At 42.2% G+C, this 247,356-nt stretch overlaps 3 protein-coding genes and 1 long non-coding RNA gene across 30 annotated transcripts; 1 reads left to right on the top strand and 3 right to left on the bottom strand.

Annotated features, from left to right (window-relative positions):
• The first annotated feature begins 16,341 nt into the window (after positions 1–16,341).
• Positions 16,342–187,323, top strand: LOC137107037 (SH3 and multiple ankyrin repeat domains protein 2-like). 4 transcript variants are annotated; one of them, XR_010912068.1, is made up of 24 exons: positions 16,342–16,753; positions 30,138–30,208; positions 73,460–73,687; positions 79,355–79,558; positions 80,418–80,489; positions 84,085–84,193; positions 90,676–90,827; positions 91,342–91,509; positions 94,444–94,560; positions 98,918–98,995; positions 107,100–107,166; positions 124,694–125,132; positions 132,850–132,989; positions 135,588–135,701; positions 141,887–141,968; positions 148,174–148,256; positions 150,596–150,720; positions 169,471–169,606; positions 170,790–170,870; positions 174,357–174,469; positions 174,692–174,797; positions 175,427–177,923; positions 184,248–184,371; positions 185,699–185,836. XR_010912068.1 is itself a non-coding variant. In XM_067491248.1 (24 exons), exons 2-24 carry the CDS (start codon positions 30,197–30,199, stop codon positions 185,726–185,728), a joined length of 5,214 nt encoding a protein of 1,737 aa, XP_067347349.1. In that variant the 5' UTR covers positions 16,342–16,753; positions 30,138–30,196; the 3' UTR covers positions 185,729–185,835. The 4 variants fall into 4 exon arrangements, 3 of the variants coding, with proteins under 3 accessions (XP_067347349.1, XP_067347345.1, XP_067347348.1); XM_067491248.1 differs by lacking the exon at positions 184,248–184,371 and adding an exon at positions 179,259–179,319 and having other exon boundaries at positions 185,699–185,835; XM_067491244.1 differs by lacking the exon at positions 184,248–184,371 and having other exon boundaries at positions 16,351–16,753; positions 185,699–187,323.
• LOC137107507 (uncharacterized) lies at positions 183,704–190,369 on the bottom strand. Its single transcript, XR_010912069.1, has 2 exons — positions 189,171–190,369; positions 183,704–186,489 (listed from the first exon to the last, which is right to left on the bottom strand). It is a non-coding gene; the product is annotated as an uncharacterized lncRNA (long non-coding RNA).
• Positions 190,370–194,148: 3,779 nt separating this feature from the next.
• LOC137107359 (src substrate protein p85-like) lies at positions 194,149–209,427 on the bottom strand. Of its 3 annotated transcripts, XM_067491278.1 has the most exons (16): positions 209,268–209,427; positions 207,615–207,707; positions 207,432–207,505; positions 207,196–207,325; positions 205,594–205,704; positions 205,275–205,329; positions 204,407–204,517; positions 203,477–203,587; positions 202,421–202,531; positions 200,177–200,287; positions 198,521–198,576; positions 198,365–198,434; positions 198,031–198,269; positions 195,631–195,742; positions 195,309–195,377; positions 194,149–194,901 (listed from the first exon to the last, which is right to left on the bottom strand). In XM_067491278.1, the coding sequence occupies exons 2-16, from the start codon at positions 207,696–207,698 to the stop codon at positions 194,765–194,767; spliced, it is 1,581 nt and encodes a 526-aa protein (XP_067347379.1). In that variant the 5' UTR covers positions 207,699–207,707; positions 209,268–209,427; the 3' UTR covers positions 194,149–194,764. The 3 variants fall into 3 exon arrangements, with proteins under 3 accessions (XP_067347379.1, XP_067347380.1, XP_067347381.1); XM_067491279.1 differs by lacking the exon at positions 200,177–200,287; XM_067491280.1 differs by lacking the exon at positions 204,407–204,517.
• A 1,845-nt stretch (positions 209,428–211,272) lies between these two features.
• Positions 211,273–246,496, bottom strand: ppfia1 (PTPRF interacting protein alpha 1). Of its 22 annotated transcripts, none has more exons than XM_067491253.1 (33): positions 245,247–246,496; positions 243,158–243,427; positions 234,443–234,544; positions 233,316–233,480; positions 233,108–233,182; positions 231,307–231,408; positions 230,406–230,639; positions 229,919–230,065; positions 229,153–229,287; positions 227,918–227,959; positions 226,804–226,887; positions 226,556–226,687; positions 226,293–226,355; positions 226,031–226,110; positions 225,794–225,944; positions 224,513–224,736; positions 224,182–224,413; positions 221,627–221,656; positions 220,689–220,813; positions 220,408–220,580; positions 220,204–220,297; positions 219,752–219,763; positions 218,542–218,623; positions 218,235–218,435; positions 217,855–217,917; positions 217,155–217,181; positions 215,792–215,967; positions 215,534–215,631; positions 215,241–215,416; positions 214,303–214,371; positions 214,005–214,173; positions 213,129–213,193; positions 211,273–212,869 (listed from the first exon to the last, which is right to left on the bottom strand). In XM_067491253.1, exons 2-32 carry the CDS (start codon positions 243,425–243,427, stop codon positions 213,138–213,140), a joined length of 3,789 nt encoding a protein of 1,262 aa, XP_067347354.1. In that variant the 5' UTR covers positions 245,247–246,496; the 3' UTR covers positions 211,273–212,869; positions 213,129–213,137. The 22 variants fall into 22 exon arrangements, with proteins under 22 accessions (XP_067347354.1, XP_067347353.1, XP_067347359.1 ...); XM_067491252.1 differs by having other exon boundaries at positions 211,273–212,891; positions 245,247–246,495; XM_067491258.1 differs by lacking the exon at positions 213,129–213,193 and having other exon boundaries at positions 211,273–212,891.
• Between the last annotated feature and the right edge of the window lie 860 nt (positions 246,497–247,356).

Genomic DNA, 247,356 nt, shown 5'->3' with positions numbered 1-247,356 from the left:
TTAGAAATTGTGAAACTGGTAAATTGTACCATAACACTTTTAAAGAAAAAAAATCCCCAGTGGACTTTACCTTCTGTAGATGCTTTATGCTTTTTGTGCAGCACTGTCCAAACCTCAGCGATGCTATTATCGAATTTCTTTGAAGAATTTCTTCTTTTTACTTCATGGTTTTGTGTTTGTCCTTCACAGTCAAAGAGAAAAGAGGATTCTTTCTGGACCAGCATTTTGCACCAACACAGGGACACAGACCAGGGTCTCCAGAGACTGAGACCATTCTGCTTTGATCTAACAGTCGGGGTGTAGAATGCTCAGTTTTGGCTCAGTGTTTTCATTGAACTGCAGCGTGAGATTAATACAGTAAAACTATCTACCAGCTCCATGATTCATTGAAAATGGATTAATGGATTAGTAATAGTAATATTCTTATGCCAGCAATACAAAGTTAAAAAGGCACATTGGTGGTTTTTGAAAATGCTGGACATGTTCCTCATTTACAGAGGAGGATCCTGCAGCTTTTGGTGACGAGTCAGTAACAGAAATGGTTTTCAACACATTATTAAAAATGACTCCAGTGCAGCTATTCGCCTGAAATTAGAAGCAGACATTGTTATTAACTCAATAATGTAACAGAACAAAAGAAATCGTACATGTTCTGTCCTTCACATTGGGATGAAACAGGAACACAATGAGAAAAAGCATTGAACCAGCTGATTGCACCAACTCCTTCACCTGTGCTAATGTGAATAATCAGGTTGTTGCTTGTGTTTGTAGCTATGTTGCCTTTTTCAGTTTGCAGTGATGCTTAATTTTATGTGAATAGCTGCACTTGAAATGTGGACAATGGAAAAAAACTCCATTTTCCGTGTTCAGTTTCTACTCGCTGCTGTTTGCGTCCTTGATCTTTTCTCTTCTTACCAGAAATAGAAACTACATTTTAAAAAATGTGATTAAATAGCATTATTGGCTAAAATGTGCCTTCAAAAGCATTTTCCTTTAGGGCGAGTGCTGCACAGAGGTGACACAGTTTGTAGGGTTTTTAATTCTTCAAGTTTCTTTCAACATTTCCCACATAGTTGCTCCTTTGGTTTTGTTTTACTCTTTATTCTATCACCTGAGTTTCTATTTCTTTTGCATGTTGGCTTGAAAATCCACCTTGGGCTCGATTTAGTTTCTGTTCTGGTGCTTCACCAGCAAAAAGATTGAACATATACGGCACAGCAACATTAAAAGGCTACAGCCAATAAACTGATGTACGAAAACACACTGTAACAGACTAAACCAACAAAAAAGCTGCCATAAAAAATCAAAACAAACTCTATTAATGTTGAAATATTAATATATTTCCAGGTTTTTAACATATGTGTTATGGCAGCGTTTAAGCTTATTGTTTTTTGTCTATGGTGCTCAAGATGTTATTATACAGGAAATTGCAAGTTGAATTTAAAAGTGTACAAAAGTGCAAAGTATTGCAGCAGGTGCAGAGGTTTCTATTAGTTTCTATTAGTACAGTTCCTCTGCAGCACTGACTCTGATGATTTGCACTGCGTGAGTGAAACCACTAGATGGCCAAGTTTCCTCATTTAACACCACACACACGGTTTTTGCGCCAAGCTGCTATTTGAACGTTTTTCAGGCAAAATGTGAATGGCAGCAAAGACGTGGACTGTTTACAGAAATGTTTAGGATTTGGCCCCGTTTTCATTTTTATTATTGAGCCACTTCAGGTACAGCAGCCGACTTCCTGCCTCTGAGGCCAGTATTCAACCTCATGAATATTAATGACGATATTCCCTTTTCTTTTCGGCTTCAACAAGATGACATCTCATAGAACATTATGTCCTGCTCAGGGCAGAGGGAAACATACACGGAGAAATTAGTTGTGGTGGGCTTTTCACAATAAAAGCCCCCTGGTTGCTGATCAGAGAGGAGTCTCAGGAGGCCAATCCTCTTCCCTACAATGTAAAAAAGGGCACTTTTGTCGTTTTCATTTTTCTCCAGCTCACTCTCTTTTTCTCTCTCGCCGCCAGAGTGAAAACAGTCCTCCAGTTGCCAGTGACCCACTTGCCTCCAGCGCCAGAGGAAGAGAACCGGAGGAGTAGGAGAAAAGGGGCGGGGAGGAGGTAGAGGTGAAAACATGTGGGAGTCCGCTATGATTAATGTGCTTTCAGAGATGGAGAGAGAGAGAGAGGGCACCTGAGATGTGTGGTGGTGGAGAGAGCACAAGTAGGCTTCAGTAGAGGTGCATCAACAAATAAATGACCCCATCTTCATCTTAATGCATCAGTGTGAAACACTGGAGCATAACTTAGGAAATACTCCAGCAATTACATGAGCAAAAGGCAGACGGGGACCTTAAATGCATCAGACGGGGTTCGGTTGTGTTCATTAGGGATGATTAAACACCATGCTGGGAAAGGAGGCAGAGGTCTGAACCAGAGAGGAAAAATCAGCTGTTAAACGCAGCTATGCTGCTGGTGGAGGTTTTTAACTCTCCAGGGAAGCAGGCTTTTTTTTTTTTTTTACAATAATTCAGCCTGGATGCGATTATCAGTCAACCTACTTTGATCCTTCTTATCCCCAGAGGATCGATGGCACCAGTAGCAACATGTGATAGTTCAGCGTAGCATTGGAGATATGAAGCTACACAGTCTTAGAATTTTCCTTAAATGTTACTGCAGAACAGGGATTTCAGTGGTGCATGTTTGTTTGTTTGTTTGTTTGTTTGTTTGTTTGCATTGAGGATACTTGACATATGTCAGTGACATTTGATTGTGTGGAAATAATTTAAATGTTAATGTGTTTTTTTTCACAGTTTGGAAGCAGAAGACACTGAGCTAATATGACCTTATAAAAATGATCCATGTTATTTTCCTTTTCATGCATCCAGCAGACAGCAGCAATGTTTGTCCATGTCCTTTAGCTCTGGTTTGGTCTTCACCACTTCGTGAGGGACGTGCCTCCTCTTCAGCCTCTGAATGCACCACCCTGCTGTGTGCCGGGTCTCTTTAGAGCTGAGAACATCTTTCTTTCGACCGTACACTCATTGTTTTCTACTGTTAATATAAACGTGATGATTTTTAGGGCAATTTTAAGTTTTCAGCCCAGATAAGCACAGTTTAACACAACACAACTGTTGCTGACCTGGATCCTTAGGTCCAGGTGACTCTTTCACTAAAAGCCTCATCATCCATTTCCTCCTAAACATTAGCCTAAAGCAGTTTGATTTAAAAAGCAAAATTTCAGCTTTCTCTCTTCCAGCCTCCCACTAATGGACTTTGTCTTGGTGGAGGTTAGATTGCTTAGCTGACACTGTTCTCGACTTTCAGGCTGCCTTTCATCACCACCGGAATTGGGTTCATTTGCAAATGTGTCCTGACAGACATCTCATTCATCATCCTCTCCAGCTTGGATCAGCTTCCTCCTGACTCTTCTTCCTCCTCCTCTGCTTCAGTTTGATTCTAGAAGCCTGGATCTGACAAACTGGTCACATGACCCGAACCCAAAGCCCCAGCTTCACTTTGAGGTAATTAGTGAATATTTGATTGCATATTTGTGGGGGGACAGTATTAAGTACAGGCCCTGGGGTTTCGAGGGACTTGTTCCTAACGTCTTTATAATGCTAATAATAGATAGGATTGATGGCCCCGTCATCTAAGTGTACATTCAAAGTACTTTTGGTACCAGTGTGTTGTTTTGACTTCACTGCATCGCTGCTCTCACTCCTCTTCTCTTTTTAGCCCCTACAGTTTTTGTACAGTCTGCCCTATATTATGTCCCACTTTGCAATTAGGTCTGCTGCTGCTGTGCACGCAGAGGAAGCTCCCCTCTGCTTGTGTGTGTGAGCCATTCAGTGGCATCTGCAATCCAGCCTTACACTGTTGTCAACCTTCATGTCCTTGCAGACACTGGTCAGCCTTGTCCTGACCCTTCTTTTCCTTCCCGTGGCTTCATCTTCTTCTCTGTTACAGCTCACCAACACCGTCGTGCTCGTGAGACGACACACACTTATCCAAACTACCTCTCAGTCTCCTTTTGGTCTTTCATCATTGTGCACTTTCCTTCTGTGTACTTCAGCATCTTTACCCAACATCTACATGCCTCAACTCCCAACATGATTCATTTGTTGCCATAGCAACGTGGCCTACCAGCTCAGGAGGAACCTAACCCCTTCCACCAAACATAACGCAGCATGTCCAGATGATTTCTTTTGGCAGCGGCAGCTCTTGAAGATATTTATACGCCGAGGAATTCTGGGTGGAAAATGTGCTGACAGCAGCAATAAGTGATGTTTAAGAAAAAGGAAATGGTGTATGAAAAAACACACTGTTTCATCTGCAGCAGTAACACAGCAGCAACATTAACAAGTACATTTGTTTTGCACAAACTGTGGTTGAAACACGTTCAGCGTGACCTGGAAATATTTTCACTTGCTGCCAAGCAGCGACACCTGTTGAGGGAAGTGAAGCATTTAGCAGCTAAAGTGCCGGGTGTTTTTCTCTGGAGGTTTGCGGAGAACAAATCAGAGCTGAGTGGATGCAGATGTGGTGCAGTAAGAAACTCATGGTGAGGACAAACCCCTAAACATGGGATTTGTAATTAATTAAGAAGATCACGTTTTTCCTAACATAATGTTTACAGTTATTTTGGATGACACGTAACAAACCGAACTGAACACGTAAAATGACGCCTTCACTGATTTTCAACTTGCCTCTTTTGGTTCTCGATCGAGTAATACATGTAAATGAATGCCATTAAACGTCCCTCTGAATTGCGTACATTAAAATATCTCCCTATTAAATATTTCAATACAGGGAAATCAGAAGGAAGTAAAAGTGTGAGTGGACATTTACACGCTAAACTAAAGCCATAGAATTCAAGCTGAAAATTGGTGACGTTGCCCTTTAATGAAAGTCTTTTGTCTGATCTCACAGAACATCTCCTGTGTCTAACTACAGAGATAATAAATGGACTTAGAGTCTTACAGGATCTTTCTGTGACTTTAACCACGTGTGACTCTGGAACCTGGGTCTGTGTTGTGACAGTCCTGGTTTTCTACACCCACCACCACCCAACTCTTCCACCTCCTACAATTTGCTTTAAGTTAATAATTATTCTGTCAAAATAAGTTGCATCAGTGATTTTACAAAAAACATTTTACAAGCAGGTCAAATGTGGTGGTTGTGTGTCCATCTGCTTGTTTTTTCTGGCTCCCAAACATTAATTAACGCAGTAGATTATTTTGTTTAGTTCCTTCACACTGAGTGTGTTAGTGTAGGTTTTACTGTGGACTGTTCTGCTGCTGATCCTGCATCATTTGTTGAAAAGAGCAGCAGTATGTTCAGTTCCTGTTTAACTCAGTGAATTGAGTCAGTTCCAGCCAATCAGGACCAGTCCTCACTCTCTTGCACAAAAAGAAGCAGCTGTTTGAAAGTTCAACCCCTGAATCTAAACTGAAGAACTGTGAAAAGAAGTTATGATGAAGCATTTATCACATGTCATAATTTCTGCTACTGACAAACTCCAGCAGATTGAATATCTTCTTCAGCAGGGACAGAATGTGATGGATGAGATTTCTGCTCAACACTTCACTATCAATCCCATCTAAATCTACACTCAGTGGACCACTCATGTCCACAACAAGTCTTCCGGCATAATCACCCATATACAGCCTATTTAAAATGACTAGAGGCGGCCAAAACATTAGAACCACCTCTTCTTTTAATGCATGAATTATAACTTTTCTGACAATTTTCAACCTAAAAACTGAGAAATTATAACCTTGTAAAAGTAGAATTCACAGCAGAGCTGCTGTGTTGAATTGGATTAAATTGCACAGGTGCTCATAATATTATGTGTGATCGGTGTGTGTTGTTTCTCTCTGCAAACCTCTACGACCCACAGAAGTGTTTGTTAAAAGAGACACTCAAACACAGCAGTTGAGACAAAGACAGTGGGGTTAATACGCTAAATAAACATGGTTAAGTTTAGGAAAAATGTTCGTGACAAACAATGCAGTTGTCAGATGACAGCACAAATGTATCGTACTAAGGTGACAAGGCAACAGAAAGTTATAACCCAAGTACCGACTCCCAGCCCGTTCTCATTCCCAAGGCATCGAAAAGCGCCACTTCGTCCAGTCCCTTTGTGTTACATGCTGAGGACCTTTCAACATTCACTAATTATTCCCCAAGTTGTTCTCTATAGTTTTCTGCTGCCACATATAGATGTGATGTGTTATAAAGGAGGACAGTCTCCTGACTTCATGTCTCACTCACCAATGGTCTGAAGTGGGTGATTTTCATGCATCCATGATCTGAACAAGCCTTGTTTTCATGGTGACAAGGAGTGAATTTAACTTCCCTCTGTCCTGATGTCAACAGCTGTCGTCCACTTGGACTAATAACAGTTACAGTGGACAAACGTCTACATGACTATAGAACTGTATGTTACTCCAAGTAAAGCCTGAACCCAGCCACACAAAGGACGGCATTTCCCTTCCCTCCCTGATAGATAATGTGAAGAAACACCTTTTTGTGAACATCCAGATATCAAGTAATAATTATATAATCATAACTTTTAGGGGACAGGGTCAAACATGGTTCCTGACAAGCTTTGTGCACCAAGTATAATTTGTCCACGATGAAACTTTATCAGGACTAAGCTTCGCTGTAGGGAGTAACATGAGTCTCCCATTGTGTCAGTTAGTGCTTCAGTGATTCATGTCCGAGTAAACAGATTAATATGCAGTAAACATGAAGCTTTCTGGTGCTCGGGGGCCTCAGTTGTGTTTTGTGAGAGGCGGTTTCCAAAATGTCTTCGGGTGTTCGGACGCCATGTCTGGCTGTGCTGGGTGTCCTCAGCAGCTCCTCAGAGTAATGTTGCTGCTCTTCATTAAAAAACAACACTGAGCTGCTGAGTTTTCGAACTATTTCCTCTTCTTGTACCACTGTACACAGCTCCTGACATTAAAGTGATAACACACAGACAGGCAGACTCCTGAAGAAACACATGACAATAATGCAGAAATGGACATTAAACCTTTTCCCGTCTGATGATTATCCAGCTGCTCCCAAATTGTTGGTACCTACACTTATTCCATCCGTTGTAGAAATGTTCATGTTTGCAAACATATGATATCCAACATCCAATAATCACACAGTTTGACATTGTGGTTAAAATCTCAGCAGCACAGACAGTTGCAGTAGCTTAGCATAAAGGCTGCTATTTTTACCAAACTGAGGTAAAGACAGATCTTTGGATCTGCTCCCTGTGTTTTCTGTGTTTGCATCAGGTTTTCCATCCATTGCATTGATGTGAACAAGATGTCTCAGGAAGACGGACGGATTTGATTTTGGAGTCAAAGATAAATGTCACTGTTACCCAATGTCTCTCCTGTACTTGTGAAGAAAATATTTGAGGAGCACTCACACTATCAGTACAGGAGCTTTGGGCCAGTAGGTACCTGTTCCACATGTTAGTAGGGTCAATAGGTCAATATCATGCCATATTATGCAACACAGTGTGGTTTGGTGTTTTTAATCCACAAACAACATTCACTAATGACGTCAAATGCGACATGAAGCGGTGTCTATGTTTTGCTAATTATAACTAGTAAATGAGCTGCCAAACTTAGATCGATGTGGACCCAGAGGTCCTTGCAGGAGCCCACCTCTTCACTTCCTCTCCCTGAATGAACTGCAGGATAGGAGACCTCCTGGTTCTGTGATAGTCCACCACATACGAACATGATGTTAGTAAGAAGTCAGAAGCCACAAAACTACCAGTGTTGGTGCTTTATGTTAAATCGCATGCTGTAATATGATCATGTGAACCTAATATTTGGGAACTGGCCAGCACGGTGGTGGAGTGGTTGGTGCAGCTGCCTCACATCTAGAGGGTCCTGTCAGGCTGTGGGCTTTCTGTGTGGAGTTAACATGTTCTCCCTGTGCTTGTGTGTTTCCTCCAGTTTCCTCCCACAGTCCAGACACATGCAGCTCAGGTTAATTGGCGACTCAGGTGTGAATGTGAGTGTGAATGCTTGTCTGTGGCTGCATGTCTGTGTGTTGGACCTGAGACAGACTGGAGACCTGTCCAGGGGGAACCCAGCTTCTCGCACAATGACAGCTGGGGTAGGCTGAGACCCTAAAGTAAAAATAGAGTAGTTAAAGTGATTATTATTATATTTTTCGTGTTTAGGTACATGCATATGCTGTTACCAAGCTCAAGTATGTGCAGATATCTTATGCATAGCTTCAACTAATTAAAGGCTTGAAAATGATTGAAAAAAGAAACACTTCCTCCACATTGTTATCTCATCATCTCTCCTAAGACTGATCTGACTATGATGCTCAGCCACGAAAACAAAGCTAAATAATTCCTGGCAGTTCAAACAACATAACAGCCCTTTCATAATTAGCTCATATCACAAACTGAACTTCATCCAGAAACTGCTCTTTCAAATCCACAGAACAGATGGAGGCGCATTTAAACATTAGCATGCACACACACACACACACACACACACTATCCAAATCATCTATGATGGGCCTGACCTATATACCGCATGCAGACAGCCATGTGTTTCTGTGCATGTACATATACTGTATATACTATACTGTGAGTGTGTAGTGAGAAATGAGAGATTAAAGATAAAAGAAAAAGTATATGAGAGAGAGAGAGAGAGAGCGATGAGGGCAGGGTTGTGACCGAAGAGCACAGGCACATTTCCCTCATCTTGCGTTCCAGATCTTAATTGTGTATTTACACAGCGATGGAGGCGGCCAGAGGAACTCTTATTTATCAGCCGGTTCAAAGAGAGAATGCAGGGCAGCGCCTCACTGGGTGGAGACCCCACTGTTAATTGCCATATTTCTTCCTCAGATTAACTCAGCTTCACTGATTTACTGCCCCGCAGAAGCTGCTCCATAATGAAAAGACGAGGCAGAACAAAAGGGAGACGCTCTTTTCCAGCCTTTGCCTTTAAGAATAATGAGCGCTGAATACATTTGAAACAACAGAGTGTCTGTTGAAGCTGGGATAAAGGCTAAGGGCTCTTCACACAAAGGTGCTGCAGAACGGAGTTTTTCACTCCACTGCTGCAGCTAAACTTTTACTTTTTTTACATCTGTGTACTGTCACTGTTGATTATTCATGCTGCACTGTCAAATACTTCACTTCTTGTATTTCTTTTTTGTATTCCTGTACTTATATTAGCACTCTGCCTCTTCTGGGCTTTGTGTTTTAATGGAAGAACTTGTCTGAAACGTTGATGCTGTAGAAATGAATCTTCACTTGGCTAATGCTATTTCCTCTTGTTTAAAGGTCGTGACCTTTTGGTTAAAGCACAGCTGCCCATCTACATTAACATGTCCTGATAAGGCCACTGCATTCGAGCTTATCTTAGAGAAACCTTTAACTGCAGCATGCTAAATCCCCACAATGACTTTGGTTCAGGGCTCGAAGATGGTGAGAAAAGAGCAGCAACATTCAGACTGGACCTGCTTTTCCTTTACAGATCTGACAGATGTGTTATCTGACAGAAACGCGTGCAAGAATTCAACATTTATTCACAATGGAACATAAACAACATATCAGATGTTGAAACTGAGACATTTTAACATTTCATGGAAAAGCTCATTTTAAATCTGATGGCAGCAACACATCACCAAAAAGTTGGAACAGGGTGACTTTGACCATTGTGTAGCCTCCCCTGTACTTTTAATAGCTGTCTGTAAACATGTGGGAAGTGAGGAGACCAGTTGCTAGAGTTTCAGGAGAGGGATGTTGTCCCATTGTCTGATGCAGGATCCTTCCTGGAAAGAGACGTTGTCTGGATGGGAGCATATGTTGCTCTAAAACCTCTATGTACTTTTTAGCATTTTTGGAGCCTTTGCAGATGTGTAAGCTGCCCACAGCATAGGCACCAATGCACCTCCACACCATCAGAGATGCAGACTTTTGACACAGGACACGGTGTCCATGGTTTCCAGAAAGAATTTCAAATTTCGATTCTGACCAGAAAACAGTTTTCCAATTTGTCTTTAAATGAGCTTTGGCTCAGAGAACATGTTGACGTTTCTGGGTCCTGTTCACATGTGGCTTCTTCTTTACAGGATACAGCTTTAACTTACATTTGTGGACAGAACAGTGAACTGTGAATGCAATAATATCATGGTCACTGATGGGAAATACTCCATAAAGAGTACTTTTACTTAACACTTTTGTACTTAAATAATACTTTGTATTTCAGGTTTTTTTCTTGTAACTTCTGCACAGTATTTCACTGTGGTAATGATGTGTATTTAGTGTAAAACGTGTAGCCAGACAAGATACAAAAACACAATTTAAAAGCATTTATAATAACACCTGTTTACAAGTTAATTGAAACATCAAGATGCACAGCTTATAGATATAGGTTCTAAATATTCTCACAAAAGTCTGATTTATAGTGAATCAGGTATTGGTTTCGTGTGACTTGTGGTGAACAGCAGTGCTTTCAGGTATATAGTTTCCCCTAAGAAGCTTTACAATTTAACCCAATTTTACTTTATCTACATAGCACCAATCCACAACAAAGTCATCTCAAGGCACTTTACATAATAAAGTCAGGACTATAAAGATGTACAGAGAAACGGCAACAAAAACTCCCTTTAACGGAAGCAACCTCCAGCAGAACCAGGCTCAGGGTGGACGACCATCTGCCTCGACCGGTCGGGGTGAGTGGAAAGTGAAGAGAGAAAAGAAAAAGAGCAACAAAAAGCAACAACATTTCTGCTTAATCTAAAGTAGGAATTGAAATATAGTACAACGATACTGAGGTCAGCACTAATGGAGAATGGAGGGTAGTGTGTGAGGAGCGAGCTGCTATGTGTTAGCAGAAGGACGGTGTAAAGCCCTGTAAGTCTCTGTAAGTCCTGCAAACAGTTGTCGTTTCTCCCTGCAGCGAAGGATCGTGAATTATTAAATACGTACACAGATTACAGTGTGATGACCTCCACATATTCTATGTTCATTTAGATGCTTTTGCAAGATTCGATGGGAAATATTGAAACCATATCACTGATACACTGATCTTTACGGTTAAAGTGTGAAAACTGAATCATAATCAACAAGCAGCTTAAATCTGCTGAAAACTCCAGTGAATTATACAAATACAGAACTGGAGATGTTGCAAGCGATCGAAGAGAAGAAGCGAAACCCCAGATGAGTTTCACTGCGTGAGCAGCACCGAAGTCCACGTCAGAAGATGTTCCACGGAGCCATGACAGCCGGGCTTTCACTGGCAGCGCTCCACCTGGCTGGTGTGCTGCAGGCAGCGAGGTTTGGGAAAGCCGCTTAGATGGAGGGAATAATGCTCCTGGGCAATAATAAGGAATTTATTTCCCCTATTTTTTAAGTGCAAACCATAAAAATTAAACAGAATTTGATTGATAAATGATCCTCTTATTATATTGACCAATACTTGAGTTTCAACCTACAAATATGGAAACCAAATGGATACGAAAGATGGTTCAAATATGGTTCAAACTATTTCCGATCAGCTTGTGAAGGGATTTGTTCGTTTGGTTTGATGTACACTGATATACTCTAGGTCACATTATAGGCAGCTGTGTTTACTGCTATTACTAGTTTTATTTTACTACTAATAATGAACATGAGCAACTTTATAGCACTTTTAAAAACTAATGTACAAAAAAATTTACAATATATTTAAGAAAAAAAAAAGATTTAACTGATACCGTCACATGACCCCGTCTGTGTCCACGTGAGCTGCGCGTAATTTGCGCTTTGAGGGCGCGCGAGTCCCCGCGAGTCCCGTAGAAGCGACACATGACAGGCACCTGTATCAGACACAGGTGGATCTCAGGTAAAGCTTGGCTGTAGTTTATTCATGGTAAACTGGCGTCTGTTGGTTGGAGCCAAAATGCCTCTGGACAAACTTTGTGTGAAGATAATAACTCGAGAAAAACCCGCCCAATCGGCGCAACACGATGAAGTTTTGAAGCACTTTCAACTTGCACACCCGAAAAAAAAACCCGAAGAAGAAGAACTTGCGCGCTTGAAGACGAGAACCGGAAGTGACATCAGGTCACGTGTGTCAGCTTGAATATTACTCAGCACAGCCCGCCAACACTATCAGGTGTTTGATGAAGGAACCATCCGGACCAGTCTGACTGTGAAAAACAGTTCTTCACTCGGTCAATATGCGAACAAGAAAAAGACTAATTAGAGGAAAATGTGTGTGGTCAGTGTTTGACATTCAGACCTGTGGGAGAAAAAGAGGAAAACCAAATGTGTGAAAATGAAAACTGGCAGTGGACTGAAAACTTACAGCCCAGTAAAGATCCAACCGACCGAGTCCTCCAACATTCAGGCATCTGACTTCACCCAAGGCAGGAGGGTCACCTGAGGAAAGGTAAGCTGTGTACGTGGGGGAATAAAGTCAATGATACTCAGGCAAAAGTACAAGTACATGCCAAAAATATACTCAGTAGTCTACAAGTACTATTTTAACTTATTTACTAGTACTACTTGAGTGAAGAATTTGCACTTAATGACCATAGTAGTGGTACTGCAGTAAGGAAGTGATTTCTCAGAGTTTCAGATAAAAACAAAGTATTTAAACACTAGAGGATTTGATGCTGTTGATAAAGCGAATGCACAGGTCTGGTCCAGATTTGTTCCACTTCATAAATACAATTTCTGCAGAAATCTCAAATGTTCAGGTCTTGTTCAGAATAATTCACCACTTCCGAAAACTGTGGACAAATCAACATGTGTTTCTTCTATTCTGTAATTGCCCCTGTAGTTGTTCAAAAGATGGGACAAATGAATCAGGAGGGACGGATCTGAGGAGTTTGCAGTCTAAATCAATCCAGGACAAGCCCACTTTACAGTGTGGTAGCTATTTCTCCCAGTGGCCTTTCCACTGTAAGACCCCCCCCCCTTTAAAGAGGGTGGGGGAGTGGAATTGAAACTGGACAAACATGTTTAGCACGAACACTCTACCAAGACTGTTCGTTTCTTCATTTCTCCTCACATCCAACTTACGTTTGCATTTAGCCTGTAGATGCTTTTATCCAAAGTGACTTAAACTGAGGTACAAAGCAGCACAAGATCACAGTCATGGAGAAACCATCAAGGCAAAGTGCTGTGAGAAAAAAACGTTTAATGAAATGCAAATGTATGATAAGAGATTAGTTTTTAGACTGAAGTGCACAGGAAGTAGAAAAGTTGCGTTTTCAGGTTTTTTTTTAATATTGGGAAGGAGGCTGCTGAATATGTCGAGTTTGTTGCTCGTTCCACTCGTTGTGGGACCACTGAGCTGAGGTCTTTTGTGTGGTGACGGGTCCACCAGATTCTGTTTGTTAGTTCGAAGGATTGTAGACCTGGATGAGGGAGTTCAGGTAGGAAGCAGCTGTTGAGTTGACCACTCTGCACTGTAGGCGAGAGTCAGAGCTTTGAACCTGATTCAGGCAGCAACAAAATTCCAGTGCAGAGATCTGAACAGTGATGTGACACGTTTTTTGCTTTTGGGTTGGTGTAGATTTGGTGTAAAGTAAGGTTCAGTAAAGATACAGGAAAAGGTACAAGTACTTCAAAATTAAGTACAAGTACAGTAGTTGAGTGAATGTATTGAGGTTTAATAAAATTATACATGCATAAAGTTGAGGCTGGTAATATCTTCATGAATTTATGTTAAATATGAAAATGGCTTTCAGAGTTCCCTCCACCAAACAACGATCCACTCACGAAAATGTCCAATACATGTTTACAGATTTGAATTAAAAATGAAATGTTACAGATTTGGCTTCAGACTGAGTTTCCATTTTTGGAGCAGGTTCAGGAATGTTCCAAAGGAGTTGGTTCTTTTTGAACATTTCTCAAGTGCTTTAATTAGAAACTAACTGGCACATGTGTATCAGGATTCACTATTATGACAGACTTTGAGTGGTTTCTAGCTGTTTGTTTCAGCGGGACATGTAAGACACAGAGAAACATTGCGTCAGAACACAAAATCTGCCTTTCTTTCATTGGCAGCTTCTCCAGCTTGATGAATTCCGCAGTTTGAAGTTTTGGGTTTTTGATGTGCAGAGTATCTCACATTTATTGGAGTTTATGGACTGATCCCCTGTGTTCACTTCCTGGTTGAGAGTTAGAAGAGAAGATTGATGATTCTGCTTCTGTTCAGTGGAGGTTAACACATGTTCTAGGTTTAACGTGTAGGTAGCTGGACAAGTAAGAACACTGAGAATCCCTGCAACTTCTGTGCTAAATGCTGATATGCTCATGAGCATCGTGTTTAATAGTGCTACTTGCAGGTATTTCATTCCAAAAAAAAAATAAAAAAAATTGATGCTGGATCAAAATTAAAGTTCATTCCACAAAGGATAAATCATCTAGGTACCTTTTACACTGAGTTTGTTTCACTGACTTTCGGAACGTCACAGCAATTCAGCCAAACCCACCATGTGCAGGTTTTCCTACAGCCACACTGCTAATGACAAAATGAGTTTTGCAGTCAAACTGTTCTTGATGCACAGACATTAGCTCGTCCTCCGAGGGTCTTTCCCAAAATGTCAAACTTCAGGAAACAGTCGGTCATGTGGTAAACATGTTGGAATCTTGTCCCTGAAACACGAATACACAGACCTGATCTAACATCCCTTTGTGGCTGTGTGAAGTGCAGCAATACTCATCACGCAGCGGGAAATGGCATCTGATTCTTGCCATTTCTGTGATTGGATGCCTTTTGCGCTCAAACTGCTATCGGTGGATCAGTGTGTGCACACGCTGGTGTCATGTCCTGAGGTTCACGAGTGCCTATCTCTTCCCTGGGGCGGAGACCAGGCTGTTGACCTGGCTTCCTGCCACTGTTGCCATGATCAACATCATCCCATGCTGGTTTGTAGTGGGGTTGCCATGGTGATGACCGTTGATGTGCAGGATGTGCTCTGGTCTCCAATGTTTCAGACAGCTCGCGGTAGTGAAGGCGAGAGAGAGGAGCGGAGTTGCCAGACAGGCTATTTGCTCAAAGGGCAGGTGGATGAATCAGTGCAGCATTTTCCATCTCGGGCCCAGTACAGTAAGAATTCACGGGGCCAAAATATCAATCATCCCTGTAATTGAGTTAGTTTCCCACCCCCACCAACTCATTTGTTCATCAGCTAGTCTTCATTAGTGACCTATTGTTGTCGTCGCCTTCTAACCTCAGTTTCCTCACTGAAGTGAAAAATGAACATACAAATATGAATATTCAGCTCCTTCACTGGTGTGTTAGTTCCAGGTGCAGGAGCTGTGTGATGCTGACTGCATCCAAACGTCTCTAATAACTTCAGCCATTATTTGTCCCTCACCCTAGTGCCATCACATGGTTCACGTGTGGTTTGATGGAAATATGTCAGGGATGCTTTGGTCATGTGGTACCATAATATCCATGGACACATTCCACACACTCACTGCAAAACCATGAGAAGCAGCAGAAAGTAAACGTGAACAGTGTCAGGCTAATAAAACATTACACAACAAACCTTGGACGTATGAACCATCTGCTTTATTTTCAGGCACGTATGCAGTCGCTGCAGTGGCACTGAGGACAGTCCATGTGGACACATTTTTCGGGCTGTGCACGGTCATCTCTAGAGAGTCTGTCCCCACCCTCATGGACAGGGGTGAGGTGAAGTCACAGGACATGGAAACTATGAATTAACCTTAGAGATGAACTTTATGTCCACCTGTTTTTTTATTTTTATCTGTCACTTGTCCAAGAGGTTGTTGTCCATCACTTGATCTCCTGACTGTCCTCAGCGTCATCCGTAGCTTGTGTTTATTAGCAAATGTCCACTTGCCTGCGCACGGTGGTAAACATCACAGCTGAGTGTGTACAGTATGTTAGCACTGTAATTAAGAGACTGTTTCCATCCACACGGTGCTGCGACCACGTGTGCGGTTTTTATTTTACTCTCAGTTTTTGTTTGAAGGTCTTGGATTAAAACTCTAACACCACCTGCCACAGTGGAGGAAATGCTGTGAGGTGGTCGTGCATTGGTCCCTTTGGCCCCTCACCCTCAGACATCACCCTAGCATCATATAAGCCACTTGTCTTCTCCTTTTAGCTTCTTCTCCTCATCTCCATCATCTCCAGCCTTTTCCAGGCTGCAGCTGGAAGTGAAGATGTTGTAAATGAATTCCAGCAGGCTTCACTATTTTGCTATTTATAACCGTGATGAACGGGCTGGCACCGAGCTGGAATTCCATTTTAAAACCTGTAGGTATGTGGCGTTCAGGGACATTTCTGCTTTGGCCTGAGGTGACAAACCTGACAAAGACATCCACCGGCGCTCGCTGAGTGTCCTTATAATAAACGCCCCCCTACCCCCCACCGCCCGTCTCTGTTTCCGTGTCAGGCGGGGAGATGTGCTGCTCGGAGCGGCGCACAGCGTCTGTCGCCTCATATTGAGTTTCAACGCGGCAGCAGTCGGGGTTTCTCTCCGGGAGATCAGGTTCAAGCCGCGCCCGCCGCCTCCGTGCTCCTCTCCCCTCCCTCGCTGCTCTGCTCCCGCTCATCGCTGCCCTCTCTTCTCCCTCCACAGAGCCGCACTTTAGGTGCGACTTTCCTCGGCAGCGCTGCTCCGCCGTTCGCGGTGCGCCCGGAGCCGCGGAGTCATGAAGCGACGTTAGGAGGAGAAAGAGGAGAAGAGGTCGGAGGGAACAAATCATTCAGACTTAAGAGGAAGTAGAGACGACGTCGAAGGTAAGCGTGAACATTTAGATACTTTTTCACACAATTACTGCAGTGGAGCATCCTCTAGTACTGCACGGACTTGTCGGTGGGACTTGAAAGTGACTTTGGAAGAAGCCAACACCTCGATGCACTTTCAGGCTGTTACGTTTTAACCTCGGCTCGTTGTGTGGAGTTTCCCCACAGACAGACTCTACATCACCTCCACTTTCCAATAAGAGGCATTTTACAATGATCCGTAAGCGTCACATTGGCTCATTTATAGCATGTAATGCATTAAAAAAGCAGATTATTTATTAAACCCAGTCTGATCATCAGTTATTAATCATCATGTTTCAGGGCAGACATGTGACCTGTCAAACACAGGTGTAAGCAATAACTGCTACACTGCAGTCATTGGTAGAGCGTTAATTAATAATTCATCCACCTGTGTTGGTCCTGCATTGACAAGTGGGTGCGCAGCCAAACAGGTGACATGACATGTCACAGTTGGCGGAGCAGCTTTGGCAAAGTGTAGCTTTTATTTCATTTTTCAACACAGAAACATGAAGTGTGAATAAAAACAGTTCAGGTTCTTGATGACATTTCAGTAAAAAGCCACTTGGCTTCTTTTACCGCTGCGCTGTTGGCAGCACATAAACAGTGGGATTAATGGTTGGACTGAAAATGAATCTGCACAAGTTTTGATAATTGAAAAAAATAGTTTCAGCATCAGTTGCACTGCTACTTTCTGGTAAACTTCTGTGACCTGAATATTGTCTTTGGAGTCACCTTTGAGACTGGAGATGATCATTTTCAATATTTTTGTCTCATTTTTTGGACTAATTGACAGTTACAGAGGCGATTAATTGAAAAACAGATTGTGATCTCAAACGTTAAAAATAATCGTTAGCTGCAGCACATTGGGAAAGTCAGAGCCCAGTCAGTCCACTGGGACGATCCCACAAAATGAGTGTCCTACTGGAGAAGGAGAACACTGGCCTGAGGGATGTTTCACACCTTGAAACCCAAAGGATTTAAAAATAATAATAATAATTTAATAGCTTGTTACTGATCTATAAAGTAATTCCAAGTGGCCTCACTTGCATTACCTGCTTCTTCCATGGAGAATAACATGATGTCCTTAGTAACACACTACTGGGTCCTGTGATTCCATTGGTTTTTGGTTTTTCATCAAAAGCCATTATAAGCTTCAGTCATTGTGATTTTCTGAATGTGATAATAAGAATTGTAAAGATAATTAGGCTGTGCTTTATTTGGGAGACTGAGATTTTCGGGTGTGTGTCACATAGCTTGTTCATTCGTTAAGCCAAAGGTCATCTAATTAAGATGGTATTTTGAAATTTGTAAGGGAGGAGGAAGCGTTTCAGGCATGTTGCATGTTTGACCACCTCGTTTGCTGCAGCAGCTTATATGGTCCAAAGTGACGTGTGGTTGAGAATCGCTGGCGTAACGACTAGTTCTGACAGTTACAGCTGGTTAGACAGAAGTGAACTTGTTGAGTCTAAAGTGCCTCGGTACAATCAGACCAGAGTCTTTCTTTGACCTTAACCAAGTGCTGTGAGAGTCTAAACACAAACATGAAGCAGTTTAATGAGTCTGTAGTCAGACAAACTGGGAGCTTTGTAAGACCAGAGGTTTTGTCTGGGAACATTTCAACACGCCGTCATGATGGTCATAGAAAATAAGAATCAGTTTGCAGTTACCTTGTCTCCAAAAACATGTGCATTTCCAGCTTAGTTGTACAGAGTCCGATGTTTCAGTTCATACTACACTATTTGATAACCTCATCATTTGGTCTGTACGAGTCAATGAGCCACCTGAGATCAGGAGCTCACACTGTCTAACCTAGGAGCCTCCAGTCGGGCTTGTGCACCGCCAGTACCCAGAGAGTCTTTGAGAGAAACATAGACTTGTTGTAACTTCAAATAAAAGGAGACTAGTGAGGGGAAAGTGAAGATCGTGGAGCTGTAACTGGATAATTCTATTAGCTAGCTAGTCCCATATTTACTCTCTGTCCAGTCTCTCATTTTCTTATCCTTCCTTCCTCAAACGTCACCTTCTTGCCACATTTGCCGTATTTGGTTACAGATATGTTACAGACCGATATGATACAACTTTTTCCAAGACTGAATGCCAGTACTTACAGTACATTTGAGTACTTGTTCATGCAGAGTACTGATACGAGTATTAAACTGTTCTGCATCTTCTATTGCTTGCTAGACAATACAATCCTTATGAATCTAGTGGTAGGTAGGGGAACCTGGTGGCTTAATGGGTAGAGCATGGAGTTGGTATGCAGAGGGCCGGAGGATCAAATCCCAACTCGCCAGGTGTGGCCCTGCCCGTCCATCGCGGGCCACATTGGTGCTGGTCCCGAGCCTGGACAAAATGAGAGGGTTCTGAGAGCCGTGATGCCATTTACCACATTACAACTCTACCGTTAAAAAGATGTCTTCTGTTAATGTAAAAAAGTTAAATATTTGGGCTTTAACAGCGAAGTGGAAAAAACAGGAATCAGAGTTAGAGATGAAATATGAATGTTCTCTACATATACTCGTTTGAAGCTGTTTGAACATGCGACCAACCCCTCGTTAGCTTGGCAGCCAATGGGACTATAAATAAAATAGGTTTTCTTCGCCGTCCTCCCTCCTCTCACTTGAAGCACATCTGGTCTCTTCGCTCATTCGCAAAACGTATTTTGTGTGACTGTTGTCTTCAAGTGTGTTCCTCAATCCACAATAAGACAGATGTGCTGGCTTTGAATGACTCATTGTGTTTTAATGTGTCTGAGCTGGCAACAAATACGTTTCTGTCACAGTAAATAAGAGCTCGACTTAACTGGTTGAGTCGTTTTAGTGTCAACATCCCGGTGGACTGTAGGGTTATGTCGACCAAAATGCAGTGTGACGTCTACACTGCACCAGTACGTTGCACGATGACATCAGGAGGAAGGGCTGCAGCATAGAGCAGTGCTCTGTTGTCCCTGTTTGGATTTATATATGTCCCCAGTGAAATCCTGTGGTTTTGTAACTTTGAAGGACAACAATCACACCTGCTTAGTGATGTGTGTTTTCATTGGCTTGGACCAATAGCTGATGGCACAGAACAATATATTTCCTGGATCAAACCAAACTTGGTACATTGCCATTAAAATTTCACCTTAACTCATAATTAAAAATTATATTGATCATCTTGATGTCCTTTCTCCGAGTCCTAATTGATTACCTCAGCAGTTCATCTCATTAGCTCAATAATTACTCTCCTTGACTAGATTTTAATTAATGCATTAGTCCAGAAATGTAACATTTCCAGCTTAATTGATTTGTTCGTTCAATAGTCCAAAATCCTATAGTATTCAGCTTTACAAAGACAGCAAAAAACAGCCAATTGTTACTTTCTTAGCAATAAATCAATTAAAAAAAAAAAAAAGGTCTGACTTGTTTAACCAGTGACATGATTAATGATTTCAGCACTAAAACTCCCTTCACTGGTTAATTCAGCAGCATCTTTATGAGCTGGAGATGAGCAGCACTTTTTGAAATGATTCCAAAACTGTTTCTGTTTGGACTCCGCTCAGTGTTTTTGCATGTGTAGATCTTGGATAAAGATCACAGTGCAGCACGTGATGCAGGGGAAGTAGAAACAGGAGTCGCTGCTCAGTTTGGATGAAACCCTATAATTTCAGCCTGGTGCTTCACTCATCTGTGACATCCAATCTAAGTGAGCGAAGAATGGCATTTACCATCGGCTAATTTAACTAAATGTCAGGTGTAAGCACAGAGGTGGGTGGACCACCTCGTTTACCTAGAGAGGTTTAATTAATGCTTGACGGTTTTACAGCCTGCACCTGCTGCCTCCTCTCAGCCTTGTACTGTATGTGTGATGCATGGCGCCACCATTTTTAAAGATTCTTCCAGGAATATTAATTCAGATAGCCTTTCATTTCCTCCCCCAGACTTGTTTTGTTAACTGGACTCTGCAGAACCTGATTCATGCTCAGCTGCTCAGCTCTCTCACGTGGAAACGGCCTTGTGTACTTGTGTGGTAATCTGAATGGGGTCAAGGGTCAGGGGAGCAGCTCGTCTGCTGGTGTGTTACTCTGGTGTGTGAGGATGTGTTTCAGAGAGACGCTGACCGTCGGTGACCTGATACGCTGTGAATTTTGTAAATGTAAAACCTGGGGTAATATATTTTTACCAGCTCTTTAAGTGCAGAGAAAGGTTTCGTTAATGCTCTGGTGTGATGTCAGTATCTTCTTTCTGCATCTAAAATTTGTTTGGTTAGTTTAGTGGGAGGCAGCAGTTGTCTAGATTAAGTTGATTTATAAAAAAGCTCAGAACCTACTGAAATATTTAGGCTCAGGAGAATCTGAGATTGAAGCAAAACGACAATCAGGCAATGAGGTGTCATTTTTTTTTCATGGATGTCACATCACGCTGTTGGATAAAGTGATGCGTGGCAGGAAAACTTCAATTGAATGCTTTGATAAGTTTGACAACCGGTCAGTTGTGGCTGGTTGTTTTGTCTAAAGTTACTGATGGTGGTGAAGAAACGGTTATTATTGGCAGCTTATCTGATGCCAGTCATGTGTGGACAGTCAGCAGCATCCATCCATCCATCCATGAATCCTCAGAGCAGCACTGTGGTTCACGTCAAAAGCAGCGTTTGCCCTTCCCTCATCAACACCGCTGTGGTGCAAAAAAATTAATTAGTGCTTCCGCTGCTGTCACTCAGCAGTTCTCTAGAGTTAGTAATGTCAGCCATCAGCGTTTCCTTGGAGACGCCTCCATGTATGTGAGCTGGAGTAATGGTGGCTGCAGCAGGTGAAGACCAACTGAGATGAAGCATGTTGGGCCCCAGAGAATAAGCTTTGTCCAAACCATGTGTTTGCTTGTGAAGGATTCAGGGGGTCGGGTCATTGAAAGTCGTTCTGGGAAAGGCACAGTAGCAGGTGGTGGAGAGAATCTCTCTTTTCTTTTCAACATCATAATGAAGATGAATGTAAAAATATCAGCCAGATAAGAAAATGGAAAAGTGGATTTGAGCGCCTGTTTCTCCTGGTACAAATCCCTGGGGAACGTGGTCCTTTTCCTGTCCCTCATTTATCTCTGCTCTGACACAGCACCCAGGGAGGGGCCCACAGGAAGTGCGTATGAGAGAGAGGGAGAGGCACATTTAGAGTTTGCCATCAGCAGTGATCAGACGGTGGGACTTCTGAGTCCCTCCATCGGCCCCTGAAGGGCTTTTTGTCAGACAGAGACCAGTGAGGCAGGGAAAGATGGCAGGCTATGACAGGGAGATAAAGACAGACAAACAGAGGACGGGAGGGAAGGGGTGGGTGACAATCTGTTGTGCTTCCAAAATGTTCCAGTTCTCTTCCACTCCCTTCCTTCCCTTCGTCTCTCCCCTCTTTTATTTCACCCCACCACCCCCGTCGCCCACCCTGCCTGTTTGTGGCTTTCTCCTGCTGTGACTCGCATCTGCTGGAAGAAGAGCTGATCTTTAGTCCTGGCAGGAAACCCCCAACATGCCCACTGCCTCCTCACACTGGGATTCATGCTGTCGTGCACTGCTGCTGACGACGACTTCTGGCTTTGGAATATTGAGCTTCTTTAGCCCCGATAGCAGGTGGGCTGCACCAACTGTGTTTGATCCCAAGTCTGTGTGGAGTCAAATGCCATAAATGGATTTAGACACGTCAGTATAACATAATAGTCCCAGTCTTCAGGATGGTGAAGGACTTTCTGCTCCTTCAAATCATTCTTCTTTCCACACTGATGTGAACAGTCTGAGCACAGTTTCTGTGTCATGTCCAATCCCACAACCTAGAGTTGTGTTCCTTTCATTAGAATGATCATCAAGGCGGCACGGCTCTCTCGTCTTCAGCAACTCATTAGCGTTGACATTTTGTTAAGCTACAGGTCGAACTGAGGCAGAGTAACAGCAGCAGAGGAAAACGAGCTCATCGCATCGATTAGTCATCGTAAATCTGTCCGTACACAGCGAGTGCTGCCTGTCCGTCTGTGGATGGAACTCTCACCTGGACTCTTTTATTATCTGGCTCAAGGGAATAAGGACTGAGGGGGGTGTAGTTGTACAGATCCTGAAGCTCCTTGAAGCAAACGTATGATTTTTGTCAATTTAAAAAATAAACTTTATTTGACTTTTTGTTGAAATAAAATACGCCATTTGACTATTTAACCAAAATAGTAATTAAAACTGTCATGTTAATTGTAGTATGCAGTGAATGCAGGGTGTGACGGACGGGAGAGGGTCAGGGAGAATAATACACACAGCCCCGTCTGGAAATACTTAGGACTTCGCTGATTTACCACAAAACCTTGTAGCACATATTGAAAATGGGCAGCAGTTGAATTATTCCCAGTTTATAAGTCGCTACTGGTTTGCCGACTTATGGACAAATGTGCTATTTTAAAAGGCCAGAGAGGAAGCAGCTGGAACTTTAGTTCATAAGTTGATTAACTTTCGTAAGTTCAGCAGTAAAATGGCTTCTTCCGAGTCTAAACGTCGTCCACCAACTGGAGGCTCAGTGGTTTGAAAGTCACCTTCGCAGCGTTGTCCTTCCTTTTGAATCACTTTGGGTAAAAGCATCTGTTAAATAATTTGTTGTAAAATGAAATAACAAAGAGCTTCTCTACGTAAAATGCCATCAGATCTTCTTTTTTTCCATGTTATTTGGGGCTATATTAAAAAAACTAAACTAATCAGATGGTAAATGAAGCCTGGGGAATAAATGCAAGAAAATTAAATATTGCAGAATTTCATTTACAGTATTGAAAATCACTGATCATACACACATAACACACAATTATAAAAACCATCACAGAGATAATAAAATGTGATACCTGGTTCATGTAAAGAATATAAATAAGAAGTATAAGCAGAATACTGCCACAGTGCAGTGTTTTCAGGTCACTTTATATAATAAATATATCGTTTCACTAACGTCACTATTCTCACAGGTCCAAACAGACACACACCAAAGAATAAATGACAGCCAGTTGGACACGTCCCAGCATGTCCAGTTGCAGGAGGTGTCCTTTCAAACTCGCTGGTAATATGAAACAATATAAAACCGCTATGTCTAAAACACCTATCGATGGGGAAAAGGAGATGAATCAGTCAACTTACGATGAGCAGTTGTTTTCTAGTTTGAGGTAATTTAATGTCTGGAGTCGTTCTGCTTCCAAAGTAACGCAGCTTCACGATTTCCGTCCGTTATTCACAGACACCTGTAGCCCGATATGTTTGCTTCAGCCACACACAGCAAATGACAACACTGCAACGTTAAACGCACTGTTGAATTCGTCTCATCTTGAATGAAAAATGAACATGCAGCACCTGTAGGTTTACAGGTGCCGCACTGTGAATTTTTGTGCTTGTACTTAAAATTATACTACTGTACTTGCTGAAAGAAAACACACTACTACACAGAGGCAAATGCTTTAAACAAATGTACTGAGTGGCTGCTGAAAACTGTATAATTTTCCTTGTTCAGACTCCCCAGTGGCAGGTTAGTTTGATGTACAACATCAGCTTTTTACACTTCTACATGTGGACCATCAATATTCATCCACTTTTGGTGTGTGCTTATGCAACGAGTGCAGAGCCGTTACCGCGCAGGGCTTCCGTCCAGCAGCGTGTTGTTAGCCATGTTTTCTATCATTTATGGATGCGAAGCCGTGCACGTGCTTCACTTCCTTTTGTCACTTGTGGCTCCTGGGTTCTTGTCGTTTTGAGTTGTGCACTGTCAGCTGAGAAACTTTTCTCATCGTCTGCACATTCGTTCTGCTGTGTGTTCTATTTTTCCTCCACGTTCGCCCATCTCTGTGCTGGAGGCTGCCACACAGGTCACAAAACCATGAAGTCCTAGTTTTCTTGTAAATACAAGAAACCCTCAGAAGCAGCGAAATAGGTATGCAGTCACCATGGATACTATATTATGAGCTCCATTACTGGGAAGCCCGTTTGGTGCCCTCCTGAGGAACTGGTGATTCAACAGTGGACTGGGAGGCTTAAAGATGCTGCTTTTCTTTTGCACTTGTCTGCGAATATAAAGTCCTCTGGCAGAAACTTCACAGCACAGCTGGGTTTTTTGAAGGGTTTAAGTGGGTGGTGCACTTTTTTTCTTTAAGACATCATGGGCATACTTCACCCCTTTGTTCTCACAAATCTCAGTTTACCTGTCAACAGAGGAAACTACTGTTGAATATTGCCTTTAGTTCTGAGGAAACAAACTACACATTTTAATGGAAAGAGTGAAAGTTCTGGGCTGTTATCAGGCAGGAAGCCGCATTCAGAGGTTAAACCATGCAAAGGGCTGTGCGGGTGAGACTTGAGACATGAAATCCTGGTGTCCAGGAAGTCCGACCGGAGTAACAGATCCATGAGTCTGAAGGTTTGTCAGATGCCAAAACACTGCACAGTGGGTCATAATCCTGTGACCCAGGAAAGTTAATTGGACAGCAACCGTGTGGTCACAGACGCTGCAGAAAGACACCATTTATATTACAAAGCACTCTGCAAGGAATGTGTGATGTCTTATTGTGGTCCAAGAAAACCTGAGCGAGGAGTAAACTTTGTTGGCAGACGCTTGTTGGCATGTGCACTGCATCGATTAAAAATGGTAGGGGGGCTGCATTTTTCTCTGCAAGGATACAGCAGGGCCGGAGTCTTAAAGACATCTCTGCTTTCGCTTTGAGTCTAAATTCTGTCCCTCGCTCATAGCTTCAGGCGGAAATACAGTCAATTAACCAGTAAAATAGACTGAATTAATTTTTTTTTTTTTTATGCAGATTATTAGCTTAAAGGACGTCTTTACCTTAACAACACATTTAGGTTTTCTGTGACTGTATATTATGTTGCATTAATGTCTCTGTAAAGAGAGAGAAAAACATACATGTTGCCAAGAACTCCTTTGGATTTACACCAGCAGAGCGACTTGTTGCCACTTGGGATGCACTCTGGACTAGTTTTCTGTGTGGTTCATGAGGTTCTGTTCCTGTTCCAAAGTGAAGAGGAAATCAATTGAACCACAGCAGCGTTTTGCTTTCTGATCCAGGACATTTTTTACACTAGTTGGTAAATAAATGTGCACATTTTTCATTTTGATTTACTTAATTGATCCTTATCTGTTGACTACATGCATATTTATTGAACACCAATCTGCCTCAGAAGTGTGCTGGCCATGACCCACAGCTGGGTATGGGGCTGTGTGTGCAGACCTGTCGGTGCCACCAGGTGGATTTAATGTTATGGCTACTTAGTGTCATTTGGGTGAACTGGCCCTTTTTTCAAGCCTGTTTGACTGAAAGCTGAAGATCTGTTTTCTAAAAAATGCTGCATTTTCTGAAATATTTATGTTGTTGATTTAATAACACTCAAAAAATAAATTAATTACAGGTGAGAGAATTGTGTTGGACAGGTTTGGTCGTCAGGACAGGAACACAGAAGGTCAGATGGTGGTTGACTTTACAAAGAGGATGGAAATGGCTGTAGTGAACACTTTCTGCCAGAAGAGGCAGAACCATAGGGTGACGTATAAGAGTGGAGGTAGACACACTCAGGTGGACGACATCTTGTGTAGACGTTGTAATCTGAAAGAGACCAGTGATGGAAAGTGTTGGTAGGGGAGAGTGTAGCCAGACAACACAGGATGGTGGTGTGTAAAATGATGCTGGTGGTGAGGAAGATGAAAAGGACTAAGGCAGAGCAGAGGACGAAGTGGTGGAAGTTGAAAAAGGAAGAATGTTGTGTAGTTTTCAGGGAGGAGCTGAGACAGACTCTGGGTGGTTTGGAGGTGCTTCCAGATGACTGGACTACTACAGCTAATTTGATCAGGGAGACAGGTAGAAGGGGACTCGGTGTGTCATCTGGAAAGAGGAAAGCGGACAAGGAGACTTGGTGGAACGAGGAAGTTCAGGAGTGTATACAGAGAAAGAGGTTAGCTAAGAAGAAGTGGGACACTGAGAGGACTGAAGAGAGTAGACAGGAGTACAGGGAGATACAGTGTAAGGTGAAGATAGAGGTGGCAAAGGTCAAACAAAGAGCATATGAGGACTTGTATGTTAGGTTGGACACTAAAGAGGGAGAGGTGGATTTGTACAGGTTGGCCAGACAAAGAGATAGAGATGGAAAGGATGTGCAGCAGGTTAGGGTGATTAAAGATAAGGATGGAAATGTATTGACAGGTGCCAGGAGTGTGATGAGAAGATGGAAGGAGAACTTTGAAGAGTTGATGAACGAGGAAAATGAAAGGGAACGAAGAGTAGAAGAGGTGACTGGTGTGGAGCAGGACGTAGCAAAGATTAGTAAGAGTGAAGTGAGGAGGATGTTGAAGAGGATGAAGAGTGGAAAGGCAGTTGGTCCTGATGACATAGCTGTGGAGGTATGGAAGTGTCTAGGAGAGGTGGCAGTAGAGTTTCTGACTAGTTTGTTTAACAAGATCTTGGAGAGTGAGAGGATGCTGAGGACTGGAGGAGAAGTGTACTGGTGCCCATTTTTAAGAACAAGTGAGATGAACAGAGCTGTGGCAACTACAGAGGAATAAAGCTGATGAGTCAAACAATGAAGTTATGGGAAAGAGTAGTTGAAGCTCGGCTAAGGGCAGAGGTGAACATTTGTGAGCAGCAATATGGTTTCATACTTAGAAAGAGTCCAACAGATGCAGTATTTGCTTTGAGGATGCTGATGGAGAAGTACAGAGAAGGTCAGAGGGAGTTGCATTGTGTCTTCGTAGATTTAGAAAAAGCGTATGACAGGGTGCCGAGAGAGGAGCTGTGGTATTGTATGAGGACGTCTGGAGCGGTAGAGAAGTATGTTAGAGTGGTGCAGGACATGTATGAGAGCTGTAAGACCGTGGTGAGGTGCTGTAGGTGTGACAGAGGAGTTCAAGGTGGAGGTGGGTCTGCATCAAGGATCGGCTTTGAGCCCCTTCTTGTTTGCTCTGGTGATGGACAGACTGACAGATGAGGTTAGACAGGAATCTCCCTGGACTATGATGTTTGCAGATGACATTGTTATTTGTAGTGAGAGCAGGGAGCAGGTGGAGGAAAATCTAGAGAGGTGGAGGTCTGCTCTGGAAAACAGAGGAATGAAGCTTAGCTGCAGCAAGACAGAATACATGTGTGTCAATGAGAGGGACCCAGGTGGAACAGTGAGGTTACAGGGAGCAGAGGTGAAGAAGGTGCAGGACTTTAAGTACTTAGGGTCAACGGTTCAGAGCAACGGTGAGTGTGGAAAAGAGGTGAAGAGGTGAGTGCAGGCAGGTTAGAACGGGTGGAGAAAAGTGTCAGGTGTGTTGTGTGATAAAAGAGCATCAGCGAGAATGAAAGGAAAGATGTTCAAGACGATGGTGAGACCAGAGATGTTGTTCGGCTTAGAGACAGTGGCACTGAAGAAAAGACAGGAGGCAGAGCTGGAGGTAGCAGAGCTTAAGATGTTGAGGTTCTCTTTGGGAGTGATGAGGATGGACAGGATCAGGAATGAGGACATCAGAGGGACAGCTCATGTTAGATGTTTAGGAGATAAAGTCAGAGAGGACGGATTGAGGTGGTTTGGACATGTTCAGAGGAGAAACTGTGAATATATTGGTAGAAGGATGCTGAGGTTGGAGCTGCCAGGCAGGAGGTCTAGAGGAAGAGCAAAGAGGAGCTTTATGGATGTAGTGAGAGAGGACATGAAGTTAGTTGGTGTGAGAGAAGATGATGCAGAGGACAGAGTTAGATGGAGGCACATGATTCATTGTGGAGACTCCTGAGAGGGAACAAGAAAGAAAAAGAAGACATCTGAGAGAAGTTTAATTTCACAATCCCTGATAATTTTAAAGCCAGAGTACTGGACTTAAAAGCTGACACAACACATCATATCCCTTTGTCATACGCTGCGTAGTCAGCACCAGTCTTTCCAGGTTTACCGAGACTGATCTGTGATTTCAGGCTATAACGCCTGATTTCAGGGTTTCAGCTTTTCTTTTTTTCTTTCTGTTATTTAATTTTTTCTGAGTATTGACTCAACATATGCAAGACAGCAACTTTGGAAATCGCAGCAACATTTAAACATTTTAACCTTAGTAACGCCACCAAGTCTTCTGGGTGGGGCAAAAAAAAAAAAGTCAATGAAATTGATTTCTCCCCTGTGCTCAGCACTTACCGCTCGTGCATTGGACAATAAAAACAAACAAACAATTAAACAAATAAAATAAAACTAAAACAAAATATTAAATGCTAATAAAATAACAGTTTATAGGCTTATGCTCAACACAAAGGTCTTTTTAGTGTCTCTGTGTTGTCCATCTGAAGAGCAAAGGTGCTTGTGGAAGCTGCATTGATTGTGGACGCTGACAGTTTGTGGAACGTGATGTCGAGAGTGTTGAGCCAGTGCTTTGGTGGAGCAGCTTTTCTTAAGGAAATTGTGATGTATAATGAAATGTTTTGATGATGTTTTAAAATGCAAAGTCGTGCAGAATCGTTAATTTTCATCACATATTCCTGGAGGGACTGACATACATTTAAAATACTGCTGACTTGTGTGTTTTACACTATGTTTCCTTGTCAGCCGTCATTTAGCTTCTCTTCTCAGTCCAAACCTCATAAAGTGAATGTCACAGAAACACGTCCTCAGCACTTTCTGCTCTAGTGTTCGAGCGTTGCTGAGCCTCCCGATAGCAGACATGACTGTGGAAAGAAACACAAAGTTCTGCTGATTTTTATTCCATCTTTGATCTTCAGCTGTGTACTTGTTTGTTTTTAGCCCCCCTCCCCCCACCCTCCCCCCACCCATCTGCAGAGATTTAACTGTGTGCACAGGCAGTTGCATCAGCAGCAAGATTATAGTGTAATTAAGTTCCATTGAACATAAATCTTGTGCAAGTTATTGCACTTCAGGTTATCGTGTCTCGTAATCTTATTTGAGAAACGTGCCATTTTTAAAGTTTCGAAACAGAAACATAACAGGGACCTAATTTAATCCTCACTGAGTTTGTGATTCAGCAGGAGGAATCGCACAGAGCATAGAATAAATAACCACTGGCAGAAATCAAAATGTACAAAAGCCCCCCCCCCCTTCTTCTACCACTACTCTCTTTGGGGAGGGGAGTGGGGGGTACTGTTGTAGGTGGTTGGGATGATGTGATTAATGCTGATGCTTTGTTTTTAACATGTTGCATAATCATAAATGTGATTTGCATGTGTTTGTTACCATGTGCAGACATTCAATAATCTGAAGGCTGCAGAACGTAAATGTGAAACTTTAAAGCTGATAACATAAGTGTGTAGAAGGCTTCAGTGATTTAATTCACTGCAGACATTTCTGTTTCCTCCCCCCATCCCCTCCCTCTGCCCCCCCCCCCTCCCTCTTTCTCCCCCCCACTCAGGGAGCCTGGGTGCAACAGTGGGACCTTCTCCTTGAAAGAGCTTTTCTCCTCTGGATGTTATGGCTGAAATGGTACGTAGGCTCAGTCACAGGATACAAATATAGTTGTGATTAAGCAGGATGAGGACAGAGATGAGTCTTTCATGCTGTTAAACGACAGTACATAGAATAAAAGTGTTACATCACCTTAAATGGATTCAGCCCGGTAAGTCAAAGTAATCCATTGATTGATGAAGCGTGTGACACGGATACATTTTGGCTTTATTGGAAATGTAAGTAAGAAAACATCCACAGATAAAATCATCACTGGAAAGGGAATGAAAAGCAACTTTATTCGACCATTTTAAGCTAAATCCTGTGGATTTCATTCAATCACCCTCATGTAAAATTGTTCCTATAAGACGGTCGTCCTCACTGAAGAGTCCCTGATGAGACCAGTCGTAGAGCATAGAAAGCTGCTTCAAACTGGGATGAGATGATTTCAGCCTTCAGGCTCCCATTTCCTAAATCTAATGATGTTCGGAGCTTGTAAAGACACGACAGTAGTGACTTGTTGTGTAGAAAGTACAGTCCATAAATATGAGGACACATTCTATGTTTTTGTACCTCAACACAGTGAATTGACTTTTTTATCTCAACTGATGGTAATGAAGTCCGTCACAGCCGCTGAGGATCTTGAAGTAGTAAGTCACTGTGAATGTCGAGGTCTGTATCCTAAGACAGCTACTCTACGTGGCCAAATGAATGTATACAAGGTCCTTCTGCTTTAAAGAATAACTGCAGTCATTTTCTAAATTGATGGTTTTTGTTTTGTTTTTTCAAAAATCCCCAGGCAGACACCAAAGCCCACAATGAATTAGTTTCTGGCATCTGTTACCTGGATTTGCTTGTTTGTCTATTACAGACCTTAGTTGTAGTGGTGACGTGTTTCATTTCAATTCAATTCAACTTTATTTATATGGAGCCAATTCACAACAAAGTCATCTCAAGACACTTTATAGTGTTGACTTTATTCTGTAAAGATGTATAGAGGAAACCCAACAATTCCCCCTTGATCAGCCATAAGCAACAGTGGAGAGGAAAAACTCCCTGTGACGGAAGAAACCTCCAGCAGAACCAGGCTCAGGCTCAGGGTGTGCAGCCATCTGCCTCCACCGGTTTCTTGCTCATTCGATTGTGATGAGTTCTCACAGTATGCATTCACTCTCATTTCAGACCACTTTAAATGGTCCCTTTATAAACCGCTTTAATCCTGATTCACGCATTCACACACCGGTGCACCTTGCACCTCACCGGCAATTTGGGGTTAAGTGTCTTGCCCAAGGACACACAGCCTGGAGGGACTGGGAGTTGAACAACTTCCCCCTTTGTCCATAGACGACTGCCCTACCACCTGAGATACACCCCCCTCGTACAAAGTAATGGTGATTCAGAGCATTTAAAGGTTGCACACTGACAGACAATAAATATGAGTGGAGACAATTTATTGAAGGTTTAAGTGTCTGTATGTGGATTTTTGGAAATACCATAAATGTAGAAATTGACTGAAGTTACCTTTTAGAGACGGGTTCACGCTGTGATTTTTTGCTGTCTTAGACCAAAGGTGGTGACATCTTTATTCCAAAACGATGGTCATACTGCTCATTGTCATGTGACCAAAGTCTGTCTGGGACTGATCCTATGACCCCTGTCAATGTCAATGTAGCATGAAATGATGTCTCAAGTCTTTACCCAGACCACATCCACATTCTCCTCCTCCTCTTTGGGTTTTGGCAGGGGCCTGGTTTAGCTTAGCGTCATTGTTTACAACTGTTGCAGAGCAGATGCATGATGCTAATGCTACTGAGTGTCAGTTTGCACAGATACATCTATCATAAATCCATGGTGCTCTATGTATTGAAAGGGTAACAAGTCATTTCTGTTTTCTATTTACTGTGTCTGAGGGATTAAGGAGCCGAGTACCAGCAGGTATCAGGTAGACACAGAGTGAGTGAATGGCACAAGTGATAATATTTTGATTCTTTTATGTTTAGTGCAGCAGCAAAATGTCTCACTCATGCTCTTAATAAATGAGAATTTAGTCAGGCTTTTGGTTACAGCAGCAGGATTTCACAGTCTTTATACCACATTATCTAATCACTCACCAACCTTGTGATTGTCAGTGTGTGTGTGTGTGCGCGCAGTATGTTTATTCTCTCTGATCATCTCACACTCCTGAAATCTGTCATTTAGCTCATGCCGTTCCATTGATTGTCTCCCCGTTGCTTTGCCTGGCAGTGATTGGACACTCGTCACCTCTCCACTCGTCTTCCCACTGCTCCCAGCAGCAGCGGAAAGGCTGAAGTTTAATATATTTCTGACTTGCTGCCAATTTCATCCTTGATTTTCTTCTGCATTTTGTTTTATACTATGTTCTCTCCGTTAGCCGTTATCTCACGTGTGTAATAGGACACATTTCCTACTGTAGCAGTTTCATTGTGAATAATTTCACTTCTTTTCTTTTTAAATTACACTTGTTTATTCTGGAAGCAGATGGCTGCAAATACAAAGGGCACAAGCCTCCAAAGTGTGTTGCAGATGACAAAATGACTGCTTAGAGATAAAAGTGGGACATGTATAAAGCACTGTAGGTCTCCAAGAGAGAGACACAGAGAGAGAGAGACAGTTTTTGTGTGTGTGTGTGTGTGTGTGTGTGTGTGTGGGAGGGGGGCCAAGTTTTTTTAGTGAGCACCTACATTCCCAGCCAAGTGAGCAAATTTGCCGAGAAAAGGGGGCAGAAGTTCAGGCAGAGCAGAGATTAAATCACAGGGAGAGACGGACAGAAACTGAAGGTCCTGGTTCTGAGTCACTGTCCTCTGGGCCCAAAGGTCCGCTGCTTTTCAAACAGCAGTTGTTGCAGTTGCTGGTTAGGTTGCTCAAATGAGAAGCAGCAGGGCTCTGTACCAGCTCAGGATAACCTTGGTGAAGTCAACACACTCAGTGAGGCCAAGACTCTGCACCTTCTCAAAGTCACAGCTTTAACTGTATTCATGAGCAGCCGAGGGGGAAAACGTTGAGTCTTTGGGATGTAATGCAGTTATTCTGAGTTGGAGAAATTAAGAAAATTATAATCTAGTACTATCAATACAGATGTCCATTGTTTGTCCACGGTTTAAACCCTGTGTGGAGTTGACATGTTCTTCCTGTTCTTGCGTGGCTTCCTCCCACAGTCCAAACACATGCATGTTACCTTATTTGGTGACAGCTGTGATCCGGCAGGTACACGCTCAATGACTGTATGGCCAATTAGGAGAGTGATTTGGATGCGATGACCGGTTGGACCTAATTGGTCCTGGTCAGTGTCAGTCCGGCAAGGAAAAATCGTTTAAGTGTGTTCTCTATAAAGATACTGGTCTTTAGTCTTTCAGACTGTCAGAGACAAGAAATCTGGGATAGTTGTTGGAAACGGTCTTTGTGTGAACGGTCTAGTCTCTCAGTCTTTAGCCTCTAGTCTTCAGGTTTGTACCTGTCACTCTGAACAGAATAAGCGGGTCGAGATGATGGATGGAAGATTTATTTTCATTGCTTCAGCTAAACTGTCCATTGATGACATTGATACTGTTGTATTCAGTAGTTGTGGCTGTATCACAGCTGGTAAAGCAGTGATCCACGAACCACAGGGTCACTAGTTCAAATCCCAGTCCTCCTGGCTATATGCCAAAGTGTCCCTGGGTAAGACACTGCACTCCAAAGCTGTCCCTAGTGTTTGGATAAAAGCATGAGACAAATCACTGAAGTAACTTCTAGGACCATCTAGGGCTAAAACCTGTCACATGACCACACAGGTTGTAAATATCACCTACAGTTTTAGTGAAAATGTAACAGTTCAAATTCAACTTTTTCAAATTTCAAAATAAGCCCATAGAAAATGGACAGCAAGCAGAAGCAGCAGCAGAAATAACGTCCTTTTGTGCAACAAAACTCTGCTTGCAGTAAGGTTGTGACATGTCCTACAGACAGAGCACCCTGGGGACCGAGACGCTGAGCTTCAGGACTGAATGAGCAGCTTTTAGCAGAGATGGATGGTGATGACTGTCAGCTATGCCACAATTCTCTCACCTGACTAGTGCATGTTAAAAAAAAGCCTTTGTTCTTAGCTGCAGCACAGACTGATGGTTGTAGGAAGGCTCAGACTCCACAGTGCAGAGAGTCTGATGGCTTTGTGTCATCAGTCAGTTTAATTAGGGACAGGATCCAGCCCAGTGTGGTAACGTGGTAACTCCAGTCTAAGCTCCCTCATCCTGTAAAGACTGTTGACTGATGATTCCCATAAGAAGTATGTGTTCATACAGAGTTTAAACTGTAGCACTAAGATGCTCCAATATTTTTACCCAGTGGCCACTTTTCAGTAATGTCATACCCACAGAGAGAGATTTATTAACAGGATAATGTGTTTTTGCTGTGTTTCAGGTTGAGAATCCTATAAACATCAGAAATTTCAAACAATTCAAACTTTTTTTTTTTTTTTTTTTTAAAAGACCTTTTTAAAGAACAGAATTGTGGACTGTAAAAACCTGGGGCAGCTTCAGGACATTGATGATGATGATAAACTACTTCCTAGCTAACAACACTTTCAGCCAGTCTCTTACCTTTAAACAGGCACTGGATGTAACTCCAATCTGATCCGTGCTGAGCATGTGGAGTTTTGATGACACAGGCAGGACTTGTTTACTCGGATGCTGCTTCTCGACGTCACTGGCAGCTCCTTATCGAACACCTCATCGTGGAATTTACTCGTTTCCTTCTTTTCTTTGCTAAAAAGGAAGTGACTCACTGACAGAAATCCCACAAATGTCTTCATCGCTTCTAAACTGCGAGGCAAAGACTCTGCGTTACCTGTGTGTACTCTGTAGTTTTCCTTTCAATGTGAAGCAGCAGCACCAGCTGGAAGTGTTCAAATATTGCTCTGATCAGACTATAGAAGGTGAAAAATGAGGCTTTTATCAGTGAGGTACAGTTACAAAAAGAAGTAAAGTGTTGTATATGCATAATAAAGTGTTATAAAGTTATATTTTCGTATTTTAGCCAACATGGTGTGATTTCTGCTGAATGTGCACGAGTGGCACAACCAGCCAGTTAGCAAAGCTGCAAAAGCATGTGACTTCACACATTCATTTGTGTCATAAGATAATTTGCACTTTGTCACAGCACCAGGAATGTCAGAGCTTTAGCAAAACCCAAAGACATGGGACATAAATCCCTTGTTCACAGGGTGAATTACACCCTGCAAGAGCTGAGAGAGGGCTGGAAGTGGCCGGATAATGAGCTGAAGGTCCTTTAAAGAAGCCAATTAGCCCTAATAAGCTACAGTTTCTGGCAACCCGGGGGAAGAGGCTGGAATGCGTTTGTACTGTATACATCTCACACACACACACACACACACACACACATCCGTGCCCTTGTCTCCTGTCCATTTTTACTTCTGGCTCCTTCTCACATGGACAGAAATGCATGCACAGGTACACACTTGTCCCCAAAGTTCTGTTTCTGGGAGACACTTGTTTGGTCCTTGGTGTCCCTGGTGACAGTTATTGATCAGGGGACAATGGCTGCTCCAGTTTGATTTCAGTCAGGAGGACTCATTACTCTGCCGCTGATGCTCTTATTCAGGCCCAGACGAGCGGGGGAAGCACAGAGGAGACGAGAGGAGAGAACACATTCCCAACCAGATACTCGTCAGTGTTTGTCAGTCCACCTTAGAGCTTTCTGCCTTCTGAGAGGCCTAACTTGGGCATCGCTTTGCCCCCTTCTGCCTTCTGTTTTTTAATGTCATTGACAGCTGATTAGCTCTGCACGATAGCCAAGCTTTTCCAGCCTGATTTAGGTCATTATATGTAGCATATGACACATGTACTTGAATCCAGAATGACCTTGAGTGAGCACAGAGTCCACATGAAATTCAAACACACGTTTTTCTCTCAGTTCTGGCTTTCATCCATATCGATCTGACATTTTGGTCACCAATTTAATATAAATGCATTAATGTGTTGATGTGCACTGCACGAACAAGGGAAAAAAACAGATTTAGAATAGCAGGTAGTGGCTGACTTTGACGTTGCTTGACCGATGCCCACAGGGCCAGGTTAGAGCTTCAGCAGTTTCACAGGACCATGTTGACCGAAAGGGACCAGAGACCCAGTCTGCATGATCTGGTAGAGTTGTTAAAGCAGTGAATTAATCAATGTCATTAATTGTATTAAGACATGGTTTTAGTTTGTGGTTTGGTTATGCTGGATTTATTTTACATCCTCAAAACACTTAAAGGAAAGAGACAATGTTCTGATCACATTTGTAAATACATGTATTTCCCTCAGAGAGGGATCTTCAAGGACCCCTGCTCTGCTTGTTTTCCATTTATCACAAAATGACTGAGATAAGTAGATAATTATATATTGCACAGACTCACTGTTCCTCCCCATCCTCTACCATTCTGCTCTTGTCCCCGTTCCCCCTCCCCCAACGTGTATGGTTATACAGATTGATGGCACGGGGACAAAGGAAGTTTTCACTCTGTTTGTGCTACTTTTGGGAGGCAGCAGTCTCTCACTGAACCGGCTCCTCTGGGCACTGATGTCTGAAGCAGAGGATGACGGTCATTCTCTTTAAAGGCCAGCAGTGTGCCCAAAGTCCTCTTCACTGCAGCTGTCACTAGTGACTCTAGCTTCAAACCGACCACAGAGCCAGGCCCCCTGATGAATTTCTCCAGCCTAAAGAATGTTGGCAAACACAGACTGACTGTGCAGACATTAAAGGATCACAACCGCCTCAAGAAGTATAGTCTGCGCTGGCTGTTCGTGTACAGAGGGTCTGAATTCCTTGACCAGTCCAGTTTGTCATTCAGCCACACCCAAAGGTCCTTATTGGCATTAACAACCTCCACCTCAACTCCCTCAATCAGAAGTGGTCCGGGATGTGATTACCAGCTCCTCGGTTAAGCTGCAAGTGACTCCAGGCCACGAAGTTCTTCACCAGATTCCTGTGCTCTCTTTACCGAACGTACCTGAAAGCACCTGAGGCAGGTAATCTGCAGTGGGTTGGATGAGAATATGGGGCCCTTGAGGATCAGGATTGAGAAATACTGGTCTTATGGATACTACTGTATATAAGACACAGGTTGAAGGAGTGCGCAACAGGTATGACTGATGTATCTGGCCAGTCTACACCTCAATGACAGACCAAAAAATATATTATGGAGAATGAATATCAGTATTTGAAAAACAGATGAAAGCAGAACTCAAGACTGTAAAAAGGATAATGGCTAGTTAGACCCTACTGGTCTGGCACACAGTCAAAGCAGTAATGAGAGGGAGTCTAATTTACGTAAATGAGTTAAGAATAAAAAAGAATAAAAGAGAATTGGGAATTGTGAGAATAAAACAAAGAATTACAGACAACAAAAAAGATAAGGACAAAGATTTATCTAATCGGATCGGAAGTAAAAGAAACATGATATTTTAAGTGAAGAGATACAACACAAACCTTTTAATATTAAAAAAACATGAAAACTTCATTATCTAAGATCAGAGGCCCTTTAACTAAAGTTGACTAACCAGAAGAAATTGAAGAACTAATCCCTTGATATTACAAAACATTAAATTCACAACAAGTTATTAATGACTGACAAAATTTTTCTTTTGACATCATAGGATCTTCCCTCAAAAAACCAAATCAAATGCCCCTGTCACAAAAAGAAAAATGGACACACTGACATGTCCATCATTTCAAAACGACTTAACATCTTCTGGCCGACATAATAAATGTCGAACAGACACAGTTGACAACCACAGAATAAAGTTAAACCCTACACATCATAGAACAATCATAAAAATTAAAACAAAGCTAAATACATCTTTGTTCAGCCTTGATGTGAAAAAGACATTTGATAGAGTGAAATGGACTTTTCTCTGTGGAGTCTTAGAGAGACTGGGCTTTAACAACCAATTCATTAGGTGTACACAGGCTCTTATGTAGAGACCCGACTGCCAGAATAAAAATCAATGGCCACTTGACGGACAGCTTTAAACTATATTGTCAAGAAAACTGTCTGCACAGCTGCACAAACACATTTTAAGAAAAAACTATTAAGCTGCTGGTGCTCCGCACACTATGAAACTAGATGGAAGATCACTGCTCTATCCTCCAGCCAGGCTGGGGAGGGAGCAATATGGGGGCCATAAAGGAGAAAGTGTCTTGGTAGAAGAAATATAAATCTAAAAGAAGGCTGTAAACCTCTGATATGACCGTCCCAGGCCTCCAGGTTTAGCCCTGGAGAGACCGATAAGACCTTTGGTAAATGGAGGTAAACGAGAACAAAAAGCTGTACAGACACTCAACGAGGGAAGAACCTCTAAAACCTTTGGAAATTAAAAAAAAAAATGAGGTCATCAAAGTTGTGAGGGGGCATATAGAGAAACCCCCTAAAGGGCATTTCCCAAATGTTATGCACGCTACCAAAAATGAAGGAAACTTGCTGTATGTAAACTTAAAGCAGACATTTGGCAAGTGACCGCATGCCATATAAAAAAGTAAGTAATTGTGAAGACAGCAGCAATGGTGGAGGTTTGGTGGACACAAAAATGCCAAACATTCATTTAATTTTTTGTAAAATATTACAAAAACCCCAGAGACCTCTGAATAATGCATGTGGGCATAATAATAGATTACATAGCCAAAAAGAAAAATATGCACCTTTTTAAAAAAATAAAATAAAATAAATCTACCAAATTTTATGCAAAATGGAACTTACAAGAAAATGGCTGACGAGTGACATTGTGAGCACAAAGCACTGGCTGCAGATGGTAGATGAAATGATAATCTGACCCACTATTTGAGGACTAAAGCTGAGACATTCAAACTTCAGACTGGATGCCAGAACTGAACTTGTTGCACGATAACACACGGGTTTTGTTTGTTGCCATCGATTGTGCTGACGTCTGTAGTGTCAAAGTGATTTTTATGTGAATGAAGCTTTTGATGAAAAGTAACAGCAAGTATTACTTTGGCTGTGGAGCTCAACAAAAGTGCACCCAGATCTAAAAAGGAGGCAACTATCGCATCTGCACTTTCATCTTTAAAAATGATAAATTCATATTCCCTTTAATAATGAAAGTCAGTTGCTAATCAGAATTTGTTTTAAAAAGGTGAAGTTAATAAAAAATGAGGAAGCTGCAGTAGAGTAGCATGTCGTATTCTCACTCAGTGTTTAGTCCTTTATTAACTCATTGTTCCCAGCTTTTATTTTTTTCTTTTTTGGTCAATGAGCATGAACATTTCCTGCAGATGGTTTCCATTAATGGCAGCCAGGAAGAGGAAGAAGGACTTTGGAATTTCACTGACAAAAGCTTAAAAGAGAATAAACAGACAAAAAGCAGCCACCAAGAGCTGACGGCTATTAATTAGTGACAGAGTATCTGTTGAAACAAAGGTCAGGGTCTCTCTGCAGGTACATAAACACTGGTCACTATTTGGAAATTAACCTTATTTGTGCAAATTAAATTGCTGTGCTCTGCTTGCGTTTGCTTCAGCTTCTGCATAAGTTTAATTAGTGTTTGCTTTTTGCCGTAGTCGCGTTAATTTCTTAATGGCTTTCTGTTGTGTTTACCTCCGTCAAAGCCACACTTATAATAAATCTTTGATTTGAAGCTTGAAAATGATTGAATGAATGTGGTAATCATGTCAACAAGGACAACATATTTGTCCTTAAAGTCAGGCAAAGATTTAAAAAAGAGAGAATTTGCTATTTTGTGCACACAGCTGCTCAAAATCTGTGATGCTAATGCACAATATTCAGTCATTTCCTTCAGTCTGAGGCTGATTTTAAATAAATGTTATCAGTAATTCTTCTGCAGTTGTGACGTGTTCATTAGCAGCACATTCAGTTTAGTTCGTCTCTTGCTGTATTTCCGAATCCTCCTACAATCTAATTGGGGTGGCGGGTTATTAGCTTTGCAGGCGGCAGTCGTACGTACAAAAAGGCCACCGAGATAAGACCTCGTGATTGCTTTCATTTAAGGGGCCACCCTGTCTCCCGTTTACCTCACAGAATGGATTGGGTCTCCTCACTGATCAAGACGCTCCCAGAAGTTTGAAGCAGGGGAAAAGCAATTTCACACTAAAGAGTACACAGGAGCCGGAACAGGGAATGGGAACCACAAAACACACAGGAGTTTATTAGGTGATGCATTGTTAATACATTGCACACAGAAAGCACATTCTCCCCCTGTTTCATCCAATCCCTGCTCCGAAATTGAAAAGCAGTACAGGCCTCGGCTTGGATATCCCAGAAACCTTTGGGGTCGCAGAGGGATGAGGTGTGACATTTGTGTAATGGGGACCAAGTGTGGGTTTTGTGACCAATGTCTTTGTGGAGTGTGACACGAGACACAGATCTGTGAGATTCCGTCTTATCTGCCGTGAGTTACGGCCGAATGGACCCTCAGAGGCGGCATCAGGGCCACACACAAAAGGAGACAGGTTTTATCTCCGTCACCATTATTGAAGCCTCTCTCTTTGCTCTTTACCTCAGCATTGTTAGAGGACGCGCTGGGGAAGAGCCGGCTGGAGCAGCCTATCGCCTGGCTCTGCGGGTGCCAATAACAATTACTGTGTATATCTAATGACTGCAATCACATAAAGGTTAGAGAGGAGCTTCGTGACGGAAGAGTCAATAGCTCCAGAATCTCATTAAGTTCTCAGTGAACGCCCTTTTGATGCCACATCCAAACACCGAAAGTCCTGACGTTGTCCGGAGTTCATACTTGCGTTAGGAGAATTCAGCCTTGGACTTTGTCCCTGGGCAAAGTCCACCTGAGGCAAATGCCAATTACGCAGTTATTTTTCCACTTACAGGAATTTTCAGTGACGTAGAACAGAAGCTCCTTCCTGTGTTTACTTCCTTGTTCCTGCCCAGGTTGCAATCAAGCATTGAGCAAAAGAGACTGTGTTTTGATTCTGTTGGTTTTTTTAATGTAAAGGAAACTGAACCAAGTAGAAAACACAAAAATGGTCTAAAGGTTGGCTTTAGATTAGTCGTCATGGGACGACAGGTGCACTTTACCAAGTCTTGAATGTAACCTTTATTTGTGATGTTTCTATGGGGTAAAGTCTGTAACACTTCTTCACCTTATTTTTTTTCCCATCTCCCTCTGAGACACCATTGTGCTTCATGCACTATGTAGGTGCTCGGATCGTCTTTACCCAGAGGCCGTCAAAGTGGTGCACTCGCAACAAAACCCAAGCAGACATGACCTTAAAAGCACATTAAGTGTTTGCTACAAGGGTCAGAAATTCCTGCGGTGGCAGAGTTCATGTGGATTCATGTTCAGTCTAAATATTCTTTGAAATTAGATGCAAATGTGTGTGTTTTTCTTTTTTTTCCTTTTCTTTCCTCCATTTGAAATTGCCTGCATATTCAGGCAGAGCTAATCGGGCACTTTACGTAACATTAGGGTTGTAACAGGGTTTGCTGTTGTTGCACACTTTGTACATAGCACTGGTTGGCAATGTAAGTGCAGTTGCTCCTGCTGATTATACTCTAGCTTTCGCACCTTTCTACCATTTTAATACGTTTCCATTGAAACACTATGTCCCGCTTTGATAAATTGCCATTGGACAATCTCAGTGGTATTTTGTTAAATTGCACTTAACCAGTAGGGTTTGCTATGATGTGTATCACCTCAGCATGCTGTTGTTGCTGTAGTTTGATGTTGAGGTTTTTGAAGCTTTCCTGTAGGGGTCACGTTGTGCCTTTCAGTTGTATCATCTCCTCCACTCCATTTATTGCCAAAGCTAAACCCTATGATAAATGTTTGGAGAGATTTCATTGGTCGACCATCTCTGAAGGAAGGTTCTGGCAGGGTTGAGTGGTGTGAAATGGCAGCAGAACACTCACTCTTTGTAGGTTTGTGATCACTTGGGACAGATAGTGGTAAAGTTGACTGAGACAGTAACTGGTTACATTATGCATGTACACATAGTGGAACTACAACTGATGATTACTCTTATGTAACAGATAACTGAAAGAGAAAATGCCCGTTACTAAGCTCTGCCAAAGGCGTCCAGTTGACACGAGTCGACCTTTGATTATTTGCTGAGAAATGTGCATGCACAGCCCAACGCTTAGGATCCTCGAAGGGTTCAAAAATGTCAAGTTAGTAGATGCGCAACATCCAGGCAGGTGGGGAAGCTGAGGAATAGCTAAATGTCTGAATTCCCTGAGGTGTATGACACAACAGAACTCGGCCAAAGATTATTTATGTGGTAGAGCTCTGCACTCTGTAATGTCAGGACCCTTTGTGTTTGGACCAAGTAGTTAATGAAAAATAAGATTTAGGACAATTCATCAGTTTGATGTCAGATACACTAGTCTAGTCGGATAAAACACTTTGAGTCTATTAAAATGCAGTGACACCAAACCCAAAAATCCTTAACTGCGTTACTGTCTAGGGAAGTGAAACGTTGATGGGCTGAAACGTAATTATCGAAATTATTAATTAAAGCGATAGTTGAATGTTTTCCGGGTTATTTACTTAGTTGATCAGTTTGAGTTCAGCATTACAGTTTGCAGCAGAGGAAGTAATCACTTGTAGGATTTTAGATTTTATTCCCAAAACAGAAAAGAATCAAACGGTGTGATATACAACATTCACTGAATCAAAGTGAATTTTAGGCCCTTTTTTCATACGCATCTGCTCTGCACTGCCAATGGAAGATCCAACCCCCCCCCCCCATCCCCCCCATCCCCCTTCAGAGGACTGAAATCTCTCTCCCTCATTACTTTTTAATGGAAACACTGGTTTGTTTTAAACGACTAACCAGTGCCACTGGAGATGCTTCAACTGCCTTCAACTCTGTGTGTGGGCTCGATCTGCATGTGTGTGTTTCTGTATGAATTCCATCGGTCATGGACATGCAACCAACACACCTTGTAAAACCCAGCACACGGCCAGTCGCTATCTGTTGTTTTCTTAACCTTGCGCACTTCGACTTGAGTGACACATACAAACACACACAACCTGGAGGAGTAACGAGATCCCACCAAGCCTTTAGTTAATTAATTGTCATGCATCGGCTTCTCGGGGAAATAAGTGTTCGGTCGCTTGCCGAGCGGTGAAGATTACCCGGGGAGAGAGTGGGAGGAGAGAGTGACGGAGCAGATAAAAAGAAGAAAAGGAGAATGGCCTATTATGCTCCATTTAGACTCTCCTCAATTTGGAGGAACTCCACTGTGTGTTGGCCTCCTTACGCTGTCTCATCTACAGAGGCATGAGCAGAGTGTAAAGGAGGGAGGGAGGGAGGGAGGGCGAAGGCATGACGGCGTTCACCGTGGTGAGTCGGGGAAGCATGAGGAGAAATGCAGCCAGGCAGAGGCCCGTGTGGGTGGAGTCATGTCAGCTTGCTTGATAATAATAATATGATTATATACGCAGTGAAAACTGTAAGTGGCCGAATTTATGCAGAATAGTGACGAAAAGGAAAATGATCTGTCACATTCACTTCAAATATCATTCACATGTTTGACATGTAGCCCGGAGGCTGTGAGGGTTAATAGGGTTCAGCTTCCACTTTTGTCTCATGCACATTGTGTCTCTGTGTCGTTTGATTGAACTTTCTCTGCAGCATGATTTGGTTTTAAGGCAGAAGGAGGCAGAATTTCATGCGTGTTAGTTCACGTTAAAGCAGGCTACAGGGTCAGTGCTGTCACTGATGACGTTTCAGATGCTCAATGCATTCTCCTTAAAATGATTTAGTATTTAGGAACTTTAGCAAGTCGCTTTCCATGTTTTAATAAACAAATCTAAAAGATCTTAAATCATATTAAATGACTTGCTAATCTGCAGATTGGAGGTGGATTAATCAGCGCTTCTGTGTATTTTCCAACACTTCATTCAGTTACAACATTGACCATAGTGAGACAGATTTCAGGGACTGAAGGTGGTGGTGGAGAATACAGTGGCAGACGGAGAGTGTTCAACCCAGAGACCCTTTGTCCTTCTCAGCCAAATCCCTCTCTGTGTCTCTGAGGAGTCATGTGCATCATTTACAGCCACTTTCTGTATCCCGCTGAAATACTACCAGGCTCGATTGGTGCATTTATTTAAACTGTCAAGACTGTATTTGAATGTCACCTAATATCCTGTAAGAGGAGCAATGTGTTAGGTGATGTAATGTGAATATATTACAGAATAAGAGTCTGGATCCTTTTTTTCAATAACACGCTGGCAGGCAGAGCCACAGATGTTGGCACTTCTGCACAGTACTGGGACACCGCCTCATCAGATACCTCTTTAGTCTTTAAGTGGAACTCGATCGGGGAGAGGCCTGCTCATTAATTGCTGAGTTGAACCTGTTTAAGAAACCGAGACACAAACTTTGACCATATCAAACAGGCCGGAAGTGGTAATGAGACAGATGGGCTGCAGCAAACATCACTCTGCTCGAGCACAGGAATAGCATCAACCAGTCAGGTAACGTGGCCGGACTGAGGCTGTCAGCCTCTGCACAAGTGGTGTGTGCGCGCGCGTCCATGTCTTGAGACCTCTACAGCTCACACATGGACATGTTTGTGGCCGCATGCCCATTTGTAAGAGTGCAATGTGTCCAAAGGCGCTGTGAGTGCAGACCTTGTTTGTCACAGCTCAGAGATCTCAAAGGGAGCAGGAGACTGTCGCATATGTTGCTCTAGTCTGTTTGGACTGTTGTGAAAACCACTGACCCTCCTCTTATTCAACACTTGCATACAATTCTGGTATTGTTCTAAAACCCATTGACAAATATTCAGCATCATTTTATAGTCGACACTGTGCAGTGACGTGAAGAAATATCTAACGCCCTGATTCCTTCTGTGTTTGTGTGAAGTCTCAGACTAAACCGTTTCAGATCTTCACAACAAATCTGCCACAATCAAGTACAAAATACAAGTTTTTAAAATATTTACTGCAGCAAAGAAGTGATGCAGTACCAACAGGTTCCATTTAGTGTACATCCCAAAACCAACTAACTGAACTCCACCAGTCTGGGGAGGGTCACAGAGCTGTTTCTAAAACTCTGAGAGACACAATCTACACAAAAAGAAGACCTGGAACAACTGTGGACCAAGAGCACAGGGACAAGTCATCCAGGAATTCACAAAAGATCCAAGAAAAGCCTCCAAGGTCCTGCAGCCTCTCTCACCTGAACAAAGGTTGACATTTATGACCCCATTGTTTCAAAGACACAGGGTAGATTTGGCATCATTGGAGAGCAGTGAGGTGAGTGGTTGTCTCGTCTGAATTGTGCCACAACACACCTTCGTGATCCTCCAACCTTTTCGGTCAGTAGTCTGTGGGCTGAGGAGTCTAAAGTGGAACTGTTTGGAAGACTGGTCCTGTTACATGTGGTTTAACCCAAGACTACATTTCCCAAAAAGGGACACCAGACCTCATGGACCTGCTTAGCTTAATTAGCTTTCAAGTTCAGAGAGACTTTGGTTTTGAGATGAAATGTTGTTTGGTCCAATAATGAAAATGTGTATTTTGTGTTTGCTCTGGTTTCCGTTGTTTAATGTCAGATTTAAGTTAATGATCTAAGAGGGGGTGGAATACTTTTGTTCCACAGCACTTTATATTGCTGAATCAAGAAACCTAATCAGGACGAATCGATAATGAAATAAATGGTAATTGCAGCATCTGCAGTTAAATGCAGTGTGTGTTGTCTTTGTTCCATTTCTCTCTGTTGATTATGTTTTACTCTGCAGAGCAGTGTTTGTGCATTATTCTCCCTTCTCCCTTGTCTCTCTGCACAGTGGCTTTGATCATCACCTAAATATAAAAATACACTAGTCTGGTGAAATCTCTGTGCACCTCCTCTTTGTCTGCAACCACTGATGACAAAACCGGCAAATAAATGAAGAAAAGACACTGCTGCAAAATATTCGAAGCATTCTGTTTTTATTGGACAGTTCAGACTAGAGGATGACATGGGAGAAAGAAAGAACCAAAGGTCTCTGGCCTCTTTCAGAGGAAGGATATTGCAGTTATGTTGTTTGTCTCAGAGAGTCGGGCAACACATCCGCTGTGGGGTGGGATGATGTCAGAGAATCAAAGGTAACAGCAAGGTGACAGAAAAGAGGAAAGCACATTTATGGAAACAGTGTAAATAATGAATAAGAAAAAGTGGGAGAGTACAATGATCATCTTGTGGTCTTAATATAAAAATGTTTAACCACCTGTCAGCACATAAAGTGGCTAAAATTAGCTCCACCTTGTTTTTTGTTTTTTTTTTTGTATTGTTTACAGATTATGGTAATTATGATCAATGTTTAAAATACATTGTTTTCTTAGTGGATTACTTTTGCTTTTGAGATTTTATTTTTTTTAGGCCAACACGTGCAGTTTTACATGAGTATTGACTTTGTGTACTTGTACCACCTCTGCAGACAGTGTATCACATTTTGTGTATGAGCCTGTGTAGCTGCAGACTGTGGAGAATAGCCGTGACGTTAATAACAACACTCGTGTTAATGTTTTAGCTCCTGTGTCTCCTGAGGAAAAGTTATCATCAAAATCCTCTGGGCTGTAGAAACAGACAAAATTAAAAGTGTTTATAGTGCATTTAGAAGGTCTCTGGATCTCAAAGTGACCATCAGGTTCGTGGTCACCTCTCTTACGAAGGCCCTTCTCCTCCATCAAACCAGCTCTTGGAAGAGTCTGGTTGTGCCAAACTTCTTCCATTTAGGAATTCTGGAGGCCTGTGGGCTCTTGTGAACCCGCAGTGCAGCAGAACTTTGTAGTTCTGTAGCCTCCCCCAGACCGTGCCTTGCAATAATAATATGTTTCCGAGCTCTGGTTCAGTTCCTTTGACCTTATGGCTTTTGGTGTTTTCCTTTCCAAATCCTGTCCGATCAATTTAATTTACCACAGGTGGACTTTAGTCAAGGTGTAGAAACTTCTCCGCAAAGATCAAGAGAAATGGGAGGCACCTGAGATAAATTTAAAAATGTTATTGCAAAGGTTCTGAAAACTTATGTACATATGATAATTCAGTTTGTTTGATTTTTCATAAATTACAGACATTTCTTAAAGTCTGTTTAAATGATACAGACGAACAATTGAAGTATCAGGCTACAACATAACAAAACTTAAAAAAACGAAGAACTTTCTGAATGGACTGTATTATGGATGAAAGAGTTACTGGTTTCATGATTAAATCATAGGAAAATTCCCGATGGTTACTGCAGTTTATCATTTTAGTCATTAAATCTGTGGTCGATTAACGCACTTGGAAAAACTCCCAAGCTGAAAGTCGACGTACTGACCAAAGCTTGCAACAGTCTCCCAGACACAGCTACTGCATTGTCGCTCTTCCTCCTCCTCACAGGTGCTGAGATAATGTTACGTGTGCAGATTCTGCTCAGTTAATCAGTACAAACTTAACTACAGTACTGTTTGGTACCAGCTTTAGCACAAAGTCGCTCTCACGTACACACTGAGCCACCGCCCTTAATGCAAACTGCAGTTCGGGCTCTTAGCACGTTAGCTCTTTACGCTTTGATATAACACCTGCAAGCCCAAACCAAGCATCACCATGAGGGGGAAAGGTGATTTAAGGGACTTTGGACAGTTATTGATGCCAGCTGGGCTGGTCTGAGTATCTCAGAACCTGCTGATCTACTGGGATTTTCAGGGCTTATGGAGAATGGTCTGAAAATCGGAAAGTCTCCAGTGAGCAGCAGTTGTCTGGGTGAAAATGCCTTATTGATGGCAGAGGTCAGAGGAAAATGATCACACCGGTTGGAGAACATAGAAAGGAAACAGTAACTCAAAGAACCAGTGGCTACAACTGAGGTGTGAAGAGCCGATGATTAAACAGTTTTAGTTGAATGAATGATTTGGCTGATTTTGTTATTGCTGTGTGGTTAATGCCATTTATTCCCAAATCTAAAAAGACCTGAAAAGAAAAGTGTATCAGGCAGCACACGAATAAGTGTGTGTACAGGTTAGGAGCTGGCGAGTTACTGTCACGTTAATCAAACTCTAAGTCAACAGAGGGACAAACTGAATGTGGACAGTTGCTGATGGGCTAATTACCAACTACTTACATTCTGATCTTTCAGTTGAAAGTTCACCCTTTTCTTTTAAGACATGTCTGTTCTCTCAGTCCACCCTCTGGTCCATCACTGTGGTGTTTCCAGTCTGTGAGTGTGAGCCGACTGTGACTATGGGTGCGTTTGTTTTAATTCCTGAGTAGTGTACTGTTCCAAATACACCAAAAACATCGCACATCCTGCAACACAACGTTGATGCTAAAACGATATATTGTGTAGCCTTAGTTTGGATCTTGTTGGAAAGTACCGGATTCATCTGTAGCTCTTCAGCCTGTTCCCAGCTGTATCAAAGACCTTTTAACTGCCCAAAAGAGTGAGAGTGTGTGTGTGTGTGTGTGTGTGTGTGTGTGTGTGTGTGTGTGCGATGGACTGCCAGCCTGTCCTGTCTCCTGCATGCACTGTCTGATGGGATAAGCTCTAGCTCCCATGTGACCAAGCATGTGAGGAAGTGGGTAAAGAAAATCAGTTACCCAAAAATATTCTGCTAAATGTTATTGAATATTCTCCGTCTTTATCCCATCAAATGTTCAGTCTGTATCTTTCTGAACTGACCTTGGGAAATTGTCACAAGTCCTAGAGACTCTGCCTCTTCCTCTGAGCCTGCTCCAGTCTAATCTTCTGAGCATCTTTCAGACCCACGGAGTTTTTGAACCTCTCCCAACTCCCACGAAATTACATTAGAAGTGAAATCTCTCCCTGGTGTTTTTTTTTTTAAGTCCATCAACAGAGTTGTGGAGAAATCCAAATATCCACAGACTCTTAATCCCATTTAGGATGTGGCTGGGAGTTAAAGCGGTGGCAGTAATGGTCACCGAGGGGCCAGCAGCCCTCCCGTAAAGAGCTTTGCAAATGTGCATGATGGTGATAACACGCAGTAGTTAATTGTCCATAATAGTCTCTATAACTAAGACTTTATGATTATATAACTTGATATAATGTGATATAACTTTAGATATTCAGTTAAGGGGCAGCTGTAGCTCCATTGCTAAGGTAGATCGATCCCTGGTCTCCGCTATATGTCAAGTCTCTGGGCAAGACACTAAACCCCCAACAGCCCTTTCCCATCCCCAGCTGTGCAGTGCCGGTCCAAGTCGGAGGGTTGTGACAGGATGTGCATCTGGCTGTAGAATCGAAATGCGAACAATGATCCGCTGTGGGGAACCTGAATATGGGGGATAAGCAGAAAGGACAAAAAATAAATCAACAAAACCTTAGATATTCAGTTGAACAGTCACATACTTTCAAAGGAGCAAATATGAGCAAAACAGTGAACTGCATCTTTATTTCTTTTATTAAACACTCAACCCAAATGTTGAAGTAACATTTGAAAAAAATCATTTACTCATTGTTTTTGAGTGACGTTAATGTAAACTTTTAAACTTCCCTTTATTACAGTACTCTGCTTCTAGCTGAAAAACTCCTCCAGATGACATCACCTGGAGTAGTTTTTCATCATTAGGAGTTCAGATGATGTCATCTGGGGGGGATCTGGAAAGCAGGTGGACTATGATTACAAATTCCATAGTGTGAGGGTCTTTCAAGTGACGTCATCTGGAGGAATTTTTCAGCGACAGTTAGAGAGAAATTTTAATACAAGTAAGTCGGATTGAATTTTAATGGCATTTAATTACATCTACTACCTGTTTGCAAATTAGAACCCAAAGAAGCAAGTTGAACATCAGTGAAGACGACTTCTAAGAAAAGATGGCCGCTGTTCAAGTATCTAAAACTCAGACATACAAAGTTGCAGAATATGTCACATCGGTCCAACTTAAATGAGTTTAGTTGTTGGGATCACAGTACGATTAACTTAAAATAATTTTGTTACTTTAATACTTTATACTGAACACACATAAAGTTTTTTTTTATTTTTTTTTGTTTTGTTTTTAAGGCAATCACTTTGCAGGCTTCTTTAAATGTAAGGTTAACTAATCAGAACTTACAGTGTATTATTTACTTGTAAGAATTTAGTGTAGAATAGTTCCTGGACCCTCATGGCTTAGTACTTTTTGTCACTTAGTGAGCAGGTGGTAGGATCCTTCCAAAGCCAGCGCTCAGTGTCATAAACTGCGCACGTCCACAGTCTCATACGTACTTATACCGTATGACGTTTTTCTGCTCTGTTTCTTTACGTCTCCTCTGGCTAAACAGCTGAGCAGAGCTCCGCAGCACAGATCTGCCGCCTGGCTTTGTTTTCTCACGCTGAGTGAATAATGATCCAAACGTATGCGAAAACCAGATGTTGGTTACTGTAGTTTTAGCGACTTACTCAGACAGGAGGAAAAGCTCCATCTGTGGGCTCTGTTTTCTGCTGCACATTAATTCTCATTTCGCCCGCTAGTGAGTATTAGTGGCAGCGAGACGCTGAATGTAGGAATGAGTCAAACGGCGTGTTCGTGGTGACGAAGGAACACATCCCACAGTGTGTCTCACTGACGTGTTTAAATAGTTTTAGACAACAGTGGAACCTCACGGCTCAGAGGAATGAGATATTATTCTGCAGTACACGTGATGGTTTTGACAGGAAGAAACATAGGGAATAAAAATTGTGTCATGATAACTTTATAATAATCCAGCAACAGTTGTGACAACATAATTTAAATCATACTTTTTCCCTAAAGATGCTGATGAACCTGTCTGTGCAACAGCAAACGACTCCTTTAATTCGGAGGCAACATCCACTGTCATCGTCTCCTCACATTGGTGGCAATTTTCAGGAGACTGAGTTGCTGTTTGCTGTCTGCAAACACTGGTCACCTCAGTAGGAAAAACAGGCCACTTCATAAGGATCAGTGATCTTTTGTTTTGGGCTTTAAAAGCTCTGAGATGAACGGAATCTGCTCTAAATGAAACCAGTATAGAATTAAATAGTATTAGTATTATCTAAGTAGTATTAGATTTACACATTTTACACAAAAAAGTAAAAAAGTAATAGTAAAGCATGTTTACCTGTGACTCTTCAAAAGGTCAATTACGTTAACGCTTTTAAAAGAACCAGTCAACTCCACTGCTCCTCTGGCTTTTCGTCTGCGTTGTGTATAATGCAACGTTGGCAGAAAAAGAAAGAAACCGGGTCATGATGCTTCCATAAGCTGGAGAAGATGAACAGCATCAGTTACTGTGACATGAAGTGAGACCCAGTTGCAGCAGAAACACTGCCATTAACAGAAGGTGCAGCTTCTTCTATTTGTTGTTTAAAGCAAAAATACTAAGGGTAGTGGGTGTAGTATTTTTTAATTTTTTTTTATTTTTACATGAAATAACATTTCTTCTATTGTTGTGCTTGATGTGAAAGAAACTGCAAAGGTACTGAACTAGAGTTAAACTCATCATTTTAATGGGCTAATTGACCAAGAAGTTGCTTATGATTATAAACAGTAAATGTTTGTAAACCCACATCCTAAATGAACAGATTGATTCAAAACTAAATGTGTTAAATGGCCTGAACTTGTAATGACATTTTAGTTCTATTGAGCAGAGGTGGACTCGGTACCAGATGTCCTCGTCTTCTTAGAAGTCACCTCTTGTCAGCAGAGCAGTGTCATCGTGTCACGAGTGATGTCAGTGCTTTGCCTCGATACACACTGTGCTTTTTCAGGGTGAGTGGAGAAAAGCGTCGACACAAGATGGATTTTAGCGCTTCATGTGTCAATATGTGTCATGCTGAGATTGATGGGACCGTCCACTGTCACTTTCATGTGCACTCTGTCTTTTGTTGATGGGACAGAAGAGATGTGTATATTTTCAGAGAAGCTGCAGCTGTTTGAATAAAAAAAAAGAAAAAAGTTCTTGTTCTTCACTTGCTCCCAGATGATTAATGTCTCATTGTAGTGGAAGAAGCACCGCTGTGCTCCAGGCAAGTAGCTGCAGACTGACCACACACTGGACATGTGATTCAGGTTGTCACTACTGGGAGGTTTATTGATTCCTCCATTTTTCCAGCTGATGCTGTTGTTTTTTTGTTGGATGCTGGACTTGTTGCTTGCTTGCTTCAGTAATGCTACACTTATTCATCCCACCAGTGATAATACCGGACTGAAAAACATGACTCTGGTCACGGAGGATAAACAGTTGTGGGAACTTGTCAACTGAACTCATGATCTTGTCAATTCTGCCCAAAGTTGAGACTTGTGTAGAAAGCTGGCTGCTTTGTGTGTCGCTCTGATGTCTGAGTGATACATTATGGTAAACATGTGACTGTTTATTTGTTCAAATGCACTGATTTTTAGGAAGACAGTCAGTTTAGCCTGTACATTAAGCATTTATCCAGACAATAGGTGTTTAGTGATCAGTGTGACCATGCAAAATGACTTTAAGGTTTAGATAAAAGGAAATATTTGACCAGTTAGTGGCGCGAGATGGAAACTTATGGTTACTTCATCCTGAAGGGGACATGAATATATTGTTCCAGCCTGGTCTCCTAAAAGATACCTACCTACTGTATCTAACGAAACTGCAAACTGCTGTGAGACTCTAAACACAGCGATAAAGACATTTAATAACGCTTTTTAATAAACTCAAATAATCCAGAAGCCGTTCTGCAAGATTGGTTTAAGATTGATCGATTGATTGATTGTCTTTTTAGTGGGAAACAACTTTCTGGGAATAATTAATTCATATGTTCATTATCAATGTATTTGTCTTTTTGTTTGGGAGTCTAGCTTATATTATAGCTTATAATTATATTATTATTATTATAAGTGCATCTTTAACTCTTATATTTGCTTTTTCCTGCGAGAATCTTTCAAATGAGAAGTCTGGACCAAAGTACTAATGTGTTGATTATGAACGAATCTCTGTAATGTTTAACCTCTTTAACAGACCTGATGAAGACTATATGCCGAAACACGTTGGTTATATAACAATACAGTCTGTAACAATTTGATCTTTTAAGGGTTGGAGGTTTTCACATGTTATACACACAATTTTCACACCAAACATAAGGTATTATGGAGATTATAGGGTTGAATATAAAATTGAATGATAACCAGAAGCTGTACTAAATAAAGAGCTGGCCGAGCTAAATGATGTGACTCACAGCAAAAAGCCAGAATTCACATCACTACATCAAAGTAGTTTAATGACCAGTAGTAATTTCACTCCATTGCCTAAAAAAAAAGTTTGAACGAGTCCAAAGATCAGTTGGACAAAACAAATGAATTAGAGAGTTCGAGGGCTGTATGGACCCGAGATTTACAATTAATGCAGCGTATGTTTACGGGTGGAATAAGTGTGTGTGTGTGTGTTTCTTTCTTGTTATTTGTAGTTTTCGATTGTAACGCTTTAGTTTTTAGACTCTTACACTCTCTGAATAATGTGGTACAGTTTGAGTGAAGTGGTTTGAGGTGTCCTAAAATTAACTGTAAGAGGTCCATTCTGTGTATGACCCTTCTCATTTTAATGGTAATGTTGAGCTCCTGAAATTTAACCAGCACTACAGCCAGCGTTACAGTAGATTCATATTTTCCCTGACTGTGGGAGGTTGACGGATATTAATGTGGAGATCATTTCAATATAACATGTTAGCTAGCATGCTCTGTTAAATGAGTGGGCAGGTGGTAAACGCAGTGTGACTGAACAATAACCAAACATGTGAAGAGATGCAGCCTGCTGCTGAACAATGGCCAGGGGACTGTGCTGCACACACAACACAGCAGAAACTGAGCTTCCACTCATCTGTTTGTTTGGCCCTGCTCTGGTCATGCCTGCTGCTCGCTTTTTCTATCTTTACCTTCCAGGCATTCAGCTGACACTCTCATCCAAAGCAAATAAGGAGGCTTCCTGAGCTGCAGCAGCCAAACGAAAAGCGGCGATACAGATGATATTTAGGCGTTAAACTTGCTTGAAAGTCACACTCAGTAATTGTGTTTTCTATACAGAGGTCAGTTGCACATTGGCACCAGCTGCTTGTGTTTGTTGACCTGCAGCTCCCACAAGCTCAATGTGATGCAGCGTTTGGACCAGTCGGGGGGGTCGGTGGTCTTCTGTTTGCACACACACATCGTTCGTAAATAATTGTGAGGTCATTTACCAGCTTCAGCTATCGATGTCCTTCCATGTCCTCCCCGATAAAGGGTCTTTTGATCTCACATAAGGTGTAGTAATTAGTCGCTGCTCCTGTTATTGATGGGGGGACATTAGCTGAGGCTGTGCGTCGTGTAAATCAAAGATCTCCCAGCCAGATAAAAGTGAAAGCAGGAATGAGGACTGAGTTTTTCTCTTTCAAGGGACTTTGTCGTGCTGCTAAATCAGATGAATGGACTTCTGTGAACATTAACTCACAAAAGAGGAAAAACATTCAGAGGTACACAAAGTCCAGCACTACTTTTATTATTCATCATTGCTTTAGAAACAAGGTGAAAAGAAAAGGACATGTCCCAGCGCTTTAATTAAAGTCCAGGACCTTTAGGCCGTGCTCTCAGCCCAATGAGTCACACCAGAAAACACGATTGTTGGATTAATGACCGATAACTTGTCTTGAGTCCTTAAAACTAGCACAGTAAAACATGTTGGACTTAATGTTGGCACCAGAGGAGAGAACATGTTTCTGCCCAAATCAAGAACATAGCTCGCAACATACTATTAATTATTCCTGCTTAAATTTGAAAACAGGATTACGTCAAATTTGAGTGCTCGCTCGCTTACTTCTCATGTGACCCCCGTCACAGGGTGGCATGTTGGGCAACTTCACTTCTTGAAGTTGATGTGTTGGAAGCAGAAACAATGAGCAGAGCAAATGTTGAACAAGGAGACATTTTGACCTGTTGCATCAGGTCAAGATCAGGGATCATGTTTTTCGGATTCATTAAATGAGACCACTCACTCAGACTTTTTACTCTGGACCAAAGTGTCTAAACCGAAACTGCTAGCAACGCTGTATCCAATTCAGTAGCGAAAGTTAAATGTCAGGGGGCTTAGGGGTAGAGCGTTGGGTTGGGATGCAGAAGGCAGCGGGTTTGAACCCCACCCCACCAACGGTGACCTTGCTGTTTCCGAGCCCGAATAAAATGGGAGGGTTGAGACAGGAAGGGCATCCGGCGTAAAAACACATGCCACCGTGTGGTACACGTTCCGCTGTGCTGACCCCTGAAGGTGTAAGCCGCTAATTGATTTTGAGCAAAAGTTGAATGTCATAGAGTTTTGTCTTTACTACAATTTGACACCAGTTGATCTGCTCAGTCACTGTTTACCAATGCAGCACCGAACATGGTGGTGTTCATTGTCTCTTCCTGTCTCATCTCTTTGTGCAAACTGCAAACCTCCAGGTTTTGCTGTTTGGAGAAACATACAACACTCCTCCATTTCTCTCCAAGCACTGTGTACTGAGCCATGTGTTGGTCGGCCCCCCCAGGAGTTTGTGATGTGATCACAACAATTAATTCAACCAACCCCCTGTGAATTCTGCAGGACCTTTGCAATTTTAGATAAACAGCCCTTTTTTTTTTTTACAGAGCCGTTGTGAAATCAGACATTTTAGGCTACAACGTCACAAAATCTGAATCAGTCTGCGAAAACAGGCAGCTCTTCAACTTGTACCTCTGCACTTTGCTTTGTGATTCAAATATAAAGCAGTTTGAAATCTCTGACATGCAGCAAAAAAAAGACAACCAAACAAACAAAAGAAAAATTGCCTGCACGACTCATTATAACGTCATATGAAATGTGCTCTAGTACAAGCACACCACTGACATTTCTACTTAAGCAATGTCCTCCTTAGTCACAGCCTTTTAAACTAGGAGAGAAAAGCAGTTAGACTAATGGTTTGTGTGTAAAGTGTACGGGGTGTGTGCAGGTGAGGTTTTAAAATAACATCCTTTTGGTTGACGTGTTTGATGCCGTATGTTGTGGCAGCTTGGGTTGTTCTTTTATTTGGTAGGGACCATGTGCAGAGACGTGTTACACGAAGATTATTGCTATGTATCTGGTTTCCATCTCTAGTCCCTTGACAGATTAGGAAAACAGTTTAACATATATTACATCTAAAAAAAAAAAATCTCCCATCGACCCAGGATGAAATAAAACGTCTAAAGTCAACTTAGCTGCCGTCTCTTCACGTGACCTTTTAGGTCAGAACCTTATGTGACATTAGAGTAAACGCGGCTTAGCGTTACACCTATAACTTAATAGTTGAAAATGGACAAACATCAAATGTAAGAGACAGTCCAGTGTCTGACTGAAAGGATTGTTAGTCAGGTTGTGGCTGAATGCTAACAGTAGCTGGTGATGTTGTTTTGTCAGACTCTTTCTGTTACTTCCGACCTTCCGACTTCAGCATGATGTCAGAGGAAGATGGACTGTTATCCTCTCGTGTGGTTTGTCAGTCCAGTCTTTGCGTGGTGTCTTAGCTGAACCCCCAGTGGTGACTTGTTGGACCTCGGCCTGTCGTTTCACGCAGTGGTGTTTCACATTGCCACTTTTAACCACTGCCGCCGTCTCAGAGCAGATGAAACACAGCATTTTCGAGATTCCCACTGAAAGGATGAACACGTCTCAGTCCATTCCCGATTAAAAGCCTGGTTTTCTGTGTCGACCTTCCGCTGTTTGGAACAAGCCACGACGCACTGACTTACAATTTCACTGCTTTTCATGTGCCCGTTGCTGAATAGTGGTGTAGAAACGGTGTGAGAGACGAGTCGCCTGTCGAAATGTAATCTCCACCAAAACAATAAAAACTTAATGATATGTCGATTCTGGCTCCATCTGGGTCCGGACCTGGATTGTGGTCCACCTATTAGTGACCCCTGCTCTATACTAATAACAAGTATACTTAAAAATATTATTCTGTCTACAAGCTTAGAGATTAATCCACTGAAGTCAGATCCGTATTTATCTGAAGGCTCTTTTACAATTGCTGGACTTTGTGGAAACAAAGTCCTGAAAAGCAGTGCACTTGAATGTAACACTGGGCACAGACTCTCACGTTGGCACTGCACTGATTCAGTGTGAAATGAAGAGTATGCTCATTTCTGATATTCACAAACAGGCTCACACACAGTGTTTTCTTTTTGAAAGCAGTTGACCATCTGTGTTCTTTGCTGCTCTGTTTATCTTTCTTTATGAAGACAGAGAAGAAAGAGGGATCGTGTGTGTGTGTGTGTGTGTGTGTGTGTGTGTGTGTGTGTGTGTGCACTCTAATATTCAGAATAGAACAGCGGCTCATTTTAAAGTCAAGGACACAAACGGCCATTCAGCTCAGTATCCACTCATCTGAGAGCTGTGCTAACAAGCCGACGAATGCCAAGTTGTCCATTTCCCAGCTTTGTCTCCAAGACAGGGTTTAAAAGTCTTTCTATTATCTCAAGTATCTGCAGAGGAAGACTAAACATTTCCACTCCCATCTTAAATAAAAACACATTCTTCTCACCTGGGTTTATGCTTCCTCTCAGCACCTGACTGCTCTCTTCCCGTGTCTCAGCAGGGAAATCACACCTCTGCTCTCTGATTGTTTTGGTCGGCAGGGAAGGAGCTGAAGGGCAGAAAGCACTGAATGGTGGTGGTGATGACACGTTGCATGGATGAAAGAGGACAGCTGTCTTTTTAGCTTGGAGGAATAGTTTTATTATGTGGCCACACAGAACAGTTTAGCCAGCGTGACTGCTTCCATCTGAGGCAAGTGGCTGCTCATTCTGAGAATACAAACGGCATAATGCAGCATTTAGAGAAAAGAAAATGAGCCCTGCCGTCAGGAAAACCAGGAGTTTCACGGTTGGTCAGTACAAGTGAAATAAAAGGTGTTGACATTTGCAGATTGTAGTGTTGAATCGGTTTATTATTTTTGATGTAACAAATGTAAAATTATAAAGCATTTAGTTTTGAAGCACAAAGTGTTTTCAGACAATAAGACATGAAATGAACATTTTATAAAATAAAAAAAAACAACCAGTAAAGGAGTTAAACTTCCAGAATATATTAAAATGACTTTCAACAACATGAATCGTAAAGCAAAAAAAATAAAACACATTATTAAAATAAAATAAAGTGGGAAAGTGGAATATTAAAAAAAGATTAAAAAAAAGAGCTGTATTAAGTTTAGATATGAGAATGGATAACCGCTGTCTGTTTCCGGCTCATTCTCTTTCCCTCTTTTCCCTCAGGTTACTCTTCTGCTCAGGTGGAGGGAGGGTGAGGGGATAAACACAGGCAGTTAATGCAGGAAAGTGGAGAGAACACATTCACGTCCGGCTGCATTGTGGCTTTGCACCTTTCTCCTGCCCTTTCTTTTCCCCCAAGCCGGTGATTTTTCCTGCTCCGTGCACATTTAGGTGCCGCGGTTTTGCTATTTTAGCTGGAGATCACCAGCTTTAGCTCCTTTGTGAACATTGTTGGTTTATTCATTATGAGGAAGCTTTTTGATTGTAAGTAAATCTTGTGGGTTGTAAGTTTATTTGGTGTCTGGCATCATTTTTCATAGCTACATCCTTCCATCCCTGGGAGTTTTTACGGTTGAGTATTTTTATGAATGGAGGTCTTAACAGCAATAAGTCCATATCTTATAAATTGATTGTCCTTTGGTTTGTTTTTGGTTTGAAGCATAAACAGTCAATTTTAATGTCATTTTCTGTTCAAGTCCCTGAACACTTTGGGTTTTTTGTTAAATCTGTGGGGATCAGAACAAAAGGCCCCTCATCATCATCATCACCTTCACCATGATGATTAAATCCCTAAAAACTAAACTCTGCTTCATCAGGACCACATCACGTCATCTTTAGTGGTGGATGTTGACAGAAAACATAGTTTACCAGCATTTTATTTTAAAGCAGGACCATTTGCTTCAGAGAAACAAAGAATTAAATCATTTCAGACAAAATGTGTTTTACTTTACTTTAAAACAAAACCACAATCTTTCTCTGACCTTAACCAAAGTGTTTGTTGCCAAAACCCAACCACACACAGGCCTGGGGAACAAGATGGATTATTTTCTGATTCATTGCGATTCTCCTTTAACCAAATCAATAGATCGAGGTTTGCAGCGTCGGGTAATCTGCAGATGATGTTGTTTTATCCTGGTGAAGATGAGCGTGCACATAAAGACAAAAACCTCCGATCATCTGTTTGTTAAAGTGGCTCGATGCCGCAGTACTTTGTGTTTGTGTGGCTGCTTCTATGTTGATTAAAGCTGCAGGTGGTAAAGGAACAGAAGTGCTACACTGATGATTGTGTGTTTCTGTGTGTGCGCCACTTTATGTTTCCCAGTAAATACCGGAGCTCAGAATCCAGTTCTTTTGTTCACAGGGCAGGAAAGTTCAAGAAGGTAATGAAGAGCTTCCTTTTTACGTTGTTAGTTCACCACAAATGATCCTCGTCACATTTTAACTGGAACCTCAAAACGCAGCTGTGGAAATTCTGCACCTACTAATAATTTGATCTGAACGTTAGTGACGTCATACTCAGGCAGAATGTGAAGTATAATTTCCCACAGTTAGTGTTGTTCAGTTGTGTCAGAGATTGTGTTTATTACAGAGGTTTTAACAGCCGCTGTGGTTATTTCCTCCCAATTTGACCCTTGGGGCCGACGTGCTGCCTCACTAGAGATCAATCATGACGTGTCGCACTAATCAAAATGTCCCCATTTAAAAATGAACAGACAGTGAATTCTAAGGCCTTTCACTGCACCCCTCAAGTGTGATCATGGTCATCGTGGATGTTTGGATGTGTTCTCAATTATTAACAGGAAAACGGTAACTAACAGAATCCCAATCTCAAATAATGAGTCATAGATTAACCTCCAGCCAGGAAACAAACAGCAGATAAAATGAAACTAGGATGAAATTCCTCTAAATGGCATCAATCGAGTGATAATGAAAACCTGTTTGAGCTTTTTTTTTTGTCTTGACAAGATGCAGCAGCTAATTACTGGCCAATGTTTTCCATCAGATTCATGTTATTAATGGTTATTCTGATTCAACATGCAACAACAAAACATCTCCTGCCTGTTTCCTGCTTAATTTACACAGTGTATATTACTATACGGTCGTTTGGTTTCTTGAAGAAACACACACTGTGTGTAAGATTTGACAGAAGGCAGAATGTTTTCGCTGCTGTTCAGAGAGACGTGTGAAGCTCTGGATAAATGATCTTGTCTGTCTCACATCAGCTTCAGACAGTAAGTTTGGAGATTGTCGAGTGTGAATGGAAGCTAGAGTTGACAGATTCGCTCATTAAACCTTTAACATCATTTTTGATGCTTTGAACTTAAAAACAGTAATTTAAGCTGTCTGTCAGTTTGTGAAGCTAAAGCAACTGAGACGTGGAATAGTTCACTTTGTCTGTATTTGCATGTTGCATTTTCCATCTTTGTCTGCTCTGCTTTTCTTTCTCGTCGTACTGTCACCCTGCCCCATAAGTGGCAAAGACAAAAATGTGCATTGATTCCATGTGGCTGTCTTTCTTTTTTAAAATACCAACTTATATGGCTGAAATTGCCCCTAAAAGTCACTTTTTTTCTTTGTTTGTGTCAAAGACGAACATGACTGGTAAGACTTTCACCCTCATAATAAGAGCTTTTTCCCTCACTGACAGTGTGTCTTTGAATTTCAGCACCACAATGGCTTCCTTGCACGGTTTAGCAGCTCCTTCTAAACCTTTAAAGTGCTCGTTAAACAATCCTTTATCTCAGGCATCTTTTCACAAAGCCCCTGAACAGTGATCTGTCCTGGAACGACCTGGGAAATCACCCTTTTTAAAAGCAAGTTTCTGGTAGGAGATAATTCAGGTCCCCCTCCTAAATCCTCTGTTGCTAAGTGATAAAACTTTAACCCTTCCCCTTCCCAGTTGTGAGGGTTAAAGGGCTGCAGAGGTGACCTTTGGATGAAATGACAACACCCGACAAGAGATGGTGCACAGATGCAAAACTTTGTCTCTGTAGGCTGCATTGGTGATAATTATAATATTATCCAAGTGTGAGTCCGGAAAACGGTTGATTGAAGAGCAACATTAGCCGGAAAAAGATAAAGAATCTCCGACTCAGAATACAGGTGCTCAGTACCTGTAAGTAAAAGGCCTCAAAAAGAGTCTGCAATGCTGGTAAAGTGTAGCATTATAAATATTTGATAAAATAATTCGTATTTCATTAATTCATAATTGTCTTTACTCTCCAGTCATGTCTCTCTCTCTCTCTCTCTCTCTTTTCGTTGTCTGCCTCCTTTCTTGTATTCTCTTTAGAATATGTCAAAGTTACGAGAAAACCTGCCGACATATTGGATGTTTTCTCAAATATTCAGCCCATTTGTAATTGCTGATAGTCTCTGCCCAAATGTCAGCATTTTAAAGAAGTACTTCCTATATGATTCATAGTGACAGGCAGCAAGTGATATTTAGAGCCAACATTTCTGCTCGATCAGAAATCTTCAGCTCCAGTTATTTCTTTTTTTTTTTTTATAAATACATTAGACATTTTGTGTAAAATAATAACCTCACCAAACACTATAAGGAAGTAGAGGATGCCATGAATTCCTGGTTTTCCAGTGTTTTTGCCTAATGGTTTACAACCTCAATTCCCAAGCAATTGGGAGGATGTGGGGAAAAAAAAAAAGTAATAAAAACAAAATGCAATATTTTCCATGAAATGTTAAAATGTCTCATTTTCAACATTTGATATGTTGTTTATGTTCTATTGTGAATAAAAAATGGGTTGGTGAGATTTGCAAATGCTTGCATTCTGTTTTTAATGTAGGTTTTACATATTGTTCCAACTTCTTTGGAATTGTGGTTGTAGTTTGACCTCGTGACCTCTTTAACATACAGCAGATTAGATCTTGCACCTGCATGGAGTGAGTGACGCCTATAGCTGTTATCTTAGCTCTTAGCTGTCACACAGAAAGGCACGCTGACAGATCTGGGTCACACCACGCTACATTTGAACTCTGTAGTTATTGCAAATAGCCGAATCAGACATTATTATGCTCGAAAGTGCCGTTAATCATTCCCATTTACAGGATTTACAACATTTTCTATGCCTGTATAATATAGAAAAGAAATGCATCAATTCCTGTGGCTTAAAGGGTGTTTGACTCCTCACGTTATACACACTGTAGATTTACATTTAAATGGATAGAATTGACACTCAGTTTATAATAACTATATATTAAGTAACTGCAACTACACTTCAATTTAGGGTAAATTCTGTTTGAAATGACAACAGCCCCCGATCTTCCCCTGACCCTAACTAGCTGCTGTAACTACAGAAACACAACCATCAAATGCTTTAATAAAACTGTAACATATTTGCAACTCTCCCTTTACATTACATGTAGTCAGTATAGGGCGACTGTGGTGCAGGAAGGTAGAGCGGTTGTCCACCAATCTCACAGTTGTTGGTTCAATCCCCGGCTCCTCCGGTCACATGTCGAAATGTCCTTGAGCAAGACACTGAACCCCAACTTAGTTGCTCCCGGTGAGTGTTGGCCAGCTGCATAGCAGCTCCCCCATCGGGGTGTGTGTGTGTGTGTGTGTGTGTGTGTGTGTGTGTGTGTGTGTGTGTGTGTGTGTGTGTGTGTGTGTGTGTGTGTGTGTGTGTGTGTGTGTGTGTGAATGGGTGAATAAGAAGCAGTGTAAAGCGCTTTGAGTGCCAATAGGTAGAAAAGCGATATATAAGTGCAGAACATTTACCATTATGTTCACAGGAAATCAAATGTTTCTCATGAAGCATACTTGCATTGGCAGAGACAGCATTGGATTTTCATCATAGACCTCTCTGTATTTGACCTTCTGTCATTTCCGACCAGTCACAAACATTTCTAAAAAATACCTACTTGCTTACATAATTGCTCATTAGTCACCAAAATGGTCACTTCACCCATTCAAACCTGAAGCTACATTACATGTTAAAGTGAACCTAAAGTGACGTTGTCTCAATACTTTCTGGTGCCACTGTGCACAAACAGCATCAGTCAAACACAAACGGTCTTCACAGTGTGTCGGTTCAGTGATATAGAGAATAAGGTCGACCACAGAGAACAAGCTCATCACTTATGTCATCTTTGACCTTTTGTCGCTTCCACTTCTGACCTTCACAGTAGTCAAACCCGATAAACATATAATCCTCCTCAGACTTATGTCCTGATGTTACAAATGTTTCAACCTTCAAATGACACCTTTCGTTTTCATGCACATACTGTATGTTGATGGGCTTTTCATACAGTGACTTCATGAGGGCTGTTGTTCCATATGTACAAACACATTATGATACTTTGGCATCTGTGGCTCAGTGGGTGGAGTGGTTGTCCGTGAACCAAAGGTTTGGTTGTTTTATTCCCGGTGCTTCCTGGACACATGGCAAAGTGTTGCGACAGTACTGTTCACTGAAACTCTGATCTGCACCATCATCTTTGTGCAGCTGTGCGATGACAGTTTCCCCAATAAAGTATCAATTATGATTTGTGTGCAAACCATGTAAAACCTGTCTTTCAAGTCGTATCCTTTGCATACATATTTAAGCAGTTGCAATGATATGTGAAATACCCATTAAGTTTCTCCATGCACCTGTGTGGCTTTCCTGTGGGCTCAGGATTAACCTGAGTCCAAACGGATGCGTGGTTAGTTTATGCATGTCCAGTCTTGGATGCAGTACCGTGTCCAGTGTCAGGATCGGCCCTTTGGATTCTATTATAGACACTGGCCACAAGTGGCACTTATGTCTTCACCCTGCTTAAATGTCAAGAATATACTCAGTGTGTGAAAAGAATAATGAAAAAGCTGAGCAAATCGTGGTTTGATTTGCACAGAGTAATGACATTTTAAAAAAGCCCAGCATGTCAGACTCAGTCTTAGAGGAATAGTGTACTTTGAGTTCATGTTTCCCCCCCTGTATCAGTGTCACAGGTAACCTTTTCCCACAGGCTCGTTTAAATAACACAGGGATCACTGGTAATGTGCTGCTGTTGCTAATGTGACAATGGTTGTAGTTAGTCTACAGTAATTTATTGCGCCCACATGAGTTGTACCCATAAGGAGGAATCCATCCCTACACCAACGTGCTCTCTGACAGTTGGTTTTTAATGAGTCAGTTTAATATTCTGCTGTGGCTGTGATGGAGGTCTGCCTGGATTTTCTCTGTGTGAGGTAGAAATTGTTTGGAGGCGAAAGAGTTTGAATAGGAAAACATTTGTCTCTCATCAACAAGCTGTGGCAGGGAAGCTCTTGTGTGTTTGCATTGTCTCTTATAGACACACACACACGCAGACGCGTCCAACTCATTGTTCTGGTGCTTTCCTATTCACACAATGGTGATAGCCATTTCCTAAGTGTCTGATTTGAATGAATTGTTCTTCCTTTTCTTCACACAAAACCATATCTCAGGTCGCACTGCTCCCCTCAACAATCCAAGAATGCCGTTTCCTCACAAACTGGTTATCATTTAAATAAAATCCTGTTTTAACATTAGGGTCCTTTGCTGTAGCAGTTTTTTCTCTTCACACACGTCTATTACGTCACTAGAACTCGCCTGATGGCAAGTGACCTGATCGGACATTGTTTAGAGAGGTACGCTCTCAAAACCAATACATGAAGTTCAAGGACCTCTCTGTAGACCTGCACATGTCAGGACAAGGGTATACAACCATTTCTAAAACCTCGAGTTTTCCCAGAGGGCACAGTGACCTTGATAACTGATCCTGGAACAAGTTGGAAAACCAACAGGAGCCTCCTTGAGTCTGCTGCCAGACATGAAGGGCCTTCATGGTTCTGTGTATCTCCTCCAAATACCATCGCTCAGACATTGGTCAGACGCGAACAACCTGTTTAGAGTTTAGAAAGTTTGTAGTTTTGGTAATAAGTAGAGTGTAATGACTAATCAGGACCAAGTCATGCAAAATCTGTTTTCGATACTTTGATTTTCACTTTGAGCCAAGAGTAACTATGTTTTAGGCTCCTTAATCTTCATCCATCAAATTTCTTTTGAATAAATTTAGATTTTTAACATATACTTTTTCTTTTACTGACGTCAGCCAACTGACAAAATGACTGGTCTGAAAAGCATCACGTGCACTCACCAGTTCTTGATTGTGTTCAAAAACCCATTAAAACATTAGTTTCTCAAATGTAACTTAAATCAGCATATTGAGTGTTTTTGTATTCCAGCTTTAATGGCTCCTAGCAGTAATTCATGCATTAACCCTGCAAGTGTTTAACTTGATTCTGACATGTACATTGGAGATAACATGATTTTTCTCCTCCCCTACCTCTTTTTCCAGTGCTCCCCCACCGCCCCATTAATCACCACCACACACACACATCACGTATGCACATACACGTACAACTAATGCAAATCAAAGCAGATTACTGCGTTCGTTTCTGAACTCGGCGTACTCTCTTAGGTACCGAAAGACAGAGAAAGTTTCGGGAAAAAAAAGTCTTTTCATCTTTTCAATTATGCCAATGAATGAAGTGAAGGACTGGCGAGAAAGAAAAATGAATCCAGGGATGGCAAGAAATGGCCTGGGTACAATGGACACAGATCTGTCTGTGTGTGTGTGTGTGTGTGTGTGTGTGTTAAAGTGAAGCTAGGTTAAAAAAAACAAAACAAAAAAAACAAAGGAACCAGTCACACACACTCTCTCTCCTCTCGCTCTCATTCTCACACAGAATTTCACACATTTGCTTTCATAAAAGCAGCCAGAGAAAGTAAAGGTACTTAAAGGCAGCAAGTGCATCTCAGCCCTGGAGAAATGCTCTGGATTTAACAGTGTTGTACATTAGAAAGCTGCTACATGTCCCAGCATGCTGCTGCAGAGTCAGGTTAATGAAGCTGAATCTGTTGCGGTAGCTGCTGGAACAGTGCAATCTCCTGAAAACTGTCACTCAGCCATCTGAACGTCATCACATCCCAAATCAGCCCCAGCGTTTAATGCATGAGCAGCTTTTTCCTCCTCATCTGTGATGATGCTAACACGTGGTCACTGCTCAACAACAAATATCCTCAGAGCCAATTATGGACTGTTTTCATTGGGATTCATTTGGAAAATTAAAATCTACTAAAAGTACTACATATTATACAGAACATATATTTGATACAATGTTTCCTGTGGTCAGTTTAATTATCTTTTACAGTTTTCCTTGCAACATGTCTTCAGGCATGTGTGTTTAGTGCTGAGAATGAATTAGCATATTAATAAGTTGATAATTATCACTTTATGTGACAAGAGGAAATTATGTGCATCTTTGATTAGCTTTTTTTTTTTTTTTTTTAGGATTTATGATGGGCATCAGACAGTGGAAGCTAAGTCCTGTGTCTGAGCAGGTTTTTCCTCTAACAATCACAACACGTAGACAAACTGTAAACCAGCTGTTTGACTGGAATAGCACATAAAAGCAGTTTCATCAGTATCCACAGGGAAGGAGACGACGCTGGTCGGATAAAGTCTGTTGCGCTCTGCTGGTCTTTTGCCTGGTTCTAGCGGTTTCTTGGTTCTGGATTGTGGTTTAGCCTGGTCGCTGCCTGTTTGCCGTCAGTAAGTCTACCTCGGTTATTAGCGCCTAGCACCCTGCGTTAGCTTCTACAGTCATACGGCCGTCCCGACTGTTTCAGGCATCAATGCCTTGCTGGGATTCAACACTCTCCAACACCCTTCACATTCTGCTTCTCCTGGTGTCTTCATGCCGTGGACCACACTGCCTGGACTTGCAGGTCTCTGTCTCTGTGTCTCCAGCCTGCAGCTGACGGTTAGCTCCAGGCTAATACCGTCCACGACCGGGATGATGTCAACATATTCAGCTATGCAAGTGATAAATACAGTAACTTCTCCACTGTAGCGTCTGAACCTAAAGAAGCTGGGAATCCTGCGTAGACCCTTCTACGTTTACTGAAGCTTCCATTGAAAGTTTGTTTGCCCTCAGCTTGGTAACCTGGAACCCATCTCAGGTAAACCCAGGTGCTGGATTTACTGTGAGACCTCCAGACCTTGCATCAGCCAGGAGTCTGTGTGTCACAGTGTGCTTCAACCTTATGCCTTATCCATAACCATATCCTGGATAAAGAACTTCATGACTTCATGTGCCTCACTGAAGCCTGGCACCAGCCAGAGGTTTACTCTGCCATAAATGATGCCTGTGTCCTCCTGGTCATTGTACTTGCAGAAGGGCTGCAGTACTGGCCGTGGTGGCGGCCTGGTGGTAACACACCATAATGTAATGAAACTTTCTCCTTCAGCTCTACTTGAACTCTCCTCAGTTAAATGCCTGGCTTTCAAATGTAATCCCCCATTTCTAATGACAATATTACTCATCTACCACCCACCTAAACCAAACTCAGTCTTCATTTCAGAGATGATTGATCTCCTCTCAACATCTCCACATCTGCCACAATGGATTATTATAACGGCTCTCTCTGCAGCCTTCTACATTGCCATGCCCCCACCAACACTAAAATGGTGGGATTCTCTCGCTCAGCTTGTTACGCTTGTGAGCTGCAGCAAATGAAGGCAGTGGGCAGTGCCCCTGAGTGGCATTTTCAAACATCTGGGCTCTTGCTTGCTTACCAGTAGCTCCAAAAAGCTTACTCAAAATCACACAAGGATGCTCAGTCACAGTACTATACAAAAATCATCAACAACATCTCTGGAAACTCTAAGCAGCTGATTTCCACAATAAACAATCTCCCTAAACCCCAGTCGAAAATTTTTGCAGAAAACACAATTTTGCAAAGGCAAGATTGACACCATCCGCTCCCTTCTCTCTGCCTTTCCTGCTCCACCTGCCCTGTTTGCCAGCCGGTGGCCTGGGTTCTCCCACTCTCTAAACTGCATCTCTGAGGTTTCACAGTGTGAACTTGAGGCCATCATCTGAAAATTAAAGCATCCACCTGTGCCCTGGATCCTTTTCCCACAACCCTGATTGAATCAAACCTTTCTGTTTTAAATCCTCTTATCACAAAAATAATAAACCAGTCCTTCAGTCGGGTCACTCAAAATTGCTTTCATCAAGCTGCTTCTTAAAAAACCCACCCTGGACCCAGACATCCTTCCGAAATGTAGACACTTTATAAGGGACTGGAAAGAGCTGTTGCCATTCAGCTACAGGACCATGTACACGTACACAACCAGTTGGAAAATTTCAGTCAGGCTTCTGCTTTGCCCACAACACAGAAAATTCTCTGTTCAGTGTCACAAATGACCTTTTGATGCCAGCGGATGCTGCCTATCCATCTCTACTCCTTCTCTTTGACCTAACCGCAGCCTTTGACACCGTGGATCACTGCATCCTCCACAGTCGAATCCAATGTGAGGTTGGACTGTATGGTACTGCCTTGGACTGGTTCACTTCCTCTCGTTCTGAGGACAGAATATTTCAGCCTGGGTAATGTTTAGTCTCGCACACTTCCTGTTGGACTGTTCCGTTTTACTCCAAATATGCTCCCCCTCGGTCGTGTCATCAGCCAGCATGGAATCTCTTTCCATTGCTATGCTGATGACACACAGCTTTACATCAAGACCGACTCAACCCCTTGTGCTTACCTGCCACCTTCATCTTTGTCATCACTGCTGTCCACCCTGAACACATGTCTGGAGGAGATAAAGGCATGAATGAGCCAAAAGTTCCCCCAATCAAACAGTTCAAAAAAATGAAGCCATACTGATCAGCACCCCACATCAGGTCCTGGCATCTTTCATAAACACCTTCACCTTTTCCGGATTGGAAATCTCCCTCTTATCTACCTTGGTGTGATACTCGCTTTACAACATTTAATAAGCACATTAAATATCTCACCTCAAAAACATTGCCAAACTCCACCCCACTCTCACCCTATCTGATGCAGGGTGAGAGGGGGGAGCCTTTGTATCCTCCAGGCTTGACTATTGCAACGAACTGCTCATCTGGATCCCTGGCAAGAGTTTTCAAAAGCACCAGCATATACAAAACAGAGCTGCCAGGATGAGGGTGCGTAAACATGAGCATATCACTTCTATCCTCGAGTCCCTTTAGTGGCTCCCGGTATCCTCCAGAACTTTTTTGCAAAATTGCATTTCAGACATCACTGCATCCATGGCAATGCCCCAACCTGCTACGAGAAGCTTATTACTAAGCAAACTTCCTCGAAATCTCCTCTGTATAAGCGTCCATCCACTACATACCCCACGAATGTTATGGACTATGGGAGATCGAGCTTTCTGCTCAGCTGCCCCCCACCAGTGGAACTCCCATTTGAAGTATTTGAAGGCCCCACAGACTGTAGCTGCTTTTCAATAGAAAGCTTTTAAATAACTGCTCCATGTTTGTTTTATGCTCCTTTTTCTCGTAGCACTGAGATTTGTTTTCAAATGAAAAGTGCATTATAAATTAAAGTTTTTATTATCGTTATTATTAGATATGAGCTCATAGCTATTCTAATTCAATTTATCTAAGCACCAGTCATATGAATGAATCCCTGATGTACTTTTCTTCATGTTTTTTGCAAACAGTCTAAGCACTTTCAAGCAAAGTTACTCAAGCAGAAACCCACACAAACATTACGTACACACACAGACTCCATAGATCTAAAGTACATTTATAATTTGCCTCATGCTGATTGGAAAATCACAGAACAAAATGATATGTATTACAGTATGAAGTCCTCAGCAGGTAGTAAAAATGGAAATGTGCCAAAGGCTCCTATAAACCAGAAACATCTGTTCACAATGATGTTAAAACTGGCAATTTTCTAAATGCCCTATTATAACAAGCCACACATTGTTTCCCCTTTTTGGTCATTTTCTAGAAGTGTAGCACTCACAGAAAAAACATTATGGAACCTGTTTTTATTATCAGTGCAAAAGAACAGAGTAAATCCAGAGAAACGAAAGCAATCTGTGGGACGGAATTCTATCTGGTGTTGGTGAACGCTGAAAGAAATGATCTGTTGTCTAAAAAAACAGTTTTCATCAGTTGTGTTCAGGTGTCGGGGACAATGCCACAACACAATGACAAGTGTCTCAGCTAATGGATGTATACACACTATGGGATCAGGCTGACACCCACAACTCAGCCTGGGCCATTTCAGGTGGCTCTATTGGTTTTTCTGAGTGAAGAGCTTCTGCTTTACCGAATCTCATTTCTCCTGGTGAAAGATGAAGAATGGAGCAGCTGATGGAGAGTTTTGATGAAAAGCATTTTAGCAATAGTTCAAATGCATCAGTGGATCACTCAAACCGTTCCTTTATTTTTGACTGAAAACCTTTGGGTTTGACATCGAAGATGAATATGAGACAAGAAATCAACATTTCAGCTTTTATTTCCAGGTATTTACAACTGGATCTGATACACAGCTTAGAAGGTGGCACCTTTTGTTTGAAACGACGCATTTTTCATGTGAGGAAAAGTATTGGAACAGAAAGACTTGATCTCTTGTCTCATATTCAACTTTGATGTCAAACCCAAATGTTTTCAGTCTCACTGTTCTAATAATTTCGGAGGGGAGTGTACATGACACCACATAAGCTACAGTGAGTTAAGGCAAATAAATGTTTTCCTAAACCTATTCATGATTATTCAGGGACTAAACATAACCCATGTGTCCTTGAGTCTAAACCCAAACAAGCAGCTCTTTTGCACAGTCATAATTTAGCGTTTGTGACGGTTTATGACATTTTAGTGGCTGGCACTCTCTCTTTGAGAGTTGCTTGGGAGGGGAAACAGAGAAAAATATCTTGTTTTATCTGACAGTCCAAAACCAAAAGATGCCGAGTTTACAGTGAGGTGAAACAGAGCATTATTTTGTAGATGAACTGATCCACTAAACCTGTGTCTGCATTAATGTTCTGCTTTGTTCTGTACATTTCACACATGGAAAGTTTTAGTATCGAAATATAATTCACCCCCTTTCTCCTGCTGTGAAGCGTAAAGCTTATAAAACCGCTGAAGTGTATTATGTGCCAGAGGTTTGTGTGGATGTGAACTGCTTCCATTTTCAAGGTTTTAGTCTGAGTACATGGAAATTATCCATTTCGCCCTCCTCCTCCAACAGAGAGTCAGTGAGTCCGAACAATCCTTTGCAATTTAGTTTATGGTTGTTTCCAGCTCTGAATCACTGCACCACTAAAGAGACTCCAGTCACAGCTGCATTAGAGCGAACAAATCTTTCAGCAGTTTGATCAAACTTCTCACTAAATGATGAACTACCCACATACTATGAAGAGGTGTGGTGGGAGATGAGATCCTGATTCTATAAAACACTGACTGATTCTGTGTCCCCCCCATCATAGAAGCAGGAGAGAAGGGACAAGGCTTCCATCGAAACACCTTGAGCTCTTTGAAGAAGCATTTCATTAACATACCAAACTAAAATTTATGAGGTTTCTACATAAATCTTTAACTTCATTTTAAAGTCTCCAGTAGTTTTTAATTGGTTTAACCTAATATTTGTAAGTGTTTAGATGAAGAACATGGTCAGGATGTGGTCATATAGCCCAAACAGTGATGTCTTCTATCTTATTCCAACCTTAACAACTAACTGCCCACTCCTTCAGCTGCACTTGTAGGGAGCTTGTGACTTGAAGTTCACCAGTTTATTCTCTGGATAAAATCTGGGTGGGACACGTAACAAGCACTGACTGACTGCTGACTGCTCAGCCAATAGATTACTTAGCAGTTTCCAGTAATCAATGCGCTGCTGAAAAAGAGAGGAGGCCTCTCAGTGAATCAACCCTGAAAAAATAAACTTCATCACTGAACCAAACACAATAATAGAAATAATTTCTATTATATCCACACAACACTCTTTTGGAGTAACTTCAGTAGTGAAAAATGTTTCAGCGTTTCCTTGAAGATGCCTGCACATGTCTGAGCGTTGCTATTCATAAAGCTGGAGCAATGGCAGCTAAAGACACCACAGTATACCAAAGAACGGTACTTCTGTTAGCTCCATGATATGGAAATGACAGACATCCCACCTCCCATCACAGCCTGGTCTCAGTCCTGACTCTTCAAAAGCGTTGTTTTGTGCAGTCCCTTTGTGTTACATGCTGAAGCTCCTAGAGCGTCCTATACTGATGCCAAAGGTCACCTGTAGCATCAGTGTGCTTCACCAAAGGACGTTAAAAATGGTGCAATTTGACACCTTACGAATCATCAACATCTGACTGTGTGGAATCAGAACTTGTTGTATGTGTCACAGTTATGTTTGTGTGTGAGCCTCACATTAAGAAAGCACCTCACCTAAGTAGAAGTCCTAGCATTAGATCAGTGTATGTCACCAATAGCCAACGGACGTTTAAAGTGCTTTTGCTAATTGTGCACAATTTTCATAGTTATGAAAACTTTACACTGTACCCGAGTAAACGTTACACTTTGAAGGCTTTAGACTGACTTTTTTTTTTTTTTTACTTCAGTGTTAAGAGCATTTTAACCCCAGTATGGTGGGATCTCTGGATAACAAATGGCTACAGTTGACCTCTCACCCTCAGCTTTAGGTTTACTGATGTGTAGCTTTCGACTCACAGTTGAACAGAATATCTGTTGCACTGGTGATTCAAGCAGATGAGTTTCATGTGAATGAGAGTCAACTAACATCGACTGTATGTAGGAAATGATGGGACTTTCAGAACCTCTGATCTCGTTGAACTGTGCAATTCTGTTCCATTCCCACAGGGAAATATGTCAAATAATGGAAGCTTAAGATGCTTCAACCGGCATTTTACTGTCACACATTCAAGGTCAAACATTCAGTGGCATAAACAGTAATATTGCAGTGGAATCTTTAATTAAGGGAATACATTCAAACCATGGGTCCTGATAAGACACAAATTGATAGACATTTAGTATTTTAACAGACTTTAATGTTAATTCTTTCCATGTCACTCAGGATAGCATGGCTACAAGCCCTGACTAATGAAGTGTTACGTGTTTCATTTGATGACCAATAAACCATGTGGACGCCTCAGCTTAATAGAGAACTGTTACTCAGCCTGTAACATTTTTAGGGCCTTTGGTCCTGTGGTTCAGTTCCCTGGTGCAGTTTTCACCCTTTTTTTTTTTTTTAGTTCAACCTTAGTAAAGCAAAACCTTATTGTGAAAATGCACAGTCACATTAATTCCTCCCAGAGTTTCCGGGAGCAGGCTCTGCAGGCTTTAAGCACCAAAATGGATGAGCGTGAACTCCTGTAACGAGCACCATCTTTCCAGGCTCTCTAAAACAACAAAAGGTCCCTAATGGGAGGAAGGGGACTTATTAAATTTTAATGCTCAACTGTTTGTGAGAGTCTGACCCTTTTTTTCCCCCTCTCTCTGTCTGTCAGCTGAATTCGCCGGGCCTGCTGACTATGCCCCGGAGTCCCACCTCCAGTGAGGATGAGATGGCCCAGAGCTTTTCTGACTACTCCGACGACCTTGCCTCCGACAGCTCCTGTGAAGAGACCATTTACGAGACCATAAGAGCCACCGCCGATCCTTCCCTAAGCCGCATGGACGACATTCACACAAACTCGCTGGTCGTCCGCATCCTCATCCCTGACCTGCAGCAGACGGTGAGTGCGTGCGAAGGATGGACCCATGGCTGCTCATATTAACATGTGTCAGCGTGTGACTGTGTGGGAGTCTATATGATATACAAACTAGATTTGTTTTCAGTGTTGACATATGCATATTGCTTATCCAGCCTTCTAGCTGGGATCCTTTGTATTTGACACTTACATCCTTATTTATGGTCTGAGAGCTGTTACTCACTAAACTCCAGCACTGCAGTGGCTCCTCTGGCATTTCAGCCATGGGTTACCATCATTGTCAGCGTGCGTTAAGCAAACAGGTGTATTTTTAAGCTTTCGCTTGCATCTCAGGAAAGTGATCTTAAAAGGTCCCCTCCAGTCATGCATTAAGACGTTTAAACTATGTGTGTGTCCTGGAAGTCAGAATTCTTTCTGTTGAAATGTGTCAAATTATACCGGCTTTCAGCTTGTCCCCTCAGGGTTCAGCGGAATGTGGTCCACACGTTGATTTTTGCACGAGTTCTTTACACTGGATGGATTTCCTGCCGCAACCCTCCCATTTTATGTGGTCTCAAGACCAAGATAGCCCTTGGTGGCTGGGCAGGGCCACACCTGCTGGGGTGGGATTCCATCCTGTGGCCTTCTGCATCCCAGTGCTCAATGCATTCAGCCACTATGCCCCCGTTCTTTTTTTGGGTGTGTGTGCTTTCGGCTTTTGGCCTTGAGTTCAGTGTCGCTACAGTGGATCATTACTTTGCATTTTGATTTGTCAATTTCTGCCAGACTTGGGACTGGCACTACATGGCTGGGGATGGGCTGTTGGGAGTTCAGTCTCTGGAAAGAGCGGAACGTGAACTTCGACCCTATGGTCGGCGGACAGCCACTCTACAAACTGAGCCACTTTCGGTTGAAAAGTCTCAAATTGTGCTCGAACAAGCTCTGCAATAACATCAATCTGTCATCAAAACAGAATATCAGCAGAGCATATCTGAGTGAAGGGAAGCTTTAACTGGCCCTCCATGCACTTATTAGCATTTCCTTTCTCATTTTTCTACACCCATATTTTTTAACATTATCAAAGGCAACTCAGACAGCACTGAGACCTTCTCGTGAGATTTAGCAAATTTGCATTTGCAGGGATGCAGAGATTTGCAGAATGGTGCAGAGCACAGACCACAGTTGAAACACACCAACACCAACAACATTTTAATTAAGTCTTAAAGCAGAACCAAAGTCTTGTGTAACTAACGACAATTTTTCTTTCATAATGCAACCATAGACCATATATGGTTTTAACACATCAATTCCACTGATTAAGTATTAATAATGTAGCAACGTTGATATTTTTAGTAAAGAAATGCTGAAGGAGCCTGCATGTAACTAATCTGCTACTAAAACCTTCCTGTGCTTCGTTAATGGGCTTATGATGCTAACTCATCATTCATTTCTGTCATAAAGCCTTACGGGCTGATCCCTGCTCACCTGGCTCCATCTTGTGCCTTAATAAAACTGGATTTTGTAGATGGGAACAGTTACTTGCATAGGAACAGCATGGTTCAATAATAGAGGATGAAACCCACACGCACCACACTACAACATGTCTGTGCCGTGTCATATTTATGTGACAATTAAAACATATTTATGTTTATGTTTTAATTGGGCCTCACATTTTCCATTATTGTGTAAGTGACTGACTGGTAGATAAATGGCAGAAAGCAAATTATGCCTAATGAGTGATATTTTTAGGTCCAGTAGTTACGTGGATTCATCAGAGCTTCAGAGTTGATAAGATTAATGCAATCAGTAAATATACTGTAGTACTTTAGTAAAAATATGGATGAATGGAGTTTAGAGTAGGAGAGCAGACCAGTTACATTTCTGAAGCCCCCAAAATACTTTGGGAAAGGGGTCCTGATTATCACTCACTATACGATGCACTGCCACTGCTCCTTAAACACTCCATACCTGCACACTGTGGCTTTAAATCAAGGTAGGCCACAGTTACAGATTCTGAGCTCGTGTGGACAGTGTCCTGCCATGGATCATATATATATATTCTGTAGCTGCTGGTGCATATTGGTTTACTGTCATGTAAAGAACATAAGGTTTTATCATCACATACCAGCGGAGCCTAATTGAATGAGCAGCTGGAGGTGATGCTTGAGCCTGTACAGTGGTTTCATCTTTATCTAAAACAGCTTTGCACAGGGTGTGTGTGTGTGTGTGTGTGTGTGTGTGTGTGTGTGTGTGTGTGTGTGTGTCTTTGGGGACTGAGAGCTGACAGTAGCTTTACAGTGAATGTCCGTGACAGTACAGTCCTCATCATGTCCTGGCAAAATAAAACAGAAGGACAGAAGAAATGGAGGGAGGCAGGAAGTTGGCATGAAGGCTGTTTGGCAGTAACCTGCCACCTGCAGCCACCTGAAGCCCCTGTCTCCCCCTTCATTTTCACTCCCATTTCGTTCCTATTTGATTTTCTGTCTGGAGACTCTTTTTACTCTGCATATCTTTTCATTTTCTGCTGTGAAATCCAATCACACTGTGTCTAACAAAAGGAATGAATGTCTGTTAGCAGCAGCTTCAGCGCACATTGGAACTTCTTGAATAGAAAATCTTAAGTGAATAAAAGAAGCGTGTGTGTTTTAATCCAGTTTGGTTTAGGTCATCAAGGCACATTATTGACCCAGAGATGAACTCGAGGCGCTTTGATGTTGTTAGCTCCATAGATGTGTTCACTGTACACTAAGCTCTCTCACATGCACTAAAGCTCCTGATTTCACATTCATCACTTAGTGCACAGCAGTGCCACTTGATCACATGATTGAGTCTCACAGTCCACTTGAAAATCAAACTCAGTTGAAGAATTCAAGCTCCCGCAGATACACAGCACGTGCACGTGAGCCCGTTCACTCTGCCTCTGAGGATTTGTGTGGTACAAATGAAGCTTTTGTAGTGACAACATTTGAAGGAATAAAGAGTTCATAACCTACTGATAATTTTGCTTCTCTCACAGGAGATGAACAAAAATAACTCCTAGCTTTGCTCTGTCCAAAGCCCAAAAATACAGCAATTGCTCATTTTCTTTGAAAAGCGTGAAGTGATTTTGTATTTTCAAGACTATTTTACAAAGTTTATCAGAGTCTACTGCAGAGTTTTATCAGTTTATTGCCCAAATGGTCACAACTGTAGTGAACAAAGCCAGTTGTACAGTTGTTCCATTTTGCAGAACAGGTCTTTCTCTCATTAGAGCAGGATCTTCGTTCCCTGTTCCATTTAACCAATGACAGACTATTCTCACCTGACTTCCAGTGGCTTTAATGCCCTCATGGCTCCGCACACACTGATGGGAAAGTAGAACTGATCCTCTTGTCTATGTAGTAAAAAGAAAAGATTAAAAAAGAAAAAATTACTCCTAAAAGTTCTCCCGATTATGATCAACAAGCATTGAGACAAAAGTTGGTAGGAGGTAATGTAACTGTCTTCAATGAAAGGAAAACAGAAACTGAGATGCAGGGTGATGAGAATTTTCCTTCTACAATCTTCAAATTTGATTTCTTATTTTTTGTTTTTACGTTAGCTCGTCCAACAGCTCTGTCATTTCGTGCTAGCACAGTTTTTCCATCCAGATGGAGACACCATCTTTTCTGAGCTGATTTCTGCCAGTGATTCAGAGAATGGACACAATAGCAGATTTGAGGTTGGACACGGCCGAATACTTTTCCAAAGGCTTTCAATGTCTGGGCCAAGGAGGGTTTGTGAACACTGGACGTCTGTGACTGTTACCGTGGTTGCCATGGTCATACCGTTGCCGTGCCACAGCAGCAAATATTCAACCTGCAATCAGCTCAGATGCCAGCAACAAATAGCTGTGTTCACATGAGCGGTGGCTGCCACGAAGTCTGGCATTGTGCTGACCGTGGAGATGGAGGTGGTGGCCTCACTGTCTGAAAGCAGCAAATATCTGGTGTTTGTCCACCTGGATCTGCCGTCATTTTCACTGTGAATCTTTACACTTGCTTACTGCATTGTAGAGATTTGCTTATCATGCAATTCCCCCCAAGAAGCAGATCCCCATGCAATTAGTGTGGCAGAGATTAGCTTTCTGGATTATCTATATCAGTAGATATTAGATAACCCAAAGGCCTAATGTCTGGGTTTCCTTTCATTTGCTGGAAAGCATTGATGCAAAAACAAAACGCAGTACTTAAAGGAAGGTTACAGGAAGGACTTATTATTCAGAATGGCCACACCGAATTCTGACATTTATCAAACTGCATCATCATTGTTCACCCTAGAAGAAGACTAGTGGTACAACCGCTTCAGTCTTCTGTTTATGCTCTTATTTTGTAACTGGTTGTGCCTTACATGCTTTTATTTTACTACTCATAAATATTAAGTTGCTCCAAACAGTTATTCCAATAATTTGTTCTGTAGAACAAAATACTCTAACATGCTTTCTCTCCCCGTGGTGCAAATTAAAATCCCTCTGTAGCTTAGCAAATCTTCCAATGGACACAATATTAATTAATGGTCGGTGTACAGGCTAAATACAACCAGCACTGTGTAGTAGGACAACAGATTGTCAGCTGGTGTTGTCCTGAATCCATTGAATTGAATCCTAAGTTTTATTTAACATTGTTGAACACAGAAATTTGAGTTTACATGACACATAAAAATAGGTTGCTGTAATTACCAACATTAATATTTCAACACAGCTCATGAAAGTTGAAAAGTGTATTTAAATCCGTACATTAAGACCTGTTATCTTTGTGGTCCACTGAATACGTTTTTTACACATACGACAAAAAAAATCATACTATGCACCATCATTGCCTCTGCTCTGACAAGCAAATGATTCTCAGTGAATTCACAGGCATCGTTTAAGTTGCGCTCGTGCTGAGCAGCAAGGAGGCAGCAGTGATGGGAGCGGATGGAGATTAGCCACTGCAATAAAGGAGCAGAGGGAACAGAGGACAGTTGAGTCCAAACAGCTCCTGCCAGATGCCAGACATCGGTTTTCATATACCTTCAACCCTTCATCTTTCCGCCCCCTCTTCTCTTCTCCTCTCCTCTGCAAATTCCACACTGGCTGAGAGGATGCCACTTCGGTGGAGTTCACAAACCACTCATCTCTTCGCCACTTATCACAGACGCAGGCCTGCTATCGCCAGCTGAGCAGCACATCCAGCTATATTCATAGACACTTCCTGAAAACCGCGGCACAGTGCCCATAATCTTCTCTGATTCAGAAGAGGCCAGAAATCCTGCATTGTGTGTTTGTTTGTTTCTGTCTTTGTTTTTCACAACCAGGGAGGGTAGAACCGGGACCAGAGGGGAGTGGGGTCGGGTCAATTACAACGTTGGCACTGTTTAGTCTATAGCCTGAACCAATACAACAATAGAAACGCTTGGCCATGGTTTATTTGTAGTAACTGGGACCTGGTTTGTCTTATTAAAGCACCAATTCCAATGTGTCACATTGTTCATTCTATTCTGATCCTCTCATCAGTCTTATATCCCAACCTATTTGCATCTGTCAATCAAAAGTTCGAAGTCCAGACTACAAGTGAAATGTCTGTCACGAGTTGATAACATTATTTTGGTCTTTATGGCACAGATGAATATTTTACTTGTGTTGATTAACAAGCCTTCCAGCCAGCACTCATCAATTTGTCTCTTTGCCCCTCTGATACACCCCCTCTCCAACAGAAATGCATGCGGTTCAACCCGAACGCGACGGTCTGGGTTGCCAAGCAGCGGATCCTGTGTACGCTCAATCAGAGCCTGAAAGATGTGCTCAACTATGGGCTTTTCCAAGCAGCGAGCAATGGGAGGGACGGCAAGTTTCTGGATGAAGAACGGCTCTTTCGAGAGTATCCTCAGCCAATCAGCAAAGGTGTCCCGTCTTTGGAGGTAAACCCAGTTAGATTCTAGTTAAATTTGATTCACTCAATGGAGGTTACAACATATATGTGAAAGAAAGAAAATAAATACCAGCACCTCTGAAAATACAAAATAAAATCTAATCTACTTTAAATATTAAGTTGACCACAACATTTTTTTGATTTACTCCTTTTGCCGTTTGCAACTATAAATCAAAACTTTATTTATACAGCACCCTTCCTATAGATTAATGCGATTCAAAGTGCTTTAAAGATTATTGAAAGTGAAGAATTAAAAAAACGAATGTCTACCAAGCAAAGACAAAGATAGGAACAGTCAAAATAGGGATCATAAACTCACTAAACAAGAGTGTTAAAAAGTTAATAGAATTATAATAATAATATTATGAGACTATAGGACAGTGAAACCAATGAATCCAAATAAAGGCTTAAAGAAAAACATCAATAAAAAAATACTCAATGACAAAATACAACAAATTACCTTTGGATAAAAAAAGCCACATGACACATGCTTATAGAGGCCTTGACTGCTCATTTTTTAATTTTTCATGTCCAGGTCTGTTTTTCTCTGTTAGTGTTGTTGATAAATCTGTCCCTGCTGAGCAGTTATAGAGTAAATTAAACTCCAGAAAATATAACATGTTATTTTAAAAATACAGTTTTATTTTACTATTTCAGTTAGTGTTTCAGTTTTCAGTTTATTTTCAGTTGTTAATAAAGAACAAAATGAAACCACTGAGTATTGAGGAAAAGGTTATCAGTTCCAGGAGTCCACTGTTATTAGAACAGTTTTTAATAAAAGCCCTGGTGAACCTGTAGCTTTTCTTTGGACCTTTGGCTTTTTTAATAATTTGTCTTTCACTCAACAGTTCCGCTACAAGAGCAGAGTCTACAGGCAACCTAACGTGGATGAAAAACAAATTGCCAAACTTCATACGAAGGTGAGAGTTTCACCACAAGACAACACCTATAAAACAACCATACTCCATTTGTGCTCAGTGTTTCAAACTCTAAAAAAAACACTGCGGCTCTCAAACAGGCAAACATCACTGCAAATGTTTGATCCCAGTATCGCAAGTGACTGTTAGCAAAAGGTACCGACTAATGGATGGGTAGCACAGATTGGCTTCCACTTTGTCCAGTCCCTTTTCCAGTTGCATTGGTGTCTGACGCTTTGAGCTTTCAGTGTAGGACAATATTTGACACCTAAAGCAATGATGTTGAATATAAAGTGAAAAGGTTTTGTAGGGAAATGGACGAGGTGGTGGATGGTACAACTTTCCACAGGAATCCAGTGTACGACTCGTTGCGAGACGTTTTGCGCTCTAATGATGATTGTAACACATTGTGACAAGTTAGGTTACTATAGTAACGAAGTATGTGTGTGACGTTGTCACTGTTTTGAGTGTTTTTGTTTTTATGTAATTTAACTTCTAACTTAACTCTACCCAGAAGTTTTTGTGCCCAACCCAAGTGCAGTTTTTGTCTAGATAGAAAGTCGTCCCCGTAGCTTCGAATGGTCGCCCTCCAGGGGCGTTCAAGTAATAACACAAAAGCTTGTAAAAAAGCAAGACAATTTGACGCCTCAGGAAGTGTAATTATCTGACGCTGTGGGATGAGAACGTGTTGGCTCAGCTTAATTATTTATTATTATTTAATCAAGGACCCGTGAACAATATTGAACAGAAGCGTTACCATTTGATGTCTTGCACCACAGTTGGAGCTCATTTTCATCTGCAGTCCGTTTGCCAGGTCACATCATGAAACAATAATGACTGAATTGTGGGGGGAAAAAAAACATGCAATAAATAATCACAAGCAGACACAACAGCACGTTGACTATGGGCAACTTGAAGTTTGCTTTAAGAATATTCTTCAGTCCTGTGGACCTTCCACTGAGCTGCAGCTTCCACAGAGAAGGCCGACTTCCCGGATGCAGTGAGCTGGAATCCTCTAGCTTTCTGCCACTCTGCTCAGAGACTGAGGGGGTTGTTGCCAGTTAGAAGCCCAATTTGCAGGAGAGCTAAACAGCTGAACAAAGAAATTCAAGAAAAAAGACGTCCCAGTGCCGCCCACATTGGTCTGACTGCACACTGGCCTCTGGGAAGTGCGGTGTGAAAACACCACAGTAATGACAGTTTCACACCAAAGGTGCTGCCAAAGTCGGATAAAAACAAATAAGAAAAAGAACGGACTCTCGCAGATTGAATAATCTGTTTAGCAGCTTCGCTGTTTGTGGAGTGTGTGAGCGAGTGTTTGTAGATGTTTGCTTTAATTCTTGGCAGATTGAACTGTGCTACAGGCGAAGGATGGGGCGGCTTAACCTGTCAGTTGGACTTATTTGGCGCCTTTCTGTTGCTGCGTGATGGCTGAGGAGAATCTGCAAGGCTGTCAGCCCAACAGTAGACCCCTCCCTGGCTCCATCTCTGTCCCTCCCACAGAAATGGAAGGAAACCTCTACAGTAAATTGATGATTTTTAGCCTCTTTATCGATGTGTGAGGGTGACTCGAGGCTGCTTTCCCATAGCTACTCGAATCCTGTAGCGCGGCCAAAGCATAAGTGTCTCTGGCAAGTGTTTCTCTGTTAGCGGCGCACTAGGAAACTGTCTGACAGCTGCTCTGATTCTACATCCAAATGCAGGAAACTGGAGACAGGAGCAGCTAGAACCGAAGTGGAAAAACAAAAAGGGAAAAAGAAAAGTGTGGTTTATAAATGTGCAGAGCAAAAGTCATTAGACAGAAAACACGATTCTGACATTTATGTCTAACATGGACACATTCCTCGCTTCTTTATTGGCCTGTCTCAACTTTGTGGCTGTGATCCTGTTTGTGGTGCAGTGTGATGCTCTGTGGTTGGCTGAAGCTCACACTGACACAGCCAATCAACTGCCAGCCTCTCATCATGCTTCAGTAGAGCAAAGGGTCCGGGGAGAAGGGAGGGGAAGAGGACACCATCCTCCAGACTCTGATTCACCAGACACACACACACACACACACACACACACGGATATCAGTTACGTTAAATAAAACATTGCATGAAAACATGGGGCCATGGACACGAACTCTTGACATTTCCAGATATTAAACTGCAGTGACTCATCATGGTTGATGTCTCAGTCTGTGGTCGGCCTTGCACAGTTTTACACAGTCAGTTCAAATTACGCTTTGAATACAATCGATTTGTGGCGTCACAATCATAACATGGTCTTTCACTAAAACGAAATTAAACTGATTAGCTAATTCTTTAACAAAAACCCCATGAAGCAAACACAATCTAATAATAGTTCCACTGTCGGTGACACTGAAGGGTTGAAGGTTAAGGTTTACTGGAGACAAAGTTAATAGAGACTTTGGACAAGTCCTCCAACCGCTACACCCACAGAGGTTGTTTGTTCCTACCCTCTCATAAAAAGAGTGTCTGTTAAAAGACGTGGGACATGGGTGTTTGGTTTTTTTGGGGGGGAACAAAGATTTCTGGGTTTAGGCACTAAATAAACGTGGTTAGCATTTAGCCGGGGCCTCAAACTCCGGTGAGTGCCGTACGTTTACTATAGCTGCGAGTCATCACCAGACATTAGCTGGTACGAAGGACGACTCGTAAGGTCAGATGCGATGTCTTTACTGACTTTTTAACAAACGCACAATCGTTACAACCAACTATTCACTTGTGAGTCACTTTCTGTTAATAAATGTGTTTCCTTGCAACACAATCCAGTCAGCAGCTGTTCAAAGTTACCTGTACCTGGTTTGTGTTGCTGTATAATATTAGCTAATAATCACATTAAATCTTTTAAAACAATGGAGAAAGTGTATTCTTATTTGTCCGGGGATTTTTGGACTATAATTCATATACAATACACTCAGGCAGGTACAGGCTTGTTAAAGCTTGATCTGTTTTTTACTGGTGCGTTTCTGTCCAAACTGCCCTGAACGAGCCCTGTGCAGCTGCATTAAGATTATAAATATGTTCTACTGTATTTTGGGTGATAATGTTTATTCGAATCAGAGCCTCGTCCTCACTACTCCCACCCCATGTCCCCGTCTCTGCTCTCCTGCTCATTTATTCGTATGCCTTTCTTCCCCGTCCATTCTTTTATTGCTGCCCATTGTCTGGCTTTTTCCTCTGCTATCTCATTCTTCTTTCTTCATTTTTATCCTCTCCTTCGGGGAGCTGCTCTCTTATCTAGTTTTATCATGCGGCCTAGAAAGAAGGCAGACAGGAACAGAACAGAAGGGATCGGTCATTCCTCTCCCCATAGTCTCCACACTGCTGTCATCTCACCTCCTGTTCTTCCTGGTTTCACTAGCCTCCTTTAGAAGACAGCAAATCACCTCACTTTTACACTGTATTCCTAAACATTCCTCTTTTCTACCTCGGTCATGCTCAGCCCTCTACACCTTTCTCTATCTCGACTTCTATTTCCGTCTTTTGTGCAGCTCTGAACCTCAATCCTGCCATTTTTCTCTTTTTCACACCCACCGCCGTTTGCTCTTTCTTTCTCTCTGTAATAGCTTTTTCCCATTGTGCTTGTGCAGGCAAATCTGAGGAAGTTCATGGACCTCATCCAGCATAATCAAGTGGACAAGGTTTCTAAGATGTTGGAGAGGGGCCTCGACCCCAACTACCATGACAGCGACACTGGTGGTAAGGCTGCACAAAAGCACTCACAGAAACGTCTCAACCAATCAAAGATTTAATGACATTTCCATCAGATGCAGAATATACTTGCTGCCTGTGCAGGTTGTGTTAAGTTCCATGCTAGGTTCAGATATAAAGTTACTCGTTACCATGAAATTTGCCTTTAACCCACCCCCCTCCTTCGTGGGAGGAGCCGTGGGTCCTCGCAGGGAGGAGAGCTAACCTGTTTAGCTCAAGGCCACGCCTCTTTGACACGAGCACTGGAATTCTGACATTCTCCTGACTTTTTTTATGAGGGGGTGTATGTGTAAAGGCAAATGTCCAAGTGAGACGCTGACGACATTTTCCGGAATTTATCCTTCAAGCCCCCTAGTGCAAAGTCCATATTATGTGTGTGAGCCTGTGCGTGCAGCACGCCGCTCTGTCTTTGTCGGGAGGATGAAAAACGAGCGAGTGGCCGTGTTGATGACGTTTCTATCACTGTCATAGTGAAGTGATAGAACTTTTTTCATTAAACAACAACAACAAACCGTTTTATATCATGTTTGTGCGCTGATGGAAATCGAGCGGGTTTTCACACGTGAGGACACCTTTTTCTTAGGTGATCTCCCTCCGTGTGTTACGTCTGACGCACAACTCTGGACAATGTCCGAGGCTGAATTCTCCTAACAATGTTAGAAGACAATGTTCCAACAATGGCTTTGTTACTGTTACTTTACATCTTCCATCCTGTCAGTGTGTCTGGGCTCACTGGGTCTGACTCTCTTAACCCCCCCCCACCCTCCTTCCTGCAGCACATTATCATTGCTCAGCTCCTCAAAATGTGCTTTTTAAGTGCTTTAGAGATAACAGCCAGTTAGAAATCAACTATTAGCATGTCCTAGGACCCGAATTTAAAAGTGATGAATGGGTGTAATATTGGTGGATTGGCCCTTCAAGGCAACACTGAGGGAACCAATAGCCTGGTAAATTCGAGCCATATTGATGTGCTGCAACAGTGCAATAACAGAGGTAGTTATTTGGCCTTGGTGCCAAATGGAAAATGGTCCACTAAATACCACTGATGTGCAAATGTTCAGAAAGTTACCAGCTACTGAAGTGGACTATTTTGTCCTCTGGGCGGCTGTGAATGATTTTGTTTGCGCTGAGTATCTTTTAGGTGTGAACATGTCAGTTGAAGCATTTCTGAGAGCGTGTGTGTGTTCAGTCAGCCTGCTGCATTCTGAGCAAGCGGGTTTTACACCGCTGCCAGAGCCCACAGTCAGTGTATTCCCATGTTTCATAAGCAAGGATTTGATTCATGCTACGCTAGGCTAGTTAGCAATGCATAAGAGCCGAGCGTTGTGCGCCTTGTACTACAAGCAGGTCCCTCAGTGGGAGCAGTGCAATAACCGAGATAGTTATGTGGCCTTGGTGCCAAACGGAAAATGGTTCAGTAAATGCCCTCATACACCGGACCCCATGACAGGCGACACCATTCTCTAACCCAAACTCGATTCTAGATTTGACCTGACCTAACAAACTTCAGACTGGCTTTTAGAGAGTAAATACTCAGCAGCTTGGCCCAGTTTTGTATCTACATTGACTCAGGTTCATCTGAATGTCACAGCCCACTCATTAGTTCAGCAATTGTGCTTATTTACAGTGTCTTTCTCCACTCATCCAACTCGTAGTTATCAGCTGTCTCAGGAAATGACAGCTCTCTGACCTAATGCACATTTAAAAGCTTGTTGGATCCTGTCCTCAGCCAGGCAATGAGCAGATCCTAGGAAAGGCCAGATGCCTTAAATCTGCATCTATATAATTCCACCAATATCAGCAGTTGCCTCTTTAAACTCTCTTAAAGGTTTAAAGAGGCTACTGTCCACTGTGCACTAGCCTGTCGTGATTTTCACTGCCTGCCTTAGGGTCAAACTGATCTACAAACAAAACCTCCACAGCCAACCCCCCTCGGGACGACTTTAAGCTGCCTTTTAGTTTTCTCTTTTCTTTCATAGACTGTTTTCACTCATGGTGCTGCCAGCTCCACAAAACACACAGCACACTGTTTGTGACCACGACACAAGGTCTGGTTTTCGATTAGCGCTAGCTGTCTCCTGAGAAGCTGTCCGACGATAATGGTTAGAATTCCTCAAAGCTCCACTTGGAAGCAGAGTGCATTTTAGCTTGGGAGACTGCAGCCTGGCAATAATAATAATAATAATAATAATAATAATATACCATGTCCAGACATGCACATTCACTCATCTTAATTGGCCTTTGGGCTTTGTGATAGCAGTTCAGGTTAGATTTTGCCATTGGTTGAACAAATTCATGGGCTGTTGGTAGGTCTCTGCTCTTCTTGCCATTAGGAAGAGGAGGTTGCTAGACACAAAAAGTACATGCTCATGGTTTACAGCAGTGTCAGTTTGAAACCGGAAATGTCTCTCGTTTCCAGTTCCAGTGTCTTGGTTCTCACCCTTCCACTCTGAACTCCTTACACAGACTTGGACGACTTTACATCACCGGCTGTCGCTGAATATCGACGAATCACAAAATAAACTGTGAGCCACCTGATAATTAGTAAGTTGCCAAATAACCTACAACTATGGGCATGATAATGACCAATAACACGGATTAGTCTGATGACGGTCAAATTGACAAAAAGCAGTTATTGACATTTTATGTGTGCTGACTTCTACTTTTACTCATAAAGTGGGTGAAGTGGTGTAGAGAAGATGGTGAAATCCATCAAGTTTGTCAGTGATAAGACACAATTATTATTACAGAATGTTTCCTGAAGTTGATGAAAATAATGTTTGGAAACGTAAAGTGGTGGATTAAAATCGTTTGGCTCTCTAACGTGTGCAAAGAAGAGCAGTATCCACTTTATAATGTGTTGGAAACCTGTGGAGATGTAAGATCTACAATAGTAGTTTGAGAACTTTCTGTGACCATTTTCATACTTATTTCAAAGCGGAATCCGTTATAACGGTCATGAATTCAAGCTGACGACTTTTAAATCCCACCTTATGGAACAAAATACACAGTTTGACCGTAATATCACTTTAAATCTGCCTGTTTACCCCGTCCACACTGTGGTTATCTGTCTCAATGGGAGCAGGAGAGAGCAATCTATAGGAATTATCAAGGCTTTTTGTCAAAAGCCTGCAGGGAGGACTGGCAGGCAGTCGGTTAAGAGCTGTGCTTCTGCAGCACTCGTGTTACTGTGGCACTGAAAACTGTACAAGTTGGGCTGTGCTGACACACGGTGACACTAATCAGCCAGTGAGGACTTATGAAGAGCACTCTGAGAGGAAGACCATCCTTGCTGCTTCACAAGAACAAAAGAAATCACTCTTTCTAAAGAGGGTGCTGCACTGTATTCCTGGCAGTGCTGAGAGAAGGGATTAGCTTTCACACCACCTGTCATCTAAAGCAGCCTGTATTTAAAAGCTCATTACTATTATTTGGTAAGCAGTGCTGGTTTAAGTGCTATTGGCTTCGCCTGAGTATAAAAGGTGAGAATTGTGTTTATTTACGAGCATTTAATGATCACATCAAGAGTATCCCAGCGGCATTGGTGCTCTTAACACAGCTAGTATCGAGTGGACAGAGCTTGGCCAGAAAAATACAGCCCTACTGCGGCAAATAAAGGTGTAGTGAGGGGGGGAAAAGGGATATTAAGACCAGAATTGAGGTAGATTAGTGGGGTTTGAATGTGATTGTTAAATGAAGACCTTATTACTGAGGGGCGAGGTGTCTCTGCAGATTAGGACTCTTGTTACTCAGCAGGACACCACAAATCAACAGGCAGTGAAAGCAGAGGGTTTCCACATCATCTAGACAAAAAAACAGAAACGGTCGTCCTTCCCGATGCTGGTGTCTGCTCACGGTCAGCACAGTTTGGGAAATCGGCATCAGCATTAGCTTTCATCGCCCCAAGGCCCCAACAAAAAACATTTCATTTCTTTTAGTAAAAGCACTTTTGTTTTGTTGCCCTTTTTTATTTAGCAATAAAAGCTCCTACGAGATTCAAGCTGTTATGTGATAGTTTTACAACAATAATACGATGGGAAATATACAAACTTAACATGCATCCACGAGCAGGATTATTTTCTCTCATGCGTCAGATTTGCAGCATTGAGCAGATAATGATCAGGAAATCCAGGACAGTAAAGCACCATGTCACTCTCCTGCATCGGTGTCCACACTAACTCAGACACTGTGTTCACAATTTAGTATTGCAGGAGAAATTTCTGAAATATGAACTCAGCAGACAGCAATTTAACATCTTTGAAGTATCATCTTGATTCTACAGTATAAAACAGTTTATTCTACGGTTTTATTCCACAAAAGAAAATCTTTAGTTTCCGCAGATCCTACGCAGTGAAATTGGGACACATCAATTTGTCTCTGTCTTGTTTTGATGACCTAATTTAGATTAAAATATTCACTGACGGCTTAATTACCTCAAAGTTTTTTTTATTAATCTAATTAGTTTTGACAGACAATTGACCTGCTTTTATCAGCCGGGTTAATATCAATACAAAAGAGGAAACAACAACCTGAAGAGTGAAAGTTTATCAAATTTCAAAAGAAATGGCGCAGACTGGTGTGTTTCACACATTTTGTTATTTACATTTTCTGTTGTGTAGATGCTCTTTATGAGCCTTGCTCATGCTACATAGACCACAGCCTTCCTTAATTCATATTCACCTTTAATTCAAGCTGTGGAAGGTGCAATTACTCCGTTACTCACCTGCCAAAACCAGTTAAATTTAAAGTGTCATTCAAACGTGAACGCCGACCACTTAATCACAGCAAAGTGACTGGAAATGACTCTCGGGCCTCCGTTCACTGATGTGTGGTGCTGTTTTTCTGAAGTGCCAACTGCACATAAGAACCTCAAAATAGAGGTTTTGTGTTTTGGAAATACATAATGCAGCTGGGAGCCATGTTTGGAAAATCAGCATGAAAAAAAAAAAAAAAAACAACTCAAGCAAAAACTGGAGCTTGAAGCGAGCGAATAGGTTGATAAAAGTTTTATATGGGCCATAAAACCAAGGCTCACTTCTGTTCAAATGTTTCAGACTCGACCCAAATGAACCTGAGTGATACAGCTAAACTTTTCTATGTTTTTGCTTAATTTCAACCATAACAGACTATAACTTGCATAACAGTGGCTGGAAAAAGTCCCTTCCCTCTTCCCGCTGGGCATTGCATAACTACTTGCAATCAGATGACATGCACAGGCAGAGAGAGACGGACCTTTTTTTTTAAAAATAGATATAAAACAACATTTGAAACCCAGTGTAACTGGCTCAGGTGGAGGAGCTGTTTTCTGAGCTAAAGGTACAGGAAATACAAGTCTGATTTATGGACTGAGTGCAGTCATCCCTCTGATTTAGAAAATCCTATTATTGTAGTAGTGATGGGTCCAAAAGCAATATGGACACTATGAATAAATAAAATGAAAGTACACTCTGAATAGAAGTTAAACAGATGCACTTGGGTGCTGGAATGTTTCACAGTGTTTTAGTTGCTGTATCACATCGGGCTGACGACCAGATGATGGTCAGCTGTCGTCCTTGAGCAGAAGCTGGCCCAGCTTGTCCCCTCAGAGGGAGAGACCACTCTGATTGGTTGTTCTTCACGAGGCCGTACCACGGTATCATCAGTACAATCTGTAACTCCTTATCAGGCACGGTGTGAGAGCGGCGTGTCAATGCTAAGCTAACGCTGCTCTGGTTACAGTTTGTAAATCTGCAGAACCAGTCGCCCTTGTTCATGCTACATGCGCGTCTGTGTGGTGCGTTCATGCGCCACCTGACGGCTCCAACATTAGGCGACATGAGTTGAGGCTGGTAGTTCTTTGACGTAGGCTTTGTGTGTCACAGGCCTTAGTTTTAGCTGCAGGTGGTTAATGCTCAGTGTTTAGTGAATGTTTTTGAGCAGGTGGTCTTAATTATAGGATCCAACATGTCCCGTCTGACATTAAACCTCGAGCACAATGAGCAAAGAAAAACAAGCTAAAATCACTACTGTGGTGATGAAATTGCTCAGTTTACAGATGACATTACTTCTTGTTGCTTAGCTGACGGTGGACTCCAGCAGTAAGTTTCCAGAAACACACTTCCTGGAGATGTTGCCGTGTCTGTTTACCAAATATCTGTCATGTGACTCAAAGCTTTAGTTTGCTTGTAATTGGACAATGTGAATTTCGAGCAGACAGAACAGCGAGCAGACTTTCCCCAGGTGGTTTGTAGCAGAGAAACCAAACTGTGTCAACACTTGCTCAGTACCAGTCCCTGGAGTCTTGTGCCACACTGTTTTTACATGGGGCGATTCAGATTTCTGCATCGGTACCTGTGGTGGGTTTTGATGAGAACAAATACAGCCTAGAAATGAAAGATTGGGAGATAAACCCGCTGCATGATGCTGTTTAATCATTATCATCTGTTCATACATTCATCAAAACATTCTCATTTCGGACATTTCTTCCCTAGAGAGCCCTCTGACGTTCGCAGCCCACCTGGACAACGCTGTGGAGGTGATCAAGGTGCTGAAAAATGGAGGAGCTCACTTGGACTTCAGGGCCAAAGACGGCATGACCGCCCTCCACAAAGCTGGGAGGTCCAAGAACCAGATCACCCTGACGGTAAGGGAACAGAAATTCTATCCCTCTTCAGCTCATCTCAGCATTTATTGCTTTCTTAAGCAATCGCAGCAGGAGCCTGACAATTTTCAGATCATGCTTGATGAGCTTTTGTGAATCATAAGCAACATCGGCTCATTTGGTGTGTGCAGACCTGTCACTTAGGAGCAGGATGAGAAGAGAGAGAGGTGCTGCTTCTGACTGTTGTAGTGCAGTGAAAGCTAAAGACGAGAGGAGACAAAACTTCTGCTGTCAGTACTTTGTGAAGCACTAAGACGAGCAAAATCAGCTCAGTCTTGCAAATGTATCTTACAGTGCACTTTTTCATGAAAATGCAAAAACAAAAAATGGAAAAATCAATTTTCTTTTGTTTTTCTTTTCTATTGTAGATTTGAACTTTGGCAGCTTTGTTATATTAATCAGTTTTACTTTGTCTTATGTGACAGATAAAGTGACTTTTATTGTTATAATGAGAGTTTTGACCCACACACACACACACACGCGTGTCCCTCTGCAGACACTGCTGGAGCTTGGGGCTTCTCCAGACTACAAGGACAGCCGTGGTCTGACTCCCCTGTATCACAGCGTGGTGGTGGGAGGAGACCCCGGTTGCTGTGAGCTCCTGCTGAACCACCAGGCCTCCGTCTGCTGCCAGGACGAGAACGGCTGGCATGAGGTTCACCAGGTAAACCCACACACACACATTACAAGAACCGCAGGTGTACACACATGCACGGGGGGCTTTTTGCTGTTTGCTTATTTGGAACAGCTTGTGTTGGGAAAGCATTGCGGAAGCACACACAGACACACACACAGCCTTCCCTGGCTGTGGGCGACGGCCTTGGCAGCTGTTACCTGTAGCAGGAGATAAAGCCGTTTAAATCGAGCCGCTCTGCAGCAGTGACAAACTGAGCGTCTTCACACGGTGTGTGTTCAGGCCAAGAGCTTTATCAGATTGCTTATGTCTCTCTCCCTGTCAACTTGCAAAATCTCTGCTTTCCCCCATCTGTCCCATTTCAGACACGATAACAATCAGCTGTCAGGCACGACGGTGAACGACAGAATAGCTGCTGCAAGATCAGAGTTCAAGGTTTATTCATTCACACTATCCATCCTGCAAATTCACTGGTCACGTCCTTTCTCCTATTCACACAACACAGAATTAAAACAAATCATAGAATTATTCTATTATCTAGTGGAAGCCTCATTCAAGCCCTCCCTCCCTTACCTGTGGATAAAATCGCTGTTTCCTCTTCTACAATACTATAATTGAACTATAGCACTTAAAATAAGTGACTGTCAGCTTGTGATGAAAAAATATGAAATATTTAACATATTGTATTTACCAAGATATTTGATATGTTAATGCTTTTTTTTATGTTGACATGCTGTGAGATTGTACTGTGAGTGGATACAGGTGAGCTAAATGTACATTTTTACCAGGTTTTATATTTGACAATGTGCCTTTAATAACACCAAAGATAAAGTGGTTCATTAAACCAGAGGATTCGACAAATTAGACATTTGGCTTTTCTCACTTCACAAACTTTATGGTGGTTTGATCAGGAAGATCAGAGCATCGCCAAAACTGTGAGGAAACAAAGGTTTAATGATAAAATGTAGCGATGTTTCATTGGATGATTGAATGTTTCTGTCACTTACGTGGCAGAAACTTGAAACTGACGCTTTTCTCAGGTTCATTCCTGGATTATAATTTGGTTTTGAATTTTCGGTCTGGACTGTCACATTGGAAATGAGAGTTGGAGACTGTGACATGACAAAGTGAGGAAAGAGTTGGAATCATAATCTCCAGCTCCAATTTCAGCTTTTTTAACCAGTGGAAATGTGTTTTTAAATGAGACCACTTCACGTCCTTATTGATCCACGTGTAATCAGTAGCTGAACGTATCTTTCACATGTCTGTATTCTGAGAACAGCTCAACCTCAGAGTCCTTCAACACATTCATTCAGTTCAACACATCTTTATTCATATGACGCCAATTAATAACAAAATCATCTCAAAGCACTTTTCATAATGAAGTCAATGCTGTAGAGAAAAGTACGGTGGTCCTGAGAGGTCACGGCAAAATGAGAACTCACATGCAAATAGACAAAACACAAGTAAATATACAAAAACTTCAACCACACAGGCGCAGCATTAAGAAATACGCTGCAAAAGCGTCAAAAACGCCACGGAAATGGCTCCAGCAGCAACTAAAAATACATTTACAGATCTAAATGTCCGTCACTTGTTAGTGTCTGCTGGAAACATTACTATGACAGTTTTCAACGGTTCTGGACACTAAAAAGCGGCGGGTATTTAGATTTGTCAAGGTAGTTTTAGTTGCTCCCAGAGCCACTTGTGTTGTAGCTTTTGCAGCGTGCTTCTTAATGCTGAAGTTGTTTTTGTACATTTAATTGCGTTTTGTCTATTTGGGGCAGCTGTAGCTCAGTTGGTAAAGGCCGTCAGTTCGATCCCCGGTCCCAGCTATGTGTCGAAGGGTCTCTGGGCAAGACACTTCGCCCCCAACAGTCCATTCCCATCCCCAGCTGTGCAGAAAAAAAAACCCAAACTAGTGATTTGTTTTTGTAATTTCTCACATTGCAGCGCTTTGAGCTCACAGGGAAAAGCCTCTGAACATTAGTATTATTTTTTAAGACAGTTTTATCTTTTTTATTAAATTCATCTTCAGATTTTCACACATTGATTAAAAATATGAAAAAAACCTAATAAAATGTGCTGGGGAGATAAATGACTAACTGCTCATACACTACACATTTTGGTTGAATCAAATTAAATATACATGTGAAATTAGTACGACATCACCAGCTAACAAAATGGATGCATTCATTTTAAGAAAACTGCTCAGTATCTGCTCAGTCAGGCAACAAAAGTAAGAAGTCAAACACAGGTTTATTGGAGAGAATTGGACTTGGAGATAATTTAAAAACACCAACTTGCTGCATCACCAATTAACAATGTTTGCATAAAGCATTGAACAGTATAACTTTGAATGTTATTTTCTTTAGACTTGAAAATCCGAACAGATGAATCACTGAAACACATTCAGCTTCTCCTCGAGGCTCCTCACCTGATGATCCAACACTTTTCACTGGAATGTTTGTTCTTTGGTGCAGCCATCTCTGCGATTGTCCATCATCCGCAAACCTCTCAGTCTCTGAAATGAGGTTCAGCATAAATTGCCAATTTCAGAATAACTCACACTTGTACAGAGCCACTAACTGGCCTCTATCACCATAATCTAAATAATAAAGCCATTTACAGAGAACATTGGTTCACTTCCAACTAAGCTAATTGCCTTTTACACTCTGCCCAGCAGTTGTGTTGTACATATATACGTATTTTCACATACAAATTTCATCTGTGTAAGATTTCGTTCCTCCCACATTTATCCTTCCATCTTTTGCTGTCTGGGTGCAAAATGAGGATACAACTGATTTCATGTCCTTTGCAACACACTGACATCTAGTGTTAAAGGCACCTTACTGCACCTCCTGTAGTGGAGGCTTCAAAGGCTTTATTTGACAGTGAAATGCTTTTTTTGTGTCTGTGCGCGTGTGCGTGTGTGTGTGTGTGTGTGTGTGTGTGTGTGTACAGGCTTGCCGTCACGGCCATGTGCAGCACCTGGAGCATCTGCTGTTCTATGGAGCAGACATGAGCGCCCAGAACGCCTCAGGAAACACCGCTCTACACATCTGTGCCCTATACAACCAGGTGGGCTGGGTGTGCATGTGTGTGTGATTCACAGGTGTGTGTGTGTGTGTGTTTAGAGTAGGAAAGCCACATCTGTTGTCATACAAAGGAGAGGAAATGTGGAGCGGGGATCCAATTTAGGAACGAGCCATGAACCACAGGGTTCATGACTCGACTCATGGTTACAAGTCAACGTGTCCCTGGGCAAAACACTGAGCCCCCAAGTTGTCCCTAGTGTCTGCTACTTAGTTTTAAGTCTCTTTGGATAAAAGCGTCTGCTAAATGACTAATTATATTTATTGTTAAACTAAATTCAGATGAGCAGTTAACAATTCACTTATGAGACTGTGAAGGATAAATGATAAAACTAATGCAAAAAAACTAAAAGCTAATTCACTTAATATCACAGATTGGATGAAACATGGAAAGGGTCTTTAATGAGTAGAGGTCCACTGGGACTGATGTCGAAACCCCACTTCCAGAAAAGTTGGGACACAGCGTGAAATGTAAATAAAAATGACAAATTTACAATTTTTTTAATTGAGAACTTTCATTGTCTTCTGAAACATATTTGCTCATTTTAAATTTGGCGTCAGCAACATGGTTTAAAAACAGTTGGGAGGGGGCATGTTGACCACCAATGAAAAAAACAGCTTGAAAACAAAATCTTTCCCCATTTTTACTTTACTTTAAGCTCTCAGTGACTACAGTTCAGGGCCTCTTTCGTCATATTTTTCCACCTCATAATGTGCCAAATGTTCCCAGTGGGGGACAGGTCAGCACTGCAGGAAGCTCAGTTTAGGACCTGGACTCTTTTACTACTGAGCCCTGCTGATACTTTGGTCCACGTTTGGTCTTTAGTTTCCTGAAAAAGACGTCATCTGGATGACAGCAGTTGTTCTAAAACCTGTACATGGTTGTTGTTTGTTCAGCATTAATGGAAATAACCATTCTGTGTGTATTAATGACCCCCCCACGACATGACACATGATTTTGAACTGTGCACCGAAAAGAAGTCACATGGTCAAGATACTGGAAATAATGGAACCTACTTTGTTGCAGATCACCAATTAAAAATGAAAGTGTGTGTTTCTTTCAGAGCTCCTGATTGATGTTTAGGAATTATTGTCACTTGCCCATGACCTTAAATATATTTTCCCTAAAAAAAGTACATTTATTAACAATTAATTTTAGCAATTAATGCATTTTCCATGCCAATTATTAATTAAGCCATTTGTGGAGTGTTTTCTAGAAATCAACAACTAAATACCAGCTAATTTCTGGGGGAATTATGAGCAATAGTTCCAGGAAATATGAGTAAAACACAGGAATCCCATAAAAATTTTACACAATGTCCCTTTTTCCAGTATGTGTGTGTGTGTATGTATGTATATATATATATATATATATATATATATATATATTCATATATATGAATATTTATCATTCCAACAAGATTCTGATTTGAGACTCAAGATTTATTCTAATTTAAAATCCACAATTACTTATTTAGATTAAAGTGTAATTCTGGAGTCGATTGTGCTCTCAGTGCTGTTCTGTGAATAAATGCATATTTTTATTGTGTTATTGCTTCACATGCTTTCAGTGTCTTTGCTGCTTTGTAAAGATTCAGGAAGAATTCCTTTTCTACCCTAAATGTATTTTACTGCAAATCATAAACTGTAGATGCTGTATTAATGTGAGCCCATTAAAATTTAAATTACATTTAAATTTAAAGGTAAAAAACAAAAGGTTTTGCAAGTAGACAACTGTGTCCTCCGACTGAATGCACACAGGCAAGATGAGCCATTTCAACGAACACTTTGACTCCAGCTAAAGCTTTGTACAGCCACATATCTGAGACCATTTTCAACTATGCCGAATAAAAATCGGCGTACTGGTGTATTTGTACCAAAGCAGGCAAGGATCTGTGTCAGTGTGTAGCTTTTGCCCTTAATGACGTGGCCTTAACACCATCTTCCATCATTTATGGGTTATTTTGGATGTTGAGAAGAAGATTGTACATCTGAAGTTCTGCACTGGTGTCAGTGAACGATCATTTCTAACATAAAGTTGTATATTTTTCTTATCAGCAAGATCCAGTGAAGGCCGAACCCCGTGTAGTGTTTGTCCCTCCTCCAGTAGAACGGTGTCTTTTGCTCATTGGTTCCCACTGAATGTGTCAGTTAGTAGAAATGTTTAATTCCTCAAAAAACAGTGATTAACTTCCACAGCTGGCTGCTGCTGCTTTTGTCAAAAAAACGCTCAAAAGGAGTAAATAATGTGTCGGGACTATTTTTAGCAGCGGATTGATCCGCTTTTGGTTTCTCGTGAGTATTTGTGGCAGCAGGCCCGTGAATGTGGGACTGAGTCAGAATAAATTACAGTGTGTGTTTGTGGTGATGAAGCAATGTGTCCTTGGTGTGTTTTTAATAGTTCCTGGACACCAGTCGAGCTGCGTGGCACAGAGGAAGAAGATGGCAGGTTCAGAAGTATTTAGACAGTGGCACAGTTTTTATCGTTGTGGCTCCACACTGGATTTAAAAGGAAGCAATCAAGATGTGCTCATGTAAAATAGTGTAAACTGTCAGCTTTCAGTTAATAAGAAAAAATAGTGTATGAAATCAATGACGTTGTACATTTTTAAAAAGACACTACACATGGGAAAGCTCAAGTTTACCAAAAGGCCCCGGAGACATAGTGACTGGCTAAAGAATTTGTTTTCAGGAGGTCATCAATCAAGACAAGACTTCATCAGGATAGATATGGAGAGTTTAAGTCAAGATGTAAACTGCTGTCAAGTCTCTGTGCTGGAACAACATCCCATCAACTTGTCGAAAAAACAGGGAAGAGAGAAGTTGGGAGAAGGAAACAGTGTGTGCATGGAACGACACACCAAAGATTAAACCTAAATCAATGACCTGAAGTTACTGTGGAAGCTTCTCCGATGGTCAAGTCAATAAGTGAATGACCTGAATCCATCTGAGCTGCGCTCAGCAGGAACCAGCAGGGAGGAAAAACTCAGCATCTGGTGACGTCTTTGCAATTCACAATTTCATTAATGGATTCTGAGGCACAAACATTAAGGATTAATACACACAATTCTAAACGCCTCATCCAATATTTTTGACCAACCCCACAGTCTACACATTAGGCACATTTTGTATCATTGATTTCGGTGGTGAGCAGAGACGCAACGATGTCCCAAACTCAAATAAAGACAGAAGCTAAAAAAATTAAATTCACAAGGAGCCACGTGGGTGGTGGAAACTAACATTGTGTAAATGGTAAAGTTTAGGCCCAGGAGCAAATCTTTAGCCGGTTTGGTCAACAGCAGAGCTCAGTGGCAGGAAGTGCAGGAGGAAGCCAAAGGTTTGCAGTCATAAAATAAGTGTCACCTCTGACGTACTGAAGGCAGCACTAACGGTGTGTTCTGACTCCTCCTCGGCACAGCACTCTGAACACATTCCAGTGCAGGATGTTGCATATTAAAAAACTTCTGAAGAGAATATGTGGCAGTGCTCATCTGCACATGCACTTCTCAGTCATCTACAGCCACTAACAAAACATGAAGTGCACAAGAAAAAGCCATTTAAAGCTGAAGTTTTCACGGCCTTCGAGCTGCTACGCTCTGAGTCGTCCTCGGCATCGTGGTCATTTTTGCCTTTTTGTTACGTTTCATCCTTTTGCTCTCCCCTTCGAATTATTTCTCCACAGCTCTGAAATATGTCACACATTTCCATTCGTGCTTAAACGTAAAATATGCAGAGGAAAAAAACAAAAACAAATCATGTTGTAGGATTTGCTACACTCCAGATGGAAACATCCTCGAGTAAAAATCCCACACTCCTGCATCTCTTCAAATAAGATACTAAATGTCAAATTTCATTTATTTGTGATGCCGACAACACAGATTAGCGTTGTGTATCAGTATCTGTGCGAGACTCTCTGCATTTTCCAACTCTCAATGGCTTATTGTGGATCTAAAAAAAGTATTTATATTCATGTGTGTGTGCACGGTACATGCGTGGTTGAGCACTTTGTGGGCGATTTGTGCAGTAGATTCAAACCCCTCAGCACTCTCCATCTCTTTGTTCTTCTCTCTCTCTCTCTTCGTCTCTCCCTCGATCTCACTCTTTCTCTTTGAGTGGAGGAATAGATACACACTTAACAGCGAGTGAAGCTCCATTCCTGATACAGGTACTAGTTGTTCTGTTGGCCACATATTCCGCCAGTTCCTGCTCTACTCACTTGTTTTGCTTTTGGAAAATTCAGCTGATTGTCTCCAAAGTAGGAGAATTAAAGGATGTTTGTGTTGTTTTTTTTGTTGGTGTTCTGCCACTTGTGTATTTTGATAATGTCTCTCTTCCTTCTGCAGGATAATTGTGCCAGAGTGCTGCTTGTGCGTGGAGCCGACAAAGAAGTGAAGAACTACAACAGCCAGAGTCCATTTCAGGTAGAGTAAAAAAAAAAAAAAAAAAGAAAAGACAAAACAAAACAAAACCAAAAAAAGGAAAAGCACTCGTCTTGAATACCATTTGCATGTAAGCGATTATAGTAGATCGATTTCAGCTTTCAGCCGAGGGAAAACCTTTTTAATAGCAGCACATTTTCTTTGCCTCATTTGTTACCATGGCAACAGTGCAAAATAGTCGAGGTCAGTCGAAATAAGGCATTGCAAGTGTCTTTCTGGCCAATTTTAGATTTGTTTCAGTCAAACAGTGTTTGGAGAGGAACCGAAAGCGAGCATCAAACCTCGGCAGCGTCTGTTCAGTCTTTTAGCTTCTTGTCCTTGAGCGTATGTCTTTACACAACACAGAGCAAAGCTGCACAACTTTGAGGAACAGTGGAAAAACAGCTGTAGCTGTGTTCATCCCACTCGTTCTGAAAGAGTTTAATTGAAGCAGGGACGACGTGTAATTGTGCAATTAACTGCTTTTCACCTGACACCAGCTTCACTTTTTTAAGCTAAAGCAAAGGGATATTTTTTTTTCAAACATGTTGTGGGTTTAAAAAGTGATGCATAATTCTGTTTGAGCATTTGCATGTTTGTGTTTGTGATCTATGCTCCAGCCGCATTTCCGTGCAGCGGCAAAACCCCACCAGAGCTGCAAAGCTGCAATATTTGACTCATAATCTCTGCCCGAGTTATAAAAAAGCCTGGTCCAGGCGGGTGTTTATGAAAGGCAGTCCCACGGGGTCCTCCACTGTTCTCCACAGCCACTCCAGTGGATCGCTTCATTAGCAGGAGCGCTTGATAAAGGCACCGAGCGGGGCCAGGCGGAGATCACGTCAGCACGTTAGTCAGAGTTTGAGCGTTGAACTGTGGTACAGGGTTTTGCAGCTGTGGCCTAGATTTAGCTTTTCCACTTCGTGGATGGTGTTAACCTGCAGCTTCGGTGTGATACTTCACCTCCATCTGAGAGCAGTGTCTTAAGACTGTAAGTGCAAGAAAATATTTAAATAGCACGATGTAGGCGTGATTTTGTCGTTGTGTGTTACAGATGCATAACACAATGGTATCACTCTTTTGAGTCCTATCAGGACGTATTTGTGTTGTCAGATCAGAAACCTGCTTCTTTATGTTTCTGTTTGTTTGGTTGTGATGCTCAGGCTGCAAATTAATAATTTTTGCGACTGTTTTTAAAAAACCATTGGTTAAAATGATGCAAGAGGGTGTGTAAAATATAATAGTAAAAAATAACTTAAGTGTTGATGAACAGCTGAACATGTCTTTTCCAAGGACACTTTGACATGTGGCCCAGCTGATTTGACTGTTATCAGGCCATTCAGTGGTCAGTAGTTATGGGCCACCGACGGCCCACCAATGAGCCACTAGGTTGATTATCATCAAAACTTATTGTAATTTGGAGACCTCTAATATTCATAGAAAATATACAACAGGGGGGTGAGTAGCAGCTGGTGATGGGTTTTAAAGTGACAAAGTGTGTGTAGGGACTCTGGGGGTGGATAGGTGGGTGTAAAAATGCCACTTTGAAATAAGAGACACATGTTTGCTTCCTGTTTTAAGCCGACAGTTAGTGTAGCTTTCTAATACTCAATGTAGCACCAAATTTGTGCTCGTTGGTAGGTGGAGTATGGACCTACTAAGCCAAATGGATGGGCTGACAACACACCACTGAATGATTGCGTGATAATGTCAGTCGGACTCATTGGCTGAGTTCGGCCTCACTCTGCCTAACAGCAGAGGATGAACTCAGTTTGGTTTCTGGTTCTGTCGTTCTGCTGCATTTGGCCTTTGGGTCTGATAATTGGTATACCATAACTTATATTTCGCATTACTTGAGCTTAGACCATGAATACTGACCTGGTAACCTGGAGTCTATGTGCAAACATTATCCCTGTGGTACGTTCAGAGTTCTCAAGAACTGTATGATAGACTGGATACTTTAAAACATGACCGGAACTCATTTAAATATGCACGTAACCCCACACTTGTGGGAGATTGTGGAACAACGTGACTGTGCTTCCTCGATTCCCTCTCTAGAGTTCAGAGAGTTGGGGAATATCTGAGAGGGATCACTGAACAGCTCCTGACAACACGTCTAAAAGAGACATTGTACTGTGAGGCTTTCATTTAGACGTTACCCAACTGTATGTTTCAAGATCGCAAACAGATAAAGAACAATCAGATTGATGCTCACTGGTCGGACGTTTAAACCTTAGTGTGCGTTTTCTTTTTTTTAATCATATCTTACTTACATTTATTACTTTGGACAACAAATGTTGTATTTCAAGAGCCCAGTAACACTGATACCATGAAAGCATAGCAATATGAGTGTGTACATGATCGCACAGGGTCATCAACAGCCCCTGATGAAGCTGTTTTTTTAGGATAAAAACAAAATGTCCTGCACAGAAGCTCAATACTTTTTAAAACCGCAACAGGAAACATTGGCTTCCAGTGTCCATCCCTCAGAATTAAAGAGCTAGAGTTGCTGTCTTCAGCCAACATTTTGTACCAGCTTTCACCAAACATACAGGCAGAAATCTGTTGTTGAAGAGACACAAACAGCAGTTCCTCTGCTGACAGAAGCCTCAACAGCAGAACAACAAGCAGCCACTAGACATTCTGTGGACTCTCACTTGTTTTCGAGTGGAAAAACTCGCTCTTGCTCTTACTATCTTTATCACAGTTGCACTCTCCACCTACACATGAAGCCAAGCGCTGAATCCAACAAGTTTAGGGCTGTTTTCTGAGTGGCCGGCATTGTGGGAAATGTAGGAAATGACTTACTGAAGCAGAAAGTGTAGCAAAATGTACAACACAGTTTGTAATACTCAAACATTTCAGTGGCTTCTCTCCAGCGTCCAGTCTTTTTACCAAGTGTTGGACCTTGGCTGTAGGGATTTGCTCCCATTCAGTCACAGCAGTTGTTGGTGAAAAGACCTCGCTCACAGTCTGCCTTCATCAGTTTATGCCAAAGCTGTTGGATGGAGTTGGGGTCAGGACCCACACCAAAGTGGGAAAAACATTTCTAGATGGAGCTGCAGTGCATATGCGATGAACATTATTCTTTAAAATATGCTGTGGCACTAAGATGGTACGATGTCCTTGACATAGGACAGAGATAGAAAACGATGTGGACTAAAAGGGCAGTGGTGTCCACATAATATTGGCCTGTGGATTGAGCATTGGTTGTATTGTTTTTGGACATTGTTAAGCTGTGATGCAGGGAATTCGTCCATTGTAGCCTCTAAAGCAGCAGAGATGTTGATCATGTTGTTCTAAATTAAATTAGGTTTTAATTACTGTACAGTATATGGACATGCAGAGTATTCTGCTGTCTTATAAGGTTGGGATGCAGATGGGAGCAGGTGTTTGTAGTAGATCATTAGATTATTGAATTTAGGGATGGATGGATGGATGGTATGTGTTGCTCTCTTTCTGCCCGCATGCATTAGTGCAGCCATCTCCACAGTGAGTGCGTCCTGTGCACGCTCGTCAACTCAACGGAGGGAAATGCTTGAAAACACCATCATTAGGAGCCAAATTAACAATTGGAAAGTGCAAATGTTAATAAGCAGTGATTGCTGCAGCTGAATGAGGCGCAATGATGTTGTGCTACTGTGTGTGCACTTAATTAGGACAGTGTGTGGGTGTGTGGCCCTGCCATTCCATAATATCATGTGTCAGTTCAGTGTGTGTGTGTGTGTGCGAGCAGTAGTTTAGCCTGATAATCATTGTTCCGTACTCAAAAGAATCTGAGCATAGCACCAAAAACTCCCAGCATCCTCTCGGTGTGTCCCATTCTCTGGATAGAGAACTTTCAAAGAGATAAAAAATGTAATTTCTTTATTAAACAACTGCACACGTCCTCTAACTCGTCTTTGCTCTTTTTGTCTCCTCACACGACGTTTGCATCGCTCCAATCTGACCCTGCGCTCTTCCATCCTCTTCACTACTTTTCTCTCTACTTTCATCTCGGTGTTCTCCCATGTCATTCTTCTAATCTAATTCCTCTCTCCACTCCTTATTATAACCCCACACCACCACTACCACCACCCCTTTATACCCTGCTCTGTTTGCCCCCACACATTCCCTTGTTCCTTTACCCTTGGCACATTCTGCGATTGTTCGTTCTGCCTATTTTCTCTCTTATTGTTTGGAGCCACGTGCAGCAAATTACAGCCACTGCCTCCCTGTCAGGTTGTGCAGTACATTAAAGTCATGTCAAAGAGTTTTATATGCTCCTCATCAGGCCAGTGTTGCCAAAGCATCTGTGGATATTTGCTCCAAGGTTATTATAGTCAACTCAAACTAAAGACTTACTAATGTTTGATCTTCCTCAGATCCTTTCAATACCTGCACGACTAGTTGCTATTGTATCAGCTGACGTCACCTTTGTTTCATCTCAGGTTCTGTTTAAAGATCTTAAGCCATTTAGTCTAAGATACAACCACAGTGAAATCAAGGTGCTGTTTATTATTAAAGTACAGTGACACAATCCTGCAGCTGTGAGTTTTAGATTTGGAGACAGTTTTTTTCTCCAAACATTTACTGAGATGGTACCATATGGCAAAGCAATGGAGGTAGAGCAAGTTTTCAGTTTTCAGTTTGTTTTCTGTAAAGGGTGAATCCTAATCATTGCCTGAGCTAACTTACCATCATCATATGTCTAAAACTACTTTAGCCAGGGTTGCAAAGGAACATGAACAAAATAGTCCATGTGCAAAATGACCAAATGAAGATGTTTTTGCACATAAGAGCTTTGAGGGACAGTGGAAGTTGCCTTAAGTTTAAAAACTGTTTCTGTCCATAGTGGATCCACTGTAATAAAAGGTCAGTTTGTGGTTCAAGTGAAAGCACCTGGAAAGAATGAGGAAGTGATGATACAACAACTCTTTGACTCCACAGTCTGTCGGCACTGACCATCTTGTAAAGTCTGCACCTGAACACCTGCGCTTAGTTTTTCAATTAAAAGCTCGCCTTCACAGGGACCGTGGAGTCTTTTCTCCTCCTTGTCCTGAACTGATTCTTGACTGATTTTTCTGCGTCCTCGCGACGTCGCTCCACCTCCTTCTCAGCCCCCCCCCCCCCCCCCCCCCCCAACCCCCCTCCACCCATTTACATAGTTGTGCTATACACAACCGTGTGTCTCCATGACAACCAGGGGAGAGCAGGAAAAGAATTGATGTGGGGGTGGTGATGGTGGTGATGGCAGTAGTGGTGGTGATGGTGGGTGGTGGAATGATAATGAGGGATAAATTGTGAGTGCGTTGCTCATTAGTTAACTGGTTTGTCATCATATCTCATCACCTAGGATGAAACTTTTAACTAGCAGCCTTATGCTGCTCATTTTAACCTGTTCCTGTGCAGCTTCCTTAACCCTGTTTTCCTCAAGCCATATTATTTAAAGTAAAAGAACAACTGGGCCGATGTAAAATCAGTGCAAAGCAGCAATGAGAAACTAATGATTTAACAAAGAGGGTGACGAGCGTGAACGGCTGCCGAAATGCTTCCTTCATTCCAACAACACGGTGGTTGGCTCCTGTCCACGGACCTCGATGGGAAAATACAGCTGCTTTTATAATGTTTAGATGTTGATTTAGGGAAACGGTTTCCATTATCAGTCACATCAAATCCTCCAATGAGGGACTTCAGGCTGCTTTCAGTGCAGAGATGATGATCTGATGTTAACTGGAACCATGTGCATGCATCTGTTGTTCAAGTAGTCGTCGTCTTAATGTTGTATTGTAACAAAGCAACATGTAGCACATCATCCCATTTGTAGGCTGCACTGCTTATTTAGGCCTTATTACATTGACAGGTGTCACCCATGTCACGTGTCACATGATGTGCATCATGGAACTGGCTGCGACAACAGCACTAGCAGTTTCTCCGTCCTCAGTCCTCTGTCTGAAGTCGTGTTTTGCAGGAGGACAGTCTCCAAAACAGGCCAAACTGTTCGGGTGCTGCAGCAAACTGGATCTTTTTTTTTTTTTTTTTTTTTTTTTTTAACCCTGTCAGTTAAATCTCTCCATTTGGCCTCATACAGATCTGTACTCACACTATGAATGTGGGTCTGTTCATACAACTACAACTACAACTGGGGATGTGCTGCATTGCAAAACCCAACGGTAACTCTGGAGGCGGAGTTCATGTCACAGTTAGTGGAGTGTGAGTCTTGTTGAACGACTGTGTGGATGTAGGAAAGCTTGCAATGGCTTTTTGTGTTCAGGCTCATCTGTTATTACTTTGAATGGTTATTAATACATGAGGCAGGGGGAGCTGGAGCCATCAAGCATCAGGCAGGTTTAAATGAGTCAAACTTATTTGGCACAGAAAACTTAGATTATTACTCAGACGTCCCACACGTTCTCCAGACTCGCATCGCTTATGTACTTGGTAAACTTTCCATATGTATGGATAATTACTGCCTTTGCATATTAAGATCTGCCCCAAAATGAAGTGGTTCAACTGATCTGGATGAGCAGGTGACTTCTTACAATCTACCAAGTCATCTGACTTCTAATATTTCTGATTGGTTTGTCTTTGTTTTATGAAATGTCTGAGATATGAAAATTCTGAGATCTTGGCAAATAGATGGTTAGAAAGATGAATAGGTGGATAAAAAGATGGATGGATAGATATATGAATAGATAGAAGTATTGATGGGTAGATGAATTGACAGATAGAAAGATGGATGGATGGATACAGTAGATAGATAAATAAATAAATGGATGGATGGATATATGAATACATAGAAATATGGATGATGGATGGATGTGTAGAAACCTGCATAGTTAGATGAATAGATATATAAAAATAGATGAGATGTTGAATGGATGGAAAGGACTGATTGTTGAGTGGCCTCTAAGTCAGACTGTCACCACTTGCAGTTACTGCGGCATTGATCAGTTTTCAGGTCCGACGACTTCTCTGCAACTTCATCCTCATCTGCTACTTGAACCTGAGCACTACAGCTGCTCTGGGATCAGGCTGTCATGGGTTTGTCGCACACTGCCACATGCCGTGCATCCCCCTCCTCCATCTCCTGCACAGCAAACATTGCACAATTGCATTTATTGACTCAGGAAAATCTGAAGCATATTGTGTATTAATGCACAGCCCTTAAAAAAATTCAAGAGGATCTGAGCTGGTGGAAAACATCTCCATTAGCGACTCCCGAGTACGTTTTCTCAGAGCTGCTGTATTTTTATTTATAAGAAGAAAAGGTCAACTGTGGAGGGAGGGGGCAGAGCATCACTACGCGAGCCAAACTCCGCTTTAATAATACACTTGCTCTCCATCTTTCTTTTTTCCTTCTCCCTCCTTTCTTCCTGAATATCTGTTCTCCAGCAGTCAGAGCAGGCATGCTTATATAATGCTGCTGGGTTTCCCACGAGGTGTGTGTGTGTGTGTGTGTGTGTGTGTATCAGTGAGGAATGAACCTATTTTTACCCTGGTGTTGCTGCCATAAGGTGCACTGTAACCCCCCCCCAAAGATCTGCACCTGCAGAAGTAATTGTAAGCAGCATCATGATGTGGGTCAGTGACAGTGTGCAACAACCTGTCCAGGCAGCTCCAGACCAAACCTCTTTACTGCCCCCTGGTGGACAGATGCAGCAACACATGGCTCTGATCTAAAATGACTAACTTTAAAAGAGTTCAAGGGTTTTGTGTATTAAAAGATTCCTGATGTTTGAGGGCCAGAGATCGGGTGCTAATCTGTAATCTGATGCAGTTATTTCAAAATCCAGGGACTGAATGGTTGCTCTACTGAAGTTCAGGGTTCTTGCACATATCTGTAGGAAAAGCACATATGTGAACAGTGTGGGACCAGTCACCAGCTTTTCCAGTTCAACTGAGTAATAAAGTTAAAAGTAAAGTGAAAATAGTTGAAAAAGAAAAAAATGAGATTCAATCTGAACGTGTTGACAAAGACGAAAACAATAAATTAATATGTTTCTGCAGTAAATCTGTGCAGAGCTGGTAGGGTGATAGAATTTAAGTGTCAGAGTGGTGAACGAATGAGTCATTTAAAGTCCTTCTATGTTTAAGCTAAAGTTTCCTCCCCGTCTCTTTTTCTCTACAGGTTGCCATCATCGCTGGGAACTTTGAGCTCGCTGAACTCATCAAGAACCACAAAGAGACGGACATAGGTGAGCAACACAGCAGCACGTTTGCTTTTCCTCTCTTTCGTTATTGTTAGCAGGCCTCCCAGGCCCCTGAATCCCCCTCAGGATCCATTTCAGATCCTCGCATGGTTTGATCCCCCTCATGACCCCTCGGTATAATCCCCTCTGTGGGATTATGTGAGCATTGCCACAAGGATGGAAATTTGTGTTTACACCAGGAGGCCGGGAGAAATGATCAATGCCTCCACCAGTGAGTGCTTTTATGTGCTGGAAGCTGATTGGTCAGTGTCTGGAGGTATTGATCCTGGGTTTGCATGTGGAACGGTTTGAATACATCACTTGATGACTTCAAAGATTCTTTCATTGACTGTGATTGTATTTTATACAGATCAGGCTTTTACATGTTTTTCAGATAAGATTAACGGTTTGGAATAAAGCCAACTTGTCAGGAACCACATTGTTGATGTTAGATGTGTGTGACAACCCCCCAGCGTACCTAAAATAAAACGACCGGTACTTTTTACCCGGACTGGCTGACTTTACTAAAACGTAGTCTGGAAACCGATCTGTTTTTACAAAGGTCAAACTAACCAGGTTAAGTTATTTAAACAATAAACCTGAAGTGATAAATACCTGCAGCTGTGGAGCCGTTTTCTATCAAAATAAGCCAAACGTCTGACTTTGTGCTTTCCAACAACGTGTGCATTACTGAGACTGAGTGAGAAGTGATGCGGGTGGAGTCTTTAATACAGTGCGATTCCCACCTTTGCAGCCTATTTGTGACATTATATTGCAAGATGGTGTATTTACTGTGCTGTGGACTTCTTTCACTCGGCATCTGTGTGTGCGAGGGAACGAGAGGGAGGTGAGAAGATGAGAAATATTTCTCACGAACATACAAAAATGAAAAAAGCAACTTTTGAATAAATTCCATGTTTTATTTTTTTTTTTTTAATGCTATTTTTAACGTTGGTTGCTTAATTGCCACTTAATAAGTTGTAGAGAGGCAGAGTAGTGATGGAAACAGACTCGGCTGCTTAACAACTGATGGAGTGACAGTCTCAGTCTCATCATCATCTGCAGCCGTGTCCACTGGGGCCATTTGTGTTGATGGTTTATGCAATAAATGAAAAAAGAAAATGTGTCCAGTCACACGAAGTGGACACGCAGCATTACTCCAACACAGGCCTGTCTGTGGGGCGCAGACAGATTTTGGTTTGAAGGGAGAAAATGAGAAAAAGATAAACAAAGAAATAAATATATAAAGGGGGACAGAGGATGATGAGGTTAAAGGGGAAATGAATGAAGAGAGACAGAGAAATCTAATCTAATCTAAAGATGTAATCCTGCAATAGTTCCCCTGTCTTGTACTGTAGATGTCCCCCCCCTCCTCCCAGCAGGTGGCCTCTTACGGCACCAACCCGGTAAATGGTTTCAAACTGCAAACACAAGGGCTCAGCTGCAGCCATGAGCTTTGTGCGGAAGGTGCTCAGGTAGTCGGTCGTCCCCCCCGTGTCCGGACCTTTTCGTCGGTCCGCTCTGGGCTCCACTTCTTGATTGGCCACCGTGGGTTCAGCCTGTCGTAAAGGTGGGTGGTCCCAAGCCCTCCCATCGAGTCTGTGCCCAAGCTGCTGACTCGCTGCCCCATCTTAAACTAACACACACCCATGGAGGAGCCCTCCCCACCCCACCCCCCTCCTTCTTGACTGGGAAAGCTTGTGTCGTGTTGAGCCTCTTGCTGGCTACATGCAGCTTTAGTGCTTGTGAATGTTCATCACAGACTGCAGATGGTGACTTGTATCGTGTGTCTTTGTGTGTGTGTGTGTGTGTGTGTGTGAGTTCTGAACACCATAATCCCTGTTGCTTTAATAGTTGCTACTCTGTTTAGATGATGTAACTGTTGAGGTCCCACTAATCTGCTATTTTCTTATGTCATTGTTTTTATATTTCACTTGACATTCAAGGCTCAGCTGCTGACTAGGCAAAATGGAAATGGCCAAGAGGTTAAATGGCTGCTTCACTCTTAGCTTTATATCATTTCAGGAGCTGCACTGTGTCAGAGCAGCCTTCTTTACCTGAGCACCAGATCCTCCAGCAGGTGGATCCTTTACACCGCAACCAATCCCAAGATTCTTGTGCTGATGACCAAAGGAGGCCTGAGTTGTGTGTGGTCTGCGAAGGCCAAGTCGTTCTGCCCGGAATTGAGACACAGCTTGTGTTTGATTTGCTGTGTTGTGATTTGACTAAGTGTAGTTTTGCTTGAATATGAAGCAGCTAAAACTGATAAAGACTCCACGGATTTAACTTAAAGCAAAGATCAGCCAGAGATAACATCTTTATTCTTAACAATCTTCTTCTTTGTCTAAAACTGGTGCCTACTTTACCCACAATGCAACAGAATCAGAAAAGTTGGGGTCAGAAAGTTGGGTTTCGTATGTTACTGTATTAGTGCCCATTCAGCAGAGATGAAGTCTGTTAAAGTCTCTTCTTTTACAGAGATTAGTTTTTGTTTTTTCTAATCTCAAAAGGCTCAATGCAGGTTTGATTATTGTGTCTAAGAGTTGGAAGGGAGAAGTCTTTAAGGGACGTTTCATTAATATCCCCATGGCATCATTTTGATGTTTTGCTTATTTGAATTTCTTTTTAAATCTGTCACTTGCTCGTCTCAAACCTTCCAGGCTTTACAACGCATTACAATCCACACTTAATCAGACTTTATTAGAAAACTACATGTATGACGCACTTTCATTCAATCACTGCACATCATGCGCCTAAATAACACATTTCGTTTCTGATAAAGTTCCTGCAGTTTGGACACTTTGTCCAGTACATCTGCTTTTGACCACATATTGTGAGAGCTCTGAAGAAGAGGCTGGTCTCCGCTGCATTGTCTGGACGGTCTCTGCCATGCAGCAAACTGTAAAGCGCTCATTCATCAGTGCACGCTGTTTGCTGTGCTCTCGGCTCGGTTGGCCCTCTCTGACCTCTCGGAGGTTTTACCATTGCTACCTTCATAAAGCCATTTTTAGTACGTTACCAGCATATTTGTGTGTGTATATATCAAAATGGAAAAAAAAACAATGCGCTCTTTTCATAGAGCCTGTGTCTACAGTTCAAACCAAATTAGGGAAAAAGCTTTTGCGTATGCAGTTTATGTTGTTTTGGGTTTTTGTCTGTCTTGGCCAGGACAAGAATTTTTTTTTTAATTGATTAAAATGGTAAAATAATTGAAATGATTTAAAACCCTGGAGCTGTAATTCCAGCCCTGTGTATTACCTGTAAGCAGAAAGAGTCCCACATGAATCCCACTTCATGTATTAAAGGATTCCTCCATAATATTTGATGATGGTCATGTGCACTGGCATTAGGAAAACCAATAATGACAGGAGAAATATTGTACGTGTGTTATGTACTGAAGGTGATAGTTGCAGATGTTTGCGGCTGTGACCATAAACAGTGTGTTTACTGCACACGGATTTATTCAAACAGAAGGTGCAAGGATCTGTCTGTCACATGTGACCGGACGGCACAGAAAGACGTTCGTTTGCAGTGATAACTTCAGGTTATTTGGCAATAAGTTAAAAGGGAGAAAGAGTCCAGTCCAGTTCTGCCGGTGTTGCACATGATTAGTATCTTCATTTGGGGGTTATGGGGGCTCAGGTGTAGGGCGATGTGGAAGCCTTTAATCAGCCAGTTACTTCATCTATGGGCTCTGAGTTTTATTGTTGGCCAGACGTGACTAATCGAACTTCACTTTCAAGTGCTTGAATGCAGTGAATTATCATATCAGTGGGACATTCGGTGTTGCCATAATTCCAAGTACAAAGACAGATGAAGCTGTAAAGGAGGACACACTGTGACTGGTGGAGGAGAAAGGACGACGTCTCAAAGGACACTAACAACCATTTACTCATTCAGCTTGATGTGCTTCATGCAGCTAACGTGTGCAAGTCTGTGTGTGTGACCTATATACTGTAGTTAACAGCCAGATATTCAAAGGGACGAGCGTGGAAATGTGTTAATATGGAGTCAGAGATACTGCAGGCGAGTGCTGCTTAATACAGTATTTATGAACTAATCCGATGATAAAATAATGTGTGTTCATCAGGAAAGTCACCTCAAACGATGACGCACACAGGTGTGAAATGTAGAGGACAAAGCTGATGCTTGCTCTTCCTTAGAGGACACTTCCAGGACACTTCCAGGACACTGTGGCCTCACAAAAAATGGGAGTAATTACTGAGCAACAAGTGGCTAATGTGTGAACCGTAAGTGAAAAACATGCTGGATAGTTGCTTAGTTGTTCATTAAATCCTGAATTTTCTGACCCTTACTCCTTTACTGCACCTTTGAGTGATTCAGGCAAAGGTAAAGATGAATTTAACTAAACATACAGTACTAAATACTAACAGAGTATCAGCTGTTGGGCTGACTAGTCATTAATGCAGTAATTACTATGTTATACTGTACTGTAAAGTGGGGCAAGTGCCAAAATGCCAAATGAGGCAATGTCTTTGGAAGAATGTTGTTTATTCATCTTGAGAGAATTTTTTTTTTTAGTTTCATATCTTTAGGGTTTTATGTAGGAGTGTGGCGACACTTTAACATTCCATAAAAACGTTGATTTATGTAACATGTGACACTGTTTAGTGATGAGAGCAAAACAAAACTCAACTCACTGCAGTTAATGCTTTGTCATTTTTCTTTATTTAATATGGCAGCGCGTTGCATTCACCGAAGAAAAATATTAGAGGCCTTATCTCATAATTATGGGAAACAGATCTTGTATTTAAGAGTTATGTATCTTAGAATTCTGAGACCTGGGTCTCATAAACATGAGAATGTATCAGAACCTGCCTTAATCCGGTTTTTAGGAGATCTTCAGTTTCACAGTAGTTCAAAGATCAAAGAACGTTTTCAATTATTTCAAAATTCTTTAATAAAACAGAAATGTCCATAGATAATTTGGTGAACCTAGCTTTTCAAAATGTCAACAAATAGACTGTAAAGCATTTAATTTGCTGCATATAATGCAGGTTCTTCTGAGGCAGAGATTTGAAGGCTACACTTCAGAACTTGCCTGTGAATCATCACGTTTTTAAATGACCTTCATTGATACAAGTTTTCTGATTGTACAAAGCGAAAATGTTGATGGGTAACTCACCATAGTTATTAGTTATTTTCCAAAATGTAAACACATAGTCTAAAAACAAGGCCAAGTTTAAACCCACAGTGCAACTTTCTGTATTTGACAACACAACACTTCCTGTTTCTCTTCTCACAAGTAAACATATAAATTAAATAATTAATTAATTAGTCGTTAAATATTTTCTCAAGATCCGGAGACCGAGATGTGTAAAAAGTTATAGTATTTGTCACTATTTGAAACAATGGGATCACGGTTTAGAATAAACTAATTAGTTCTTAATGCTCCATTTGCTTAGACTTACTGAATATGAAATTCCTTGTTCATACTTATGAGATGAGGTCTCATAAGGTTTTTGTCTTTGGTGAATGCAGTGTAGTTTAAAGACAAGATGCTTGAATACAATATTTGAATATGAATGATGGATTAATTCACATTTTTATTTTAGTAAGGTAATAAAAAATGAAAAATGGCCCAAAGGGAAAATAATCTATAGAAAATTATCGATAATTGTACGATAGTTGTGAGGTGCAGCCATAGTTTTGTTTAACAGTTTAATAACTGAGCAAACCCTCCAACATATAAGTAAAACATTTCCACATCGACACTCTTCTTTTTAACGTCCTTGTCTTTTTTATTAATTCACATTCACGCGTCCACATTTAGGTGACAATGTACAACCTCTGCAGCTAAGCATGAGCCTGGTGTTCAGCACAGCCACAAAACATCGGTCTTAATGCCAAAATGTCCTCTGACAATAAGTTATTTACTCTCTTTAGAATTGACTGTCACTCTTAAATGAGACAAAAACTACACACACACACACAACAAACGGCATGTAGGAAGTTGGTATAATGAATGAGTGTATGGTGGGGAAGTCTGTGGGAGATATCTGCTGTATTTCTGCTCTCAATGCAGCACTAAGCTTGTGTAAGAATGATTGACAGATGGGTGTATTAGACCACCCGCTGCCAGAGTGTGATAATCCAGCAGGGAGTGTGTATTCACCACAATTTCGTACTACACACACATTCACACACACCTCAACCACTTTCACTCATCTGTCCCCAACTGCACTGCAGGATTTTCGCTTTCCGTTTGCATATACATTTTTTTCTTACAGTTCGAGTCTGTTGTAAACTGCAACCTGAGCCCCAGAAAATGACTGAAAAAAAAAATCCTTCCAGCAAAAAATCCAGAGCTGGCTGACACGCAGCAGGGTCGCGGCTGCAGGAAAAACAGACATGTAGCTGTCAGCCGGTGAAAAGTCAAGCCGGGCAGAAGGGACTCGATGTTTATGCATCAGGGTTTATTTTTATACCCACACAGCAAGATGGAGGTTAAAAAGATCTCAGGTAAACCAAAGCCCATAAAAGGAGACAGTCAGGAGTCCAATCTTTACTCTTCAAGTTTCCATTTTTGCATAATTAAACAAGATTGTTTGTCCTTTGACAGTATATGACGTGACCTGCTGACCTGAATATTAACTGTATCTAAATACAGCCCACAGTATAAAGGCTAATGTTTTGTCTAATTTAAGTAGATTTTATTTCAAATGTCTAGAGATTACGCTTCCATTTTCATCCCCACTGCCGTCAAATATTTCACTTGTCAACGTGACTTGTTTCTAATACTGGTATTTCCATGGCATCATATCACAGTCAGTCAGCGTTTGGTGATTATTGCACTGATCTGTGGTTGGGTATCGGTTATTTTTTGACCCAAAGTTTTGGTTCTGTAGGTCACCTCCTACCTACCAGCAGAAGTAGATTCATGGATATGTGTGGTAATTTTGGCGACAACTAGCAGCCACAGCAAACATGAAGGAGTAGAAGTGGCAGACAAAACACTGGACTGTACAAACGAGAGACATCAGTCGCTGTTATAAGTTGCATAAGAAACCTGATTGCAGTCTTTGGGGTTTGTCTCTACCTGCATTTGCACATCTAAAGAGGGAAACTTTTGCTCATTGTTCTTTGTAAAATAGCTCAAGCTTGGATGGAGAGCGTCTGTAAACAGCTATTTTCAAGTTTTCCCACAGATTCTCAGTTGGATTCAGGTCTGGACTTTGACTGGGTCGTTCTAACACATCAATATGCTTTGATCTAAACCATTTCATTGAAGCTCTGGCTGTATGTTTAGGGTCATTATCCTGCTGGAAGGTGAACTTCCTCCCAGTCTCAAGTCTTTTGCAGACTCTAACAGGTTTCTTCTAAGCTTGTCATGTATTTGGCTCCATCCATCTTCCCATCAACTCTGACCAGCTTCCCCGTCCCTGCTGAAGAAAAGCATCTCTACATCATGATGCTGCCACCACCATGTTTCACGGTGGGGATGGTGTGTTCAGGGTGCAGTCTTAGGTTTCTGCCACACATAGCGTTTTGCATTTAGGCCAGAAAGTTCAATTTTGGTTTCATCTGACCAGAGAACCTTCTTCCACATGTTTGCTGTGTCCCTCACATGGCTTGTGGGGACTTCTTATGTCTTTCTTCCAACAATGTCTTTCTTCTTTCCACTCTGCTATAAAGGCCAGATTTGTGCAGTGCACGACTAATAGTTGTCCTGTGGACAGATTCTCCCACCTGAGCTGTGGATCTCTGAGCTCCTCCAGAGTGACCATGGGCCTCTTGGCTGCTTCTCTGAATGATACTCTCCTTGTCCGGCCTGTCGGTATAGGTGGATGGTCACGTCTTGGTAGGTTTGCAGTTGTGCCAAACTCTTTCCATTTTCAGATGATCGATTGTACAGTGCTCCGTGAGATGTTCGAAGCTTGGGATATACTTTCACAACCCGGCTTAGGTTCTTCTTCATAGCTTTATCCCTGACCTGTCTGGTGTGTTCCCTGGACTTCATGATGCTGTTTGTTCACTGATGTTCTCTAAAAAAGCTCTGAGGGCTTCACAGAACAGCTGGAATTATACTGAGATTACATTACACACGGGTGCTAAAAATCCAAAAGACAAATAAAATTTAAAAAATACTTGAGTAAATTGATGTGACAGATAATGAATTTAAACAGCATCAAAGTGACATTTTAGACATGTGCTGCTGACACAACGCTTCTCTCTTTTCACTTGTGAAAACAGAGATGCGGGTGTGTAGGAGACTTGCATTTTATACCATGCATGTGTTCACTTGCACTTGGTTAACAAACGGCTCAGAGACGAACCTACAGCTGTGTTTACTTGACACATTTGTCTGTTTTCTGTTTAAAACCGGACCTTTGAGATGAAATGAAGACTCAGCCTCCAGGTTTAAAGGCCTCCCAGATAAGTGGAGGCCAACATAGCAGCGTGCTAATGACCATTTTCTGGATTTTGGTTATGTAGTTTATCTTTATTTTCAGTAATCATCTGGGTAATACACAACTGAAAGAAACAAAAAAGAAACAACCTGTGGGAAAATACATATGATTCCACAAAGCATGTACATGGATTTGTCCCATATTTCATATTTCAATTAGGATGGGAGGGATGGATGGCTGGGTACAGCATGGGAATGTACATGAACTGTGCAACGATGAATCTGCTCTGATCGTTGCATTATTGCATAGTTTATGACAACATATGCTTTGCATTCAGCCATCTGTCATGTTGTATAGAGGGGACAGTGTGTGCGTGAGTTTGTGTCAGTGTGTCACCACGTTTGGAAGTCGTACGAGAAAGAGAGAGAGCGGGGAAACGGAGAGCAGGAGCTTTAAGAAGCCTTCGTTAAACAGCCTGTACCCACATGGCTCCAAACAAAGCAGTAACAAGTACACAGAGATTCACACGGACCCACGTTACATCACATAACAGGCAGGTATGCACACTTGTGTGTAAATGTAGTTTTAATAATGTATGGGGCCGTCCCTCTCGGAGTTGCTTAGCAACACCAAGGATTTGTTTCCTGAAGAAGCGGCTCACCAGTCCATCGTTACGTCAAAATCTTTTTTTATTGCCCCCCCCCCCCTTCATCCCCTGCTCCCAACTGGCTGACATCAAATCCTGAGAGTGAGCTGGAGAATAAATACAGTAGTGGCTAAGCCTCAAAAAATATAACAAAAAATCTACTTGGTGGTTGGTGTTAACCAACCTCCACGTTAAACTGGGGCCTGATGGAGATTCAGGTCCCACTTTGGGCTCGTTCATAGCGGCCTTTATTAATCTATGACATGTGTGATGTCATTTTAAAACGCACCTTAGTGGTGTTTCACATAAGCCCAGTCATAAGTCCATCTGACAAGAAACGGCTTGAGATTAGCTCTTTACATTCTCAGTGACCTTAATGTTTCCCAGTCTTGTTCAGGTGAAGGATGTGAAACCTCATTAGGTGACACTGATGCTGTTTTTGCAACCTTGAAGGAAGCGTTAATGCACTAACATGTGATAAAACTACTTTTTAAATGTTGGAGGGAAAAGGCTATTTTTGTGCTGAGGCTGTTTAAACATACAGTTGAGTTCATGTTCCACCTGAACACTGTGGGATGTGCAGACTAAACCGAAAACAGCGGCGTTTTGCAGGTTGTACAATCTGAATTCCTGTAATTGTAAAGGCAAAGTCAGGCCAACGTCTTCTTCCACTGTGAGTGGATCTCTCAGAGTCGACACTGTGAAACGTCCCGAAGCTAAAAATAAAAGCTAGTTCTGCTGAAAGGGGAGCAGTCCTGCTGTTAATCTGAAGATGAGGTGACGCCAGTTCAGAGTGTGAGAGGACGGTCAGCCCAAAAACAAAAATAAAGGCCAAATGTGTGGCTTTTTCAGGAAACTCACCTCCTCTTAGATATTTCCACAGTTCCACTCTCTGCCGTCAATACTCTGCACTGTGTCATGACAGTTGCTGATTGTACATTTTCCTTCATTCGTGCAGATGTTTCGATCTCGATTTACTTTCTCTATAATTAAGGTTTGAGTTTGTGATGAGGTGGACTTTCTGAGTTAATGGAAAAGGAGGAGTACAGTTTGGAGCTATGTCTGCTTTCCAAAGTAAACAGTGTGTGATAAGGAATCGATGAATCGAACAAAGGCAGAACATAAAGTGGTTTAGATTTAAAACATGGGGTCATTAAACATTTGGTTTTAAAATAAAATGACAAAATAATATCATATTCACTGAATAAATGAAATATTATGCATCAAGTATCTTTTGAGCTGCTTCTGCATTGTACTTGTAACATAGTACTTGTATATTGTGGTACTGATGGAGTATGAGTGAGTCCTTCAAATTACATCAAGTTGCATCTTATCGCAGGTCAACACAGATTCAGACCTTAAATGAAATCGTGTTTGTAAAGAAAATCAAAGATGCTTGTTGTCAGTGACATTAGGTTTTACTGTAAGTTCCATGGAGATCTGGTGAGTGCAAAGAGCTTAAATTCAGTTTTTGTTTTTTTTGATCAAACTCTTTACTGACCTGAGTGTGTTGCATGGAAACTTCTGCATTTCCTGCCATTTGTCAAATGTGTATTTTTACTGTTGCCCCTGGAGACTCGTGGGACCACAGAGTGACTGCAGATACAGCACCAGTCACAAGTTGGATGCGACTTCACCGGTTCAGTTCTATAGGAGATTGCGTCCAAACCTTCCAGTGCTGCTGTGTGCGAAACCGTTTTTGGATGCGCTGCCTCTGTGTGGTCCATCCAGAAACGAGGAAAGTCCCACGTTTGATACCACCGTGTTTCTCCCACTTGTACATATTCTGATCAGCCACAACATTAATACCACCTGATTACTCCGGTGCCGCTATGCAGCCTCTCCCTGATCGGAGACCACATGAGGAGGTGTGTGTGTGGGGCGGGGTTAGGGATTTCATGTGTTTGGGGAGGGCGGGGGGGGGGGGGGCGCGCTGGTAGTGGAAGGTGTGAGCGGGATCGTGTGCGCTGCGCGCGGCCGCTGCTCTGCGCGGAGTCGCTGTCCATGGTGCTGAAAGGGGAAACGTCCTGTGACCTGCACGAACCGTGAAGTCGGAGTAGCGAAGGAGGGAAAATGAAGTCGATCATCAATGCCTTAAAAAAGGAAGGTAAGAAGCTGCTTTAGGCACTTTTTAAATCGGCCGCTTGGAGTTTAAACTGTCCCTCTACAGCCTGAGGTGAGCGAGGAGTCCTTCTCCAACTGCTTCTTCATTTATTGTGAAAGTGTTTAGAAAGTGTTTCACATGGTTTCAGGACTTGTACCGCGGCTGTTAGAACGTAGGTGGGTCGGAGCCGATGTAGGTGACGAGAATTATCTCCGACTTTCTCTTTGTCGGGACCAAAGAGAAAAGGAGGCAGAGCGACGCTGGAATAGTTTCTTAGGTCCCAGAGCCCGCGGTGGACAGAACACCCACAGACAGGACCCAACAGTCCGTCCATCTGCCTGTGTGTGAAACCATGTTGGTGGCTTGACGCTTTGATTCCTCCGCTGCCGTTTTGTCAATGAAGCGCGCGGAGCTGCACCGCGCGCTGTGCAGCCCGCAGCGCGGAGAAGGGCCAGAAAGCTGGACGGTGTGGGGAAAGAACGTGCTGACAGCCCTTCGAGCACATTTCTACTCCCGATGTCTTTATCATTAGTCCTATTCTGGGGGTGTTTAAATTTGGATTAACAGGGCTGGATTCCATGACTTCATGAAACTCTGCGGATTTACCACGAGTAAGACGACTTCTGCGTGAAAACGTTGCAAGTTGGTCCCAAGATCTGAAAGGCAAACGAGACATGGATGATGTCCGTGAAGACTCGAGGACCAAAATGCATGAAGCCTTTGGTCCTAAAAGCCTAAACGTGCTTAGGCTTTAACACTGTAAACTCGAGACGTGTGCTTGAATGATGATTTGAATAAGTTGTACCTGCGATGTTGACAGTGTCACACAAGAAGTTTCACTCCTGATCTCTCCTGCTCTGCACTGCTTGACTCTGATTAAAAAGCTGCAGGAGAGAGACTGGAAGGTGTCGCCCTGAGTCACAAAAACCTGAAGGTGACAATCAGAGTGTTCAGTGTGTCGCAGCGTGTGACGATTGTCAGTTGTGACAAACTGAAGTCTGTGATGGTGAATTTCCCTAGAAAACTATATAAACTATAAATACACTTTAGTGAGCAGTAAATTGAGGTTCCGGGAACGTATGAATCATCACCATGTTGCGTCACCACTGACAGTGTTGTGTCACATAACTGTAATTTACCCATCTGTCATAAGCGCAGGGAATTTGCTTTGCATTGTCGGATTTTTTAAAATAATATTGGCCGCTTGCAGGAAGTTCAGGTGAGGGCTGGTTAAAAGAGGACGAATTTGTGTTTATGATACTGAAAGTAAAACGTTTGCCTCCGGGCATGAAGATCACACGTTTATTCGCATCCAAAAGACGCGAGAACAAGAAAACGAGCAGACATGACAGAAGAAATGGGGAGTAGGCAGTTTCCCATCTCCTGCCTCGGACTGGTATGAAAATAGGACAGTGTGAAGAATCCCGGTTAGTGCTTCAGGCTTTAAATGGCCTCTCATGTTCACTTGGGGATTTTGGCAGCTGCACTGTGGTATTAACATCAGCCCGTTTAGAGCCACAGTAAGTCGACAAGGTGAAAACTCATGTAACTCACTTCAACTGAAAAGCTCCATTAAATAAAAAGAAACGTTCTTTCTGACTGTGCAACATTGGCTCATTTTAATTATTATAAGTCCTCAAATAATAAAATCAGTTGTTTCTGTTGCCTCCGGAAACACCTTCTTAAAGTTAGATGATTTTTGCAGAACAAAAATATTTTCAATGTTCAATAAGAGCTGAAATATGAAGGGGAATTGAATCAAATGAGGGTGTGATGTGTGGGAGCGGTTGATGGGTTAAAACAAACCACCAGACTTTACTTGTCTTGGGCGCTGTGTTTGATTAAACGCTGGCTTAATTTGATGAAAAGGCAAAGGATATTTAAACAGTTCTTACCGGAGACATTTGGTGCCACTGTGACTTCCATCATTAAACGGTGGCAACATGCTACAAACGCTGCGCTGGCGTTAATCACGACTGGACGCAGTGACTCGTCTGGAAAGAGTCTGTTCCAGTCTGCGCCATTTGTTGTTGACAGTCAGGAGATGAAAATCATACGTCTGTGGCGTTTTAATGATTCAGATCATTTGCCTTTTGACTCATCCGCTGCCTCCCATTTACACGTCGATTACTTTCCGCACCGTTGTTATTTACAGCCGTAAACACGATCACGTGTGTTTCACGTGTCCCGGTTCTCAGGTGAAGTTAATGTGACTGAAGAAGTTCTCTCTCCTCCAGACTTTACCCTGTATTTAACGAGAAGAAATATAGAACAGCTACATTAAAAATAAAGAAATTACAAATTCAAATGTATTTTTAATGAACGGCTTTTTTTTTTTTTTTTCAAAGTGCCCCATCAGAGCAAGCAAAGATGATGCTTCAGGTGCCCTTGATATTCTTTCTCCAATGCCCGTCAGACAACCCGAGTCCCCCACTGACCTCACTTGTGAGTTGGTTTGAACAAAAGTATTTGCAGGTGACTGATCAGCACACACCAACTGGTCCAAAGTGGACTGCTGAGAGACAAACAGCTCCTTCTATTAGCATAATGTCAGCACCATCATTTAGCTCGGCTGTGCACTGCCCTCTGACATGCATTCTGTGTTTCAGGAACATTTAATTATATAGATTCCACTGATTGCTTTTCCAGCTCTTACATAAATGGCTCTGATTGTTTTGACTCCCCACCCCATTTTACTTGGTAATTAATCTGTGTGATTCAGAGAAAGACAGAGCAAGTCGATGCATACGTTTGTGCGTGTTTAGCCAAAGTTAAAACCGGCGTCGCGGGCTCGGAGGCCACACACACACTTGAGAGATGCACGCAGATAGGCCGGTAGTTCCTAAACGCGCCAGCTCATTAGGTTTTCGCACCTCTTCTCTTCATCGACACGTCTGCTGCAGACACAGAGGGAAGGAGATCTGAGTTATTAGTTTGGGAAAAGCGTTAATGACTTGGTGAATCTCCACTCAGATGTTCTTGCTGACAGGAAGCATAGAGGAGGAAACTGCAGCACAGCTAACAGGCCACGTACCCCTGTATTAATCACCTCATAATAAGGAGCTGCTTACTGGAATGGCTGCAGGCCCTGTTCTGCTCTCCCTCGCTTGTAGTAATTGCGAGGAGAGCTGCTGAGGATTGTGGGTAGGCCCAGTTCGACGGTAGAGTGTGTCCATGGGGAAATCAGGGCCAACCTCCATTCCTGGTTCAGTTGAAAAGTATAGCAGAGGCGGTGAGGGGTGAGGGCAGAGGAACCCGGCTGTAATCCTGCTAATCATGCTAATGACGGTCCAGGCAGTGTGGGGCCGTGGCCAATCAGCAGGCTCAGCCCAATGTTCATGTGTCTGACACGACTGTACTGTACGTGTCTCACAGAGACATTAACATCCAATAAGCTGCCAAAGTGTTGGAGTGGGAGCCATAGAGACTGTGAGAGGTCATAGTTTGCATACACTATCAGCAAAAAAGCAGCAGTGGTTGTGAATGGATGGATACACTGTGTGTCCTTCCAGTCTCGTAGCAAGAAACAGCAGAACAAAGAGGTAAAACTGTTTACACTATGTGGAACAAATGTTGATGTGCACTTTGTTTCCAGCCCAGCAAAGAACTGTATTTATAGTCTTTATGCTGGTTAGAAAAAGTCTGTAAACCCCTTAGAATGAGCTGGTTTTCTGCATGAATTGGTCGTAAAAGGTGACCGACCTTGGTCTAAGTCAGAACCAGACACCGTCACACTGTGCTAAAGCTAATAACACACATTTATAATCTTCAATGGCATTAAACATCCATGCACAGTGTTCAGGAGGAGTTTGGACCATTCTTCCTTAGAGAAGCATTTCCACTCAGGCAGATCCTTGCAGGTCTGGTGTGAACCTCCCTCTTAGCTCAATCCACGGTTTCTCCACTGGGCGGAGTCCTGGGAGGCTTTTTGTGTTTGCAGGCATTGTGTAGTAGATTTACTCCACAGTGCATCATTCAGCTCCCACTGAGCCTCAGATGGTCGACAGCCACCCTGACATTATCCTGTAGGATACTTACACAGTTCCCTCCATGAACGGAACAGTCCAGACCCAGAGGCAGCAAAGCCTCAAATACCAATATGATGGTTCCTTCGCTGTACATCAGTGTTGGAATGTTTTCTTATGTTAGGTTGTGTGTTCTTCCCATAGAACCTCACTTTCATCAGTAAACAAAACCTTTTCATGTCAGTGTTGCCTTCATTCAAAAGTCCTTCATTTGTCATTATACATACAAAGTGTACAACGAAATTGCGTCAGATGGTCAGATGGAGTGTTTGTCCTGAGCCGCTGCAACTGAGCGTGACAACCTGACCTGGTCCCTAACACACACGTTTTTAGCGGCAGGGGAAACCGGAGCACCCGAAGAAAACTCCACACAGAAAGGCCCTGTCTGGTCCGGGGGTCAAACCCAGGACCTTCTTGCTGTGAGGCAAGTGCTCGCTGCTCTGCTTTCGTTTTGTTTAGCAGAGAACAGCATCTTCCTAAAGCCAGATCTCACACACGCAGAAAAACAAGGTCATTTTAAAGGGTTCACATATATTTTTTTTTCTTGTGACTCTGCAGACGACAGAACTGGAGTTTAATTCCGGTAACTAGGGTGTGTGTGGTTCAGCAAGCAGGAGCGTTGCTGTGAGAGGTTATGTTAGATGCAAGTTACTGGGGGGGAATGAAGAGCTTTTCAGCAGCCTGCCTCACAATGTCTCTATAATCAATAATAAGAAAACACAAAAAGCTGCTCGATCGCAGTTCTTGTAGTCTCCACTTAAAACTGGGGTCTGTTCACTTCATTGTGGTCAATACAAGCAGTAATTAAAGTGGGGCAGGTGCTGCTATAAATAAAGCACAAGAGGCATAGTTGCTTCTTTTATTGTCCAAAAAAAGCTTGTGATCAGTGTTTGTTGAACTGGTGGAAATTTATGAGAAGGAGAATTTAGGTAAAACCATTCACTGGTTACAGAGAGTGTGTGTGTGTGTGTGTGTGCGGTACATTGTGTAGCCTGTCAATCATAGTTTGGGGAAATACTGGGCTGTGTCACACAGCTGCTTTTTAAATAGAGAAATAAATATTAAAGCTTGTAGTTGTGTAGTAGTTTCTAAAAGTACCAATGATTGGTTGGATTGAACTGGACACGAGTGACATAAAGAAATGATTATTGTCTGCAGTCAGTGTCTGTCGGCGATGGTTGGTCCTCAGAAATACAACTTTTAATCATGCGTGTGCCCTCCAGCACGGTGTGTTGATATGAAGCCATTAGCCAGATGCAGTGCTGCATGACGCCAGCGGGGCAGGATCACACGCATTCTGCAGCAGCTCTACAACACGATCGTTCACATGGAAAGTTTCAGGGAGAAACGGGGCTGAGCTCCACTTCATTTATGTTGTAGTTGCCATTTTCTCGGCCATGATCTTCATGGCTTCTGTTTACGTTGTGGAGTGGAGATAATTCATGAGAAGGGAATTTAAATGTCAGTGAGGTGATTGGGACCAAGTCTGCCGCCTTGTGGCTAAATGATTAATCCTCCACATGTATACAAACTGTAGTAATGTGACAGTAATGGTTTATTTTATGGGTCCGTACATTAATTTTTCAGTAATTCTTGAGGGAAACAACTGTATGATTTAGTTCTAATTGGCTAAAATGTAGTAAGTAAGAGTAATTAGTTGGGACACAAATGAAAAGCTGCCACAGTCTTTTAATCGGAGCATCATGGAACTGTTTGCTCATCTGATCAGCCTCAGCATTTCTGATGCATTTCACCCAGTTTGTTTTGATGCAAGAACTTCATCATATGGAGGTAAATGGTAAAGAGCTTTACACTGATTGTTATTCACTCATTTGCAGTCTCACTCACACACGGCAGCAGCTGGCCACTTAGTTGGGAGGCAGTGTCTTGCGCTCGGGCACTTGGACACGTGTCTGGAAGAGCCAGGGATTGAACCAACAACTGGGGGATTGGTGGACGACCACTCTGCCTTCCTGCCCCACAGTCGCCCATTAGTGTGGTGCCTCTAATTTGGATCCACCCGACATATATCTGCATATACAAACATACTGTTTTCCTGATTTAAACTGCTTTGTTTTATATGGATGTTCTGCATATTCACCAAGTAAGTGCCTGACCGCAAAGTTATGAAATATGAACGGCACAAACCGGTGTTGAGTGTGGGCTTGTTTTGATGTCAGCAGAGGGAAACACACTTTTTGTTGGAAAATATTTGTAGTCTGCATTTCTTTAATAACCGAGCACCAAAGCATTTTCAACTCATTTTGCACTTCTCTCACTTCACCTGTAATCTTTCAGGGCCGCGGCTCGAGCGTGAACTAGATTCATAAATGTGGAAAATAATGAAATTGTCTATTAAATTCTTCTCTGATCTCTCACTGTGCAGTGCCTTTCCGTGAGGCTCCAGCCTACTCCAAACACCGCCGGGGTCCCTCTTCTGGGAACAACAGCGGAAACGGCCAGTCCCCCTCCTCGCTATCGGCGCCACGGGTCCTCCTGCGCTCCAACAGTGACAACAACCTAACAGTCAGTCAGTACCAGCAGCAGCAGCACAGTTCTCCTGGCAACTGGGCCGTTCATCTGCAGCAGCACCAACACGCCCAGCCCCACCTGCAAAGGGTCCCCCAGCAGGGTCACTCGCAGCCTGGCTCCTCAGCATTACATCGCAGCCTGTCACCCCAGCTGCTCCAGCAGATGCCCAGCGGCAGCCCCAATGGCAACGTGGTGGTCCGGACCATGGGGAGGGGGGCGAGGAGCCGTTCACCCTCCCTCAGCCGCCTGGGGGAGGAGGCTCGACGTGCTCACCCTTCACAGCGTCAACCCAGGTGAGCGGACACGAGCTGGTTGAGGGACATTTTGAGAGTACACGAAATGTTCTTTAACTTTTGACTTTCAGTGTAGAGCTGTTGGCGCCTGCTGTAAAGTCAAAATCACAGTACCGAGAGATTTTTCAAAGTTTTTGACTGAGGCTCAACCTTCTGACCAATCAGACAGTTTAACAATTTCTGCTTGATTATCACGTTATACAGCTTCTCACCTGATGGACTTGGTGGAGTGGATGGTAGAAGAGCAGATTGATGCGGGGGGAACACAGGGAATGGATTTTTGAATCTTGTGCTAACACTGACTTATGTTGTATATTGGACAAATATTAGCACGTGTACATCATCCAGCTAATTTTCATTTCATTTTCATAACATTTTCATTGTGGCCACGTTAACATGTTTTTTGCACTTTTTGAATTCTTCAACCACAAACCAAACCAAATCAAATCAAAAGTTTAGAGGAGGCCCCTCTAATTCTTTATTTTTTGCTCAGAGCTTTGGATTCAGGAATCCCAGTGGCAGCGCACCACATGTCTTCATTTACTGTACATACATTCAACATCTTCTCCCACCATCCCTCATGTGAGATGATGCATGGTATGAGGGGTTCCTCTGGGAAATGTGCCACCACAAAAATTCTGGCTTCTACGGTAACCACAGCAACCGTTGCTATGGTTGCCCACAGGCACTTTGGAAATGCATGCAAGTTTGCATGTATGCAATAGGTGCATTTCATGTGCTTGAGCTTTCCAAGAATTCCATATTCGAGCCATGTGTCTTGTGTGAGAACATGTGATCGGTGGAGGATTAAAGTGTGGCGGGCGTTTATCTTGGAACGATGTTACTGTCAATCCCGATTAAGACACATGCTCTCTGGCCTCCTCCTCCTCCTCCTCCTCCCCCTCCACCTCCTCCTCGTCGTTGGCCGATGGACACGTTTGGAAGCACTCGGCTGCACCAACACTACCCACACTCTGTAGCTCTCCCTTTCCAACGCTGAAGAGAGAAGAGATGCACTGTACGTCGTAGACAGGATATTGAGCAGAGAAAGGGGGAGTAGGCCGCTGAAGTACAGAGAATAAAAGCCGAGAATGAGGGGTTTAGAGCGAGGGTGGAGGGGACGCGGTCGAGGGAAGACAAGTGATGGAGGAGATGAAAGAAGGGGCAGAGAAACGGGGGAGGACAGTTGCCTTTGCTTCAATGTGAACATCACTATCATGTCTTTTGACACACTTCACCAAAAAACACAGGGGGCTTGTAGAGGGAGAGCGAGTTTAAACGTCGACAGAAGAGCGATTTTAGTAAAGTGACGGGTTTAGCAGAGGATCTCTAGGGCTCTTGTAGCTCAGAATGTCCCTCTGCTTTTTTCCCCATGTTGAGCTTCATCATCTTTGCAGGTGTATCATAGATTTAAAATGCTCTGACTGTGGCGCCTCCAGTTTTGTGATTTGAAATTGCTACTTTTCATATCAAACTAACAAAGAATGTACAAAAACAAAACAAAAAAACCCGGCAAACTCAGGCTCAGGTCAGAATTGATCCTCATGTGTCACTATTTGACATTTGACTGGATAAAAAAACGATAAATCAAGTGTCAGGTTCATCAGTGTGTATCTCATCCCGAGACTCATCATCATTGTCCTGATCAGTGGGGATCAGTGTCCGGATCGATCCTGCCTTTGTGTACTTGTCCTCTTAAACCTTCTCTGATACTGCACCCGATACCATGTTAACCTCTGCAGGTAGACACAGGTGGAAAAATGAGCAGTTTTAAGATGATTGAACAAAAGTAAGGCTGAACACAAACTCTCCTGTGTTAAAGTCTTAAGTTCTAGTTACCAACAACAACACGTTTTCCAATAATATAATTTTTTTTCACATCAGCAACAATGAGGTTTTTCTCGTGGGATTTGCTTAACTGCAGTGGATTGATGAGCAGCAACTCATACTAGAACAAGTTTAGTACTTGTAACAGTGCTCGGTATCGGCGAACCCTGATGTCTTTGTGCCTGACACTGACCAAACTTTCTGATGTTGTAGAGGCTGAATATGCTGCCAGAGAGATGGAGGATGTGTGGCCAGTCGAGCTCAGTTGGTCGTCTCTTAGTTTGGCCTGGGGAGGTCTGCAGATAATTATAAAAATAATGTTGCTCACAGCAGGTTAAAAACACACTAAATACCTTTAAGAGGATACTGGTCAATTTCCGATTAACTTTTGTAGTTTGGTAACTGCGAGTGTGTGTGTGTGTGTGTGTGCATGATTTTAAAAGATATACAAAAATATAAATGATCATACTCCCCTCAAGTTTCAGTTAACTTAGCTTTGTGCGGCTTAAAAAAAATCACAGTATAGTGTAACACCATGAGTGAAAGGATCATGTTCTAACGGGAATCTAACAGTTTAACACATCTTACTATGCATCAGTCATCTTTCTTTTTTAAAGAAAGCTTAATGCTTGGTGTCGTTTTATTAGCAAAGAATCCCACAGAAACAATACACGAACCTTCTAGCAGGTGCTGTTTGTATCAAACACTGACACAGAGCTCGATTCTTTTATGTGAACTGATAAAAACGTGAACTTACTGAAATGCTGACAGTAGACGCATTTTTTAAATGAAGTTATTTATTTTAACATTTTATAGATGTATCTCGTGTAGGAAGTGACGAGTTCAGAGCTCAGAGCCACACAAGGTGCACAACAACCCCAACCAGTGTTTGGCAGAGACTGTACAATGACACCATTGCGTAGAGGACATCCAGGCTATAGGACTTTTACACAGACCTATTTACAGATGTGTGCTCTAGTCCTGAGGCACCGTGGATGGATAATTAGCCTAATTATAAAATCCATTACTATCTAATGCAGGTATTGTTTGAAAATGCTTTAAATAACGAATCCAGCTGCCGACACCTCGCAGAAGGCATCATGTGGTCGATCACAGTCTGTGTCCACTAAGTGTGAACAGCTGTCACATCTCCTCCAGACTCTTAATCCTGACACATTCACTCTTTTCTTGTGCTTTCATCTGCTCTCCTGCAATTTCCCCCTACTCATAATCCCACCCCCCACCTCTCATTCAACCTCCACCCACCCACCAACCCACACAGACACACACACTTGACAATGTCTCTGCAGCGTCCCCTCGCTCCCACTTGACATGTCATTTGTTAGAAGGCAGCTCACATGCACACGTGAGCCCACACTCGCTCTCACGAGCACACACACACAAACAAGTGCACAGTGACAGCTGTCAGTCAGCCCGGGGCGCCATGGCAACAGCTTCTTGCCTCGATGCGATGAGAAATGAGCCATGTCTGGAGTCATGACAGAGCAGAGCAGTTTAAGCATCGTTGTCACCAGGCTCCAACATGCATTATCATAAACTCCTCCACATGCAGTTGGAGGGCTGCAGCAGTTCTCGTGCTGACTGGCAGATGTGCAGTAATTTGATGAAATGTAATGATAGCAAAATACACTGTCAGCAGATAATTTCCCTTTGTACACAATAAAGTCTGATGTCAGAGGTCTCACTGCCATTTTACTGAGAAGCTTCGACTGTCATCTGGTCCACAGCTGTTACCACAGGTGGGAACCTGAAGGTCTGAGGAAGTGAAATGTAGCAAAACAGAAATCATAAAAGTGAAACCTTTCTTCTCACAGCGCTTTGCCACAATGTTTTCTCCTAGATTTTGGATTTGTGTTTGCTTTTCACCTCACTGAAGTCTTTCCCTACACTCTGCACCTCGCTTCAGATGGTCGTCATGAAACTACAATAAATAAAATGTACTAATCAAGTAAAAATAACTGAAATGCTGTGGTTGATTAGAAAGGTTAGCAAACACAGAGAAAGTAAAAAGTAATAAAAAAAGCTGCTTCACAAACAAAATTAAACTGAAGCAAGACCCAGGTTGTCATGAACATTACATTAACAGATAAGCAGGGTTAGGTCAACTCTACTCTAACCAACTTCTATCCCACTCATTGACATAACGCAGTCACTAGGCCCTTTACCTTAAGTATCCGAAACAACTCGACTGAAAACACAATTATGTTTTTGTAGTGAAAGTAATAACTTCATCATTATGTTCCAATGCAACATATTTTTTGAATCAAGGGAAAGCGAGCTTCAAGCAGGTGGGTGGGGAGGGCAGCAGCTGTCCAATGTCCAAGAGTGTCAAGGCAAGAAAACCACTGACGATGGTGGATGTGCTTAGAAGTGATAGAACACGTTTTGTGTGAAATGTTGCATTTTCCTCTGTTACACCAGCACCTGCATCTTTCTCTGACCCTAACCAGCTATGCAGCTGTCTGAACCCACCCATAAAATGCTCCTTCCCCACTGTGTCTGTCTGAAACTCCATAAGACAGCAACAGCAACCAACCTGTTCATCCACACAAATGTACAAATCGTCCGACGTGACAAACTCAGCATTTTTTTGGCTTTGTCAGTTTCCCAGTAAAACCTACCTCAGCATTCAAAAGTCCTCTTCCAAAGTCTACTGTTTCGATCCGCAGTGAAAAGTCTCTAGATTCCTTTTGGTGATGGTCCTCAGTTCAGTGTGCAGAGTGGGAAGGCAGAGCTCCTGGCTGTCACTGCTGCTGGAAGGCTCCATTACTCGAAGCCGTTTGACTGTATGTTTGAAACAGCAGTAAGAAGCAGAGTCGGCCTGATTTGAATGACTTCATTTCCCAAATTTTTATTGAAACAATGCATCAGAAGATGTCAGCGACAAACCATCAGAGAACGATCACCTGCAGTTTACGCCTCCTGTCCTGGATCAAATAGCAGATGAAGTGATCAGAGTATTTAAGCAGCTGCAGAGTCTCATCTTTACCTTAATAGGTTGTTGAGGTTTGAACCCGAGCTACAACGACAGTGACCTTTTTCAGGTTACTGAGTGGATGTTGTAATAGTCAAGTATTTGCTTGGGAAAAAAAAAACAAAACACAAAAAGCTATCGAGAGCCAAAGTGAGCCAGAGCCCATCCAGAGCAGATCTGCATTATGACTATAATGCATTTATTCATCTACATTCACGTTTGTTCCAGTGTATGATAACATGCAGCGTGTTCGGGAAACGTACGCAGATCAACACAATCCGATTTCCAAATTTGTTAAAGGCTGCAGCTAAACGAGGTTTCAACTGCTGCATGAGTTAAAGTGTGAACGAGCACATAGTCTGATACAAATTCTATATCCAAATTCGGCTTGTGTGGCCAACTGAATAAATATTTTCCCCTTTAGTTTCTTGTACATTGGCTTTGCCTCTCTGACCAGTCTGCAGCCTCGGACTGTGGAGCCCCGTCTGAAACCCCATTGGTCCCAAACAGCATTTATTCTGTCACATTCTGACCCCTGTCCACCACCAGGTGGTGATAATGTTGTGTCTGATTGTGTCATGGTTGTGTTGCAGTTGTGTCTGCACTGTAATCTCTCTCTTTCTCTCTCTCTCTACTTGTCTCGGGCGATCATCCAATAATAGCACAAATTATGCACAGCTGGTATTAATCAACACTGTCTAATTAGCACCTCAAAGCCACCTGGGTAATTGCCAAAAAAATAGAAAAAGCACGAGGGAAAACATGACTGACGGTTTCTTCATCTCAGCCTGCAGAGTCAGTTTCATCCAAAGTGGCTTGGTGGGAAATGTTTCCCCCACATGATTATATCAACAAGTCCACATTTAGAAAAGTGATGGCGACAGTTCTGGGTCTGAAAATAACCTTTGATTAGTTTGTATTGGGTGAGAAAACGCTCTCAATAACACAGAACAGCGACTTCTCGGTAAGTCGGTCCTGTAGGATGCAGTTTGATAATGTGCTGGACGGAAAAGTAAAGTGTCTCAGCTGAAGTTTTAACGTTCTGTGTCTTTAATGTGTCAGGAGTTTAATGGTGAGTCAGTATAAAATATCTTGCACACATGGAATTTGTTGCTAGACACCCCCCACTGATTTTCACTAGATGGGGGGTTAGTCCGAAGACTAAGCCGCTGCCTCTACGGGCCACTGTGGTCTCTGACACACAGCTACGCAGGCGGCTTAGAAAAGGTCACAGCCAAGGTCAATGGGGTTGAACCCACGGCTTTCCTGCCGCCCACAACACCATACACTATGCATTCTGGGGTGTGGGGCAGAGCTGAGGGTTAAGGTTTGATGTGTTGCTTCGTGAGACACTTGAGTGTTGGACTACTTGAATAGATCGTCTCCTGCATTGCTGTGATGAAGTGTCAGTTACTAACCAGCAGTGGAAAATGTCTTGTCATGTTGCTGCCTTCAAGTGTAACAGTCAAATTACTGGTAATCAATAATATTCAGCCGCAGCTTGACTGTGTCAGTGCCACAGCATCTCGCTCGCTCTCTCCACAGGAACCTGTCATTAGGAGTTTAGGGTTTTTTTCCATGATTTGTTGCCGTTGAATAAAAATGCAGTCCAGCAGCTTTTTGCCTTTATGTTTAAAAAAATGACCTTAAACTAAAGAGGGAACACAACACAACAATGTGCTGCACGATGAACATGTCGCACTCATAAATACCTGCGTACTGTGCACAAAGACATGCACTGTTCAGAGCTGAGAACATGAGACTTGCGGACCAACTGAAAATAATTCTGATATGAGGGAGACCAGGCTGTTAGCTGTGATGCACTGTTGCACTTTCCCCTTGGAGAAAGTGCGAGCAGTCTCATTAGGTAACGAATGGGGTTAGCTCTCCAAAGGTTTGAGGAGCAGCGTGCTCTACAGGACAAGGTGACCCACATACTTGAAAAAACAATTTCCTTCCTCTATCTCTCTCTCAATCCCTCACTCCTGCTCCTTCATTTCCTTCTTTCTCTTCCAACCCCCTAGTTTTTCTTTCAGTGCGGTTTTATTTTGGACTCTTCTTAGCTCTCTGTCGTTCCGCCTCACGTCAGTCGGGTGCATGTGGAGGATGACAGAACAGTTACAAACATATCGGTTGAAGACTGACGACATTAAAAACCTTCTCTTTCTGACCTGACCACTGTGGCTCCTCCTCCTTTTAAACTTTTATTTTGAATTTTTTGTTAATTTCAAATTATTGTAACATTTAACAGTTCAGACATTATTTTTTTATGTGCAGTAGATTTGCCACAGTGTCATGAATTGATTTGAAACAAAATGTCATTATCCAGTTTCTGAGGAGCAAGTCTGATAAATAACACACTCCGAATAAAAAGTGCACACACTGCTCCTCTTATGTCGTCTGTTGTGGGAAGTGTCGTTGTGGAGGTCGACCACTAAGTGGCGCTACCTTATCACATCCGACGCATCCGCTTGCACCACTGTGCTCCTCTCTCTCTGTGGTTATTCCGTGTTTGAGCTCCACTGGTGGATGAGGAAGTCGAAGGTCACGTTTGTTTCGATGCAGCACTTACATGTGTATCCACAACCAGCACAGGATGGATCCGTCCTTTACTGTACTGTTCCTCTCGTGTTTTCACGTCACCCAGTCCTCTGTGGGTCAGAACCAGCACACATTCCGTCCTAGTTACTCCTGCAGGACACGTGCTGTCTGTCCTCTGAATATCTCCTCTGCAGAAGATGCATGTGTGATTATCCATATAACACAGTGTAGCAACGTTTCAGTTTGTGTCTGAACAGCCCCTGATAGTCACTGCTGCTTGTTTTCATGTTATGGTATGTTACGCTCACTTCGTTACTTCCGGTTTTGACCCGTGGTGTTTTTTCTCTCTCTCAGTCCCAGCAGTCACACCAATGCAGTAGGCCCCAGACGGAAATTATACAGTGCAGTTCCTGGCAGACATTTTGTGGTGGTTCGTCCTTACACCGCTCAGGCCGAGGGAGAAATCAACCTCTACAAGAACGACAGGGTTAAAGGTGAGGCCACGAGCAGCCAGGTTGATTTTTATTACTTGCTGAGGGGTCAAACACAGGCAAGTTAATGTCTTTGTTTTAGTTTATCGTCTGTTTTGTTTAGTTTTTATTCCATGGGCTCATCTCTATTTTGTTTAAGATCATTTTGTTATTTAGTCATTATGTGCTCAGTTATGTGGTATGAAAAATAATCTATGGAATAAACCTCTTATTACACACCCTGTAAAAGTCGACCGGTTCCCTCCTTGACCTCCAGTGAGGGTCAAGTTCATTTCCAGACTGACTGAAGTAAAATTTATCATCAAAGCAAACGTAATGAGAGAATCAGATGCATCACTTTAATGATGCAGCTGACTGCTATAGATAACTTGGATAATTGAATCTATAATACTACATCACAGCTATGTGCACTCACCTCTTAAAGTATTGGAACAGTGAAGCCAATTCCTTTATTTTTGCTGTAGGCTGAAAACATTTGGGTTTGACATCAAAAGATGACTATGAGACGAGAGAACAACATTTCAGCTTTTATTTCCAGGTATTTACATCTTGATCTGATACACAGCTTGGAAGAAACCACCTTTTGTTTCAACCCAGCCATTTTTCAAATGAGCAAAAGTATTGACTGACAGGTGGGTTTTGTTGCCCAGGTGTGTGTCCTATGACAGTGATTATTCAAACAATAAATGGCTCTGAATGTCTACGCTCAGTTTCAGACGAGCCCCAAAACAAACAACTGAAAAAGGCTGGAAAAGCATCACGAAAGAAGAACGCAAATCTTTGGTGATGTCAGTGGGTCACAGGCTCGATGCAGTTTTCACAATCAAAGGATTTGCAACCAAATATTAAGTCGTAGGCTTGAAATAGATTAAAATGAATTTCTGTTCCAATACTTTTTCTCCCATGACAAATTAGTGGGATAAATCAAAAAGTGCTACCTTCTATGATGTGTATCTGATCCAGATGTAAATACCTGGAAATAAAAGCTGAAATGATGACCTCTCATCTCATATTCATCTTTTTAAAACCCAAAAACAGCAAAAGTAAAGGAATTGGAACTTCACCGTTCCAATACTTTTGGAGGGGAGTGTAAAAGTAAAGTTACTCCACAAAAGGACAAAGGCAAAACAGCCTGTAGATCAGTAAAATGAATCACAGCTCATCCTGTAAACGAAAGCAGCTGTGGCCCCCACCTGAGGGAGAAAATAGAACTTCCTTCCTTGGAGGACAAATGATGAATATAAAAAAATCAGAAAGCAAATTAAAGGCACCGATTTATCGCTGCCTTCATTTCATAATTGTGTTTGAAAGTGAGACAACTGCAAATCAAACTGCAAATTACCATGTCTGATGAAAATGACTCCCCAGGCTCTGCAGGGTCTAAATGCAGACGCTGGGGAACAACATCCTCTTCCTCTGCAGACATGCAGGGAGTTTCAGACACCTTGCAGGTCTGGGGGACTGAGCGGGACACGCTTCCTCTGAGAGGACATGTCACAACCTTAACCAGATAAAGCAGTTAACTCGATCCCTTATAGAGCTTCTAATAAACCATCCGCTTTAGATCACTAGAGTAACACACAGTGAGATCACAGTCACAGTTTGGTCCCCGACCCACTGATGGTAAAGTCCAGAGCCAGAAAGTAACTAAGGTGATTTACTCAAGTAAATCGCATATTGTTTTTTACTCCACTACATATATTTTACAGCTTTAGTTGCTCATAAATAGCCTGAGAATGTGTAATGTGGTGTTATGGATGAGTCCACATTTATCTCCACCTTACTTTTTAAATGTACTTATTTTAATTTTGTGTCCTAACCAGTGATGTCCCATCCCTGCTATATGCACCCTCATCTAAGATGCTACTGTACCTTCCAACTTCTGATTGACAAAACACAAACATGCATTCACTCAATAGTAACAGTTCCCAACAGATATAAGTTTCCTAGTATCACACATGTCTTTAAATTCACCTGTAGCTGTTTCACAAAGAGTTTTGAGCTCTCAGATCAGAACCCGAAGCACAAACAGGATTCGTAAGGACCCCCAAGTAGGAATTCAACATCTTCAGGGAGTCCTTGTATCCAAACTTCAGCAAAAGAGCTGATCTCTGCACAGCAAGTGACAACCAAGCAACCAAAGAATACAATATCATAGCAATCTGTAAGTCAGAGAAATGTAGCAGATACAAAAACAAAACAAAAATGACAAAATGTGCATTTTCAGGTTTCACCATTCTCACATTTCCGCTTAGTTTTCCTGGGGTCTGGTGTTTAAAACAACAAAACTCAGCCCCCTCTGCATTGAGGCCTCCTGCAGTTCACACTGTTAATGGATGACATTTAATCACAGCCTCTAACTCATCTGGGAGTCAGATTTTGGTCATATTGTTCTCATTTATCAGCTCGGTGAATACTATCATATTGTTGTATTACAGTATTTGATGTTTTATTTACGGTGTTGTGTTGGATACTTTGTATCAAGAACCAAACTGTTGTGCTTTGCTTTTCTGTTGTGAAACCACTGTCATTTTTCACTATCCTCGTAATACTTTCCCAACTCCCCCCCCCATCCTCTCCACTCTCTCTCTGCCCCTCCAGTTCTGAGCATCGGAGAGGGGGGTTTCTGGGAGGGCAGTGCCCACGGCCAGGTGGGCTGGTTTCCAGCCGACTGTGTGGAGGAGGTCCCGGCCAAGGCCACCGAGGAGAGGAGCTGTAAGTCGAATCACTTGGGGCTGCGTGGATGGTGGGACACAGACTTATGTAGGACATGCACTGTTTGCCATCACCCAGTTTTGAGGAGAGAGGGGGAGGGAGGGAGGGGGTCACAGAACAGGAGCTAAGGCTAAATGCTGCAGCTTCCTGAGGCAGCGTGATGGCACGTGGCTTCTCCTCTGCTGCATGAGCTGCGTGTGTCTCCTCCCCCCTGTCTCTCTCCTGCTCCCCGGGCTGTGGTGCACCAAGCTAAGCGCTACATTGCTCCGCTAACTCAGCTGTGCTCCGATGTCCTTTGGGTGCAAGCTAATGAACATGTCACGCCGCGCTCCATCCCCCCATAAACATCCCATTTTTCCCTGCACTCGCTTTCTCTCTGGCTGTTGCTGAACCCTTTGTGCTGTGCACACACTTAGTGTCTGTGTGAGACAGAGCAGCTTTTGGAAGAGACATGTCTTCGTCCTGTGTGTCCACTCGCTTCCATGTACCATGATCTTTTTCATGCTCCACTCTGTTGTCTGACAGTGTTTAATTATTGACATTATCACTGAGCACCGTTTGCTGGAGTCACCTCCCCCACACCCACCTGCTTTCTAAGTCTTCCCTGCTCTTAGAGTGTGTCAGGCAGATGGGGAGCAACTTGTTCTCCCCTCTCTGGCAGTTTGCCTTCTTCTGGGTGGCTTATTTTCAAACCTAACCCAGGGCCATTGGCACTGGGAGCTCCTCTCACACTGTGCCACATCCAAATTGCCTCCAGGTCTGCCTGCAGAATCAGCCTGTCAGAAAATCGGAGCACAGTATGGTTCACAAAAACCCATTGAGAAGCAGGCCACACGGACCTGTGTGTGTGTGTGTGTGTGTGTGTGTGTGTGTGTGTGTGTGAATGACCGGTGAACAGTTGTGGCTGATTGGGGGAAATAACAAGCAAGTGAGGAACGCATTTAATCCCAAAGTGATTTCTGTTTGAAAGGGAGTCAGACAGTTTGGAGTTAGAGGCAAAGTCGGCTTCTATTAATTATTTCTTTTATGATCATTTACTGTGCACGTGTCATCCAGATCATTTCTGGACAGCAAATACTAACCTCTATGTAAATAGTTAAACAAATAGGGAATTCACACATCAAGAGGAAACTGAATAGTTGCACACACTATTGTGTGAGCAGGAGGTGTCTCTCTCTTTTTTTTTTTTTTACAGAAATATAATGAGTGCAGTGAAAAACAGCAACGTTAATTTTACAGTGTAGAATGTTTGACATCTAAATGCAACAATAAGATGGATATCTGCTGCGTCTTATCGGGTCTTAAACACCTTTCTAATCCCTTTAATTCAATAGATGTGATGCACGAGGAGACACACACACACACACGCGCGCGCATCAACCAGCTGATTTAGTAGGTGTCAGGGGGCAGCAGCGTCTCAGTGCCAGAAAGCTAGTGCTGCAGATTTAGCTCTGTGTACAGCACAGCTGACTGTGAACTCTCAGCCTCACTGAGCTCATTAAAAAGTGAAGTACAGCAGTACCCGCCTCTCTGTCCAAGTATTTCCATCCGCTTTATGATGCATAGTGAATGAGAGGAGTTGAAACGAAAGGCCAAAAGATTAATCAGATTTCCTTAGTGTTACAGAACAACTTGAAAGACATTTTTTATTCCTGAGACACCTTTCGCAAAGCCTGGTCCTCGGCAGATTGAGGCTGCGAGATCGGTCATTCATCAGTAAACACTGACTCACACGTGTTGCGTTAGAAAGCAGCAGGGCCAATATAAATATAAATATGATCCACCAAAGGCGTGTTTACTGTAAAGGTCTGCGGGCATCATCGACTCCATATGACAGACGGACCCGGTTGGTCCACTGCACACATACTTTTGTTAGCGAGGAGACAACAACACACCAAAAGGCGCCTGTAGTTATAATCTTTCAAACTTTTTTAGGTGAAGTAAACGGATCGTGTGGAAAATGGCAGAAATGTCGTGAGCAGTATGTGAAAATCACCGTATCGTCACACGTTTCGCTGTAATGCGGCACTGACATCAGGTGGACACTGAAACTGATCTGATCTATGAGGTTGATAAAATCGTGAGAAAGGACTTTTTAATGTTCTTATAGCTCACAACTCTTTGGGATGTCCATTAGTGGAGGTCTTGTCTTGTGACATTTTACCTAATCCAGTGATGGCTTAGTGGTTTTGGACCAATCGTTACAGTACAGCATATGTTAAATACACACAGTGTGATATTTCACCCTGAGACCCAGAATGAAGCCAGTACTTTCAGTCCTTTCAGTAAAAAGAACAGGAAGTTCACACTATGCAGAGACATCTGTTGGGTTCTTAAAGACATTTGGTACTAAGGGCCCTTAGCTCTTTAACTAATTGTGCTTTTAATTGGGCTGTGTAAGTGTTTTATGGCGGCATTATGTGTGAACAACTCTGGAAAACATCTTTATCATTCAAATATTGTTTTCAGTTTACTGACTTGACTCTATTGACCTCATCCGGACCGTATGTAAAACTGTTAAAGTCGTGATGTGTTCACACCACAAACTTCAGGTTGTCAGTGCTGTGAACACACGTCCACATTTAGAGGGACATCATGTGACCTGACACATCCACCACACGAATTGAGTGCAAAATTCCATTAAGCATTAACCTGCTTTCTGCTAAAGTTACTGTGAGTTTCAACAGGATATTAGCTCGATGTGTTTACGGTGACAAACAGCCGCTCAGCAATATTATTCAGACTTAGTAATACGTTTAAATATGATCAATATTTAACGGACGCCTTCACTCATGTTGAACTTGATTGTTTTGGTTTTAGTCCTTCCCTACATTAAAATATCTCTCTACTTCTAGCTGAAAATGCCTCCAGATGATATCACTTGGAGGAAGTTCAGATTATGTGCTCTCACGCTACAGTTTGTAATCATAGTCACCTGCTTTTCCAGAGCTCCTTCAGATTAATGTGAGCTCCTAATGATGATGAGGTGATGTCACCTGGAGGAGTTTTTCAGCTAGAAGCAGAGAAATATTTTGATATAGTGAAGCCAGCGAAATCATTAATGTACATTTACAGCCTAAACTGAAGTCATGGAAAGCAAGTTGAAAATTGGTCAAGTCTCCCTTTTAGGGGAATTTGGCTTTGCTGATTTGGAAACTGATTGGTGGTCTTCAACATCCTCTGTTACATTATAAAACTAGTTGACATTTGAGTGATTTTCAGTGGAAATAATCACAAGCCACAGACGTCCCAGTGTAAACAATGCAACACTTCTGGTCCAGACAGGAAGTTGGACAATAAAATACTGTGACAGCTTTGAAGCATTTCCTTGTTGCCAAAAGCTATAAACTCAACAGGAGATATTTTCATTCGTTGCTTTTTGTCTTCAAATACTTTTACTTTAATTATACTTTAATTAATTTGTTGTGCTGCTTGTTTCTGAAGATATGTGGAGAAGCTGTTTTTAAATGTAAAGCTCCATCAGGTTGGAATAATTCCCTTATAATCTAATTTTAGTTTTTATGGCTACTTCTGAATGAGTTCACAGCTGAGCTCATTTTAGCTTCTAATGTATTTTTCCTGTTAGTTTTTAATTTTAGTGACTTGTTGACATTCAAACAAAAGGTTTTTATCCTCCAAATTTGATAAACAAATGTTCCAAAATGCTAAGAACAATTTAGCAGTTGATGAAATTATGATAAATATCATTAGGACTCATCCTTTGTTTGCACAGCGTTTTACTGTAATCCATCCAATAATTGTTGATGTCCCGACAGTCTGACAGGCTGTGATTAAATAAATGTGATGATATCGGTAACGTCAACAGAAAACACAGATACGACGCATTCGTCTTATTGTAGTGATTATAGTGCAGAGCCATCCATTACAGTCCCTCTGACAGGTGATACAGCTGTGCAGGACATCGCGCTGCAGGTAATTCTGTTGTCTCACAACCAGGCTGCATGGAGCAATGTCCTGTTTGACAAATACGCCTCATTCTCACCTCGTTCCCCAGTGCTGTCAGGTGAGAGATGAGTGAAGGAAGCAAAGAGATTAAAAATAAAGACCTGAAAGGAATCGAGAGAGGGCCAGATGCCCAACAGAATCCACTGCTACACACACACACACTCAGCTGACACAAATACAGAGTATGTATGTTAGTCTGCATATCATCACACAGATGCATAAATACAAATACTTTCTTATGACACCATTTCTGCACCATCTACATTGATCTGTGACCATAGTAACCAGTTGGCTGCAGTCAGGCAGCAGTTGCTATGGAGTGTAACTATGTTGTGGATTTTCTCTCTTTTTCTTTTTTTTTTGTGCGACAAAAACAGCCCCCCACTCTTATTTCAAATCTCTTATCAATCAATCATTTACTCTGTCTCATCCTCCATCCTCCACTCGCCCGAATCTGACACTGTGGACGTAGAATCAGAGGGTAGAAAAAAAAATGTTCCTGCAAAGATGACAAGATCTAAGCCGGATCAGAGGAGATAGAGTTTCTGTGAAAGTGTGACAGCTGGTGTAAGAGAGAGTGAGAGAAAGAGGAGGTGAAGGGTGGGGAGGAGATGGTGCTGAAGAGGATGAATGGATGAGCTGAGCTAAGATGGGAGGAATCTTCGCTCTGGAGGTCGTGTGTGTGTGTCACATCTCTTCTGACCGTCTGCCACTAGTCTACAGTACATAATAAATATATACATAATGTAGCTGCACGTTCCTGTTGGAGAAGTTGGACAGTTAATGAGATGCGATGCAAAAAGAGAGCAGATAAATAGCTTTTAGTGTCTTCAGAAGCTTGTTTGCCTTCGTGAAATGTGTCCTGGTGTTTGAGCCGTTCTGTTTTACGCTGTACACATTCACAAAGTTTTGTGCACGTTTTGGAGCGACAGGTTAAATGGTCAGCGCCACCCGCTGGATCCCTGCTTCAATACTCTTCTCCATTTATATTAAGTGATGTTTAATAGGGTCATGAACTGCAGTTTTAATAATACTTTTGTGTAAGATTTGTGTTTGAGCACTTTCTCTGTCATTTTAAGTGTGTGAAAGCGAACTGCTAGTCATGATGAATAATGGACGTCTGGGACTGGACAACATTTAGCTCGGATGGCATCAAGACTCATTTCCCACAGCTCTACAAGTGTTTTACTGTCTGCATCACACCTTTTTGTTTTTAGCTTTTATCAGCTACTAGCAGCAGGTACCTGTGTTCAGGTACAGTGGAAGGAACAGCAGGATTTTATTTCATAGTATGCACAAGAACTGCCTGCTCGCTTGTAGGTCCGATACACACACACACACACACACACACACACACCAAAACTCAGCGAGAAAGAAAGAAAGTGAGACTAAATAAGTTTTTTTTTTTTTTAAACCACATTGCCAATACAACGGCACCAGAAAGCTCAGGTTACCCTACAGCATGCAACTCTAAACCAGCCAACAGGCCTGGGAAACAGCAACCAGTGAAATAATGCAATGTAATATACTGTTTTATTGAATATAGCCAAATAAAATGTCCAGTAAAAGCTGTGAACCAGTAAGAACAGTTATAGGAGAACTTTGATCATTTTCTAAATGAATGCTACGGTCCACAATCACCAGCACTGAAAGTCCTTCACTCATGTTTGGTCGCTCATCAGCCTGCAGCCTGGATTAGCTTGTTCATCTGTGCCTGGACCTTCATTGTTGTCCAAAATCTACTAAAAACTGATCATCCAGACAAACCGCTCCACTGGGTCACGTTCGTCTTCTATATCTCAAAACGTGTTGTGGACCTAAACATTGTCCAAACTGATGGGAGTCGCCGGATTGTGCCAATCCTGAGCAAGCAGGGCAACGTTAGTTAAGAATATGCCATGTTATGTTATTTGCAGTTTATCTGCTTGGAAATATCATTTCATATCATTAGGCGCCAACGTTGCTTGTGACTATGAGAAATACCAGCAAAGTGTGATGTGTGATCTCTCAGGGACGAGGTGGGTGTGGACGCTGGAGACAACATGTTTTCCAGTTTCCAGCACAGTTTTCTTTGAGCCGAAACTTCCTGTGAGACAGAAATGTCTCACAGGAAGTAGCATTTCACAGTGTTGTTCTTTTACTCTCCCCAACAGCTCTGATTGATTAGTAAACTATTACTAGGTTGAGGATATTGATCTCATTCTGCTTTGATTTGCCAGATTCCAGAGCAGACCGCGCTGACAGGCGGAAACTCTTCAGACACTACACTGTGGGCTCCTACGACAGCTTTGATGCCTCCAGGTAAGATCTTCCACAGACCAACTGTATGTACCCGTAAAACCAAAGTAAGGAGAGTTTTGATTGACTGGCTTCTCTTTGCTGCAGTGAAACGTTCTCACCAATACAGAACCCGCTGTTTGTCTTTATATCAAGCTGTGATCCTGAATTAGCTGTTCATAGAAACGCTCAAGTGCTCAGAGGGAAAGAAGATTTAAGATTTAATGCATCCGTATCCTCTGAGCCAAGTGAAAAGTCCTATCTAATGGTTCCTGACGTTGAATCCCAAGGTTTGCTCCGTCTTCTGCACTCAAGTTGTTGTGCTCCTGTCTCTGCTCCTCTGCTGTCAAATCCACTTCAAAACGAGCTTCATTAAGAATGGAGAGAGAAAGAGGAGATGCGTCTCCATCCCGAACAAATTGTGTTTAGCTTAATCAATCCCACGGGCAAACGCCGTGTCCTTGTAGGAACGTGAATTCATAAAAGTTCATAAAATCTCAAAAGTTTAAAAACGGCTTTCGGCTTGTCATAGCAGAAAATGTTCCACATGATGATTTGGAATGTATTTTTACGCCAGATGCCCTTCCTGCACCAACCCTCCCATTTTTTTTTAATCCGGGCTCGGGGCTGGTACCAGCCTCAGTGGATGGAGCCACACCTGGTGGGGTGGGATTCGAACCTGCTGCCTTCTGCATCCCAACCCTCACAATCTGTTAAAATTTTTAACAGTTTCTTATTACTATGGACTGATTAGTTTATCACCAATCCTTGTTTTATTAAAGTCCCAAATTTTAGTACACTGAGAAATTACAAATTGGTTCCCATATTTGAAAAAAAAACAACAAACTCCTCCACACGAAGTCACCTGACGGAGGGTTTTTTTATCACTAGGATTTCAGGTGATGTCATCTGGAGGAGCTCTGGAAAAGCCGGTTGAACGTGATTACAAACTCCATAGTATGAGTGATGAGATGACATAACTGAAATTCCTCCAAGTGATGTCATCTGGAGGCGTTTTCCAGCTAGAAGTAGAGAGATATTTTAAGAGCTATTTTAAGGAAACTCAGAGGGAAGAGTTATGCCAATCACTTACATGCTCTACCCAGAACCCGGTTACATATCAGTGAATGCAAAGCCTGCCTACCTTTAGAAATCCGGTTAAGAAATCCGAAATGTTCAATCTAGCATCAAAAATTATTGGTCAACTTTTATACCAAACTATTTGTAACCCATTAAATATACTTAATATATTCTTCAATGCAGATGAGTTAGTGGTGGACATAGTTCTCAAGTAGTTTCACGTGTTTTAATTGACTATACAAAGGCACAAATAAATTGTTTGTGAGCAGCTCGGTGTTGTATCCAGCGTTGGATGGGTCGTGTAAAAAGGGTGTGTGCATGGCTGTAAGTCTGCAGGCAGCCTCAGGCGAGAAGAGTGAGAGAATCCTCCTGCTAAGCATCTAAGCCTGACCTACTCAAGTGTAGTGCATCTCTAAATCTCAGCCCCACCCCCCGACTTCCTGTACGACAGGGAAAACACAGCCACGTCACCTGGTTGCCTCCCCAACGGTGCTCGTAGGTACAGAAGCCATAAAGGAGAAGCAGAAAACGGCAATTAACCATAACTTTTGTATGTTTTTAACACCTGCCCTACTCTTGGCATGAACCATTTTTTAAATGTGGTGATGAGACAGTGAAGGACAGTGTGACAACTCCCTCATTGCTCTGTTAGATTTCCTCTGGCAGGACTCTATGAACACGCCCGGAAGGTCTTTTTCGTCCGTTTCCAAAATGGGTCAAGGTGAACAGTCTCTGCCGTCTCTCGCCCAGTGTGGGACTGAAGGCCAAATGTGAACTGTGGCACAGACTAAAGACCCATGTGACACTAATGATCCAGGGGAAATCTCAGCTGGAAACGAAACGTTAACCTGGATATAGGCTGAACCGCGAAGGTTCAGCTCTGAGCTTTCTGAGGGAACAGACTGTGTCAGTACCAATAATGTTTTGCCCACCTCAGATACTGAAATGTTGCCGTGTTCATTGCTTGGGAGAGCGACTTTTCTGAGGCCCTCGCATCGAGTCATCCCATAGCTCTTTAAAGATTCATCATTGTTTTTTAACTGGCAGAGGTTGCCCATCCATTTTGCACGAGGCAGGAACTTTCCTGCTCTGCGTGTTTATGGACAGGAAGAGCAGTTTGGTCTCCACTCACAAATTAAAAGGGAGGATAAACCAAAGAATGTGGCAACATCATTCATGTTGCAATAGAGTCAGAAAAAAGAGACCACACACAGTATATTTACAGTGGGTAAACATGTTCGGGGAATTGGCCCAAGGAAGCAAAGGGGGTCTGGGGGTCTCTGGTCTTCGCTGCAAAGTATTTCAGAAACACAACAACCACAAAAAAACTACAGAGCCACAAAGGGGTTTTAACATTTTTGACACTAATTCTGTCCATGTCCACGTAAGACGCTCATGTGAATGCACTCACTGGAATTAAAGCCGAGCCAACATGAAGGATAATCATAAAGGCAAATGTAAGACAAGGGGACAACAGACTTTAAAAGCCTGTCAACGCTCTTTGTCGTCCGTCTCACATCTGTCCAGAGGAGGAGAGATGTGCTTCACTTTAAAACAGTGCATCTGTCTCCACTGGCCATGTAACAGCTTGTGCTTCACTCGAGCTTTGCAGAGAAGCTGAGAGGCAAACGATAAAGTCCCTGTTAATATTTTCATTTGCTGTCATCCAGCTTCCTGCCATCGGGTCCTGACCCCAAGAGAAAGAAATGTAGGTTTTAGTTCAGACTGTACTGGTCCTATTTATGGACAGATTAGTAGACAATGGCAGAAACTTCTTTTTAAGTGTTTCAGGATGATTTTGCATCTTTTGTGGTTTTTGTGTCTCAACATTAACGGCTTTCAAAACAAATATGAACAGAAACTTCAGTACTTACAGTAAAGCCACATGACCTTTGGGCCCCTGGGCCTCAACCCAGAAGGCTGGTTTGGTATATTGGCAAGAATCTGGGGCAACTGTTACCTCAGTCCAGTTCTCAGGAGTTTAAACCACTTTCAACTACAACACTGTCGATTAAAGAGCAGCGGTGTAAAAAAACATACTATCACAATACACCAGTGTATCAGTTTGTTAGTTCAGTCATCCATGGTCATGAGTTTGGCCTTTTTTCTTCTGAGCCTGTTTTGTTCCGAGTGTTGTGAGCATTAAGGGTTATTTTGTGATCATAACGAAGGCAGAGAATGGTTTACGATGGGCTCTAATGAATAACTGATAATGGAATTATTTTGACCCTGAAAAACGTTTTTATTGTTGCCCTGATGACAGAGTAGTGAGCAGCCAATGGGAAACTACACAGCTACATAACTTCTTACACAAAGAATCGGATGTAAAACTGTTCTGGTGATGGTGTGAGGAGTAAAAGCTCGACGTTGGGAACTTTTGCATCGAGATAGTGGGCAGGATCTCTCTCCTTTGCCGTTTCTCTTTAAGTCTGCCTCCGGGACGGACAACTTGCCGACTGCGGCTGCAGAGGGAGGAGAGCCAGATGTGTGGATTTTCATTTATGATGCATCAACTGTGCTCTCTTAGATAAAGCACCGATGATGCTGGAGTCCAACGAGCATTTGCAGAGTCACACGGCACAAGTGAATGCATGAGCTGGTGACTGGGGCACCCTGCTGCATTCAGAAGTTATAGAAACGCTTGTCCACAGTGACTGTTTCACTTGCCTCACTTCCTCCACCAGACATCAGTGATGCAGTGTAAAAGCACGATGACTGTCTCTAAAAGCTTTGCCCTTGAGCCAGACCTTCAAACTCCAATGAAAGGTTTTCCGTGGACAGCAGGGGTTTGTCTTAGGAGAAGAAAGAAAACGCTGCATCTTGAACGTCTCCCTGTGGCTATAAATACACTCCCATGGTGGCGCCCAGATTGAGGCAGCGTGCTCCCAGGGGTAAGCCTCATCCCAAACAGCCTGTCGAGCAGCTCGCCCCACATCCTGCACACTCTGCTTTGTTTTAAGGCAGCCTCAGTCCGTTGCCCCCTCCCCCCAATCACCACTTGTTGAACAAGATGACACCTTGGATGAACTGTCAGGCCCGTTTCTGCACACTGTGCTGCTCTGACCTATTGAAGCTGCCACCATATCAGATGTGGGTGATCAAGGTGTGATTACAGTGACTGCCCACTATGAGCTCGAGGTGTGTGTGTGTGTGTGTGTGTGTGTGTGTGTGTGTGTGTGTGTGTGTGTGTGTGTGTGTGTGTGTGTGTGTGTGTGTGTGTGTGTGGGTAAGTAAGGGAATGCTGGGAGATAACCTTCAATGTGTCAGCAGCGCGAGCCTCCTTCCTCTCTAGACAGATTGTGTTGCTAAGGGAACTGTTGCTAGGATGGCAGTGGCGCCTCTCTCTCCTTCTTTCTTCTCCCCTCTCTTTGCCTTGTTCTCTCTCTCTCTCTCTCTCTCTCAACCCACGTGTCTATTCAGTCCAATCCTTGCATCTCAAACACGCTGAAGGATGCACCCTCACAGCAAACACCTCAGGCTGCAGGAGAAGACTTGGCCTCTTAATCTGCACACTTTCCCCGGCTGGTTCCGGCTCTGCTTCGCAACCCCGATGATTCTGATCACGCTGCAGGAGGCCAGTGTCCACTGCAGGAAATGAAAACTGGGGTGGACCATTTCTGCTCGCATACTCCAGAAAACAAACACCAACTAGGGGAGAGAAACGTGTCATGGTTATCAGGGGGGAAAATAAGTTTAGATAACTTTTTTCATTGTGGAGTAATTATGCCTTCATTGCAGAAGAAGCTTTGTCACCATAAAAACACACAACTGCAGCTCTGTAACAATGTGAATTAGACATAATGTCATACGTGTACGTGCGAATGCATTTCAAGCTGCAGATGCAGTTTGCTGTTTTCATCACCTCAGTCGGTGATAACAAAGGGAAAAAAGAGGATTTCACCTGATTGTGAACATGAATGAAGATGCTACACAGCTGCCCCCAGATATTTGTTCTGAAAATGAGTGCAGTTACAAATTAGGCCACCAAAGTCCACAGGCCCCCTCCCCCCACAAATCCATTAAAATGACCAACAACTTTGGTCCTGAATTGCCATGAAAATATAGTTATGCAAAAGTTCAGTTCTACTTGCTTTTAACACATAATTGATACCAGTCTAATCCTTTGAGTGTAAGTACGATTAACTTTCTACACAAAAACTCCAGCACATCATTCTCTCTTGTGAGTTTGTGGTGGACGCTGCATGTGGAGAGAAGTGGAACTTGTTTGTACTGATTGATTAGAAGAAAGAGGAGCGCGGTGTGACGGGGAGACGAGGAAACTGGTGCCAGCGACCAGTCGGGCTATCGATCAGTCACTTAACTCATCGGCCAGTCGGTCATTAAGACAGACGGACACAACGCCGCCGTCACCCACCTGCTCCCCCCCCCCCCCCCCCCCCCCCCCACACACACACACACACACACACACGCGCGCGCGCGCGCGCATACACACCCCTACACACACCCTCACTACCAGCCAGTCGGTAGCTGTGTGTGCACATTGCAGAGCACATCCATCTACACCGAGACTGCTGCTCTGCTTCCTCCTTCTCGCGCTCTCTCCTTCCTCGCCAACACGCCCCCCCCCCCCCTCACCACGAACCCGGCGCGTTTCAGCCTGCCCGCCTCTCTGCCTCATTATGAGCCATTAGCCGCCGCTAACACCAGCAGCCTCATGTCGCTTCTCCTCGAAGGCGCGGCCCCCCCACACCGCCGGTCGGAACCTACGCAGCAGCGGCAGCAGCAGCGGCGGGGGTAGCCGAGCTGCGCGCCCCGCGTCTCCGCACAGGAGAGGCGGCAGCAGCTGCGGTGGCAAGTTGAAGGAGGCGCGCCTCTCTCGTCGCCCCCCCTTTTTTTCTTCTTCTTTTCTTTTTTGGGAGGGGGGGTTGTCTCTTTTCTGGAGATGCTGTGGCCGGGCTGCCGGGGCCGCTGTCATACCGTTTGATAAGGATAGAGTCCGGCGTGAGGAGGAGGAGGAGGCGGCTGCAGCGCTGGTGGTGGTGGGGTGGGGTCGGGGTCGCCCTGCCCTGCCCTGGCCGGACTAGCTCTCCTCCAGCAGCATGAACCTCCACTCGGGCAGGGCGTCCGTGGCCATGCTGCGGATGATGGGCTGTGCTAACGGGCGCTCTGCTCGGCATCTCCTCCACAGTGACTGCGTGGTGGACGAGAAGACGGTGGTGCTCCAGAAGAAGGAGAATGAGGGATTTGGCTTCGTCCTGCGAGGGGCGAAAGGTAGGAGGCTTTCCTCACTTGTTGTGCTTTTAGTTCACTCTTTCTGTCTTTGTGTCATTGTCCCAAAATGATCATCCCCACACACACACACACACACACACACACACACACACACACTGACCTGCTTTCACACTGGGAGGATGGAATATGGTGCTGGTGTGTGTGGAGTTCGACTCACCTTGGATCAGCCCCCCTCCTTTGCCCAAAGCTAATAAGTTCTATGTGACCTCCCCTGCAGCCCAGAACAGACACACACACACACACACACACACACACACAGCTGGAGTGATGGCATGTGTTGGCAGGAATGCAGCTGATGCTTCCCTCCCAAACTAATGAGTGGTTGAAGCCACCTTTCAGTGCTTTGCTCTGCTTTGGCGTCTGTGTTCAGCATACACCTGCCCGCTGGCGCCCACCTCATCATGAGTTGTTGTGATACGCGCATCCATCCAGGCAGTGAGATATTTCACCAGGCCTCTGGATTGGCTCTAAAAATAGCCAGGTTGAGCTGCTGCGTCGGTTTCTATGACGAATCTCGCCATGTCATAATTCACGTTGCATTCCACAACTGTGCGGTGCCGTTGGATTGGTCTACGCCATGGTTACTGTCGAGAGGTAAATTTAGTCTATTGATGCCCCTGTTTTAAGACACATGCAGAGAGAAAGTGAGAGAGGGGGAAGGCAGAGGGATTTGGCTTGAAAAACAAGAGCAATGTTCTAGTCATTCTGACACACACTGCCATCACCCCGGGGGAACTGACCCAGCTGAGCTTATCCTGCATTGGGGTGAACACACACAAACACACACACGAACACACAAACATGCACAGATGCCCGAGCTGTCACATAAGCTCACATCCTCTTTAGCTCTCTGCAATTCTGCCCATTTTCTCCCCACTGCCTGTCTCTCTGTGTGTGTGTGTGTCTGTCTCACTCTCACTCACACACACACACACACACTCTTAAAGAAACATGGTCGTCATAACCATGTAAATACCCTCACGAAACCCTGCGCACAAACTGTGTCTTCCAGTAGGGGGATGAGTTATAGGAAGTGTCACTTGTCACCACTGGTTTCTTCCTGCCACAGACTTTTTTTAACCTCCCCAAGAGCAAAATACGGAGGGAGGCTGGGCTGCAGCCACGTGTGGAGAGAATGGACTGATAGTGCAGGCTGCATGATGAACTGCTGCTGAAAACCACTGCATCACAAAGATGCCAATCAAGTGATTAATATGGTGGTGATCTGTACCTTCAAACTCGCTTTGGTGAAATTCTTCATTTTGCTTATTCTGGGATTTTACACTGTAGTAAGTCATAGTTTTGTATGGCTGAGACTAAATGTGCTGAGACATTTGAGACAAGCGAAATGCTCAAAATGTAACAAACTCAGCCCTAGTAACAAACACAAGTGGATGTTTAAATGTACAGACACACTTGAAAATAGTTTGAGACGGCGCTCGATCGTTTAAAGAACCTCACTTTAGTAAAACAGCCTGCTTTACTGTCAAACCCAGATTCAAGTAAAACAGATTTTTGTAACTGTTTCTCTCCGTTAAAACTACATTATATCCATCTCCATCTGATCATCAGAATTTCGTTGTACACCTTCTATGTATAATGACAAATAAAGTACTTTAAAATCTGGAAGCAGAAGTAAACAGCTGCAACTGTGTGCAAGGAAGCTACTGTAGCGCTTCAGGTCTTACTCAGCATCAAGCTGCTGCACAGTAAATTAAAAAGCTGCAACACGTCCTGATCGAGCAGAAATAACTGGACTTAACTGATTGGTCAGAAGCAGGAGCCTCATATAAACTTTAGAAGTCAATATCTCAGCGTCGTCCTGTCAGGCTGGGTCACAGGAACCTTTGACACTTACATGCGCATACAGCAGCCTACACTGTCATTTTGCTGCTGCTTTGGTGACGCGTAGTTTATGGTAAACTCCAGTTTTGGTTGTAGGTTAAGTAGTACATGTAACTGAGGACAAACATCAATCTGTATGACTTCCGTACATAAAAGTATCTCTTTTTACGCACTAATGTACATTTACACCCTAAACTGAAGCCACACAGAGCAAGTCGACAATTGGTGATGTTGCCCTTTAAGTGTTTGCACTGAGCCACATTGTCAGACTGACGCAAACATACGTTAAACTCCATTATATTTGGATGTAAACAGACCATAATTGATAAGATCTGTTTGATGGACACCAGTCAGTTTTCCTGCTGTTGTTTCTCCTGTTTTTCTCCTCCGGCAGTATTTCATGTTTTGTTTGCAGAAATCTGACTGATGTTCATTCTTGCTTTTCTGCCTCTGTCCCTTCTCGCGTCCTCCAGCGGATACACCCATTGAGGAGTTTACTCCCACACCTGCCTTCCCCGCCCTGCAGTACCTGGAGTCTGTGGACGAGGGAGGAGTGGCGTGGCAAGCTGGGCTCCGAACGGGCGACTTCCTGATCGAAGTAAGAGCTGCTCCATTTCCTTTTCTTCTGCACAGGCAAATAGGCATCGGAGCCGGCCTGGCATGGTCGGGTGTTGCTTTTGGAATGTGAGGAATCATTTCTCTGTTGCACTAATTTGAAAGCATTGTGGATGCTGGGGACATATGGTTTAACTCATCACTTCGACCCAAATCCTAATACCTGCCTCAGTGTTTTCGTTTTCTGCTCTTTTTAACCTGCTCGCTGAGGAAACGTGTCAGGAGGAGATGGTGTCAGACTAACCCTGGTGCATTTGAAGAAGACCTCTCTTTGTGTGACCGTCCTTTAGCAACTGTCACTGTGAAATCACCAGTTTGCATGCAATTAACAGCAACAGCTGACTCCTGCCACTTTTGATTAGGATAGTGACTAATGGCTGGAAGAAAACATTTTGAAGTCTGCAGAGTTGTAGCCGTTGTAATGGGATGAGCAGTTTGCAGAGCGGGCTTGAGTTGTGTCAGGCTCTTTCCTCGTGCACTAGCTTCACATGCACAGCTACGTTGTGTGCGGTTAGTGCAAGGCTGCTCTTAATGTGGCCGACCCAGCAAAGTGCTTTACTCAAGTTCAGCAGGCCATTGAGTAAATGATGAGGGCGAATGATGTGATAGCTGATGCTTGTTTTGGGTCTTCTATTAGTTAAATATCAGTGTTTCTAAAAGCATTGGGTTCATTGCCGGTGCAGTAATATACAGTACCAAGAGTTAAATGGTAACAAAATAAGCAAAGGAATCGAATTGTATGACTTGTAGTGGACAGGTTATTTTGGTCTCCTCTAAGCAATGTTGCAGTTAAAGCAAACAGCTCGACTTCCAATAAAAGTCTCAAACTGTGCAGCCAAGTGGTGGATGATGGCAACGGGAGAAGAAAGAAACCTGCTTTTAAAGTAAAGGCAGAGTTTGTCTGGTGTTCAGCCGTGTTGCCTGACATCAGCTCGGTAGGTTTCACTTCACCGGGAGCGGGTCCCTGTGTGACCTAATAACCAGAGCCCCAGAGACAGAAGAGCTGTGACAGCCAGGGGTCATGTGACTCATGTAGCTTCAAAGAGGGTGATTCAGATTCTAGTGTTTTCTATGGAGAGAAGCAGCTTGTCTATTCTGTGTTGCCTGCGCTCTACTTGTTTTACACGGCCGCAAAATTATTACAACCACATTTTGGCTAAACATTTCTCCAGCTGTTGAGTTACGTCTGATTCCATGTATAATCCCTTGTTAACTATCTTAAAGAGAATTATTTTAATCTGTTCCTATGCTGGGAGGCTCTAAAAGGCTGTAGACATACAACACACATAACAATAGCTGATTTAGTAGGATTTAAAACAACGTGTATCAAAATTTTCCCAGCAGTTAATCATTTTGCTTGTTGGCTGCTGTAGACTCCACATCACTGAGCACCTATCCATGCATGTACAGTATAGGAGCCGCATCTCCTGGCTGTGAACTTTCAGTACAGGACCCTCTGGCCGATGGGGACGTGGCCTTATAACACAGGCCCACGCGAGTCCTCTCACGGGAGGTGAAAGTGAAAACGGGAGCAGCGGAACGGCGCAGTGTGGTTTTACTGTTGGTGTTTTGTGCTAATCCAACATCCTTTTTCTGACTGTACTTGTAAAGATTTCTCTGTAAGCAGTTGCAGTATTTTACCTCTCGGGGTTATCGTCCAAATGCCTCCGTAGTAACGATTTGTGTTTATCAGAATGACTTGAAATCATCTTTAGTGCTGCTTAGTGTTTTCCTGATGTGAACGGGGGTCTCTCGCTGAAATGGAAAAGAATATTTGAGGAAATATCCTGTGCTGAGACTCCCCCTGCACATTATACATCACATCACAGCTGCTGGCGAATAAACACGGTCTATTTTGGGCTTTGTTTCCTGTTCTTATATGACTCCATAACGACTGTGTGTCTGTGAGCAGCACCGCGCTGGGGATTGGTTTACTTTTTTGCGTTTCTGCTAAATGAAGCATCAAATGAGTCGAGCAGACTGTATCTGTCTGTGCAGCCCTTCCTGTTCGCTCCTCATCTCTCATTTGTTTTAGCGCCGATGTGTGTTGACCCTTTAATCCTCAGTCAGACTGATTTGCAGGGAGAAGTTGTTTGGATGGTCTTGGGTGTGTTGGACACACTCACAGCTGCACGGCCTCTGGCTAGTTAGCCATCCACAGCTCGTACTCTTTAATGAGCAGAACATCTCTGCTCCGTCCGACTCAGTTTACTGTATTTTTTTGACCTGGAACATTTCTTCATATATATATCATAGTAACCTTACAGTAAGAGGATCATTCCTGGAACCCCCCCCCCCCCCAGCTTTTCAAAGCTGAAAATCTGCATATTGTTTCCAAATAGTTACTACCCTCAACTACCCTCATCACTTCATCCCACTTATGGTGTCAAGGAGTGATGTGCAGAAATGAAGCACGACAGATGAATTGACACAACACACATTTGCCAAATGGCACATCCCGTCTCAATCCAGCTCATTTTGAAGCAGTGGCAATTACTTACAGCACATTGCACAGCTGTCTCACCTGTCACCAGGCTTAATATGGATCGTTCTGTTACAGTTTCATTGCAGGCTCTGCTGAGGTTGTGTGATGCACTCGTGTATTTCTTTCTGTAAAATTTCCCATAGTATGAATGTTTGTATTTACTCACACAATGCAAGAAATGTAACAGGAGATTATATATTTATTATATAATTAGCAGGAAATGGTAAAAGCTAGTGAACGTTTAGTTTTTGGGGCAAAATGATGAAGGCAAAGGGATTAAAATAACAACTTGTATTTAGGCTGGTAATGCAAGACGGCTCTGTACTATCTGAACATATGGGCACCTGCTGGAGTGTGTGGTTAGTTTGAGGTTAAGTAGAGTTTTGGGCACTAAAATCCAACGTTTTGAATAAATACACACATCAGACAATGAAACTGTTCAGAGTTTGTGTTGTGAAATGGAAAGAACGCAACACAATACATTAGTGCTTCAGGCGTGCACAGCAGAACTAGTGCATTGCTGGATCTGGGCTGGTCATCAGAGGCAGCTTATGTGCAGATCGCAAGTGGCGACAGCATCACATCTCACAAATTGTTGTCACTTGCAGATACATTTGTGACTCCCAGAGGGATCTGGTTGTCTCCTGTATGTACACTGTTTGCACAAAATAGAAACTTTCAGGGTGCAAGTCTGAAACTGTATGTTGGTAAAACTGATTGGAATCACTTAGAGTTCGGTCTCTTTATAATGGAAGCTAGATGCTTTAAATAAAATTTGCTTTATAATGCATGCATTTAAGCATTGCTAAAAATAACAGCCTATCTGTGGGTAAAAGCTAAGTGGACTGTCCTGCTCCCTCTTCCACGCTGAGGCCAAGATGGATTGAACAGGAGACTCACAAAGACACTAAACGCACTTTGCTGTGTGCTGTTGTTGATCCTGTCCTGTAGTAATCAAGGCACAGTGCTGATGCGGTTGCCATGGTAGCCCATTGGATCTAATATATAATCCCTTTACAGTCTCGCCAGATGGCCTGCACCTGCTAAACCCATTTCCAATTGAGAGATGTCATATTTCACCGACAGGTGAGCTCTCCATCTTCACGTGTCCGTCACACGTGAAGAAGCAGAATTTGGACCGTTTTGGACCATGATACCGTTCCACGGTGCGTTCTGCGCCTCCAGCTCTTGTCCTCTTCCAAATGGATTTTAGGACGTGTGTGTGTATAAGATGCAGGAGAAGTAGAAGCTGATTGAGTTTCACATCATGGGTTGAAGGATGGAGGCATGAAGAGTTGATGAAAAGGTGGCTGTGCTGTTTTTGTTTCCCGGTGTTTTCCCTTCTGTAAGAGCTGCCTGTGTGTGTGTGTGTGTGTGTGTGTGTGTGTGTGTGTGTGTGTGTGTGTGTATTTAAACATCTGTGTTTGTGTCCACGAGACTGCACGTATGCTCAGTTTCCCTGTACGTTAGCATAACATAACCATTTGCATGCATGATTTAGGGCTTGGCTAAGCATCAATCTTTCATTACCTCTTTCCGCTTGGCATGAGGATGCACACATGCACTAGCACTCGAATCCTTTGCCCAAACGTGTTTAAGTGGGTCCTCGTCAATAGCGGCTCTGCTTCAGAAGCCTGAATTTCATATCAATACCGGTTGTTGGATTTCTGTAAGTGAGACACGCTGGCGAGGAAAGACTTTACATTCTCTGCGTGACGAAAGAATATCATGATCGCCTGGTGGCTGCCAAGGCCCCGAAGCCCAAAGGCCAGAGGTGACTTCCTCTTCTCTCCTTTAATAGACAGTGTATCTCGAGTATCTTTTGCTCCTGTGTGATAAAGTGTGTGCTGCAGCAAAGCAGTCACTGCGACTCTGTGGTGTTTTCTGGGGCCTGAATTCCTAATGAATGATAATACAAATATAAATGAATTTGAAGGAACAAATAGGTTTGTTGATTATTTTAATCTGTTGAACAGTCTCCCACTTAACCTGTTTTTCCAGGTGCCAATGACGAGTTGTAAAGAAGCAAAAGACCAAGTTGAAAAAGAACAAAACAAAGAATAAGGCTTCAAATAGACGTGACAGCCAGTGTTTTTATCCATATAGATGCAGTCAGTCAACACACAGCTAAAATAAAACGTTTTTCATTGTGAACCCCTCCACTGGAGGTCCTGGTCAGACGACCCCCACCGTGAGCAGTCCCAGGGATCCACCGTCCCCACGCGTCTTCACGCTTTTCTCTACCTGCCTTCAGTAATTTCAGAAATTACCACTTGAAAAGGTTAGATCCATTACACAGCTTGAAATAATATTTCCTCTGCTTCATTTTCCTTTGTGTGAGATGTGAGGAAAGACTCTTGGACTTTCATGGAAATAATAAGCCAGCGGTGTTCACTACAGGCTGTCGTGCTGACTGGAACTGGATGTCTGAGGCTGATATTGATGTTTTGAATTGAATGTATGTGAACTAATATTCTTTTATCACATAAAAACAGAGACATTTTGAAAGTGATGCTTATAAAAGCATTAAATGTGACTAAGTGGGACTGTGTGAACTGATCAGGCTTTTTTCAATGAATTTAAATTAAATCTCTTTCTCTTTTCTGTTTGTGAGGCTTGTTGATATATATGTATGTTTACATTTAGTCACGCGGTCGATGCTTTTATCCAGAGTCACTTACAAGTGAAGTACAAGAGTGTTACAGTGTCATTAGTTTCAAGTGCAAGAAAGAACTCATAGGGTTTTGTTTTCAGTTTTCAGCACATAGGAAGTTTCAGCAGTTTTTTTAGTTTTGGGAGTGAGGCCTGCAGCCTTATTTAATTTACTGATGACTGGCATCCAGTCAGTAGGTGTTCGTTAATGTCTTTGACTTTGAAACATTAGAAACTGTTCTCGACCCAAAGAAATACGATTTACCGCAGGTGCATTGACTTTTGGATTGTCCTCAAAGTGCATGAGGTGCAAAATGAGGCACAGTAAGACAATGAACGAGGGTATGTTTGAAGAAGAGAGTTGCAGTCAAGCAGTGGCTGTGGTGAACATCCTGTATGTGTGTGTGTGTGTGTGTGTGTGAGAGTGAGCATGTGCATTTGTGCAGTGGAGGTAGACGGAGTGAAGCACTTACTCTCTTATATAACATAACATGCAACTTTGGCAAAGAATGTGTGATCAGTGTAACATGAAAATGCATCTGCCTTGCAGTGCCCCCAGGTGTGTGTGTGTGTGTGTGTTTGTGTGTTTGTACTGTCTATCTGCCTCGGTGCTGCAGTTGTGCACTGTGCACGCTCTTAAAGGAGCATGAGGCCTCTCTCATCTCCATGAGGCAGGAAACAGTCACTGACTCCATGTCTAATGCAGAAAAGCATCCAAAGTCCCATATTCCAGCCACTGTGTGCAAGCTTGGATTTGTGGAATGAAACACCTCTGCATTTGTGTTAAGGCACGGAGATGATGATGCCTTGAACAACATTATGAGCTTATGACGTAAAACATGATTTCCAGAAAAAGCATTTTATTGTGTGAAGATTTGGTGCTTAACATTCAGTGAAGTCTGTGATTCCTGCAGCACGTTCTGCCCATATGGACATTTAAAACATAACTTTTATATTTTGAAAATAACAATTATGGCATGTAACTAATGATTATTGTCATTTTTCTGGTTCATCGCTGACCTATTTTGTCTCTAAAATGCTCCTGACAGGATCACAGACACGACCTTCACCCAGCTATTCCCACCATATGTGGCCAAATGTGTTCGGTTCGTAATGAAAGACTGAGCTGCTGTGAGCTTCCCTGTTGATTTCCACACAAACCGACATCTGACAACTTCTTTTCTGTGCTATTTGTGTGCTTTCTGCCATTGTTAATATTTATGCGATTAAATGTGGATACATCCCCTCTCCAGGGGTAGTAGTATAAAGTGTCTCTGTGGTCCCCAGATCAAGTCTCGTAAGACTAGAGGACACTTGACCCCTGTGGAACAAAAGGAAGTCCATATTCTGTGCTTCAGTTATTGTACACTAGGGGGATAACAGTTCTTCATATCACCATATCAAATTTGGTTCAGACCTCACTTTTCCTTTTGTTTATGAATCACCAACACTTTGGATTTAAACGAATTTGGCCTACACTCTGCACTGTCCCTGAATGCCTCAAATCCTAAATAGATCGGGTTTTACTTTCTTTGCTAAAATCCTGCACGCAAAGGCAAAACGACGGGTGCTCAAGAACAGAGCAGATGTCGGATTGAATTTGTGGGAGTCTGTCTTATCTGTAGTCAGGTCGCAGTGGCAGCAGATGTCCCTCTCTGCGTCCATGTTTTCCAGCTCATCCTGGGACATCCTGAAACCCTCCCAGGCTGGATAAGATGTATAAGCTCAGCAGGGTGTTCTTGCCTCCTATCGTGTGTCCCAGTGAGATGCTGGATGCTACTCTGTCGCTTTACAAAGGAACTTGATTTTGGTGCTGCACTGCTTGAGATGTTCCTAAATTATCACCAACATGTGTAAATACCCTAATAGCCAGTGTCATCATGTCTTTTTGGTCATTTAGCATCTTTAAACTGAGCAAACAAGATAAATTGACACTTTCTTCATTTGGAGACTCTGGTCCAGTAGTCATTTAAAGCCCATGCTGCTACAAGTGCACACACAGGGAACTAGTAGAACCCAACACATGGATCACTACAAGAGCTTTGGGAATAATAGATGAAGTTTGTAGATTTGAGTAACTTGAGTATGAAGAGGAAGAACACTTCTGGTGATAAATACTCTACATTAGATGTCAGACATCACTTTGACTGGATACCTGGATGCTGGAAGCCACATGAAACATTTTTAAAGCTGCTCAGTTTATGTATTCTATCGATTTTCCTCCTGAAACAGGATTTTGGAATGGGACATAATCCAAGCTCCAGCTCATTCAAGTTTATTAGCTCTGTGATGTTTTTTTTGATTAGCATTTTTAGATCATGTTGCTGGTACAGAACACTTCATGCTTAGAGTCTGATATTTCCTGAAAAGGTGTGTGTGTGTGTGTGTGTGTGGATTAACTCTGTCTACATCAGCGAGACAAAGTGGACATGTTATAAGAGGCCAGACAATGTATTTAAAGAAGCTTTTGTATTTTTTGCTTACAGTTTCAAGGAAAATCCACAAGAGATGGTATCGAATGCTGCAGCAGTGATAAAGTCGGCTTAAAACCACAAAGAGAGACGTGAATAGAGAGAATAGTGAACCCGGTGCAGACAGATGGCCTGTGTGTCTTTGAGTGTGTAGTTAAAATACAATAATGTAAGTTTTTACAGTTGTCAGTACATGGGTGTTTAGTATGTGTCTGTGTTGACATGTAGTTCGTAAAGAATTCACCACAGAGCTTATGTCTAACTCTGAAACAAGTCCACCTGCTTGTGAAGAGCCCGACGTGGTGGGAAATGTCTACAGTCCCAATCTGACTTAAGCCCTCGGATTATCTCGTTTTCCTGTAAAGCAGAGCTGCTCAGAGTGATTTAATGTAGGATATAATCTATGTGATTATATCATCTTTAAGTTCATCATCCAGCTATTTACAGTGTTAACATTTGCTCATCTGCAGGGCAAAACCAGGCGTCCTTCCACAGGCTTTAGTTCCAGAAACAGACCCCAGGCGATATGCAATCTGAATATTGGCTGCTTGGAACAGCTGCTTGATTTTAGCGACTGTATGTTTGTTCATGTTTTAAGATGCACAAATGAATGTTCTTCTGTGGATCATGAACTGAATGGCTGTCTTTACTGTGCCCCCACACACAACGGCTCTAGCACCTGAATCTGCACTTTCTCTAAGGTCTGTTGAGCATTTAGCATCTTTCAGTGTTTCATTTTATGACCCTCAGCTTCACAGCTAGCTGGTGAGTTGAGTGGAGCATTGAGGAGCTAAAACACAAACCGCATACAGACTGCAGGCAAAAGTAGGCCAAATACGTCTTTTATCCCGATATCAGATTTCTTTTTCTCTTGCGACAGGAGAGTGTAGCCTGACAACACAGGATGGTGGTGTGTAAAATGATGCTGGTGGTGAGGAAGATGAAGAGGACTAATGCAGAGCAGAGGACGAAGTGGTGGAAGTTGAAAAAGGAAGAATGTCGTGTAGTTTTCAGGGAGGAGCTGAGAGAGACTCTGGGCGGTCAGGAGGTGCTTCCAGATGACTGTACCACTACAGCTAATGTGATCAGGGAGACAGGTAGGAGGGGACTCGGTGTGTCATCTGGAAAGAGGAAAGTGGACAAGGAGACTTGGTGGTGGAACAAGAAAGTTCAGGAGTGTATACAGAGAAAGAGGTTAGCTAAAAAGAAGTGGGACACTGAGAGGACTGAAGAGAGTAGACAGGAGGACAGGGAGATACAGTGTAAGGTTAAGGTAGAGGTGACCCAAAGGTGTTGAGACGGGGGTGAGACCAGAGATGTTGTTCGGCTTAGAGACAGTGGCACTGAAGAAAAGACAGGAGGCAGAGCTTAAGATGTTGAGGTTCTCTTTGGGAGGGACGAGGATGGACAGGATCAGGAATTCGCTGTGGCGACCTCTGAAAGGGAACAGCCAAAAGGAGAAGATGAAGAAGAAGAAGACCTGGATCATATATGGTCCTGAATCAGATTTGGCGTTTTTCAATGTGACCTCAGTCTGATGTCACTATTCTGCGTTGGCAGGAGCTTTGATAACAACAACTGATGACCAGCAACCCCCTGCAGGATAACAGAGTTCATGATTTTCTTCAGGAACAATAATGAAATATAACTTTCGTTCTTCGCTCTGTGATCTGTGGGGAAACCTCATCTTTGTCTGAAACCCTGTTGACCTCACAAAGATCAGTTCCTTGAGAAGGTTTACTGCAGTCCGGCGAGAACTTGAAAGTGAAATTGTAAAAGCTCACTTCAGCTGCGTCCATGTTTACTTCGTATAAACGACTTTCTGCATGTTGCTTCAAGTTATTGTTCTTGTGGGCATGCGGCCACTTCCAGGCCGTGGCCAGTTCACGCTGGAGTCTCACGTAACAGCCACACAAAAAACACAGCCTTAGATTTATATTCACCAGGTGGATGAAAAGATGTCTCCAAACAGATGGTTACAGTGCTGCATCCCCCCTGGATCTCTTTCCTCACATTAAGTGCATCAGCTTGAAAAGGTGAGAAGTTGTCTTGTTGTGCTGTTCGCATTGGCAAAAAAAAGAGATATTATGCAAACGCCATGTTTCTATTCCACTATTTAAATGTGAATTTATTGAACAGAATGTGAAAGTGTTGGTTTTTTGCTGCTTCCCACACGAGACCCATTTATTAATGGTTAGTTTTGTCTCATGTCTCACCTGTCGGGTTTGTGCCAGGCTGACTTTTGTCGTGGGTTTTCTTGTCTGCACCTGATCAAGCTCAAATATTGATTCTTGTTGTGGGAATCCCAGAAAGGCAGTGCTGCTGCTGCACTTGCTGCTGCTGCTGCTGCTGCTTCAGCCTCGGGCGTCAAATGTGAGAAGAATGAAGAAGGCTCTCGATCATCATCTGCTCCCCTCAGCTATTTGCTCGCTACCCATTTCAGCACATAAACACTCATCAATAGCTCCTCTCAGGGAAAGTCAGGAGGCTCTCAGACATGCAGTTGTGTGCACACAATCCCCACAAGTCAACACACATACGCACTGAAATCACATGATAGTCCTAAAATAACAGATGAAGCGTCATTTCCTATAAATAATTTATGTATGGGTATAGTGCACAAAGAGCAGCATGCCTGAGCCCACGGTGCCCAGGGAGCTGCTTTTTATTTTTACAGCAAACACAACACAGCCCACTGTTAGATTATGGCATGAAGGTAAAAGCTTGTAAGATGGCTGCACTGGGAGACACTGGGAGACGGGCGAGGACCAGGCACTGGTTGGCAAAGCTGTCCATTAACAAACAAACACGCTAAGTATCAGATTAAGTCCCCATTTAATGATGGATGGTATGATCCACTGTTAGCCCTCTCAGCACCACTCCCACCTCCAGTGGTATCACACAGCAACTGTCGCTTAGCAACCGGGAACACGTTGTGCCCGACTGTGCAGACAGTGATAATGCAGCTTTTAGGAGTGAAGCTTAGCAGAGGCTCAGGAGACAGAGAGGCTGAAGCGTATTTTACTAGAGTGAAGGACATGAGGTCAGACAGAAAGGACGATGCCGGCGAGGAAGGGCGGAGGGCGTGGCGGTGACCGCATTGTCACGCCAAGGCAGCCTGTACAACCTTAAAGACCCATCAGCTGTTCTAGCCTCACATTCATTTTCAGGGCCTCACACTTTTATCCAGTCTTGTGTGATGCAACAGAAATATCACATAACGATACAAGTCCATGTCCATGATAACAATATTGATCCTAATAGTTCAACAAAATAACCAGATGGAAAAGTTTGTTTTCATTTTCCATGTGTCAGCACTGGAGTTGTTGGCGCTGTTGTCTCACAGCGTCCCTGACCGACTGTGGCCTCTCTGTGTGGAGCTTTCGTGTTCTTGCCTGTGTTTCCTCCGGCCTCTTCCCACAGTCCAAAGACCTGCATGTTGGCTTAATTGGTGACTCTAAATTGTCTTTAGGTGTTGGTCCTGAGACAGACTGGAGGCCTGTCCAGGGTGGACCGTCCCGCTCGCTGTGTGACAGCTGGGTAGGGCTCCAGTCCCCCTGCGACCCCACACAGGAGAAGAGCTTACAGAAGGGATGGAATATTAATATATGTTGGTCTTTTCCTTCTATGGAGATCACTTATGAAAATCCTGCATGTGACAGAACCTGCTGTCACACATAGACTTTCTTCATGCAGTTTGACATCTTTTTTGGGTGTTTAGAGGTTGGCAGGCTGCGGGGACCTTTCTGCAGCAGCATTTGCAGTGTCAGACGTGTCCTACACAAACCACGTCCATGTGCAGAAGTCGCCCGTTTTAGGAACGAGCTCCTTGTTTTCTGTTGGCTGGTTTGGAGTTTCCACGTTTTGTGCCACATTCACTCTCCTCCGTGTTTGTTTGTGCTGCCTTCGAGCAATTTTCCTGAATGCACTCATGTGGAAGAACACAATGAATCGTTCAAATCCCCAAAAACATCCATAGGAAATAATAAGAACCAATAGATGTGTTTCGGTCATCTGACTGACCTGTTCACAAAATGTTGTTTGGTGGTGGAGACATTTAGCTTTTTTTTTCCTTTACTGTGCAATAATCAGTGGTAATGGATGATTCCTACTGCAGTAGAGCCACTGAGGCCATTTTCAGCCTCAGAAGTTGTTGGAGCACTAACATAATCCCTCTCTCAGCATAGAAAGAAGCAAATGCTGTTGTGGAATTTAAGAGCTGTTGTTGCAGGAAGTTGACTCTCAGCAGCTTGTACAGCTGGTTATTTCTTTGACTTTAATCCTTAAACACATATCTTATTTTGTCAATGAGCACAACGTCCGACATGTTTGAGGAGGTGGACAACCACAGGTGTGAATGCTGGTTCATAGGTCTGGAGTGTACCAACAGGAAGTGACCTGTAATCAGTCCCAGTGTGTCATGGACCCTGAACATATGATCTACAGCAGTTGTGTAGAAAATGTGAAGCTAGTTCCTGCTTCTTTAAAGGTTTCTCCCCCTCACTCTGTAACCGAGCATTTATATGATAGTTTTGGTTTAATAGTTCCTATGAACTCACTGTGAGCTGACATCATGTTGATGAATTACATTTAGCATCCAACAGAACGTCTCACTCTCAGCACTTGGGATTAATGTTTCCCTGTAAACCAGAGCTACTCAGACCTGCAATGTTGTTTGTAATAACAGTGAACCTTAGTGCAATTGATTGTTTGAGTGTAAACTTATTTGTGTAGTTGATTTATTTATTTATTTTTCAATTTCGTATTTAAAAAGGTTTTTCACACTGCACAAACTGACCTTCCTGACACAACCCTCCCCTATTGCTTATTGTGTTGGGGACAGGCTGTTGGGGGTTCACTGTCTTGCCCATGGACGCTTCGACATGTGGTTGGGCAGGGCGGGGCACGAACCTACGACCATTTGGTCAGTGGGGGGCCACTCTACCAACTGAGCCACAATATCCCCATTTGTCAGTGAGGAGATAAAAAAGTTCTAATAGGAGGTCAAACAGTGACAATACTGAACAAATTCAGATATTCTGACCAGGAACCACAGGTATGGAAACCAATTCCAAATCCTGACAATCCAGTTCCAGGTGGGTAAATGGACTTTTATTTGTGTCCCTCATATCATTAGGAAATGAATTACTATCAGATAACAACATGTTCCTGTTGAAAGACACGACAATCCACAGAAGACGAACTGGTTTTCAAGTTAAACCAAACCCGTCACCACAGTTAGATACTTTGTCCTATTTGGCATTTGGGTGACCTGATCCTTTTTACTTACAATTGTATATCATAAGGCCAAAGAAACGACCCGCAGACTGAGGGCTGGTGTGTCAGGTCGAGTGGGTGTGAGCTCAGGGCGTGACGCAGACGTGGCTTCGTGCCTGTCCCTGCTTCGTTGACTGTTTGGATCAGTGGCAGCAGAGCAGAGCGGTAGTTAACGGCGTGAACTATCCATTAGTGTCCTCCTGTGCAGCGTGAGAGGCTTCTCTATTTCTGTTTGGTCGCTGGTTGACGACACTGTCTCGTGACTTTCGCTTCAGTGACCTGAACTCCAGCTCTAAGCCCACAGATTCAGCCTCGGCCAGTTTCTCACTCAGTCTGTGCATTTGCAGTAATGTGTTATAGTACGTACTGTTTAAGTGTGTCTGAGGAGCAGGACGTGGGAATCAACGGGGGCACGAGCCGTTTGATATGCAGCTAAAAACTGTTGTTGTGTAAAAACTATTAAAAGCCATGATTCTGAAATTTTAAGAAACATTCCTTAAAACTTCTCCACTACACATTTATCAATAAGCAAACACATCCCTGCAGTGGAGCGGTGTCTCCGCCTGATGTACTTTTAATCAATTTTGGCCAACGGAGGTTCTACAGCAAGGACGAATAAACTACTCCAGGCTGCAGACATTGTTATTCTTTAAGATTCAAACTGCTTCGATAATCTGCTCAGCTGGACGTAGATTTGACCAGGTCACACGGTCAAAAGCAAATTCAGCACATATGCTGTTGGTTATGTTAATTTTTAAAATGGCACCGAAATAACTGTAACTTTACACTGGAAAGTCACACAAGCACCAAATCACGGTGACTGGAATCGGCAGATACTCTAGTGTCAGCATCAGAATCTGCATCAGAGAGACAAACACGATTGGTTCATAATAAAACATATCTTTCAAACCAACACACTGTGGACACTACACACTTCATTGTGACAGTATTTACAGCTGTAGCTCCCTGTATGCAGTAAATGTATTTTTGCCACAGACATTTCATTTTTACATAACAATTAAGCTGCAAATAAAACTACCTCCTCTTCTCAACCTTTCTGTTGTGGCTGTTGAGTTCCTTAATCCTCCAGGTGTCATGGGGCAGGTACGAAACATTTTCACCAGTTTTTCTTTATGTTGCTTTCATCTACTAACGTTCATCTACTAAGTTTGAAGGTACATGTGATCACGATGGTTCCACCTCTGCCTCATTTCCTGCCCTGAAAATCCTTATTTCTTAAAGTGACTGATATCTGCACGAATGTTTAGTGTGCGGCCCAGAACACAAATTTTAAAAGAATAAATCAGCTGCTTCTACAAGTTAACGGGTTAAGACAAAGTAAATGTCATTAGAAAGTAACTCTTTGTTATTTCCCCTCAAATAACATTGTTCGCTCCCCTGTGTCCAGACCAAAGTGTGGACACTGATACACAGTTAAGGTTGTGACCGTAAACTGAAGTAAAAGTCATTCCTAATGAAGCAAGGTCAAAACAACCAATAAAAGAATACATCTGTTCAGAAACGCTGACTAACACCAGGTGAAATGAAAAAAAAACCAAACTGCTGATACAGAAAAATGTGAAACACTGCAAAATGTGGATTGTCATTATAGATATTTTATAGTTCCATGCTCAGAGATCCTCACAGGGACAGAACACACACACTGAACAAGAATTTAGCCAGAACAGAGGAAAAGGGAAGATCGTGCTCCAAAGACATAACCTAGAACCACGATATACACTGGCCACTTTACTGTGAACACCTGAACAATTAATCCAATGCAATACACTGGCTCTTTCATTATTTTTCTTTTACAAGGTTATAATTTCTCCGTTTTTATGTTGAAACTGTCAGAAAGGTGATAATTCTACTATGTGCTTATTATTGAGGTGATGGTGGGTGGTGGGGGGTGGGAGTCCATTATATTAAGCGTTGGTTCTAATGTTTTGGCCCCTCGCTCATTTTAAATAGGGTGGCCAAAAAAAAGAGTTCATCTTATGCGTCTCTCAGTCCCTCCACCAGTTCACAGCCTTTTTGTTTTGTTGTTGCCCAAAACAGGTGATTTTTCTAGCAACTTTTCTATTACAAGTGCATGTGTCAGTGTTTGCAGTAACAGTGCAAAAGTTACTTTATTTTTTAGAATTCATTAAAAATAAAAGGAAACTTGTTCCCTAAGCTCCAGCTCCAGCGGCGGCTCCCTGACACCTTTGTTTTGTTGTCATGAGTCATTTACTTTTGTCCATGAGTGAGTTTTACCTTAAGAAAGCTAAATCACGTAGCATTAGCAAGGTCTTAGCATAGTACCTGTGAGGCGTTCAGGGTCCGTACAGAGCGTGGGTTTAATTTGCACACAAGGCAAATTCCTGAGAGGACCCACATTTTATGCTCATGTTGGCTTAAAGTTTTTAAATTCATTCCCAACCTCAATGTTCCTTCCTGGTTGATTATCATAAAACCTGAACAAAAGAGTTACTACTACTACTACTACTACTACCACAGTCCTGAGGTCATGGTTATTACTCATTTTGAGGAACTTTAAAAGTCACTTCTGTGTTTAGTTCAGGTTACATGTGAATACAGGTCTGGATCAGCCGACCTCACCTGTTACTGTCTGGCTGCTCCGACGGGGCTGGATTAACGGCGCGACCTCCCAGCGAGCGTCTGCACAGGTCGGATTATAATTGAGTAACCAGATTAGCAGCTGTCAGCAACCGATGTAGGAGTATTTGCATCAGTTGAGATTGGATTGACTCAGGGCTGCTCGTGTTCGGCTAAATGGGCCGGATGATGCTTAATGTTGTGGAAATACTGTAATGGCTGTGATAATGATGATGGCTTTTGAATAGGCCCTTCTGCTTGATCTGACAGAAGGCCGCCTTCAACATGCAAACTGTACTGGAGGCCTGATTTCTGTGTGTGTGTGTGCACTATTGATTAAACTGTTAATGTTCAGCTATAAAGCTGCTGCTTCGCTGCCGTTTGTCTTTCTTGTACTTGTTGTTCGGGACCGTTCTGGGAGTTTATGGCCTTCAGGCTTCATCTTACCTTTTTCTGCTCAAGTCAGCCAGACACAGACACACACTACACTACACTACACTACACAGTCTCACTCTCTCATTCAATAAATCACACACGTGTGTAATCATATGTGTGTCAGTCTGCTGTAGCTCCACACCCCACTCAGTCACTGTGGAAACTAATCAATATCACTAATCGCCTGCATGTAATTGATAGCTGGCGCATTGATTTTTTTCACCACAATGCCACAGTCTGACGAGTCAGAGATACAGAGCCGAGCTCTATTAGGCTGATTTCTTTCCTTCTATTATATTAATAGTAGTGCTCATAATAACTGTATTTGCACAACTTGTGTTGTTTTATTGCTGTGTCCATTGTTAGTTTGCATAAACATACACAGGAAAAATCAAACCTTTTAACGTCGTGTCTTGGCAGTAAAAATGTGATAAGCCAGTAATTATGACTGAATCAAGTGCATCCAGTACATTTGAGTGCTTTTGCTCGTAGCTGAAATCTTTATGTTGACATTGTTGCACTTTTTAATTTGATATTTAATTTATTTAGCTTTTTTTTTCTGATTTGATATTGCAGCTTTTCCTAAATAATTAATAATCATTCATTATTCTGAAAGACTGGTGAAGGTTCTAAATGTAAAAGCAGGTTTCTTTAAAAATGTTTTGGCAAATTTAAACAGTCGTTTCCGTCTCATTTTGTGCAGTATGCTCAGTGAGCACAGACATTTTTAGAAAGAAATCACTGAGATATGATTCCACTCACGAAGATGATGTCCGTCATCCTTGCGAGGCCTCGGAATTCAGTCCAAACAGACAGAAGGAAACATTTATTTGTGTGTGTGTGTCTCCCTTCTTCTAGTTGCATAATAGGGTGGAAAGACAGAGGATTACGTAAGACTTCTCCTATATGTAAGTGTGTGTGTGTGTGTGTGTGTGTGTGTATCAGTGAACCATAGTGTGTGATGGAGCACAATGAAGGGAACACAAGGTCAAGGCAAAACAGCTGTTGGAGCATTTCTCTCTAATTACCAAATGTCCTCACTGGTGATGCACGAGCAGCGTTTGTTAGACTGAATCCCAGGAGAGAGAAAATAAACTCAGTCTCTCTCTGTGTCTCTCTGTCTGTCTCCATCCCTTCAATGCAACGCTGTCACTCCATCGTCCTCCTCATCCATCACTTTTGTTTCTGCTCCCTCTTCACATCCATCATTCCCTCTCTGTGGCTCCAGGCCAGTCTCCCTCTCTCATCCCTTCATCTGACCCCTTCAACACTTTTTGTTTGGAAGAAGAAAAGGGGGGTGAGGGGAGCAGGCCAGCAGAGCTCCTATTAAATTAGACCAGCAGTAATGAGATTTAGCAATATCTATGTGGACACACACGTGTTTGAAAGAGTGTAAGCCAAGAATTTGATGTAGCGTGTGGGCGTGCAAGTGTGTGTGTGTGTGTGTGTGTGTGTGTGTCTATATATAGACACACACACACACATACACATATATATATTAGTTCCCTGCAGAAACACACACACTGCCTTTAGTTTGGAGTGTCGCTGAATTTCCAGCATTTTTAGCCACACACACACACACACACCAACATATTTGCATGTGCATCTGTGTTCAGTTTTATAATGTGATTACTTGCAGGACAAACTCAGTCCAATCTTGTCCCAAACTGTAGCTGTTAGCACCTGTGGTTCAGGAGTTGTCTCAAGAGACTGTTCTCTAACTGCAGGGTCAGCGGTTTGATCCCCGGCTCCTCCCTTAAAGAAAAGTGTCTGCAAAAAGGACTAAGTGAATGTAGTTTAACAGTTTCTTTCGATCATTATCAGTTCATGTGCAGGTTTTTTCTTGATTGATGGATCAATTGTTTCCTTTATAAAACACAAACAGCTTCTCAAACAAAATGCTTGTTTTATTCCACCAACATTACAAGAAACAAAAAGGTTCATTTTACTATATTTGAAAACACTGAAAACATTGAATCATCACAGTTTGAGAAGTCAACTAAATGATTTACACTGATAGAGTAACAACTCTTAATGTTGACTGGACAGTTTTGACAGTTAGAATACAACAAGCAAACTCTGACTTAAGATGGTTTTAATTTGAAGATCTGACTGTCCGTGACTACAAAGGCCCTGCAGACCCCTCAGGTGTTTTTAGTTGGCTGGTTTGGCTGAGTGGACCAGCCGTGCCGGGCCAGACCAGGCCACAGTGGGACAACAAGCCTTTCTCATTTCCTTTAAATACTTACAGTTTTGTCTTATGTGACTGTCTATTGTTTGCAGGAATATTTAATTCCCACAGCAGTGGTACATTAATGCAGAACATCTGGGTAGAGAGAAGGTTGAGGTGGATGGATGGGTCAGCAAGACAAGACTTTCCCATCCTTTGGAAGAAAGTACTTTTGGGTATTGACACCGTAGGTTGCACAATGGGACAGACGATATCAATTTGTGGCATCGAAACAGGAAGTAGCACCACGAGGCTAAAGTAACACTGTGCTTCACATTGTGCTTAGCTGCTGTTTTGTGCTCTTTTTACAAAGGTGTAAACCCCGAGCATTGCTCAAGTTAATTTAAGGATGTTTTTATTTAGAGAGGATTGTGATTATGCTTTTGAAACAATATTAAAAGATATGACCTTTTTTTTTTTCAACAAGTAGTTGTTATGCTGTTTAATATGTAAAAAATCATCAGAAATAGATGATGTGAATGCAATTGCTGCTTCATAACACACGAAAGAGCAAAAGAGGATGACAAATTATTCACCCACACAAGGCAATGGATTAGTGACTGTGCTGTTGTGTGCTTGTGGCAGGTAAACCAGGAGAATGTGGTGAAGGTGGGCCACAGGCAGGTGGTCAACATGATCCGCCAGGGGGGCAACCGGCTCCTGATCAAGGTGGTGACGGTGAGCCGGAATCTGGACCCTGAAGACACGGCACGCAAAAAAGGTACGACACACTGTACACGACAGAGCGGACACATCATGTGTCTGAATCGGGGTCCTTGTTGTGAATCCTACGGATCGTGGCTAAACAGGTTTTAGTTTTTCTAATGAGCCTCAGGTGTGAGGCAGCAGGACACAGCTGTAATGTGTGTATGTAGTAAAATGGTGTGAGAATCATTCTGCTCTATAGATCCGCTAACGGTTGGACCAAAGGCTGCAGTGAAGCTGGTGATGTGTTATATAATAACACTGCTCAGAGGCAGTGAGAAACCTCACGTACTCCCATGTTCACAATGCAAACAGAAATAACCCATCACCAGAAATTCACAGATTTCCTACAGAACTGCTGGTTGTATGAAGTCAGCTGCTAACAGGTTTTGTGGGGGCACAGTTACAGCATGTTAGATGCTGGATTATTAGAACAGAACCACATTACGGCTCCAGCGTTCAAATGGTCACTGGCCATTAAGTCTACGTAATGTTTGCACAAGTGATGATTACAGGCTGAAACGGTGTCAAAGTGGCAGAAGTAGAAGTCAGTCAAACATACTGGGCCGTACAAATAAAGCTGTAGCAACAAAAGCACGGAATGAATTAAAACAAGCACGGGAGCATTTACATTGCATCCTTTGGCCGATGCTTTTATTCAAGTGACTTACAGGTGAGGTACAAAGCAAGCAAGAAATCTGAGTCAACGTTAATGTCGAGTGCTATAGGAAGCGTTTGTGCTTCATGAGCTGCAGCTGCAAGATAGGAGATGGAAAAGGTGGCGTTTTCCATCTGGGTTATGTTTTGTATTTTGTGAATGAGGCTGCTGAGTGTGCAGAGTTTAGTTGCCCCATTCCACCGTCGTAGGATCACTGAGCTGAAGAGTTTTTGCTTGAGATCCTGTACTTTGTGGTGATGGGACCACCGGACGCCACTCGTTGCTTAGCAACTCAACCTTTCATTAGATTAATGCTCATTCTTCTCACGCTCATTAATGCTCTCCCTTAACTAGCTATTTAAACTTACGCCTCCATTTTTCCTTCATCACACCAGGTTTTACTAGGTACTTGCTGCTGAAATTGTGATTTAAAAAAAAAAAAAGAAATAGTGCATTTTAAAATTCAACTTTACATGTCTGAATAAAAACAAGGAGACATTCCTGCACTTTAGTGTCTGGACTGTTTTTGTGTGTCCCTCAGCTCCTCCACCGCCAAAGAGAGCCCCCACCACAGCCCTGTCTATGCGCTCCAAGTCGATGACCTCTGAACTCGAGGAACTCGGTAAGAGCGTCCACGTTTGCTTCTTTGCTCAGGGTGGATTAAGAAGGCCATTGTCTAACTGCACCTTTCTCTATTTGTGTGTGTGTGTCCCTCTTTCTGATTGGTGAATCCCTTTGTAGTGGATAAAGGTAAGCAGTCCATGCTGCATCCATTTCACCCGCCTGCAACATCCATGGGCTCACAGCTGCTGAATGAAGCTTGCGCTCAGGCTAATGCAATTAAAAATCCCCTCATTTGAGCATTTTTTCTTAGTCTGACTCCTAATTAATGAAGAAAAGAGCTTTGCCTCCCTCCTCATCTCCTTTGCAATGCATGAAGGACTCACGCTTTTAAAGAACCCTGCACCCATGAGCTGCTGCTGTGGCTACAAGGAGCAAATCAGTCAAACATACGACATCAGTATGATGGTATCGTGTGTGTGTGTGTGTGTGTGTGTGTGTGTGTGTGTGTGTGTGTGTGGTACATATTACTTCAGAGTGAAACCACCTGATACAGTCATTCTGAGATGCATGAGCAGGAGGAAAGCGAGGAGGTCACGGTGATGCTGCACGGGCCTGTGGGGGAAAGGTGGGGAGGGGGAGCATGAGAAAGACAGGAGAGAGGAAAGAGAGGTGTTAAACCCGCTGGATGTGACGTCTCTCAGTCAGTTTAGCCACAAGGTGCCAATCCAAACAGTGAAGTCACTGTCGTTAGGTACGAGGCTTTTATTGTGTTTGCTTGTCTTCCCTGAAGGTTAACGTTTGATTTAATAAAAGCGTATTGATTTATTTATTTATTTATTTTGGTAATCCTTAAGCTTTCACTCCTGGTTGATATGGTGACACCCGCCGTTACCGTGGTAACATCAAGTGCAGTTTAATTATAGCAGCAAACACTTCTTCAGCAGTTACTTCACCAGGAATAAAAGAGAAAAGAAGGTGGTTTACGGTGCAGCTAAACGCACTCGCAAGGGCCTAATAAAGAAGTCGGTCAACAATGATCATGATGGCAATCAGATTTTTGTGGCCAGTATTTCTGCACACAGCAGCAGGAAGCAGTGGACTTAGTTCACTGTTCACTGCAAAAAAATGAAGAATGATCAGCTGGACAAAAGGAGAAACTGAAGATGAGGCTTTGTCTTTTTTTGCTAATGCATAATAATTCAATTTCTGAAAATCGTCGAGCAATAGGTTAATTCTCATCTGTGTTTTCTGAGAATGTACAGGAGGAAAATAAAAAGTTTGCAGTTAGATCTAAAAAAAATGGCTCTTTCACAATAAAAGCCACTGTTTGCATGTGGGTGTCTTTTAATGTGACTTAGCAGCAGTAACTTAATAAGAGTCTGGGACAAACGAGGCTGATTTGAATGAAACTCTATGCACGTACATTGTTTCCAGATGTTACTTTTCTGGGGTTTTTATTGACCAGTGATGTTTCTACGCTTCTAACCGTAACCACTCGACCTTCCGGTTATTATCTAGAACGTCCTGTCAAGGTTGGTTGTCAGCCATCTTTGTCTGCAATCAGATACTGCTGTGTGATCTTTTACACTTTTACCTGATTGGAAAATAAATTCCACTGAGCTTTGAAAAAACAAGCCCTTTAAAGACGTCAGCCCGGACGGTGGCGAGTTCTTACAGCCGAACGATCAATTCGGGAAATATTAGTTTGAGCAAGATTTGTAGGTGAACCAAGATTTATTGCTCGCTAATTAATAACTGCAGCCTTGTGTCACAGGTGTTCGGAGGGCAGAGCAAGAAATGAAAGGTGAATAATGACATAAAAATACTTCTGGTTTAGCGTTTTGTTTTTTTTTCCTAGAGCTGCTTATTTGACACACAGTAGTACGAGTTTTGCTTTTGTAGCGTGAATCCGCTGCCGCAGGGCCAATTTAATATGAAGCAAAATACTGAAATACTGAGTAAACCTTCAAGAAAATTGTTTCATCTCAGGAGAAGGGATGAGTCTGTTTATGCACTAAAGACACTTTTTCTGTCACTCTCTTAAGCCACTCTAAGGAAAAAGAAAGGTGGTAAGTTACAGTGGGCATGTTAACGTCTGATCCACCCCCCACCCCCACCCCCCACTGTGATCAACACTGGTGTTTCTGTTACTGTTTCTTTGAGAAAATGTGACGTGCCTGACTCGAGCTTTCAGTCAAAGTAGAAGGTGTCACACAGGGTATCTGCATGGTTTACAGTGCTTCTGGTTACAGCTGTTTTCAGAACCTCATTGTGTTCTAAGTGTTGTCGGTGCATGATTTAGTGTTGTTGTGATGTCCAATAGAAAGATGTTTAAGCTCCTCGGTCCCTCGTTCACAGGTTACGATCGCACCTGGTGACAACTCCCATTATTCATGACTCACTTCCGAGTGATTCCCAAAGCTTTTCCTGCAGCCAGACACACAACCAGCACAGCACACACTCGTGTATCTATGTGTGTGAGTGTGCGTTTGTGTGCATGTGTGAAATAAACAGTTGCTGTAAGTCAGTGTTTTTGTTCATTGGATCTGACGTAAAAAAAAAGATTTTGTTGTCGTGTTTTTTCTCTCTTTTCACGTGTGCCGTTTTTTTCCTCTTGTGTCATTTGCAGGCTTGTGTACGTGTGACTGAGTGTGTGTGTGTGTGCGCGTGAGTGCGTATGTGTTTGTGTGACAAGGGGGAGGTTTATTCCAGGAAATGTTTCACTCGCAGTTAGGTTTCCAGGGTAACCGAGTTGCATGTTGTGTGATATGCTGTAGCTGAAATCCAGTCGGACGACAGATCGCACAGAGAGAAAATGTGCATCTTTTTTCAGTTTTGTGTTTGTGTGTGTTTTAGTGCAAACTGTAGTTAAGGTCATTGATGTTCCTTTCCTCCCCTTTCCCCTCCTTTTCCACCTCCCCTCTCCTCTGTGTATAGATGCGCAGAAGAAGAGGATTGTTTTCCAAGTCACTCTAAGTAATCACTGCCCTAATGCATGGAAGCTTTTTATAGACGTGGCCAGACAGGGAGGTGAAACCCAAAGAGGCCGGATCAGGGCCAGCATGTAGCTTCTCTCAGCAAAAACCCTTTAGCTGGACATTATCTGCAGGCATCATCACACACCAGGGGGAAGTTCAGTGCTGCCAGTTTTGCTGTTGGCACCTTTCTCACAATGCAAAAACGAAAAAACAAAGCGAACCATAACGGCAAACTTGACAAACTTCACATTCGTTGCTCATTTTACAATGAATGAGGCAACAACCCTGAGAGTCGGATGATGCCGCTGGGTCGGCTGTTTGGATAGAGCTTGCACGGCTTCTGAGGCTGGACACATTTCATCAAAGTCCTCCGGTTCGCCTTCCGCAAAATGTCTTTCAGTGTCTTTCTGTATCAGTTTCATCTCAAAATCCGTGTGGACACACAGGGAGGGGGTCACTGTGAATGATTAGCTTGCATTTGGCCCGTGAGAAACTTACTAAGGCATTTTGCAATTTAAGTCGTGCCCCTGTAGTTTTTGTTGATTCCGACTCGCTTTGTGTTGCAGACAAAGTTGAAGAGATGACACATGCCCAGAAGACCTCGCCCGTCGATATGAAAATCGCCACAATCAAACCACGTCCATCCAGTCGCTGCTTGGTCACACCCACTGATATGAATGTAAGTACAGAGGATTACGGTCCTGTGATTGCGTGGCCTCCTCAAACGAGGCCTTTACTGAAAAAAAACCAATCCATTCAATGTGTATATGTTTTACAGCTAATTGCATTCAGTCTTTTCTTTCCAAACTAAATGCTCTAAATGTTTGTGTCCACATCTAGCAGAGTGCTAATGAACAGTGTGTATTTCTGGGTACATCATTAACAACTTTCTGGTTTCCAGTCCATGTATCATGACCGCCAGGGAGTAGCAGTGGTGCCACCCACTGTGCCAGGGGCTTTCTTGGGGATCCCGGAGAAGGGCACAATAAAAAAGCAAAAATCAATAGGTAAGAAGTCCATACTGAGTGTCAGCTTGACTTGTGAACTGCACGTCTGGTATCTTGTGCATTTAGCTTGTTGTAATGTCCTATCGATGCTCCGAGGACTTGTTCTGTGTGCTCTAGTAATATTAAAGCTAATTAGAAATACATTAGAATGGTCCAGTCAGCAAAGTGTGCTTTCAGGCGATAATATCGGAGGTCATTAAGCATGTGCTGAAACCTCATTCCCCGTGCTGAACAAGAGGGACGTCATGCAGGCTAATGGTCCTCTGAGCTCTTATGGTTTGCAGTGCCATTATTATTAGAACCAAAAATCACTGCCACTTTTCTCGAGAGTCACGATAAAAGCATTTTTAGCGTGTTCTAGTTTGACCGGAGTGACGTGGTAACCAGTCTCTGCTAAGATCTAACATGTGTCACTTATTGACTAAGTGCCCGTGAGCAAGGCACTTGCTCACCTAAACGAATGAGAGTAGAAACAAAAAGAATGTTACAGAACTAAGCAATTACTTTAAGTAGTAAAAATAGTAATCAGTAAAACATTTCCACCAGAAACAGAAGACCTTGCAGGAAACCGAATATAAAGTCTCCCCCAGGTCTAAACATAATTTTGCTTTCTGCTTCATTTCTCCAAGGTACAACGGAGGATGAGAAGCTGGGATTCCTCACGCCCCCTCTCCTCAAGTTCTCCCGCAGCCTCTCTATGCCTGACACCTCTGAGGACATCCCTCCTCCCCCTGCCATTTCCCCCCCTTCACCACCTGCCTACAACTCTGCTGCTGGCCCCACACCTAAGAGCTATGGCACCACAAGACCCAGCTTCACCCAGAACTCCCCGAATGCAGTGACGACCATTAGCCGGACCACCGACGTTGGGACATTAAGGCGTGGCTATTTCCGGCAGAGCTCAGAGCAGTTTGACAGCACGCGCACCCGAGGCCGCACGCCAGTGCCTGAGAACCCTTACTCCGAGGTGGGCAATAAGACACTGTATGTGCCAGCAAAACCAGCTCGAAGGAAGGGCATGTTAGTAAAGCAGCCCAATGTTGAGGACAGTCCAGAGAAAACATGTCACATGCCAGCAAGTCCCTCAGGCCCGGTTTCCATGCCCACTACACCCGTAGAACGAACATGCTCCTCCATCCCCATCCCCACCATCATTGTCAAGGAGCCCTCCACCAGCAGCAGTGGAAAGAGCAGCCAGGGTAGCAGTATGGAGATTGAGCCCACCACCCCTGAACATCCTCCTCTCACACCCTCTGTTGGTGGGAGTGGAGGTTTGCGTCCTGAAGACCCTCTTTCTCTAAGCAACCCCTTTGCAGCAGCTATTGCCGGTGCAGTACGAGACCGAGAGAAAAGGCTAGAGGCAAAAAAGAACTCAATTGCTTTCCAGTCAATAGACATTGGGGACGATGAATTGAGTGGTCCTACACCAACCCCTCGCCTTCGCCAGTCAAAGTCTATCGATGAAGGAATGTTCAGTAACGATGAGAAGCTTCGAAGGATACTGGCTCCTGCTGCCACAACACAACTTGGGCCACCTGTTGGGGGTGGTAGTGGGAACATGACAGATTTCAACACTCCAGAGCCTACAGTGGTGAGGGAGCCCCTCAACACCAGAACAGGCCAGTGTCCCAACCTGGAGAGTCCTGTTAGTCTCCCAGCCACTCCTCCTAAAAGCCACTACAGAGCCAATGGGACCTACCTCCATCCTGTCACTGGCAAGCCCTTGGACCCTAACTCTCCACTAGCCCTGGCCCTGGCAGCTCGTGACCGTGCCATGAAAGAGCAACAAAACCATCCTCAGAATCAGCCACCAAATCCTCCTCAGGTTCAGCAAACCCCCAAGCATGAAGCCCAGTCCCTTCCACTTCAACCAAGCCACAAACCAGACCTCAACCAGCCGCTGTTTATTGACACTAAACTTCGGTCCGGGATTGAGACAAGTTTTGCTGCAATCTCCACAGCAACCATGGGACGTCCTGGCAGAGGTGGCCTGCGGAGGCAGATGACGGAGCAGAAGTATGAGTCTGACGGGGCACGGGAAGAGCGGCAGCATCAAGCAGTTGAGGAAAGGAAAAGTGCGCCAGCAGATGTGGCAGACACATCACAGCCAAAGTCAGCTGGACTGCTAATGGTCCATACCACAACCGAACTAAACAACAAGGTGTCAAACAGCCAAGAAGTGGAGAGCCAGGACAGCAACAGGCCATCGGAACTGAAGGACCCCAACCAGCCCGATCCTCTCTGTGCTCAAACACTCTCGGTCAACCCGCAGCCATCCACATTACGGAGGAGGAGCATTCCCTTAGGTGAGTCCTTGGATGAACCGGTGAAGCTGCCCTTCAGAATCCCCCCTCCACCTCTGGCCTCAGTTGACATTGATGAGGATTTTGACTTCACTGAGCCCCTCCCCCCACCGCTAGAGTTTGCCAACAGTATTGACATTCCTGATGACCAGGCTAGTGCCATTGCAGAAATGCTTCAGCAACAGAAACGAAATGGGGGACCTCTTCTACCCCCCTACCACACTCATGCCCCACCACCTGTCACTGATCAACATAAACGGGTGCCAAACAGCATTCCTCCCTCATATCCTCCTCCACCTGACCCAGAGTCAGGGGTGGGCGACTCGGGCATCGAAGAGGTTGACAGCCGCAGTAGCGGGGATCCTCAGCATATGGAGACCACCAGCACCGTTTCCAGTATCTCCACCCTATCATCAGAGGGTGGCTTTTGCGACAGCGCCCTGGAGAGCCTCTATGCCACAGCAGATGGGCATGCCTTCCTGGTTGATCGGCCCCCGGTTCCACCCAAACCCAAGGGGAAGTCTGTGATCAACAGAACATCGCTTTATCACGATGCTCTCATTGAAGAGCCCCTGGAGTCCTATGGGTCACCACCTCAGGCCCCTCCATCTTCTGAACCTCCTAGGACTCCTACTCAAAGGACATCCAAGCTGTGGGGCGATCAACCCCCTGAACTGCGCAGCCCCCCATCCACACCAGACGGCAAGAACACCGTTATCACCGAGCTGAGCTCCATTCTGCAGCAAATGAATCGCGACAGGCCACCCAAGCCAGGAGAAAGCCTCGACTCTCCCACCGGGAACAGGGGGGCCTTCGGAACGAGGTATGTGATGAATCAGCCCATATTGTTTTTTGCAGCTTTTCTTATGTGTTAATCTTGCTTGTTTTGTGTATGTGTTTCTTTTTGCTTTAGTCTACAATTTATCTCATGATCCTCATTCACTGCATTCAGCAAACATTTTTAAACCTTTTAAAACTTCTGTTTTGCTTCACAAGAGAACATGTTGAAATGTACACTTTTCCAAAGTAACAGGAAGATTTTTCTATTCTTTAATGGCTTTAACTGATCTGTAAATCACTAATAAACAACAAATAGTAACTCAGTCACAGGTTGTGGCCCAGGAGCCCCTTTAGTTCTCAGGCCCCTGGACCTTTGAATTGTAGGCCTGTTTCTTAATCCATCCATGAATGTAGCTTATGTACATTTACTGTAGCGAGTAACCAATTTTTATATAGATATATAGATATAATATGCTATAAGGATGTGCTTCCAATGTCTGTGAAGAGGTTTATAGTATCGAGTCGGCTCAAGTCTCTTTACAGGGTTCATATGATGTGGCTCGCGCGCTCTCTCTATGTCTTTATTCTCTATTTATGTCACAATTTCACAGCACAGCATCGCAGGCTGTCAGCTATGGGATAGGTGAGCTCAGGCAGTAATATAGGTCACTGTAAAGGCCCGATGATTTCAAAGCGGACAACCTCAATGTGACCGAGATGTTAGAAAGCTGCACACAATCACTTTACAGCAACATTGTCCAGAAATGGCTGCGGCACATATTTCTCAAATTTCATGTCCGGTCACAACAGACCACATCACAGTTCATCCTTGGAACCACAAATATGAAAGTTAACCATCTTTACTCACTGATATGTGAGATTAACAGATGTTCATTTGGTGTAACATTGACTGATTTCCTGCCCTGGTCCTGCTTTAGATTGTTCAGGACATGCAGGAGACACATTTTCAGTAAGGGGGACAACGTTTTGATGGACTCTGCACCTGAGCCTGTTCATCTCATGGTTTTTTTAACACTATGAGAGGGAAATAAAAAAGCTCGATAAATAATTCAGTGGTCACATGCATTTTCTATGAACAAAGGCCATCGCTCATCGGAGTTTAGAGAGCAGAGGAAAACAGTTGATTCCTCCACGTCCTCTGTGATCTAATGAAGAATGTTGGATCAGGACAGTTGCTGTTTGTGGGAATGAAAATTAGTTCTCCACTCTCGTATGTTATCTGTCACGCTTCATGCCACATACTGTCATGTTATCCTCATTTTCATCCTCCGGCAGTTCAAAGTCTGTTGACCTTTACACCTTGTACCCATTTCATTTTCAGCTCATGCTTCTCCATTTTCATCTCCCCTTTCTCCAGTTTCCCGTACTTCCTTCACCTCTTCATCCTTCATGTCCCACTGTGTCTCCCATCTTCACAGGTAGGTTCCATCGGTGGCTGTTGTGTCACGTCAGAGCCCAGTTTCCACCTGTGTGTTTGGTTTCATCACAATATTATGTTGTCAGATTGATTTGTTATAACGTGTCATGCTAGTGGGGAAAGATGTAAGCACTGTAAGTCTGAGTGACATCACTCTAATTAGCATGTATCTACTGCGTATTACGCTGCTGCTAGCAGCTTTTTGATGCTATGGCGGGGGGCGGGGCGGGGGTGCATGAATCGGACATTGTCTGACATTTTTAGTAAAATATTTGTATCCTAAAACCTGAAAATAAATACTCCAGCTTTTGAGCCTGTAAAGTGCGGATTCTTTTCCAGTCAAACTCGGTTTACAGTTTGTACTTTTGAACTAAAGAGCCGTCAGCAAATCGGGTTATATGGTAAATGGTAAATAGCTTTTATCGCTTTTATAGCGCTTTTATCCAAAGCGCTTTACAATGTTGCTTCCCATTCACCCATTCACACACACTCACACACCGATGGCGGTGGCTGCCATGCAAGGTGCTCACCTGACCCACCGGGAGCAACTTGGGGTTCAGTGTCTTGCCCAAGGACACTTCGACTTGTAGCCAGGAGCAGGGATTGAACCACTGACCCTGTGGTCCATGGTCAATTGCTTTGCCAACTGAGCTACAGCCGCCCCATATCAAGTTATACAGAAGAAAAACAGTACAAAGCATCGGGCAGACATCCTACAACATGCAACCAACCCACCCTTCACACAGAAACAACTGCAGCTAAGCTCACAAGAAATTAGCATCGGGGAAACGAAAAAAGGACATTTGTCTTCAACAGACACTGACTTTGCAGTCACACTCCAGCAGAAATGTGTTACCAACGCTGCACAGACTATAAACCAACATACACGTTCTCCACATTCAAATATCCACTTAAGTAGCAGTTTGAACTCCTGGCTTTGCTCTCCAGCTGCTCCTGGATGCATTTACACTTTTTGAAATATTGGATAAATCCAATATCCAATCCAGTTCCAGCCTGTTACAATGAAGGATATAATTAACTAACAACTGAATTGACTTCTCTTGGAATAACCTTTTAAAGAGGTTCTACCCTCAGCAGAAACGTTGGTGATTAGGTGACAACATCAGAAGCCAGAGATTCTGTCTCTTGGCTTCAACGTGAAAATTGCAGAAAAGAATGGGGGAACTTGAATTTCTGCCTTCATGAGGTAATAATGACATTATTGTAGGAACTCAAACCTGCTTTGTTATTTTAGTATTGCTGCCCACGCTCATCTACGGTGATGTTACATATTTGTATTAAAAGCTCTAAAGAAAAAGCTGTTTATCCCACATACCCTGATTGATGCTTGATATCAGCTCAGCCTCTTCAGATCTGCAGTATGTGTAGAATGTTGGCTAAGTTCAGTCAGTTACTGGAAGTCTGTGCAACCAGATGTTGTCGGGTCCTGATGTGACTGCAGAATTTATCCCTCAGTCCTAAAGTGGTGCTAAATATCCTGCTAGAATGAGACAGTGGATTGTAATCTGGTCTTTTTGATTATTGTGTGTAGTTCTTCTCGCATGGATTTTCTCTCCCCGGGGTCTCCTATTATCTGCCTCCGTGCGCAGAGGGGATTTTCATGCTGCTCCACTTTGCCTCGTGGTAAGGGTTGCCAGGCACCGCAGCGGAAGATAAGGTCGCAGGCAGCTAGAGACGAGCCTCGTCATGTGAAGAGGCCTGAGGAGGCTTGAGGTGGTCCTGCTTCTGTGACCGTCAAACAGATGGTAACAGAGAAACACAGAACGTGGCCTAGATTCACAGATGCTCACTCTCCTCCCCTCTCTCCCTCCATCCTTTGCTGTCTTATTCACAATCTCCCGCTCTTGTTTGTTCCCTCTTTCTTCTAACATTTGTTAGAAGAAAGAGGGAACAAACAAATGCACACCCCCCCTTTTTTTTTTTTTTTCCTTTAATCTGTGTCTCTTACCCTCCCAGATTAAATGTGCGTTGGTTGTGCCTGTGGACGAAAGGGTTGCCTAGCAACCATCGGATGAGAGCAGTCTTGAGGCCTGCAGTGATGTCAGCTTGAGTCGGGGGAGGGCTGTGCAGAACGTGGCCTAGCAGGAGGGTGGCAGGCCTAACCCTCAGCAGAGTTCAACATCCTCTCACGCAGGTCACGTGCAGCGCTGCCTTAGTAGGACAACGTTATGTAACCGAGCACGGCCGAGTCACTCTGTGTGTGTGTGTGTGTGTGTGTGTTTAAGCTTCTATAAATAAAGGCAGCGTGTGCACACATACCAACGAGTGCGACCCTGTACGCATGAGCCGTTGTGCTAGAAAGAAGCAGGAAGTCTCAGATAGCTCAGTTACCTCTGCATCGCTCTGCTCTCGAGTTCCCGGTGAAAAAAGTTCTGAGATGGTTCTTCCTGCAGAATGGTTCTGTGCCGTGTGGCAACAAATCATTTATTGTCATTTTGTGTAATTGTCTCCATTCTGGCCTTTTTTGTGCCTCTTTTTACTTCGTGTCTGTCTCTTTTGAAGTGTTTTTAGTCTCTTTCATGTCTGTGTGTGTCAAATAAAAGAAGCATTAACTCTGATTTCATACACAGGATCCACAGTGACACAGCACAAATAAGAAGCAGAGAATCTGCATAAACTCTAAGCGACAAAATCCAGGTTTTTGTTTGATTTTTCTAAGCAGTAAAATAAATGCACAGCACAAACAACGGCACTGTGGAAGGTTTGGTTAGAAAATCCAGACTTGAGAATGATACACGATGGAACTGTTGTGTCCCATTCTCCCCTTATTTGTCCCCCTGTATTTTTAAAGTACTGTTAAAGATCACAAACTATAGCTGCTGAACTCTGTCTGTGTTCATTGGCTGTTCCTTTCTTCAGCCAGCTGTAATAAAAACATTTTTATAGTTTCTCTTAGTAGAAACTGTATTTGTCCCCTCTGGTCCTCTGAGGAAACAGCATGTCCACCACAATTTACATTTAAGCCCAGTTTAACACTTAAATGATCCCGGTTACAATCAGACATTGTTGTGGTCGAGGAGCGACAGGGAGCCTCAATAAAGGCCTCTACAATGTGCCAATGGTTGGATGAAGACGGCTGAAGACGGCCCATCACCTCACCGCTCACGTGTTATGATGCGTAGTCCAGTCTTACTCCAGCCATAGGATTTGGAAAACTGAATCTGTGACCTTGTACCCGACGCACATCAGCTGCTGTGTGGTGGTGGCTGCTCTGTAAAGGACACGCGGGGGCAGAGTTTACTGTCCATAACAAAGCTACTTTAAAGCTAATGTGTCCACATCTCTGTCTAAAAAGAGCATCGGTCACTGTTAATAACAATATACAAGTGCAAATATTCTGGTTTGCCGTCGGCCGTCCAGCGCAGCACCGTCCTCTTTTGCTGTATGTGACTCTTGGTAGCTGCAAGAGATGGTAATAAGGTCAGAGAAGCTAAACGTGGCACTGTGCTAATTAGTCTAAAAGGCAATTACATAGTTTTCACATCAATCCTGGAACAAGAAGTGATTAATAGATGATAGAATGCGAGGGTTCCGGTTAGATGGGTTCACGATAGAACTCAGCTGAAGTATTTAAAAGCATCTGTGCTGTCAGCGTGTAGCTGTGCAGCGAAATGGAGGTGAGATGGGGTGTTCTGCTGTTGCTGTTTGCATGCTGTTCATCACGTGACTGATGTCCTCTGTCTCCATCTCATCCATCCATCATCCTGTGGAGAAGCTGTTGCTGAGAAGTAAAAACTGTAAGTTGTTATTTCTCTCACTAAGCGACAGGACGTGGTGAAGAGTGGTCCACTTCCATGGCCCCCTTCACTTCCCCTCAGGCTGTTCCATATGTTCCAAGTAGGAAAGAGCGTTAATCTAGGCGACGCTGGAGGATCTCACCACTGGTGAGAAAAAGTCCATCCGAGGCAGCGCAGGTCAGATTTGGCCTGTTCTCCCATCACGGTCGCTCCTTGTAGGGAACAAAGTCCTCTGGGGAAGTTGAAGCCAGGGGTGATCATTCTGCATGGATTGGCGTGTGCTTGTTGTGGTGGGGGGGGGGACTTGTTTTCACTTTCTCTCTAAGGTCTGTTGTTAATAACTGGCTGACTTCAGCTGCGGAAGTCGTTCATGACAACAACGGTGTGAGTTTGATGTTTTCCTGCTCAGCCATCTGTTGTACTCTGTTAAGCCCTTTCAACTGAAGAGGTACAAACTTTGACCAACAGCTGCTCTTCATAACTTTTAAACAAACTGGAGGAATTTACGCAGAAGCACTGAGGGAAAATTGTGTGTGTTCATTTGAAAGATGAAAGATTTGTTTCTGGACAGTACAGCACAAAGGAATAGGACGTACACACAGAATACCAGTTAGTAGGACACATTCATGATTATTTTTGACCTTTATATACAAATTATCACCAGACTGCGGACATTTCTCTGTGAGCAGTTTAACTTTACCCTTTTAAGCCTCCCAAAGAAGTAAAACCAGAGCAGAACATTACCTCTGCTGAACAATTGGGCCAGAATAAAATGTTCCTCTTTGAAAGGCAAAGAAATGCTGAAATACTCGAGCGCAATTTCTCCTTCGTGGTGGAAAAGTTACTGTACATGTCATTTATGAACCTAAAAAATAGATTTACTATTAAGTACATCTAATATTATAATGTACCCATGCACAACTTCTCTGCTTTTATTCCACAAGGCAGTTTTAAAAGTAGGATTCTGCCAACACTGTGTCAGAAATGCATTCCATTTTACTTTAATGACTTAAGTAATATTTCTTTGCAGACGATGTCATATTCTCTGAGGGAAAATTGTTACTTCAGTCTTCCATTGTTTGCTTCCCTGTCACACTGTAAAGGCTACACAAAGGTTAGAGTGGCTAACCTTTCTGTCCCCATAATGTTGATGCACACATCCATCCATTAGGAGCCGGTGGGTGGACTGAGAAAAAGACGCCGCATGCTGAGTGCACTGCAGCGCCTTTTTCTGAACCTGGATCCCTGCAGTCAGTGCTTTGCAGCAGCTGCTACAGAATTCTTTTCAAATACATGTGAGGAACCGTGAATGCACAGGAAATGTTGGTTTAATTATTGTGTCATTAATGTGATAATGTAACTTTTATGCAAGTAAGCTAATGTCATTACTGTGAAATATCAAGAGCCCATTAAAAACAACTGTAGCATGTTATAACCCTGTTTGAATCAGGCCACGAGCCACGTTATCAACTGTGTATCATGTGTTAAATGACCTGGGAGTGATGACAGATTTAATGTAACTATATCACATTACCCACATGTAAGATACTGTCCATACAGAGTGGTCGCCCATGAATTGCAGGGTCGCCGGTTCGATCCCTGGCTCCACCTGTTAATGTCTCGAGCGAAGCACTGAACCCAAAGTTGCTGCTGGTGGGTCAGGGGAGTGTTTTGCATGGTAGCTCCACCTTCACTGGTGTGTGTGTGTGTGTGTGTGTGTGTGTGTACAGAGACTAGATAAACTCTCAGTAAATAGCTATAAACATTAGAGCTGGAAGATACAGAAACATGAACAGATACTGTGCCCAAAAAGGCTTTGCGTTGGTTTGGCTTGTTCTCTGCATCAGCTGCTGCAGCCTGGATTTAGGAAATAGTTTTGCATAGGCTGCCACCCACTGTTCAGTCTGCAGGATTACATGATCACATTCTTTCAGCAGTGACAGGATGAACATCTGTAGCTTTTGCTTAATGAGAGACTCTATCAAATCTCACTATAAGATTAACCTAAAAATAATAATTTGTTGCATTTCTTCACCCATCATTCCCAAACTCCTCCCTCTGATTTACTTTATCCTGTCGCTCAATCATTGTAATTGTCAGATTGAAGAAGCCTCCATGTGTCATTGGACCCATTAAAGGGGAAGTCCACCAATTGTCCACATAAAGTTTGGTTTAATTCTCACAGTGAGCTCACACAGCTGACACCAGCTGTACGATGTCTTCTGAGGGCAATTTCCCATGTTTGATAGAATCTGATTTGCAGACAGAAAGCAGGGGGGTTGCAGCATGGGGGTTTAAACCAGGCAGGGGGGGAACTAATAAAGAAAGACTGCGTTGGTGCAATTAAGGTGTTGGACTGTGGGGCATTGGCTCATAACAGGGACCAGAGAGAAGTCACTCACAGGTCATTTTAAATGTATGTGGAAGTTAACCAGGTCAAACTTAGGGCTTTATGTGACAGATGTAAACACACAGTACATGTGGTCTGGGGGCTTCAGCAGGTAAAACCAAAAAAGCTCTCTGGCGTTTTAAGATCATTCTGGGTGACACTTTATTTTGAAAATCAGCTCAGTCTGCCTCAGACTAACTTGTTGTCTTCTCTCTGTCCCCCTCCCCTCTCAGGCCTACCACAGAAGACTCAGGAATGCGTAACAATGCTGCTGCTGCTGCTTCCCTCACCTCCACCCCGCCCAGCAGCCTCCCATCCCAGACGCACCCCTGCAGCCCACCAGACTCTGCCTCCTCCCTCACCCCCTGCTCCTCACTGCCGCCCTCTGTCTCTCCCACCCTCACTGACGTCTTCGGCCTACCCACCCCGCCTATGGGCAGTGGCGGTGCGTACAGCCTGAGCTCCTCGTGCGGCGGCAGCGGGAGCTCGCGTTCTCCATCGCCGCTCACGCTGATGCAGGCCGTAGCGGCCTCCGGCAAACCCTTCGCCTCCAAGCCCATGGAGCTGTGGAGCAAGCATGACGTGGCCGACTGGCTGGAGAGCCTCAACCTGGGGGAGCACAAGGACGCTTTCCTGGACAATGAGATCGAGGGCGCCCACCTGCCCTCGCTGCAAAAAGAGGACCTCATAGATCTGGGCGTGACCAGGGTGGGCCACCGCATGAACATCGAGCGGGCCCTCAAGCTGCTGCAGGACAGATAAGCCCCAAGGAGACGGGGAGGCGACGCGTGGAATCAGGGCCGAGGAGAGGGAGGTGTTACCGATCACTTTTACCAATCTCTTCATCAGACATTATCTCAAGTCGTGGAACTGGGTAGAAGTTTTGTCCAAGCTGACGCTGCCTCTTGCTGTTTTGTCCTCTCTCGTCCTCCGTTGTCGCCCTCATCTCAGTGCTCCAGTCTTGCGCTCCCTCCTCCTCCCCACCGTCCTGGGCATCAGGGAGATTGTGGGACGTCTGGAGGAACTGCAGGAGGAGAGGGAAAAGGATAGCTGCTATGTCACATCAAGGAGGGAAAAAGCCGAGGAGCCCAGTATGAAGGACTGTTCAGAAAACACAAAACTGGAGTAGTTTGTTCTCAAATGCTGGGAAAACACTCGTCTGGAGGTTTATTTCACACACAGACTTGTGCTCACCCAACTGCTTTGGAATACTAAAGACTTTTTCCATGCACCCCGGTGTGGGTGTATGAAGAACCAGCTGAGCTGGTCGTTGCTCCTTTTCTATCTTTGCTAGAGTTTGTTCAGAGATAATATTTCTTCACTAGAGTCCTACCGGAGTTATATTTCTGGGTGCATCTAAAGATCTGTAGGGAAAAATTTGAGATAGATGCCTTTTTTTTTTTTCGCTTTTCACCTGTTTGTGTCAAAATAAGAACATTAGCTGACAAGTTTAAACAAATACGAAACCATATCTCGTGTTCCTGCCCACAGAGACACACACACTTTATGCACAGTGCCACACACACACACACACACACACACACTGTCTTCATACACATCCTAAGCATGTACACACACATTGTTAGTGTCATGTCCTCCTTCTCCTGAGAGAGAGCGTGTGGAGAGAGGAGCAGTCTGCCCGTAACCCGTCCACTTAGCCCTTCAAGGAAATTTGAGGCAAGGACATGAGATGGACAGACAAAAGTATCGGAAATGTTCTCACCTTGAAATGATCCCACCAACTTGTCCGGCTGCAAAGGACGTCCTCGTCCTCTCTTGGCTTATTCTTCTAGGTTTTTGTGTGTGTGTGTGTGTGTGTGTGTGTGTGTGTGTGTGTGTGTGTGTAGTTGACCCAAAATACCATGAAAGCCAGTTGAGCTATTTCCATTATTTAGCTATATAGGCCACAGTATAGAGAAAGTAGAGCTCATCTTTGTACTTCATTGTGTCAGACGTCACCATTCGCAGCTCAACACGAGGTGAACGTGGGACCCAACATTAACACTAACGTAGGAAAAAATACCCTGAGGTCAAAACTGAGGAAACTTAGAAATAGAGTTCGCTGGTTTGGTTAAATAACTGATTCACGGTTTTGGGAATGATTCACTTGGATGCCACGAGTTGGGAGACGACCGACGCCACTCTCATGTCTGTCTGATAAAGGCTGGATTGATTTGAAACTGAACATCCTGGACACTGGAAAATATTGAAATTAAACAAAATTACATAATAACTTCCACTTGTACAATCCATATTTTTATGTGGTTAAATAAAAGTGGGAGTAAAGGTCAGAATTAGTGGAAAGGTCAGTAAGAATCAAATCAATCAAAGTGCTCCGCAGATGACTGACAGTTGAAGGAACGTTTACGATTAAAACAGACAAAACCCGTAATATTAAGATTAAAACTATTAGTATTAAAAAAGAGAGAGAAGTTGACAACAAGACCCACCAAACGAGGGAGATGAGACATAAAAGTATGAGACTAAAAGACATGAGTGAAGGTCAGTGTTTCAATAAACTGAAAATGCTGAGTGTTCAAGGGAAACAGACCAGCAGGAATTTGCCCTTTGCGTGGAATCAATTGATTTTGCAGTAATATAAAACAAAAATTTGGCCTTGGAACATCAAGTCAGATTATTTGAATCTTAATAACGAGCAACTGGGCAGAAAATCAATTTTCTAATCTCTCTGTAATTTCGCTCTAATGTGTGTTTGTATATCTGACACAGACAATATTTCCCACTGGGTAAAAAATGTCAACAATTTCACCAAACAAAACCTCAGGTATATGCACTTAAAATATGACCTCAAGTCAACTTTATGGCTGCCTTAACTTATTGAGTTCGATCTATGAATTTATCAAACTGAGGCAGGTAGAATTTGGTGTTTGTCTTTTAATTCTCGGAATTAAACGAAGGACGTAACTCTTACATTAACTTATATTTTTATTTAATAACACATTTTATAAAGAAAAAATTCCTTTATTAAGAATAAATGTTAAATATCAATATATCAATTTTGAATTGAATTAGATTGAAAATATATAACTTTGTGGATTGAAAATGTTTACTAACAAAAAAAATCGAATTATTCCACAAAAATCCCTGAATGACAAGTTTCAGTGTAGGTGTGAGATGAGAACATCAGGACTCAGTCACTCTGCAGCTTAGCTCAGCAAAACAACCAGCAGCAGGGAAAAAGCTTCAGAAATGATGGTGTCATGTCTTTCGACTTGGTGAGCTGCAGAAGATCTTTGTGCTTTTAGAGCCGTCGTCTACCTTCATATTTACCAAACAGACATGGAAGGAGTTCTGGTTTTCATCTGCTCCAACTCTTGCGTGAAAAAACTCATTGTGAGTTTTTTTTTTCCCGAAACCGTAAAATGTTTCACGGCATTTTAATACATTTAAATCCAGTGTTGAGAGATGTTTCGAATCTGATTCTCTGCTTTCAACCTTTTTAATTAGCTGATCAACAATCTAATATTCAGGATTAAAAAGTTTCTATTTATCTAGAGACTACCTGAACATTTTCAGGGTTCAAGGTGAGTTTTGTTACAGTTAAGCCAACTTACGCCTGCATCCTGTCAGATTCAGAATCAGTGCGATTTCTCTCTGTATACAACTCTGCTAGGGCCTTAAAGTGGCAGCTGGAACAGCTGGACCACTGTCCACACGCCTTCTCCTGCACTGTGCAACAATTACCTGAGATGGACGCGATGAGGTTCATCAGATGTGGATCAGCGTCGGAAACGAACCTCGGCTTCTGTGACTGAACTTGAAGCTTCTCCGAGCGCCGTCTTTGCAGCTCCAGCAGTGCAGACAGGGTTTAGAGATCGTTAGCAGGGTCCAAAAAGCTGCATCGGTATTTAGAAGGATGGAAATGTGTGTGTTTGGTAGCAGTGGCTGGTCAGACGTAGAAGTGCAGCGTGTCCAAAAGTGTAAATAAGAGAAAACCTATATTGGATTTTATCTATAGCTCTATTAAAATGTTTAGAGGGAGAAAAGAAATTGTATGGAGGTTAATGTATAGTTAGCAGAGCTGACCTGATGACCAAAGCTGTGGTCTGACTTGCCCCATCATCCTGCAGAGGACGCCTTAAATAGCTCCACGTCCCCCACAACCTGCTCCTCTGTAGAGGGAAACCAGCCTGCTCTCATTTCAGGGGCGTCAGAAAGCACCACCAGGTCCAGTTCCTTCGCTTCACACGCTGACGCTTAAGGTTCCTCTTTGCATTGGAGAGCGACGTTTTGGGCCTTTGGGTGCAGTACAATGAAAACCCACGTGCTTTTATAATTGGCGCCCAAAGCAACGACTGAGGGGGGAAAGTCTCGTAGGGACGTGGGCGAGGTGGTGAATGGTCTTTCCCACAAAAGAACCGGGTTTGATTTGTAATGACGATCCTAACACGGGTGTGACGTCACCGTTTGTAGGGTTTTGTTTTCATATCATTTATGTTGTAACAACGTCGCCCTGAAGTTTTTGTGCCCAACTAACCCGTGTTGTCTCTTAACGTAACCTCCCCCGGAAGTTGTTTTCTCTAAGCCCGACGCAGGTTTTTCGAGTAATATGAAGTTATTCCCGTGTTCTCGGGGCGTCCAAATGGTACCTGTGGCGTCACATGAGACGTGAAAGGATGTTTAAAATAAAAGCGGCGCAATTTGACGTCGTCGTGTGACGCTGTGGCACGAGGCCGCGTTGGAACAGCGGTTTAGTCTCGGAGTCGATTCCTTCAGAGCACGTGTCTCTTGTGGCCGTGCTCGGACCCGACGTCGACGTCCGGTTTCAAACACCCATCCTCGGTTTCTTGTAGGTGCAGCTTTTCAACGAGAGAAACGCGAGCTCTGTGTTCTGTGAACATTCGCTGTACGGAGGCCGGCGGCGGACAATGCTGCTACAATGCTGCTCCTGTCTGAGCGCGTTTCGCTTCTTTTCAGACAAACAGCGGCGTGTCGGAGGGCGGAGAAAAGCACAGTATTTTTAAAAGATTTGTATAGAGTTCTATGAAATTTTATAGAGGTTATCTGAACAAAACCAACGCGTGGATTTGCCAAAAAACATAAACACTGTATAGAGATACAAACGTGGACATTATTAGACTTATGGGTGATGTAAGAAGCAATATTTATTCTAAATGATTCTCCTTGGTTGTGCTTTATTTTCCCATTTTAAAGTCACATCATAATTCAATCATTTGTCAGTGTTTTAACTAAGTAGATTCGCTCCCTACTGCAGTAGAGATTTGGGCCAGTAAAGTGACCACAGACCCCAGGTGTCTTCTGACAACCACCGTCTGCCTGACTAGACTTTTCTCATCTTCTAAAAGTCCCCGAGTCTAGTGTGTGTGTACTTAATAATAATAATAATAATAATTTAAAAAAAAGAACAAAGTAAAATGTGTAAATTTTTAAAAAACATATCCGCAGGCCATCGTGGTAGGAAACTATATGAAACGTATATATATGTATTCATCCATAAATCCACCAAAAAGATTTAGCGGTGGCCGTTGATGAAGTGCGTCAACAGGCCACGATCAGTTTTACTCTGTGGAACCTTAGAGCTGAGTAGATGTAGTAGGAATCTTTAAAGCGCGTCACAGCGGCGTGACGCGTCACCGGGCTGTGTTCACGACGAGCGCGCCTCACTAACCCACGTCCATTCCCCTTTGAAACACTGCTCCCACCTTCGATCATCGTCCAACACTTGGCTCTTTCATTTTCGTCTTTCTTTAATCAATTAATTTTTTTTTTTTCATTAATAGAATTTATTCTTTAAGTTTTCATAGAGGCTAAGATGTTTTTGGTAATTTGTGCAAAGACTTGTGTTCACGTTTTCTATGTTGCTGTAATTTTGTGCTACTGAATCATCATAGAGTCAACTAATTACTGAAATGAAAAGAGAGAGAATTTTCCTGTAACTGCACTCTTCCCTCCCCCCCCCCCCCCACCTCCCCACCCACCTCAAATCCTCAATACGTCTTGTATGGCAACCAAAATTCACTGTAAGAAATAAATATAATATTGCACTAGTGTCGTGTTACTCTCACTCTGTGCAGTAGAGGTGTGTGTGTGTGTGATGCGGTTTGTGTCGATAAGCTCTTTGCATCTTATTTCTTCATGTTTTTAAAACCATACATCATTTGGAACAACTTATTAAATCCCAGAGACCAAAAGTATCTGAGGGAGCAGTTAGTTTTTCCTCGTATCACTTCTGTTTTGATTGTATAAATGTATCCGTTTTAGTTTTTATTTGATCATGTTGAAAAGTATGGAGGCATCAGTGTCGACAGAATTTATGTTTTTAAGTAATTTAATACATATAATATTTAATTTAAAAAACAGCTTTAAATGATAAATGTTAAAATAGAAATGATAATAAAATAAAAATGATTAGCATTAAACTATATTCTCTATATAAACTCTACCAGTTAAAAATATTTTTGCTTGCTGTTGTCATCTTTTTTTTGTCCTTTCGGTTTAACCCGTGAGTTCAGTGTCGTCACAGTGGATCTTTGTCCACATGTTGATTTGGCACCGTTTTTACACCGGATGCTCTTCCTGACGCAACCCTCCCCAATTTCTACCGCGCTGCACAGCTGGGTGGGATGGGAATGGGCTGTTAGGCGTTCAGTGTCTTGCCCAGAGACACTTCGACATACAGTCGGGACCGGGGATCGAACCACTGACCCTGTGGTCTGTGGACGACTGCCTTTACCAACTGTATTTATCACGTTACACGAGCCAATCAGAGCTTTTGCTGCTGGTCTTCAGGACTTTTTTTCAGCTGCTCACACATCTTAACGTAAAGACAATATTCTAGAAATTGTCTTTATCTTTTATTTTTACATTATGTTTTGTAAGGCATCATTTAATGTGACTTTATACAAAAACTTTAATATTAATTAAACTCAATTATAGTTAAAAACACAGTGAATGTGGAGCCACAGATCAAACACTGCTGTTTGATTTGTAAAGACCATTTCATCATTTCTGAATCTGAAATGGATTTTATTAGAAACACGGGCACCGTGTAAAGTCCTTCGTCAACAAGTATTTAATTTTTGCTAATCCGACTTTTACTCACCTACATCTATCAGCAAATATCTTTGTTTTTTACTCCATTTCTAATCAAATTTGTGTTACATGTTACAATAACCTTTACACATTTCATAATATACATTTTCTTTCTCATAAATTAATATATGGTCATTTAAGTAGATTAATCTTCCATAAATAAACTTTAAATAGATTTACATGTAATAACATAAAGGAACAGTGATCCACAGGACAGTCAAGTACTTTTACTTTAATTATTTTCAATGAATTATAAATCATGTACTCACCTTTATTGAAGTAGAAATGTCAATGTGGTTCTTATACTGATTCAGTAAATTTTTACTTGTGTATTTCTACTTTTCCTTGAGTACTTCTTCCACCACTTTATGACGTTGTTGTAGTTGGTTATAGAAGTTGGTCTTTAAGCCGTTTTCTTAAACATCCAAGTTTTGTGTGAGAATTATCTTAAAAGCAATGGCTATAAATCAAAATGGTAATTTTAAAGTTACATTGCAGCAGTTATAAAAGTTACAAGTTGCTTTCCACTTTTGGACATTTATGAGTTTGTGTCACCATTGATAAAATAAATTCTGATGAAACGTGCATTAAATATTGCATTGATGAAAGGAAGCGTTTGTTTTACTCAGATTCAAAATACAGTAAGGGTGAAATATTGCACATCTGCATCATGCATTAATGTGTAAATTTTAATTTGGCAAAATTCAGCTAATTTAAGTTTGTAAATGTAAGTTTAAAGAATATTGACTTTCAGGTGCCCATGTAAACACTGAAAGGGGTTTTACCATAATTATTCTGGTTTATATTGGCAATAATAAAATAAATTTTTTTACTATAGAAGTGAAAGGTGCCACATTACACAGTGGTTCTGTGCAGAAACATTAATATATTTAAAAACAACAGAGCTTCAGCAGTTTATTAAATCAAGTGTAAAGTTCCGTTTCCACACAGTTGCAGTAAAAAAGAAGTTTGAAATGTTGGTGTTAAAAGTGGTTAACTGGGGAACTGCAGTTATTTCAGATTTTAACTGAGGAAATCTTTCCCAAAAACAAGACGAACTTTCAGGTCAAACAATCGAATTGATGCACTCAAAGAGACTTTTCATTTATAGTTTATTTATTGAAACTTAAAAAAAAAAAAAAAAAAAAAAAAGCAGGTAATGATGTAAATCAAGCAAACAGAAGTACAGATACAAATAATGCATTTAAAAATGTCACTTTAATATAAAACCCCTTAAGGTCAATTGTGTGCCCCCCCCCCCCACACACACACCTGTTGAAGCTACACTGCTGCAGTCTACAACTGGTCTGTTAGAAGTAATTAGTGTTTGGATAATACGCACCCTTCACAACATACGTCTACTACTGAAATCATTTAGAAAGCTCAGTCACGGCTCGTTCACGAGAGGTTTTGTCACCGTGCTTCACGTCCCGTCTTAACACATGACACAAATACAAGTTGTGTCCACGTCCAAAATAAACCACAGCGACATAAAACACAAATGTTTTCAAATCTATTTTTCATAAACTGATCTCTGTACACGATTTTTATAATGTCTGAAAATGGTTACAGTAATACTATATACTGACATAGCTTTGTTCAGTTTGGAATTAAACAAAAAAAAAGCAGATCAGGAGTCTTGGATGGAGGAAACCTGATTGATCATATAAAGCCCATCTCACGGCTGATGAAGCTGCTCAGAAACAGGACATTATGCTCAATCTACAAGAATCAACAAGTAAAATTTCACACACAGACCAACAAGCAAAGACAATCAGCAGCCTTTTGGTCTATAGTTGATGTACTGCACAGTAAATACTCATCGATATAAACAATCTAGTTTTTTTTTGGTTGTGCTCCTGCTCACATTAAGCCACTGAACAGCGAGCACCATGAGCCTCACTGAAGATGCTTCTGTCAGTACTCTGGTGTTTGAGGCTAAATTTCTGCCCTAACGCGAAGAAGCAACAGCACCTGATCAACACCAAGTGAAGATGAACTTTAATACAACAGGGGAAAAGCAAAACGTGGCTTTTAAAAGCCCAGAGAATCAGCACTGAGTCATTCTAAGAACTCATCCTCCCGTCTACTGCTGCACAAAGAGAAACAAAGGGATCTGAAGAGGGAAAAGGAGGCGAAGAGAGAAGATCACATGTGAAAAGGAGAAAAACATGTCTCCTTCCTTCCTTGTCGGCAGGGAGACCGTTGGTGCCATTGTGGCCACATCATCGCCGAACCTCCACATAGTTGGCTGGGAAAAGGCCGTACTCGCCTCTACACGTGCCGCGCCACCAGCCCTCGTCGATCATCTCGATGTTGGTAATAATGTCATCGGGATCAAAGGAGATCTCGTCGTCGCCGGCTGAAACAGGACCAGGAATCTTTAAACATGGACTGATGACTGACTAAAGTTTTCCAGATACATGCAAACAACTCTTGATCGTAGGTCTGTGAGCTCTGTTTAGAGACTGATGACTCACATCAGCTGAGGGCACTTGAGAATAGCACACTGATGCTGCTCTAAACCAAACCTCCAGGTTTGCCAGTACCTGACTCCAGTTGACATTTAGTGACCTCAGAAGTCCAGTGTTGCCATCATCACTTTGTATGTTTAATAAAGACTTGAAAGATCATGACTTTTATTTTATCAGCTTAGAAATACTGTGTGTGTGTGTGTGTTAGCATTTCTGATTTGGTAAAGGTCAGATCACATTTCTAGCACCATTACTTTGTCTTGTGACTGTCAGCTGCTCTAAAGCTGAGTCTCACCTGCTTGGTAGTCATAGAGAGCCACTGCTGTCATCCCGAGGTCTTCACCGTACTCGTACTGACGGTCGTCTGTGAGTAAAGTAAAAAGGGTTAAAATTAAACCTGCAAAAACCAAAGGAGGGAATATTTTCCGATCCCACAGAAAAGGGCTCACACAAATCTTCAACTGTCTACCAACTCCTGCTTTTCTGTACAAGTCTAATAATTAGATTTTTCATAGTGTAATTCTCTGAATATCCTGCATGTCACATCTTGGCCAAACTACAACATAAAAGCAGAAAAGAATAAGTCACCACCACCACTTATGAAAATACAGCTTCACCTCCTGTTGCAGTCTCGACGGGGGTCTGGTAGAGGTCCTCCTCCTGTCCGTACTGAGTCTCTGGCTCTACCTCATAAACCTGCTCTCCATTCTCCTCGGCATCATTAGAGCTCTAACAAGACAAACAAGATCTGTCAGGTTATGGCTGCAAAACATGCAATGAAAATAGGGTGGGAGGTATCCGAGACCAGGTCCAGTGAGAATTTCCCTGCACAGACTAGTTCTACAGGCCAGAAAATGTTCATGTTAAAGTTCATTACTAGTCCTACTGTTACTATGCCAAAACATTTTACTGTGGAATTTAAAAAATGAAGACTTTTTCTGGGCTCGACATCAATGCTTATCCGGGGCAGATACACTACGTTCAGGAAAGTGGAATGAGTCACAATATCAGCTTTGAACACCACATATTGATTTAGCATTTTTGTTACTACTTAAAACCACAATTTCCAAAAAGTTGGAAAGATGTGTAAACCGTAAATAAACAATGCAATAATTTGCAAATCACATAAACAACATATCAGGTGTTAAGGGCGGGTGTAGCTCAGTTGGTAAGGCAGTCGTCCACGGAGTCAGTGGTTCGATCCCCTGTGCTGGCTATAGTTCATGTAAGCAAGTGTCTCTGGGCAAGACACTGAACCCCTAACAGCCCATTCCCCTCCCCAGCTGTGCAGTGCCGGTCCAAGCCCAGTAGAAATTGGGGAGGGTTCTGTCAGGAAGGACATCCAGCGTAAACTGAGACATTTTACCATTTCATGGAAAATATTAACTCATTTTGAATTTGATGGCAGCAACACATCTCAAAAAAGTATGAATCGGGTGATGTTGACCATTGTGTAGCATGGGCCAAAGGTTTTCTATTGGTGAATGGTCTGGACTGCAGACAGGCCAGTTGGATGGTCCCTCTCCTCTTTAGTGCATGATACAGCTTTAACTTAATTTGTGGATTGTGTGCTGAATCGTAGTCACAGACAGCGATTTCTGGAAGTGTTCCTGAGCCCATGCTGTGATGTCCATTAGAGAATCAGGCCTGTTTTTATTGCAGTGCTGCCTGAGGGCCTGAAGATCACATGCATCTAGTTCTGACCTTCAGCTTTGTGCCTCCTGATCGATTCTCTGAATCTTTGATGATATTATACACTGACCATCACTTTCACCATCTACAAAGTCTTTGCAATTTTACGCTGAAATTGTTCCACAATTTTTAGATGTGGTTTGCCACAGATTGATGAACGTCTGCCCATCATTACATTCGAGTGGCTCTGCCTCTGAAATGCTCCTTTTTATACCCAGTCATGTTACTGACCTGATGTAAATTAACCTAATTAATTTTCAAATGCTCCATTTGATTTTGAATCGCAGCAATTACTTTTCCAGACATTTGTTGCCCCTGTTCCAACTTTTGAGATATGTTGCTGCCATCAAATTCAAAATGAGCTCATCTTACATAAAACATCTGATATGTTGTGCATGTTGTATTGTGAATAAAATATGAGTTGGTGAGATTTGCTGATCTGTTTTCGATTGCGTTTTTACATCCACCTTTTTAGAAATTGGGATTGTAAATTGGTTCAAATCTTATTTCCTTATAGCCTTGTGCAGCGTGTTCAGTCCCAAAGTTTTCAGAATCCAGGAACCAGTGAAAGAGAAATTTTATTTTAAGCTGCCCTACACCTTCTTAGTAATTTCCCAAAGCATTAATAGCATGGATCTGTGCTACAAATGAAGTGTTGCAACATACAACCATCTCTCCAAACAGTCTTTCAATGTCCTTTAACAAATTCCACAGAAAGGCTACAGCTAAAGCTGCAGCCTGCCCTGAGTATATTCTGTATTTATTATTACCCGGAAATTTTGTATGTTAATAAAATAAAATAAAATAAATAAACTGAGATTTAGACAATTATCTTTTAATAGAACCACACATCTTCTATATTGGACAAGTAAGTTTGGGTTAATGGGCAAGAAAAACATTTCAGCTACTTGTCTGAAGGTCAAGTGCTGTTTTTGTGAAATTCAGATTCTTACTTCTAGATTCTTACACATGGACACACAGGCCGTGATTATAACAGTGTATCACACAGGTTTTTTTCAGTGCTTTCTTGTTCGTGAGCTCCAGCTGAGATAATCATCCTGTCCAGTTCTCTCTTTGCATTATCAGATCCACCGCACATTTGTAACAAAATGATCTGACAGACAACGGTTGCATAATCCATCTCATGTCTGAAATTTAGCTTTGAGCTCTATTTTAAGCGCCTGTGACCTGCTTCTTCTTTTTGCAGAACTACTTCATCAGTGGCAGCTAATTAGCAATACTACAACTCAGGTCTTACCGACCAAAAACACAGTACACATTGTAGCTTTAGCGCATTGCCATGCTGTTAAAAACCACTGACTCACGTGAAACTTGGCTGCTGCGGCCGCAGGCTGGACATGTGGGGTCGGACTTGGACTTGCAGCAGGGACAGGAGATGGGGTCTTGGGGGTGGCTTCAATGTTACGGCGCGCCTCCTCCTGCTCCTGCTTCTCCTTGGCCTGACGACGCGTTCGCTCCTCCTCAGCCCTCTTCCGGTCCTCTTCCTCCTTCTGCTTGGCGATGTTCTCAAAGCGGGCCTTGATGCTACTTGTGCTGCTGCCAGCTGAACGCAAGAGTTGAACAATAACCCCATTCAGTAACAAATTTGTTGGTTGAATAAAGTTCTGACTCAAAAACGATGATGATAATGTTGCTCACCAGCTTCCACAGGTTTGGTCTTCTTGTAAGATGGGATGGGCTTCTCCACATCCTCAAATGTCCCTGCACTCTGTCCACCAGAGGCATAAAGATATAAGACTATGCTCTTTATGCTCTTTACCTTACAAACAAACAAACAAAAAAAACACTCCTTACCTTATCCATCCGGTCATTCTGGACACCAAATTTACCTCCAAATCCTTTGGAATAATCTGAACAAACCGATAAAAATGAGAGTAAATGTTTTGTTTTACACGAACAACCACAGCCAGCATCAGCAGAACAACTTCTCCAGAGCCACAGGTTTACGATCAAGTAATATATTTATATACTACAGAAATAAAAAACAATCTGGTCTGGAGGAGTTCAGATGAAGCAGACTGTGGTTCACTTCACAGGACTGATACAATGGACAGGGTCATGAGCACATGCAAACCTGTACAGAGAAAGTACAAAGAACAAAAACAATATCGAATGCAGACAGGGGTAGCAGTAGGACTGGCAGGAGAATCTGAACATAAGCCAAACACTTGGGGTCAAGCAGCCATCTTGGCTCAGTCTCTGCACTGAAAATCAGCCACATCTGTATGTGGTTGCAGCAGGAGGCCTCAAAATGCGGTTTAGCTCTACGACATCATGCAAAAAATTAGTGTATTAGCAAAGAGCTTCATGGCAATGGTAGGAGCAGCTACACGGGTGAAGTAAGCTAAAACACTAGACATCACATGGCCGAAAATGAGGACTGTTTGTAGGTAGAGACAAACCGTTCCATTCAGGCTCAGTGCTGGCAATAAAAAAACAAAACAAAAGAAGCTAGGAGTTGGGAGAAATTGGCGACACCCGAGCAGCACAGACCTGTCAGAAACCACAGCTTTCTAAGAAAATACTATTAGTAAATACTGACTAAAATGTGAATTATGACCAACATGTCAATAAACAGCAGCTTAAAGCTACAATATGCAACCTAAGTGAGTCATTCCACCCTTGTCACCCCAGGACCCTTTCCCTGCTCTGCTACACCTTTAGTCTCCACCATGATCTGCAAAGTCCTTCAGGCAGCTGTAAATTAATTACATTTAAATAAATAAGAAACTGCAAAATATTCTAATCGGAAACATTTGCTATTCTCTTACTATGACTAAGGGTGAGCTTTGCTTTACAAGTTGCAGAGCAGGTAAATGTAGATCATGGGCTGATTGGTCACCAAAATGACAAAACAACATATTTTCCACCCATCCCCCGGTGCTGCGCAGACACTTCACTCACTGTGGATCGTCTTTCTATACAAAAGACAAACTTAACTGTTTTGAAAAGGAGAAACTTTCATTCAATATTAGATTTTCTTTTATATTTTTGACTGAGATGAAGTAATGCTAACCTAACATGTTTCTAAATGTTTGGCACACAAAACAAAATTGAATCACTTAACATGTCAAAAGCTTATTGATTCTGTGGATAAATACTAACAGAGGTAAAGAGGGAAACATGTTGGTTATTTTGGTGACCTGACTCTGAGACCGTCTACACTAATGTTAACTGGTTGGTGCTGCAGAGGTGGGAGGGTGTGATGATGCAAGTGAAGGGAGGGGGTGTATCTGGCAGAAGGGGTGTGACCATCAAGAAAGATATGCGTCATCACGTAAAACAAAACAAAACAAAAAAAAAAAAAAAAAGCTTTTACTAAAGAGGACGACAACGGTGCCAAAGAAGGAGCATCAAGCTAAGAGGGGTTTTTTTTTTTTAATCTGGGGAAGGATCAGGGGGTGTAATGGGTGGTAGGGTTGAGTGTTGTGTTCAGGGGGGTATCTGTGCCTTTCTGGGACTCGTGCTTGGCCAGGCTCTCCTTGTGCTCATAGCCCAGGGCACACTGGTCCTGCCTCTCCACCTCTACCCCATACCGCCCTCCAAACCCACGCTTATAGTCTGCAACATAACACACACACACGAAAAGGCAGACACCAACACACACAGTAGTTGTAAAGAAACACAGAGACAATAATACACCCGTGATGCCTTTAAGGACTCACACATGCTTTGTTACGTTAGAAAAATAAAAAATCCAGACGGAAGCGTTCCTTTTGTTTTACATGATGTCGATAATAAATTCCTAAGTTAAAACTTATTGCCAATTTGATCAATGCTCTACTATAACCACTATTCTACTGGTTCGTTCCCGTTCAGAAGAAAATAATTTTTACTCCCGTAAGGGCTGTGCAGAAACTCACCTCCTCTCTCTGCACAATGTGAATCTGTCCCTTCTCTGGACCTGGTTCCTGTTTCTGTCTCTTTACCTGATGGTGTGACATTTACTCACTGGGTGCTTTTCTGTGGATATGTGATCTTTCAAATCAAGGTCAAGTGACAAACAGCGTTACCACACTGAAAATGCCACATGTTCGTATTGTTAGAGCAGTTACTGCTCCGCATGCAGTGACGGACCATCAACACATGTAAATATATTCAAATTTACAGCGATTTATAGCCTAATGTGATGTGCAAACACTACTGGACTCAGTAAATTACCACTTAATCCAGGAAAAACACCCACTGAGAATTTCATTTAAAACCAGAGACTCATATCTACCCTCAGCAATGTTTAAAGCAATGCTTCCCTTTTTAGAAATTTGTTTTCAGTTTATCTTATAGTAATAGATCTTTGTGAGGTTAGATGACTGTGAAGTTGGACTCACAGAACAGCTTTGGTAGAAGTGGAAAGATTCACTTTTGAACCATTATTGAACAATTTGTTTTTCATTCAAATAATAAAATAAACGTTCTGGGAAATTTCATATCATTTTTGGCCTTCAAACTAATCAGAGAATGGATCAATCTCTGCCTCATTAATATACTTTGATGATAGCTAAAACCTGAAGGGTTGTGGAGCTGGGCTGGGACAAACAGTAGAATGGAATGATCTTGAAGTTCATGCTAATGCTAGCTAAAGTAGCATACTGTGTTTTATGTTAGCAATATCATGAGACTGAAAACTGAATCAAGTCTGCCTAAGTCAACATCCCTCTTGTCGGTCTGCTACACTCTACCGTGCTTTGCACAGCCCTTCAGGTATTAGACATAATCAATCTACACTAAATGAGATTAATCCAAATGTTAGAAGGAAATGTCTCTGCACTGCTGCCAATGTTGAATTGTGAGTCTGAGCCATCGGAGGCCTCCTACAGCATCTCTCTACAATAAGATAAGTTGTAAGAATATTTATAGTGAAAAACATTTTGAAAAAGTTACACTGTTTATTTCCAACTTCAGTTTCACACAACTTCTCACCTCTCACAAAGAACAGTGCATTTATTGCTTCCAAATGCAGAAGCACAAATTCAGAAGGTTTGTGCATTTCTGCATAAGGTATTGACAATCAGGTTTCTGAGTTTTGGAAAGTTAAAAGTTGCAGCTCAACGCAGGCTAATTTGTTCGAAGGCCTAAAAAAGTCCTTTTAAAGCTTTTACGATGCCCAATTGCTGATCAACAGGCCTGACATGCAAGTATAAATCTGAATGCTGGTTCCACTTCCTGTTTCTGAGTGTTTTCTTAACCACAGATTGAGGAAGCCTTCAACCTTTGAACGACCACATCCAAAGCACAACATTTAAACCACATCAGAGCTGGAATGTAGGCTAAAGACGAAGCTTCTTCTCAAAGCAGACTTAAAAACATTTGCCCTGTTCATAGTTCTAACGAAAGAAAAACATTTCTTATGTAGAAAACAGTTGTAAGCTCTTCAACAAAGGAAGCACTGAGCAGACTTTCAGGTTCCTTTTTCTTAAAAATCCTCACATCATATTTGTAGTGAAAGTTGATTTTAATCATAGTTTTTGATGAATGTATGCACCATCCACATGAGTAGGAATGTGCATAGAATGTTCATAGCCCTACATCTAATACATAAACAACATGTCAGGTGAAATGTTTAGCAGGTAGCTATTGTGTACAGAAAAACACTGAAACCATCGACTGATCGTTAGTCCACTTTTTGGCAAATCTGTTGTACAGTATAACGCTTGATTGACACAGTATTTGTCATTAAACCGTGCACAACAGTACCTTTCTGAGACTCATGGAGCTGCAGTTTCTCCTGGTGATCCCATCCCAGTGCAGATTTATCCTGTCTGTCTGTCTGCACACCAAACTTTCCTCCAAAGCCCTTCACATAGTCTGCAGAACACAGGAAGAAAAAAAAACAAAAAATGCAACCTGAGATATTTGGGAGCAGCCTCAGCAGCATAGGTATGACCAGACTTCCTCTCAACAGGGGTTTCATTTTATTTCAGACCCCAACATGAGCAAATGTTCTAATCCTGTAGCACAGTGGAGCAGGGAGATGGACGACTGAACAGAGGAAAGTGGGTTGGTTAATAGTTAAACCTATGCAAAGTAACCTTCTGGAGGGAACTTTAAAGTTTGTTTCGGATTGGTTACCTGCTTATATCCATTTAATTTTCCTGAATTTAATTTTACAGCGGAATACTTTAATTTGGACCTACCTAAAGCACTTGATAACAAATAACAATGCTGATGATAAACAATGACAATAGAGGTAATAAACCCATATTCCTTTCTGTTTGAACTGTGCGTTAGAACAAATTCTCCTGTTATCACATTTACAAACCTAGGAAGCACACAGCCCGTTGCATTGTGGGAGGATTTCTTTTTGGTTATCTAAGGCTTCGAAATGAACCCATATGTACAAGCTGCTGTTAAACAACCAAGCAGTACAATGTGTGCTCGGCAGGTGTGTCAAACAAGAGAGTGCAGGTAGAGCTATTCTGCTATGATGAAAATGAGTCCAGACAAGTTGGAACAGACACCAGGCTGTGAGTCAGTCAGGCCCTCTGGACACAAAAACCTACTGATAACAAGTCAGCAGAGATCACAACAAACCTGCTGAAAACTTCAGAATCATCCTTACGTTGGTAACAAACTTGTAATGTTTTGGGTTGATTAATGTGTTCGAATCGTCTTTGACCGAATGTCTCACTTCGAATGGATGAAAGCTAGTGCAAAGCATTTTGTTCTATGTGCTACTGGTGGTTAAACAGCAATTATTTAAAGTGATATTGTAAACAAATCTGTGCGCTACAACTGTGTGATAATACCAACCTTTCTGTGATTCGTGCCTCTCTGTTTTGCCCTGGTACTCGAACCCCACAGCACTTTTGTCCACCTTATCCATCTCAACGCCAAACTTGCCCCCAAAGCCTTTAGCATAATCTGAAGAAGGCGGGGAAGGAGGTAAAGGAAAAAGATCCAAAGTTAGGACAGGAACAGGTGGAGTAGAGCCTGAGTTCTTCACCAGCAAACTGGAGCATAACATATGTGTGTTTCTCCCCATGCAAACTCTTTAAATATAATGTATGGTTGCTATTAGTCAATCTTCTTCCTAAGGTGCTTCACTTATGTATTTGGACTTCACATACAAGCCCCCAATGTTAGCACCAACAAAGCATTCTGAGCATATTTCATGTACATCTTTCATTTCATAAAAAGGAAAGATATGTGAGTCAGAGGAGAACTTCACAAACAGCATGTATGAAAAGGGAAAAAAAAAAAAGTATTCTAATTTAACACACTTCCCCAAAAAACTATACTAGAAGGCAGCGGCAGGTCTGTATCAAACCTCTCAAATTAGAGATGAGAAGGGAACAGGACCAAGTATAAGACAGAAAAAAATTCAAGATGGAAACAGCCACCCATGAAAAAAAAAAAACAAACTCCCAACTCCTCTCTAGGCAGATGAAGTGTGTGAGTTTGTAAGGCCCTAGAAGATCTGAAAGTAATGAACACACTGGAAAATGAACTTTATATCAGACATGAAAGAGTTAAAATAAGAATAAAGCCACTGTTGGCAGTCTCAGTGAGAGAGACAGAGGCTGAAGTATGAAGGAAGAAATACAAATGCCAAATCTGATGTTTTGTTAGGACCTGCGGGTCAGATCACTAACAGTCTGTTAGTGTTTATCCATTAAGCACGTGTTCCCCGAGTCTCTCCGGGTTAATAGGAATGCCGCATGGCAGGAAATCTCGACAAACCTTTCTGCGACTCGTGTTTCTCTGTTTTGCCCTGGTAATCGAAGCCCACAGCACTCTCGTCGATGCGATCTGTCTGCACTCCGTATTGCCCCCCAAACCCCACGGTGTAGTCTACACAGCAAAGCAGGGGGAAGGGGAGGGGGAAGGGGAGGGTCAAAGGTCATGGTGAAGCAGCATGGCAGCAGTGGTCATGGAGCAGCCCAATTTCAAAACACTTAACACTGGCACAGGCCAGACATAGTGGGACACAACTGAAACACTTAACACACATAGTCACTACTGTAATGACGACAATCACGTCGCAATGTTTTTAAATCTAGCTTCTTTAAGGAGACACTTTGTATCCTCCTGCTAGTGGTATGAAGAGAACGATGGATTCACTATTGCTCAATAGAGACAGCACCAAGGGGAACATTGAAATCGTGCAAATAGCTAGTTGGTCTGTGCACGGCACTCTGGAGAGGATGTACACAACACAAAGCACGTGACAATGTGCAGCATCCAAATACTAAGAGCAAAGAAGCCAGAGTGGACTCCCAGAGTGATGGAGGCAATGTTTCCACCGTGTGTAGCCATAGCATAGCACACTGGTCTGCAGCTTCTATCTGAAGATACCAGCCAGAATCTCAAACTTTTCATTTCTGGAAAACGTGTCTCCTGTGTGTAGGCAATTTAGAAAGCTTAAGCCTAAAGCCTGATAAAAGATGCATGGGGAATTTAAAATGATGCGTTTACTAAAGATTGTCAGTTTCAAGTCCTGGATACAGCTGGACTTAACTTGATTTTTCTGTGTGCCAAATCCTAACTACCACTACAGGTAATGTGGGCTGAAGCAGACGTGCAAAAACACGGCATGTTACGACATCACCTTTCTGCGAAGCATGTTTCTCCGTCTTCCCTGCATACTCGAACCCAACAGCAGACTGGAATAAAAGAGGAGGAAGAAACAGTTATTCTACTGACTGCTTACTGTTCCTCACACTATGTTGTGAAATACTGCCAATTAACTGTTGCTATAATCCAGCAATGAAAAAAATACATATAAGAGAACACCACAAGTATTAGCAAGAAACAAAACATAACGATGGTGAATGTTTGTTGGAACGGAGTTATTTCTTTGAGAGGCAAATCCCCCCAAACTATGTGTAAAATGAAAAAGGTGTTAATACTGTAAATGGTGTAAACACCTGATCAACACGATCAGCCTGCACTCCAAACTTCCCTCCAAAGCCCTTGGAAGTATCAGTCTGGGAGCAGTGCTTGGACAGCTTGCTCTGGTAGTCGTGACCTACAGCGGACTGTCAGGAAAAACAGAAATAAAAAGACACAGATTGAGAATGATTTCTTCTGGTTATTTATATGGGGAAGGGGTGGGGGGGATGTACAGCCGTACAGCTGGAAAATACCCCTAGTGGTATGAAGTGGTGACACATGACTCATCACATATGCACAGTGTGGTGTAAACAGTGCTTGGTCATCACATTCATGCTGCAGTGACCCCACAGCCCAGAGAGGGAAAGGTGTGGATGGACAGAGCTGCTTGCCAGGAAACATTACAGAGTGTGAAATAGCCACAACTGACTCAGCCTGTTCTCTCACACTCACACACACACTCAGACTAAGACAAACATTATAGAAACTGCTGTGGGGGCTCTGAGGTCACTTGGCCTTTAAGTTTTTCAATGAGAGCTTCACGTTGTGAACTGGTCTGTATTCAGCTTCAGCTGCAAAAACTGCACCAAGAATATTTGTATCCCTCAAACATGGTTCAAGAAATCCAACCAGCAGCATTGAATTCGATCAATCCATGAAGATAGCTATGTCCACCTCAGACGTAGTGCAGAGAGGGAACTTATTGTCCAGCTTGATCAATGTTTTTTGCTGGTGGCACCAACTCAACTGTGGTGATGAACAACAACTAGTACTAAAGCCTAATGAACGTGACACTTGGGTGATGAAGATCACAGTGCACTGAACATTGATATGCAAATCAAATGAAGCTACAGTCGACTAAAAACTGGTTCAGCTCAGTTGTGTAATGCACATATAAGCCTTTAACCCACGTTGGCTTACGAGACACCATAAATATGACACAGCTAACAAACATGAGCAAAACAGTTGCATAACAAAGAAAAAAACGTTGTCTTCTAGATCCTATTTGTCAGGCAGAACTGAATGTGAGCCTTGCTAGTTCTAAAGCTTCTTCAGCTCCTCTGTTATATGAGGTTCCTCAGGGGCCCATCAATTTTGGGCCCTCTCCTTTCCCCCCCCCCTTTTCCCTGGGTTGCCATCTCCTGCCACGTCTCCACTGGCTGCACGTGCATTTTAGATTTCACTTTAAAGATTTAAAAACAAATAAAAGGATCTTAAACAGTCTGGCCCCCCATTAACTTGCTGAGCTGCTTTTCCCTTCAAACCTTCAGGTCCCTCAGGTCAGCTGATCAGCTTCTCCTGGAAGTACCGATTAACCAAGCGTAAGCTCAGAGGGGACGGAGCCTTTGCTGTTGCTGCACCTAAATTAAGGAACGCACTACCTCTGCACATCAGGCAGGTCCCTTCTTTGTCCGATTTTAAAACTCATGTGAAAGCCCATTTTATTCCCTGGCTTTCAACCCAGCATGAGACTCTGTTCCTGTTCTATCGTTTTGTTTGTTTTTCCTTTTTATGTATTGTCTTAAGTTTTGTTCAAACTGGCTACGTACAGCACTTTGGTCGTGCTCTATAAATAAAGTTGAGTTGAGTTCATCTAACACTTTATCTGTGACCTCAAGTCTTGCAGTCTCTCATACCTTGTCCATGCGGTCCTGCTGTACTCCGAACTTTCCTCCGTATCCATGTGAGGCTTTGGGCATGACCTCCAACTCCTTCTTCTTCAGGTTGGTGTGTTCTGTCGAGACCGTTTCACGCAGCTGATGGATGCTATGCCAAGGGACAACAAAGTTAGGAGAGACAGTTTGGAGCTTTCCATGTCGCATTTAATGCAACAATGCAAACAATGCAATGGAAAACCGATTTGCGTCCTTACTCTATGTGCTCCTGATGTCCAGAGCCAGCCACTGTCTTGGCACCCCAGCGTTGCTCCATCTCTGAAACATTGTTCTACAAACACAGAAACACTGTTTAATGGCAAGGAAAAGACATGGTGATGAGCATAGGTGGAGCGAGGAGAATTAAATGAAAAATAAGAGAAGGGAGTGTCCACAGGCACCTCAAAGTCAGGGTCGGTGTCCCAGTCCCCACCTCCATCTTCTACAGGGATGCTGACCGACCTTCCTGCTGCTGCCTTCCACATCTTTCCACACTGAAATTCAAGAGAACAGCTCTGAGAAATTAAACTTTTTACTAGTAGAAAGAAGCTTTATCTTAAAGTAGAGATCATCATTTTCAAAAAGGTAAAAAAGCTGTGGGATTACGCTGGAAGTTATAGCAAAATGTAATGCTGACATTCTACTGCAATTTTCTGTCACAAAGATAATCTAATTTTAATGATAAAAACAGAGAATTTTTATTTTTGGGTAACATAAATATTATAATCTATAGTTTTCAGCTTCTCCAATGTGACGTTTCACTGCTTCTGTGTTTTTTGTATCTTTAAATTTGAGGCATGTTTGAAATTAAGCAGATCAGTGGATAATGTCCCACATATCTGAACTTTAAAAGCTAACAATTATTTTTCATGTCATGTAATTATTATGGTGATCGGCCGATTCATATTTGGTTGAAGAAATATTAAAAAAATTTAATAATGTCCATGAGATCTTCTGATAAGCTAGAAACAGCTGTAGAATCTATCCATTAATTAACCGCTTTAACTGAATCAGATTAGGAAGCACAGCCAGCAGATAGTTAAAAATACCTAAACATCCATAAGGGTTTGAGAGCAGAGTCATGTATTCTCCTCTCTGGCAGCTCTCAGGTGCCAAATCATGCTGAATCACACTGATGTTCATTACAACAGAGATGCTGCTGAGCAAAACACTGAATAGTGTGTTAGTTGGCCTGGTTCTAGATAATCACGTGTGATCTGGCAGCAAACTGGGACAAAAGCTTCAGTACTGAGACTAATTCCTGACCAAGCACGTTGCGGGCAAAGAGCATCTGTGTTCAATCTGAGGCTGCAGAGGACGTGGCTCCAACCACCTCAGGGGAACGAGACCAGGAAGCAGCAGTGGCACCGGCCTGGCAAGTCCCAACTTAAGGACTTATCTCCACAACACAACCACACCCAATCCGCTGGCCACTTCCAAACCATAGAATATTCCGTATTTCTGAACAGGCCTGAGACAGAACGGTGCGTGTCGGTTTGACTGTGGGCTGTGAATAAAATCAGGAGAACATGCACTAGTTGACATGACGAACTTCTCTCGATGCCTTCACGTAGCCAATTTCTGTGTGGACACTAATTAGCTTGTGTCTAACGTTCATGTCGGTTGCTTTAAATAAACCAAAGTAGGGCACATGTCTCAGGACTATCGTGTCTAAATATTTTAATATATTCATTAATGACACAAAGTTAATCCCAACGTGTTCCGTGTCGCGTTTATTTCCCTCACACACACTTTGCGCATTGGCTTTTCTTCTTCAGAGGTTTTGGAAAAACTACGTACCCCTCGTTAATGTTTGTGTGGACGCATAAGAATTGAACGTTCAGTTACCAGCACACATAAAATGCGTGTATTTAGCTCCAAAAAATGGGAATAGCGTCGGCTCTGTGAGGCTCGCTGTGGCATTTCCTGTTCCAGCCTTCCAGTTAGCTAACTGGCTAAAGCTAACAAACCTTCTGGAATGATGAACTGACTCGGCGACAGCCAGGTGTAGACGTTTTACTTAATACCCTCCATTCAACGTGTTGAATACTCACCGTCTACGACAAAGGTCAGTCCGACCAGACTCTTAACAAATTTCTTCTTAAAATGGCCCCTGATGGAGGCGAAAAGACTCCGGCTCTGATGGACAAACGCTAACGTTTCCTAGGATCTGCTGCTTCCGCCTCTCCCACTATCCCGTTCTCGGCCGATGTTGACGACATCACCGGGCGGCGCTAAATGCTTCGGTTAAACATTTATACGTTTCAAAACTCCCTAAAAAAAAAGAATCGACTGAAGACATGCAACTATTCTACTAATCCAAAAGTCGACAGAAAGAAAAACAACTGATAATTATTTGGCTGTTAATAATTTCTCTCTTTACAGCTCATTTATCATAATGAGAACACACACACACACACACAGGTTCTGTCGGTCTGGTGTGTGGACAGAATTGGGATTAAAAGCTTTAATTTTTGTTTATACAATCCAGAAACATAAAGAGCGTGAATTCAAGGCAGTTTTAGAAAGAACAATTAAACTTGATGTTCCAGTTGAACTGATATGATTGAGAATACATACATTGTTTTCTGTATTACATTTAGCTTTCTTTACATTATCTATTATTATTTCTATTATTGTTATTATCAGAAGTTTTTACACATTATTGTGTTAAACTGTTCTGTACGATACTAATAATGCGACAGACCAGGTCTCTCTTAAACACTTGAAGAAGTTGTTAAACTTAACTTACATGGTTAAAGTTGAAATAAAATGTAATATAATGGTTTGGTTTTATAAAAAAAAAAAAAATCAGATTAATATTTGACTGGCTTTATATTTTTGGTCTAATATTTCTTTATTAATTAGACCTTTGTGCAGTGTATAGTAATCTTTATTCTATCTATCACAAGTACTTAAACTAATGTTTCCATAAAGTACTTACTGATCCATCCTTCTTAGTTGGAAGCCTTTTAAAGAGGGAGACTTTCTTCTAACAAACTGGATATATTTGGGATATATTTGGTATTTGGACTGTAAGATGCCACATTGAACTTTGAGGAACTGCATGCCCAATATGTTGTGAACTTATTTATATCACTATTTACAAGAGCAATGAAAGCGCAGATCCATTAGTCCTAAAATGTATTGCTCAACTTCAAACATTATTCAATTAGTCACGTCTTAAAAAACAAAATCTTCAGTATAATTTTGACTATAGATGGACCCCGATCAATCTTGTTGGCTTTGGAAACTAAATAAATACACTTTGTCTGGAGTTAGATGTTCTGCCTAGTTCTTCCACACACTGATTTGGCATAAGTTCTCAACCATTTTTGTTACTTCTAATGATGATGGAACACGTGTACTAAGCTCAATGTGCAGTATTATGTTATGTTTGCCTCCCTTTGGATGCAGTTATAAAATATGAGGACCCAATTGGACTCAATTTCAAGGGCAGCCTATTTGTTATAAAAAAAATTGCTTCCAATCCCTCTTTTATCGGATTAGCAATTTAAATGTGTCATATGCCGTTTAAAGACCCTTGCAACCCAAAGAAAAAACAAGTTACAAAGCAAAAAAAAAAACAAACTCGTCAATTAAGAATCTGAATAGCTTTTTTTGTTAAAAACATTTTTCTTCATGCTGTGGGGTAAATAGTGGCAAATGACCATCGTTTCCATTAGACATCTGGGAAATTATTCAGAGATTACAGAACCACGAAACAAAGCCTTTGGGTCCTCATCATCAAACTCTCCCAGGCCTGAAACCTGATGCAGGTGAGGGTGGTGCAGTTGCACTCATTTAACAAGCAAAACTGACTGGGGAGGGATCTAACCAGTAACCTGATTCCTATGAATACTGACAAAACAAGAAATGTATTATTTGTGCATGTGGGAGCTTTTGTCTAGGTCCTACATGCATGAAGTCACACTCAACAAGGACCTTTTTGATTTTCTGTACTCTAGTGTTTGTTAAAGTTGGCTTCCTGGGACGGGACTGGAAAAGGCACAAACTGCCTAAAAAGGAAGCATTAGTCTTTTTGTCTGCAGTGGAAAATAAGTTTCAGTATTTTATTGAAAGTAAGCAATAAATAATACTGTGATAAAAATAGTTTATAAGTACTCAGCCTGTACATCATTGTTACAAGATGAAAGATTCAGGGAAGAGCAGGAATAAAAACAGCAATGTGATTTGCATTGTGCATAAATGACCAAATTCACACATTGAAATAAGCGTTTTTACTTGAAACTTTAACCACATGTAGGTGAAGATAAACTCTTTGGTTCCTGCTCATTTGCATTAAAAGCAAAATGGTGGAACCTGTGTTGTGAGCGTAGACAGGCCAAAAGCATTGACACAGCCACAGAAACAACCTTAAACTCTGAAAGTAAAAGTGAACAACACAAAGTGAATGAGTAATAATAAATAAGAACAGACAACAGAGAATAGTTAAGAAACAATAAGGCTTGATATGAAATTTTCATACAAAGTAAAAAAAAAAAAAGAAAAAAGGTTTGTGGGTCAGTTGTGGGTCACACTGCCTTGAGGGTTGTCAAGTCACAGTGGGGATTGACTGAGGCCTCAGTAAAGTTGGTCCATCGAAGGAGTTTCCACATTTCTGAATCATCTGTACATCTGAAGGCTTCCTGTATAAGTGAGCCTTCATGTCTCTCCAGAAATGAGAAACTTTTGTTTTTGTTAAAGGGATAAGTTCGGTGTGTAGACTCTGGATAAGTGGAGTAATTTCCACATGCAAGATCAACTACAGGGAACCTGAAATCCTGTTTTTACTTGCATCTGGAAGTAGCCCTCTTATTTATTCTTTTGCTACAGTTATATGGCTTTAATTCTTAAATTCTAGAGTTTCGTTTTGGTATCGCAGATACTGAAAAGAAAAAAGAAAACAGGAAAATATACTTTGTGTTTCACATGATATCTGTTGTCACCATCACCCGGCTTGCCAGCAGTTACTTTAAAAGGCGACTCACAGTGTTGAGCAGTTTGTGAAACAGTTGGACAACTCCAGCAATTTTTCTGATATTCACACATCCTTTGACTCAATTGCTGCATTTACACAAAATCACTGGTTATAAGCTACAAAAAAAATTACAACAGTTAAAAAGACCAAAAGGATATGAATTAAGTTATATCACATATTAAAGTCACTTAAGCATAAGTCCAATGATTAGAGTTAAAACCAAAGAGAGGAAAAAACATACATCTGGTCAATAGATACAGGATTATAAAAAGATTAGATAAAATGTCTGTTGGTAGAAATATACAAACTCCAGATAATTGAAACATTCAGTTACATATACATCTGAGAGCTGAGAGCTTAATACGGGCACAGTGGAGAAATATTTATTTTTTTTAAAAAGTGGGTTGATTAAGGGGATAGAGGCATTAAAAGGATTACACAGTAATTCTAAAGTCAATTAAATGTCCCATTGGTTTACATAAATATAACAAATGTAGATAAATCTAGAAAGTTCCTCTAGGGAAACTGAGATTGGAGAGCAAGGTCGTTTTCTGCAGCAACGAACAAAATAAAAGAGAAAATGAAAGTGTTTTTAGTGTCCTTGAAAATAATTTCAGTTCATCATCCTGGTCTTATACTTGGGGAACTCCCCTTCATCGTCTGACCAGCGGTTACCTATAGAAATAATGAGGATAAACTGAGAGGAAGAAGAGAGATAAACAGACATAAGAGAGGAGGCAGGACAGAAGCCGGGGAGTGGGTGGGGTAGGTGTGTGGTGAGACACAGAGGGAAAGAGAGGGGAGGCGTAAAACGTGCGTTATTAAAGCAGAGTATCTCGGTTCGAAAAAGCTGCTTTCTGCTTGAGAAAGACAGTGGAGCATTTGTGCAGCAAGGAAAAAGCCGTATAAGAGACAGGTGTGCGTGTGATCTTACCGTTGTATGTTAACAAGAGTAGGTCCTGACTGTGGCAGTGTCCAGCCTCTGTATAGACTGACTTCCTGTGTTTCCATGTTGGCAGAATCCCATGCAAAGACATGCCGTTAGTCACAGCATCAGAACCGAAGCAGCAAAGCCATTCAAGAAGAATTGAGAGTACAGAAAGAGTCATAGCTGGTTCAGAGTGGCAAGAGCTCCAGACATCACGTGACGTATGCAGTCATGATGGCAGGAGTATATGGTGATAGCATTTACATGTGTGGTGAAAGTAGGGATTTCCAAGTTGTTAGAGTTCACTGCACACTTTAATTCCAAATACACTGAACGCTGCTCCATTTAAACCCGTGGAGTGTTTTTACAGTGACTGAAACAGCCACAATACAGACCTGTAGCTGGAGCTTGAGCTAAGTTAGTTCACCACTCATTGGAGTCACAGTGACAGAGATGCTGATATAAAGAAATCCATGTTTTTTACATCTAAAGCCAATTTACAACACTCAGCCAAGCTCTCATGGTACTTTATGAATCTTCATAGACCACTACAGGTAGTCTAACACATATTTAATAAAAAAACTGCAGAATAACTCTTGAAAAGGCAACACCCAATACTTGTTATGATGCCTTTATAATCCTCATCCACTCTCCCTTTGATTGAACATATCACAGCTGTGTCATCAAATTTTGTGTTAAAAGGTTAATCAATCAAGTGTCATTACTCCTGCTAAAATGGCAGCGTTGTCATTTGACTGATGAATTCTGGGAGTGTGTGACATCATTACTCTGAGCTCCATTAGAGATGTTCTACTTGTGTGAGTCATAGCAGTGACAGAGCATATCACACACAAACATGCACACACATTTCCTTCTGCTTACCATCCATCGGGCTCCTCTTTGGCTGCGTGGAAGGAGACGCCACGGTGCTACTGGTCACTCGAAAGTTGGCAGGAAGGGTGTCTGACGCACCCAAGGACATTCCCCTCATGTCTTTGGGTCGGAACTTCTTCCGCCATGAGGGAGCTCGGCGAAAGTTTTTATCGTCATCCTAGAAGAAAGCCGGTAGAGAAAAAGGGAAAAAAAAAGAGAGTGGAGGGATTTAGAGGAAGTCATTTTCACATTAGTTCTTATTACAAACTTGCAACACACTGACACAAATTTTTGTGTCACTATTCACCTCCTCCATTCTCCTGTCTGTGCCTATGGCCAGCAGACTGTTGTACTCACGCTCAAGAGTTGTTCTGGCCTAGAAAAGGAGACAAAAAGAGGAAATTTGGGGGAAATGTAAGTGATCTGATTAACAGAAATGTAATATAATTAAACCCTCTTTAGATGAAATAGCCACAGCACCCCATGGATCAATACAGGATCCTCCAATTTTTAACTTGTCTAATAAATTATTATTAGTTTAAAAATGTGTGTGTAAGTGTTTGCTGTATTTACAGTTTATGGATATAATCTCAACTTTGCACAGGGAAAGTTATCCAGACAAACAAACAAACCAAAACAATCAACTCCAGACTATGCTAAACATTCACTTCACATGACAATTAACATGACTAAAGCCATATTAGCTGCAAACTAATGTTTTTAGACAGAAAACATGCTGCATTTGTGGTAATACCTATATTTACACTCAACTAAAGAAAATGCCCCCTAAAAGGGGCTCCAGTGTTCATTTTACGCAGGTACCAACACCTTGATGTTTAACGTGGCATAAACAAATGTCAGATATACATCATTTTCAACACAGTGATAGCAGCTGAACTGTGATGTGCTCATTCTAGTTTTGCACATTTACAACTTGTTTCAAAGGTCAAGTTCAACATTAATTCAGTCAATAATTCAGTTTCGTGCAGCATCAAATGGGTTGACATGAGAAACTGCGAGAGAATGAGGCAGACTGTAGAGAATGCTCATGACCTCGAGACTGGGAGTAGGCAGGCAAATCGATAGGTTCTAGACTGGGGTCAGGTTAAGCATCAGAACTGGTCACCTTGGTCACATTCTTGAGCTGCTTTAATCCCGCAATGCATATTGGTCATTTGAACTTCACACCCCCTGTGAGCCATCCTGCTCGGTATGAGGCGAGTGTGTGTGTGTGTGTGTGTGTACCTGTGTGTTCTGTGTAGGGATCTGCAGCAGTAGAGCTAGAGCGTTGTGATCAAACGATTCATCGAGGGCAATCAGTGCTCCGTGGACTCCACTCTCGTAGAGGTTTCCACTGTACTCTTTCAGTCCAATGGCCTGAACCCAGCTGATCACACGCTCGTTACTCCATACGAGTACATCTGAAATAAAAGTGACAAAAGCTTGAGAGGCTCGAGTGCAACTCAAAAAAGACAGTGGGTGAGTATGTATTATTGAATCTCCACCATCTAGCTGTGCAAACTAATTAGCAGGGTTACCTTTAAACTCCAGCTGGGTCTCTTCCCTCCTCCTCTCCAGATCCTTTCTGTCGTAGTTGAGCCTCCTCAGACACATCACTCCGCACTGAAAACTATTCCTATAGCAGAGATACACAGTCAGTTATTTAGTATTAACCAGCATTTTTGTATTTCCCATTTACATCCAAGCTATTAATCGTCAGTGGACTCCAACCCGCAAAAAACAAAAAAAAACAAAAAAAAAAACCAAAACAAAATGTATCCTACGTCCTATTTTACCTGTGAAAGCTGTCCACCATTTTTAGCTGTCCTCTAAGATCCTTCTTGGTGAGGTGGTCAAGCATGCGGGCATCCACCAGGGACTCCATGAAGTAGGAGCGGTACTGTGGCAAGCCCAGACTGGGTAGCCACTCATTACCTATCCACTCGTGGTTCATGTCTCCATATGCCAGTGTCTGCAAGATGAGGAGAGAGGGCTTACTGGGTGACTGTTAGCGAGTGTGTTACAAAGTACAATGCAAAGTGATAATATGTATAAGAATATATATAAAAAGATATTTTATTTTATACAGGAACTTGTGCCATAAAAAGTGTCTTTATAGTAGATTATAAAATGTGTCGGCCTTGCCCTTCCTTTTAAATGTCTGCCAACAATCAATCAAGCCACAAATGTTTCTGGCATCTACTCAAAAGGCTTAGTAAATAATGTTAAATTATATCCGTCATTCGAGGCGTGTTTAGATGAAGAAGAGGGTTGGGTAAGTGGAAGTGAGGCCCTGGTTAGCAGGTGTTCTAATTTGCAGACTAAGGTACCAACTTAATTTATATTTAATCATCAATAAATGTGAATAAAGCAAGTGACCTACTGCTGCTGAGGAATTGGCCCTTGTGCATAATGAATCAGTGATGACAGAACTGTACTGCAATGTTCCAGGTTTTACCATGTGAGTAACATACTATCTCAGTATCTCAGTGGCTTATGATGAACTCTAATCTTCATCTTTGTGGTTTCTACACAGGAAAACTGACTCACTGCAGAATAACCACATGTGGCACAATCTGTGATGACAAACCAGTCATCACATATTTCCTTCTGAAATCTCATCACCGCAATAGTAGATGACACCACTGAGTTGTTGCTAGAAACCAAGCAAATGTTTTAATTAAATATGAAGTATGATTAACAAATAACTTTTTTATATAGTTTTGGTTAATGTAATTATTCAGCGTTAAACCATATTGGAAAATTATTTTGAAATTATTTGGATCAATATTTGCATAGTTGACCTCTATTTACATTTCAGCTTACAATTGGTTGTTCTAATCAGCATCCAACCTTATGTTCTGGGGTTATTTGCAGGGGATGGTTTGCACTAAGTACTAAATACTATTATAGCTCAGTTTTGCTTCAAGAAAAAGGGCCTTTTCGTACTTCAGGAGTCTACTTGCAATTACTATTTGATGGTATAAAATTGCACAATTATAAAACTAATAAAAACAGGATATGCAAATAAAAACAGAGGGAAAACTGTGGGATCTCCTCTCAGAGACATTTAAAAACAAAAGAACGTTGAGTAAAGGATGGTGTGAATAGTAGGATCAAGGTGAGCAGAGGAGGGATTTTTGGGGCTTGTGTGCAAACCTGGGCCCAGCTACCCTCGTCATCCTCCTGGTGTTAGCATGGTTAGAGTGAGCGTGGTGAGAAGAAAACACAGGCAAGGGGTTAGTGAGGCCACAGTGCTGGGTTAGAGCAGCTAAATGTGAAAAAAATACTTCAACAGAACAACGAGCAAGACACGTTAATAGGAAGACATCAAACAGGAAATTAAAGAGTTGGCAAAAATACACATTGCAGGAGTGGGTGATATGAAATAAAAGTTCTATTAGGAAACATACCATTATGCAATTTTATCTTTTATTATCAACAACGAATCAAAAATCTTCAGAACATTAACTGCAGCAGTCTGAGCAGCTAGATTTCTTCTAATCAACTACACACCACTAACACAAACACACACAAAAAACACTAGCTAATGTGAAGGTCGACCACGCTTACAGTAGATGTACAAGATGGAAAGAAACACGCATAAAGACATCGAGTAGGAGGCAAGAAAAAACACAAACTAGAAAGCTGTGTTCCAAGCTGCCTTGTAAGTCTCCACAAAGTCAGCAACTGTGTAATGAAGTAATTTACTGTACATTAAGAATGGAGTGAACAACTACTACATGTCAGACATTAATAGGTGCAAATGAGGTCTGGTTGTCCTTAAGGCAACTTGGAACGAGCCTCATCTACAGATGTGACAAACCCCCAGTGTTCCAGCCGATCAAAGTGGACTAACCGTGGGAGGTGTGGCTGCCAAACTTTCCATTTCTTCATGAGTGACCCAAACGTTTCCTGTGGTCTGATCATTTGACACCCCACAATCACGAGTGACAGACGTGTAAAGAGGGCAGAGTAATGAAGGGCAGAAAGAGCAGGATGGAGAGAACATCAAGATGTTTTTGTTGATTTGTTGTCATTGTTAGCAAAAGAATGAAGCTAAAATCAGAACTAGGTAGATTCCATCATTAGCACGTAAAGTGGTTAAAATGTTATTGCAGAGAAAGCTCAAAGGTGTCATCAAGTCTTTAAAACAGCAGCATCATCTGTTAAGATCACAGTAAGGTATGAGAGTGTATCTTGTATGTGTGTTTTTGTCGACATGTTCAACCAACACACCGTTCTTGAGGTGGGTGGAGCAGAAGGGCTGGTGAGAGACATGATCTCCTGGATGGCCAGGCGAAGTTTCAGGCGATGTAACGGGTTGCTGATTCCAATCTCCCTTTGGATCTCTGTGTCTGACAGTGCCGACATAATGGCTCCACTCTTTACATTGGCACGACATGCAGCCACATACCAGGCTGGCATGCCCACCCACAGCTGGCCAGAAGGGGACAGATGAGTGACAATGATATCAGTTCAAGTAAAAAAAAAAATCCTTACAGACTTATTATTGGTTTGGATAGTTTTCAAATTAACTGCATACCTCCAGCCAAACGACAACAGTTGGTCCATCCCACTGGGCGAATGGAAGGCCCTGCCTGCGAGCCTCTTCTAGTAATTCATGCCTGAGACACAGAATATTTATTAAAGACAATATACGCATAGTCACGCAACCAAAGTCAGAGACCGGAGGAAACATTTGTTCAAATAAACCTTTAAACACAACATGAACATAAACCCAAAGATGTCCACTGACATGCACATTAAAGATAGAGAGCAGGAGTTTGAGAGAAAAACTTAGAAAATGAAACCCAGGGGAAGTCAAACAGAGACATACTCATACATTCAACAGATGGTCAGCATTTAAAAGTATTAACAAAACAGTGGCCCATAATGACCATAAATGTCAAAACCTCCACCATGACTGCACACCCTCAACGAGATGGACCTGGGAAATGACTGGGTGTCTCAGTCAGGGCTTCAGATGTGAGGAATGCCATTAGTCAGATTTCTCCCAGAACGCGGGTTTCGAGAGTCCACTTAGTACATACACATTCCTCTACAACTGCAGGGGGATAATATAACATGCACAGAGGGCAGTTTTTTTTTAGGACAGAGAAACTTATGCAATGTTTTTTTCTAATATCATTCACTCATGCACATTCTCAATTTGTCACCAGGAAACAATGTCATTAGTAGACAATCTATCTGATTTAGGTTGTGTGAAAGTCATTCAAATTAACCGAGGCCATGAAATGAAGTAATTTAGTGGCCACTAGATGGGAGTGTGACACAAAGCACAACCACTATTTTTAGAATAGCTGCCATTGTAAAAAACAGATCATGTCCAAAAGCACATTTATCATTTAAATTCTCAGGATATTAACAGCAAGACAATGATCCTGCCACAGTGTATGATATATTTCTTTATTAAAGGAGAACAACACTCAAACTATAGGCTATTATTCGTATAAGCATTCCATTTATTATTATTCCTGTAGTTGTAGTGCATGACTTCATACTCCAATAGGAAATTTGTGAGAGGAAAATTTGTCACCCATTAAAACTCAGCGCACACACATTCCTGTTAGTTAAGCTCCTCTGTGGAAAGCAGGGTAAAGAGCAGCATGGAAAAGCCATCAAACACTCAGAGGGACAGTGGTTTGGGGTCCTTAGTGTTACTGGTGAGGTCAGTGTGACGCCAAGTGCGGGAAGAAGATAAGGCAAAGAAAAAGCAATATGAATCTACTCACCCTGTCTTTGGACTACACATGGAATGAGAAGAGAATGATAAAAAAAGAAGAGGGAGGTTGGCAAAACAAAGAAAGAATGAGTCTGTGTGTAAGTACGAGCTACATGGAAGCAAAACAATATTTATGGCGTTTGTAATGTCAGCACAAAAATAGAAGGACAAAACATAAAAACATAAAGGGATGATGACTGCAATAGAAATGATTGGGTGTGAAATGAAAGGATGATGAGCTGATAAGGGTGAGCGCAGGCCAGGTGGCGGGGAGTGATTGTGTGAACCAGCCCTGGACTGTAGAAGGAGCAATAAGCCCAGAATAACGTTCATAAGCTTTTTCTAGATTAACAACGTACTGTACTGTAGTGTAGGTTAAATGTGCCATCTTATACGTTTTTTTATGTTTGTTCTCTGGCTACATTTATTTTGGAGGCTGGGAGAACTTTTTCTGACACCTACTTTTTCTGCAGCTTCCTGTTCTTCTCCGCAGGGCCTCCCAGCGTGCCCATTCCTAGGCCATCTTTGGGAGAGCTCTCTGCCTCAGGAGTGCCAGCTAGGAGCACAAACAAACACCATGTTCAGAGCTCAGATAAATTCAGAAATACACAGGATATTTAAATAAATAAGAGCTGCATTGAGATAAAAACCCTGTTTGGTTCTGACCTTGGCTAGGTGAGTCCTTGCCGGGAATGCTGGGTCGGCCCTTCTCCTTCTTTCCAAACAGGCGTCCAATGGAAGACTTGATGCTCTTCTTCTTGGCTGCTTTGTTGAGGGAGTCCTGGCTGCTATTACTACTGCTGGGGTTACTACCTTGGCCGTCCTGCAGACCAGCCAGACTGAAGGAGCAAGAGGTAGCATTAGACAGAGGAAGAATAAAAAGCGAGGAACGTGGACACGATACAACAAGCAGGCCAGGAAAAGTGTACGGTTTGTTCATTTCTTACCCACGAATGTCTCTAATGTCTTCCTGGCTGGCAGCATGTCCTGCATCTCTGTTCAGGCGCATGGAGCGTGGAGTGGTCGGTGGTGAAGTCTCACATCGGATAGTGGCCTTGTCATCCTGAGCCGACTGCATGAACGGGATAAATGCATATTGGTGAGACGGATCAATGTGGATTGTGCTCTGCACTGACCAAGATGATGACACACAACCAATCAGTGGAAAAAACTACTGATTATCCATTTAATCTGTAATATTTTAATCATGCAATAGCTATTTTTAAACCCAAAGTATTGATCTTTGCCCTCTCTCTCTGTAAACATGTTCATTTGGGGTAAATGTGTATACAGTGATCACATCTCCAACAAGACACTGAACTGACCTCTTGGTTTAGTTTCATGATGAGATTTTACCTCTAGCTACTTAACTTAAAATGATAAATGTCAAGAAAAGAGTCTATAGATTTTGCTTTTTACGGTCTTAGACTGGCCAACAACTGCAGATCAATCAATGCCTGCATGTGTTTTATTATTTCCTTACAGGACACTGTCTTGGGCCAAGGTTTTGTAAAACACAAACAATCCAGCAGAATTAATAAGCTGTCTGTGCTCAAAGGGACCATTAAGGCAGATGCCTGCACTTTTGCTACCAACAGTGTAATTTTAGCAACATATTTCAGAATAGTCACCTAACCACAAAGGGTCTGTTGGCAATCACAACAGGAAGCTCTAACAAAATAATCTCTTTATGTGTGGGCATGCAAGTCTGAGCACGAGTATACTTTTATACTAGATGGTGAATTACGAAATGAGATGGAGAAAAAAACAACAACAACTGAACATTGTGAATTACACTTGTGGGTCTGGAGCTGGGAGATCAGGAGAGTAGGGGTAAAAGGCAAGTAGCTGACAAGAGCTCAGAACAGCAGGTCTCTAAGATTACCTTCCTGCGGTGCTTGCGCAGGTCACTAGGCTGAAGCATGATCAAAAAAAGGAGAGAGGAGAAACGCAGTTAGTGAGACACAACAGACCAGCAGTGGAACCAAGCCATGCACAAACCCAAAAGAGCAGGAAATCAGAACAAGACACACATTTACCTATTTAACACTGACACACACACACACACACACACACACACACACACACACACACACACACACACACACACACACACACACACACACACACACACACACACACACACACACAGTGGAGAACCAGAGAAATGGTCAGATAAATAGTGCAGTAAAGACTCTGGAAAGCAAAAATCTGCTGGAGGACCCAAGAAGAAGACACTGCAAAAGCACCACGCTGAAGGTTAGGATGGTAGGATGGATGCAGCCTAGCTCAAGGTAATTCATCACATCAGACCTTTACACTGGGAATAATGTTTCAGGGAAATCAAATCCTTGATAATGTCTTCAATGACATCACATCACATGAGTTTGCACAACCAGTTGTTCAGGAAGTTATGTTTTGTTGACAGTTTGGGGAAGGAATCGACTATAAGGTAGCAGTGGTGAGTTGAGTGTGCAGCTGTGGAGGTGCACGCTAAACTGCAGCAGTTATGTATTTCAGGGGGGAGAGGTTTATGGTGTCTGTGTTCATTGATGCACCTTTCAGCTCTGTTTTAACCAGAAATAGCATCAATCAGCACTAACCTCCGTAATATTTTCTACATTTTGTTAACAACACAGACAATTTGCCAAATTCACACAGTATAAATGTGACTGGCAGCAGCAGCTCATGTCTGTAAAATTTGTTGAAGGAGACGATGATTCTTCAGAAAGTTGATGTAAGTTACATTACAATGACAAAACCGGGTGAACGCTTAATCTATAGTAAGAATCCACATTATTATTGTTTAATGAAGTAACGCTGAAGTTAGCAAAAAGGGGCAGGACAGCAGAGAGATCGAGGACACTTTAAGATAATACACACTGTGGGTGAGAAAAACGATTTTACCCAATTTGTGGTGGGGTGACATTCATGAATCATTGTAGAGAGTCAAATTTATTTTTCACTTGCCCAATGTGGTAATGTCGACCCCTGCACCCGATTTTGTGAACCAGAGCTGTTCTGGTCATATTTTCCCAGATTTATTTCCCCTGTGCATTTTTCACAGGCCAACTGGTTTCCACATTTCTATAGGAGTATCTCTTGCCACCAAGAGCAAAAAACCGAATCACTAATTTCCTTTTCTAATTTTAACTTATCACAGTGAGGCCAGGGAAAGGAAGAGATTAGAGAGCTATAAAAAGGAAACAGGAAGGGGAAATTGAAGGGCAAGCTAAACAATTAATTTCACCCAATATGGTTCTGTTTTTCCAGTGTTTTCTTATTTAGGAATTGTGACATTCTGGCTAGTTTCACTGATGCTTTACAGACAGATGTGATGGTCTACCACAGAAAATCCAAACCAGAAATATGTTCAAGCTGAAGTGACAAATTTGGTGCACAAGCTATATCCTAAAACAAACTGAAATGTTTCACAAAGAAATACTACACCTGCACCAGACAAGATACACAAGAGCTCACCTGTAGTTTTATTTTTTGGCATTAATCCACTCTCACAAGAGATCGAACAACCTGATCGAGACAATGTTTCTATGACCTAATTTTATCTTTTATCCCAGACATCTTATCGTTATGAATTCGCATAATGTATCTATATATGTGTGAAAAGTGCATCTGTCTCACAATGCTGCCGATTTACTTAAGTACCCTTGTAAGAATCCATCTTTAATCATTTACTGAATAAATGTGTGATCTGTTGAAATTGCTGATTGATGATTATAAATGACCAGTCTGTTGAACTGAAAGTCTAACTCCTTTTACGGACACAAAATACCCTGATTGAGAAACGCCTTGCTGCTGATGCCATAACCAGACTATTCCTGCATGACAAATACCGTGCGTCATCACAATTATTCTCCATCTTTTTGAAGATGTTGAAAAGAACAGAAAAGACAGGAAGTAGAGGACTGCACCCATCCAGATGAGGGAAGGAAGGAAGCTGTGGAGAAATACCCAAGTACCTGAAAGTATGGCTCATAATTATAGGCTTGAGGGGGGGGACTGAAGCCAGTTGCACCATAGGGCAGGTAAGTTACGGTCTGCTGGGAGAGGGAGCTCTGGGTGATGTAGGGATCATAGCAATACTGCTACAGGCAGGGGGCAGTTACATATATGGAAGGTTACATAGTGTCAAACATGCACACAAAATACTAGCACACAAAAAAATGAGGAGTTTAGCATTAAAATAAACTCAACACAGAAACAAAAAAACAGTATCAATTGTATACAGACAAACATACTGTTAGACTTGCACTAGAAAAAGGCAACAACATAACACTAAAATGAAAAAAGTTTGCGAAACGAAGGTTGTACGTCATCAGCTATAATTAAAGATTAAAGAATTTTTGTGTCGTAGGGTGCCAGAATTAGGAGTTTTAAAATGGACGTTTAATGTACGTGTGAAAGTAAAGGAAGTGTTACCAAGGTCATGACACCCATGCGGTCTAGCTCTCTGTTGGGGCTACGGGGAATGCGTCTGGGGGTGGAGTGGCCAGAGCCCGGGGGAGAGCCACCCAACGATGAGCCTGCACACAGTGATGGAGGGATGGAGCTCATAGAGCGGAAACGTCCTCCAAGGCTGTCACCGCTGCCTACTCTGCACTCAATCTCCTCTGCCCGAATGGCTGTGCTGTCCTTCTCCTCCTGGATCATTCTGCAGGAAAAGAAGAGAGAGAAGAGGTTAAGAGGTTTATATGAATTTAGATATGACTCCTGAAAACTTTGGGGCAACTGGAAGGAACATGTTTTGTACCTGATTTCATTGTTGATAGCATCCAACTGCTCCTGCAGCATTAGGGCAAGAGTCTGTGCGTCGGCCTGGCCACCAGGGGACAGCAGGTCCACAGAGCTGAAAACTGTCTCTCTGTCTTCCTCTAGGTCTGAGGCGTCCATGTCACTCTCAAAAGCCTGGGCCACATTTGCCAGAACGTTGGCCTGCTGCATGCGCTCCCACTCCTGCTCATTCAAAGTCTGCACCTGGATTCATGTATATGATATTCAAAAATGAATAGAGAGGAAATTAAGGAAAACAAAGCAGAAAAGGGTGATGTAGGTACATGAAAGAAACAGAAGCAATGTAGAAATAAATGGTTAGCTAGATACTTTTGATATGGTCAAAATTGTTCAGACCCTTCCATGAAAACAAGAAAAAGAAATTTGCAATCTTCTGAAATAATTTTAAACTGGCAAAGTCCAACAGTTTAAATTGGACTTGGAAAACTTGATGTTTGTTATTACATTACATTAAAAATGTGTGACACTAATCAAGTCCTTTAGCTTATGCGAGTTATGAAAAGTAGTCAATCTGCTATTTTGTGTGGCCTTTGTTGATTTATTCCAAAGATTTTTTTGAATCAAAAATAAACATTTAATAACAAACACAATTTTATTTCTTGTATTTCTTAAACCTACACATTTCTCTCAAATAACTTGAAATCAACAAATAATAAGAGCAAAGGTTTGGAAGGGTATCAACAATTTGTCCCAGTCTGTAGGTCTTGGTTGTTAAGGCACCACAGACAAGTGAGAGTCACCATTATTTCTACTACAATGACTTACATGTGGCTGATGTCCAGAGAGGAAGCAAGGAAGGAAAAGGGCACATTTTACTATGCTACTATGAAACAAAACATGTCTAAAAACACAGTTCTTCAGGTATTGTTGTTTTAAGTCAAATGGGAAAGAAAGGAAAATCGTACATTTTTCTGATTCAAATTATAGCGAATATTATAATTATAAAATCTCAATCTCCTGGTGCAGATACGCAAACTGGACATAGAACTTCTCATTTGATTAGATAGTCTGTTTTTATACAGCAAAGACTCGTTGACATGTTTGCATAGAACACAACTAGTGACTCTAGTGAGGAAACAAAGATGGATTCTTAACCGAGAGGATCAAAGACCCTATTGGACATTTTCCTGGGGCATTTCTTCAAAATAAATAGAAAAAATATAACGCTCACAATTAATCTAGCTCCCATTATTTTTATGACATTTGTCTGTTAGTAAGAGCAGATGGACTGGGAGATCACCTTGGACGGCTCGTCCCGAAGAGCTGCCAATCGTCCCTTCTGAGGCCGTCTCAGCACCAGAGCACTACCATAATGGTCCGAGTTACTGTCCATCATTGATGAAGCTGACACTGGATATCTAAAATCTGGCGTGCTACCCAGCTGAGAGCGACTGGAAAACACATAGAAACACAATCAGAAAAGGTTCTTAAGGGATAAGAAGTTAAAATAATGAACTCTACTATGCAACCAGCTTACCCGTGTAGTAAGGAGTTGCTCCGGCTCCTACCGTGCTCGTTCTCTGCCCTCATAGTCTCAATTTGGATCAGAAGTTGTTCCTGGAAAAAAAAAAAAAAAAAGACAGACATCACTGTCATGTGGTAAACTAACCTCTGAAAACCTGAAAGAATAAGCCATCACTTCTACTCTATTAACAGTATTAAAAACACAGAAGAGGCCAGAATTACCGTACAAAATAACTCAGGTAAAGGGAAGAATTGGCTTTGAAACCACCTCTCACCTTTTCATGGTGAGAGTCCTCAATCAATTTCTTGGTGTGCTCCAGTTCTCTTATCAGGGCATTCTAAAAAGAGACAAAAACATATTTCCAATATTTCCATGGACAATGACCGATGCCATTACCAACCAGTAAGGATCAACAAATATTTGTATGGATAAGAATCAAGTGTCCTCAGACCTGACTTTCTGCTCATCTCACGGATTTAATTCAATTTCAACTGTATATGATCAATACACCAGTAAACATGTTATTGTATTATTCACCTTATCCTCCAGAGCAGACATCCTCTCTTTGAGGTGAAGTTGAAGTCTCTCATTCGACTCCGAGAGAAGCTTGTCCACTGTTTCAGATAGACGCTTGTTGTGCTCCTCATTCATTTTCTCTCGCTGCCGTGCCTTTACAAACATGTCAACAGCCAATTTTAAAAGATGCACATGTGCAGAGGTTTCAAAAACATCAGAAATGAGAGAAAAGCCCTTTTGTAATGACACTTTCCCCCCTTTCTTCTCACCCTTAGCAGTTCCTGGTTCTTCTCCTCCAGCTGAGCCTCCAGCTGCCTCAATCTCTCTTCAACATTGCCATGACGTTCTTCTGCCTGAACACATGGGACAGTATATATATATCAGTATATTCAAACCTTGTAAAAGAATGAGTGCCTTTATAGCTAGGCACTAACCCCCTTTGCAGAGTTTAATCCATCCAAGAAGCCCATGGCTGGGAAAATTCCCCAGTAAAATTTAGGCTCGTTTGTGATTCAGAAGACAAATCTTGAGCACTTCCAAAGGATGGAGTCACCCATGTCAACACCCTGTTAAGCATGTAGCTGCATAATGCAAATCCAAGAAAAAAAAAGAAAAAGCAAAACCATGCACCAGTTGCATTAAGAGAACAGTAAAGCAGTACACCCAGTGAGAGATAAATACAGCAGCAAATACTTCCCCAAACAGGTATCAAAAATAAGATAGGCAAGCATTTGATCAAGGTTCCACATCTGACTAAGTAATAATGACACTAATTATAAATGCAGCAGCGGTTCGTTAGGATGCTAAAATATATACCCAGTGTAGTATCAGTCAATTTGCTCTTATTTATTTCAAAGTCAAGAGCCTGGTAAAGATTTTTCTCCAAGCCAGCTTGTTCCAGTTTTCTAGCAGCTCTATTGGGTAGGGTCACCACAAGGCTTTGAGCAAATAAGTTGGTACTTCCTGTTTACGTAACGCCAACATGAGGGTTTTCTGCGTTAGAGATAAAAATTAAAAAAAAAAGAGGGAGAGCTACCAGCCTGAACGATACAGCAACACAGCTCACCGAAACACAAAACACAAACGCATAGGCGACAGGGGACCAGATTTCAGGCTTAAACTACCGCAACATTTAGAAATTTGGAATGGAACTGCACTTAACCAGGCATGTTGTTTAGATATTGAATCATTATTAATGCATTATTTTAATGTGAGTAGTTCTGGAACCGTTTATGGAAATATAGAAATATATAAAATGTATCTGGAAATGTTCTGGAAATACTAAAATTATGTGTTGGCCTGGTTAAGTTCAGAAGCAGAGCAAAACTGAGTTTTGAAGTATCCAGGATGACAGGAGAAGCTCTGTGAGCTAAGCTGGTCTACCTTCTTCTGAATCTGAGCACCTTTAGAGCCACACAGAACACACTAGGTGTTTGCCAAGGAGGTGGTGGGGACACCATGATGGATGTCCACACAAATACAGAGTGTGACAGAAAGAAACAAGAAAGAGGAGAAAACGGTATACATTCAATGTGAGCTTAAGCACAATAAAGCATGGTGGAAAAGGACAGGTAAAGACAAAACACTGCTTTTACTTGTGGACGTAACGACAGATTACACTGGCACACAAACATATGGCATGTGGTGTTATGTAGGAATTAACACTAAAGAGGTGTCGAATTAAACTGAGCAATTGAGAACGGAATGTTTTTACTTTTGTCCCATACATTTCATACAAGTATGACAGGTTGGAGAAAAGCAAGCATCCTATATGCTGATGTCTTGAAACTGCAAAGAGGCAATAGTAAAGAGATCGGATCTTATAGCCTTAGTCGGTCTCACAACCATTTGACAAATGTATGGCTTAGACCAAAGAGGGAATGAGTAGTCATTAAAAATGTAGAAAGGAAATAGGTGGCTATGTGAGAGACTGATCAGTGAGAAGGGGGGAGGCAGCACATTTTCTGAAATTTATTTATTTTTTAACAGGTATAAAATAATTTTCTTCTACAGAAAATAAAAAGTTAAGATGAAGATAGTAGCATGATAAAAGTAGAATACTTAAAATAAACAAGGCAAAACAAACCACAATTGCATTGCTTCCCTGACAGAAAAATAAGCACATACTTCCTCTATAACTACACACTCAGAAAAGAATATGGTTATATGAGTCCCAAGCCATAATTCTGGAAAGGTACTGTAAGCCAGATCCAACACTAATAAGGTGATAAGTTGCACTGCTTATTCAGCAACGTTAAGTGTTGTCCAAGACAAAAGGCTCCAACTATAAATGGAGAAGCATGAGCCAACTTTCTAAAAATAGGTCCCTGTGGATATTTAGAGTAACATAAATAATGGCTTCCTCAGTGGCTTCCACTCTGAGCTGCTCGTTATGACAACTTAAATACTGGTTAAGCGATGTGTGCTGGTGCCAGTGATTAGCTGTTAGCTAATTAGAAGTAAAGAGACAGTTAGTCAATTTGTATTTCTTTTGAGTTAGTTTCATTTAGTCTAGTTTCCACAACTCTTGTCCACAACTTTCTATAGAACATTAAATGATGACAGGGAGGAAAAAGGTGGTTTGAAAAGGTACGTGGGTCGTAAAAAGGTGCTGATACCTTTGTAAGAGCAGCTACCCTTTGGGCTAATTCTGCTTCCACCTCAGGCAGAGTTTCTGCCTTGCGAAGAGTCTGCTGCAGCTTCTGCTCAGCGAGCTCCAGTTTCTCCTGGAGTTGTCGGTTTCTCTCCTCGGTCTACAACACACATACCAAAAGCAAACGGTCATCATCAATCATGTGAAAGACTCATGGACTCATAGTTTTCTTTCAGGTCCACAAGGTGAAATGAGTGGCATGAAGAAAAGAGTGCAGGTCACAGAAATTAAAAAGGGGGAGACAAAGGGAGACACAGAGATGGAATGGGTTAGGGTGGTGTGGGCAGGAAGTGAGGAAGAAAGCTTTCATAATGACACAAAGACTGACAACCCCCCCCCCAATAAAAGAAGACAGACATCTCCATCTCAGTGAGTACATTTAAAGAAACAAGCCACTGTCTCTGGGCTGCCCATTCAGTGCCTGCTGTGCTGGTTAGGATGTGAATACAGAAAGAATTCATTAGCAGTTCTCTTTGGTAAAACTGCCAAAGAGAACTGCAGGCGATTCCTGCTGGCAGATGACTGAGGCTCTAACACCAAAGTCAGTACAAGGATTCAATGTTTTTCCTCAAATAATATATGAATATGTTCAGGTTATGTAGGTGGAATGAAATAACTTCTCGATCCTGCAGTGTATCATCTAAATTTTGGAAACAAATCACAGAAAAACGGATACAGGCACCTTTAGTTGGCGATGACGCTTCTTAAAATGTTCGGAGCAGAGGACCTACTTGTCTGTAAAGAGCCTCCTTGTTGGCCACTTCATTCTCCAGCTTGTCGTTGAGGTCGTGGACGGAGGTAGCCTCCCGTTGTGCTGCCAGGTAGCGCTTTTCCAGGGTTGTGATCCTCTCCTCCATGTCTTCCTTCTGTGCCATTGACTACAAACACACATAACTATGTAAATTGCTGTGAATTTTTTTTTTTCGTGGTCTTAACCTTCATTTTCTTAACTTTTCCTCTGATCTTTGGGTCTTCACATGCAAAGGAGTGAATAGTTACTGACTAAAAAGATTCTGATGCTCTTGACAGAGAAACAGTACATTGGAAAAGCATAAGCATATTATCTCTTACTACATTTGGCCATTTTGCTTCAGTAAATTTATACATCATGTTCTATTTCAAAAAAGCATATTTTGCATAAATGTAATTAATTGAATAAAGTGCTTCGTAGCCCTAACCTCAAGAAACTTTGGGGTGGATAGTCCCTTTCATTCTTACCTCCCTCAGGTCTCTCTGTAGCCGTGTATTCATGTCTTCAGATTTAATGAGGTCTTTTCGGGCTGTGTCCAGGTCTTCCTCCAGCTCACTGACACGTGAGGCCATAGCAGCAATGCGCTCCTTCATCTGACCCAGATCGGCCGTCTGACGGTCCACCACTTCCTGAAGCTCACTAACCTTCCCGAACCCAGGTCCCGACTCCTCCTCCTGGCTCAATGAACCATCTGACGACCGCTGTTGGTCAGTTACAAGTTTTAGCAAGTGCGTGTGAGATATGCAGAACACATGCTCATAACAATACTCACACAATGCATTTAAATACCTCACATTCAGATTACACTTCTTGTTCACCAAGCATTGATCAATTAATCAAAGTTGTATTATCTTGGGTGGAGACATACTGTAAAACAATGCCAGCAGTGACCCGTACAGTCTCCAGCCTCCTCCACCTTTTCCAATACTTGTACTTTTGTTGCATCCCCCTATTGTGCAATGGCATTAAAGTCTATTCTATCTTGTCGGTGCATGTATGTAGGTGGCATAGCACAGTCATTCACAATATGCCAGATCAAGGGCATATGGTGCCACTGAACACTATGCCAGAAATACCCTAATGCAATGTAGAGATCAGGCTAATTATGTTTTCATCTGAATTACATTTCCCAAAACAAAAAATTGTAGATGTTTATGTCAGAGAACCACACTGACAAAAGAAACACTTGCATGAACACCTCATCCCAGACCCTCCAGTGTGTCCACATTTCTGGCATCACAACATACTACAGTTCCACAATAAACTATACCATACATATTGTAGATAAAGGGGTTATTAATTAATGGAACAGATGTCTCCTGTTTGGTTTTCACATGTCATTTTACATATGCTGCTGAGTAACCTTACCTTGCCATTAGTGCTTGGTGTGTTTTCAGAGTTGTGGTTGACCTCACTGGTTCCATCTGCCAAACCTCTTTTCTGGCCGTTCTGTTCCCTGAGGTAAGCCAACTAGTGAAAACACCAGTTTGTTAACAAGTTGTCAACTCATTTATTTGCAGGTGAAAACATTCAATTATCTTGTCACCACTAACTAGACCACAGCTTCTTTTTATTGTTGATGTTTTCTTTATTTCACTAAAGCAAGAACTGTGTGTGGACAGAGACACACAGAGGGATAGCTGGCAGCCAAGAAAACTCCCAGAGCCTTGAGTTCAAAGCACAACCATTCTGGTTGCAAACTCACATGAACATTAACCACATCAATGCTCTATGCCAAATGGCCAAACACTGGGAAAACCAAACAGCCATGTTGTCTTGCTAAAAAGGAGCAACGTCTCTAATAAATTGGCAGATTTTTAAGTGTGTATGATGTGTGTGTGGTTCCGAGGGACAAAAAAAGCCCCCAACATGAAGTGCTGTAGGAAAATCTAGGACACTTCCCAAAGATCCTCTAGGCCTTTTGTCAATCCTAATCCTATTCAATACACAGTGGACTGAATACACCCCCCACCCCCCACTGACAAAATGGGTGATAAAATTATACACCAAAAATGAAGAGTGATAGAAACTTTGTCAACAAGCCCATTTACTCGCACTAAAACATCCTGACAAATTATGACAGAGGAGCAGGCTACATGCATGGGCTCATGCACAGAACACAGACTTCGGACTGGAGGGCTCACAGAATAAAGTCTGGTTAATCTGACGTGCGTCACACTTGGATATCTGCGTTCTCACATACACCACCTCCGGACAGAGTCAGGAGAAGGGAGTTACTAACAACGTGACGAAGTTGAATGTTCAAACCGTCATTATGTAAGATCACTTTAGCCTCACATAAGGATTAACTTACTTTCTGACAGGTCACAGTTTTTGTCGTTTCTTACTGCTGAATGCTGCACTGTGTTTACAGCCTATTGGCTTAAATACAATGGGTATGTTTGTTTTAGGTCTCGGGTAGCACGAGTGGGTGGCGAATTAGTACTCTGTATAAAAAGAATACATGGCTCTAAAGCAGGGCTAAAACATCACAAAAACAAGAGCCCCACAATCTGCTGGTGGTCTCATATTTTGTGCCTTCTCTTCTGCATGTGCGAGATGGACTTGAGGTAGCAAGACTAATAATATTTGCCCTATCCAATCTGATTTAACACTTTTTAAGAGTTTTTAGGGCCCCCACGGCCACCCTGTAAGTAAACACCCTAAATCAGTGCATTTGGAACTGTTGAGTTCCAACAAACCCCATTAAAAAGAAGAAAGGATAGAGATAAATACTGCAGGTACTTCTATGTAGGAGTTAAGTTGTAGGAGGCATATAAACTCCTAGTTACATGTATAATTCAAATTATTGATGACAGCACTAACATACTATGGGAGTTATCTGTTTTTTTTTTTTTTTTATATTATATTATAGAATATATTTTGTGGTTGAATTGGCAAATGTTTAGTTTTGCTTTATATTTAAGCTGAAATGTGTCACTCACCAGGTGAATGTTTGCTAAGCACAAAACAGCTGAGAACAAAGATTTTAACCATGGCGAGTGATTTTAACATTAATTAATTCAGTCAGTAAATATTCATACATGGCACAGGTGCAATAGAAAAGGGCTTCTTCATAGTTATTCTGACAAATTGGCTGTCAGTTGGATTTAAGTGAAATTTCTCTCTTAGTCAATTTCATTCAGTGCTCTTCCATATGTTTGCTGACCTCTTTGTGAGACATGGTAAGCTGTTCCTCCAAAGCGCTGCATCTTTCCAAAGCAACACGTAGTCGCTCCCTCACCTAGAAAACACACGAAACAAACCGCATACTTTATAAATTCTTGTCTTTCTCCCAATTCTCTGTCTTGCAATGTCAAACAGCACATACACAAACACCTCACTCGCCCCTTTCAAACACACTCAGCAGAACATACCTTCTCATCGAGGGCTTTGTGATGTTCAAAAAGTGACTTAAGGGCCTTGAGCACCTCCACTTCACTTGACACGCCTGCTGGAGACTGAGCCTGCCTCTTCACCACTGTCATCCTCAGACTGCGCTCATGCCGAGAAACCAGGCACTCCAAGTGTTCCAGCAGGAGCTGGGAAAAACAAAGGCAATATTACCAGGGCCTGACATTAATTTTTCAAAATGTGGGGTACCCCCCCTTAAATGCTACATCGGGGTTACTTATATCTTTACAGGGGACACTACTGTTGAGTTTTTAAGCTAATTCCTTTGTTCCAGAAAAAAAGGCTGTATTTTCTCTCTTTACTAGAAACACATTAACCCTCATAACAATTTCAGCTCATTAATTTACATTTAAAACATAATTAACAAAGCGCATGCTTCAACAACTTTAGAAGGAAATCAAATCCACCACAATTACTTTTTTTTCCACAGTGAACATAAAGCTCAGAAGAGTCATCGCATTGGTTTAGTGCATTTTCTACTACTACTACTATTATTTGTGGTTATGTTTCAGTCCTGAGTTATGAATCCAGCTGATGACTGGTAGCCACATAGTATTTATTACTGCCCCTTTGTAATTACTTTTCTACCATCTAATATGAATGAAGTCATAATGTTCCTAAATTCTTCATCTTGCACAACACACTGATGTTTTAAACTTGTCAAACCCACTTGGTCTCTGATAACGAAAGCTAAAACAAAGTTCTATCCCAAAGAGTCTGTATCTTTACTGACTAATAGCACACTTGCTGATACATAAACTTACTATTTCACTGTACAACAACTGTCTGTAATTAAATGTATTGTCAGTGGTTTAAATATTTTGAAGATGAGGCATTTGCCACGCCCATAACTTGCGACAATGAATTGGCTTACAGGATTGAAAGTGATAAATCAACCAATGTATCAACAGAAACACATAGGAATTTGACAGGGATTTCAAGAGAAGAAAAAAAAACAAAAACTTTCCTCATCATTTGTAGATAGTAGAGATTGTTCCCTCTTTGAATGTGTAATGTTTGTTTGTAGTAGTGTGAGCTATAGTTTAGTGATGTCCATGTGAATGTGTGTGCAACAGTGCATTTAACTTACCCGTGTATTGTTTCTCTCGGCCTTCAGCTCTGCAATTTCCTCCTCCTTTTCCAGAAGCTGCTCCCGGCACACATTAAGCTCCTTTGTTAGCGCAGCAAACTCCTAGAAGAGAAATAAGTTGGAGTTATGAAGTGCGAATGTGTGATCTTGCAATTTAAAACATCATAAAAACAGTGGAACAAATCACAATTTTTTAGTCAAGCTGCCGTGGAATCATACATTTTAAGCCACAATAATTAGACAGACAATACCCAAGTTAACAAACGGTTACCACTGTGTCTGCTGCCTGTAGCCATAGACCATGTCTTGCAGCACAGCACAATTCTGCTGCTTTGGTTACAACCATGAACTAATCCTAGTAAAAACCCGTAACAAACTGTTGGTTGTTACTCCACCTTCTCTAATTTATTTCCCAAATACAGTAGATTGGGAGTTAAAATGGAAGAAATTTTCAGCAATATGACATTACAAGTATAAATTGTTTAGCTATCTAATGCCATGTGCATTGTTTTTGAACCCGAGTGCATTATTTTACTTTGCAGTTGGTTAAAAATTATTTTATATGTTGAAGCTCCTGTTGATGTTCATACAAGAAGTCAAAAGAAGCAAGATGAAAGAATTTCAAGCATCATCAAGTCAGGTGGCAGACAGAAAAAAACTGCACTCTCTCTGCTGCTGCTGTTGCCATTTACCTTGCTGACAAGGCATGAATGAAAGCAAACAGAGATAAACAACTGCCTGTACCATATCCAAATCCTTAGCTCTTGTTTTTTTTAATCAATCAGCAGACTTGAGGCTTCGGTTTATTTTCCAAGACAGATTGGCCCTCAAAGCACTTTACACTGCTTCTTATTCACCCATTTGCACTCACACAATCACACACACGATGGGGGAGCTGCTATGCTGTTGGCCAACACTCACCAGGAGCAACAAAGTTGGGGTTCAGTGTCTTGTTCAAGGACACTTCGACATGTGACCAGAAGAGGCGGGGTTTGAACCTGGAACTGTGAGATTGGTGGACGATCGCTCTACCTTCCTGCTCCACAGTCGCCCCATTGCATAATTGTGTAAACTTCACTGTACTAACCAACACACACACACACAGACAAATATCTACAAATATAAATGTGAATACGGCCACAAGGCTGGATGTTAAAATAAGAGAAGGACTTCTCTCTGACCATCAAGTAAATCTTTGTGAGAAATACATGATAATGCTAACTTGGCTCATGCACTGGTGTATATACACACACACACACACACACACACACACACACACACTGCTCTTAGGGATTACATGCATGGTTGGACCTAAAGAATGTGCCATTCTGATTTTTTGCCCTGTAGCACAGGCACCCTAAGTGGCGAGGCCTTCTTGCTATGTTTCTGAGGGTGGGCGACATTTGTGTGAGTTGGCCTTGGTGGGTTGGGGTGGGGGTGGGATGAGGGGGATTGCTGGATCTGCTCACTCTTTTCAGTCACTACCACAATTATTCACTCTAGCCTCTGAGCTTTTCCAGCAACTGGCACAGATTCGGCTCCGCTGACAAAGTCAAAGGGAGCTTTCTATTGGCTCTCTTTTAGCCAATTACAGCACATTAGAGGCAGGCCCAGAGGTAATTACAGAGAGGCTTACTTCCTACATTCCAGAGTAGACACTGAGGTTGGGTTGTATAGCAAAACATACAACTCTATCTCTATGCCTCCCTTCACCATTTACGACCCTCATGTCCCAGAAGTCATAATGCACAAAAAAGGGAATTACAAATGAGGAAGATTGATACTTAGTTGTTCCAAGTGGGGCTGTAATGCACCGAGTTAGAAGTAAGCAGTTATTAGTAATCAGTATTTAATTGTGCTGCTGAATTTTATTCACTATTAGAAATATATGTATTCATCATTCTATACATTTGTGATAAATCGGAGAGAGACAAAACCTGCTTCTGGTTTCATGGAGAAAAATGGACGTGGCACTTATAGGGCAAACATAATACAAGAGGTGAACACAACATTATTACGTATACTGAGAACTGTAAATGATCTGCAATTATATAGCGCTTTTCTGCCTATTTGCACTCAAAGCGCGTTACACTGCTTCTTATTCACCTGCTCTCACTCACAATCACACACAGTCACACACCGATGGAGGAGCTGCTATGCAGCTGTCCAACGCTCACCGAGCAACTAAGTTGGGGTTCAGTGTCTTGCTCAACGACACTTCAAATTGTGACCGGAAGAGCCGGGGATCGAACAGGGAGATTGGTGGACAACCGCACTACCTTCCTGCGCCACAGTTGCCCCAATACACTTGAATCTAATACACTTTTGCTGAAATAAAGATTAAATATACATCTAGATTCTGAATTATTTTAGCTATATACTCATAAACCAATACAACTAAAAAAAATAAATAACATTGTTTAAAGCCTTAATTCATGTTAATGCTTCCAGTAGATTCTGGCCTGATCCCATTTCTCCCTGCAGCAGAGTAAACTGGTGTCTGGCTCACTGAATGACATGCTGGTTAGAAGTGGACTGAACTGCTCTATAAGCCTTAGAATGGGGGGGGGCAGATTAATGGGGGGGCACATGAATATGTGTGCCAACCTATTAAAGGAACAGTGTACGAAAACAGATGGGAACACAAAGGCTTATCAAGGATAACTGTATTGTGCACGTCATTTACTACACTGAGCCTCGCGCATGTACAAGGAAATCGAATTTCTGTATTAATGAAAAATTAATAAATGTGTCTGACTGAGCAAATAAGAAAAATGTGAGCACAGTAATGGAATATATTATAAAAGTGCCTACATAAAGAATGGACATCATAAAAGTTCATTAATCTCAATTGAATATTTTACCTTACAGTTGAATGAAGCTTAAATAAATAAACCAATTGATTACTTCAAGGACATCAAAACAATGCCTCTGTCATTTTAGTCAAAAAGCACAACTCAAACCACACAGGAATACAATACACTACTATTATTAGTGCTCATGCTCTAGAATTCTGACGTGCGATGAGAAGAAAATACGGGCAAACATCAAAATTTTTATCAATGGAAGTAGATCAGGAAAAGTGTGACTCTTCTCTTATGATAGTAGAGTCAAAATACAACAAAAGCCTGAATAGTCAACTAAGCCAAAAGGTGGATGTCTGTTAAAATCGACCGTAATATCCCTGGTGGATGTTGCTGGATTTTTAAGCATTGCTACACCATAGAAACTGAAAACTGCAAATGTTATTAACTTCTCACTAATTTACTCACTATTTCATTTTCTACTCAACGTTCTTAGTGAAGCAGTACACTTTATGAATTCTGAAAAATTGGCAACATATCACAGCAGGATGGCTGATAAATAGGCTTGAGAATAATCCTATTCTCGGAAGATGGTATACTGCTAGACAGACTGTGGGGAAACTGAGAGCAGAACCAATAGGTTCACCTCCCACATAATGACTTTAGCCAGTCTTAAATGCTTATAGCATGAGCTGAAATCTGACACTGTACACAGGGCATCTGTTCTACTAGAGGAGGACTCACCGTCAAAAACTAATTAGACACCACAATAGCACCTATTCAGAGCTGGTTATACCTCTGGCCAGAGTAGGAGAAACAAAGTCAATCCAGAAGTGCCGACAGAATGCCAGTTTACACCACACCTTTCCCCGGATTCCCTTCCATTAACAGACTAGATCTTCATATGACTTTTAATGATGTAAAACAGCTTTCTTGTGGTCCCACACACCCTATGGACTCGTTGACTACTTCACTAGTTTGGTTGATTCCTGTTATTTGTAACAAAAGAATAGCAGCATCAGCATCTAGCCACTCTCTGCAAGAGTTCATAAGATGCTGCATAATGACCAGCCTCTCCAGATTCTTGGGTATAGGGTTAGGTATTCTATAGATTCTGTATCAGTTCTGGTTCTTTGTCCAATCTGTTAGTAGTAAATAACATTAACATAATTTCCATGGTTTTTAAAATCCCCAGTAACTTTCTGTTCCAGAAAAAATAACACTTCCTCTTGCTGACTTGAAATAGAAATAAAAAAATATAAAAAAAGTCATCCCAAGAACAACCACTGAAAGCCATTTACTGGGAAGTACCTAGAGGCACCTATAACCAATACTACTTCTATAACTACTGCTAATTACTAATTACTGCATTCAATTGGAACTGTTTTTAGGAAGGAACTTCAAAGCCAGCTGCACCGTGAGCCAATTACATGTAGAGTTTGGACAATCATAACTTCCCAAAGCACAGTAGCCCCACGTTCAACAATCAGTAATCAAAATGTTGTTTTGTATGTCTGTAACGGGTTTTGTAAAAGGTTCTCAATATCTGACCATATGGAGCTTTAATAGACAAGTAAAGGAGCTTTTATAGCAGCAGCTTAAGATCAGATACAGGTTTCAATAAGTAACGCAGGGCTTTACACTAAGCAACAATAAAATGTTAAGACTGGTCTCAGATGCACTGGTTATGCAGACACTATCTGACTCCTCTCTCCAAGCAGGTGACCAGAAAACTCTAGATGTTAATTTTAAAGTGACATCTATCTACTGTCTCAGATGTATCAAAATGTGGCAATGAATTGAAACTGAAATATACTCCAGACATGGGGTTTAAATTAGTTAACTTTAGGGTCAAACTATACACTGTTTTTTTGCATAGGTGTCCTCTTAAGTTACTAATTCAGCTCACATTTGGCAAAAGGCAACACTTGCACTCCGTCACTTTCATGTCACTGTGGGAACAAGTCGGTCTTTGTCTCGCCGCCTTAAGACTGTGCACTTTCAATTCATGTCATTGTGCCACTAGCCAAAAAATAGAATTTGATCAGTGCAGTCAATTGGGCTTTTCAAAATAAGGAACAAAATATGAAAACAATCTGCCACTTAGCAACAATGACAATACACAATTTATTTCAAATAAAAAACCAAAAACAAACAAACAAAACACACAGCACATTAGGACTTTTTGCCTCACAAACAAAAGTCACACTTCTTGTGCAGATAATTAAATATTTGCCAAACCACACCCCCAATGCTGAGCTGTCTACCACTGTTTTCTTCCTCTTTTGCTTCCTAACTGATTCTCAACTGATTCTTGCACAATAGCTTAAAAGAGGAAATTTAAATCAAACTATGTTCATCAAGAGAATATAATGCTGACAGTCCTATGACTGAAGTACTTTTTGAGTGCGACTCAAAATGAAAGATTCCCTAATCACTTTATTGACAAGTCAATTACATGCAACTACACAATCCTGGGGGATTAGATTATATAAGCAGAGCCGTAGTCTTGCGTTTCATAAACACTGTGGTCCATGGGACATGAAGTCTCTAATTTTCAACGTAAAGCACAAAGTAAGCTATTGGGCAGTTATACATTAAGATGTCACCAGTAACAGCCAAGCAGAAGTTTTAGCACTGACTGATTGGATCCCACTGTTAACAGTGTGCTGTCCTCCACTTTCATCTTCCTTCACCTCTTTCATCACAGCTTTGCAGTTTGGTCATTTACAGTCTGGCTCCTACACTTTGGAAAGAGGCAGCTTAGAAACAAAAGTGCTGTGGGTCACAAAAGTTCCTATGTAAAAGAGGCTCTGGCATCAGAAGATGTATTGTCATCATTTTCAAAAAGGTCTGTCCTACTTATATTTAAAAACTGAATGTTATCCCATATAGCGATGCATGGACTATCTGAAGAAAAGCAAGTACAAGCACATCCATTATATAACTTTGAGCATGGATGGAGCAGAAAAATCTAAATTTCACTACATTTTGACTACAAATCCCTAACGCATGTGTGTCTACTGAAAAAAAAAGGGCGGACAAAGACTGATTTTAAAAAAATGTGATGAATAAATACATTACATTTTTATTCCAGCCCTATTCACCAATTATCCCATTAAGCCATTAAAAGCCATCCTGGTTCGTCTACTCTTTTGCTCAGAAAGTTCCTTCATTTCAGTGAGCGTGTTGAGTTTAACGAGGCCATCAAGTCTCAACAATTATGTAATTTCCAATTTTACTAAGGCTTCACAAGTTTAGTTTGAAAAAAGCAGCTTCAACAATGTCCACAGCAGTCGACAAACACACACCCAGTGATGCCCACTTCAAACAAAACTATTACAAGCCATGGATTACACAGAAGCACAGAAATTAACTTGACCACAACTCGTGGGTCCTAAAAGAGTCAAATACTAAGAAATATATTCATGCACACATCCTTTTGCTTTGGAAGAGTTGGATGAAATTAGCTTGCATACCAGATGCATTTACCAAAAAAAGACCAAATATGCCTTTTCCAACAGTGCACCAATGGAGTCTGAAAGCTGCTGACATGTGACCAAACTGCTCTGGAATGTTTGCGCATTCCATCCAAGGGTACTCTCACCGGGAAGGCCAGAGAATGAGCCCTCCCCTTTACCTGCAGACAGAGACCCTCTCCAACACACCAGATGATACATACTCCCAATTGCCAATAGAGACCATCTTCATGCAGTGCATTTCTGATTTGCATTGACACGCTTTTTGTTTTGTAATTCACTTTAGTATCTATATATTCTGATGATAAGTTTTACTGAAGTATCTTACTAAAGTATCTATATTTACCCAAGTTTGTATCTTGTATGCAATATATTTGTGATACTTTCCACTATTAAGGTTTATATCAAGACACAGCCAAAAATGTTGATTCCAAAAGGAAAAAATAAAAAATAAAAAACTTCTGAGAAGCCCAAATGTCTCTATTCTATAATGGCACTAGTTTTGGATTGAAAATTCACAAACAAACTCCTCTGAAAACAAAATAATTTTGGGTGGCATTAACAGCAGATTATGGCATATAAAGTGCTCCTACATTTTTAACAGCTGGATTTTCTTGCCTTCCAGATACAAATCCCAGGGGGCTTGGCAGATTTACACACAATCAGCTGACAAAACTACTGAGGCATAAGCGGGAGCGTGCAGATATGCCCACATATTAAACTGAATTGTTTTAGTCTGACTGAAGCTCTCACTTATGTCCATGATGAAAAAAAGCAAATAAAAAAAAAAGGCACTACTGCAGGCATTTTATCCACATTAAAAAGGTCAAACAATTTCTTCAGATTAAAAATGCAACTACACAAGCCAATATTTACCCCAAAATATGTACTCTTTGATCCAACAGTGTGTCAGATGATCTTCACTCAACAACATTACGGCTTCAATATCTTTAGCATTTAACCCTGAATGAATCCTTGACTCACTGTCTATTGGTTTTGGGACTACAGATCAACTACTTTAACAAGGTTTTTTTATGCATTTTGATAGATATAGGTGTTGAGGTGATTAATAAACAGGCAACATTCATGTTAATTCTATGTATAAAAGATTGAATAATAATAATACTACACATAAGAACAATAATAATGACAGTTTGACTGCGTGGTGTAGGCAAAGTCTGCTGGCTCCTAAATCTTGCTTTTATTTACATAGTATGTAAATACTGTGCCTGTATACGGCCTTTGATTCTACATCCAAAAACACACTAGGCCTGTGATGGTTTATTGCTGTGCTTTACTTTTAAAAGTTTATCACCATATATTTGTTCTGCACATTGCTCTACAACAGAACAAATGGAAATGCTAACAGTGTCTAAATGTTTGAAAGTGGATGTAGTTTTCTTGACGGTACAATGCAGAGCTGCAAAAAAAGGCTTTGGAATTTCACAAGCGTTGAACATCATACTTTACTGTCAGATGTCAGGAGACTTGGCATAACATGAGGTAGAGCACTGTGTAATTCACTCTGCGTCTGTTTGAAATGTTTCCTCACAATCTGCTTTCAGCACTGTAATCTGTCATATTCTGAGACGAGGCAGTCTGCATGCCCCTCAGGTCCATCCCTCATGTAATAAAATGTAGGACAATGACTTTTTATATAGCAGAAACATGTTCAACCAAACAACAAGAATGCAATACCCGAGCAGCAGCCACTTATGCATCATTAAAAGCTGTAAACATGATCCCTTAGTTTTAAATATAAGACCATGAGGGGTAGAAACATGAGACATTACTATAACAGCATGCAGATGGGTCCAACTATCAAATAAAAATTATACACACACACGCGCACACACACAACCGCAAACAGTAGAAAACGCACTGTTGTGATGAAGAATGACAAAATGATGTAAAACTTCATCTAACATTTTCCCATTAATATTTGTAGCTTTTACAGCAGTATCTTTTTTCACTGCTAATTTACTTTTGCTGAAGTCAGATTCTTCCTTACACCTTGGTGCATGTCATTTGTTCACCCATTACACCTTGCAGTCAGTCAGTCAGCCAAACAAATCACAAAATCACGCATCAAGTTGCACTTTCACCGAGATGGGAGTTAAGATCAGTGATAAAAACTTGTTGGCAAGGTGTTGTGCAGGGTCGTCATGCAATTCTGTTTAAGACTGCAAATACACTTTTTTGCTTTGATAGTGGAATGGATTTAATAGACAGTCTACTAAATGTCTTTAACAATAAGCATTAAATTAATAATATCAAATAAGAACCTCTTAACATTACATGGTACTACTGGCTCTGTGTTTTGATTTTACATGACAGCATTCTTCCGGGCAGCTACAGCAGCTGACAGTTTTTTTTTTTTCAGACTACCTCACTACATCATTCAACTTTACAGCTGGATTTCTTTTACTTACCTGTGGCAAGGCAGTGTTAAGCTGTCTCTGCAGAGAGTCTCTTTCGTGGCTAACTTCATGCAGTTTGCTTTGAGTCAAGCCCAGGTTCTCCTGAGTCTCTCTCAAAGTCTCGAGGAGACGATCCCTCTCCTCCAGCATGGACACCATCAGTGACTCAAAGTGACCCTCTGAATCCGACTGTAGTGGGGAGCCAGAGCCCCGACGACCACTGCCACCCCCCCCACCAGGTCCTTCAGCCTCGCTGATGGTGGGCATCACCTCGCACATCATCTACAATCATGAAAGTTGGGCCAAAGGAGTTAGCAGGAAAAACAGTTTGGAGAGATGCACAAAAACAATTATGAGGCCAGGCAGGGATGGAGGGAAAGATGAAACCATAGAGCTGTTAGAAAAAAACAGCTGTGAACTCCAACATCTCAGAATTAAGATGTATGATTCATATTGGAATGGACTAAATCCTCTCACCCTAGAGACACTTTCAGGGACAATTCACCCCCTGGCAATCATATTCAGCAAAAACAGTGAAAATGATTCACAGTGATGTCTATGGATCATCCTAAACAACTGAAATATGTTTCTGGGAAGACACTTTCCCGCTGCATTTTATTCACAACCACTGAAACTGCATTTCACAAGCAAATACATTTGGCAATGTCATCTTAACCAATTTATTTTCCTACAAAACTATGTAAAAGGTGACAAATTTATATCACTTTTAATTACTTCTGACCGAACCGAGAGCACTGTGAACCACTTAGGATGCCCTTAAGCAAGGCACAGCCAGAATTGTAAATGGGGGTTTAAACCACAAGCTCACTAGATAAACTGGTAATATGGTCATTTTTAATGTACTGATTTACCTGCTCCTGACAGAGCTGGGATTAAGCAAAGGACAGTGGGTGTGATTAAGCCGATTTGTTGAATACTTTGAAGACAGCAAAGAATTTGTCATTACAACACTATATTGACTAAACAAAGGGCAAAACACAGCCAGATCTGCTGAACCTGCTTATTGATCAGTAGAACTTAACTCGAAAACACTTCCTTTTAAGAAAATGTTAACCTACACAGATACTATTCATATCTGAATAAAGAACCTTAAATCAATCACAGCCAACTAACAAGAAAGCTGTGTCGTCTGAAGGTCATGAAGTAATGCTGCATCTGGCTACAGCTGGGCAGGAAGGTTAGGGAATTAAGAGCCCCTGTCCACACCAAGGGGCTTATGTCCTGTAGTCAGACTGCTAGACTAAAAGCCAGGAATCATGTGAGCTGGATTTAACGTACCTACCTAAGGAGCAGCAATTTACAAATTGGAATAAGTGAAGTAGGAACTTGGGCCAGAACGACTCCTTCAACTCAACCTTTACATTACTTGAGATGCCAAAAATCATGGCTTATAGAAAGTGCCGTGTTTGATTCAATGCACAAAGATTTAAAGGTCTTTTCCAGCAATACGGTTCAAGAGCTGCACCATATTTATTATAGTCACAAATTAACCTGTCCGCGTTAAATACGTACAAGTGTAAATTGCTTGTTACAGAGGATTGACAGTTTTTCAGGAGGAAAGAGTTCAACTTAACCCCATCCATCAGGAGCAAAATACAAAACCAACACATCATATCCAGGTCAAACCAGCCAGGCTCAACAATGCATATGAGGGGGGGGGGAGGGTCACTCAGCATCCACCAGAGAGAAGTGACAGATGGTGGGTCCAGTGTAACTTGGCTTGACAAGGCAAACCTCAAAAAGGTAAAGATGACAATCCAAAATCTGGCATCTAGATTTAAGACTTAAAAAAAAAAACATGTATTTTACCTATTGACTCAGCTGAGACTTCATTTGTGCAATAACGAACTGAACTTACATTGTTCCTTTACTTATTAACCTTTGACCTTCTGAAATAGAGTGTTGTGTAGTAGATTCTGAACATGAAACAATCTCAGCTAAAAACTGAAGTACACGTTTAGTCAGTGTTATCCACAGATTAAATCACACAGTACTACTGAAAATGGGGTTTCTAATACAACCCCATAGCACATGCCTAAAGGTAAAGTTACTTAGCCTTCACCTGCGTCTGTATTCTCACCTTTACGGAATAAAGTTTAGCCAAATGTCTTTGTAACCCACGTTCGTTTAGGACGCCAAACTAGTCCAGGTACTCCAATTATCGAGATTCGCAAAAATCCAGAGTCACTCAGAATATATAAATTCCATTCAGAGGCTGGGATGCATTAAGGCTGTGAAAAGGGTCTTTGCGGTGAAAAAGAAAAATCCGATAAATTCCCAAAGGCCTCAGAGCAAAACCCACACGAAGTGAGCAGGGGGCAGTATTCCAAGTTTGGCCGGCTAACTCAGGGTTAGCACGCTAGCATTAAGTAAGCTGGTGATTTCGATGATTGCATATCTGGATTTGGAAGTCAAAGTGCCTATCTTTGCTTTTTTAAGCAAACACTCCTCCTCGAAAATAAAGTTAAACTTGCCGGAAATAACATTTCATAGCAGGTAGACACGCTGATACAGTTAGGTGACGTGGAAACAACTGTAGCCTGGCTACCGTTAGCTAATTTGAAGCAGAATTCTTTGGCTTGAACTCAGTTTACAGTGGGGACTAGCCAACGTTAGCTACTAGCCAGCTAGGTAGCTAAGTCCTGCTAGTTTCATATACCAACTTAGCCAAGATAACGTCACCTATGAATAAGCTCTTTTCAGTATAAAAGCAGATAATATAGTAAAACCTCTCATAGCTACGTATCGTACACTATCGAAAATACTACAAGGTAATTTTAAAATCTTGAAACTGTTCTCCAGAGCTCCGCTGCAATGAGAAATCTATTAAGTAACGTCCGCTTATCAGCTAACATTAGCTTCCCGAGGATTCGTTGGGAGTCGCGTCACCGCATCACAGCTCTTGTCGAAAACTTCCAGCTAACATTGAACGTTAGCCACGTTTTAGTCTGTTTGGAAAAACCCAAGCCGCGGATAAAAGCGTATATTCCGTTCGTTTCTGTCCCAGTTCCCGGCCTCCTCCCGGTATTTCCACCAAAAAAAGGTCCGTCGCTCCGGTCCTTCCCTGTCGCCACTGACTGCCAGCCTCGGCAGTCGGGACAGCCAATGGTGGGCTCAGTGCTGCTAGCGCTTTTCATTAGCCTGGTAGTCCACGGAGAGAGAGCGCATCCCAGGCTGGCAACAGGAGGAAAAGCACCATCAGTTCCTGCGGGGACCCCAGTCCTCGTTCGGGGGAGAATCGGCGCAGATAAAATTAGAAAATTACATTTCTTCCCATGGTTCACATTCACTGCGTCTGCGGCCAAATGGGCTCATTCATTTTCACTGTGAAAACCTGTGGAGGCAAATCATGTAAAACACAACTAACAGGCTCACAGTTAATTGAACGTTTTTCTTTTGAGTTTGATATTTGTAACGTCAGTTAGAGAGATGCTTCATTCCCTGGTAACTTCTTCGTTCTCCTCAAATGTGTTTGCTCTATTTTGAATTTATGATGCGAAACATAATTATGTGCGTGTAGTTTATTTTAATTTATTTTACAATATGTGGGCTAATAGTAGTTATTTTTTTGGGCTGTGCCAGTTCTCATACTTGTACCTTTTTGCTGTTTAGCGCTGATGTAGATTTGCAAACTTTTACCATTACAGTTACAATTACAGTTTATAATATGCTAAAATATAAATACAACAAAATGTGGCTGAAACAAATTTCTACATTTCCCTTTTTCATTAGTATTCAAATAAAAAAATTAAATCTGTAAGAGTTGGGATATTTATTGCCTTAGCGTTTATTAGCTGTAGTTTAAATAAACTATTGATTTCACAGGATTTTATTGAGCTCATAAAACCATAGACACTGCTTCCTACAGAGAAGACTAATTGCACCATCTCGTGGTCTATTAAAACTAGTGGTGAAGGTAACTAAGCACATTTACTTAAACACTGTAAGACTTTACTTCACTGTTATCTTTTCTGATTCATTGCTGTACATTAAACAACCCAACACTAAATAAAAATCGAGCAGAAATGAGATTAACTAATAATAAAATAAATAAAGTGTAACTGGAATGTACTTATCCTGCAAGTTCAGTCACCACAGCGAATCATTCGTCCACATGTTGATTTGGCACAGTTTTTACACAGGATGCTCTTCCTGACGCAACCCTCCCCAATTTCTACAGCCCTGGGACC

This window comes from Channa argus, chromosome 2 (assembly GCF_033026475.1).
Source record: "Channa argus isolate prfri chromosome 2, Channa argus male v1.0, whole genome shotgun sequence".
Lineage (NCBI taxonomy): Eukaryota > Metazoa > Chordata > Actinopteri > Anabantiformes > Channidae > Channa > Channa argus.
The sequence above is the reverse complement of the archived record's forward strand: the minus strand, read 5'-3'. Positions and strand labels throughout refer to the sequence as shown.

Excerpts from the sequence above, each read along its gene's own strand:
- LOC137107359 (XM_067491278.1), bottom strand. The coding sequence starts at position 207,698 with ATGTGGAAGGCAGCAGCAGGAAGGTCGGTCAGCATCCCTGTAGAAGAT. Across the intron at positions 207,326-207,431 it reads GGACATCAGGAGCACATAGA|CATCCATCAGCTGCGTGAAA; the intron begins GTAAGGACGCAA and ends CCCTTGGCATAG. Across the intron at positions 205,705-207,195 it reads AGCAGGACCGCATGGACAAG|TCCGCTGTAGGTCACGACTA; the intron begins GTATGAGAGACT and ends TTTTCCTGACAG.
- LOC137107037 (XM_067491244.1), top strand. Across the intron at positions 94,561-98,917 it reads TCTGTGCCCTATACAACCAG|GATAATTGTGCCAGAGTGCT; the intron begins GTGGGCTGGGTG and ends TTCCTTCTGCAG. Across the intron at positions 98,996-107,099 it reads ACAGCCAGAGTCCATTTCAG|GTTGCCATCATCGCTGGGAA; the intron begins GTAGAGTAAAAA and ends TTTTCTCTACAG.
- ppfia1 (XM_067491250.1), bottom strand. The coding sequence starts at position 243,427 with ATGATGTGCGAGGTGATGCCCACCATCAGCGAGGCTGAAGGACCTGGT. Across the intron at positions 227,960-229,152 it reads GGGTAGCTGCTCTTACAAAG|TGTGTTCTGTGTGGCTCTAA; the intron begins GTATCAGCACCT and ends GCAAACACCTAG. Across the intron at positions 218,436-218,541 it reads CTGTTGTCGTTTGGCTGGAG|CTGTGGGTGGGCATGCCAGC; the intron begins GTATGCAGTTAA and ends CCTTCTGGCCAG.